The 288,358-nt window shown below is 44.4% G+C and overlaps 1 protein-coding gene across 1 annotated transcript; it reads right to left on the bottom strand.

Moving 5' to 3' along the window:
• Positions 1 to 105,780: 105,780 nt before the first annotated feature.
• Positions 105,781 to 233,678, bottom strand: CCDC33 (coiled-coil domain containing 33). The gene is made up of 23 exons (XM_088443954.1): positions 233,284 to 233,678; positions 230,722 to 231,314; positions 202,422 to 202,556; positions 192,603 to 192,766; positions 190,238 to 190,371; positions 186,231 to 186,340; positions 183,574 to 183,675; positions 183,404 to 183,495; positions 182,209 to 182,323; positions 181,494 to 181,623; positions 176,971 to 177,104; positions 175,982 to 176,053; positions 174,640 to 174,753; positions 142,461 to 142,615; positions 142,326 to 142,374; positions 138,840 to 139,035; positions 135,069 to 135,157; positions 133,109 to 133,240; positions 131,780 to 131,858; positions 124,786 to 124,907; positions 124,314 to 124,403; positions 124,087 to 124,203; positions 105,781 to 108,185 (listed from the first exon to the last, which is right to left on the bottom strand). Exons 1-23 carry the CDS (start codon positions 233,585 to 233,587, stop codon positions 108,132 to 108,134), a joined length of 3,282 nt encoding a protein of 1,093 aa, XP_088300080.1. The 5' UTR covers positions 233,588 to 233,678; the 3' UTR covers positions 105,781 to 108,131.
• Between the last annotated feature and the right edge of the window lie 54,680 nt (positions 233,679 to 288,358).

The following is a 288,358-nucleotide window of genomic DNA, read 5'->3' as shown; positions in this document are numbered from 1 at the left end:
GAAAGGTAAATTGAGAGAAAAAAAAATGGAGGAGAGACGGGATAAGACAGGAGGGGGAAGAGAGAGAAAGACAGTGAAAGGTAAATGGAGAGAAAGAAAAATGGAGGAGGAGAGACAGGATAAGACAGGAGGGGGAAGAGTGAGAAAGACAGAGAAAGGTAAATAGAGAGAAAAAAAATGGAGGAGAGACGGGATAAGACAGGAGGGAAAAGAGAGAGAAAGGTAAATGGAGAGAAAGAAAAATGGAAGAGGAGAGAGGGATAAGATAGGAGGGGGAAGAGAGAGAAAGACAGAGATATGTAAATAGAGAGAAAGAAAAAAGGAGGAGGAGAGATAGGATAAGACAGGAGGGGGAAGAGAGAGAAAGACAGAGAAAGGTAAATAGAGAGAAAGAAAAATGGAGGAGATATGGGATAAGACAGGAGGGGGAAGAGAGAGCAAAACAGAGAAAGGTAAATAGAGTGAAAGAAAAATGGAGGAGGAGAGACGGTATAAGACAGGAGGGGGAAGAGAGAGAAAGACAGAGATAGGTAATTAGAGAGAAAGAAAAATGGAGGAGGAGAGACGGGATAAGATAGGAGGGGGAAGAGAGAGAAAGACAGAGAAAGGTAAATAGAGAGAAAGAAAAATGGAGGAGGAGAGACGGGATAAGACAGGAGGGGGAAGAGAGAGAAAGATAAAGATAGGTAAATGGAGAAAAAGAAAAATGGAGGAGAAGAGACGGGATAAGACAGGAGGGGGAAGAGAGAGAAAGACAGAGAAAGGTAAATAGAGAGAAAGAAAAATGCTGGAGGAGAGAAAGGATAAGACAGAAGGGGGAAGAGGGAGAAAGAATAGAAAGGTAAATAGAAAGAAATGAGGAGGAGAGACGGGATAAGACAGGAGGGGGAAGAGAGAGAAAGACAGAGATAGGTAAATGGAGAAAAAGAAAAAACGGAAGAGGAGAGACGGGATAAAACAGGAGGGGTAAGAGAGAGAATGACAGAGATAGGTAAATAGAAAGAAAAGAGATGGAGAGATGGGATAAGACAGGAGGGGTAAGAGAGAGAAAGACAGAGATATAAGTAAATAGAGAGAAAGAAAATGGAGGAGGAGAGACAGGATAAGACAGGAGGGGGAAGAGAGAGAAAGACAGAGATATAAGTAAATAGAGAGAAAGAAAAATGGAGGAGGAGAGACGGGATAAGACAGGAGGGGGAAGAGAAAGAAAGACAGAGAAAGGTAAATAGAGAGAAAGAAAAATGGAGGAGGAGAGACGGGATAAGACAGGAGGGGGAATCTTAAGAAAGACAGAGATAGGTAAATGGAGAAAAAGAAAAATGGAGGAGTAGAGACGGCATAAGACAGGAGGGGGAAGAGAGAGAAAGACAGAGAAAGGTAAATAGAGAGAAAGAAAAATGGAGGAGGAGAGACGGGATAAGACAGAAAGGGGAAGAGGGAGAAAGACAGAGAAAGGTAAATAGAAAGAAAAGAGGAGGAGAGATGGGATAAGACAGGAGGGGGAAGAGAGAGAAAGACAGATAGGTAAATAGAGAGAAAGAAAAAAGGAGGAGGAGAGACGGGATAAGACAGGAGGTGGAAGAGAGAGAAAGACAGAGAAAGGTAAATAGAGAGAAAGAAAAATGGAGGAGAGACAGGATAAGACAGGAGGGGGAAGAGAGAGAAAGACAGAGATAGATAAATAGAGAGAAAGAAAAATGGAGGAGGAGAGACAGAATAAGACAGGAGGGGGAAGAGAGAGAAAGACAGAGAAAGGTAAATAGAGAGAAAGAAAAATGGAGAAGGAGAGACGGGATAAGACAGGAGGGGGAAGAGAGAGAAAGACAGAGATAGGTAAATGGAGACAAAGAAAAGAAGAGGAGAGACAGGATAAGCCAGGAGGGGGAAGAGAGAGAAAGACAGAGATAGGTAAATGGAGAGAAAGAAAAGAAGAGGAGAGACAGGATAAGCCAGGAGGGGGAAGAGAGAGAAAGACAGAGAAAAGTAAATGGAGAGAAAGAAAAATGGAGGAGGAGAGACAGCATAAGACAGGAGGGGGAAGAAAGAGAAAGGTAAATTGAGAGAAAGAAAAATGGAGGAGGAGAGATAGGATAAGACAGGAGGGGGAAGAGAGAGAAAGAAAGAGAAAGGTAAATGGAGAGAAAGAAAAATGGAGGAGGAGAGACGGGATAAGACAGGAGGGAGAAGAGGGAGAAAGACAGAGAAAGGTAAATGGAGAGAAAGAAAAATGGAGGAGGAGAGACGGGATAAGACAGGAGGGGGAAGTGGGAGAAAGACAGAGAAAGGTAAATAGAGAGAAAGAAAAATGGAGGAGGAGAGACGGGATAAGACAGGAAGGGGAAGAGAGAGAAAGACAGAGATATGTAAATGGAGAAAAAGAAAAAACGGAAGAGGAGAGACGGGATAAGACAGGAGGGGGAAGAGACAGAAAGACAGAGATAGGTAAATAGAAAGAAAACAGGAGGAGAGACGGGATAAGACAGGAGGGGAAGAGAAAGACAGAGATAGGTAAATAGAGAGAAAGAAAATAGGAGGAGAGACAGGATAAGACAAGAGGGGGAAAAGGGAGAGTCAGAGAAAGGTAAATAGAAAGAAAGAAAAATGGAGGAGGAGAGACAGGATAAGACAGGAGGGGGAAGAGTGAGAAAGACAGAGAATGGTAAATAGAGAGAAAGAAAAATGGAGGAGAGACGGGATAAGACAGGAGAGGGAAGAGAGAAAAAGACAGTGAAAGGTAAATGGAGAAAAAGAAAAATGGAGGAGGAGGAGAGACAGGATAAGACAGGAGGGGGAAGAGGGAGAAAGACAGAGAAAGGTAAATAGAGAGAAAGAAAATGGAGGAGAGACGGGATAAGACAGGAGGGGGAAGATAGAGAAAGACAGAGAAAGGTAAATGGAGAGAAAGAAAATTGGAGGAGGAGAGACGGGATAAGATAGGAGGGGGAAGAGAGAGAAATACAGAGATATGTAAATAGAGAGAAAGAAAAAAGGAGGAGGAGAGATAGGATAAGACAGGAGGGGGAAGAGAGAGAAAGACAGAGAAAGGTAAATAGAGAGAAAGAAAAATGGAGGAGATACGGGATAAGACAGGAGGGGGAAGAGAGAGAAAGACAGAGAAAGGTAAATAGAGTGAAAGAAAAATGGAGGAGGAGAGACAGGATAAGACAGGAGGGGGAAGAGAGAGAAAGACAGAGATAGGTAAATAGAGAGAAAAAAAAATGGAGGAGGAGAGACGGGATAAGACAGGAGGGGGAAGAGACAGAAAGACAGAGAAAGGTAAATGAAGAGAAAGAAAAATGTAGGAGAGACGGGATAAGACAGGAGGGGAAAGAGAGAGAAAGAAAGAGATAGGTAAATGGAGAGAAAGAAAATTGGAGGAGGAGAGACGGGATAAGACAGAAGGGGAAGAGGGAGAAAGACAGAGATAGGTAAATAGAAAGAAAGAAAAATGGAGGAGAGACGGGATAAGACAGGAGGGGGAAGAGAGAGAAAGACCGTGAAAGGTAAATGGAGAGAAAGAAAAATGGAGGAGAGACAGGACAAGACAGGAGGGGGAAGAGGGAAAAAGACAGAGAAAGGTAAATTGAGAGAAAAAAAAATGGAGGAGAGACGGGATAAGACAGGAGGGGGAAGAGAGAGAAAGACAGTGAAAGGTAAATGGAGAGAAAGAAAAATGGAGGAGGAGAGACAGGATAAGACAGGAGGGGGAAGAGTGAGAAAGACAGAGAAAGGTAAATAGAGAGAAAGAAAATGGAGGAGAGACGGGATAAGACAGGAGGGAAAAGAGAGAGAAAGGTAAATGGAGAGAAAGAAAAATGAGAAGAGGAGAGAGGGATAAGATAGGAGGGGGAAGAGAGAGAAAGACAGAGATATGTAAATAGAGAGAAAGAAAAAAGGAGGAGGAGAGATAGGATAAGACAGGAGGGGGAAGAGAGAGAAAGACAGAGAAAGGTAAATAGAGAGAAAGAAAAATGGAGGAGATATGGGATAAGACAGGAGGGGGAAGAGAGAGCAAAACAGAGAAAGGTAAATAGAGTGAAAGAAAAATGGAGGAGGAGAGACGGTATAAGACAGGAGGGGGAAGAGAGAGAAAGACAGAGATAGGTAATTAGAGAGAAAGAAAAATGGAGGAGGAGAGACGGGATAAGATAGGAGGGGGAAGAGAGAGAAAGACAGAGAAAGGTAAATAGAGAGAAAGAAAAATGGAGGAGGAGAGACGGGATAAGACAGGAGGGGGAAGAGAGAGAAAGATAAAGATAGGTAAATGGAGAAAAAGAAAAATGGAGGAGAAGAGACGGGATAAGACAGGAGGGGGAAGAGAGAGAAAGACAGAGAAAGGTAAATAGAGAGAAAGAAAAATGCTGGAGGAGAGAAAGGATAAGACAGAAGGGGGAAGAGGGAGAAAGAATAGAAAGGTAAATAGAAAGAAATGAGGAGGAGAGACGGGATAAGACAGGAGGGGGAAGAGAGAGAAAGACAGAGATAGGTAAATGGAGAAAAAGAAAAAACGGAAGAGGAGAGACGGGATAAAACAGGAGGGGTAAGAGAGAGAATGACAGAGATAGGTAAATAGAAAGAAAAGAGATGGAGAGATGGGATAAGACAGGAGGGGTAAGAGAGAGAAAGACAGAGATAGGTAAATAGAGAGAAAGAAAAAAGGAGGAGAGATGGGATAAGACAGGAGGGGGAAAAGGGAGAGACAGAGAAAGGTAAATAGAAAGAAAGAAAAATGGAGGAGGAGAGACAGGATAAGACAGGAGGGGGAAGAGAGAGAGAGACAGAGAAAGGTAAAAGGAGAGAAAGAAAAATGGAGGAGAGACGGGATAAGACAGAAAGGGGAAGAGGGAGAAAGACAGAGAAAGGTAAATGGAGAGAAAGAAAAATGGAGGAGAGACAGTATAAGACTGGAGGGGGAAGAGAGAGAAAGACAGAGATAGGTAAATAGAAAGAAAAGAGTAGGAGAGATGGGATAAGACAGGAGGGGGAAGAGAGAAAGACAGATATAGGTAAATAGAGAGAAAGAAAAAAGGAGGAGAGATGGGATAAGACAGGAGGGGGAAGAGAGAGAAAGACAGAGAAAGGTAAATGGAGAGAAAGAAAAATGGAGCAGAGACAGGATAAGACAGGAGGGGGAAGAGAGAGAAAGACAGAGTTTGGTAAATGGAGAGAAAGAAAATAGGAAGAGAGATGGGATAAGACAGGAGGGGGAAAAGGGAGAGACAGAGGAAGGTAAATAGAAAGAAAGAAAATAGGAGGAGGAGAGACAGGATAAGACAGGAGGGGGAAGAGAGAGAAAGACAGAGAAAGGTAAATGAAGAGAAAGAAAAATGTAGGAGAGACGGGATAAGACAGGAGGGGGAAGAGAGAGAAAGAAAGAGATATGCAAATGGAGAGAAAGAAAATTGGAGGAGGAGAGACAGGATAAGACAGAAGGGGGAAGAGGGAGAAAGACAGAGATAGGTAAATAGAGAGAGAGAAAAAAGGAGGAGGAGAGATGGGATAAGACAGGAGGGGGAAGAGAGAGAAAGACAGAGAAAGGTAAATAGAAAGAAAGAAAAATGGAGGAGAGACGGGATAAGACAGGAGGGGGAAGAGAGAGAAAGACAGTGAAAGGTAAATGGAGAGAAAGAAAAATGGAGGAGGAGAGACAGGACAAGACCGGAGGGGGAAGAGGGAGAAAGACAGAGAAAGGTAAATAGAGAGAAAAAAAAATGGAGGAGAGACGGGATAAAACAGGAGGGGGAAGAGAGAGAAAGACAGTGAAAGGTAAATGGAGAGAAAGAAAATTGGAGGAGGAGAGACAGGATAAGACAGGAGGGGGAAGAGTGAGAAAGACAGAGATAGGTAAATAGAGAGAAAGAAAAATGGAGGAGGAGAGACGGGATAAGACAGGAGGGGGAAGAGAGAGAAAGACAGAGATAGGTAAATGGAGAAAAAGAAAAAACGGAAGAGGAGAGACGGGATAAGACAGGAGGGGTAAGAGAGAGAAAGACAGAGATAGGTAAATAGAAAGAAAAGAGGAGGAGAGACGGGATAAGACAGGAGGGGTAAGAGAGAGAAAAACAGAGATAGGTAAATAGAGAGAAAGAAAAAAGGAGGAGAGATGGGATAAGACAGGAGGGGGAAAAGGGAGAGACAGAGAAAGGTAAATAGAAAGAAAGAAAAATGGAGGAGGAGAGACAGGATAAGACAGGAGGGGGAAGAGAGAGAAAGACAGAGAAAGGTAAATGGAGAGAAAGAAAAATGGAGGAGAGACGGGATAAGACAGAAGGGGGAAGAGGGAGAAAGACAGAGAAAGGTAAATGGAGAGAAAGGAAAATGGAGGAGAGACAGGATAAGACAGGAGGGGGAAGAGAGAGAAAGACAGAGATTGGTAAATAGAAAGAAAAGAGGAGGAGAGACGGGATAAGACAGGAGGGGGAAGAGAGAGAAAGACAGAGATAGGTAAATAGAAAGAAAAGAGGAGGAGAGACGGGATAAGATAGGAGTTGGAAGAGAGAGAAAGATAGAGATAGGTAAATAGAGAGAAAGAAAAAAGGAGGAGAGATGGGATAAGACAGGAGGGGGAAGAGAGAGAAAGACAAAGAAAGGTAAATGGAGAGAAAGAAAAATGGAGGAGAGACAGGATAAGACTGGAGGGGGAAGAGAGAGAAAGACAGAGAAAGGTAAATGGAGAGAAAGAAAAATGGATGAGAGACGGTATAAGACAGGAGGGGGAAGAGAGTGAAAGAAAGAGATAGGTAAATGGAGAGAAAGAAAATTGGAGGAGGAGAGACGGGATAAGACAGAAGGGGGAAGAGGGAGAAAGACAGAGAAAGGTAAATGGAGAGAATGAAAAATGGAGGAGAGACAGGATAAGACAGGAGGGGGAAGAGAGAGAAAGACAGAGATTGGTAAATGGAGAGAAAGAAAAAAGGCGGAGAGACGGGATAAGACAGGAGGGAGAAAAGGGAGAGACAGAGAAAGGCAAATAGAAAGAAAGAAAATGGAGGAGGAGAGACAGGATAAGACAGGAGGGGGAAGAGAGAGAAAGACAGAGATATAAGTAAATAGAGAGAAAGAAAAATGGAGGAGGAGAGACGGGATAAGACAGGAGGGGGAAGAGAAAGAAAGACAGAGAAAGGTAAATAGAGAGAAAGAAAAATGGAGGAGGAGAGACGGGATGAGACAGGAGGGGGAATCTTAAGAAAGACAGAGATAGGTAAATGGAGAAAAAGAAAAATGGAGGAGTAGAGACGGCATAAGACAGGAGGGGGAAGAGAGAGAAAGACAGAGAAAGGTAAATAGAGAGAAAGAAAAATGGAGGAGGAGAGACGGGATAAGACAGAAAGGGGAAGAGGGAGAAAGACAGAGAAAGGTAAATAGAAAGAAAAGAGGAGGAGAGACGGGATAAGACAGGAGGGGGAAGAGAGAGAAAGACAGATAGGTAAATAGAGAGAAAGAAAAAAGGAGGAGGAGAGACGGGATAAGACAGGAGGTGGAAGAGAGAGAAAGACAGAGAAAGGTAAATAGAGAGAAAGAAAAATGGAGGAGAGACAGGATAAGACAGGAGGGGGAAGAGAGAGAAAGACAGAGATAGATAAATAGAGAGAAAGAAAAATGGAGGAGGAGAGACAGAATAAGACAGGAGGGGGAAGAGAGAGAAAGACAGAGAAAGGTAAATAGAGAGAAAGAAAAATGGAGAAGGAGAGACGGGATAAGACAGGAGGGGGAAGAGAGAGAAAGACAGAGATAGGTAAATGGAGACAAAGAAAAGAAGAGGAGAGACAGGATAAGCCAGGAGGGGGAAGAGAGAGAAAGACAGAGATAGGTAAATGGAGAGAAAGAAAAGAAGAGGAGAGACAGGATAAGCCAGGAGGGGGAAGAGAGAGAAAGACAGAGAAAAGTAAATGGAGAGAAAGAAAAATGGAGGAGGAGAGACAGCATAAGACAGGAGGGGGAAGAAAGAGAAAGGTAAATTGAGAGAAAGAAAAATGGAGGAGGAGAGATAGGATAAGACAGGAGGGGGAAGAGAGAGAAAGAAAGAGAAAGGTAAATGGAGAGAAAGAAAAATGGAGGAGGAGAGACGGGATAAGACAGGAGGGAGAAGAGGGAGAAAGACAGAGAAAGGTAAATGGAGAGAAAGAAAAATGGAGGAGGAGAGACGGGATAAGACAGGAGGGGGAAGTGGGAGAAAGACAGAGAAAGGTAAATAAAGAGAAAGAAAAATGGAGGAGGAGAGACGGGATAAGACAGGAGGGGGAAGAGAGAGAAAGACAGAGATATGTAAATGGAGAAAAAGAAAAAACGGAAGAGGAGAGACGGGATAAGACAGGAGGGGGAAGAGACAGAAAGACAGAGATAGGTAAATAGAAAGAAAACAGGAGGAGAGACGGGATAAGACAGGAGGGGGAAGAGAAAGACAGAGATAGGTAAATAGAGAGAAAGAAAATAGGAGGAGAGACAGGATAAGACAAGAGGGGGAAAAGGGAGAGTCAGAGAAAGGTAAATAGAAAGAAAGAAAAATGGAGGAGGAGAGACAGGATAAGACAGGAGGGGGAAGAGTGAGAAAGACAGAGAATGGTAAATAGAGAGAAAGAAAAATGGAGGAGAGACGGGATAAGACAGGAGAGGGAAGAGAGAAAAAGACAGTGAAAGGTAAATGGAGAAAAAGAAAAATGGAGGAGGAGGAGAGACAGGATAAGACAGGAGGGGGAAGAGGGAGAAAGACAGAGAAAGGTAAAAAGAGAGAAAGAAAATGGAGGAGAGACGGGATAAGACAGGAGGGGGAAGATAGAGAAAGACAGAGAAAGGTAAATGGAGAGAAAGAAAATTGGAGGAGGAGAGACGGGATAAGATAGGAGGGGGAAGAGAGAGAAATACAGAGATATGTAAATAGAGAGAAAGAAAAAAGGAGGAGGAGAGATAGGATAAGACAGGAGGGGGAAGAGAGAGAAAGACAGAGAAAGGTAAATAGAGAGAAAGAAAAATGGAGGAGATACGGGATAAGACAGGAGGGGGAAGAGAGAGAAAGACAGAGAAAGGTAAATAGAGTGAAAGAAAAATGGAGGAGGAGAGACAGGATAAGACAGGAGGGGGAAGAGAGAGAAAGACAGAGATAGGTAAATAGAGAGAAAGAAAAATGGAGGAGGAGAGACGGGATAAGACAGGAGGGGGAAGAGACAGAAAGACAGAGAAAGGTAAATGAAGAGAAAGAAAAATGTAGGAGAGACGGGATAAGACAGGAGGGGAAAGAGAGAGAAAGAAAGAGATAGGTAAATGGAGAGAAAGAAAATTGGAGGAGGAGAGACGGGATAAGACAGAAGGGGAAGAGGGAGAAAGACAGAGATAGGTAAATAGAGAGAAAGAAAAAAGGAGTAGGAGAGACGGGATAAGACAGGAGGGGGAAGAGAGAGAAAGACAGAGAAAGGTAAATAGAAAGAAAGAAAAATGGAGGAGAGACGGGATAAGACAGGAGGGGGAAGAGAGAGAAAGACCGTGAAAGGTAAATGGAGAGAAAGAAAAATGGAGGAGAGACAGGACAAGACAGGAGGGGGAAGAGGGAAAAAGACAGAGAAAGGTAAATTGAGAGAAAAAAAAATGGAGGAGAGACGGGATAAGACAGGAGGGGGAAGAGAGAGAAAGACAGTGAAAGGTAAATGGAGAGAAAGAAAAATGGAGGAGGAGAGACAGGATAAGACAGGAGGGGGAAGAGTGAGAAAGACAGAGAAAGGTAAATAGAGAGAAATAAAATGGAGGAGAGACGGGATAAGACAGGAGGGAAAAGAGAGAGAAAGGTAAATGGAGAGAAAGAAAAATGGAGGAGGAGAGAGGGATAAGATAGGAGGGGGAAGAGAGAGAAAGACAGAGATATGTAAATAGAGAGAAAGAAAAAAGGAGGAGGAGAGATAGGATAAGACAGGAGGGGGAAGAGAGAGAAAGACAGAGAAAGGTAAATAGAGAGAAAGAAAAATGGAGGACATATGGGATAAGACAGGAGGGGGAAGAGAGAGCAAAACAGAGAAAGGTAATTAGAGTGAAAGAAAAATGGAGGAGGAGAGACGGTATAAGACAGGAGGGGGAAGAGAGAGAAAGACAGAGATAGGTAATTAGAGAGAAAGAAAAATGGAGGAGGAGAGACGGGATAAGATAGGAGGGGGAAGAGAGAGAAAGACAGAGAAAGGTAAATAGAGAGAAAGAAAAATGGAGGAGGAGAGACGGGATAAGACAGGAGGGGGAAGAGAGAGAAAGATAAAGATAGGTAAATGGAGAAAAAGAAAAATGGAGGAGAAGAGACGGGATAAGACAGGAGGGGGAAGAGAGAGAAAGACAGAGAAAGGTAAATAGAGAGAAAGAAAAATGCTGGAGGAGAGAAAGGATAAGACAGAAGGGGGAAGAGGGAGAAAGAATAGAAAGGTAAATAGAAAGAAATGAGGAGGAGAGACGGGATAAGACAGGAGGGGGAAGAGAGAGAAAGACAGAGATAGGTAAATGGAGAAAAAGAAAAAACGGAAGAGGAGAGACGGGATAAAACAGGAGGGGTAAGAGAGAGAATGACAGAGATAGGTAAATAGAAAGAAAAGAGATGGAGAGATGGGATAAGACAGGAGGGGTAAGAGAGAGAAAGACAGAGATAGGTAAATAGAGAGAAAGAAAAAAGGAGGAGAGATGGGATAAGACAGGAGGGGGAAAAGGGAGAGACAGAGAAAGGTAAATAGAAAGAAAGAAAAATGGAGGAGGAGAGACAGGATAAGACAGGAGGGGGAAGAGAGAGAGAGACAGAGAAAGGTAAAAGGAGAGAAAGAAAAATGGAGGAGAGACGGGATAAGACAGAAAGGGGAAGAGGGAGAAAGACAGAGAAAGGTAAATGGAGAGAAAGAAAAATGGAGGAGAGACAGTATAAGACTGGAGGGGGAAGAGAGAGAAAGACAGAGATTGGTAAATAGAAAGAAAAGAGGAGGAGAGACAGGATAAGACAGGAAGGGGAAGAGAGAGAAAGACAGAGATAGGTAAATAGAAAGAAAAGAGGAGGAGAGACGGGATAAGACAGAAGGGGGAAGAGAGAGAAAGACAGAGATAGGTAAATAGAGAGAAAGAAAAAAGGAGGAGAGATGGGATAAGACAGGAGGGGGAAGAGAGAGAAAGACAGAGAAAGGTAAATGGAGAGAAAGAAAAATGGAGGAGAGACAGGATAAGACTGGAGGGGGAAGAGAGAGAAAGACATAGAAAGGTAAATGGAGAGAAAGAAAAATAGAGGAGAGACGGGATAAGACAGGAGGGGGAAGAGAGAGAAAGAAAGAGATAGGTAAATGGAGAGAAAGAAGATTGGAGGAGGAGAGACAGGATAAGACAGAAGGGGGAAGAGGGAGAAAGACAGAGAAAGGTAAATGGAGAGAATGAAAAATGGAGGAGAGACAGGATAAGACAGGAGGGGGAAGAGAGAGAAAGACAGAGATTGGTAAATGGAGAGAATTAAAAAAGGAGGAGAGACGGGATAAGACAGGAGGGGGAAAAGGGAGAGACAGAGAAAGGTAAATAGAAAGAAAGAAAAATGGAGGAGGAGAGACAGGATAAGACAGGAGGGGGAAGAGAGAGAAAGACAGAGATAGGTAAATAGAGAGAAAGAAAAAAGGAGTAGGAGAGACGGGATAAGACAGGAGGGGGAAGAGAGAGAAAGACAGAGAAAGGTAAATAGAAAGAAAGAAAAATGAAGGAGAGACGGGATAAGACAGGAGGGGGAAGAGAGAGAAAGACCGTGAAAGGTAAATGGAGAGAAAGAAAAATGGAGGAGAGACAGGACAAGACAGGAGGGGGAAGAGGGAAAAAGACAGAGAAAGGTAAATTGAGAGAAAAAAAAATGAAGGAGAGACGGGATAAGACAGGAGGGGGAAGAGAGAGAAAGACAGTGAAAGGTAAATGGAGAGAAAGAAAAATGGAGGAGGAGAGACAGGATAAGACAGGAGGGGGAAGAGTGAGAAAGACAGAGAAAGGTAAATAGAGAGAAAGAAAATGGAGGAGAGACGGGATAAGACAGGAGGGAAAAGAGAGAGAAAGGTAAATGGAGAGAAAGAAAAATGGAGGAGGAGAGACGGGATAAGACAGGAGGGGGAAGAGAGAGAAAGACAGAGATAGGTAAATGGAGAAAAAGAAAAAACGGAAGAGGAGAGACGGGATAAAACAGGAGGGGTAAGAGAGAGAATGACAGAGATAGGTAAATAGAAAGAAAAGAGATGGAGAGATGGGATAAGACAGGAGGGGTAAGAGAGAGAAAGACAGAGATAGGTAAATAGAGAGAAAGAAAAAAGGAGGAGAGATGGGATAAGACAGGAGGGGGAAAAGGGAGAGACAGAGAAAGGTAAATAGAAAGAAAGAAAAATGGAGGAGGAGAGACAGGATAAGACAGGAGGGGGAAGAGAGAGAGAGACAGAGAAAGGTAAAAGGAGAGAAAGAAAAATGGAGGAGAGACGGGATAAGACAGAAAGGGGAAGAGGGAGAAAGACAGAGAAAGGTAAATGGAGAGAAAGAAAAATGGAGGAGAGACAGTATAAGACTGGAGGGGGAAGAGAGAGAAAGACAGAGATAGGTAAATAGAAAGAAAAGAGGAGGAGAGATGGGATAAGACAGGAGGGGGAAGAGAGAAAGACAGATATAGGTAAATAGAGAGAAAGAAAAAAGGAGGAGAGATGGGATAAGACAGGAGGGGGAAGAGAGAGAAAGACAGAGAAAGGTAAATGGAGAGAAAGAAAAATGGAGCAGAGACAGGATAAGACAGGAGGGGGAAGAGAGAGAAAGACAGAGTTTGGTAAATGGAGAGAAAGAAAATAGGAAGAGAGATGGGATAAGACAGGAGGGGGAAAAGGGAGAGACAGAGGAAGGTAAATAGAAAGAAAGAAAATAGGAGGAGGAGAGACAGGATAAGACAGGAGGGGGAAGAGAGAGAAAGACAGAGAAAGGTAAATGAAGAGAAAGAAAAATGTAGGAGAGACGGGATAAGACAGGAGGGGGAAGAGAGAGAAAGAAAGAGATATGCAAATGGAGAGAAAGAAAATTGGAGGAGGAGAGACAGGATAAGACAGAAGGGGGAAGAGGGAGAAAGACAGAGATAGGTAAATAGAGAGAGAGAAAAAAGGAGGAGGAGAGATGGGATAAGACAGGAGGGGGAAGAGAGAGAAAGACAGAGAAAGGTAAATAGAAAGAAAGAAAAATGGAGGAGAGACGGGATAAGACAGGAGGGGGAAGAGAGAGAAAGACAGTGAAAGGTAAATGGAGAGAAAGAAAAATGGAGGAGGAGAGACAGGACAAGACCGGAGGGGGAAGAGGGAGAAAGACAGAGAAAGGTAAATAGAGAGAGAAAAAAATGGAGGAGAGACGGGATAAAACAGGAGGGGGAAGAGAGAGAAAGACAGTGAAAGGTAAATGGAGAGAAAGAAAATTGGAGGAGGAGAGACAGGATAAGACAGGAGGGGGAAGAGTGAGAAAGACAGAGATAGGTAAATAGAGAGAAAGAAAAATGGAGGAGGAGAGACGGGATAAGACAGGAGGGGGAAGAGAGAGAAAGACAGAGATAGGTAAATGGAGAAAAAGAAAAAACGGAAGAGGAGAGACGGGATAAGACAGGAGGGGTAAGAGAGAGAAAGACAGAGATAGGTAAATAGAAAGAAAAGAGGAGGAGAGACGGGATAAGACAGGAGGGGTAAGAGAGAGAAAAACAGAGATAGGTAAATAGAGAGAAAGAAAAAAGGAGGAGAGATGGGATAAGACAGGAGGGGGAAAAGGGAGAGACAGAGAAAGGTAAATAGAAAGAAAGAAAAATGGAGGAGGAGAGACAGGATAAGACAGGAGGGGGAAGAGAGAGAAAGACAGAGAAAGGTAAATGGAGAGAAAGAAAAATGGAGGAGAGACGGGATAAGACAGAAGGGGGAAGAGGGAGAAAGACAGAGAAAGGTAAATGGAGAGAAAGGAAAATGGAGGAGAGACAGGATAAGACAGGAGGGGGAAGAGAGAGAAAGACAGAGATTGGTAAATAGAAAGAAAAGAGGAGGAGAGACGGGATAAGACAGGAGGGGGAAGAGAGAGAAAGACAGAGATAGGTAAATAGAAAGAAAAGAGGAGGAGAGACGGGATAAGATAGGAGTTGGAAGAGAGAGAAAGATAGAGATAGGTAAATAGAGAGAAAGAAAAAAGGAGGAGAGATGGGATAAGACAGGAGGGGGAAGAGAGAGAAAGACAAAGAAAGGTAAATGGAGAGAAAGAAAAATGGAGGAGAGACAGGATAAGACTGGAGGGGGAAGAGAGAGAAAGACAGAGAAAGGTAAATGGAGAGAAAGAAAAATGGATGAGAGACGGTATAAGACAGGAGGGGGAAGAGAGTGAAAGAAAGAGATAGGTAAATGGAGAGAAAGAAAATTGGAGGAGGATCGACGGGATAAGACAGAAGGGGGAAGAGGGAGAAAGACAGAGAAAGGTAAATGGAGAGAATGAAAAATGGAGGAGAGACAGGATAAGACAGGAGGGGGAAGAGAGAGAAAGACAGAGATTGGTAAATGGAGAGAAAGAAAAAAGGCGGAGAGACGGGATAAGACAGGAGGGAGAAAAGGGAGAGACAGAGAAAGGCAAATAGAAAGAAAGAAAATGGAGGAGGAGAGACAGGATAAGACAGGAGGGGGAAGAGAGAGAAAGACAGAGATATAAGTAAATAGAGAGAAAGAAAAATGGAGGAGGAGAGACGGGATAAGACAGGAGGGGGAAGAGAAAGAAAGACAGAGAAAGGTAAATAGAGAGAAAGAAAAATGGAGGAGGAGAGACGGGATGAGACAGGAGGGGGAATCTTAAGAAAGACAGAGATAGGTAAATGGAGAAAAAGAAAAATGGAGGAGTAGAGACGGCATAAGACAGGAGGGGGAAGAGAGAGAAAGACAGAGAAAGGTAAATAGAGAGAAAGAAAAATGGAGGAGGAGAGACGGGATAAGACAGAAAGGGGAAGAGGGAGAAAGACAGAGAAAGGTAAATAGAAAGAAAAGAGGAGGAGAGACGGGATAAGACAGGAGGGGGAAGAGAGAGAAAGACAGATAGGTAAATAGAGAGAAAGAAAAAAGGAGGAGGAGAGACGGGATAAGACAGGAGGTGGAAGAGAGAGAAAGACAGAGAAAGGTAAATAGAGAGAAAGAAAAATGGAGGAGAGACAGGATAAGACAGGAGGGGGAAGAGAGAGAAAGACAGAGATAGATAAATAGAGAGAAAGAAAAATGGAGGAGGAGAGACAGAATAAGACAGGAGGGGGAAGAGAGAGAAAGACAGAGAAAGGTAAATAGAGAGAAAGAAAAATGGAGAAGGAGAGACGGGATAAGACAGGAGGGGGAAGAGAGAGAAAGACAGAGATAGGTAAATGGAGACAAAGAAAAGAAGAGGAGAGACAGGATAAGCCAGGAGGGGGAAGAGAGAGAAAGACAGAGATAGGTAAATGGAGAGAAAGAAAAGAAGAGGAGAGACAGGATAAGCCAGGAGGGGGAAGAGAGAGAAAGACAGAGAAAAGTAAATGGAGAGAAAGAAAAATGGAGGAGGAGAGACAGCATAAGACAGGAGGGGGAAGAAAGAGAAAGGTAAATTGAGAGAAAGAAAAATGGAGGAGGAGAGATAGGATAAGACAGGAGGGGGAAGAGAGAGAAAGAAAGAGAAAGGTAAATGGAGAGAAAGAAAAATGGAGGAGGAGAGACGGGATAAGACAGGAGGGAGAAGAGGGAGAAAGACAGAGAAAGGTAAATGGAGAGAAAGAAAAATGGAGGAGGAGAGACGGGATAAGACAGGAGGGGGAAGTGGGAGAAAGACAGAGAAAGGTAAATAAAGAGAAAGAAAAATGGAGGAGGAGAGACGGGATAAGACAGGAGGGGGAAGAGAGAGAAAGACAGAGATATGTAAATGGAGAAAAAGAAAAAACGGAAGAGGAGAGACGGGATAAGACAGGAGGGGGAAGAGACAGAAAGACAGAGATAGGTAAATAGAAAGAAAACAGGAGGAGAGACGGGATAAGACAGGAGGGGGAAGAGAAAGACAGAGATAGGTAAATAGAGAGAAAGAAAATAGGAGGAGAGACAGGATAAGACAAGAGGGGGAAAAGGGAGAGTCAGAGAAAGGTAAATAGAAAGAAAGAAAAATGGAGGAGGAGAGACAGGATAAGACAGGAGGGGGAAGAGTGAGAAAGACAGAGAATGGTAAATAGAGAGAAAGAAAAATGGAGGAGAGACGGGATAAGACAGGAGAGGGAAGAGAGAAAAAGACAGTGAAAGGTAAATGGAGAAAAAGAAAAATGGAGGAGGAGGAGAGACAGGATAAGACAGGAGGGGGAAGAGGGAGAAAGACAGAGAAAGGTAAAAAGAGAGAAAGAAAATGGAGGAGAGACGGGATAAGACAGGAGGGGGAAGATAGAGAAAGACAGAGAAAGGTAAATGGAGAGAAAGAAAATTGGAGGAGGAGAGACGGGATAAGATAGGAGGGGGAAGAGAGAGAAATACAGAGATATGTAAATAGAGAGAAAGAAAAAAGGAGGAGGAGAGATAGGATAAGACAGGAGGGGGAAGAGAGAGAAAGACAGAGAAAGGTAAATAGAGAGAAAGAAAAATGGAGGAGATACGGGATAAGACAGGAGGGGGAAGAGAGAGAAAGACAGAGAAAGGTAAATAGAGTGAAAGAAAAATGGAGGAGGAGAGACAGGATAAGACAGGAGGGGGAAGAGAGAGAAAGACAGAGATAGGTAAATAGAGAGAAAGAAAAATGGAGGAGGAGAGACGGGATAAGACAGGAGGGGGAAGAGACAGAAAGACAGAGAAAGGTAAATGAAGAGAAAGAAAAATGTAGGAGAGACGGGATAAGACAGGAGGGGAAAGAGAGAGAAAGAAAGAGATAGGTAAATGGAGAGAAAGAAAATTGGAGGAGGAGAGACGGGATAAGACAGAAGGGGAAGAGGGAGAAAGACAGAGATAGGTAAATAGAGAGAAAGAAAAAAGGAGTAGGAGAGACGGGATAAGACAGGAGGGGGAAGAGAGAGAAAGACAGAGAAAGGTAAATAGAAAGAAAGAAAAATGGAGGAGAGACGGGATAAGACAGGAGGGGGAAGAGAGAGAAAGACCGTGAAAGGTAAATGGAGAGAAAGAAAAATGGAGGAGAGACAGGACAAGACAGGAGGGGGAAGAGGGAAAAAGACAGAGAAAGGTAAATTGAGAGAAAAAAAAATGGAGGAGAGACGGGATAAGACAGGAGGGGGAAGAGAGAGAAAGACAGTGAAAGGTAAATGGAGAGAAAGAAAAATGGAGGAGGAGAGACAGGATAAGACAGGAGGGGGAAGAGTGAGAAAGACAGAGAAAGGTAAATAGAGAGAAATAAAATGGAGGAGAGACGGGATAAGACAGGAGGGAAAAGAGAGAGAAAGGTAAATGGAGAGAAAGAAAAATGGAGGAGGAGAGAGGGATAAGATAGGAGGGGGAAGAGAGAGAAAGACAGAGATATGTAAATAGAGAGAAAGAAAAAAGGAGGAGGAGAGATAGGATAAGACAGGAGGGGGAAGAGAGAGAAAGACAGAGAAAGGTAAATAGAGAGAAAGAAAAATGGAGGACATATGGGATAAGACAGGAGGGGGAAGAGAGAGCAAAACAGAGAAAGGTAATTAGAGTGAAAGAAAAATGGAGGAGGAGAGACGGTATAAGACAGGAGGGGGAAGAGAGAGAAAGACAGAGATAGGTAATTAGAGAGAAAGAAAAATGGAGGAGGAGAGACGGGATAAGATAGGAGGGGGAAGAGAGAGAAAGACAGAGAAAGGTAAATAGAGAGAAAGAAAAATGGAGGAGGAGAGACGGGATAAGACAGGAGGGGGAAGAGAGAGAAAGATAAAGATAGGTAAATGGAGAAAAAGAAAAATGGAGGAGAAGAGACGGGATAAGACAGGAGGGGGAAGAGAGAGAAAGACAGAGAAAGGTAAATAGAGAGAAAGAAAAATGCTGGAGGAGAGAAAGGATAAGACAGAAGGGGGAAGAGGGAGAAAGAATAGAAAGGTAAATAGAAAGAAATGAGGAGGAGAGACGGGATAAGACAGGAGGGGGAAGAGAGAGAAAGACAGAGATAGGTAAATGGAGAAAAAGAAAAAACGGAAGAGGAGAGACGGGATAAAACAGGAGGGGTAAGAGAGAGAATGACAGAGATAGGTAAATAGAAAGAAAAGAGATGGAGAGATGGGATAAGACAGGAGGGGTAAGAGAGAGAAAGACAGAGATAGGTAAATAGAGAGAAAGAAAAAAGGAGGAGAGATGGGATAAGACAGGAGGGGGAAAAGGGAGAGACAGAGAAAGGTAAATAGAAAGAAAGAAAAATGGAGGAGGAGAGACAGGATAAGACAGGAGGGGGAAGAGAGAGAGAGACAGAGAAAGGTAAAAGGAGAGAAAGAAAAATGGAGGAGAGACGGGATAAGACAGAAAGGGGAAGAGGGAGAAAGACAGAGAAAGGTAAATGGAGAGAAAGAAAAATGGAGGAGAGACAGTATAAGACTGGAGGGGGAAGAGAGAGAAAGACAGAGATTGGTAAATAGAAAGAAAAGAGGAGGAGAGACAGGATAAGACAGGAAGGGGAAGAGAGAGAAAGACAGAGATAGGTAAATAGAAAGAAAAGAGGAGGAGAGACGGGATAAGACAGAAGGGGGAAGAGAGAGAAAGACAGAGATAGGTAAATAGAGAGAAAGAAAAAAGGAGGAGAGATGGGATAAGACAGGAGGGGGAAGAGAGAGAAAGACAGAGAAAGGTAAATGGAGAGAAAGAAAAATGGAGGAGAGACAGGATAAGACTGGAGGGGGAAGAGAGAGAAAGACATAGAAAGGTAAATGGAGAGAAAGAAAAATAGAGGAGAGACGGGATAAGACAGGAGGGGGAAGAGAGAGAAAGAAAGAGATAGGTAAATGGAGAGAAAGAAGATTGGAGGAGGAGAGACAGGATAAGACAGAAGGGGGAAGAGGGAGAAAGACAGAGAAAGGTAAATGGAGAGAATGAAAAATGGAGGAGAGACAGGATAAGACAGGAGGGGGAAGAGAGAGAAAGACAGAGATTGGTAAATGGAGAGAATTAAAAAAGGAGGAGAGACGGGATAAGACAGGAGGGGGAAAAGGGAGAGACAGAGAAAGGTAAATAGAAAGAAAGAAAAATGGAGGAGGAGAGACAGGATAAGACAGGAGGGGGAAGAGAGAGAAAGACAGAGATAGGTAAATAGAGAGAAAGAAAAAAGGAGTAGGAGAGACGGGATAAGACAGGAGGGGGAAGAGAGAGAAAGACAGAGAAAGGTAAATAGAAAGAAAGAAAAATGAAGGAGAGACGGGATAAGACAGGAGGGGGAAGAGAGAGAAAGACCGTGAAAGGTAAATGGAGAGAAAGAAAAATGGAGGAGAGACAGGACAAGACAGGAGGGGGAAGAGGGAAAAAGACAGAGAAAGGTAAATTGAGAGAAAAAAAAATGAAGGAGAGACGGGATAAGACAGGAGGGGGAAGAGAGAGAAAGACAGTGAAAGGTAAATGGAGAGAAAGAAAAATGGAGGAGGAGAGACAGGATAAGACAGGAGGGGGAAGAGTGAGAAAGACAGAGAAAGGTAAATAGAGAGAAAGAAAATGGAGGAGAGATGGGATAAGACAGGAGGGAAAAGAGAGAGAAAGGTAAATGGAGAGAAAGAAAAATGGAGGAGGAGAGAGGGATAAGAGAGGAGGGGGAAGAGAGAGAAAGACAGAGATATGTAAATAGAGAGAAAGAAAAAAGGAGGAGGAGAGATAGGATAAGACAGGAGGGGGAAGAGAGAGAAAGACAGAGAAAGGTAAATAGAGAGAAAGAAAAATGGAGGAGATATGGGATAAGACAGGAGGGGGAAGAGAGAGCAAAACAGAGAAAGGTAAATAGAGTGAAAGAAAAATGGAGGAGGAGAGACGGTATAAGACAGGAGGGGGAAGAGAGAGAAAGACAGAGATAGGTAATTAGAGAGAAAGAAAAATGGAGGAGGAGAGACGGGATAAGATAGGAGGGGGAAGAGAGAGAAAGACAGAGAAAGGTAAATAGAGAGAAAGAAAAATGGAGGAGGAGAGACGGGATAAGACAGGAGGGGGAAGAGAGAGAAAGATAAAGATAGGTAAATGGAGAAAAAGAAAAATGGAGGAGAAGAGACGGGATAAGACAGGAGGGGGAAGAGAGAGAAAGACAGAGAAAGGTAAATAGAGAGAAAGAAAAATGCTGGAGGAGAGAAAGGATAAGACAGAAGGGGGAAGAGGGAGAAAGAATAGAAAGGTAAATAGAAAGAAATGAGGAGGAGAGACGGGATAAGACAGGAGGGGGAAGAGAGAGAAAGACAGAGATAGGTAAATGGAGAAAAAGAAAAAATGGAAGAGGAGAGACGGGATAAAACAGGAGGGGTAAGAGAGAGAATGACAGAGATAGGTAAATAGAAAGAAAAGAGATGGAGAGATGGGATAAGACAGGAGGGGTAAGAGAGAGAAAGACAGAGATAGGTAAATAGAGAGAAAGAAAAAAGGAGGAGAGATGGGATAAGACAGGAGGGGGAAAAGGGAGAGACAGAGAAAGGTAAATAGAAAGAAAGAAAAATGGAGGAGGAGAGACAGGATAAGACAGGAGGGGGAAGAGAGAGAGAGACAGAGAAAGGTAAAAGGAGAGAAAGAAAAATGAAGGAGAGACGGGATAAGACAGAAAGGGGAAGAGGGAGAAAGACAGAGACAGGTAAATGGAGAGAAAGAAAAATGGAGGAGAGACAGTATAAGACTGGAGGGGGAAGAGAGAGAAAGACAGATTGGTAAATAGAAAGAAAAGAGGAGGAGAGACGGGATAAGACAGGAAGGGGAAGAGAGAGAAAGACAGAGATAGGTAAATAGAAAGAAAAGAGGAGGAGAGACGGGATAAGACAGAAGGGGGAAGAGAGAGAAAGACAGAGATAGGTAAATAGAGAGAAAGAAAAAAGGAGGAGAGATGGGATAAGACAGGAGGGGGAAGAGAGAGAAAGACAGAGAAAGGTAAATGGAGAGAAAGAAAAATGGAGGAGAGACAGGATAAGACTGGAGGGGGAAGAGAGAGAAAGACATAGAAAGGTAAATGGAGAGAAAGAAAATTAGAGGAGAGACGGGATAAGACAGGAGGGGGAAGAGAGAGAAAGAAAGAGATAGGTAAATGGAGAGAAAGAAGATTGGAGGAGGAGAGACAGGATAAGACAGAAGGGGGAAGAGGGAGAAAGACAGAGAAAGGTAAATGGAGAGAATGAAAAATGGAGGAGAGACAGGATAAGACAGGAGGGGGAAGAGAGAGAAAGACAGAGATTGGTAAATGGAGAGAATTAAAAAAGGAGGAGAGACGGGATAAGACAGGAGGGGGAAAAGGGAGAGACAGAGAAAGGTAAATAGAAAGAAAGAAAAATGGAGGAGGAGAGACAGGATAAGACAGGAGGGGGAAGAGAGAGAAAGACAGAGAAAGGTATATAGAGAAAAAGAAAAATGGTGGAGGAGAGATGGGATAAGACAGTAGGGGGAAGAGAGAGAAAGACAGAGATAGGTAAATGGAGAAAAAGAAAAAACGGAAGAGGAGACACGGGATAAGACAGGAGGGGGAAGAGAGAGAAAGACAGAGATAGGTAAATAGAAAGAAAAGAGGAGGAGAGATGGGATAAGACAGGAGGGGGAAGAGAGAAAGACAGATATAGGTAAATAGAGAGAAAGAAAAAAGGAGGAGAGATGGGATAAGACAGGAGGGGGAAGAGAGAGAAAGACAGAGAAAGGTAAATGGAGAGAAAGAAAAATGGAGGAGAGACAGGATAAGACTGGAGGGGGAAGAGAGAGAAAGACATAGAAAGGTAAATGGAGAGAAAGAAAAATAGAGGAGAGACGGGATAAGACAGGAGGGGGAAGAGAGAGAAAGAAAGAGATAGGTAAATGGAGAGAAAGAAGATTGGAGGAGGAGAGACAGGATAAGACAGAAGGGGGAAGAGGGAGAAAGACAGAGAAAGGTAAATGGAGAGAATGAAAAATGGAGGAGAGACAGGATAAGACAGGAGGGGGAAGAGAGAGAAAGACAGAGATTGGTAAATGGAGAGAATTAAAAAAGGAGGAGAGACGGGATAAGACAGGAGGGGGAAAAGGGAGAGACAGAGAAAGGTAAATAGAAAGAAAGAAAAATGGAGGAGGAGAGACAGGATAAGACAGGAGGGGGAAGAGAGAGAAAGACAGAGAAAGGTATATAGAGAAAAAGAAAAATGGTGGAGGAGAGATGGGATAAGACAGTAGGGGGAAGAGAGAGAAAGACAGAGATAGGTAAATGGAGAAAAAGAAAAAACGGAAGAGGAGACACGGGATAAGACAGGAGGGGGAAGAGAGAGAAAGACAGAGATAGGTAAATAGAAAGAAAAGAGGAGGAGAGATGGGATAAGACAGGAGGGGGAAGAGAGAGAAAGACAGAGAAAGGTAAATGGAGAGAAAGAAAAATGGAGCAGAGACAGGATAAGACAGGAGGGGGAAGAGAGAGAAAGACAGAGTTTGGTAAATGGAGAGAAAGAAAATAGGAGGAGAGATGGGATAAGACAGGAGGGGGAAAAGGGAGAGACAGAGGAAGGTAAATAGAAAGAAAGAAAAAAGGAGGAGGAGAGACAGGATAAGACAGGAGGGGGAAGAGAGAGAAAGACAGAGAAAGGTAAATGAAGAGAAAGAAAAATGTAGGAGAGACGGGATAAGACAGGAGGGGGAAGAGAGAGAAAGAAAGAGATATGCAAATGGAGAGAAAGAAAATTGGAGGAGGAGAGACGGGATAAGACAGAAGGGGGAAGAGGGAGAAAGACAGAGATAGGTAAATAGAGAGAGAGAAAAAAGGAGGAGGAGAGATGGGATAAGACAGGAGGGGGAAGAGAAAGACAGAGAAAGGTAAATAGAAAGAAAGAAAAATGGAGGAGAGACGGGATAAGACAGGAGGGGGAAGAGAGAGAAAGACAGTGAAAGGTAAATGGAGAGAAAGAAAAATGGAGGAGGAGAGACAGGACAAGACCGGAGGGGGAAGAGGGAGAAAGACAGAGAAAGGTAAATAGAGAGAAAAAAAAATGGAGGAGAGACGGGATAAAACAGGAGGGGGAAGATAGAGAAAGACAGTGAAAGGTAAATGGAGAGAAAGAAAATTGGAGGAGGAGAGACAGGATAAGACAGGAGGGGGAAGAGTGAGAAAGACAGAGATAGGTAAATAGAGAGAAAGAAAAATGGAGGAGGAGAGACGGGATAAGACAGGAGGGGGAAGAGAGAGAAAGACAGAGATAGGTAAATGGAGAAAAAGAAAAAACGGAAGAGGAGAGACGGGATAAGACAGGAGGGGTAAGAGAGAGAAAGACAGAGATAGGTAAATAGAAAGAAAAGAGGAGGAGAGACGGGATAAGACAGGAGGGGTAAGAGAGAGAAAAACAGAGATAGGTAAATAGAGAGAAAGAAAAAAGGAGGAGAGATGGGATAAGACAGGAGGGGGAAAAGGGAGAGACAGAGAAAGGTAAATAGAAAGAAAGAAAAATGGAGGAGGAGAGACAGGATAAGACAGGAGGGGGAAGAGAGAGAAAGACAGAGAAAGGTAAATGGAGAGAAAGAAAAATGGAGGAGAGACGGGATAAGACAGAAGGGGGAAGAGGGAGAAAGACAGAGAAAGGTAAATGGAGAGAAAGGAAAATGGAGGAGAGACAGGATAAGAAAGGAGGGGGAAGAGAGAGAAAGACAGAGATTGGTAAATAGAAAGAAAAGAGGAGGAGAGACGGGATAAGACAGGAGGGGGAAGAGAGAGAAAGACAGAGATAGGTAAATAGAAAGAAAAGAGGAGGAGAGACGGGATAAGACAGGAGTTGGAAGAGAGAGAAAGATAGAGATAGGTAAATAGAGAGAAAGAAAAAAGGAGGAGAGATGGGATAAGACAGGAGGGGGAAGAGAGAGAAAGACAAAGAAAGGTAAATGGAGAGAAAGAAAAATTGAGGAGAGACAGGAAAAGACTGGAGGGGGAAGAGAGAGAAAGACAGAGAAAGGTAAATGGAGAGAAAGAAAAATGGATGAGAGACGGTATAAGACAGGAGGGGGAAGAGAGAGAAAGAAAGAGATAGGTAAATGGAGAGAAAGAAAATTGGAGGAGGAGAGACGGGATAAGACAGAAGGGGGAAGAGGGAGAAAGACAGAGAAAGGTAAATGGAGAGAATGAAAAATGGAGGAGAGACAGGATAAGACAGGAGGGGGAAGAGAGAGAAAGACAGAGATTGGTAAATGGAGAGAAAGAAAAAAGGCGGAGAGACGGGATAAGACAGGAGGGGGAAAAGGGAGAGACAGAGAAAGGCAAATAGAAAGAAAGAAAATGGAGGAGGAGAGACAGGATAAGACAGGAGGGGGAAGAGAGAGAAAGACAGAGAAAGGTAAATAGAGAGAAAGAAAAATGGTGGAGGAGAGACGGGATAAGACAGGAGGGGGAAGAGAGAGAAAGACAGAGATAGGTAAATGGAGAAAAAGAAAAAACGGAAGAGGAGAGACGGGATAAGACAGGAGGGGGAAGAGAGAGAAAGACAGAGATAGGTAAATAGAAAGAAAAGAGGAGGAGAGATGGGATAAGACAGGAGGGGGAAGAGAGAAAGACAGAGATAGGTAAATAGAGGGAAAGAAAAAAGGAGGAGAGATGGGATAAGACAGGAGGGGGAAGAGAGAGAAAGACAGAGAAAGGCAAATGGAGAGAAAGAAAAATGGAGCAGAGACAGGATAAGAAAGGAGGGGGAAGAGAGAGAAAGACAGAGATTGGTAAATGGAGAGAAAGAAAATAGGATGAGAGACGGGATAAGACAGGAGGGGGAAAAGGGAGAGACAGAGAAAGGTAAATCGAAAGAAAGAAAAAAGGAGGAGGAGAGACAGGATAAGACAGGAGGGGGAAGAGAGAGAAAGACAGAGAAAGGTAAATGAAGAGAAAGAAAAATGTAGGAGAGACGGGATAAGACAGGAGGGGGAAGAGAGAGAAAGAAAGAGATAGGTAAATGGAGAGAAAGAAAATTGGAGGAGGAGAGACGGGATAAGACAGAAGGGGGAAGAGGGAGAAAGACAGAGATAGGTAAATAGAGAGAAAGAAAAAAGGAGGAGGAGAGACGGGATAAGACAGGAGGGGGAAGAGAGAGAAAGACAGAGAAAGGTAAATAGAAAGAAAGAAAAATGGAGGAGAGACGGGATAAGACAGGAGGGGGAAGAGAGAGAAAGACAGAGAAAGGTAAATGGAGAGAAAGAAAAATGGAGGAGGAGAGAGGGATAAGATAGGAGGGGGAAGAGAGAGAAAGACAGAGATATGTAAATAGAGAGAAAGAAAAAAGGAGGAGGAGAGATAGGATAAGACAGGAGGGGGAAGAGAGAAAGACAGAGAAAGGTAAATAGAGTGAAAGAAAAATGGAGGAGGAGAGACGGTATAAGACAGGAGGGGGAAGAGAGAGAAAGACAGAGATAGGTAAATAGAGAGAAAGAAAAATGGAGGAGGAGAGATGGGATAAGACAGGAGGGGGAAGAGAGAGAAAGACAGAGAAAGGTAAATAGAGAGAAAGAAAAATGGAGGAGGAGAGACGGGATAAGACAGGAGGGGGAAGAGAGAGAAAGACAGAGATAGGTAAATGGAGAAAAAGAAAAAACGGAAGAGGAGAGACGGGATAAGACAGGAGGGGTAAGAGAGAGAAAGACAGAGATAGGTAAATAGAAAGAAAAGAGGAGGAGAGACGGGATAAGACAGGAGGGGTAAGAGAGAGAAAAACAGAGATAGGTAAATAGAGAGAAAGAAAAAAGGAGGAGAGATGGGATAAGACAGGAGGGGGAAAAGGGAGAGACAGAGAAAGGTAAATAGAAAGAAAGAAAAATGGAGGAGGAGAGACAGGATAAGACAGGAGGGGGAAGAGAGAGAAAGACAGAGAAAGGTAAATGGAGAGAAAGAAAAATGGAGGAGAGACGGGATAAGACAGAAGGGGGAAGAGGGAGAAAGACAGAGAAAGGTAAATGGAGAGAAAGGAAAATGGAGGAGAGACAGGATAAGAAAGGAGGGGGAAGAGAGAGAAAGACAGAGATTGGTAAATAGAAAGAAAAGAGGAGGAGAGACGGGATAAGACAGGAGGGGGAAGAGAGAGAAAGACAGAGATAGGTAAATAGAAAGAAAAGAGGAGGAGAGACGGGATAAGACAGGAGTTGGAAGAGAGAGAAAGATAGAGATAGGTAAATAGAGAGAAAGAAAAAAGGAGGAGAGATGGGATAAGACAGGAGGGGGAAGAGAGAGAAAGACAAAGAAAGGTAAATGGAGAGAAAGAAAAATTGAGGAGAGACAGGAAAAGACTGGAGGGGGAAGAGAGAGAAAGACAGAGAAAGGTAAATGGAGAGAAAGAAAAATGGATGAGAGACGGTATAAGACAGGAGGGGGAAGAGAGAGAAAGAAAGAGATAGGTAAATGGAGAGAAAGAAAATTGGAGGAGGAGAGACGGGATAAGACAGAAGGGGGAAGAGGGAGAAAGACAGAGAAAGGTAAATGGAGAGAATGAAAAATGGAGGAGAGACAGGATAAGACAGGAGGGGGAAGAGAGAGAAAGACAGAGATTGGTAAATGGAGAGAAAGAAAAAAGGCGGAGAGACGGGATAAGACAGGAGGGGGAAAAGGGAGAGACAGAGAAAGGCAAATAGAAAGAAAGAAAATGGAGGAGGAGAGACAGGATAAGACAGGAGGGGGAAGAGAGAGAAAGACAGAGAAAGGTAAATAGAGAGAAAGAAAAATGGTGGAGGAGAGACGGGATAAGACAGGAGGGGGAAGAGAGAGAAAGACAGAGATAGGTAAATGGAGAAAAAGAAAAAACGGAAGAGGAGAGACGGGATAAGACAGGAGGGGGAAGAGAGAGAAAGACAGAGATAGGTAAATAGAAAGAAAAGAGGAGGAGAGATGGGATAAGACAGGAGGGGGAAGAGAGAAAGACAGAGATAGGTAAATAGAGGGAAAGAAAAAAGGAGGAGAGATGGGATAAGACAGGAGGGGGAAGAGAGAGAAAGACAGAGAAAGGCAAATGGAGAGAAAGAAAAATGGAGCAGAGACAGGATAAGAAAGGAGGGGGAAGAGAGAGAAAGACAGAGATTGGTAAATGGAGAGAAAGAAAATAGGATGAGAGACGGGATAAGACAGGAGGGGGAAAAGGGAGAGACAGAGAAAGGTAAATCGAAAGAAAGAAAAAAGGAGGAGGAGAGACAGGATAAGACAGGAGGGGGAAGAGAGAGAAAGACAGAGAAAGGTAAATGAAGAGAAAGAAAAATGTAGGAGAGACGGGATAAGACAGGAGGGGGAAGAGAGAGAAAGAAAGAGATAGGTAAATGGAGAGAAAGAAAATTGGAGGAGGAGAGACGGGATAAGACAGAAGGGGGAAGAGGGAGAAAGACAGAGATAGGTAAATAGAGAGAAAGAAAAAAGGAGGAGGAGAGACGGGATAAGACAGGAGGGGGAAGAGAGAGAAAGACAGAGAAAGGTAAATAGAAAGAAAGAAAAATGGAGGAGAGACGGGATAAGACAGGAGGGGGAAGAGAGAGAAAGACAGAGAAAGGTAAATGGAGAGAAAGAAAAATGGAGGAGGAGAGAGGGATAAGATAGGAGGGGGAAGAGAGAGAAAGACAGAGATATGTAAATAGAGAGAAAGAAAAAAGGAGGAGGAGAGATAGGATAAGACAGGAGGGGGAAGAGAGAAAGACAGAGAAAGGTAAATAGAGTGAAAGAAAAATGGAGGAGGAGAGACGGTATAAGACAGGAGGGGGAAGAGAGAGAAAGACAGAGATAGGTAAATAGAGAGAAAGAAAAATGGAGGAGGAGAGATGGGATAAGACAGGAGGGGGAAGAGAGAGAAAGACAGAGAAAGGTAAATAGAGAGAAAGAAAAATGGAGGAGGAGAGACGGGATAAGACAGGAGGGGGAAGAGAGAGAAAGACAAAGATAGGTAAATGGAGAAAAAGAAAAATGGAGGAGGAGAGACTGGATAAGACAGGAGGGGGAAGAGAGAGAAAGACAGAGAAAGGTAAATAGAGAGAATGAAAAATGGAGGAGGAGAGAAAGGATAAGACAGAAGGGGAAGAGAGAGAAAGACAGATAGGTAAATAGAGAGAAAGAAAAAAGGAGGAGGAGAGACGGGATAAGACAGGAGGGGGAAGAGAGAGAAAGACAGAGAAAGGTAAATAGAGAGAAAGAAAAATGGAGGAGAGACAGGATAAGACAGGAGGGGGAAGAGAGAGAAAGACAGAGATAGGTAAATGGAGAGAAAGAAAAGAAGAGGAGAGACAGGATAAGCCAGGAGGGGGAAGAGAGAGAAACACAGAGAAAAGTAAATGGAGAGAAAGAAAAATGGAGGATGAGAGACAGGATAAGACAGGAGGGGAAGAAAGAGAAAGGTAAATTGAGAGAAAGAAAAATGGAGGAGGAGAGATAGGATAAGACAGGAGGGGGAAGAGAGAGAAAGAAAGAGAAAGGTAAATGGAGAGAAAGAAAAATGGAGGAGGAGAGACGGGATAAGACAGGAGGGAGAAGAGGGAGAAAGACAGAGAAAGGTAAATGGAGAGAAAGAAAAATGGAGGAGGAGAGACGGGATAAGACAGGAGGGGGAAGGGGGAGAAAGACAGAGAAAGGTAAATGGAGAGAAAGAAAAATGGAAGAGGAGAGATAGGATAAGACAGTAGGGGACGAGAGAGAAAGAAAGAGAGAGGTAAATGGAGAGAAAGAAAAAGGAAGGAGGAGAGACGGAATAGGACAGGAGGGGGAATAGGGAGAAAGACAGAGAAAGGTTAATGGAGAGAAAGAAAAATGGAGGAGAGACAGGAAAAGACAGGAGGGGGAAGACAGAGAAAGACAGAGATACGTAAATGGAAAAAAAGAAAAATGGAGGAGGAGAGATGGGATAAGACAGGAGGGGGAAGAGAGAGAAAGACAGAGAAAGGTAAATAGAGAGAAAGAAAAATGGAGGAGGAGAGACGGGATAAGACAGAAGGGGGAAGAGAGAGAAAGACAGAGATATGTAAATTGAGAAAAAGAAAAAACGGAAGAGGAGGGACGGGATAAGACAGGAGGGGGAAGAGACAGAAAGACAGAGAAAGGTAAATAGAAAGAAAAGAGGAGGAGAGACGGGATCAGACAGGAGGGGGAAGAGAGAGAAAGACAGAGATATGTAAATAGAGAGAAAGAAAAAAAAAGGAGAGATGGGAAAAGACAGGAGGGGGAAGAGAGAGAAAGACAGAGAAAGGTAAATGGAGAGAAAGAAAAATGGAGGAGAGACAGGATAAGACAGGAGGGGGACGAGAGAGTAAGACTGAGATTGGTAAATGGAGAGAAAGAAAATAGGAGGAGAGACAGGATAAGACAAGAGGGGGAAAAGGGAGAGACAGAGAAAGGTAAATAGAAAGAAAGAAAAATGGAGGAGGAGAGACAGGATAAGACAGGAGGGGGAAGAGAGAGAAAGACAGAGAAAGGTAAATGGAGAGAAAGAAAAATGGAGGAGAGACAGGATAAGACAGGAGGGGGAAGAGAGAGAAAGAAAGAGAAAGGTAAATGGAGAGAAAGAAAAATGGAGGAGCAGAAGAGACAAGATAAGTCAGGAGGGGGAAGAGGGAGAAAGACAGAGAAAGGTAAATGGAGAGAAAGAAAAATGGAGGAGGAGAGACAGGATAAGACAGGAGGGGGAAGAGTGAGAAAGACAGAGAAAGGTAAATAGATAGAAAGAAAAATGGAGGAGAGACGGGATAAGACAGGAGAGGGAAGAGAGAGAAAGACAGTGAAAGGTAAATGGAGAGAAAGAAAAATGGAGGAGGAGGAAAGACAGGATAAGATAGGAGGGGGAAGAGGGAGAAAGACAGAGAAAGGTAAATAGAGAGAAAGAAAATGGAGGAGAGACGGGATAAGACAGGAGGGGGAAGAGAGAGAAAGACAGAGATATGTAAATAGAGAGAAAGAAAAAAGGAGGAGGAGAGATAGGATAAGACAGGAGGGGGAAGAGAGAGAAAGACAGAGAAAGGTAAATAGAGAGAAAGAAAAATGGAGGAGATACGGGATAAGACAGGAGGGGGAAGAGAGAGAAAGACAGAGAAAGGTAAATAGAGTGAAAGAAAAATGGAGGAGGAGAGACAGGATAAGACAGGAGGGGGAAGAGAGAGAAAGACAGAGATAGGTAAATAGAGAGAAAGAAAAATGGAGGAGGAGAGACGGGATAAGACAGGAGGGGGAAGAGAAAGAAAGACAGAGAAAGGTAAATAGAGAGAAAGAAAAATGGAGGAGGAGAGACGGGATAAGACAGGAGGGGGAAGAGAGAGAAAGACAGAGATAGGTAAATGGAGAAAAAGAAAAATGGAGGAGTAGAGACGGGATAAGACAGGAGGGGGAAGAGAGAGAAAGACAGAGAAAGGTAAATAGAGAGAAAGAAAAATGGAGAAGGAGAGACAGGATAAGACAGGAGGGGGAAGAGAGAGAAAGACAGAGATAGGTAAATGGAGAGAAAGAAAAGAAGAGGAGAGACAGGATAAGCCAGGAGGGGGAAGAGAGAGAAACACAGAGAAAAGTAAATGGAGAGAAAGAAAAATGGAGGAGGAGAGACAGGATAAGACAGGAGGGGGAAGAAAGAGAAAGGTAAATGGAGAGAAAGAAAAATGGAGGAGGAGAGATAGGATAAGACAGGGGGGGGAAGAGAGAGAAAGAAAGAGAAAGGTAAATGGAGAGAAAGAAAAATGGAGGAGGAGAGACGGGATAAGACAGGAGGGAGAAGAGGGAGAAAGACAGAGAAAGGTAAATGGAGAGAAAGAAAAATGGAGGAGGATAGACGGGATAAGACAGGAGGGGGAAGTGGTAGAAAGACAGAGAAAGGTAAATGGAGAGAAAGAAAAATGGAAGAGGAGAGATAGGATAAGACAGTAGGGGACAAGAGAGAAAGAAAGAGAGAGGTAAATGGAGAGAAAGAAAAAGGAAGGAGGAGAGACGGAATAGGACAGGAGGGGGAATAGGGAGAAAGACAGAGAAAGGTTAATGGAGAGAAAGAAAAATGGAGGAGAGACAGGAAAAGACAGGAGGGGGAAGAGAGAGAAAGACAGAGATACGTAAATGGAGAAAAAGAAAAATGGAGGAGGAGAGACGGGATAAGACAGGAGGGGGAAGAGAGAGAAAGACAGAGAAAGGTAAATAGAGAGAAAGAAAAATGGAGGAGGAGAGACGGGATAAGACAGAAGGGGGAAGAGAGAGAAAGACAGAGATATGTAAATTGAGAAAAAGAAAAAACGGAAGAGGAGGGACGGGATAAGACAGGAGGAGGAAGAGACAGAAAGACAGAGAAAGGTAAATAGAAAGAAAAGAGGAGTAGAGACGGGATAAGACAGGAGGGGGAAGAGAGAGAAAGACAGAGATAGGTAAATAGAGAGAAAGAAAAAAGGAGGAGAGATGGGAAAAGACAGGAGGGGGAAGAGAGAGAAAGACAGAGAAAGGTAAATGGAGAGAAAGAAAAATGGAGGAGAGACAGGATAAGACAGGAGGGGGACGAGAGAGAAAGACTGAGATTGGTAAATGGAGAGAAAGAAAATAGGAGGAGAGACAGGATAAGACAAGAGGGGGAAAAGGGAGAGACAGAGAAAGGTAAATAGAAAGAAAGAAAAATGGAGGAGGAGAGACAGGATAAGACAGGAGGGGGAAGAGAGAGAAAGACAGAGAAAGGTAAAAGGAGAGAAAGAAAAATGGAGGAGAGACGGGATAAGACAGGAGGGGGAAGAGAGAGAAAGAAAGAGAAAGGTAAATGGAGAGAAAGAAAAATGGAGGAGCAGAAGAGACAGGATAAGTCAGGAGGGGGAAGAGGGAGAAAGACAGTGAAAGGTAAATGGAGAGAAAGAAAAATGGAGGAGGAGAGACAGGATAAGACAGGAGGGGGAAGAGTGAAAAAGACAGAGAAAGGTAAATAGATAGAAAGAAAAATGGAGGAGAGACGGGATAAGACAGGAGAGGGAATAGAGAGAAAGACAGTGAAAGGTAAATGGAGAGAAAGAAAAATGGAGGAGGAGGAAAGACAGGATAAGATAGGAGGGGGAAGAGGGAGAAAGACAGAGAAAGGTAAATAGAGAGAAAGAAAATGGAGGAGAGACGGGATAAGACAGGAGGGGTAAGATAGAGAAAGACAGAGAAAGGTAAATGGAGAGAAAGAAAATTGGAGGAGGAGAGACGGGATAAGATAGGAGGGGGAAGAGAGAGAAAGACAGAGATATGTAAATAGAGAGAAAGAAAATAGGAGGAGGAGAGATAGGATAAGACAGGAGGGGGAAGAGAGAGAAAGACAGAGAAAGGTAAATAGAGAGAAAGAAAAATGGAGGAGATACGGGATAAGACAGGAGGGGGAAGAGAGAGAAAGACAGAGAAAGGTAAATAGAGTGAAAGAAAAATGGAGGAGGAGAGATAGGATAAGACAGGAGGGGGAAGAGAGAGAAAGACAGAGATAGGTAAATAGAGAGAAAGAAAAATGGAGGAGGAGAGACGGGATAAGACAGGAGGGGGAAGAGAAAGAAAGACAGAGAAAGGTAAATAGAGAGAAAGAAAAATGGAGGAGGAGAGACGGGATAAGACAGGAGGGGGAAGAGAGAGAATGACAGAGATAGGTAAATGGAGAAAAAGAAAAATGGAGGAGTAGAGACGGGATAAGACAGGAGGGGGAAGAGAGAGAAAGACAGAGAAAGGTAAATAGAGAGAAAGAAAAATGGAGGAGGAGAGACGGGATAAGACAGAAAGGGGAAGAGGGAGAAAGACAGAGAAAGGTAAATAGAAAGAAAAGAGGAGAAGAGACGGGATAAGACAGGAGGGGGAAGAGAGAGAAAGACAGATAGGTATATAGAGAGAAAGAAAAAAGGAGGAGGAGAGATGGGATAAGACAGGAAGGGGAAGAGAGAGAAAGACAGAGAAAGGTAAATAGAGAGAAAGAAAAATGGAGGAGAGACAGGATAAGACAGGAGGGGGAAGAGAGAGAAAGACAGAGATAGGTAAATAGAGAGAAAGAAAAATGGAGGAGGAGAGACAGAATAAGACAGGAGTGGGAAGAGAGAGAAAGACAGCGAAAGGTAAATAGAGAGAAAGAAAAATGGAGGAGGAGAGACAGGATAAGACAGGATGGGGAAGAGAGAGAAAGACAGAGATAGGTAAATGGAGAGAAAGAAAAGAAGAGGAGAGACAGGATAAGCCAGGAGGGGGAAGAGAGAGAAAGACAGAGAAAGGTAAATGGAGAGAAAGAAAAATGGAGGAGGAGAGACGGGATAAGACAGGAGGGGGAAGAGAGAGAAAGACAGAGATATGTAAATAGAGAGAAAGAAAATAGGAGGAGGAGAGATAGGATAAGACAGGAGGGGGAAGAGAGAGAAAGACAGAGAAAGGTAAATAGAGAGAAAGAAAAATGGAGGAGATACGGGATAAGACAGGAGGGGGAAGAGAGAGAAAGACAGAGAAAGGTAAATAGAGTGAAAGAAAAATGGAGGAGGAGAGATAGGATAAGACAGGAGGGGGAAGAGAGAGAAAGACAGAGATAGGTAAATAGAGAGAAAGAAAAATGGAGGAGGAGAGACGGGATAAGACAGGAGGGGGAAGAGAGAGAATGACAGAGATAGGTAAATGGAGAAAAAGAAAAATGGAGGAGTAGAGACGGGATAAGACAGGAGGGGTAAGAGAGAGAAAGACAGAGAAAGGTAAATAGAGAGAAAGAAAAATGGAGGAGGAGAGACGGGATAAGACAGAAAGGGGAAGAGGGAGAAAGACAGAGAAAGGTAAATAGAAAGAAAAGAGGAGAAGAGACGGGATAAGACAGGAGGGGGAAGAGAGAGAAAGACAGATAGGTATATAGAGAGAAAGAAAAAAGGAGGAGGAGAGATGGGATAAGACAGGAAGGGGAAGAGAGAGAAAGACAGAGAAAGGTAAATAGAGAGAAAGAAAAATGGAGGAGAGACAGGATAAGACAGGAGGGGGAAGAGAGAGAAAGACAGAGATAGGTAAATAGAGAGAAAGAAAAATGGAGGAGGAGAGACAGAATAAGACAGGAGTGGGAAGAGAGAGAAAGACAGCGAAAGGTAAATAGAGAGAAAGAAAAATGGCGGAGGAGAGACAGCATAAGACAGGATGGGGAAGAGAGAGAAAGACAGAGATAGGTAAATGGAGAGAAAGAAAAGAAGAGGAGAGACAAGATAAGCCAGGAGGGGGAAGAGAGAGAAAGACAGAGAAAGGTAAATGGAGAGAAAGAAAAATGGAGGAGGAGAGACGGGATAAGACAGGAGGGGGAAGAAAGAGAAAGACAGAGAAAGGTAAATGGAGAGAAAGAAAAATGGAGGAGGAGAGATAGGATAAGACAGGAGTGGGAAGAGAGAGAAAGAAAGAGAAAGGTAAATGGAGAGAAAGAAAAATGGAGGAGGAGAGACGGGATAAGATAGGAGGGAGAAGAGGGAGATAGACAGAGAAAGGTAAATGGAGAGAAAGAAAAAGGAAGGAGGAGAGACGGAATAAGACAGGAGGGGGAATAGGGAGAAGGACAGAGAAAGGTTAATGGAGAGAAAGAAAAATGGAGGAGAGACAGGATAAGACAGGAGGGGGAAGAGAGAGAAAGACAGAGAAAGGTAAATGGAGAGAAAGAAAAATGGAGGAGAGACAGGATAAGACAGGAGGGGGACGAGAGAGAAAGACAGAGATTGGTAAATGGAGAGAAAGAAAACAGGAGGAGAGACAGGATAAGACAAGAGGGGGAAAAGGGAGAGACAGAGAAAGGTAAATAGAAAGAAAGAAAAATGGAGGAGGAGAGACAGGATAAGACAGGAGGGGGAAGAGAGAGAAAGACAGAGAAAGGTAAATGGAGAGAAAGAAAAATGGAGGAGAGACATGATAAGACAGGAGGGGGAAGAGAGAGAAAGAAAGAGAAAGGTAAATGGAGAGAAAGAAAAATGGAGGAGGTGAAGAGACAGGATAAGACAGGAGGGGGAAGAGGGAGAAAGACAGTGAAAGGTAAATGGAGAGAAAGAAAAATGGAGGAGGAGAGACAGGATAAGACAGGAGGGGGAAGAGGGAGAAAGACAGAGAAAGGTAAATAGAGAGAAAGAAAAATGGAGGAGAGACGGGATAAGACAAGAGGGGGAAGAGAGAGAAAGACAGTGAAAGGTAAATGGAGAGAAAGAAAAATGGAGGAGGAGGAGAGACAGGATAAGACAGGAGGGGGAAGAGGGAGAAAGACAGAGAAAGGTAAATAGAGAGAAAGAAAATGGAGGAGAGACGGGATAAGACAGGAGGGGGAAGAGAGAGAAAGACAGAGAAAGGTAAATAGAGAGAAAGAAAAATGGAGGAGGAGAGACGGGATAAGACAGAAAGGGGAAGAGGGAGAAAGACAGAGAAAGGTAAATAGAAAGAAAAGAGGAGGAGAGATGGGATAAGATAGGAGGGGGAAGAGAGAGAAAGACAGATAGGTAAATAGAGAGAAAGAAAAAAGGAGGAGGAGAGACGGGATAAGACAGGAGGGGGAAGAGAGAGAAAGACAGAGAAAGGTAAATAGAGAGAAAGAAAAATGGAGGAGAGACAGGATAAGACAGGAGGGGGAAGAGAGAGAAAGACAGAGATAGGTAAATAGAGAGAAAGAAAAATGGAGGAGGAGAGACAGAATAAGACAGGAGGGGGAAGAGAGAGAAAGACAGAGAAAGGTAAATAGAGAGAAAGAAAAATGGAGGAGGAGAGAAAGGATAAGACAGAAGGGGGAAGAGAGAGAAAGACAGATAGGTAAATAGAGAGAAAGAAAAAAGGAGGAGGAGAGACGGGATAAGACAGGAGGGGGAAGAGAGAGAAAGACAGAGAAAGGTAAATAGAGAGAAAGAAAAATGGAGGAGGAGAGACGGGATAAGACAGAAAGGGGAAGAGGGAGAAAGACAGAGAAAGGTAAATAGAAAGAAAAGAGGAGGAGAGACGGGATAAGATAGGAGGGGAAAGAGAGAAAAAAACAGATAGGTAAATAGAGAGAAAGAAAAAAGGAGGAGGAGAGACGGGATAAGACAGGAGGGGAAGAGAGAGAAAGACAGAGAAAGGTAAATAGAGAGAAAGAAAAATGGAGGAGAGACAGGATAAGACAGGAGGGGGAAGAGAGAGAAAGACAGAGATAGGTAAATAGAGAGAAAGAAAAATGGAGGAGGAGAGACAGAATAAGACAGGAGGGGGAAGAGAGAGAAAGACAGAGAAAGGTAAATAGAGAGAAAGAAAAATGGAGGAGGAGAGAAAGGATAAGACAGAAGGGGGAAGAGAGAGGAAGACAGATAGGTAAATAGAGAGAAAGAAAAAAGGAGGAGGAGAGACGGGATAAGACAGGAGGGGGAAGAGAGAGAAAGACAGAGAAAGGTAAATAGAGAGAAAGAAAAATGGAGGAGAGACAGGATAAGACAGGAGGGGGAAGAGAGAGAAAGACAGAGATAGGTAAATAGAGAGAAAGAAAAATGGAGGAGGAGAGATGGGATAAGACAGGAGGGGGAAGAGAGAGAAAGACAGAGAAAGGTAAATAGAGAGAAAGAAAAATGGAGAAGGAGAGACAGGATAAGACAGGAGGGGGAAGAGAGAGAAAGACAGAGATAGGTAAATGGAGAGAAAGAAAAGAAGAGGAGAGACAGGATAAGCAAGGAGGGGGAAGAGAGAGAAACACAGAGAAAAGTAAATGGAGAGAAAGAAAAATGGAGGAGGAGAGACAGGATAAGACAGGAGGGGGAAGAAAGAGAAAGGTAAATTGAGAGAAAGAAAAATGGAGGAGGAGAGATAGGATAAGACAGGAGGGGGAAGAGAGAGAAAGAAAGAGAAAGGTAAATGGAGAGAAAGAAAAATGGAGGAGGAGAGACGGGATAAGACAGGAGGGAGAAGAGGGAAAAAGACAGAGAAAGGTAAATGGAGAGAAAGAAAAATGGAGGAGGAGAGACGGGATAAGACAGGAGGGGGAAGTGGGAGAAAGACAGAGAAAGGTAAATGGAGAGAAAGAAAAATGGAAGAGGAAAGATAGGATAAGACAGTAGGGGACGAGAGAGAAAGAAAGAGAGAGGTAAATGGAGAGAAAGAAAAAGGAAGGAGGAGAGACGGAATAGGACAGGAGGGGAAATAGGGAGAAAGACAGAGAAAGGTTAATGGAGAGAAAGAAAAATGGAGGAGAGACAGGAAAAGACAGGAGGGGGAAGAGAGAGAAAGACAGAGATACGTAAATGGAGAAAAAGAAAAATGGAGGAGGAGAGACGGGATAAGACAGGAGGGGGAAGAGAGAGAAAGACAGAGAAAGGTAAATAGAGAGAAAGAAAAATGGAGGAGGAGAGACGGGATAAGACAGAAGGGGGAAGAGAGAGAAAGACAGAGATATGTAAATTGAGAAAAAGAAAAAACGGAAGAGGAGAGACGGGATAAGACAGGAGGGGGAAGAGACAGAAAGACAGAGAAAGGTAAATAAAAAGAAAACAGGAGGAGAGAAGGGATAAGACAGGAGGGGGAAGAGAGAGAAAGACAGAGATAGGTAAATAGAGAGAAAGATAAAAGGAGGAGAGATGGGAAAAGACAGGAGGGGGAAGAGAGAGAAAGACAGAGAAAGGTAAACGGAGAGAAAGAAAAATGGAGGAGAGACAGGATAAGACAGGAGGGGGACGAGAGAGAAAGACAGAGATTGGTAAATGGAGAGAAAGAAAATAGGAGGAGAGACAGGATAAGACAAGAGGGGGAAAAGGGAGAGACAGAGAAAGGTAAATAGAAAGAAAGAAAAATGGAGGAGGAGAGACAGGATAAGACAGGAGGGGGAAGAGAGAGAAAGACAGAGAAAGGTAAATAGAGAGAAAGAAAAATGGAAGAGGAGAGATAGGATAAGACAGTAGGGGACAAGAGAGAAAGAAAGAGAGAGGTAAATGGAGAGAAAGAAAAAGGAAGGAGGAGAGACGGAATAGGACAGGAGGGGGAATAGGGAGAAAGACAGAGAAAGGTTAATGGAGAGAAAGAAAAATGGAGGAGAGACAGGAAAAGACAGGAGGGGGAAGAGAGAGAAAGACAGAGATACGTAAATGGAGAAAAAGAAAAATGGAGGAGGAGAGACGGGATAAGACAGGAGGGGGAAGAGAGAGAAAGACAGAGAAAGGTAAATAGAGAGAAAGAAAAATGGAGGAGGAGAGACGGGATAAGACAGAAGGGGGAAGAGAGAGAAAGACAGAGATATGTAAATTGAGAAAAAGAAAAAATGGAAGAGGAGGGACGGGATAAGACAGGAGGAGGAAGAGACAGAAAGACAGAGAAAGGTAAATAGAAAGAAAAGAGGAGTAGAGACGGGATAAGACAGGAGGGGGAAGAGAGAGAAAGACAGAGATAGGTAAATAGAGAGAAAGAAAAAAGGAGGAGAGATGGGAAAAGACAGGAGGGGGAAGAGAGAGAAAGACAGAGAAAGGTAAATGGAGAGAAAGAAAAATGGAGGAGAGACAGGATAAGACAGGAGGGGGACGAGAGAGAAAGACTGAGATTGGTAAATGGAGAGAAAGAAAATAGGAGGAGAGACAGGATAAGACAAGAGGGGGAAAAGGGAGAGACAGAGAAAGGTAAATAGAAAGAAAGAAAAATGGAGGAGGAGAGACAGGATAAGACAGGAGGGGGAAGAGAGAGAAAGACAGAGAAAGGTAAATGGAGAGAAAGAAAAATGGAGGAGAGACGGGATAAGACAGGAGGGGGAAGAGAGAGAAAGACAGAGATAGGTAAATAGAGAGAAAGAAAAATGGAGGAGGAGAGACAGAATAAGACAGGAGGGGGAAGAGAGAGAAAGACAGAGAAAGGTAAATAGAGAGAAAGAAAAATGGAGGAGGAGAGAAAGGATAAGACAGAAGGGGGAAGAGAGAGAAAGACAGATAGGTAAATAGAGAGAAAGAAAAAAGGAGGAGAGACGGGATAAGACAGGAGGGGGAAGAGAGAGAAAGACAGAGAAAGGTAAATAGAGAGAAAGAAAAATGGAGGAGGAGAGACGGGATAAGACAGAAAGGGGAAGAGGGAGAAAGACAGAGAAAGGTAAATAGAAAGAAAAGAGGAGGAGAGACGGGATAAGATAGGAGGGGGAAGAGAGAGAAAGACAGATAGGTAAATAGAGAGAAAGAAAAAAGGAGGAGGAGAGACGGGATAAGACAGGAGGGGGAAGAGAGAGAAAGACAGAGAAAGGTAAATAGAGAGAAAGAAAAATGGAGGAGAGACAGGATAAGACAGGAGGGGGAAGAGAGAGAAAGACAGAGATAGGTAAATAGAGAGAAAGAAAAATGGAGGAGGAGAGACAGAATAAGACAGGAGGGGGAAGAGAGAGAAAGACAGAGAAAGGTAAATAGAGAGAAAGAAAAATGGAGGAGGAGAGAAAGGATAAGACAGAAGGGGGAAGAGAGAGAAAGACAGATAGGTAAATAGAGAGAAAGAAAAAAGGAGGAGGAGAGACGGGATAAGACAGGAGGGGGAAGAGAGAGAAAGACAGAGAAAGGTAAATAGAGAGAAAGAAAAATGGAGGAGGAGAGACGGGATAAGACAGAAAGGGGAAGAGGGAGAAAGACAGAGAAAGGTAAATAGAAAGAAAAGAGGAGGAGAGACGGGATAAGATAGGAGGGGGAAGAGAGAGAAAGACAGATAGGTAAATAGAGAGAAAGAAAAAAGGAGGAGGAGAGACGGGATAAGACAGGAGGGGGAAGAGAGAGAAAGACAGAGAAAGGTAAATAGAGAGAAAGAAAAATGGAGGAGAGACAGGATAAGAAAGGAGGGGGAAGAGAGAGAAAGACAGAGATAGGTAAATAGAGAGAAAGAAAAATGGAGGAGGAGAGACAGAATAAGACAGGAGGGGGAAGAGAGAGAAAGACAGAGAAAGGTAAATAGAGAGAAAGAAAAATGGAGGAGGAGAGAAAGGATAAGACAGAAGGGGGAAGAGAGAGAAAGACAGATAGGTAAATAGAGAGAAAGAAAAAAGGAGGAGGAGAGACGGGATAAGACAGGAGGGGGAAGAGAGAGAAAGACAGAGAAAGGTAAATAGAGAGAAAGAAAAATGGAGGAGAGACAGGATAAGACAGGAGGGGGAAGAGAGAGAAAGACAGAGATAGGTAAATAGAGAGAAAGAAAAATGGAGGAGGAGAGATGGGATAAGACAGGAGGGGGAAGAGAGAGAAAGACAGAGAAAGGTAAATAGAGAGAAAGAAAAATGGAGAAGGAGAGACAGGATAAGACAGGAGGGGGAAGAGAGAGAAAGACAGAGATAGGTAAATGGAGAGAAAGAAAAGAAGAGGAGAGACAGGATAAGCAAGGAGGGGGAAGAGAGAGAAACACAGAGAAAAGTAAATGGAGAGAAAGAAAAATGGAGGGAGGAGAGACAGGATAAGACAGGAGGGGGAAGAAAGAGAAAGGTAAATTGAGAGAAAGAAAAATGGAGGAGGAGAGATAGGATAAGACAGGAGGGGGAAGAGAGAGAAAGAAAGAGAAAGGTAAATGGAGAGAAAGAAAAATGGAGGAGGAGAGACGGGATAAGACAGGAGGGAGAAGAGGGAAAAAGACAGAGAAAGGTAAATGGAGAGAAAGAAAAATGGAGGAGGAGAGACGGGATAAGACAGGAGGGGGAAGTGGGAGAAAGACAGAGAAAGGTAAATGGAGAGAAAGAAAAATGGAAGAGGAAAGATAGGATAAGACAGTAGGGGACGAGAGAGAAAGAAAGAGAGAGGTAAATGGAGAGAAAGAAAAAGGAAGGAGGAGAGACGGAATAGGACAGGAGGGGGAATAGGGAGAAAGACAGAGAAAGGTTAATGGAGAGAAAGAAAAATGGAGGAGAGACAGGAAAAGACAGGAGGGGGAAGAGAGAGAAAGACAGAGATACGTAAATGGAGAAAAAGAAAAATGGAGGAGGAGAGACGGGATAAGACAGGAGGGGGAAGAGAGAGAAAGACAGAGAAAGGTAAATAGAGAGAAAGAAAAATGGAGGAGGAGAGACGGGATAAGACAGAAGGGGGAAGAGAGAGAAAGACAGAGATATGTAAATTGAGAAAAAGAAAAAACGGAAGAGGAGAGACGGGATAAGACAGGAGGGGGAAGAGACAGAAAGACAGAGAAAGGTAAATAAAAAGAAAACAGGAGGAGAGACGGGATAAGACAGGAGGGGGAAGAGAGAGAAAGACAGAGATAGGTAAATAGAGAGAAAGAAAAAAGGAGGAGAGATGGGAAAAGACAGGAGGGGGAAGAGAGAGAAAGACAGAGAAAGGTAAATGGAGAGAAAGAAAAATGGAGGAGAGACAGGATAAGACAGGAGGGGGACGAGAGAGAAAGACAGAGATTGGTAAATGGAGAGAAAGAAAATAGAAGGAGAGACAGGATAAGACAAGAGGGGGAAAAGGGAGAGACAGAGAAAGGTAAATAGAAAGAAAGAAAAATGGAGGAGGAGAGACAGGATAAGACAGGAGGGGGAAGAGAGAGAAAGACAGAGAAAGGTAAATAGAGAGAAAGAAAAATGGAGGAGAGACGGGATAAGACAGGAGGGGGAAGAGAGAGAAAGAAAGAGAAAGGTAAATGGAGAGAAAGAAAAATGGAGGAGGAGAAGAGACAGGATAAGTCAGGAGGGGGAAGAGGGAGAAAGACAGTGAAAGGTAAATGGAGAGAAAGAAAAATGGAGGAGGAGAGACAGGATAAGACAGGAGGGGGAAGAGTGAGAAAGACAGAGAAAGGTAAATAGATAGAAAGAAAAATGGAGGAGAGACGGGATAAGACAGGAGAGGGAAGAGAGAGAAAGACAGTGAAAGGTAAATGGAGAGAAAGAAAAATGGAGGAGGAGGAGAGACAGGATAAGACAGGAGGGGGAAGAGGGAGAAAGACAGAGAAAGGTAAATAGAGAGAAAGAAAATGGAGGAGAGACGGGATAAGACAGGAGGGGGAAGATAGAGAAAGACAGAGAAAGGTAAATGGAGAGAAAGAAAATTGGAGGAGGAGAGACGGGATAAGATAGGAGGGGAAGAGAGAGAAAGACAGAGATATGTAAATAGAGAGAAAGAAAAAAGGAGGAGGAGAGATAGGATAAGACAGGAGGGGGAAGAGAGAGAAAGACAGAGAAAGGTAAATAGAGAGAAAGAAAAATGGAGGAGATACGGGATAAGACAGGAGGGGGAAGAGAGAGAAAGACAGAGATAGGTAAATAGAGAGAAAGAAAAATGGAGGAGGAGAGACGGGATAAGACAGGAGGGGGAAGAGAAAGAAAGACAGAGAAAGGTAAATAGAGAGAAAGAAAAATGGAGGAGGAGAGACGGGATAAGACAGGAGGGGGAAGAGAGAGAAAGACAGAGATAGGTAAATGGAGAAAAAGAAAAATGGAGGAGTAGAGACGGGATAAGACAGGAGGGGGAAGAGAGAGAAAGACAGAGAAAGGTAAATAGAGAGAAAGAAAAATGGAGGAGGAGAGACGGGATAAGACAGAAAGGGGAAGAGGGAGAAAGACAGAGAAAGGTAAATAGAAAGAAAAGAGGAGGAGAGACGGGATAAGACAGGAGGGGGAAGAGAGAGAAAGACAGATAGGTATATAGAGAGAAAGAAAAAAGGAGGAGGAGAGACGGGATAAGACAGGAGGGGGAAGAGAGAGAAAGACAGAGAAAGGTAAATAGAGAGAAAGAAAAATGGAGGAGAGACAGGATAAGACAGGAGGGGGAAGAGAGAGAAAGACAGAGATAGGTAAATAGAGAGAAAGAAAAATGGAGGAAGAGAGACAGAATAAGACAGGAGGGGGAAGAGAGAGAAAGACAGAGAAAGGTAAATAGAGAGAAAGAAAAATGGAGGAGGAGAGACAGGATAAGACAGGATGGGGAAGAGAGAGAAAGACAGAGATAGGTAAATGGAGAGAAAGAAAAGAAGAGGAGAGACAGGATAAGCCAGGAGGGGGAAGAGAAAGACAGAGAAAGGTAAATGGAGAGAAAGAAAAATGGAGGAGGAGAGACGGGATAAGACAGGAGGGGGAAGAAAGAGAAAGACAGAGAAAGGTAAATGGAGAGAAAGAAAAATGGAGGAGGAGAAATAGGATAAGACAAGAGGGGGAAGAGAGAGAAAGAAAGAGAAAGGTAAATGGAGAGAAAGAAAAATGGAGGAGGAGAGACGGGATAAGATAGGAGGGAGAAGAGGGAGAAAGACAGAGAAAGGTAAATGGAGAGAAAGACAAAGGAAGGAGGAGAGACGGAATAAGACAGGAGGGGGAATTGGGAGAAGGACAGAGAAAGGTTAATGGAGAGAAAGAAAAATTGAGGAGAGACAGGATAAGACAGGAGGGGGAAGAGAGAGAAAGACAGAGAAAGGTAAATGGAGAGAAAGAAAAATGGAGGAGAGACAGGATAAGACAGGAGGGGGAAGAGAGAGAAAGACAGAGATTGGTAAATGGAGAGAAAGAAAATAGGAGGAGAGACAGGATAAGACAAGAGGGGGAAAAGGGAGAGACAGAGAAAGGTAAATAGAAAGAAAGAAAAATGGAGGAGGAGAGACAGGATAAGACAGGAGGGGGAAGAGAGAGAAAGACAGAGATAGGTAAATAGAGAGAAAGAAAAATGGAGGAGGAGAGACGGGATAAGACAGGAGGGGGAAGAGAAAGAAAGACAGAGAAAGGTAAATAGAGAGAAAGAAAAATGGAGGAGGAGAGACGGGATAAGACAGGAGGGGGAAGAGAGAGAAAGACAGAGATAGGTAAATGGAGAAAAAGAAAAATGGAGGAGTAGAGACGGGATAAGACAGGAGGGGGAAGAGAGAGAAAGACAGAGAAAGGTAAATAGAGAGAAAGAAAAATGGAGGAGGAGAGACGGGATAAGACAGAAAGGGGAAGAGGGAGAAAGACAGAGAAAGGTAAATAGAAAGAAAAGAGGAGGAGAGACAGGATAAGACAGGAGGGGGAAGAGAGAGAAAGACAGATAGGTATATAGAGAGAAAGAAAAAAGGAGGAGGAGAGATGGGATAAGACAGGAGGGGGAAGAGAGGGAAAGACAGAGATAGGTAAATAGAGAGAAAGAAAAATGGAGGAGAGACAGGATAAGACAGGAGGGGGAAGAGAGAGAAAGACAGAGATAGGTAAATAGAGAGAAAGAAAAATGGAGGAAGAGAGACAGAATAAGACAGGAGGGGGAAGAGAGAGAAAGACAGAGAAAGGTAAATAGAGAGAAAGAAAAATGGAGGAGGAGAGACAGGATAAGACAGGATGGGGAAGAGAGAGAAAGACAGAGATAGGTAAATGGAGAGAAAGAAAAGAAGAGGAGAGACAGGATAAGCCAGGAGGGGGAAGAGAAAGACAGAGAAAGGTAAATGGAGAGAAAGAAAAATGGAGGAGGAGAGACGGGATAAGACAGGAGGGGGAAGAAAGAGAAAGACAGAGAAAGGTAAATGGAGAGAAAGAAAAATGGAGGAGGAGAAATAGGATAAGACAAGAGGGGGAAGAGAGAGAAAGAAAGAGAAAGGTAAATGGAGAGAAAGAAAAATGGAGGAGGAGAGACGGGATAAGATAGGAGGGAGAAGAGGGAGAAAGACAGAGAAAGGTAAATGGAGAGAAAGACAAAGGAAGGAGGAGAGACGGAATAAGACAGGAGGGGGAATTGGGAGAAGGACAGAGAAAGGTTAATGGAGAGAAAGAAAAATTGAGGAGAGACAGGATAAGACAGGAGGGGGAAGAGAGAGAAAGACAGAGAAAGGTAAATGGAGAGAAAGAAAAATGGAGGAGAGATAGGATAAGACAGGAGGGGGAAGAGAGAGAAAGACAGAGATTGGTAAATGGAGAGAAAGAAAATAGGAGGAGAGACAGGATAAGACAAGAGGGGGAAAAGGGAGAGACAGAGAAAGGTAAATAGAAAGAAAGAAAAATGGAGGAGGAGAGACAGGATAAGACAGGAGGGGGAAGAGAGAGAAAGGCAGAGAAAGGTAAATGGAGAGAAAGAAAAATGGAGGAGAGACGGGATAAGACAGGAGGGGGAAGAGAGAGAAAGAAAGAGAAAGGTAAATGGAGAGAAAGAAAAATGGAGGAGGTGAAGAGACAGGATAAGACAGGAGGGGGAAGAGGGAGAAAGACAGTGAAAGGTAAATGGAGAGAAAGAAAAATGGAGGAGGAGAGACAGGATAAGACAGGAGGGGGAAGAGGGAGAAAGACAGAGAAAGGTAAATAGAGAGAAAGAAAAATGGAGGAGAGACGGGATAAGACAAGAGGGGGAAGAGAGAGAAAGACAGTGAAAGGTAAATGGAGAGAAAGAAAAATGGAGGAGGAGGAGAGACAGGATAAGACAGGAGGGGGAAAAGGGAGAAAGACAGAGAAAGGTAAATAGAGAGAAAGAAAATGGAGGAGAGACGGGATAAGACAGGAGGTGGAAGAGAGAGAAAGACAGAGAAAGGTAAATGGAGAGAAAGAAAATTGGAGGAGGAGAGACGGGATAAGATAGGAGGGGGAAGAGAGAGAAAGACAGAGATATGTAAATAGAGAGAAAGAAAAAAGGAGGAGGAGAGATAGGATAAGACAGGAGGGGGAAGAGAGAGAAAGACAGAGAAAGGTAAATAGAGAGAAAGAAAAATGGAGGAGATACGGGATAAGACAGGAGGGGGAAGAGAGAGAAAGACAGAGAAAGGTAAATAGAGTGAAAGAAAAATGGAGGAGGAGAGACAGGAAAAGACAGGAGGGGGAAGAGAGAGAAAGACAGAGATAGGTAAATAGAGAGAAAGAAAAATGGAGGAGGAGAGACGGGATAAGACAGGAGGGGGAAGAGAAAGAAAGACAGAGAAAGGTAAATAGAGAGAAAGAAAAATGGAGGAGGAGAGATGGGATAAGACAGGAGGGGGAAGAGAGAGAAAGACAGAGATAGGTAAATGGAGAAAAAGAAAAATGGAGGAGTAGAGACGGCATAAGACAGGAGGGGGAAGAGAGAGAAAGACAGAGAAAGGTAAATAGAGAGAAAGAAAAATGGAGGAGGAGAGACGGGATAAGACAGAAAGGGGAAGAGGGAGAAAGACAGAGAAAGGTAAATAGAAAGTAAAGAGTAGGAGAGACGGGATAAGACAGGAGGGGGAAGAGAGAGAAAGACAGATAGGTAAATAGAGAGAAAGAAAAAAGGAGGAGGAGAGACGGGATAAGACAGGAGGGGGAAGAGAGAGAAAGACAGAGAAAGGTAAATAGAGAGAAAAAAAATGGAGGAGAGACAGGATAAGACAGGAGGGGGAAGAGAGAGAAAGACAGAGATAGGTAAATAGAGAGAAAGAAAAATGGAGGAGGAGAGACAGAATAAGACAGGAGGGGGAAGAGAGAGAAAGACAGAGAAAGGTAAATAGAGAGAAAGAAAAATGGAGGAGGAGAGACGGGATAAGACAGGAGGGGGAAGAAAGAGAAAGACAGAGAAAGGTAAATGGAGAGAAAGAAAAATGGAGGAGGAGAGATAGGATAAGACAGGAGGGGGAAGAGAGAGAAAGGTAAATGGAGAGAAAGAAAAATGGAGGAGGAGAGACGGGATAAGATAGGAGGGAGAAGAGGGAGAAAGACAGAGAAAGGTAAATGGAGAGAAAGAAAAATGGAGGAGGAGAGACGGGATAAGACAGGAGGGGGTAGAGGGAGAAAGACAGAGAAAGGTAAATGGAGAGAAAGAAAAATGGAGGAGGAGAGATAGGATAAGACAGGAGGGGGACGAGAGAGAAAGAAAGAGAGAGGTAAATGGAGAGAAAGAAAAATGAAGGAGTAGAGACGTAATAAGACAGGAGGGGGAATAGGGAGAAAGACAGAGAAAGGTTAATGGAGAGAAAGAAAAATGGAGGAGAGACAGGATAAGACAGGAGGGGGAAGAGAGAGAAAGACAGAGAAAGGTAAATAGAAAGAAAAAAGGAGAGACGGGATAAGACAGGAGGCGGAAGAGAGAGAAAGACATAGATTGGTAAATAGAGAGAAAGAAAAAAGGAGGAGGAGAGACGGGATAAGACAGGAGGGGGAAGAGAGAGAAAGACAGAGAAAGGTAAATAGAAAGAAAACAGGAGGAGAGACAGGATAAGACAGGAGGGGGAAGAGAGAGAAAGTCAGAGATAGGTAAATAGAGAGAAAGAAAAATGGAGGAGGAGAGACGGGATAAGACAGGAGGGGGAAGAGAGAGAAAGACAGAGATAGGTAAATGGAGAGAAAGAAAAGAAGAGAAGAGACAGGATAAGCCAGGAGCGGGAAGAGGGAGAAAGACAGAGAAAGGTAAATGGAGAGAAGGAAAAATGGAGGAGGAGAGACAGGATAAGACAGGAGGGGGAAGAAAGAGAAAGACAGAGAAAGGTAAATGGAGAGAAATAAAAATGGAGGAGGAGAGATAGGATAAGACAGGAGGGGGAAGAGAGAGAAAGAAAGAGAAAGGTAAATGGAGAGGAAGAAAAATGGAGGAGGAGAGACGGGATAAGGCAGGAGGGAGAAGAGGGAGAAAGACAGAGAAAGGTAAATGGAGAGAAAGAAAAATGGAGGAGGAGAGACGGGATAAGACAGGAGGGGGAAGAGGGAGAAAGACAGAGAAATGTAAAAGGAGAGAAAGAAAAATGGCAGATGAGAGATAGGATAAGACAGGAGGGGGAAGAGAGAGAAAGAAAGAGAAAGGTAAATGGAGAGAAAGAAAAATGGAGGAGGAGAGACGGGATAACACAGGAGGGAGAAGAGGGAGAAAGACAGAGAAAGGAAAATGGAGAGAAAGAAAAATGGAGGAGGAGAGACGGGATAAGACAGGAGGGGGAAGAAAGAGAAAGACAGAGAAAGGTAAATGGAGAGAAATAAAAATGGAGGAGGAGAGATAGGATAAGACAGGAGGGGGAAGAGAGAGAAAGAAAGAGAAAGGTAAATGGAGAGAAAGAAAAATGGAGGAGGAGAGACGGGATAAGACAGGAGATAGGAGAGGGAGAAAGACAGAGAAAGGTAAATGGAGAGAAATAAAAATGGAGGAGGAGAGATAGGATAAGACAGGAGGGGGAAGAAAGAGAAAGAAAGAGAAAGGTAAATGGAGAGAAAGAAAAATGGAGGAGGAGAGACGGGATAAGCCAGGAGGGAGAAGAGGAAGAAAGACAGAGAAAGGTAAATGGAGAGAAAGAAAAATGGAGGAGGAGAGACGGGATAAGACAGGAGGGGGAAGAGGGAGAAAGACAGAGAAATGTAAATGGAGAGAAAGAAAAATGGAGGAGGAGAGATAGGATAAGACAGGAGGGGGACGAGAGAGAAAGAAAGAGAAAGGTAAATGGAGAGAAAGAAAAATGAAGGAGGAGAGAGGGAACAAGACAGGAGGGGGAATATGGAGAAAGACAGAGAAAGGTTAATGGAGAGAAAGAAAAATGGAGGAGAGACAAGATAAGACAGGAGGGGGAAGAGAGAGAAAGACAGAGATACGTAAATGGAGAAAATGAAAAATGAAGGAGGAGAGACGGGATAAGACAGGAGGGGGAAGAGAGAGAAAGACAGAGAAAGGTAAATAGAAAGAAAAGAGGAGAGACGGGATAAGACAGGAGGAGGAAGAGAGAGAAAGACAGAGAAAGGTAAATAGAGAGAAAGAAAAATGGAGGAGAGACGGGATAAGACAGGAGGGGGAAGAGAGAGAAAGAAAGAGAAAGGTAAATGGAGAGAAAGAAAAATGGAGGAGGAGAAGAGACAGGATAAGTCAGGAGGGGGAAGAGGGAGAAAGACAGTGAAAGGTAAATGGAGAGAAAGAAAAATGGAGGAGGAGAGACAGGATAAGACAGGAGGGGGAAGAGTGAGAAAGACAGAGAAAGGTAAATAGATAGAAAGAAAAATGGAGGAGAGACGGGATAAGACAGGAGAGGGAAGAGAGAGAAAGACAGTGAAAGGTAAATGGAGAGAAAGAAAAATGGAGGAGGAGGAGAGACAGGATAAGACAGGAGGGGGAAGAGGGAGAAAGACAGAGAAAGGTAAATAGAGAGAAAGAAAATGGAGGAGAGACGGGATAAGACAGGAGGGGGAAGATAGAGAAAGACAGAGAAAGGTAAATGGAGAGAAAGAAAATTGGAGGAGGAGAGACGGGATAAGATAGGAGGGGAAGAGAGAGAAAGACAGAGATATGTAAATAGAGAGAAAGAAAAAAGGAGGAGGAGAGATAGGATAAGACAGGAGGGGGAAGAGAGAGAAAGACAGAGAAAGGTAAATAGAGAGAAAGAAAAATGGAGGAGATACGGGATAAGACAGGAGGGGGAAGAGAGAGAAAGACAGAGAAAGGTAAATAGAGTGAAAGAAAAATGGAGGAGGAGAGACAGGATAAGACAGGAGGGGGAAGAGAGAGAAAGACAGAGATAGGTAAATAGAGAGAAAGAAAAATGGAGGAGGAGAGACGGGATAAGACAGGAGGGGGAAGAGAAAGAAAGACAGAGAAAGGTAAATAGAGAGAAAGAAAAATGGAGGAGGAGAGACGGGATAAGACAGGAGGGGGAAGAGAGAGAAAGACAGAGATAGGTAAATGGAGAAAAAGAAAAATGGAGGAGTAGAGACGGGATAAGACAGGAGGGGGAAGAGAGAGAAAGACAGAGAAAGGTAAATAGAGAGAAAGAAAAATGGAGGAGGAGAGACGGGATAAGACAGAAAGGGGAAGAGGGAGAAAGACAGAGAAAGGTAAATTGAAAGAAAAGAGGAGGAGAGACGGGATAAGACAGGAGGGGGAAGAGAGAGAAAGACAGATAGGTATATAGAGAGAAAGAAAAAAGGAGGAGGAGAGACGGGATAAGACAGGAGGGGGAAGAGAGAGAAAGACAGAGAAAGGTAAATAGAGAGAAAGAAAAATGGAGGAGAGACAGGATAAGACAGGAGGGGGAAGAGAGAGAAAGACAGAGATAGGTAAATAGAGAGAAAGAAAAATGGAGGAGGAGAGACAGAATAAGACAGGAGGGGGAAGAGAGAGAAAGACAGAGAAAGGTAAATAGAGAGAAAGAAAAATGGAGGAGGAGAGACAGGATAAGACAGGATGGGGAAGAGAGAGAAAGACAGAGATAGGTAAATGGAGAGAAAGAAAAGAAGAGGAGAGACAGGATAAGCCAGGAGGGGGAAGAGAAAGACAGAGAAAGGTAAATGGAGAGAAAGAAAAATGGAGGAGGAGAGACGGGATAAGACAGGAGGGGGTAGAAAGAGAAAGACAGAGAAAGGTAAATGGAGAGAAAGAAAAATGGAGGAGGAGAAATAGGATAAGACAAGAGGGGGAAGAGAGAGAAAGAAAGAGAAAGGTAAATGGAGAGAAAGAAAAATGGAGGAGGAGAGACGGGATAAGATAGGAGGGAGAAGAGGGAGAAAGACAGAGAAAGGTAAATGGAGAGAAAGACAAAGGAAGGAGGAGAGACGGAATAAGACAGGAGGGGGAATTGGGAGAAGGACAGAGAAAGGTTAATGGAGAGAAAGAAAAATTGAGGAGAGACAGGATAAGACAGGAGGGGGAAGAGAGAGAAAGACAGAGAAAGGTAAATGGAGAGAAAGAAAAATGGAGGAGAGACAGGATAAGACAGGAGGGGGAAGAGAGAGAAAGACAGAGATTGGTAAATGGAGAGAAACAAAATAGGAGGAGAGACAGGATAAGACAAGAGGGGGAAAAGGCAGAGACAGAGAAAGGTAAATAGAAAGAAAGAAAAATGGAGGAGGAGAGACAGGATAAGACAGGAGGGGGAAGAGAGAGAAAGACAGAGAAAGGTAAATAGAGAGAAAGAAAAATGGAGGAGAGACGGGATAAGACAGGAGGGGGAAGAGAGAGAAAGAAAGAGAAAGGTAAATGGAGAGAAAGAAAAATGGAGGAGGTGAAGAGACAGGATAAGACAGGAGGGGGAAGAGGGAGAAAGACAGTGAAAGGTAAATGGAGAGAAAGAAAAATGGAGGAGGAGAGACAGGATAAGACAGGAGGGGGAAGAGGGAGAAAGACAGAGAAAGGTAAATAGAGAGAAAGAAAAATGGAGGAGAGACGGGATAAGACAAGAGGGGGAAGAGAGAGAAAGACAGTGAAAGGTAAATGGAGAGAAAGAAAAATGGAGGAGGAGGAGAGACAGGATAAGACAGGAGGGGGAAAAAGGGAGAAAGACAGAGAAAGGTAAATAGAGAGAAAGAAAATGGAGGAGAGACGGGATAAGACAGGAGGGGGAAGAGAGAGAAAGACAGAGAAAGGTAAATGGAGAGAAAGAAAATTGGAGGAGGAGAGACGGGATAAGATAGGAGGGGGAAGAGAGAGAAAGACAGAGATATGTAAATAGAGAGAAAGAAAAAAGGAGGAGGAGAGATAGGATAAGACAGGAGGGGGAAGAGAGAGAAAGACAGAGAAAGGTAAATAGAGAGAAAGAAAAATGGAGGAGATACGGGATAAGACAGGAGGGGGAAGAGAGAGAAAGACAGAGAAAGGTAAATAGAGTGAAAGAAAAATGGAGGAGGAGAGACAGGAAAAGACAGGAGGGGGAAGAGAGAGAAAGACAGAGATAGGTAAATAGAGAGAAAGAAAAATGGAGGAGGAGAGACGGGATAAGACAGGAGGGGGAAGAGAAAGAAAGACAGAGAAAGGTAAATAGAGAGAAAGAAAAATGGAGGAGGAGAGATGGGATAAGACAGGAGGGGGAAGAGAGAGAAAGACAGAGATAGGTAAATGGAGAAAAAGAAAAATGGAGGAGTAGAGACGGCATAAGACAGGAGGGGGAAGAGAGAGAAAGACAGAGAAAGTTAAATAGAGAGAAAGAAAAATGGAGGAGGAGAGACGGGATAAGACAGAAAGGGGAAGAGGGAGAAAGACAGAGAAAGGTAAATAGAAAGTAAAGAGGAGGAGAGACGGGATAAGACAGGAGGGGGAAGAGAGAGAAAGACAGATAGGTAAATAGAGAGAAAGAAAAAAGGAGGAGGAGAGACGGGATAAGACAGGAGGGGGAAGAGAGAGAAAGACAGAGAAAGGTAAATAGAGAGAAAAAAAATGGAGGAGAGACAGGATAAGACAGGAGGGGGAAGAGAGAGAAAGACAGAGATAGGTAAATAGAGAGAAAGAAAAATGGAGGAGGAGAGACAGAATAAGACAGGAGGGGGAAGAGAGAGAAAGACAGAGAAAGGTAAATAGAGAGAAAGAAAAATGGAGGAGGAGAGACGGGATAAGACAGGAGGGGGAAGAAAGAGAAAGACAGAGAAAGGTAAATGGAGAGAAAGAAAAATGGAGGAGGAGAGATAGGATAAGACAGGAGGGGGAAGAGAGAGAAAGGTAAATGGAGAGAAAGAAAAATGGAGGAGGAGAGACGGGATAAGATAGGAGGGAGAAGAGGGAGAAAGACAGAGAAAGGTAAATGGAGAGAAAGAAAAATGGAGGAGGAGAGACGGGATAAGACAGGAGGGGGTAGAGGGAGAAAGACAGAGAAAGGTAAATGGAGAGAAAGAAAAATGGAGGAGGAGAGATAGGATAAGACAGGAGGGGGACGAGAGAGAAAGAAAGAGAGAGGTAAATGGAGAGAAAGAAAAATGAAGGAGGAGAGACGTAATAAGACAGGAGGGGGAATAGGGAGAAAGACAGAGAAAGGTTAATGGAGAGAAAGAAAAATGGAGGAGAGACAGGATAAGACAGGAGGGGGAAGAGAGAGAAAGACAGAGAAAGGTAAATAGAAAGAAAAAAGGAGAGACGGGATAAGACAGGAGGCGGAAGAGAGAGAAAGACATAGATTGGTAAATAGAGAGAAAGAAAAAAGGAGGAGGAGAGACGGGATAAGACAGGAGGGGGAAGAGAGAGAAAGACAGAGAAAGGTAAATAGAAAGAAAAGAGGAGGAGAGACAGGATAAGACAGGAGGGGGAAGAGAGAGAAAGTCAGAGATAGGTAAATAGAGAGAAAGAAAAATGGAGGAGGAGAGACGGGATAAAACAGGAGGGGGAAGAGAGAGAAAGACAGAGATAGGTAAATGGAGAGAAAGAAAAGAAGAGAAGAGACAGGATAAGCCAGGAGCGGGAAGAGGGAGAAAGACAGAGAAAGGTAAATGGAGAGAAGGAAAAATGGAGGAGGAGAGACGGGATAAGACAGGAGGGGGAAGAAAGAGAAAGACAGAGAAAGGTAAATGGAGAGAAATAAAAATGGAGGAGGAGAGATAGGATAAGACAGGAGGGGGAAGAGAGAGAAAGAAAGAGAAAGGTAAATGGAGAGGAAGAAAAATGGAGGAGGAGAGACGGGATAAGGCAGGAGGGAGGAGAGGGAGAAAGACAGAGAAAGGTAAATGGAGAGACAGAAAAATGGAGGAGGAGAGACGGGATAAGACAGGAGGGGGAAGAGGGAGAAAGACAGAGAAATGTAAAAGGAGAGAAAGAAAAATGGCAGAGGAGAGATAGGATAAGACAGGAGGGGGAAGAGAGAGAAAGAAAGAGAAAGGTAAATGGAGAGAAAGAAAAATGGAGGAGGAGAGACGGGATAACACAGGAGGGAGAAGAGGGAGAAAGACAGAGAAAGGTAAATGGAGAGAAAGAAAAATGGAGGAGGAGAGACGGGATAAGACAGGAGGGGGAAGAGAGAGAAAGAAAGAGAAAGGTAAATGGAGAGAAAGAAAAATGGAGGAGGAGAGACGGGATAAGACAGGAGGGAGGAGAGGGAGAAAGACAGAGAAAGGTAAATGGAGAGAAATAAAAATGGAGGAGGAGAGATAGGATAAGACAGGAGGGGGAAGAAAGAGAAAGAAAGAGAAAGGTAAATGGAGAGAAAGAAAAATGGAGGAGGAGAGACGGGATAAGCCAGGAGGGAGAAGAGGAAGAAAGACAGAGAAAGGTAAATGGAGAGAAGGAAAAATGGAGGAGGAGAGACGGGATAAGACAGGAGGGGGAAGAGGGAGAAAGACAGAGAAATGTAAATGGAGAGAAAGAAAAATGGAGGAGGAGAGATAGGATAAGACAGGAGGGGGACGAGAGAGAAAGAAAGAGAAAGGTAAATGGAGAGAAAGAAAAATGAAGGAGGAGAGAGGGAACAAGACAGGAGGGGGAATATGGAGAAAGACAGAGAAAGGTTAATGGAGAGAAAGAAAAATGGAGGAGAGACAAGATAAGACAGGAGGGGGAAGAAAGAGAAAGACAGAGATACGTAAATGGAGAAAATGAAAAATGAAGGAGGAGAGACGGGATAAGACAGGAGGGGGAAGAGAGAGAAAGACAGAGAAAGGTAAATAGAAAGAAAAGAGGAGAGACGGGATAAGACAGGAGGCGGAAGAGAGAGAAAGACATAGATAGGTAACTAGAGAGACAGAAAAAAGGAGGAGGAGAGACGGGTTAAGACAGGAGGGGGAAGAGAGAGAAAGACAAAGAAAGGTAAATGGAGAGAAAGAAAAATGGAGGAGGAGAGATGGGATAAGACCGGAGGGGGAAGAACGAGAAAGACAGAGAATGGTAAATGGAGAGAAATAAAAATGGAGGAGTAGAGATAGGATAAGACAGGAGGGGGAAGAGAGAGAAAGAAAGAGAAAGGTAAATGGAGAGAAAGAAAAATGGAGGAGGAGAGACTGGATAACACAGGAGGGAGAAGAGGGAGAAAGACAGAGAAAGGTAAATGGAGAGAAAGAAAAATGGAGGAGGAGAGACGGGATAAGACAGGAGGGGGAAGAAAGAGAAAGACAGAGAAAGGTAAATGGAGAGAAATAAAAATGGAGGAGGAGAGATAGGATAAGACAGGAGGGGGAAGAGAGAGAAAGAAAGAGAAAGGTAAATGGAGAGAAAGAAAAATGGAGGAGGAGAGACGGGATAAGACAGGAGGGAGGAGAGGGAGAAAGACAGAGAAAGGTAAAAGGAGAGAAAGAAAAATGGAGGAGGAGAGATAGGATAAGACAGGAGGGGGAGGAGAGAGGAAGACAGAGATAGGTTAATGGAGAGAAAGAAAAATGGAGGAGGAGAGACGGGATAAGATAGGAGGGGGAAGAGAGAGGAAGACAGAGATATGTAAATAGAGAGAAAAAAGAAAGGAGGAGAGATAGAATAAGCCAGGAGGGGGAAGAGAGAGAAAGTCAGAGAAAGGTAAATGGAGAGAAAGAAAAATGTGGGAGGAGAGACGGGATAAGATAGGAGGGGGAAGAGAGAGAAAGACAGAGATATGTAAATAGAGAGAAAGAAAAAAGGAGGAGGAGAGATAGGATAAGACAGGAGGGGGAAGAGAGAGAAAGAAAGAGAAAGGTAAATGGAGAGAAAGAAAAATGGAGGAGGAGAGACGGGATAAGACAGGAGGGAGGAGAGGGAGAAAGACAGAGAAAGGTAAAAGGAGAGAAAGAAAAATGGAGGAGGAGAGATAGGATAAGACAGGAGGGGGAGGAGAGAGGAAGACAGAGATAGGTTAATGGAGAGAAAGAAAAATGGAGGAGGAGAGACGGGATAAGATAGGAGGGGGAAGAGAGAGAAAGACAGAGATATGTAAATAGAGAGAAAAAAGAAAGGAGGAGAGATAGGATAAGCCAGGAGGGGGAAGAGAGAGAAAGTCAGAGAAAGGTAAATGGAGAGAAAGAAAAATGTGGGAGGAGAGACGGGATAAGATAGGAGGGGGAAGAGAGAGAAAGAAAGAGATATGTAAATAGAGAGAAAGAAAAAAGGAGGAGGAGAGATAGGATAAGACAGGAGGGGGAAGAGAGAGAAAGACAGAGAAAGGTACATGGAGAGAAAGAAAAATGGAGGAGAGACGGGATAAGACAGGAGGGGGAAGAGAGTGAAATACAGAGAAAGGTTAATGGAGAGAAGGAAAAATGGAGGAGGAGATTCGGGATAAGACAGGAGGGGGAAGAGAGAGAAAGACAGAGAAAGGTAAATAGAGAGAAAGAAAAATGGAGGAGGAGAGACGGGATAAAACAGGAGGCGGAAGAGAGAGAAAGACAGAGAAAGGAAAATAGAGAGAAAGAAAAAAGGAGGAGGACAGACGGGATAAGACAGGAGGGGGAAGAGGGAGAAAGACCGAGAAAGGTAAATAGAAAGAAAAAAGGAGGAGGAGAGACGGGATAAGACAGGAGGGGGAAGAGAGAGAAAGACAGAGAAAGGTAAATAGAAAGAAAAGAGGAGGAGAGACAGGATAAGACAGGAGGGGGAAGAGAGAGAAAGACAGAGATACGTAAATAGAGAGAAAGAAAAATGGAGGAGGAGAGATAGGATAAGACAGGAGGGGGACGAGAGAGAAAGAAAGAGAAAGGTAAATGGAGAGAAAGAAAAATGAAGGAGGAGAGACGGAATAAGACAGGAGGGGGAAGAGAGAGAAAGACAGAGAAAGGTATATAGAGAGAAAGAAAAATGGAGGAGGAGAGATAGGATAAAACAGGAGGCGGAAGAGAGAGAAAGACAGAGAAAGGAAAACATAGAGAAAGAAAAAAGGAGGAGGACAGACGGGATAAGACAGGAGGGGGAAGAGGGAGAAAGACCGAGAAAGGTAAATAGAAAGAAAAAAGGAGGAGGAGAGACGGGATAAGACAGGAGGGGGAAGAGAGAGAAAGACAGAGAAAGGTAAATGGAGAGAAAGAAAAATGGAGGAGGAGAGATGGGATAAAACAGGAGGGGGAAGAAAGAGAAAGACAGAGAAAGGTAAATGGAGAGAAAGAAAAATGGAGGAGGAGAGACGGGATAACACAGGAGGGAGAAGAGGGAGAAAGACAGAGAAAGGTAAATGGAGAGAAAGAAAAATGGAGGAGGAGAGACGGGATAAGACAGGAGGGGGAAGAAAGAGAAAGACAGAGAAAGGTAAATGGAGAGAAATAAAAATGGAGGAGGAGAGATAGGATAAGACAGGAGGGGGAAGAGAGAGAAAGAAAGAGAAAGGTAAATGGAGAAAAAGAAAAATGGAGGAGGAGAGACGGGATAAGACAGGAGGGAGGAGAGGGAGAAAGACAGAGAAAGGTAAATGGAGAGAAAGAAAAATGGAGGAGGAGAGATAGGATAAGACAGGAGGGGGAGGAGAGAGGAAGACAGAGATAGGTTAATGGAGAGAAAGAAAAATGGAGGAGGAGAGACGGGATAAGATAGGAGGGGGAAGAGAGAGGAAGACAGAGATATGTAAATAGAGAGAAAAAAGAAAGGAGGAGAGATAGGATAAGCCAGGAGGGGGAAGAGAGAGAAAGTCAGAGAAAGGTAAATGGAGAGAAAGAAAAATGTGGGAGGAGAGACGGGATAAGATAGGAGGGGGAAGAGAGAGAAAGACAGAGATATGTAAATAGAGAGAAAGAAAAAAGGAGGAGGAGAGATAGGATAAGACAGGAGGGGGAAGAGAGAGAAAGACAGAGAAAGGTACATGGAGAGAAAGATAAATGGAGGAGAGACGTGATAAGACAGGAGGGGGAAGAGAGAGAAATACAGAGAATGGTTAATGGAGAGAAGGAAAAATGGAGGAGGAGATTCGGGATAAGACAGGAGGGGGAAGAGAGAGAAAGACAGAGAAAGGTAAATAGAGAGAAAGAAAAATGGAGGAGGAGAGACGGGATAAAACAGGAGGGGGAAGAGAGAGAAAGACAGAGAAAGGTAAATAGAGAGAAAGAAAAAAGGAGGAGGACAGACGGGATAAGACAGGAGGGGGAAGAGGGAGAAAGACCGAGAAAGGTAAATTGAAAGAAAAAAGGAGGAGGAGAGACGGGATAAGACAGGAGGGGGAAGAGAGAGATAGACAGAGAAAGGTAAATAGAAAGAAAAGAGGAGGAGAGACAGGATAAGACAGGAGGGGGAAGAGAGAGAAAGACAGAGATACGTAAATAGAGAGAAAGAAAAATGGAGGAGGAGAGACGGGATAAGACAGGAGGGGGAAGAGGGAGAAAGACAGAGAAAGGTAAATGGAGAGAAAGAAAAATGGAGGAGGAGTGACGGGATAAGACAGGAGGGGGAAGAGGGAGAAAGACAGAGAAATGTAAAAGGAGAGAAAGTAAAATGGCAGAGGAGAGATAGGATAAGACAGGAGGGGGACGAGAGAGAAAGAAAGAGAAAGGTAAATGGAGAGAAAGAAAAATGAAGGAGGAGAGACGGAATAAGACAGGAGGGGGAAGAGAGAGAAAGACAGAGAAAGGTATATAGAGAGAAAGAAAAATGGAGAAGGAGAGACAGGATAAGACAGGATGGGGAAGAGAGAGAAAGACAGAGATAGGTAAATGGAGAGAAAGAAAAGAAGAGGAGAGACAGGATAAGCCAGGAGGGGGAAGAGAGAGAAAGACAGAGAAAGGTAAATGGAGAGAAAGAAAAATGGAGGAGGAGAGACGGGATAAAACAGGAGGGGGAAGAAAGAGAAAGACAGAGAAAGGTAAATGGAGAGAAAGAAAAATGGAGGAGGAGAGATAGGATAAGACAGGAGGGGGAAGAGAGAGAAAGAAAGAGAAAGGTAAATGGAGAGAAAGAAAAATGGAGGAGGAGAGACGGGATAAGATAGGAGGGAGAAGAGGGAGAAAGACAGAGAAAGGTAAATGAAGAGAAAGAAAAAGGAAGGAGGAGAGACGGAATAAGACAGGAGGGGGAATAGGGAGAAGGACAGAGAAAGGTTAATGGAGAGAAAGAAAAATGGAGGAGAGACAGGATAAGACAGGAGGGGGAAGAGAGAGAAAGACAGAGAAAGGTAAATGGAGAGAAAGAAAAATGGAGGAGAGACAGGATAAGACAGGAGGGGGACGAGAGAGAAAGACAGAGATTGGTAAATGGAGAGAAAGAAAATAGGAGGAGAGACAGGATAAGACAAGAGGGAGAAAAGGGAGAGACAGAGAAAGGTAAATAGAAAGAAAGAAAAATGGAGGAGGAGAGACAGGATAAGACAGGAGGGGGAAGAGAGAGAAAGACAGAGAAAGGTAAATGGAGAAAAAGAAAAATGGAGGAGAGACGGGATAAGACAGGAGGGGGAAGAGAGAGAAATAAAGAGAAAGGTAATTGGAGATAAAGAAAAATGGAGGAGGAGAAGAGACAGGATAAGACAGGAGGGGGAAGAGGGAGAAAGACAGTGAAAGGTAAATGGAGAGAAAGAAAAATGGAGGAGGAGAGACAGGATAAGACAGGAGGGGGAAGAGGGAGAAAGACAGAGAAAGGTAAATAGAGAGAAAGCAAAATGGAGGAGAGACGGGATAAGACAAGAGGGGGAAGAGAGAGAAAGACAGTGAAAGGTAAATGGAGAGAAAGAAAAATGGAGGAGCACGAGAGACAGGATAAGACAGGAGGGGGAAGAGGGAGAAAGACAGAGAAAGGTAAATAGAGAGAAAGAAAATGGAGGAGATACGGGATAAGACAGGAGGGGGAAGAGAGAGAAAGACAGAGAAAGGTAAATAGAGTGAAAGAAAAATGGAGGAGGAGAGACAGGATAAGACAGGAGGGGGAAGAGAGAGAAAGACAGAGATAGGTAAATAGAGAGAAAGAAAAATGGAGGAGGAGAGACGGGATAAGACAGGATGGGGAAGAGAAAGAAAGACAGAGAAAGGTAAATAGAGAGAAAGAAAAATGGAGGAGGAGAGACGGGATAAGACAGGAGGGGGAAGAGAGAGAAAGACAGAGATAGGTAAATGGAGAAAAAGAAAAATGGAGGAGTAGAGATGGGATAAGACAGGAGGGGGAAGAGAGAGAAAGACAGAGAAAGGTAAATAGAGAGAAAGAAAAATGGAGGAGGAGAGACGGGATAAGACAGAAAGGGGAAGAGGGAGAAAGACAGAGAAAGGTAAATAGAAAGAAAAGAGGAGGAGAGACGGGATAAGACAGGAGGGGGAAGAGAGAGAAAGACAGATAGGTAAATAGAGAGAAAGAAAAAAGGAGGAGGAGAGATGGGATAAGACAGGAGGGGGAAGAGAGAGAAAGACAGAGAAAGGTAAATAGAGAGAAAGAAAAATGGAGGAGAGACAGGATAAGACAGGAGGGGGAAGAGAGAGAAAGACAGAGATAGGTAAATAGAGAGAAAGAAAAATGGAGGAGGAGAGACAGAATAAGACAGGAGGGGGAAGAGAGAGAAAGACAGAGAAAGGTAAATAGAGAGAAAGAAAAATGGAGGAGGAGAGACGGGATAAGACAGGAGGGGGAAGAAAGAGAAAGACAGAGAAAGGTAAATGGAGAGAAAGAAAAATGGAGGAGGAGAGATAGGATAAGACAGGAGGGGGAAGAGAGAGAAAGAAAGAGAAAGGTAAATGGAGAGAAAGAAAAATGGAGGAGGAGAGACGGGATAAGATAGGAGGGAGAAGAGGGAGAAAGACAGAGAAAGGTAAATGGAGAGAAAGAAAAATGGAGGAGGAGAGACGGGATAAGACAGGAGGGGGAAGAGGGAGAAAGACAGAGAAAGGTAAATGGAGAGAAAGAAAAATGGAGGAGGAGAGATAGGATAAGACTGGAGGGGGACGAGAGAGAAAGAAAGAGAGAGGTAAATGGAGAGAAAGAAAAAGGAAGGAGGAGAGACGAAATAAGACAGGAGGGGGAATAGGGAGAAAGACAGAGAAAGGTTAATGGAGAGAAAGAAAAATGGAAGAGAGACAGGATAAGACAGGAGGGGGAAGAGAGAGAAAGACAGAAAAAGGTAAATAGAAAGAAAAAAGGAGAGACGGGATAAGACAGGAGGCGGAAGAGAGAGAAAGACATAGATTGGTAAATAGAGAGAAAGAAAAAAGGAGGAGGAGAGACGGGATAAGACAGGAGGGGGAAGAGAGAGAAAGTCAGAGATAGGTAAATAGAGAGAAAGAAAAATGGAGGAGGAGAGACGGGATAAGACAGGAGGGGGAAGAGAGAGAAAGACAGAGAAAGGTAAATGGAAAGAAAGAAAAGAAGAGAAGAGACAGGATAAGCCAGGAGCGGGAAGAGGGAGAAAGACAGAGAAAGGTAAATGTAGAGAAAGAAAAATGGAGGAGGAGAGACGGGATAAGACAGGAGGGGGAAGAAAGAGAAAGACAGAGAAAGGTAAATGGAGAGAAATAAAAATGGAGGAGGAGAGATAGGATAAGACAGGAGGGGGAAGAGAGAGAAAGAAAGAGAAAGGTAAATGGAGAGAAAGAAAAATGGAGGAGGAGAGACAGGATAAGACAGGAGGGAGAAGAGGGAGAAAGACAGAGAAAGGTAAATGGAGAGAAAGAAAAATGGAGGAGGAGAGATGGGATAAGACAGGAGGGGGAAGAGGGAGAAAGACAGACAAATGTAAAAGGAGAGAAAGAAAAATGGCGGAGGAGAGATAGGATAAGACAGAAGGGGGACGAGAGAGAAAGAAAGAGAAAGGTAAATGGAGAGAAAGAAAAATGGAGGAGAGACGGAATAAGACAGGAGGGGGAATATGGAGAAAAACAGAGAAAGGTTAATGGAGAGAAAGAAAAATGGAGGAGAGACAGGATAAGACAGGAGGGGGAAGAGAGAGAAAGACAGAGATACGTAAATGGAGAAAAAGAAAAATGAAGGAGGAGAGACGGGATAAGACAGGAGGGGGAAGAGAGAGAAAGACAGAGAAAGGTAAATAGAAAGAAAAGAGGAGAGACAGGATAAGACAGGAGGGGGAAGAGAGAGAAAGACAGAGATATGTAAATAGAGAGAAAGAAAAAAGGAGGAGGAGAGATAGGATAAGACAGGAGGGGGAAGAGAGAGAAAGAAAGAGAAAGGTAAATGGAGAGAAAGAAAAATGGAGGAGGAGAGACGGAATAAGACATGAGGGGGAAGAGGGAGAAAGACAGAGAAAGGTAAATGGAGAGAAAGAAAAATGGAGGAGGAGAGACGGGATAAGACAGGAGGGGAAGAGGGAGAAAGACAGAGAAATGTAAAAGGAGAGAAAGAAAAATGGCAGAGGAGAGATAGGATAAGACAGGAGGGGGACGAGAGAGAAAGAAAGAGAAAGGTAAATGGAGAGAAAGAAAAATGAAGGAGGAGAGACGGAATAAGACAGGAGGGGGAAGAGAGAGAAAGACAGAGAAAGGTATATAGAGAGAAAGAAAAATGGAGAAGGAGAGACAGGATAAGACAGGATGGGGAAGAGAGAGAAAGACAGAGATAGGTAAATGGAGAGAAAGAAAAGAAGAGGAGAGACAGGATAAGCCAGGAGGGGGAAGAGAGAGAAAGACAGAGAAAGGTAAATGGAGAGAAAGAAAAATGGAGGAGGAGAGATGGGATAAAACAGGAGGGGGAAGAAAGAGAAAGACAGAGAAAGGTAAATGGAGAGAAAGAAAAATGGAGGAGGAGAGACGGGATAACACAGGAGGGAGAAGAGGGAGAAAGACAGAGAAAGGTAAATGGAGAGAAAGAAAAATGGAGGAGGAGAGACGGGATAAGACAGGAGGGGGAAGAAAGAGAAAGACAGAGAAAGGTAAATGGAGAGAAATAAAAATGGAGGAGGAGAGATAGGATAAGACAGGAGGGGGAAGAGAGAGAAAGAAAGAGAAAGGTAAATGGAGAGAAAGAAAAATGGAGGAGGAGAGACGGGATAAGACAGGAGGGAGGAGAGGGAGAAAGACAGAGAAAGGTAAATGGAGAGAAAGAAAAATGGAGGAGGAGAGATAGGATAAGACAGGAGGGGGAGGAGAGAGGAAGACAGAGATAGGTTAATGGAGAGAAAGAAAAATGGAGGAGGAGAGACGGGATAAGATAGGAGGGGGAAGAGAGAGGAAGACAGAGATATGTAAATAGAGAGAAAAAAGAAAGGAGGAGAGATAGGATAAGCCAGGAGGGGGAAGAGAGAGAAAGTCAGAGAAAGGTAAATGGAGAGAAAGAAAAATGTGGGAGGAGAGATGGGATAAGATAGGAGGGGGAAGAGAGAGAAAGACAGAGATATGTAAATAGAGAGAAAGAAAAAAGAAGGAGGAGAGATAGGATAAGACAGGAGGGGGAAGAGAGAGAAAGACAGAGAAAGGTACATGTAGAGAAAGATAAATGGAGGAGAGACGTGATAAGACAGGAGGGGGAAGAGAGAGAAATACAGAGAATGGTTAATGGAGAGAAGGAAAAATGGAGGAGGAGATTCGGGATAAGACAGGAGGGGGAAGAGAGAGAAAGACAGAGAAAGGTAAATAGAGAGAAAGAAAAATGGAGGAGGAGAGACGGGATAAAACAGGAGGGGGAAGAGAGAGAAAGACAGAGAAAGGTAAATAGAGAGAAAGAAAAAAGGAGGAGGACAGACGGGATAAGACAGGAGGGGGAAGAGGGAGAAAGACCGAGAAAGGTAAATAGAAAGAAAAAAGGAGGAGGAGAGACGGGATAAGACAGGAGGGGGAAGAGAGAGATAGACAGAGAAAGGTAAATAGAAAGAAAAGAGGAGGAGAGACAGGATAAGACAGGAGGGGGAAGAGAGAGAAAGACAGAGATACGTAAATAGAGAGAAAGAAAAATGGAGGAGGAGAGACGGGAAAAGACAGGAGGGGGAAGAGGGAGAAAGACAGAGAAAGGTAAATGGAGAGAAGGAAAAATGGAGGAGGAGAGACGGGATAAGACAGGAGGGGGAAGAGGGAGAAAGACAGAGAAATGTAAAAGGAGAGAAAGTAAAATGGCAGAGGAGAGATAGGATAAGACAGGAGGGGGACGAGAGAGAAAGAAAGAGAAAGGTAAATGGAGAGAAAGAAAAATGAAGGAGGAGAGACGGAATAAGACAGGAGGGGGAAGAGAGAGAAAGACAGAGAAAGGTATATAGAGAGAAAGAAAAAAGGAGAAGGAGAGACAGGATAAGACAGGATGGGGAAGAGAGAGAAAGACAGAGATAGGTAAATGGAGAGAAAGAAAAGAAGAGGAGAGACAGGATAAGCCAGGAGGGGGAAGAGAGAGAAAGACAGAGAAAGGTAAATGGAGAGAAAGAAAAATGGAGGAGGAGAGACGGGATAAAACAGGAGGGGGAAGAAAGAGAAAGACAGAGAAAGGTAAATGGAGAGAAAGAAAAATGGAGGAGGAGAGATAGGATAAGACAGGAGGGGGAAGAGAGAGAAAGAAAGAGAAAGGTAAATGGATCGAAAGAAAAATGGAGGAGGAGAGACGGGATAAGATAGGAGGGAGAAGAGGGAGAAAGACAGAGAAAGGTAAATGGAGAGAAAGAAAAAGGAAGGAGGAGAGACGGAATAAGACAGGAGGGGGAATAGGGAGAAGGACAGAGAAAGGTTAATGGAGAGAAAGAAAAATGGAGGAGAGACAGGATAAGACAGGAGGGGGACGAGAGAGAAAGACAGAGATTGGTAAATGGAGAGAAAGAAAATAGGAGGAGAGACAGGATAAGACAAGAGGGAGAAAAGGGAGAGACAGAGAAAGGTAAATAGAAAGAAAGAAAAATGGAGGAGGAGAGACAGGATAAGACAGGAGGGGGAAGAGAGAGAAAGACAGAGAAAGGTAAATGGAGAAAAAGAAAAATGGAGGAGAGACGGGATAAGACAGGAGGGGGAAGAGAGAGAAATAAAGAGAAAGGTAAATGGAGATAAAGAAAAATGGAGGAGGAGAAGAGACAGGATAAGACAGGAGGGGGAAGAGGGAGAAAGACAGTGAAAGGTAAATGGAGAGAAAGAAAAATGGAGGAGGAGAGACAGGATAAGACAGGAGGGGGAAGAGGGAGAAAGACAGAGAAAGGTAAATAGAGAGAAAGCAAAATGGAGGAGAGACGGGATAAGACAAGAGGGGGAAGAGAGAGAAAGACAGTGAAAGGTAAATGGAGAGAAAGAAAAATGGAGGAGCACGAGAGACAGGATAAGACAGGAGGGGGAAGAGGGAGAAAGACAGAGAAAGGTAAATAGAGAGAAAGAAAATGGAGGAGAGACGGGATAAGACAGGAGGGGGAAGAGAGAGAAAGACAGAGAAAGGTAAATGGAGAGAAAGAAAATTGGAGGAGAAGAGACGGGATAAGATAGGAGGGGGAAGAGAGAGAAAGACAGAGATATGTAAATAGAGAGAAAGAAAAAAGGAGGAGGAGAGATAGGATAAGACAGGAGGGGGAAGAGAGAGAAAGACAGAGAAAGGTAAATAGAGAGAAAGAAAAATGGAGGAGATAGGGGATAAGACAGGAGGGGGAAGAGAGAGAAAGACAGAGAAAGGTAAATAGAGTGAAAGAAAAATGGAGGAGGAGAGACAGGATAAGACAGGAGGGGGAAGAGAGAGAAAGACAGAGATAGGTAAATAGAGAGAAAGAAAAATGGAGGAGGAGAGACGGGATAAGACAGGATGGGGAAGAGAAAGAAAGACAGAGAAAGGTAAATAGAGAGAAAGAAAAATGGAGGAGGAGAGACGGGATAAGACAGGAGGGGGAAGAGAGAGAAAGACAGAGATAGGTAAATGGAGAAAAAGAAAAATGGAGGAGTAGAGACGGGATAAGACAGGAGGGGGAAGAGAGAGAAAGACAGAGAAAGGTAAATAGAGAGAAAGAAAAATGGAGGAGGAGAGACGGGATAAGACAGAAAGGGGAAGAGGGAGAAAGACAGAGAAAGGTAAATAGAAAGAAAAGAGGAGGAGAGACGGGATAAGACAGGAGGGGGAAGAGAGAGAAAGACAGATAGGTAAATAGAGAGAAAGAAAAAAGGAGGAGGAGAGACGGGATAAGATAGGAGGGGGAAGAGAGAGAAAGACAGAGAAAGGTAAATAGAGAGAAAGAAAAATGGAGGAGAGACAGGATAAGACAGGAGGGGGAAGAGAGAGAAAGACAGAGATAGGTAAATAGAGAGAAAGAAAAATGGAGGAGGAGAGACAGAATAAGACAGGAGGGGGAAGAGAGAGAAAGACAGAGAAAGGTAAATAGAGAGAAAGAAAAATGGAGGAGGAGAGACGGGATAAGACAGGAGGGGGAAGAAAGAGAAAGACAGAGAAAGGTAAATGGAGAGAAAGAAAAATGGAGGAGGAGAGATAGGATAAGACAGGAGGGGGAAGAGAGAGAAAGAAAGAGAAAGGTAAATGGAGAGAAAGAAAAATGGAGGAGGAGAGACGGGATAAGATAGGAGGGAGAAGAGGGAGAAAGACAGAGAAAGGTAAATGGAGAGAAAGAAAAATGGAGGAGGAGAGACGGGATAAGACAGGAGGGGGAAGAGGGAGAAAGACAGAGAAAGGTAAATGGAGAGAAAGAAAAATGGAGGAGGAGAGATAGGATAAGACTGGAGGGGGACGAGAGAGAAAGAAAGAGAGAGGTAAATGGAGAGAAAGAAAAAGGAAGGAGGAGAGACGAAATAAGACAGGAGGGGGAATAGGGAGAAAGACAGAGAAAGGTTAATGGAGAGAAAGAAAAATGGAGGAGAGACAGGATAAGACAGGAGGGGGAAGAGAGAGAAAGACAGAGAAAGGTAAATAGAAAGAAAAAAGGAGAGACGGGATAAGACAGGAGGCGGAAGAGAGAGAAAGACATAGATTGGTAAATAGAGGGACAGAAAAAAGGAGGAGGAGAGACGGGATAAGACAGGAGGGGGAAGAGAGAGAAAGACATAGAAAGGTAAATGGAGAGAAAGAAAAATGGAGGAGGAGAGACGGGATAAGACAGGAGGGGGAAGAACGAGAAAGCCAGAGAAAGGTAAATGGAGAGAAATAAAAATGGAGGAGGAGAGATAGGATAAGACAGGAGGGGGAAGAGAGAGATAGAAAGAGAAAGGTAAATGGAGAGAAAGAAAAATGGAGGAGGAGAGACGGGATAACACAGGAGGGAGAAAGACAGAGAAAGGTAAATGGAGAGAAAGAAAAATGGAGGAGGAGAGACGGGATAAGACAGGAGGGGGAAGAGGGAGAAAGACAGAGAAAGGTAAATGGAGAGAATGAAAAATGGAGGAGGAGAGATAGGATAAGACAGGAGGGGGACGAGAGAGAAAGAAAGAGAGAGGTAAATGGAGAGAAAGAAAAATGAAGGAGGAGAGACGAAATAAGACAGGAGGGGGAATAGGGAGAAAGACAGAGAAAGGTTAATGGAGAGAAAGAAAAATGGAGGAGAGACAGGATAAGACAGGAGGGGGAAGACAGAGAAAGACAGAGAAAGGTAAATAGAAAGAAAAAAGGAGAGACGGGATAAGACAGGAGGTGGAAGAGAGAGAAAGACATAGATTGGTAAATAGAGAGAAAGAAAAAAGGAGGAGGAGAGATGGGATAAGACAGGAGGGGGAAGAGAGAGAAAGACAGAGAAAGGTAAATAGAAAGAAAAGAGGAGGAGAGGCAGGATAAGACAGGAGGGGGAAGAGAGAGAAAGTCAGAGATAGGTAAATAGAGAGAAAGAAAAATGGAGGAGGAGAGACGGGATAAGACAGGAGGGGGAAGAGAGAGAAAGACAGAGAAAGGTAAATGGAAAGAAAGAAAAGAAGAGAAGAGACAGGATAAGCCAGGAGCGGGAAGAGGGAGAAAGACAGAGAAAGGTAAATGGAGAGAAAGAAAAATGGAGGAGGAGAGATAGGATAAGACAGGAGGGGGAAGAGAGAGAAAGAAAGAGAAAGGTAAATGGAGAGAAAGAAAAATGGAGGAGGAGAGACGGGATAAGACAGGAGGGAGAAGAGGGAGAAAGACAGAGAAAGGTAAATGGAGAGAAAGAAAAATGGAGGAGGAGAGACGGGATAAGACAGGAGGGGGAAGAGGGAGAAAGACAGACAAATGTAAAAGGAGAGAAAGAAAAATGGCGGAGGAGAGATAGGATAAGACAGGAGGGGGACGAGAGAGAAAGAAAGAGAAAGGTAAATGGAGAGAAAGAAAAATGGAAGAGAGACGGAATAAGACAGGAGGGGGAATTGGGAGAAAGACAGAGAAAGGTTAATGGAGAGAAAGAAAAATGGAGGAGAGACAGGATAAGACAGGATAGGAAGAGAGAGAAAGACAGAGATACGTAAATGGAGAAAAAGAAAAATGGAGGAGGAGAGACGGGATAAGACAGGAGGGCGAAGAGAGAGAAAGACAGAGAAAGGTAAATAGAAAGAAAAGAGGAGAGATGGGATAAGACAGGAGGCGGAAGAGAGAGAAAGACATAGATAGGTAAATAGAGAGAAAGAAAAAAGGAGGAGGAGAGACAGGATAAGACAGGAGGGGGAAGAGAGAGAAAGACAGAAAAAGGTAAATGGAGACAAAGAAAAATGGAGGAGGAGAGACGGGATAAGACAGGAGGGGGAAGAAAGAGAAAGACAGAAAAAGGTAAATGGAGAGAAATAATAATGGAGGAGGAGAGATAGGATAAGACAGGAGGGGGAAGAAAGAGAAAGAAAGAGAAAGGTAAATGGAGAGAAATAAAAATGGAGGAGGAGAGATAGGATAAGACAGGAGGGGGAAGAGAGAGAAAGAAAGAGAAAGGTAAATGGAGAGAAAGAAAAATGGAGGAGGAGAGATGGGATAACAAAGGAGGGAGAAGAGGGAGAAAGACAGAGCAAGGTAAATGGAGAGAAAGAAAAATGGAGGAGGAGAGACGGGATAAGACAGGAGGGGGAAGAGGGAGAAAGACAGAGAAAGGTAAATGGAGAGAAAGAAAAATGGAGGAGGAGAGATAGGATAAGACAGGAGGGGGACGAGAGAGAAAGAAAGAGAGAGGTAAATGGAGAGAAAGAAAAATGAAGGAGGAGAGACGAAATAAGACAGGAGGGGGAATAGGGAGAAAGACAGAGAAAGGTTAATGGAGAGAAAGAAAAATGGAGGAGAGACAGGATAAGACAGGAGGGGGAAGAGAGAGAAAGACAGAGAAAGGTAAATAGAAAGAAAAAAGGAGAGACGGGATAAAACAGGAGGTGGAAGAGAGAGAAAGACATAGATTGGTAAATAGAGAGAAAGAAAAAAGGAGGAGGAGAGACGGGATAAGACAGGAGGGGGAATAGAGAGAAAGACAGAGAAAGGTAAATAGAAAGAAAAGAGGAGGAGAGACAGGATAAGACAGGAGGGGGAAGAGAGAGAAAGTCAGAGATAGGTAAATAGAGAGAAAGAAAAATGGAGGAGAAGAGACGGGATAAGACAGGAGGGGGAAGAGAGAGAAAGACAGAGACAGGTAAATGGAAAGAAAGAAAAGAAGAGAAGAGACAGGATAAGCCAGGAGCGGGAAGAGGGAGAAAGACAGAGAAAGGTAAATGGAGAGAAAGAAAAATGGAGGAGGAGAGACGGGATAAGACAGGAGGGGGAAGAAAGAGAAAGACAGAGAAAGGTAAATGGAGAGAAATAAAAATGGAGGAGGAGAGATAGGATAAGACAGGAGGGGGAAGAGTGAGAAAGAAAGAGAAAGGTAAATGGAGAGAAAGAAAAATGGAGGAGGAGAGACGGGATAAGACAGGAGGGAGAAGAGGGAGAAAGACAGAGAAAGGTAAATGGAGAGAAAGAAAAATGGAGGAGGAGAGACGGGATAAGACAGGAGGGGGAAGAGGGAGAAAGACAGACAAATGTAAAAGGAGAGAAAGAAAAATGGCGGAGGAGAGATAGGATAAGACAGGAGGGGGACGAGAGAGAAAGAAAGAGAAAGGTAAATGGAGAGAAAGAAAAATGGAGGAGAGACGGAATAAGACAGGAGGGGGAATTGGGAGAAAGACAGAGAAAGGTTAATGGAGAGAAAGAAAAATGGAGGAGAGACAGGATAAGACAGGATGGGGAAGAGAGAGAAAGACAGAGATACGTAAATGGAGAAAAAGAAAAATGGAGGAGGAGAGACGGGATAAGACAGGAGGGCGAAGAGAGAGAAAGACAGAGAAAGGTAAATAGAAAGAAAAGAGGAGAGATGGGATAAGACAGGAGGCGGAAGAGAGAGAAAGACATAGATAGGTAAATAGAGAGAAAGAAAAAAGGAGGAGGAGAGACGGGATAAGACAGGAGGGGGAAGACAGAGAAAGACAGAAAAAGGTAAATGGAGACAAAGAAAAATGGAGGAGGAGAGACGGGATAAGACAGGAGGGGGAAGAAAGAGAAAGACAGAAAAAGGTAAATGGAGAGAAATAAAAATGGAGGAGGAGAGATAGGATAAGACAGGAGGGGGAAGAAAAGGAAAGAAAGAGAAAGGTAAATGGAGAGAAAGAAAAATGGAGGAGGAGAGATGGGATAAGACAGGAGGGAGAAGAGGGAGAAAGACAGAGAAAGATAAATGGAGAGAAAGAAAAATGGAGGAGGAGAGACAGGATAAGACAGGAGGGGGAAGAGGGAGAAAGACAGAGAAAGGTAAATGGAGAGAAAGAAAAATGGAGGAGGAGAGATAGGATAAGACAGGAGGGGGACGAGAGAGAAAGAAAGAGAGAGGTAAATTGAGAGAAAGAAAAATGAAGGAGGAGAGACGAAATAAGACAGGAGGGGGAATAGGGAGAAAGACAGAGAAAGGTTAATGGAGAGAAAGAAAAATGGAGGAGAGACAGGATAAGACAGGAGGGGGAAGAGAGAGAAAGACAGAGAAAGGTAAATAGAAAGAAAAAAGGAGAGACGGGATAAGACAGGAGGTGGAAGAGAGAGAAAGACATAGATTGGTAAATAGAGAGAAAGAAAAAAAGAGGAGGAGAGACGGGATAAGACAGGAGGGGGAAGAGAGAGAAAGACAGAGAACGGTAAATAGAAAGAAAAGAGGAGGAGAGACAGGATAAGACAGGAGGGGGAAGAGAGAGAAAGTCAGAGATAGGTAAATAGAGAGAAAGAAAAATGGAGGAGAAGAGACGGGATAAGACAGGAGGCGGAAGAGAGAGAAAGACAGAGAAAGGTAAATGGAAAGAAAGAAAAGAAGAGAAGAGACAGGATAAGCCAGGAGCGGGAAGAGGGAGAAAGACAGAGAAAGGTAAATGGAGAGAAAGAAAAATGGAGGAGGAGAGACGGGATAAGACAGGAGGGGGAAGAAAGAGAAAGACAGAGAAAGGTAAATGGAGAGAAATAAAAATGGAGGAGGAGAGATAGGATAAGACAGGAGGGGGAAGAGAGAGAAAGAAAGAGAAAGGTAAATGGAGAGAAAGAAAAATGGAGGAGGAGAGACGGGATAAGACAGGAGGGAGAAGAGGGAGAAAGACAGAGAAAGGTAAATGGAGAGAAAGAAAAATGGAGGAGGAGAGACGGGATAAGACAGGAGGGGGAAGAGGGAGAAAGACAGACAAATGTAAAAGGAGAGAAAGAAAAATGGCGGAGGAGAGATAGGATAAGACAGGAGGGGGACGAGAGAGAAAGAAAGAGAAAGGTAAATGGAGAGAAAGAAAAATGGAGGAGAGACGGAATAAGACAGGAGGGGGAATTGGGAGAAAGACAGAGAAAGGTTAATGGAGAGAAAGAAAAATGGAGGAGAGACAGGATAAGACAGGATGGGGAAGAGAGAGAAAGACAGAGATACGTAAATGGAGAAAAAGAAAAATGGAGGAGGAGAGACGGGATAAGACAGGAGGGCGAAGAGAGAGAAAGACAGAGAAAGGTAAATAGAAAGAAAAGAGGAGAGATGGGATAAGACAGGAGGCGGAAGAGAGAGAAAGACATAGATAGGTAAATGGAGACAAAGAAAAATGGAGGAGGAGAGACGGGATAAGACAGGAGGGGGAAGAAAGAGAAAGACAGAAAAAGGTAAATGGAGAGAAATAAAAATGGAGGAGGAGAGATAGGATAAGACAGGAGGGGGAAGAAAGAGAAAGAAAGAGAAAGGTAAATGGAGAGAAAGAAAAATGGAGGAGGAGAGATGGGATAAGACAGGAGGGAGAAGAGGGAGAAAGACAGAGAAAGGTAAATGGAGAGAAAGAAAAATGTGGGAGGAGAGACGGTATAAGATAGGAGGGGGAAGAGAGAGAAAGACAGAGATATGTAAATAGAATGAAAGAAAAAAGGAGGAGGAGAGATAGGATAAGACAGGAGGGGGAAGAGAGAGAAAGACAGAGAAAGGTACATGGAGAGAAAGAAAAATGGAGGAGAGACAGGATAAGACAGGAGGGGGAAGATAGAGAAAGACAGAGAAAGGTAAATAGAGAGAAATAAAAAAGGAGGAGGACAGACGGGATAAGACAGGAGGGGGAAGAGGGAGAAAGACCGAGAAAGGTAAATAGAAAGAAAAAAGGAGGAGGAGAGACGGGATAAGACAGGAGGGGGAAGAGAGAGAAAGACAGAGAAAGGTAAATAGAAAGAAAAGAGGAGGAGAGACAGGATATGACAGGAGGGGGAAGAGAGAGAAAGACAGAGATACGTAAATAGAGAGAAAGAAAAATGGAGGAGGAGAGACGGGATAAGACAGGAGGGGGAAGAGGGAGAAAGACAGAGAAAGGTAAATGGAGAGAGAAAAAATGGAGGAGGAGAGATAGGATAAGACAGGAGGGGGAAGAGAGAGAAAGACAGAGAAAGGTTAATGGAGAGAAAGAAAAATGGAGGAGGAGAGACGGGATAAGACAGGAGGGGGAAGAGAGAGAAAGACAGAGAAAGGTAAATGGAGAGAGAAAAAAAAGTAGGAGAGATAGGATAAGCCAGGAGGGGGAAGAGAGAGAAAGACAGAGAAAGGTAAATGGAGAGAAAGAAAAATGGAGGAGGAGAGACAGGATAAGACAGGAGGGGGAAGAGGGAGAAAGACAGAGAAAGGTAAATAGAAAGAAAAGAGGAGGAGAGACAGGATAAGACAGGAGGGCGAAAAGAGAGAAAGACAGAGATAGGTAAATAGAGAGAAAGAAAAATGGAGGAGGAGAGACGGGATAAGACAGGAGGGGGAAGAGAGAGAAAGACAGAGAAAGGTAAATAGAAAGAAAAATGGAGGAGGAGAGACGGGATAAGACAGGATGGGGAAGAGAGAGAAAGACAGAGTTAGGGTAAATGGAGAGAAAGAAGAGAAGAGGAGAGACAGGATAAGCCAGGAGGGGGAAGAGAGAGAAAGACAGAAAAAGGTAAATGGAGAGAAAGAAAAATGGAGGAGGAGAAACGGGATGACAGGAGGGAGAAGAGGGAGAAAGACAGAGAAAGGTAAATGGAGAGAAAGAAAAATGGAGGAGGAGAGATAGGATAAGGCAGGAGGGGGAAGAGAGAGAAAGAAAGAGAAAGGTAAATGGAGAGAAAGAAAAATGAAGGAGAAGAGACTGAATAAGACAGGAGGGGGAATATGGAGAAAGACAGAGAAAGGTTAATGGAGAGAAAGAAAAATGGAGGAGAGACAGGATAAGACAGGAGGGAGAAGAGAGAGAAAGACAGAGATACATAAATAGAGAGAAAGAAAAATGGAGGAGACACGGGACAAGACAGGAGGGGGAAGAGGGAGAAAGACAGAGAAAGGTAAATGGAGAGAAAAAAATTGAAGGAGGAGAGATAGGATAAGACAGGAGGGGGAAGAGGGAGAACGACAATGGAGAACGAGAATGGAGAGAAAGAAACGAGGAGGAGAGACAGGATAAGACAGGAGAGGGAAGAGAGGGAAAGACAGAGATAGGTAAATGGAGAGAAAGAAAAAAGGAGGAGGAGAGACGTGATAAGACAGGAGGGGGAAGAAAGAGAAAGACAGAGAAAGGTAAATAGAGAGAAAGAAAAATGGAGGAGGAGAGACAGGATAAGACAGGAGGGGGAAGAGAGAGAAAGACAGAGATAGTTAAATGGAGAGGTAAATAGAAAGAAAGGTAAATAGAAAGGTAAATAGAAAGAAAAGAGGAGGAGAGACGGGATAACACAGGAGGGGGAAGAGAGAGAAAGACAGAGATAGGTAAATAGAGAGAAAGAAAAAAGGAGGAGGAGAGATAGGATAAGACAGGAGGGGGAAGAGGGAGAAATACAGAGATAGGTTAATGGAGAGAAAGAAAAATGGAGAAGGAGAGACGGGATAAGATAGGAGGGGGAAGAGAGAGAAAGACAGAGATATGTAAATAGAGAGAAAAAAGAAAGGAGGAGAGATAGGATAAGCCAGGAGGGGGAAGAGAGAGAAAGTCAGAGAAAGGTAAATGGAGAGAAAGAAAAATGTGGGAGGAGAGATGGGATAAGATAGGAGGGGGAAGAGAGAGAAAGACAGAGATATGTAAATAGAGAGAAGAAAAAAGGAGGAGGAGAGATAGGATAAAACAGGAGGGGGAAGAGAGAGAAAGACAGAGAAAGGTACATGGAGAGAAAGAAAAATGGAGGAGAGACGGGATAAGACAGGAGGGGGAAGAGAGAGAAATACAGAGAAAGGTTAATGGAGAGAAGGAAAAATGGAGGAGGAGATTCGGGATAAGACAGGAGGGGGAAGAGAGAGAAAGACAGAGAAAGGTAAATAGAGAGAAAGAAAAATGGAGGAGGAGAGACGGGATAAAACAGGAGGGGGAAGAGAGAGAAAGACAGAGAAAGGTAAATAGAGAGAAAGAAAAAAGGAGGAGGACAGACGGGATAAGACAGGAGGGGGAAGAGGGAGAAAGACCGAGAAAGGTGAACAGAAAGAAAAAAGGAGGAGTAGAGACGGGATAAGACAGGAGGGGGAAGAGAGAGAAAGACAGAGAAAGGTAAATAGAAAGAAAAGAGGAGGAGAGACAGGATAAGACAGGAGGGGGAAGAGAGAGAAAGACAGAGATACGTAAATAGAGAGAAAGAAAAATGGAGGAGGAGAGACGGGATAAGACAGGAGGGGAAAGAGGGAGAAAGACAGAGAAAGGTAAATGGAGAGAAAAAAAATGGAGGAGGAGAGATAGGATAAGACAGGAGGGGGAAGAGAGAGAAAGACAGAGAAAGGTTAATGGAGAGAAAGAAAAATGGAGGAGGAGAGACGGGATAAGACAGGAGGGGGAAGAACAAGAAAGCGAGAGAAAGGTAAATGGTGAGAAATAAAAATGGAGGAGGAGAGATAGGATAAGACAGGAGGGGGAAGAGAGAGAAAGAAAGAGAAAGGTAAATGGAGAGAAAGAAAAATGGAGGAGGAGAGACGGGATAACACAGGAGGGAGAAGAGGGAGAAAGACAGAGAAAGGAAAATGGAGAGAAATAAAAATGGAGGAGGAGAGATAGGATAAGACAGGAGGGGGAAGAGAGAGAAAGAAAGAGAAAGGTAAATGGAGAGAAAGAAAAATGTAGGAGGAGAGATGGGATAAGACCGGAGGGAGGAGAGGGAGAAAGACAGAGAAAGGTAAATGGAGAGAAAGAAAAATGGAGGAGGAGAGATAGGATAAGACAGGAGGGGAGGAGAGAGGAAGACAGAGATAGGTTGATGGAGAGAAAGAAAAATGGAGGAGGAGAGACGGGATAAGATAGGAGGGGGAAGAGAGAGAAAGACAGAGATATGTAAATAGAGAGAAAAAAGAAAGGAGGAGAGATAGGATAAGCCAGGAGGGGGAAGAGAGAGAAAGTCAGAGAAAGGTAAATGGAGAGAAAGAAAAATGTGGGAGGAGAGACGGTATAAGATAGGAGGGGGAAGAGAGAGAAAGACAGAGATATGTAAATAGAGAGAAAGAAAAAAGGAGGAGGAGAGATAGGATAAGACAGGAGGGGGAAGAGAGAGAAAGTCAGAGAAAGGTAAATGGAGAGAAAGAAAAATGTGGGAGGAGAGACGGTATAAGATAGGAGGGGGAAGAGAGAGAAAGACAGAGATATGTAAATAGAGAGAAAGAAAAAAGGAGGAGGAGAGATAGGATAAGACAGGAGGGGGAAGAGAGAGAAAGACAGAGAAAGGTACATGGAGAGAAAGAAAAATGGAGGAGAGACGGGATAAGACAGGAGGGGGAAGAGAGAGAAATACAGAGAAAGGTTAATGGAGAGAAGGAAAAATGGAGGAGGAGATTCGGGATAAGACAGGAGGGGGAAGAGAGAGAAAGACAGAGAAAAGTAAATAGAGAGAAAGAATAATGGAGGAGGAGAGACGGGATAAAACAGGAGGGGGAAGAGAGAGAAAGACAGAGAAAGGTAAATAGAGAGAAAGAAAAAAGGAGGAGGACAGACGGGATAAGACAGGAGGGGGAAGAGGGAGAAAGACCGAGAAAGGTAAATAGAAAGAAAAAAGGAGGAGGAGAGACGGGATAAGACAGGAGGGGGAAGAGAAAGAAAGACAGAGAAAGGTAAATAGAAAGAAAAGAGGAGGAGAGACAGGATATGACAGGAGGGGGAAGAGAGAGAAAGACAGAGATACATAAATAGAGAGAAAGAAAAATGGAGGAGGAGAGACGGGATAAGACAGGAGGGGGAAGAGGGAGAAAGACAGAGAAAGGTAAATGGAGAGAAAAAAAATGGAGGAGGAGAGATAGGATAAGGCAGGAGGGGGAAGAGAGAGAAAGACAGAGAAAGGTTAATGGAGAGAAAGAAAAATGGAGGAGGAGAGACGGGATAAGACAGGAGGGGGAAGAGAGAGAAAGACAGAGAAAGGTAAATGGAGAGAGAAAAAAAAGTAGGAGAGATAGGATAAGCCAGGAGGGGGAAGAGAGAGAAAGACAGAGAAAGGTAAATGGAGAGAAAGAAAAATGGAGGAGGAGAGACAGGATAAGACAGGAGGGGGAAGAGGGAGAAAGACAGAGAAAGGTAAATAGAAAGAAAAGAGGAGGAGAGACAGGATAAGACAGGAGGGCGAAAAGAGAGAAAGACAGAGATAGGTAAATAGAGAGAAAGAAAAATGGAGGAGGAGAGACGGGATAAGACAGGAGGGGGAAGAGAGAGAAAGACAGAGAAAGGTAAATAGAAAGAAAAATGGAGGAGGAGAGATGGGATAAGACAGGATGGGGAAGAGAGAGAAAGACAGAGTTGGGGTAAATGGAGAGAAAGAAGAGAAGAGGAGAGACAGGATAAGCCAGGAGGGGGAAGAGAGAGAAAGACAGAAAAAGGTAAATGGAGAGAAAGAAAAATGGAGCAGGAGAGACGGGATAAGACTGGAGGGGGAAGAAAGAAAGACAGAGAAAGGTAAATGGAGAGAAAGAAAAATGGAGGAGGAGAGATAGGATAAGACAGGAGGGGGAAGAGAGAGAAAGAAAGAGAAAGGTAAATGGAGAGAAAGAATAATGAAGGAGGAGAGACGGATTAAGACAGGAGGGAGAATATGGAGAAAGACAGAGAAAGGTTAATGGAGAGAAAGAAAAATGGAGGAGGAGAAACGGGATAAGACAGGAGGGAGAAGAGGGAGAAAGACAGAGAAAGGTAAATGGAGAGAAAGAAAAATGGAGGAGGAGAGATAGGATAAGGCAGGAGGGGGAAGAGAGAGAAAGAAAGAGAAAGGTAAATGGAGAGAAAGAAAAATGAAGGAGAAGAGACGGAATAAGACAGGAGGGGGAATATGGAGAAAGACAGAGAAAGGTTAATGGAGAGAAAGAAAAATGGAGGAGAGACAGGATAAGACAGGAGGGAGAAGAGAGAGAAAGACAGAGATACGTAAATAGAGAGAAAGAAAAATGGAGGAGAGACGGGACAAGACAGGAGGGGGAAGAGGGAGAAAGATAGAGAAAGGTAAATGGAGAGAAAAAAATTGAAGGAGGAGAGATAGGATAAGACAGGAGGGGGAAGAGGGAGAACGACAATGGAGAACGAGAATGGAGAGAAAGAAACGAGGAGGAGAGACAGGATAAGACAGGAGAGGGAAGAGAGAGAAAGACAGAGATAGGTAAATGGAGAGAAAGAAAAAAGGAGGAGGAGAGACGGGATAAGACAGGAGGGGGAAGAGAGAGAAAGACAGAGGAAGGTAAATAGAGAGAAAGAAAAATGGAGGAGGAGAGACAGGATAAGACAGGAGGGGGAAGAGAGAGAAAGACAGAGATAGTTAAATGGAGAGAATGAAAAGAAGAGGAGAGACAGGATAAGACAGGAGGGGGAAGAGAGAGAAAGACAGAGAAAGGTAAATGGAGAGAAAGAAAAAAATAGGAGAGACAGGATAAGCCAGGAGGGGGAAAAGAGAGAAAGACAGAGAAAGGTAAATAGAGAGGTAAATAGAAAGAAAGGTAAATAGAAAGGTAAATAGAAAGAAAAGAGGAGGAGAGACGGGATAACACAGGAGGGGGAAGAGAGAGAAAGACAGAGATAGGTAAATAGAGAGAAAGAAAAAAGGAGGAGGAGAGATAGGATAAGACAGGAGGGGGAAGAGGGAGAAATACAGAGATAGGTTAATGGAGAGAAAGAAAAATGGAGGAGGAGAGACGGGATAAGATAGGAGGGGGAAGAGAGAGAAAGACAGAGATATGTAAATAGAGAGAAAAAAGAAAGGAGGAGAGATAGGATAAGCCAGGAGGGGGAAGAGAGAGAAAGTCAGAGAAAGGTAAATGGAGAGAAAGAAAAATGTGGGAGGAGAGATGGGATAAGATAGGAGGGGGAAGAGAGAGAAAGACAGAGATATGTAAATAGAGAGAAAGAAAAAAGGAGGAGGAGAGATAGGATAAGACAGGAGGGGGAAGAGAGAGAAAGACAGAGAAAGGTACATGGAGAGAAAGAAAAATGGAGGAGAGACGGGATAAGACAGGAGGGGGAAGAGAGAGAAATACAGAGAAAGGTTAATGGAGAGAAGGAAAAATGGAGGAGGAGATTCGGGATAAGACAGGAGGGGGAAGAGAGAGAAAGACAGAGAAAGGTAAAAAGAGAGAAAGAAAAATGGAGGAGGAGAGACGGGATAAAACAGGAGGGGGAAGAGAGAGAAAGACAGAGAAAGGTAAATAGAGAGAAAGAAAAAAGGAGGAGGACAGACGGGATAAGACAGGAGGGGGAAGAGGGAGAAAGACCGAGAAAGGTAAACAGAAAGAAAAAAGGAGGAGGAGAGACGGGATAAGACAGGAGGGGGAAGAGAGAGAAAGACAGAGAAAGGTAAATAGAAAGAAAAGAGGAGGAGAGACAGGATAAGACAGGAGGGGGAAGAGAGAGAAAGACAGAGATACGTAAATAGAGAGAAAGAAAAATGGAGGAGGAGAGACGGCATAAGACAGGAGGGGAAAGAGGGAGAAAGACAGAGAAAGGTAAATGGAGAGAAAAAAAATGGAGGAGGAGAGATAGGATAAGACAGGAGGGGGAAGAGAGAGAAAGACAGACAAAGGTTAATGGAGAGAAAGAAAAATGGAGGAGGAGAGACGGGATAAGACAGGAGGGGGAAGAGAGAGAAAGACAGAGAAAGGTAAATGGAGAGAGAAAAAAAAGTAGGAGAGATAGGATAAGCCAGGAGGGGGAAGAGAGAGAAAGACAGAGAAAGGTAAATGGAGAGAAAGAAAAATGGAGGAGGAGAGACAGGATAAGACAGGAGGGGGAAGAGGGAGAAAGACAGAGAAAGGTAAATTGAGAGAAAAAAAATGGAGGAGGAGAGATAGGATAAGGCAGGAGGGGGAAGAGAGAGAAAGACAGAGAAAGGTTAATGGAGAGAAAGAAAAATGGAGGAGGAGAGACGGGATAAGACAGGAGGGGGAAGAGAGAGAAAGACAGAGAAAGGTAAATGGAGAGAGAAAAAAAAGTAGGAGAGATAGGATAAGCCAGGAGGGGGAAGAGAGAGAAAGACAGAGAAAGGTAAATGGAGAGAAAGAAAAATGGAGGAGGAGAGACAGGATAAGACAGGAGGGGGAAGAGGGAGAAAGACAGAGAAAGGTAAATAGAAAGAAAAGAGGAGGAGAGACAGGATAAGACAGGAGGGCGAAAAGAGAGAAAGACAGAGATAGGTAAATAGAGAGAAAGAAAAATGGAGGAGGAGAGACGGGATAAGACAGGAGGGGGAAGAGAGAGAAAGACAGAGAAAGGTAAATAGAAAGAAAAATGGAGGAGGAGAGATGGGATAAGACAGGATGGGGAAGAGAGAGAAAGACAGAGTTGGGGTAAATGGAGAGAAAGAAGAGAAGAGGAGAGACAGGATAAGCCAGGAGGGGGAAGAGAGAGAAAGACAGAAAAAGGTAAATGGAGAGAAAGAAAAATGGAGGAGGAGAGACGGGATAAGACTGGAGGGGGAAGAAAGAAAGACAGAGAAAGGTAAATGGAGAGAAAGAAAAATGGAGGAGGAGAGATAGGATAAGACAGGAGGGGGAAGAGAGAGAAAGAAAGAGAAAGGTAAATGGAGAGAAAGAATAATGAAGGAGGAGAGACGGATTAAGACAGGAGGGGGAATATGGAGAAAGACAGAGAAAGGTTAATGGAGAGAAAGAAAAATGGAGGAGGAGAAACGGGATAAGACAGGAGGGAGAAGAGGGAGAAAGACAGAGAAAGGTAAATGGAGAGAAAGAAAAATGGAGGAGGAGAGATAGGATAAGGCAGGAGGGGGAAGAGAGAGAAAGAAAGAGAAAGGTAAATGGAGAGAAAGAAAAATGAAGGAGAAGAGACGGAATAAGACAGGAGGGGGAATATGGAGAAAGACAGAGAAAGGTTAATGGAGAGAAAGAAAAATGGAGGAGAGACAGGATAAGACAGGAGGGAGAAGAGAGAGAAAGACAGAGATACGTAAATAGAGAGAAAGAAAAATGGAGGAGAGACGGGACAAGACAGGAGGGGGAAGAGGGAGAAAGATAGAGAAAGGTAAATGGAGAGAAAAAAATTGAAGGAGGAGAGATAGGATAAGACAGGAGGGGGAAGAGGGAGAACGACAATGGAGAACGAGAATGGAGAGAAAGAAACGAGGAGGAGAGACAGGATAAGACAGGAGAGGGAAGAGAGAGAAAGACAGAGATAGGTAAATGGAGAGAAAGAAAAAAGGAGGAGGAGAGACGGGATAAGACAGGAGGGGGAAGAGAGAGAAAGACAGAGGAAGGTAAATAGAGAGAAAGAAAAATGGAGGAGGAGAGACAGGATAAGACAGGAGGGGGAAGAGAGAGAAAGACAGAGATAGTTAAATGGAGAGAATGAAAAGAAGAGGAGAGACAGGATAAGACAGGAGGGGGAAGAGAGAGAAAGACAGAGAAAGGTAAATGGAGAGAAAGAAAAAAATAGGAGAGACAGGATAAGCCAGGAGGGGGAAAAGAGAGAAAGACAGAGAAAGGTAAATAGAGAGGTAAATAGAAAGAAAGGTAAATAGAAAGGTAAATAGAAAGAAAAGAGGAGGAGAGACGGGATAACACAGGAGGGGGAAGAGAGAGAAAGACAGAGATAGGTAAATAGAGAGAAAGAAAAAAGGAGGAGGAGAGATAGGATAAGACAGGAGGGGGAAGAGGGAGAAATACAGAGATAGGTTAATGGAGAGAAAGAAAAATGGAGGAGGAGAGACGGGATAAGATAGGAGGGGGAAGAGAGAGAAAGACAGAGATATGTAAATAGAGAGAAAAAAGAAAGGAGGAGAGATAGGATAAGCCAGGAGGGGGAAGAGAGAGAAAGTCAGAGAAAGGTAAATGGAGAGAAAGAAAAATGTGGGAGGAGAGATGGGATAAGATAGGAGGGGGAAGAGAGAGAAAGACAGAGATATGTAAATAGAGAGAAAGAAAAAAGGAGGAGGAGAGATAGGATAAGACAGGAGGGGGAAGAGAGAGAAAGACAGAGAAAGGTACATGGAGAGAAAGAAAAATGGAGGAGAGACGGGATAAGACAGGAGGGGGAAGAGAGAGAAATACAGAGAAAGGTTAATGGAGAGAAGGAAAAATGGAGGAGGAGATTCGGGATAAGACAGGAGGGGGAAGAGAGAGAAAGACAGAGAAAGGTAAAAAGAGAGAAAGAAAAATGGAGGAGGAGAGACGGGATAAAACAGGAGGGGGAAGAGAGAGAAAGACAGAGAAAGGTAAATAGAGAGAAAGAAAAAAGGAGGAGGACAGACGGGATAAGACAGGAGGGGGAAGAGGGAGAAAGACCGAGAAAGGTAAACAGAAAGAAAAAAGGAGGAGGAGAGACGGGATAAGACAGGAGGGGGAAGAGAGAGAAAGACAGAGAAAGGTAAATAGAAAGAAAAGAGGAGGAGAGACAGGATAAGACAGGAGGGGGAAGAGAGAGAAAGACAGAGATACGTAAATAGAGAGAAAGAAAAATGGAGGAGGAGAGACGGCATAAGACAGGAGGGGAAAGAGGGAGAAAGACAGAGAAAGGTAAATGGAGAGAAAAAAAATGGAGGAGGAGAGATAGGATAAGACAGGAGGGGGAAGAGAGAGAAAGACAGACAAAGGTTAATGGAGAGAAAGAAAAATGGAGGAGGAGAGACGGGATAAGACAGGAGGGGGAAGAGAGAGAAAGACAGAGAAAGGTAAATGGAGAGAGAAAAAAAAGTAGGAGAGATAGGATAAGCCAGGAGGGGGAAGAGAGAGAAAGACAGAGAAAGGTAAATGGAGAGAAAGAAAAATGGAGGAGGAGAGACAGGATAAGACAGGAGGGGGAAGAGGGAGAAAGACAGAGAAAGGTAAATTGAGAGAAAAAAAATGGAGGAGGAGAGATAGGATATGGCAGGAGGGGGAAGAGAGAGAAAGACAGAGAAAGGTTAATGGAGAGAAAGAAAAATGGAGGAGGAGAGACGGGATAAGACAGGAGGGGGAAGAGAGAGAAAGACAGAGAAAGGTAAATGGAGAGAGAAAAAAAAGTAGGAGAGATAGGATAAGCCAGGAGGGGGAAGAGAGAGAAAGACAGAGAAAGGTAAATGGAGAGAAAGAAAAATGGAGGAGGAGAGACAGGATAAGACAGGAGGGGGAAGAGGGAGAAAGACAGAGAAAGGTAAATAGAAAGAAAAGAGGAGGAGAGACAGGATAAGACAGGAGGGCGAAAAGAGAGAAAGACAGAGATAGGTAAATAGAGAGAAAGAAAAATGGAGGAGGAGAGACGGGATAAGACAGGAGGGGGAAGAGAGAGAAAGACAGAGAAAGGTAAATAGAAAGAAAAATGGAGGAGGAGAGATGGGATAAGACAGGATGGGGAAGAGAGAGAAAGACAGAGTTGGGGTAAATGGAGAGAAAGAAGAGAAGAGGAGAGACAGGATAAGCCAGGAGGGGGAAGAGAGAGAAAGACAGAAAAAGGTAAATGGAGAGAAAGAAAAATGGAGGAGGAGAGACGGGATAAGACTGGAGGGGGAAGAAAGAAAGACAGAGAAAGGTAAATGGAGAGAAAGAAAAATGGAGGAGGAGAGATAGGATAAGACAGGAGGGGGAAGAGAGAGAAAGAAAGAGAAAGGTAAATGGAGAGAAAGAATAATGAAGGAGGAGAGACGGATTAAGACAGGAGGGGGAATATGGAGAAAGACAGAGAAAGGTTAATGGAGAGAAAGAAAAATGGAGGAGGAGAAACGGGATAAGACAGGAGGGAGAAGAGGGAGAAAGACAGAGAAAGGTAAATGGAGAGAAAGAAAAATGGAGGAGGAGAGATAGGATAAGGCAGGAGGGGGAAGAGAGAGAAAGAAAGAGAAAGGTAAATGGAGAGAAAGAAAAATGAAGGAGAAGAGACGGAATAAGACAGGAGGGGGAATATGGAGAAAGACAGAGAAAGGTTAATGGAGAGAAAGAAAAATGGAGGAGAGACAGGATAAGACAGGAGGGGGAAGAGAGAGAAAGACAGAGATACGTAAATAGAGAGAAAGAAAAATGGAGGAGAGACGGGACAAGACAGGAGGGGGAAGAGGGAGAAAGACAGAGAAAGGTAAATGGAGAGAAAAAAATTGAAGGAGGAGAGATAGGATAAGACAGGAGGGGGAAGAGGGAGAACGACAATGGAGAACGAGAATGGAGAGAAAGAAACGAGGAGGAGAGACAGGATAAGACAGGAGAGGGAAGAGAGAGAAAGACAGAGATAGGTAAATGGAGAGAAAGAAAAAAGGAGGAGGAGAGACGGGATAAGACAGGAGGGGGAAGAGAGAGAAAGACAGAGAAAGGTAAATAGAGAGAAAGAAAAATGGAGGAGGAGAGACAGGATAAGACAGGAGGGGGAAGAGAGAGAAAGACAGAGATAGTTAAATGGAGAGAATGAAAAGAAGAGGAGAGACAGGATAAGACAGGAGGGGGAAGAGAGAGAAAGACAGAGAAAGGTAAATGGAGAGAAAGAAAAAAATAGGAGAGACAGGATAAGCCAGGAGGGGGAAAAGAGAGAAAGACAGAGAAAGGTAAATAGAGAGGTAAATAGAAAGAAAGGTAAATAGAAAGGTAAATAGAAAGAAAAGAGGAGGAGAGACGGGATAACACAGGAGGGGGAAGAGAGAGAAAGACAGAGATAGGTAAATAGAGATAAAGAAAAAAGGAGGAGGAGAGATAGGATAAGACAGGAGGGGGAAGAGGGAGAAATACAGAGATAGGTTAATGGAGAGAAAGAAAAATGGAGGAGGAGAGACGGGATAAGATAGGAGGGGGAAGAGAGAGAAAGACAGAGATATGTAAATAGAGAGAAAAAAGAAAGGAGGAGAGATAGGATAAGCCAGGAGGGGGAAGAGAGAGAAAATCAGAGAAAGGTAAATGGAGAGAAAGAAAAATGTGGGAGGAGAGATGGGATAAGATAGGAGGGGGAAGAGAGAGAAAGACAGAGATATGTAAATAGAGAGAAAGAAAAAAGGAGGAGGAGAGATAGGATAAGACAGGAGGGGGAAGAGAGAGAAAGACAGAGAAAGGTACATGGAGAGAAAGAAAAATGGAGGAGAGACGGGATAAGACAGGAGGGGGAAGAGAGAGAAATACAGAGAAAGGTTAATGGAGAGAAGGAAAAATGGAGGAGGAGATTCGGGATAAGACAGGAGGGGGAAGAGAGAGAAAGACAGAGAAAGGTAAATAGAGAGAAAGAAAAATGGAGGAGGAGAGACGGGATAAAACAGGAGGGGGAAGAGGGAGAAAGACAGAGAAAGGTAAATAGAGAGAAAGAAAAAAGGAGGAGGACAGACGGGATAAGACAGGAGGGGGAAGAGGGAGAAAGACCGAGAAAGGTAAACAGAAAGAAAAAAGGAGGAGGAGAGACGGGATAAGACAGGAGGGGGAAGAGAGAGAAAGACAGAGAAAGGTAAATAGAAAGAAAAGAGGAGGAGAGACAGGATAAGACAGGAGGGGGAAGAGAGAGAAAGACAGAGATACGTAAATAGAGAGAAAGAAAAATGAAGGAGGAGAGACGGCATAAGACAGGAGGGGAAAGAGGGAGAAAGACAGAGAAAGGTAAATGGAGAGAAAAAAAATGGAGGAGGAGAGATAGGATAAGACAGGAGGGGGAAGAGAGAGAAAGACAGACAAAGGTTAATGGAGAGAAAGAAAAATGGAGGAGGAGAGACGGGATAAGACAGGAGGGGGAAGAGAGAGAAAGACAGAGAAAGGTAAATGGAGAGAGAAAAAAAAGTAGGAGAGATAGGATAAGCCAGGAGGGGGAAGAGAGAGAAAGACAGAGAAAGGTAAATGGAGAGAAAGAAAAATGGAGGAGGAGAGACAGGATAAGACAGGAGGGGGAAGAGGGAGAAAGACAGAGAAAGGTAAATAGAAAGAAAAGAGGAGGAGAGAGGATAAGACAGGAGGGCGAAAAGAGAGATAGACAGAGATAGGTAAATAGAGAGAAAGAAAAATGGAGGAGGAGAGACGGGATAAGACAGGAGGGGGAAGAGAGAGAAAGACAGAGAAAGGTAAATAGAAAGAAAAATGGAGGAGGAGAGACGGGATAAGACAGGATGGGGAAGAGGGAGAAAGATAGAGAAAGGTAATTAGAGAGAAAGAAAAATGGAGGAGGAGAGACAGGATAAGACAGGAGGGGGAAGAGAGAGAAAGACAAAGAAAGGTAAATAGAAAGAAAAGAGGAGGAGAGACAGGATAAGACAGGAGGGGGAAGAGAGAGAAAGATAGAGATAGGTAAATAGAGAGAAAGAAAAATGGAGGAGGAGAGATGGGATAAGACAGGAGGGGGAAGAGGGAGAAAGACAGAGAAAGGTAAATAGAGAGAAAGAAAAATGGAGGAGGAGAGACAGGATAAGAGAGGAGGGGGAAGAGAGAGAAAGACAGAGTTAGGGTAAATGGAGAGAAAGAAAAGAAGAGGAGAGACAGGATAAGCCAGGAGGGGGAAGAGAGAGAAAGACAGAGAAAGGTAAATGGAGAGAAAGAAAAATGGAGGAGGAGAGACGGGATAAGACTGGAGGGGGAAGAAAGAAAGACAGAGAAAGGTAAATGGAGAGAAAGAAAAATGGAGGAGGAGAGATAGGATAAGACAGGAGGGGGAAGAGAGAGAAAGAAAGAGAAAGGTAAATGGAGAGAAAGAATAATGAAGGAGGAGAGACGGAATAAGACAGGAGGGGGAATATGGAGAAAGACAGAGAAAGGTTAATGGAGAGAAAGAAAAATGGAGGAGGAGAAACGGGATAAGACAGGAGGGTGAAGAGGGAGAAAGACAGAGAAAGGTAAATGGAGAGAAAGAAAAATGGAGGAGAGACGGGATAAGACAGGAGGGGGAAGAGGTAGAAAGACAGAGAAAGGTAAATGGAGAGAAAGAAAAATGGAGAAGGAGAGATAGGATAAGGCAGGAGGGGGAAGAGAGAGAAAGAAAGAGAAAGGTAAATGGAGAGAAATAAAAATGAAGGAGAAGAGACGGAATAAGACAGGAGGAGGAATATGGAGAAAGACAGAGAAAGGTTAATGGAGAGAAAGAAAAATGGAGGAGAGACAGGATAAGACAGGAGGGAGAAGAGAGAGAAAGACAGAGATACGTAAATAGAGAGAAAGAAAAATGGAGGAGAGACGGGACAAGACAGGAGGTGGAAGAGGGAGAAAGACAGAGAAAGGTAAATGGAGAGAAAAAAATTGAAGGAGGAGAGATAGGATAAGACAGGAGGGGGAAGAGGGAGAACGACAATGGAGAACGAGAATGGAGAGAAAGAAACGAGGAGGAGAGACAGGATAAGACAGGAGAGGGAAGAGAGAGAAAGACAGAGATAGGTAAATGGAGAGAAAGAAAAAAGGAGGAGGAGAGACGGGATAAGACAGGAGGGGGAAGAGAGAGAAAGACAGAGAAAGGTAAATAGAGAGAAATAAAAATGGAGGAGGAGAGACAGGATAAGACAGGAGGGGGAAGAGAGAGAAAGACAGAGATAGTTAAATGGAGAGAAGGAAAAGAAGAGGAGAGACAGGATAAGACAGGAGGGGGAAGAGAGAGAAAGACAGAGAAAGGTAAATGGAGAGAAAGAAAAAAATAGGAGAGACAGGATAAGCCAGGAGGGGGAAGAGAGAGAAAGACAGAGAAAGGTAAATAGAGAGGTAAATAGAAAGAAAGGTAAATAGAAAGGTAAATAGAAAGAAAAGAGGAGGAGAGACGGGATAACACAGGAGGGGGAAGAGAGAGAAAGACAGAGATAGGTAAATAGAGAGAAAGAAAAAAGGAGGAGAGATAGGATAAGACTGGAGGGGGAAGAGGGAGAAATACAGAGATAGGTAAATAGAGAAAAAGAAAAATGGAGGAGGAAAAGACGGGATAAGCCAGGAGGGGGAAGAGGGAGAAAGGTAAATGGAGAGAAAGAAAAATGGAGGCGAGACAGGCTAAGACAGGAGTGGGAAGAGGGAGAAAGAGAGAGGGGAAATATCTCTGCCACCAGCGGGCACCACAGCTAATGACCTGGCAAAATACAAGTCCAAAATACTAGTACAAATATACAGTATAAGCATTTTTTTCTTCTTAGGTCTAGAAATCTTACATAATTTTCCATAAAGTAAAATCAAGATCATCACTCTTCTCTGTTATTTTTGAATGATGACTATATATTAGGATCTGCGGTTAGCAGATCATCTTGGTGGCAGTCATAGTTACTACTGGGACACTGCATCATGTCTTGTCCTTGTTCTGGCTGTGCAGGCAGCTAGAAATCCTGTCTAGTCTGTTTCCAGCTAAGCTGTATCTTGCCTGTCTGTCTGTGTGCAGACTTCAGCTGCACAGTAATTGTCAGACTTAAGCTGCACACAAGTCTGTCATAAGGGAGGTTTTCAGGGTTTTGCTCTGAATAAATCCTACAGCCCTTCATTCCATGCCGGTTATACAGCCTGACTTCCAGAGTTCTAGCCGGTTTACCAAGTTCTGCTGTTCCAGTTCCTAGTGCCTGTGTGTAATCCAGCCTGTATTCCTGCTATATCCGAGTGCACCTGTCTGCCATCTGGTTCCTGCATCTCAGCTTGCTAGGCCACCACACAGCCTGCATATCTATTGACTATCAAGCCATGTCTGTTTATGTTCACCAGAGTTAAGTTTGCAGTGTTCTCATCCGCGCTGCTTCCAGTCACTGTTCCTGTCATGTCTAAAGTTCATCTGTTTACTGTCCTGTCTCATTCACATCATCTAGTTCCAGTCACGTCACGGACCTTAAGGCCGCTTCGTCCTGTCTCAGCCGCATCACCTTGTTCCAGTCACACCACAGCCCTCAAGGCCACTCTGTCCTGCCTCAGTCACAGCACCTAGTTCCAGTCGTCACGGCCCTCAAGGCCTCTCCGTCCTGTTTCAAGAATACATCACCTCAAGGCCACATCACCAAGTTCCAATCATCACGGCCCTCAAGGCCGCTCCGTCCTGTTTCAAGTCGCACATTGGCCCTCAAGTCCAGTCTCAAGACGCACTTCAGACAATCAAGGCTGCATCGTCTAGTTCTTGTCTCACCACTGCCCCCCCGGCCATTCCGTCTTGTCTCAAGTCGCACCTCAGCCCTCTAGTCCTGTTTTGCCTGTCTTGTCTTTGTCAGTCCAGTCACGCCAGTTTTGTCCTTGCAGGCTAGTCTTACCCGTCTTATCTTGCCAGTCCAGTCTTGCCTGAAATCCTGCATATTATAGTGTCTAGTCAGTCACTGTCTAGCATCCTAGCTGCATTATAGTCCCTAGACATTTCTCATACCATAGTGACCTGCCGCTGCTTGTGTTGTGTCATCTTTCTGCAGCCTCACTCCAGCTAGCTTCAGTTGTGGAAGTACTGCCACACCTCTACCCAGTCTTGTCCATTGTCAGCAGTCCTGCGATCTCATCATCAAGTGAGAATTGTAACACTCTATGCATACTTTAAATTGCAAGTTAAGTAAATTTTAAGCATGCATCTGATGCAATTTTCTTACCTTTTCATTAACAAATTATCTCCTTTACAAAATATGTATGCCAGACACAGACATGGCAAATTTGCTACACAGACACAGCCTGATAGATTCTCAGCATGTCATGTGATCGAAGAAGGATGCTTATGTCAAAGAGAGCTCAGATGGGCATTCCAAAGCCTCACTGCTCATATCATGTGCCATGCGTCCATAGTTATCATGGGAGTCCATGATACTGTACAGATTTCTAAATCAGTAAGAAAATAAATAAGTGAAATGATAAATAGTAACATTTGTCTTATAGCCTCAGACATGCACTTAGGGGCTTCCCATCCCCCTCTTGGCCCAGGATTGTGCAGAATGCCCAGGCCGGTATGCATTCCTTCTGTATGTGGCCGTGGATTGACATCCACTAATCCTATTCCTCCAGAGCACCCGATATGAGCGCTGTTTGGAGGCCACACAGAGCTACCACTCACAGTGGAATATATATAGTAAATATGACTGCAACACCAATAATAATATCCAGATATCATTTGCCATAGTCAGGAAATTGTTTGCGACATTTCAAAATGAGTTTAACTTGGATACCCAAATGTCTTCTGCCTTTCTCCAGTGTTGATTGAACTGCTTTTATTGTCTGGATGGTTTATGCAATCTTTGGTACTCCAATTGAGCTAGAAGTACCAGCATGCAATACTAGCTTGTTTCTAACTCCCTTATGAGGTCAGAATTCTGTTGTGCAAGTGGCCCCAGCTAAAAATAAGTTGCATTAAGTGAAGACTGTGGAAAAGTATATTTACGTCAATATTAATTTATCTTTACGGCACAGAATTGCAGGATAACAGCATGTCATGAAAAACTTGGAATGAAATAAGAAGTGGGCATATGTTGAGTGTTTTGTGCATGCTCTTGGGTAAGGAAGGCTGCCCATGCTGCAGTCCGGTTAGCACTGCAGTCTAGAATGGATCTGGCAGGTGCCTGGACCGTCACATGTGCACAAACACTGGCACAACCGATACATGTGCACAAACACTGGCACAACCGATGCATGTGCACAAACACTGGTACAACTGATGCATGTGCACAAACACTGCATTTACTGCAAACCCTAGAAGTTGGGTAGGGAAGACATAAAGCAGGGAGTGGCTTCCCACTGGAAGCTCCCTTTGCTAATCGCAGTCTGGACTGGCAGACATAGGGGGACTGGGACTACGTGTCCAGTGTATGCTTATCAGATAGAGATTCAAATGGGAAGACACTGACAGTGAAGCCAGTGCATTAACTCTAAAGCTGGGTACACATTAGACATTATTGTCAATATCGTCTAATGCATATGCTGTATGTCGGGCCATGCGCGCTCACGTTAGGTCGTTAGTCGCATCGTCAGGTCGTCCGTATATGCAGCTCAATATGACGATCCCATGCAGCGGGATGCAGCAGGGGCCGACTTATCGGCGGTCAGGCACCAGATCGTCTAATGCGTAACGCCGCCCGATATGTTGGTCCGTTGTGCATCGTATCACTGGGTACACATATCGTTTCATGTGTACCCAGCTTAAGCTCTGTCCAGAGACTTCTTACTAAGGCATGGTTCAATACATTTTATTTGGTCTTCAAAACTTATGTATGGAATAAAGGGAAGGCTAAATTGGCAAGAACATTTTTGATGTTATCTAAATCCATCAGGAGGTACAGGTGACATACCTGTAAGGGGCCCAGGCAGATAGGAGGGGTCTGGCAGCGCTGATTAATCCTGCTAGGAATTGCTTCTGATTCGGTGAATGATGAGTGAGTGCTTTAGATGAGCAGGAGGAAACTTAAACCCCTAGGGTGTGCAGGATTGCATGGCTTTAAAGGGTTAATAAGTAGTTTTGTGGCCTGTCCAATCGGTAGGGTTGAAGTGTGTTAGGGGGTGGTAAGGGCATCCTTTTTGTGAGCTGCCTATTTTATGTTTGGTTTCCCTATTCATCCCTTTGTTGCCTGACAACCTTTGACAGTAGGCAAGAACAGCAGTCCAGTGGCCATTCCCTGCCTTATATACTGTATTCAGGTGCACTTTCTGTCGATACATGGATCAGGCTGATTTTACCCTACTGAGGTTAGCAGCACTGGCTGATGGGCGAGGCATCTGGTTTTGTATTGATAAGGAGGTTGGAGCCTGTTATAGGATGCTTGCCTTTGAGAAGGACAATTGCAAGTTTTGAGTGTCATCAGTCAGCGTAAGATGATTGGTCACTGATCAACTGGCCTTTCTTTCTTTTTGTCACCATACTTTGATACCTTGGTCAATTTTGATGTTTCAATAAAAAGGCTGACCATTTTTTTTAAATGCCATACAGTTGTCGTAACGTAATTTTAGATAAGTTTAGTGTTAAGTTATCTAGACATTCCTATTTTGGAGGCAAACATGCTTCTGCTGATAGGGTGTGTATCAGAAGCAGGTTGCCTCTGAGATAATCAGTGCCTGCAGAGCCAGACTATGGTGGATGTACATGCCCCTGCCCAGACACCTTCTTTTACACACACACCCCCCCACCCCAATTTGTCATGTCCCTCACTGGATCAGCTTTTTGCTGTCCTCGCAGCCTACACAGTTGCTCCTCCCACACACAGCTTTCATCTTATTTTTTCCTCCTTGCTGCTTCCATTGGCTGAAGTCCAAGCACCAACTCAGTACAGGTAACTGAAGGAAGCTGTCAGTGTATGTATAGCATAATCTTTCTTTCATCCCTGCCTCCCCAGACACATTCTTTCCTAAGAGGACATAACACCAGCACTGATAGAAGCACACCATCAGGTGAGTGACTGTAGCACTGCAAATTACACTTCAATCTCACTGTACCCAAGCATGGTACATGATGTGCAGACACTAACATAGTCTCTGCTAGTCAGATTGGTCTGGTAGGTTATGTATTTGTTTATTAGCTTTTTGACATTTGACATTACAATTTTTTATATATTTAGCCATTTAAACCTCACCCAGATAAGATGAACCACTCCTCCGTGATATTTGTTATGCTAATTTTTCCATCGCAGTTATTTGGTAGAAAAGTCGGTTTCATATGCTTGTGTTTGCCCCTCAGGATGAAAGTTGCCAGCTACTGTAGTCCATACTTGACAATGTCCCCTTCCATGGCCCTCCTGCACTGGTTACCGCTTGGTGTCTCGACACACCATAAGTATGTTTCCAGTCATATTATTATAGCTGCCAAACAGTGGCGTATCTATAATGGGTACAGGGTGTGTGATGCACATATGCCTTTGGCTCCAGAGAGGCCCATGCACCACACTCCAATGAGATAGTCTTTGCAGCATACCCCCCTGTAAATGCTCCTGATGGCGATTATCTTTCTTAATATTTAAATTTTTATTATTTATTAAAATAATAAATCAAACAACCAAAAACAATATACAATATTGGCTACAAAGATAATAATGGAAACAACCAAAATATACATCAATAAATTGCTGCACATATAAAAAATAAAAATAATAAAGAAAAAAAAATAATAAAACATTTTCAAATTGCAGATCCAACATATTAATACAACATCAAATATAAAATTATAAAATAAACTAAATATTTCCAATATATTTGACTATAATTAAAATAAAAATAATATATATATATATATACATATATATATATATATATATATATAAGGGGGCAATAATTAACCAAAGATGGTGAAGGAAGGGGGAAGGGAATGGAGAACGTAAAACTCAATTGAGACCGGGAATAGGTAGAGACTGAGATTGGAACCATGGGGACCAAATTGTCTGAAATGTAACAATCCCATTATTTTGCAAGCTGGTGATGTACTCCATTGAGGCTATGAAATTAATCTTTGCCACAAGAGCAGATAATGCTGGTGGATTATGGTCTTTCCAAAATTTGGCTATCAAAGACTTGGCTGCATTGCAGATGTGTACCAGCAGTTTGTCCTGAGATTTGGAAATCCCTGGCATAGGAGCATTTAACAGGGCAACTACAGGTTCCAATGTCACTCCAAAACCAAGTACACGACATATCAGGGAACAAACCAGGTCCCAGAATGGAACTATCACAGGACAGGTCCACCATGTGTGGAAAAAAGTGCCTTCTGTCCCGCATGACCTCCAACACAAATTAGTTGTTGCTGGAAAAATGGCGTGAAGCTTAGTGGGAACTAAGTACCATCGGGAGTAAACGTTATAACATGTTTCTCTTTTAGATACATTAATGGAGGCCTTGGCTGTACGCAATCTGATCTCCTCCCATTGCTCATCTTCCATGGATACAGATAGGTCAGTTTCCCAAGCTAATTCGTGGGGTTCACAAATTGGGGGGTTAGGAGATAAAACTGAATGGTATATTGTTGAAATGTTACCCTTCCTAATAGTTGAATAAAGACATAACCGTTCAAATGGGGTGGGCATACGTAGTGAGGAAGATTTGGTTTGAGAGCGGATAAAACTAAGAATCTGAAGATACTGGAATTGGCATGAGGAAGGTAGGTTGTATTGAGTCTGAATATCTGTAAATGAGGAGGGGGCAAATGGACCTTTAATGTGACTGAATCGATCTATACCCTTATTACACCATCTAGTCGCAATTGTATTGTCACATCCCGTAAAAAACAGAGGATGATTCCAAATCGGAGTCAATGGAGAAGGGTAGGAAGAAATATTACGAGTAGTGCAAAGTCTATCCCATAATCGTATAGTAAAATTGATAGTTGGAACCGAAAGAGCCGACGCTGGTCTGCACGACTTGGGGAGCCATATAATAGAACCTAGACTCCCATCTTTGATAAAAGAGTTTTCAATATCCACCCACTTTTTAAGTCCCAGTATAGAGTGCCACGAAACAATATGATTTAGTTGGCATGCCACATAGCAGTCCTGCAATATGGGTAGACTCAAACCACCCGAGACTGTACTCTTTGCTAGAATAGATCTTCAAATGCGGGGTTTATGTCCAGTCCATATAAACCTATTGCAGAGTTTCTGCAGAAGGACAAAGGTTGAATTGGGAACTGTAACCGGAAGAGTCTGAAATAAGTATAATAAACGAGGGAGTAGATTCATTTTATCGCATTTATCCTACCTATCCATGAAACAAACTATCGGTTCCATCTATCCAGATCTTGTGTAAATGTCTTAATCATCGGGATATAATTAGCTTTGAATAGGGAAGAGTATGTTTTAGTGATGGATATTCCTAAGTATTTAATAGCCAAAGGTCTCCAAATAAATTGAAACTTAGAGGCCAGGCATGTCCGAGTTTGGGAAGAAGTATTTAAAGCTAGAACTTCTGATTTGGATTTGTTTATTTTATAACCCGAGAGAGAACCGTATGTTGACAATTCAGATTGTAGGTTGGGAAGAGACACCAATGGATTGGATAATGTCAATAGTACATCATCTGCGAATAGGGATATTGTGTACTGGTTTTGCCCCACAGTGATCCCCCCAATATTCACATTAGCCCTGATATGTGCCGCCAGTGGTTTGATGCAAAGAGCAAAGAGTAACGGTGAAAGTGGACAACCCTGGCATGTGCCATTGGACAAAGTAAATTGAGGGGAGTATAGGTCGTTGGTTGTAACTGATGAAGAGGGATGGGAATATAAAGCTTTAACTGCCGACATAAAGAGACCCTGAAAACCAAAAGTGGACATTGTTGAGAACAAAAAAGGCCAAGAAATGCGATCAAACGCTTTTTCCGCGTCAAGGGCCAATATAACCGAGGAAAGTTTGGTGGAATTAATGTGGTGAATTATGTTAATAGTTTGTCTCGTGTTGTCCAAGGCCTGTCTACCCAGGATAAAACCCACTTGATCAGGGTCAATTAAAGAAGTCAAAATTTTGTTTAAACTGTTTGCCAAAATTTTGGCAAACAATTTAAGATTGGTATTCAATAAAGATATGGGCCTGTAGTTAGTGCATAGGGAAGGATCCTTACCCGGTTTCGGGATGACTGTTATCCGAGAAATAGTCGAGTCAATATGAAATGGTGCTCCGTGCATAATCTTATTAAACAGATGAATCATATGGGGCATGAGTTGGGGGGCAAATGTTTTATAGTATTCCATTGGAAATCCATCTGGACCTGGTGCCTTAGATGGTTTTTGGGATTTGAAAGCATCTTCCAATTCCTTAAGAGAAATGTCATTATTCAATAATTCGCGAGAGGCTATATCAATTTTTGGGAGGTTACAAGAATCTAGATATTCCTGACACTTCTCAGCATGACCTAGAGGGTCGGAGGGAGGAGACAGATTATACAACGCTTCATAATATTTAAAACAAATATTATTGATATGTTTGGTTTATCTGAAGCATCTTTAATAAAATTATCAGCCTGGGAAGCTCGTTTGGCATGGAGTTTATTTGCAAGTAAAGTGTGGGCCTTATTACCTTTACCAAAAAACTTCTGGTTAGCCCAGCGTAGGGAGCGTTCAACTTTCTCGGCTTGTAAGGATTGCAGTTCAGCACGGGCCTGAGAAAGTTGAGACAGAACTTTTCTAGAGAAGGTGCGCTTATGTTCCCTATCCAAATTTGCAATAGAAGTGGTTAGAGAGTTAATAGTTATCAAAATAATAAGTGACAAAATACACCAGATATATCTGATGAACTGCCACTAAAATTGAGCTCTACAATAAAAAAAAAAAGAGCTCAATATTTAATTATGGACTCAACGTGGAATCCTTTTGAAATCAAATACTATAATCCCTATAGTGGGTGTGGAGTGGTCGATGGAGAGCCCGCCACGTCCCACCCAGAGCTAAAACCATAATATCGGAAAATACTACCTAATGGCATATAACTTTAAGACCAAATAGAAAAAGAACAATAAAACATTTTTGTAGAGAATATATGTAAACTCTAAGGCATAAAAAACCCTTATCTATAGTAATATTATAATGAATACTATTAAGACATAAAGATATATAGAACATGAGAAAAGAATCAAACCAGAACCCAGGATGGATCAAGTGGGAGGAGAAGAAATAGGTCTGTCATTAGAAGAACCCGACGGTGAGGTAAGACGAAACTTGCGAAGCAGTTGCATCCCGTCTTCTACTGATCGTATGATGTGGAAACGACCTTCAATGTCCACTGAGAGTCGGAAGGGGAAGCCCCAACGGTATTTATATCCATTGTCTCGGAGGACAGTAGTAACCTTGTGAAAATCCCTTTGTTTTGCAATGGTAGAAGGTGCCAGATCTTGAAATATCTGTATCTGAGAGCCCTCATAGAAAGTCGAAGGAGTAATTCTGGTAGCCATTGTAATCTGATTTTTAATCTTGAAAGATAGAAATTTGAGAATAACGTCTCGTGGAGGGTCGGAATCTTTGGGTTTGGGTCGTAAAGCACGATGAACTCGTTCTATTTGGATGGAGTCCATTGTTATTGATGGGACCAGCAAAATTAACATTTTCTTGAGATACGAGTCCAAATCACGTGCATTTATAGATTCGGGGACATTACGAATGCGCAGATTATTCCTTCTCTCACGGTTCTCAAGGTCTTCTGTTTTATCTCTGAGAAAATTCAATTCCCCATGTAGATAGTCCATATCTCGACCAACCATCTCCTGAAATTCCTGGAATTTATCCACACGAGTTTCCAGTGATGAAGTGCGTGTATCCAGGGCTGCTATATCAGATTTAAGTTCTCCAATAGCCGATTGAAGGGCCGTAGTGAAGGATGATTTTAAATCTAAGATCATGGCCTGTAGAGAATGGATATCGTCTTTGGTGTACGGAGCTGATCCAGGGTCCGTCATATTAGGCGGGGTGAGCAAATTAGGTGGGGAAGCAGAAGATTGCTTGTCGCGTCGAGAGAAATGGTGAGTAATATCTTGTGATCCCCTTTGTTAGCTCTGGTACCTGCTCTGCTCATAATATCTTGATAAAAATAAAATGCCAGGTTAGGATAAGTAAATAGATAGTATCCAAGTGGTCATGCCATCAGCTCTAGGTGAGGAGGCAGATAGTGAGTCACATCACATCACATAAAAAGAACCGCATTAAGGTGAATCCACTCTGTAAAGGGCTTGTCACACTGCTCAGGTCACAGTCATGAACGTATGCCACTTTATTCCACAGCAAGGTGGATTCCTGGAGGGATCCTGTTGTTGTATATTAATAGCTTGTAGTGTCTGTTATGTCTGGTGGTCAAACCTGGGGGGTCAGAAGTTGAGAGGGGGCCCAGACACTGACACTGAATGGGCTGTTGGTGAAGAGACCCGGACTGCCCCAAGAGGCAACCCGTACAACACGGTCTATGGTGTAGCGCGGCACCCACGGGAACCGGGATGTGCAGGCAGGAGGGCCAGGCACCCACTTCAGATCTGCAATCGGGAGGAAGCTGCACACCTGCGATCCACAGAGAAAGGGTGACAGAAGGGAACCGGGTTCAGCGCTAGGTGTGATGCAGCGTGACACCTGCGTGAGTCAGGACAAGCGGGAAACAGACCAGGGAGCTAGGGGTCCACTCAGGTCCAGGGATCAGGAGTCAAGACTGCAGCCCCAGGTACCCACAGGTAAAATTCTGACCTGGGGAGTTCCCTCTGATTCTCCAACAGCGGCACGGTGGGCACAATTGGAAGGGGAACCCACGCCTTCCAGGGCAGGTTAGGTCAGAGGAGCAGGTCCAGTAATGGAGAGGCTGTGCTTCTGGGAGGGGATGGCCAGGCCACAGTAGTGCAGCAGAAAGCCCAGCTTGATCCGGCCTCTTTCAAAGATGGCGGCTCCTGCGACTCGTGGCTCCGGCCACGACCCGCACCTCCGGCCGCGACTAATACAGGCCCTCGGGGGTATGGAGCACCCCTCCTCAGATCCCCACTCCAACAGCAGGATCTAACGGGAGGACAGGGAGGCCGCGATGACGTGCGGCAGCGATCGCGATGACGCGCGGCGGCGTTTGCGATGCCGCCGATCCCCGAAAATTTAGTCCCCGGCTTCTGGGAATGGTGTAGGCCGGGGAGCCCTTGGAGCCAGAGATCACCCCCGGGTCCCGGCAGGACATTCAGCAAGGCAGCAGGAGGTGAGAAAGGGACAGTGGGACCACTTCAACAGCTGGAGCAGCACTTTTGAGGTGTATTATGGAGTGATCCTGCGGAGCTGCAGGGAAACTCGACCACTCCACTTGGCAACCAGGCCACGCCCCCGGTGATTATCTTTCAATGATGTACTGTATTCAGAAAGATGGCGCCAACACATCAGACACACACTCTGGCACTGCTCTCTGCTGCACATGTGCCATCTTTCCGAATATTGATGAAAAGATGGTGGCATTAACTATTAGCACTAACAGGGAGTTCAGACACACAGACACAGGCCGACACTGATGGTATGAAGGGCGGGGGGCAGCTGCATGGTAGGGGGGATCGCTGCACACATCTGTTAAAGCACACATGCTGCCAAAGCTTCAACTACTTTATATGGTAACACTAGACTTGTCTATATTCCTCCTCTGTCTCTTCTCCATTTATGAAATGGTCTATTTGGAGCAAATTCTCTAATGAACATTATGCAGAGCTTATAGCTAATCTCTCAATTGCACCTCAATCTATTTAAGTTTTTCAATCTCTTTGTGATTGTATTAGATTGCTTCACCTTTGTGACATGTCTATTACCATTCTATGGCTTGATTTAGAGATTTACGGAAACTGATATTTTCGCAGATCGAGCGATTGTTTGCAAATGTGTATGTGCAAAAGCCGCACTGCACACACAGCGATTACATTGTAATTAATCTTGTACATAGGAACCTCTTGCAAAGTAAGTGACAGGTAGTGAGCGTTTTGGTGTAGTAATGGGGGTGGGGAGTAAGAAAAACGCAGCCATTGCAATCACCTTCACAGCATGAGAACTCTATGTGGGGCCTATTCATCATCACTTATTTTTCACAAAAGCATGTGAAAATATTTTTTCAAAAATATGCGAAAATGTTAAGTGTCAGGGTCATTCATTAAATTCCGAAAAAGCATTTTTGGAACTTGATGGTGTTACTGAACGCACGGGGGGGAGGAGGGGTGCCGCATCGGACACCCGCTGGGGAAGGGGGGTTAGCCGGAAGACACGAGGGGAGGGGCAAGAGGTGTAAGCCAGCGTGGAATAGACAGGGGGAGAGACATACAGCAGTGAGGAAATCCTTGTGGATACCTCAGCTGCACGGGCACAGTATCACTTTTCCGAAAAGCTGACACACAAAAACAGCAGGTATTCGGAAGTGATACTTTTGTTGGTGAGGCACAGTGGCAAAACTCCCGGAGGCTGCTGAGTCACTGGATTCCGGGCACCAGTTGTCAAGGCTGCACCAGGCAGATAATTTCATCTACAACTGCTGCCAGCAGTTATAGATAGCTTTATTTGTGTGGTGCGTGGAGCCGCTGTGTCCTGTTCAATAAAAAATGTTTTCATATATTGCGAGTCTTGAACTTTATTGAACTAACTGCCGGGGGTGCCTTCAGACATGCATCGCAGTTTGCGGCAGCCAGAGTGGAGCCGCGGCTTGTGGGGGGAGCAAGAAGACGCAAGTAGCTGAAGACCCAAGAGAAGGTAAATGGATGGAGCCGGAGGGATGCGAGGGCTGGCTAGTGACATAGAGAAAGGGGGGGTAGTAGGTGAGACAGAGAGAGGTATGTCACTGGGCGCAGACTGGAGAGACAAAGAGAGGAGGCTGGCATGTAAGACAAAGAGAATGATGCCACTGGGCACTGACTGGAAAGACAGAGGGCAGTATTCAATTAGCCATGATAATTTAGCCGCTGTCGGCGAAATGTACTTTTCGCCTACATCACTGGTTTTGGACGCGGAAACTTATCGGGCACGTCCCCGCTATTCACCCTGTTCAATTCCAAAGGACGCAAAAACGAGACCCGGCGAAACACAAACAGGCGAAAATTGCTGTCAAATTTGGGGAAACCAGCATTGGAGATCAATGTAGTTGCCCCCGAATAGCCCTACTGAAGCTATTTGGGGTACTGAAATCTCTCAATAGCTGCCAATTAGCGTCTTTGCACAAGTGGTGAAGAATAGCATTTAGCAGTTTTTTTTGTGAAAATAACTAGTCCCTATGCGTATTAATGTATTTAGTGATGCCTCCATGCGTGACTTTCCCTCCTTTTTACAGGTTGGATGATATGTCGACATTCATCATGTAGACAGTGATGAAACGTTGACATGTTAGAATGTCAGCATATCATCCCTGGTGGCCCAGCAATGACTCACCTACACCTGACGGCTGTAGCAGCGTTTTCCGGGTCATGGCGGTCATGTGACTGTGACTTCCAGTTCAGACCTCCGATCCTCCAGGCGTTCGGGTATTTCTCTACTATCCCTACCCTAGTATACCCCCCTTCCTCCCGCAGCCTAACTCTCACCTCCGCCATGGCTTAATCCTAACCCTCCTGCCCGCATTTCACCAGTCAACATTCTCAGAATGTTGACACGCTACATGTCAATATTTTAACAATGTCAACATCATACCTGTTGACATTGTGTTGTCGACATTGTCAACCTGACTACATCCCCTCCGTCTCTCTTTGCTGTTGATGCATGTATTGTATTTGTCTTTGTTACTATGATTTTGTGTTGTATTTATTTTAAAAAAAAATTATAAAAACAAATATTAAAAAATAGTTGATAGAGTTTTTTTTGTAAGAAGTTTTAAGGAGCATTTGTGAGCAAAGCAAAAAAAAAGAAAAAAGGCAAGTTACTTTGTATCTGGAAAAACAACATTGCACTGCAGGGGGTGCAAATACATTTATTTTGCATGCAGGATAAATACTGGCTGCTTTTGCATGTAGCCCATAAATGCTGGACAGCTTTATTTTTACACTGCAATTTACATTTCAGTATGGCCACGCTCCTCCCAAATTGAATTCTCGGTACACATTATACATCTGCCCCACCTGCAGTGCAGCATGGTTTTACCTAAGTTACTGGCTCTATTTTCTTTGCCCCCAACTCAGAATCAGCCGCATAATTTAGAGAAAAAAGATAAATAAACTCTGCTCTGGGTAATATACTAAATATAAGAACAGTACCAAAGTGCTAATAGAAACAATTTATTATTGTGATACTATATACTGTATATATACAATTGACTGCAGTCAACAAATTGCTAATACATAAAATATGTGCATTAAAAATTGAAACAATCTAGCAATATATTCCTTTGCAAAGTGTCAATCCACCTATAAAGGAAACAATAAAGGCAGTCTCGTACCAGTTATTAATATGGCTGTAAATAGCCCGTCTCACCAGTGGACAAGATTTAACACAGTTATTATATGGAGAGAGCGAGACGGGCTATTTACAGCCATATTAATAACTGGTAGGAGACTGCCTTTGTCTCCTCTATAGTTGTTTTATGGGGGACATAGGCAGGAATCCCTCTTTTTTTAGAGTCAGCAGCTGTGGATTTATGAGAGTTTGCACTCAGCTAATTAGCGCACCTGTTCTTTTTAGATCAGCCCCATAATTCCTGTATTTAAAAAAGCACGCTCATCTCATGTTGGTCATGCTCAATCTGATGGCATTGCTCAATCTGGAGGCATTGACTCGTGCACCCCCTCAGGAAATTGGGCTTTGCCCCACAGCCTGTCACAGTCATTTCTGTAAAAAATGGGATTGCAATTTAATTCTCACTACTGTATGAACAAGAAATAGATTTATTTATTTAACCTATATAATGGAATTCACCCAGCACAATGTGTCTCATCTCAGTTACTATGGAAGCAGCCCCGAGATCACAGAAAATCTGCTTCATTTGCTCTATCATTACTGCTTCCGCTGCTTGTCAATAGGCCGAGCTGCGCACTGGGATAAATTAGTCTAATGCAAGTAGGTGAAATTAAATGTGAATTATTGCCAATTCCACCTACAGTAGCTTGTGTTGTGCATTTATAGACATTAAGTGATAATATATTCCATTGCAACACCATTCCTTTATTGCTGTATGACTGCAAAGGGCCAAGGGGTCTATTTACTAAGCTTTGGATTGAGATAAATCGAATGGAGATAAGGTACCAGCCAATCTGCTCCTAACTGCCATGTCACGGGCTGTGTTTGAAAATTACAGTTAGGAGCTGGTTGGCTGGAACCTTATCTCCATCAACTTTATCTCCATCCAAGGCTTAGAAAATAGACCCCCCAAGTATGATCAAGCATTCCCCAGCATCTGGAAGTGACCTCACAGCACTGTTAAAGATGATCCCATTCAGGGGTTAAAGTGGGCGGGAACGGGGCGGAACTGCGTGCCGTCACCTCTATTTGGAGACTGAACCAGTTCCGCCTCCTCCGACCCACCTAACCCCAGCGCCGCAGAGAGACTCCATTTGCCGGGCACCCACTGAGATTTTGTTACCAGTGGCGCCAGCTCCCTCCCGCAGCGCCAGCAGCAGCCGGAGGCTGGAGCTCACTCATGAGCTCTGGCTTCCAGTTCCTGCTGTGTGTAGTGCACTATGGGAGAGGCGTCATGACGTCTCTTCCATAGTTCAGACTGAGGAGCAGCCAGGGGGACCAGGGGGCAGCGGACGCGGGAGCAGGGCTTAAGGTAAGTATTCATTTTTGTTGTTGTTGTGTAAGTGGCTTCACAATAGGGGACATTACTACAGGTGGCATTACACAGGCGGCACAACTACAAGGGGCACTACTACTGGGGACATTACTCAGGGGACATTACTATTGGGGCATTACACAGGCGGCTCTATTACAGGGTGATTACTAATGGGGCACTATTACAGTGGGATTACTAATGGGTGCACTATTACAGGGGGATTACTAATGGGGGCACTATTATAGGGGGCACCACTCCTCGGGCACTGCATAAGGGGGGCTCTATATAAGGGGCACCACTACTGTGGGCTCTGCATAAGGGGCACCACTACTGAGGGCACTGCATAAGGGGCACTACCACTGTGGGCACTGCATAAGGGGCACTACCACTGTGGGCACTGCATAAGGGGCACTACCACTACTGGGGGCACTGCATAAGGGGCACCACTACAGAGGGCATTGCATAAGGGGCACTACCACTACTGTGGGCTTTGCATAAGGGGCACTACCACTGTGGGCACTGCATAAGGGGCACTACCACTACTGTGTGCACTGCATAAGGGGCACTACCACTACTGTGGGCTTTGCATAAGGGGCACTACCACTGTGGGTACTGCATAAGGGGCACTACTGCTATGGGCACTGCATAAGGGGTACCACTACTGAGGGCACTGCATAAGGGGCACCACTACAGTGGGCATTATGTGTAAGGGACACCACTACAGTGGGCATTATATGTAAGGGGCACTACTGCTGTGGGCATTGTATAAAGGGCACTACTACTGTAGGCATTGTATAAGGGGCACTACTACTGTGGGCATTGTGTATAAGGGGCACAAATGTGGGCATTGTGTAAAAAGGGCACTGCTGTGTGTCATGCATGAAAAAGAAACACTACTATGTGGTGTAATGTGAATCAAGAATGTGCTACTGTGTGATGTAATTTGTATCAAGAATACTATTATGTGACCACTCCCCTTTCTTTTGAGACCACACCCCTTCTGTCCCTTTATTGCCATTGCACCGAGGGGGTACGGTGAGTTCCACCACTTCTCTAGGACCACTTTAAGCACTGTTCCCATTGGTGAAAGCAGCTATAAAAGAAACACTCAGGTACAATAGTAAATGTTACATTTACAGCATACATAGGTTTACAATACTATCCATTTAAACTGAGACACTTGTGAATTCCACAGCTTCTGTGGCTGGCTGATTTCAAACCTGCATTTCACCTGGTTTTAATCAGCCCCAGTACCTGTGTAATTAGTGAGTGTTCCAGTTTAAAGGGACAGTAAGGTTAAGTCTAATGCATACACACACAACGATTTTGTTACCAAAGATTTTCTGAACGATTATCTGTCAGATTATTTGTCAGATTTTTTAAAGTGTAATGAACGACTTTTTTGAACTACAAACGATTTTTGCATATTAACTTAATGAAAATCGTTGAGTTGGCCAGTCTGACTGAACTACAAACTACAAACGTGTGAGATACTCCCTTGTTGCCTCTGTAGCAAAATTATATTATTACCTCTGATGGCTGCTGCAGATACATCACGGCTGGTCACGTACATATCGGTCAGTACAAGTATACTTCTATGATTATATCTTGTCCTGCAATTGGTGGCAGGAGAATAAACTCTTGGAGAATCTCCTGCATTGCAGGGTTCCCAGGCAACAGACTTGGATTTTATATTAATATACTCCTCTATGATGGGGTTAACCAGTCTGTGACAAATTGATTTTCTCATGTGTATATATTACTGTGGTCATAGGGCCTGATTCAGCAAGGATCGCAGTAGCAAAGACGCATGCAATTGGTAGATTAATTCGCATTGCGCATGCATCGCAGTGCTCGTGCGCGAACTAGCAATTGCGATAGGAAATGCGTTTGCAGAGGCTACGCAGACCCTGCGCACATTAATTGACAGGAAGTGCCGTTTGTGGGTGGTTATGGGGGGGGTGGTCTGGCGAATGTAGGCGTGCCAGTGTTTTAGGACGGCGTTTCAGGGGCGTGCATAAATTATCCACTGTAATACCAGACGCAGCCTGAGGCCTCATAGCGTGTGCTGAAGTTAGCAATTCCTGAGTGAGGTCTCACCTGCCTTAACTGAGCGTATGGGTCCGATGTTACTGATTATTTCGCTATGTTGCCCAAGTATACGGATGTGTGTAAGGGAATGTGTGCGTCCTTATGGTAAGCTGTGGTCGCAATGCGATTGCAAACATTTGCATTTCACTGCTAATAATAGCAACTGCGGTGCGTGCGTTCTAGCAGAATAGCGATCCTTGCTGAATCAGGCCAATAAACAAGAGAGGCAATTTTAGACCAAGTGCAAAGATGTGGCCCATGAAGCAATGAGACAAGTTGTAGCAAAATCTTGTGTGAAATAAATTTCATGATGGTACAATTTTTTACTTTTATTTTTACTTTGCCATTCAGTGGAATGCCAGTCCACCCTGTTATGCCAGTGATAATGCTAAGTAGAGTTGTTAACATAATGCCCAGTAGAATATAATATGCCAGTGACACTGCCCTGTAAAGTCTAAAATGCCAGTAAAATGGCAATTAGAGAATAATATGCCAATTAGAGAATAATATGCCACTAATGTCTAGTATGATGTAATATGCTATTAATTATGTTCATAAGAGTAAAATGCCAATAATGTAATATATGAGTGGAAATGCCCATTAAAAGGAAATACAACCCAATACTTACTACACTGTCGCCAGTGCCTTTAATGCCCCCAAAGTGCTTCCTCCTAGTAGCTGCTTCTTCTTGCCTCCAGTGTCTCCTTGGGGCTTTGCTGGCATTCAGATCACACAAGTACACACCTCTGCTGGGCATAACAACTGCGTAATATTACAAACTTGAGACTGTTCCAGTAATCCGTAAGGACACTTAAGGAACTTGGATGGCATTTGAAAAAAAGTCAGCTGAGCAAGTGCAAGCTCATATCACTGTTTATCTAGAGAGAGTTAAATATGAGCCCAGGCTAGGGAGGATCTAGAATAGTGTATTTTTAAAAGTGTCTTTCTCTGCTATCAGGAGCATTGGGTGGGGGAGGGCAGGTACAAAGCACCCGAGCCCGGTCTTATTGGGTCCCTGGGCCTGCCAACGGGTCCCTGGGCCCATTATCCCATCAGGTTGCGGCCACACCAAAATACGATTGGTTACATTCACCAAAGTACCCGGGCCTGGTCTTGCCTGGGTCCCTGGGCCCCTTATCCCAACAGGTTGGGCAACGGTAAAAAACGATTAGTTACATTCACCAAAGTACCTGGGCCTGAAATCTCTCATAAGGGCCCTCCATGCAACACAGCTAACTGATTGCCAACTAAGTAATGAGGGAGCCACACTGACTCAAAATGTAACCATGTAAAACTGTAGTAAAGACTGTAAAAGTATATTTCTCAGTTAATTGATCATAATTTGAGAATGTAACATGTAGGAAGTTAAACAGATTGTACAAATTACCAGCGCTACCAGTAATGGTGGGGACAGAATCATATGGATGTGTAAGTAGCACAATAGTAAAACTGTAACAGAGGCATAAAAATTATTCTGAATGGTGGTTAGATGGCAATAATTAATTATATATCAAGATTCTCAGTATGTTTGCGGTTTTTATTTTTTAAATTTTTTTTATTGACTCTGAAGCATATCAAACATAGAAACTTTTTCACAATGAAATACAATGTATATAACACTAAACAACACATAATAATTACACTGCATATTACATAGGATGTGTAACAAACAGAAAATAAAGCAATGTCATGTGACTATACACTTGAATACAAAATTACATGACAGATGTATTAAATAATATCTGTCACCGTGCGGACTAGGGACCCCGCCCCCCAATGGTATTAGAGGATCATTATCAGCAATTCTTAATTCAATCCATGAAGTGGAAGAAATACATTGATGGAGTAATTGCTGTGTCCTCGAGGGAAGAGTGGTAATATAACTTTCCCATACCTCAAAAAATCTGCCAAACCTAGATTCCTTATCCAAAAATGCCTCCAACCAGTCCATCCTAAACAGGTAGAATATATTTTCCTTAAACAAAAAAAAGGGTATACCCGGTTGGATCCAAACCTGGAATATGTTATTTGGTGCGGCGGAACTCAGGGTCAAATGTAATTGATGACCTCCACTAGACACCCTCTGGTCTGCGGTTTCGATTTTAAATTAAATGCTTTCACTTGTCATTAGTTATAGATGAAAAGAATTCTACTTACTCATCATGTGATCTGGAATGTGGCTCTAATGTGTAGACAATGGAGCCATTGTGCCTTATTTATAAAGCACTTTATTTTGCGCTAGAGCACCTAGATTTCCACCAAAGCATACTGATTTCCGAAGAAAGATGGCAGCATTTGCAAGAGCAGAATTTAGCAGCAGCCAATGGGAACAGGTGGGTGGAGCAAGAAGCGTTTCTTGGAAAGTAAAGAATAAGCACCTAGTTTTGCAAAGCACTGGAAAAACAATATTCATTTTTCAGAAGAAGACTATTAAACTGAGATAAAGAGGTGCAAAATACACATTTTCTTCACAAAAACTTTGAATATTACATAAGTCCTTCAGATAAACACATAATAATCAAGTGTTTATTATGAAATAAACCGCTGGCTTTTTATAACGTTTTTATTTATTTATTTTCCTTACATATGTACTTACCTTTACAGTAGTCGTCATCAAACAATAGAAATTCTGAGCTATTCTTTCTCACCATTGTGTTCAGCATGGAACAAAGTAGGATTTGCACAGTATTTCAAACACTGGAGATCTAGGGGCCTGTTTATTAATCAATCCATTAAAATATGCTGAATATTCTGTTTCTGCATGTTTAAGTGCAGAGTTAAGTATCTCTTAAATGTACTAATTAGAAAAGGAGGAAATTTCAGAGAGATATGCTTTCTGTCTTGCATGCGTGTGCTAACGTCTTCTTCAGATGGTGTTAGCCCATTAACTGCAATGGGGCGGCCGTGCTGGAGAGGGATCTTGTGATCCCTCTCCTGTGGGTTACAGGAGGTCACATTTTCCACATTGTAAGCTAGAAAGACATACATACACAGCAGCTCCAAGGTGTCTGTAGATAGAAGTAAAGTGATCGCATATACAAACTTGATCGTGAGAACAGGCTCTTTAAATCGGAAAAGGAGTCCATTGCCATGAGATGCAGGGATAAAATGTATTTACGTTCAGGGGCAGATGGCATATTACAGAATAATAAATATGCCTCTTACAAATGCAAGTTTTACAATATAATCATACCAAAAAAGTATAACACACACACACATTATATATATATATATATATATATATATATATATATATATGGATGGATATAGATATATGGGAGCCCCTATGTGTCACTGCAAGTTATATAAACTTCCAACAGGAGGGACGACTTATTCTCTTTACATCCCACTGTCACAGCTAGATAGATTTCATGCCTATTATCTATATCTCCAAATACTAGGTGGTGGCCCTATGGCAATCGTGGATTAGATATTGCAAAAATTATTATAATAAGTATAACATTTTAAAAACAAGACTGGAGATAAGTTTATTTATTTGAGTATATACCACATATGTAGTACTATAATCCTTTCTTAGGAGATTTTAATGAAAACTTTATTCATCTTCAATTTCTTTCTGAACATTACATAATAAGAATTGCATCCTTAATGCTATAAACTAAGATAAAATCGTTCATTTTAATGTTTGTGTATTCAGAAATCATTTGCTAAAAACACTCAACATTAATGGGAGACCTTTCATCCTGTATGGTATGTCTCTGTATTCTGGGTTTCAGCAGTAAACATATTCATGTTTATTCCTTATATTCAATGGATTTCCAAGTGCCCTGTATTTTGTCTCTTGTTGTTATGCCAGGATCAACAGGTCTATAACTACAAGTAGGGTGTCCAAACTTATAGGCTTTTCATAGTTGTTTACGAAATAATCATTGCGTTTCCAGTACCTGAAGCTGGTGTCACAGTACCTGGAAGCCAGTGGTAGGCACCATTACATTGAAATGTGTATCAGAGTGCTGCTCAGCTGCATTGGTGAAAATGTCACATTAGAGGATCGAGCTTGGTGTGCCTCTTTGTGGGTGCATCTAGATCCTTCTGCAGAAGCAAGAGGCATGAAAGTAGGTGATGATTGCCTTGTACATCGCATAAACAGATAATATTTTATCATGTGTACAAAAATGCTAGACGGGTCTTGTCGCCTAGTCATCCAGAGTAAACCTTGGCAGGCATTGGGAGACGGGCAATTACTAATTACAGTAGAATATGTATCAGGGACTTCAGTGATCAAAACAGCACGGAAGGTAAAACATTAAGGGGTGAAGTATTAATCAGTGGGTTGCATTTAGAAACCAATGGGCATCACTAGCGGTTTTAGTGTAAAAAATACAGTATTTATTAAGCTTCAAATTTGATGCTGTTTTTTAAACCATCGTCAACGCTCATTGGATTCTAAACCCAGATCCTGCAAGAAAAAAATGCTGCAAATCTCTAAAAATGTACTCCCTTCCCCATGTGGTGTCCCTCCCCAAACTGTAATTTTCCACTAAAGCCTAGTGCTGTTTAATGAAAAATCGGTGGACCTCACACTCTTTGTGCTCCTGATTTTAACACTACCAGTATAAGCTTAATGATCTAGTTCTGGTTATCAATTTGTTGGGAGGGCACACACTGTTTTTTTCTTATTTTATTTTACATTTTGCATAGTTTAGCAAAGAAAAGTACACTAGGGATCTGTGCAATGCTTTACCTAAAACTCTGAGAGGCAACTAATTTTTTTGGGTTGGCAAAAAAACCCACGACATAGTACATCTGGGGTTTCAATACTTTTAATGGGTGAAAATCTTGATTGCAACCACGCTGATACACCCAAACCAACGTTTAATCAATTTTTTCCCAAGAGTAAGGGGTCCATTCATTATGTTAATTATCAGGGTCCGAGCAAATCATCAGCGAAAATCAGCTGTCTCCCCGAACGGCTTCACTGCTCCTTTTGAAGCAGTAAAACTTAGCACAGCCAAGTCTGACATTGCCAAGTGAACTAGAGTTCACGCAGGCGCACAAAGCCACGGCGTCCGGCAGAAGGAGCTGAACAGGGACGCAGGGTTCAGAAAGATCCCGCTTTGCAACCCGGGTGAGCGCCGAGCGCGGGAGCAAGCACCTTCTGAAGATGGCGAATGCTCCAGTAGTCAAGCTCCAAAAATATCGTATTTTCTGAGCCGAGCCACATCGGAAGTGAAAGGTAAGAAGGAGATATCTGTGATATCTCTTGCATTAGCTTTCTGATGAGTGGCTCAGAAACTTAATTTCTACAAAAGCAGGTGAAAATGTTAATTTCCACCTGCTTTTGTAGAAAGTAAGTGATAATGAATATGCCCTTTAATGAGAAATGACTGCGTGGGAGTATGGTAAGGATCAATATAGTATATTATATTATAGCATAAGTTAAAGTGCTGTATAAAATAAACAATGTTATTAATTTATTAGCCAAGTTGACCATTGTTATTATCTTTTTTACTGTTTTACAAGTAAAATACAGCATTTATGAATGCTGTGTAAAGTTTCACAATTTTGCAACATATCTTTATCAAAGTGAATTGGCAAAGAGAAGCCCACCAAACAAATTTAGGTTTCATAGACTGCTCCATCAGACTCAGCTTTGACTTATTTATTAAGACAGATCTTTGCACACAGCCAAACAAAGCTAACCAAACGATTTCAGGATGGAACAGAGTAACCCTTAATGTTAAAAAGAACACGTCTGATTTCAGCAGCATACATATTTAGACTATATGACATAAGAGTCAGACACAAACCTTATCACTTGGGATATGCATCTAAAAACATTATCTACACTGTTGTGGAATTATCTGCTTTGGAGGCTCTTTTTTGACTACAGTAGTTCATAGTTGCCTACCCTCCCGGATCCTCAGGGGGAGTCTCGTTTCAAGCTCAAATCTCCTGCTGCCCTGCACAGTATATCAAATTCCCCAGATTCTTTGGATTCTTTATTGCAGCCAGGGGACCACCATGGAATTTCTGGGCAAGGACAGTGATTTGCTGTAGTCACTATGATTGCTGTCTGGGCTCTTCAGCCTCTGCTGTTAACTCTCAGCAAAACCCTGATGGACTCCCAACAGGATGGAAAACAGCTTGCCTGACCCTAGTGATCAGTTTTCTTATCTCAGCATCTGCTGCTTTTGCTATTGTGTGTGATCTGTGGCTGAAAGTGACAATGTTTTATTGGTCATTTTTAGTTTATCACACAAACAGGACAATACAACAAAAAGTTTTAAAATATTTTTTAACAAGGAAATTATGGTATTTAGGCACAAATATAGGTTCAAAAGTAGTTGCATCGGATTCACATTTATCATGTGTATTGTACTGAGTGAGAAGAAAAGAAATATCACAGTGAACAGTTGAAAACAAGAAATCCAGTACTGCAGGCAGTAATGTTAGTGTCAATACGGCGTGCAGCGCATTCTACTACCAACTAAAATCTCCCTGAAACTAGATTTCAAAAGTAGGCAAGTATGCAGTAGTTATGCATCAAAGAGCAGCAATATGAAATTAAAGATGACTGTTACCAGAGTTACACAGGTTTTTTATATATTTTTAGTAATAGTACAGAGAAGCTAGTAAAAAAAATAATATAAACTGTATAGTTCATGTACACTTGGTGCAGAAAAAAAAATAACATAAACCTACATTTAACAGTACGATATATATATATATATATATATATTAGGGGTGTGCACCGGCCACTTTTCGTGTTTTGTGTTTTGGTTTTGGATCTGGATCTTTCTTCGTGTTTTGGATCTGGATTGGTTTTGCCAAAACCACCCTTCCGTGTTTTGGGTTCTGGGTTTTGTGTTTTGGATCTGTATTTTTTTTTTAAAAAGCATAAAAACAGCTAAAATCACAGAATTTGTAGGTTTTTCTGCTCCTATGCTATTATTAACCTCAATAACCTTAATTTCCACTCATTTCCAGTCTATTCTGAACACCTCACACCTCACAATAGTGTTTTTATGTCCAAAACGTTGCACCGAGGTAGCTGGATGACTATGCTAAGCGACACGAGTGGGCGGCACAAACACGTGACCCATCTAGGCGTGAAACTGCAGTGGCAGACAGGATGGCAGTTTGAAAAACTAGGCCCCAAACTGTACATAATGCAAAGAAAAAAAAGAGGTGCAAGATGGAATTGTCCTTGGGCCCTCCCACCCACCCTTATGTTGTATAAACAGGACATGCACACTTTAACAAACCAATCATTTCAGCGCCAGGGTCTGCCACACAACTGTGGCTGAAATGATTGGTTCGTTTGGGCCCCCACAAAACAAGCTGGCAATTAATGTGTCCCTGCACAAACTGGCTCTATGGAGGCAAGATGTCATCCTCATCCTCCACATCCACCGATTCCTCACCCTCTTCAGTGTGTACATCCTCATCCTCACAGAGTATTAATTCGTCCCTGCAGGAACCACAGGTCCCTCTGTACGTTCTGGAGGCTGGTCTCCCTGGAAGAGTTGATAATTCATTTTATGAACATCATCTTCTCCACATTTTGTGGAAGCAACCTCCTACGCCTTTCGCTGACAAGGTTCCCGGCTGCACTAAACACTCTTTCGGAGTACACACTGGAGGGGGGGCAACTCAGGTAAAATAGAGCCAGTTTGTACAGGGACCTCCAAATTGCTTCTTTTTCCTGCCAGTACAGGTACGGACTGTCTGACATGCCTACTTGGATTCTGTCACTGATGTAATCCTTTAACAGACAGACGCACGCTTGTCGCTGCTGCTTTGAGGATTCAAGTGTGGCTACAGCCCACACAATTCACAAAGACAGAAAAAAAAAAAAGAATATTTTTATTGTTTGTGGAGCACACTTTGAGGGTTACACCACCCTTTAACAGTCAGACGCACGCTTGTCGCTGCTGCTTTGAGGATGCAAGTGCGGCTACAGCCCACACAATTCACAAAGACAGAAAAAAGAAGAAGAATATTTTAATTGTTTGTGTAGCACACTGTGAGGGTGTCACCACCCTTTAACAGACAGACGCACGCTTGTCGCTGCTGCTTTAAGGATGCAGGTGCGGCTACAGCCCACACAATTCACAAAGACAGAAAAAAGAAGAATATTTTTATTGTTTGTGTAGCACACTTTGAGGGTGTCACCACCCTTTAACAGACAGACGCACGCTTGTCGCTGCTGCTTTGAGGATGCAAGTGCGGCTACATCGCACACAAGTCACAAACACATTAAAAAAATAGTTTTTTATTTTTTGGAGCACTTTGAGAGTTACACCACCCTTTAACAGACAGACGCACGCTTGTCGCTGCTGCTTTAAGGATGCAGGTGCGGCTACAGCCCACACATTTCACAAAGACCGAAAAAAAAAGAACAATATTTTAATTGTTTCTGTAGAACACTTTGAGGTGTCACCACCCTTTAACAGACAGACGCACGCTTGTCGCTGCTGCTTTAAGGATGCAGGTGCGGCTACAGCCCACACAATTCACAAAGACAGAAAAAAGAAGAATATTTTTATTGTTTGTGTAGCACACTTTGAGGGTGTCACCACCCTTTAACAGACAGACGCACGCTTGTCGCTGCTGCTTTGAGGATGCAAGCGCGGCTACATCGCACACAAGTCACAAACACATTAAAAAAATAGTTTTTTATTTTTTGGAGCACTTTGAGAGTTACACCACCCTTTAATAGACAGACGCACGCTTGTCGCTGCTGCTTTAAGGATGCAGGTGCGGCTACAGCCCACACATTTCACAAAGACCGAAAAAAAAAGAACAATATTTTAATTGTTTCTGTAGAACACTTTGAGGTGTCACCACCCTTTAACAGACAGACGCACGCTTGTCACTGCTGCTTTAAGGATGCAGGTGCGGCTACAGCCCACACAATTCACATAGACAGAAAAAAAAAGAAGAATATTTTTATTGTTTGTGTAGCACACTGTGAGGGTGTCACCACCCTTTAACAGACAGATGCACGCTTGTCGCTGCTGCTTTAAGGATGCAGGTGCGGCTACAGCCCACACAATTCACAAAGACAGAAAAAAAAAAGAACAATATTTTAATTGTTTGTGTAGCACACTTTGAGGGTTCACCACCCTTTAACAGACAGACGCACGCTTGTCGCTGCTGCTTTAAGGATGCAGGTGCGGCTACAGCCCACACAATTCACAAAGACAGAAAAAAGAAGAAGAATATTTTTATTGTTTGTGTAGCACACTTCGAGGGTGTCACCACCCTTTAACAGACAGACGCACGCTTGTCGCTGCTGCTTTAAAGATGCAAGTGCGGCTACATCGCACACAAGTCACAAACACATTAAAAAAATAGTTTTTTATTTTTTGGAGCACTTTGAGAGTTACACCACCCTTTAACAGACAGACGCACGCTTGTCGCTGCTGCTTTAAGGATGCAGGTGCGGCTACAGCCCACACATTTCACAAAGACCGAAAAAAAAAGAACAATATTTTAATTGTTTGTGTAGCACACTGTGAGGGTATCACCACCCTTTAACAGACAGACGCACGCTTGTCGCTGCTGCTTTAAGGATGCAGGTGCGGCTACAGCCCACACAATTCACAAAGACAGAAAAAAAAAGAACAATATTTTAATTGTTTGTGTAGCACACTTTGAGGGTGTCACCACCCTTTAACAGACAGACGCACGCTTGTCGCTGCTGCTTTGAGGATGCAGGTGGAATCTAGACGGGATTTGGAACCGAGGACACACTACCTCCATCAATTGTCTAAATCCCACTGCACTAATGTCGGATACCGGACGCACGTCTAACACCAACATAGCAGTCAAGGCCTCAGTTATACGTTTTGCTTCAGGATGACTGCTGTCGTACTTCATCCTCATCGCTAGGGACTGTTGGAGGGTCAATTGTTTAGTAAAAGTAGTGATGTTCCTACTTCCTCTCTGGGATGATGAACAACTCCCAGCAGCAGCAACAGCACTAGGAGGAAGTGGTTCTTGATCTTTCCCTATTTTATTTTTATCGGAGAAAGTTTGGTCCTCCATTTATGTTATATTGATATATATACGTGCGGCTAAAGCGCACACAAACACAGAAAATATTTTTTTATTTTTGCTGGAGAGTAGTGCACTTTGTGGGTTACACCACCCTTTAAGAAATGAGCCAGCCGGCTCTTTACTTATGGGACACAGGCGCACGCTTGGCGCTGCTCCTTTGTTGATGCACGTGCAGCCACAGTGCACACAAGTCACAAACACAGAAAATATATATTTTTTTGGTTTGGAGTGTACTTTGGGGGTTACAGAACCCTTTAACGGTCAAGCCAGCCGGCCCTTTACTTATGACACAGGCGCACGCTTGGCACTACTTTGTTGATGCACGTGCGGCTACTGCGCACACAATTCACAAACACAGAAAATAATTTTTTTTTTGGTTTGGACTGGAGTGTACTTTCGGGGGATACAGCACCCTTTAACGGTCTAGCCAGCCGGCCCTTTACTTATGACACAGGCGCACGCTTGGCACTACTTTGTTGATGCACGTGCGGCTACTGCGCACACAATTCACAAACACAGAAAATAATTTTTTTTTGGTTTGGACTGGAGTGTACTTTCGGGGGTTACAGCACCCTTAACGGTCAAGCCAGCCAGCCCTTTACTTATGACACAGGCGCACGCTTGGCACTACTTTGTTGATGCACATGCGGCTACTGCGCACACAATTCACAAACACAGAAAATAATTTTTTTTTTGGTTTGGACTGGAGTGTACTTTCGGGGGTTACAGCACCCTTAACGGTCAAGCCAGCCGGCCCTTTACTTATGACACAGGCGCACGCTTGGCACTACTTTGTTGATGAACGTGCGGCTACTGCGCACACAATTCACAAACACAGAAAATAATTTTTTTTTTGGTTTGGACTGGAGTGTACTTTGGGGGTTACAGCACCCTTTAATGGTCAAGCCAGCCGGCCCTTTACTTATGACACAGGCGCACGCTTGGCACTACTTTGTTGATGCATATGCGGCTACTGCGCACACAATTCACAAACACAGAAAATCATTTTTTTTTTGGTTTGGACTGGAGTGTACTTTCGGGGGTTACAGCACCCTTAACGGTCAAGCCAGCCGGCCCTTTACTTATGACACAGGCGCACGCTTGGCACTACTTTGTTGATGCACGTGCGGCTACTGCGCACACAATTCACAAACACAGAAAATAATTTTTTTTTTGGTTTGGACTGGAGTGTACTTTCGGGGGTTACAGCACCCTTAACGGTCAAGCCAGCCGGCCCTTTACTTATGACACAGACGCACGCTTGGCACTACTTTGTTGATGCACGTGCGGCTACTGCGCACACAATTCACAAACACAGAAAATAATTTTTTTTTTGGTTTGGACTGGAGTGTACTTTCGGGGGATACAGCACCCTTTAACGGTCTAGCCAGCCGGCCCTTTACTTATGACACAGGCGCACGCTTGGCACTACTTTGTTGATGCACGTGCGGCTACTGCGCACACAATTCACAAACACAGAAAATTATTTTTTTTTTGGTTTGGACTGGAGTGTACTTTCGGGGGTTACAGCACCCTTAACGGTCAAGCCAGCCGGCTCTTTACTTATGACACAGGCGCACGCTTGGCACTACTTTGTTGATGAACGTGCGGCTACTGCGCACACAATTCACAAACACAGAAAATAATTTTTTTTTTGGTTTGGACTGGAGTGTACTTTGGGGGTTACAGCACCCTTTAATGGTCAAGCCAGCCGGCCCTTTACTTATGACACAGGCGCACGCTTGGCACTACTTTGTTGATGCATATGCGGCTACTGCGCACACAATTCACAAACACAGAAAATAATTTTTTTTTTGGTTTGGACTGGAGTGTACTTTCGGGGGTTACAGCACCCTTAACGGTCAAGCCAGCCGGCCCTTTACTTATGACACAGGCGCACGCTTGGCACTACTTTGTTGATGCACGTGCGGCTACTGCGCACACAATTCACAAACACAGAAAATAATTTTTTTTTTGGTTTGGACTGGATTGTACTTTCGGGGGTTACAGCACCCTTAACGGTCAAGCCAGCCGGCCCTTTACTTATGACACAGGCGCACGCTTGGCACTACTTTGTTGATGCACGTGCGGCTACTGCGCACACAATTCACAAACACAGAAAATAATTTTTTTTTTGGTTTGGACTGGAGTGTACTTTCGGGGGTTACAGCACCCTTAACGGTCAAGCCAGCCGGCCCTTTACTTATGACACAGGCGCACGCTTGGCACTACTTTGTTGATGCACGTGCGGCTACTGCGCACACAATTCACAAACACAGAAAATATATTATTTTTTTAGCACTTGGGGGGAGCACCCCTGATGGACAGAGCACCCCCTGGACAACACTTCAGCACCCCTTTAAGACTGGGACACTGCACAGGACTTTGGAGTGGACACAGCCCCTATGGAGAACTGACTGCACAACACAGTCCAGCCAGCCCCTATGGACTTTGAAGTAGTGGACACAGCCCCTATTAACAACAGCAGCACAGCACAACACAGCCAGCCCCTATGGACTTTGAAGTAGTGGACAACAGCAGCACTACACTACACTACACAGCCCTAACTCCCACCCTCCCTCTTCACTGTCCACAGCCGAGTGAGAAAATGGCGCCGACGTGTGTACCTTATATAGGATCCAAAACCCGCGAGACTCGGAAGGCGGGAAGATGACGTTTTGCCTCGATTTCAGATCCGAGTCAGGCGGGAAAAGTCGAGCCTGACTCGGATCGGACTCGGATCGGGGGGGCTCGGATTTCAGAAATCCGAACCCGCTCACCCCTAATATATATATATATATATATATATATATATATAACAGTTCAAATATCCTTATCTCTGAGCAGGAATATCAGGGTGGATAAGGACATATTAATAAGCAAGAAGCAGCACTGTGATAACTGTGTAATAGGCAGCAGAGAAATAGTGTAACTTGTGACAACACGCTATACATGCAATTATTAATTGGCAGAATATTCCTGGCAAATACAAGCAAAGCACAGGCTCATATAATAGTATTCATGTGTGTACGTATGGGACACTGGTTGATGAATCCCTGTGCTATTAGGCAGTAGTCACTTGCCAGTATACAAGTGTGCTGGAAGGCTACAGGCTGGTATAATTATTTGCTGGCCGGGCACAGGCTTTCCTAATTAGAATCTGGGAAGGTGCAGGCTTGAATAGTGCTATAGGCACAGGCTGGTATAGTAATGTGTTGTTCTGGATTACATATAAATGTGTTGGTGTAATTGTGTGCTGAGGGACAGGCTAGTATAATTACATGTTGAGTGGCACATGGCTGTAATAATAGTGTATTTGGGGTGCAAAAGGCTGATTATTTGGGATGGGTAACCAATAATAATGATAATAATATATGGCCTGCTGTTTATTTACAGCACAATCTGCAATGTAAATATGGTGTATAATGGAAGCAATCTGCTAAGTAGCTATGGCACTACTAAATAGGGAGTCATGACAAATGGGAACATAATGTAGGCATATATCAAACGTTTGACCTGTTCAATAACAATGACAAATAGAAACCTATTTGCTTCCCTGTTTTTGATCTAAAAAACAGTACTCAGTAGTACTACTAAGAGTAATGCATCCGAATACTTGAATAAGTTTGAGGATAGATAAGCACCCTGTTTGATATGTAATTTTGTTAGGTAAGTTAAGGGTTAAAAGCTGGAGGGGGGTGCGGTTAGTTATTGGTCATTTGAGGAGTATAAGCCTATGGTAGGATTTCTGGGAGGGCTTAGAGGTCCCATATAAATAGTCTGGGGAAGGGAGCCATCTTCCTCTTTCCAGTTTATTCAACCAGGCTGGCTAAGTGTCATTTATATATTATATTTAATCTGCCTGTCTTTCCCTTGCCCATCTGCATTTTACACCTCATTTATCTACCCTTTTCTTACACCCTCTCTAGCTCCTGTCAGTATTTCTTTTATTGTTTATCTATTTTGCTTCCTTTTAGACTCTGTTCCACATTTTCCTCCTCCCTCCCCTGCTTTTGTGTTCATCCATCCCCTGTCCCCTGCCAGTATCTTCTCAGCCATGCCCAGCCGTTCAGCCGCCCCCCCCCCCCCCCGCCCGCCGCCTTATGGAAGCTCCCAGGCCTCTCGCCCTGCGGCCCCCTCGTCCCCTTCCAGTACCCCCCTCAGTTACTCCCAGGCCCCGCCGTTCAGCCAACGCCCTCCCCCCGCCGCCTCTCACCACAGTGGCTTCCTTTTAGCGGGGCGCACCCTGCTATAGGCCGCGACCACGCGCCTGTCTGCGCTCCCGCACATGGCCCAGATCATGGCCGTCTGGCTCTCTGGCGGCGCCGCGAGTAGCTCAGGTGGCCACAGCCCCCCGTCCCAGCACCGCAGATCACGGCCAGCCCGCTCCCTGCGCCGGCGGTTGGCCCCGGCCACAGGGTCACGGCAGCCATTTTATATATTTTCGGCCTACGCAGGGATCCCTGCTTGGTCCTGTTCCCCCCTTCATCTGCCCCCTCTGCTCCAGGAGCAGGGCCCCCCCCCCAGCACTCCCCGCTGTTCTTTAGTAACAGGGTTTTCCAAGGCCCCAGGTGCCCCACCCAGCAATCTTTCCCCTGTTGTTTGCCGGCACCCAGGGGCGGGAGTTATACCCCTTCGCCCCGTTTCTGGCTCAGCAGTAGGACAGGTCCCCATATTTATACACCACCACACTACACGCAGAATGCCCTTGAAATATACTGCCCCTTACCATCCTGCCCCTTCCGTGTACCATCGTGTACCGTGTACCCCCTGCTGCAACTCCAGACCCTAACCCCCTTTTACAAGGTTTTTGCACCTTCCTATCAGGTTTTTTCACCCCTTTTCCCTGCCTCATGCCCCCGCACCTGCATATTCCCAAACTACACATATGCTGCAACCCCCCCTTCTGTCCCCCCTGCCTTCCCCGCAATCTGCCCACGCCCCCCACTGCCACCCATTGCCCCCCCTGTCCCCCATTCCGCAGGCACAGTTGCTGTGCGGTCCAATTCACCAGTTACTGTTTCAAGCCCCCAGGTAGGAGTTTCTGATCTTTCCAGTCGCGTTATCGAGGTCCAGCAGATGGATGATGCAGTGGTATCAGCGAGTCAAATCGTGGTGGGCGCACCATGCAGCGAGGGACAGTTGGCGAACGCTCAGGAGGAAATGTCTGGTCCTTCGGCGGCAATTTCTGGTGAGCATGGTTTTTCTACATTTCGCAGCGCACATTTATCTTCCACTGATTCTAGCGATTCTTCGAGTTCATCTGATAGGCCGCGCAATCTCAAGCGTTACTTTGCGCAAAAAAATTAAATAAATAATAATAATAAATAAATAAAAATTAAGGCAAAGCGGGGGAGCCATAAGAGGTCTAACACAGTGTCGGCAACTAAGGTGCCGGATGCATCGGGAGATTAGGTTCACTGCGCGAATATGGCTATCCTTAAGGGTTTAAGTTCTAAATTTAGGGAGCAGATCAAGAAGAGTAAATTTGTGCATATGTTTGCGGTTGCGGATTACGCAAGTAGGTCTTTGGATCGGACTTAGTCAGCTGGGGTAGTTGCGGAGGCGACATGTCGTTCTTACCAGAATTCGGTGGCGCGTGTATATGTTTTTGCGGCACGCCCCTTAAATCCAGGCCTGGGGAGTATTATGAATGTGCTAAAATACATGCACATGGTACACGGCTTAAACTAGTCAGCTAAAAGGTACCGCTTGGCGGCAATACGACGCATTTAGGACACAGCAGGAGGGGGTGGCAGTATTTTAATTCGGTTTCAAGGACGTCGAGGTTTGGCTTGCAGTCAATCAACTGCCTAACGCGCCTGCAGATTCCTCGGCTGGTCTGAAGCAGCCTTTTCTGATCCGCCCTGGATCTGCGGGCATCAGTTGCGTGCCGTGCTGCGCGTGTAATAACACGCAGCATCATGAGGGGCAGGCTGTGGATATTGGCATATCTGCATGCTCTGCGGGAGTGGTCACCCAGCCAAGATGTGCAGGGGGTCTGCGGCGCAGGAACAGGTTGAGGAGAATAGGGCAACGAGCATCGCGGAGGTGTTCAATGAAGCGCCGTTTCTGAGTAATTTGGGGGTTTTGAGGAGTTGGTTGGGTCGTTATCCCCTTGGGGAGGAAGCAGCCTTTTTTTGGGGGGGCAAGGTTTTGGCGTGGGTTGGTGTTTACCTTTGACATGGGCGATATCTGGGTTTTCTAGGAAGATTCTGAAATCAGCGTATGTCCATCTGGAAGTCGTAAGGTGTACGGTGGAGGCGGAAGCCAGGTTAGGGCGCATGTGCGGCCACCTTTTTGCATCCCCCCCCTTTTCTGAAAGTTTAGGTGCACCGCCTTTAAGGCGGCACCGTAGAGGGAACCAAGTAGATTTGGGTTGATACAGCATCTCTCTTGCCCAGATAGAAGGGTTGGGCTCCCACGCATGATGCCCATCAGATTGTCGTGTCGTTTGCCAATCTGTTTATAAAAAAAAAAAAAAAAAAACGCCCTGGAGATAGTACAAGGTTTCGGGGGGAGGGCTCTACTAGCTAAGGCGGATATAGAATCCGCTTTACGGCTGTTGCCCATTCACCCCGAGTCCTTTAGATGTGTGGGAATTAAAGTAGTAGAGCTCTATTACGTAGACTGATGTCTGTCGATGGGCTGTTTCATTTCGTATACTTTTCGAGGGTTTAGTTACTTTTTTGCTTGCCGGCCTTGTTCGTCGTTAGTAAGGTCTACTTATGCGCATATATTACTTGGATGTAGAACCCGATACCTCGATAGGGTTATGCCACTTGTCTATGGAGAGGGCGTGGCATTTCGGGGGAGTTGCTAGAAGCGTTCATTTCGGTAAAGAAGGTTTAGTTAATGTAGTTGCAATCGCTATTGGGTCCCCTCGGTTTCGCGTTTAGAGTCATACCTAGGAGTTGTTTTTTTTTTTTTCAGCAGATGGCTAGGAGGAACCTCAGCGGGGGTTAGGAAGCCTCATAACCTCATTCTGCATCTCTTTGGAGCTGAGTGAGGTTCTGCGTTTTTGGTTGGTTGTTTATGTGCGAATTCAATGGCGTAAAGATATGGCCTCCGGCATCTGTAGCCAATTCGAACTTCAACTGTTTACAGATGTGTCCGGTTCCTTAAGTTTTGGTGCATTTTGTAAGGGTGTGGTGCATGGAGCCCGGGCCGGTTACTTATGGGTTTCAGGGCCTAAACAAGAACATCCTTCTTTTAGAGAGTGTTCCCAATGGTAGGTAGCTGTAGGAGAGCAAGATTTGCAATAGGCGAATTCCCTTTTGGATAACTTAAGCGTGGTGTAGGTCGGTGCTAATCAGGGACGGACTTAGATCCGGCCTTATGGTTGTTGATGTATTTTACACTGCTAAGTGGGTAAGGAATATTGAATTTAGGGCATGGCAGGTTTCAGGCGCTGCAAACGGTATGGCGGACGCCTAAAATCTTTTTCAGTGGGACAGGTTCATTTTATCGTGCCTCCTGTTTAAATGGTTTAACCTTCCCTTTCCATGCCCGGCATTTCATTGGGCTGGCATCAAGGACCTCACACTGAAGTCATTGACGCCTAGTACATTAAAGACCTACACGGCGGTTTGGTACGATGGGCAGGGTCTTAGCTTCCAAGAGCGGGTGAGGTAGGTCGATTGATGATTATATAGCAGAGTTTGTCTGGGGCATGCCACGAAAGGGGTCATTCCAAGGCGGTTTGTCTTCAGCATTATCAGGTATCTCTAAATTTTTCCAGGCACGCCGTGGGCGGATCTGGCCAATTACATTATACTAAGCATGGGCAAGCTAGTTGCTGCTAATAAGCTTTATGCGCTAGCAGGTTTAAGGTTTAATAAGGTGGTTATTAAGCAGGTATTGATCTTATGCTAATTACATAGGTTTAAGACAAATTAGCTGGCCAGGGGGCGTTGCATTTCTATTCAGGCGCTTGCATATCTCGTGAATTTGTCCAGTTGCTCAGGCAGGGTGCTTTAATAATGTTCGCCCTCCAGGTGGCGGGCACTGGTTTATCCTTGCTAATCTAACCCCCTTTGTCCAGGTGGCAGTTTATGAGGGTGTTTCAGAATTATCTTATTGCTTTAGGTATAGCTACGGAGCTTTGCAGGACTCATTAATTTAGTTAGGGGCAGCAGCTTGCGCAGCGTGGACAGGTGTTTCAGTCGACTTATTAAAAACAGTTAGGGTGGTGAGGTCATATTTAAAGGAGGATAAGTTGCACTAGGTAGTTGCGCTCCTTGCGAGTTTGTTGGGAAACCTAGGGGCCTTATGCCTACTGCCGCTAGGGATTCTGAAAGGATTTTCAGCTTTTGCCCTCAAAGAGGTTTTGCTGTTTTTCATCTTCAGATGGGTCACCCAACTATTTTGTTTCCCTTTCCTTGGGGTTAAATTGTTGTTGTTATTATTACATACCAATTTCTGTCTGTATTAAATTCCAATATCTGTCTGTATAAATGCCAATTTATGTCTACGTGAACTCTCGGACAGGTTTGTCCCGGAATGCTAATTGTCGGGTGTGGGTAAATTCCTATTTTTTACAAGGCTAGCCAGCACCCCTTGGATTTGCAGGTCCAATTTTTTGTTGTGAGTGGGTAAGTTGCAATTGTTAGGATTACGAGAAATGCATTGGAAGCACCTGCTAGATGCCCTATGGGCAGCAGACGAGACGTTTGGGGCCCCACTTGGGAGGCAATGATTTGGGCGCATGCATGGGTATTGAGCGGATATGGTCATTGCACACTTGTCATTTAGCGTTGGCGGACGCGTCATGCAATACCCAAGTTTTTTACGTTACAGGGCGGAGAGCTTTCATAGACCCAATGGGGCTAAACTCCTGGGCGCGGGGCTAGTGTGGTTGATCAGGGACCTCTGCAGTTTCCCTTTATTTTCAGGAAGGTCACAGTTTGGTGGCGGGCCTGGTTCTGCGAACCGGGCTTTGGCGGGAAGCAGTGCTCACGGGCGGCCTATTATTAGCGCAGGAGTGCCTGTGGTAGCATCTTTCCTTTGAGAGCGGCCAGTTTGTCACCGCCTAAAGGGGGGACATGGTCTTTGTTCCAAGGGAGGGGCCAATGCTGTGCCAATTAGGGGAGGATGGTACTGCCCCAGGTCAGTCTGCGCAGGGCGGGGATCCGCCCCTATTATTTAGTATTGGTATCCATCGGGCTGTGGCCTTGGAGCACTGCTTTCTTCTTGCCACCTATTCTAAAATTTCAATTTGATCAATAAATTCTGGCTGTGACCTCTTTTAATTCCATACATGTGTCAGTGTGTTTATTCCTAGGTTTAGGATTAAGTTAAATTAACAAAAGGGAATAATAAAACAAATGGGTGACTTATTGAGATCCTTTGTGTGTCATGTTATGGATCTCATTACTGATGGAGGTAATTTCTGTGGTGTTATTTGCAGATTACAGGCATCAACTGATGTCAATGTGCTACAAACTTTGCCGAGTCAATTTGACTATTTTTCCTTTTGCTTTCATAACTAATAACTGTGCTCTCATACTGGCGTTCTCTGTAGTGGTGTCATCAGAGGCTGTTTTATTATCAATTATGGCAGTCAGTGAGGGCCAAACTCAAGGCTAGAGATGAAACTGAATATTTGTTATGCTCTTCCAATGTGCGATGCAAAAAGATATGCGGATGTACAGCCCTGACACTTAAATTAAGTAAAAGAAGAACAAGGGCACTTGGAGATATTCCGCTCTAGAACAAGCTGTTTTTAGATAGCAAATTGCTAGGTTGTTTCATAGGAATTTCAATGGAGATCTCTCAGTGCTACTCCTCATTAGTATAACACATGCCTATATGAGAATACCAGACACTTGCAATGAATAACATCCTCATCCAGAGCAGCAAAAATGGGTAAGGGAATATAACAGAGCTTCTAACCTATTTTTCCATTAGAACACAGCATACTTACCGTAGGAAAGTGGTGCAGGATTGTGGTCTGGGTACGGCTGAATCCCATCTGATGCTCAGAAAGCTGCACCAGGAGCTGCTGTTTCTCACGTCCCCATCGCCGAGCCGCCTCCTCTAGCTGGCAGTAAGGAGGTACAATACAGTAAGAGAACTGTACCAAACCACAAACTAACCATAATGGCACTGAAGCCCAATGTTCATAAATGATAAATAGCGTTAGACTGTCACCTCTCTCTCCAGGCTCTGCACTCTTGCTTGTGATTTTTCTAGCTTACTAAGAAGGGAAAACTTCTCAGTGTCGGTGAATGCTTCAGGTAACTGGAAAAAAACAACAATGTAATAATCCATTCATTTCCAATAAACATATTTGTTGTTTTTATGACTTATATCAAGAAACAGATTACATTTGTACGTGCACCTTGTTTAAAGTGATTAAGCCTCTGAACATAATTTAATGGAAGAAGCTGAAAATTCTGGCATCAGGAATGGTGAGTGAGTCCAACTGAATTTTGTTTTTGTTTACTGTAAATTGAATGTTGTTCTGCTTATTTGTCTCTGCAGACTAATTGGCTTATTACATTTTGTTCAGTTGCTGACTTAGAAACATAGAATTTGATGAAACCCATCTAGTGTGCCCATTTTTATTCCTGATAAGCTCAGACCATACTGGATATTTCACGTATACCCCTGATCTACTCACCAGAGCATTTTGTGGCAATACTGTTGTTGGTAGTCGAGCTCTTTCCAACTCCTCTCTTAGGCGTGTATTCTCAGCCAGTAACGTAGCATATATCTCCCCTTGAAGAGCCTCTGATCGAGCCCCTAGGAATGGAGAAAATAATTATGAAGAAAGACAACCAAGGACACTTATAGTTAATGCTATTATCTCTTATGCTACCACAGGTTCTCACTTACATATACCGTGTTTCCCCGATAATAAGACCTACCCTGAAAATAAGCCCTACCCTTACTTTTGAAAAACGGTCCAAAATAAGCCCTACCCCGAAAATAAGCCCTAACAAAATCCCCATTTTGTCCGGTCCCTGCGCTATACTAAAATGCCCCCAGCTCCACCCCCTGCATGAAATGGATGCCGCCGTTAAAGATTTAACAGTGGCATCCAATCACAGCTGCAGCGTCTCACTCTCTCGCAGTGAGCGCGCGCAGCTGGCGTGCGTGGCAGCGTCATTTACAGCAGCGCCGCGGAGGCGAGTAGAGAAAAAGAGGAAAAAAAATAAAAAGGTAAGTAAGAATTGTATTGAATTATTGAAATTGCTGTCAATGTTAATTAAAATAAACCCTACCCCGAAAATAACCCCTATGGAGTTTTTCTGACCAAAAAAAAAATAAGACAGTGTCTTATTATCGGGGAAACATGGTAGGTGCTGTATATAGGGGATTGGTAACATACAGGACCTGGTTAAGAGTTCCGGATGCCATAGGCCAGTGGTTCCTAAACTGGGTGCCATGGCAGATGGGCACTTGAAGGTTAGTGGTCCAGGACCAAATCAAATTATTTATGGGAATTTAACAGGCAAAACTAATGTAGTTAGCTGCCCATCATAAATATATGGACAAACAAAACCACAACCCTGTCCACCAATACATAACTGAACCTAAGGGTGACAGGTAAACACAATTAGTTTAATAGTTTTTGCTGAATTTCTCCATAAGGAACTTTTGGCCTAGGGGTGCTAATACTCTACAGTGGGTATCCGGTCAAAAGATCTACAGTAAAAAGGTAGACAATGTCTTGATAGACACCATATGTTAGACAGGCAATAGGTCGACAGGGACAAAAGGTCAACGGGGATAAAATGCCGACACACTAAAGGTCAACATGTAAGAAGGTCGACAGGTACAAATGGTCGCCATGGTCAAAAGGCCAACATGCAGATGGTCGAGATGAAAATGGTCGACACATTATTTTTTTGTTTTTTTAGGGTTGGGTTAGGCATTTACCGGAGGGTTAGGGTTAGGCACTTACTCCAACAGTTAGGGTTAGGCACCAGGAGGGAGGGTTAGAGTTAGGCACTTACTGGATAGTTAGGGTTAAACACTAGAAAGGATGGTTAGGGTCAGGCACCTACCCCAATGTTTAGGGTTAGGCACGAGGAAGGAGTGTTAGGCATCAAGGGGAAGGTTAGGGTGAAGATTAGGGTTAGAAAAAAAACAAAAATGTGTCGACCATTTTCATGTCGACTATATGCATGTCAACCTTTTGACTCTGCCGACCATTTAACATGTTGACCTTCTTACATGTCGACCTTTAGTGTGTCGACATTTGGTCCCTGTCGACCTATTGCCTGTCTAACATGTCTATCTAGACATTGTCTACCTTTTTACTGTAGATCTTTCAATCCATAAACCTACAGCGCCAGGATTCAAAAAAGTTTGGGAACCACTGCACAAGGCTAATACATTTGTAGTGCCCCATATAAAGCTGCTAAACACAGAGCACAGTGCCTATGCATGCACATGTGCTGGTAGCGAAGGTTATACAACGGACATGTTTGATCTTGGCCTGTAATGATGTTTGTGGAGTCTAAAGTAGAGTTTGGCTTCTGGAGAATGTGCGGAAGACTGCAAAGATAACCTCATGCAGCTCTTCCTCATGCAGCTCTATCAGGCTACCCAGATATTACTGTAGCACAGTATACATAAATAACATGGTCACATCACCACAGCCATCTGCTAGTTACTGTAAGAACTTCCCACAACACCTCATCGGGACAGCTGGATAACTAACAAGCTTCTTTACATGAACTCAAATTATACATTGTTACTCTATTAGAGGGTTAGGTACCTTGTAGAGCAGGAGCATGAATTAACATGTGTGCTTGTTTGTGTCTATAGAAACTAAACCAAGATTTTCCCTCCAGTCAATCAAAAGCAGTTGGTTATCTCTCTCAAAAGATTGGATATATCACCCTCTAATGTTTTCTTCTGACAAAATAATATTTAAATATAGCGTATAGCTAACTAAGAATGTAGTTGTAAATTTGGTGTTATTCAAAAGGTGATAGCCATCCTCTTCAGCAAATTGCGCAGCTTTGCGAGGAAGATGAATTGGGGAGTGTAAGATGTGTACAGGAGCTACTGTATATTAATGACATCAGCCAATCTCAGCTATTTGTATGGTGTATATTTCAATCTTAGATGTTCATATTTTATTTTGGCCGGTAGCTAATTAGCCCCTCTATATTTTCGGGGGCAAAAAATGGGGATTTTTCACAACCCCCATTTTACCATCTTTACCAGAGTCTACTGCACACACGTCTCTGGGAAAATTATGTGGAGACCATTTTCCTGGCGATTCATTTACTGTGTATGCTCAAATCGACGGGAAATGGTTGCCGCGCCATTTTCTCTGATTTGTGAAGTGCTGCTACTGCCGATGCAGGACTCCGGAGAGTTAAGTATTGTAAAACATGTAGGGTCGTAGTTAGCCTTGCCGGGCCCCAGTAATTTTGGAGAGCATGGCCTTATGTCCGTAGGCCTAGCCATGCCTCCTTTTAAAAAAATAATTAAGAAAATTGTTTTCACAGCGCCACGAAGCACGGCAGCGCCGCACTCCACAGGGGGGTGCGTCATTATGCCCCACAGCCAGGGGCAAATCCTGGTGGGGGAGTGCGAACAGTGTGATTGCTTCCCCCCCCGCATACAGAAGGAGGAGGCTGCTGTTGATCAGCAGCAGCAGCCTCCCTGGTCCCAGCGCAGCCCAGCATACAGCAGCATGTGCAGGGTTGAGGAGACAATGACACTGCCGCTGACAGGTAAGGGTGGGAGAGCAGCAGAGCCGGCCCCCTGCCTGAACCCTCATCACTGTGCATAATCTAATAGATTATAAACTATGAGCTATCAGTATTTACTATATATTATTATAAAGGGGTCCAGACCATGCACTGTACTATTCATATTGTCTGCAGACCATGTCCTCTGTAATACTTGGCCAAGCCTTTTGGCTGGCAGTGCCAGGGCAGTGCTCACTGTCATCCTGTGCCAGCCCCACCCCTGAACACGTGATGTCACATGAGGGTCGGGGGCCACTGGCAGGAGAATAGAGAGCTGCTTGGATGATCTGGGTGCTCTACATACTGCAGGGTGCATGCCCTTTGGCAAGGCCGCAACTAGGGGGGGGGCTGAGGGGTCATGTGCACCGGGCACCTCACTGATGTCCACTCTGGTGCCACAAGTATCAGTAGCGCTGGGCCCGGCTCTTCCTCTGCTGTGCGCACCACTACCATTACACATGGCAGCAGACAGCCCCCCTCCCCTGTCTCCTGCAGTGTCTCTTGACATCTCTCCCCGTCCATACTCACAGTGCCCTGCGCTGAGGATGGCCGTGGCGTTAGGCCCGTCCATCACAATTAAAGCGGCTCTAGTCCACACGACGCTGCCGCCGCCTCCAGTCCGCTGCTGTGCAAGAGCCAGCAGGTAAGTATGCTGTTGCTGGTGGGGAGATGAGAGGGGCTTTTCAGTGAGGGGGGCTGTTCAGTGAGGGAGGTCTGTGCAGTGAGGGAGGGCTGGGTGTAGTGAAGCAGCGCTGTGTAGTGAGGGGCTGTGTGTAGTGAGGCAGCGCTGTGTAGTGAGGGGCTGTGGTGTGAGGGACCCTTGATAAGGAGGGCTGTGATGAGGGCTTTGCAGGGAGGGCTGTGTGTAGTGAGGGGCTGTGTATAGTGAGGGGCTGTGTTTAGTGAGTGTCTTTGTGTAGTGAGGCAGCGCTGTGTAGTGAGGGGCTGTGGTGTGAGGGACCCTTGATGAGGAGGGCTGTGAAGAGGGCTTTGCAGGGAGGGGCTGTGATGAGGGCTTTGCAGTGTGAGGCTGTGATGAGGAGGGCTGTGAGGTGAGAGGGTTTTTCTGTGCTTTTATGGGTAAGTAAAATTATTGTAAAGAGAGGGTGTTTGGGGGGTGCAGTAAAACAATCAGTAATATCAAAACATGGAGGGGGAGGCGCCAAATTACTGCCTTGCCCCGGGTGACTAAAATCCTAGTTTCGGCCCTGCCTTTGGACTCTCTGAGCAGCACTGCAGCAGTGCTACTGACCGCAGGGTGCAGTTCCAGTTTCTAGGCACCTTTCTAGCCAGATGTATGGGCTGTGGGGCAGTGATGGTGCTTCCCCTAGGGCCCTGCGCTCTGGGCAACAGCACCACTCTCTAAGGCCTAGTGGCTGGCCTCACCGATTAAGCATGAGCCCCTGCCACAGCATTCCCTCGGTGGGTCCTTCATACCCCAGTCCAGCACTGCATGGGTAACCCACAATGAATTTGACCTACTAAGGATAAGCTGCACACTGCACTACCGGACGCTGTTTAATTATTCTAAAACTGAATTCTGACTATAAAGGGAAGCAATAACCCTCACTCACATCACTTCAAAAAACGATTCACACTGTCTAATGTTCTTTCTTTTCTTATTCTTTTCCGCACTGAAAAGCCTTTTCCCATTCTCACTCACCAATATTATGTCACAGAATATAACTCACCCATTAGGTTTTCTTTCTCTAGTCACCTTATTCCTTCACAGAACTGTCGACCCATACGTGTTTTTTTTAGTTACCAGGGTGATTGCTTTTATTATACTGTATATTATGCATTATAGCTCATATAATTAACCAGTGAGTGAGCATGCTGCGTACATATAATACTGCCTGATATACACTGATATACACAAGGCAAACTACTCTTCTGTAGTCAGAAATGCATTTAAAGTGATTTATTCAAATGTTTCTTGGCTAAACATGTGCTGTAATGTCCTCATTTAGTGCTGTCACTACTCGTGCTCCCTTTCATCTGTATTATCCCTTATTATAGTGCTATTGCTCACACTGCTCAGTCATTCAGTACTAAGATTAATGTCTCCTCTCACCCAGCTAAAGAAAGTCATATCTAAGGGGACTTCTAGATAAAAAGATTGCTTCATCTGTATCATAAAAAGGCCAAAATAATTGATTATGGATAAAGGGATATATAGCACACATATATTCTGTATATGTCACTATCCTGTCTTCTATTTTCATTTCTTATGCCCTTCAACAGATGCTTACATATCAATCCCTGTTATAGTGGAACTAAGCCTAGGCTGGGCATTGGTACTGTCTGAGGATTTGGGGCATTGGTACTTTCTGTCTTTTAATTATTTAATGATTGTGTTTTACATAATGCACTGTGCATGGGAACGATTTGGTCTCATTAAAAAGTATAGGAGGATATGGGTGTAGAGGAGGAGACCCAGAGTTAATTTATTTTGCAAGTAGCGATGTAGAAAAATGTAAAATTAACTGTGATTTTGTCAGCGGTTTTCAAAACGTCAATCTTATTAAAGTAAATATTTTATTAAAAAGCCTTTAAGAACATTAAAAAAAACCAGATTGCAAAATCACAGAAAATGGGAGATTTTGCTACTTCACTACTTGATAAATATAATATAATATAATATATAATAAATATAACCCTCTTCACCAGCCCCATTTCCACCAGCACTGAGCTGGTGCAAAACTTTAGTCCTTAGACATAGTAGTGGATCAGTATGAATATGAAAAATATCTGCGCACTTAAAGGCCATCACGAAAATGATTTAAATCTACAATTAAGTTTTGGCACACATCTGGTACATTTGTCAGGACAAGTCTAACAAGTAGCTGTGTTTTGGGAAGAAATTACAGACAGAACATTTTTGTACCAAAGTATGTTTTCATATAGTTAATTACATACTCATTGGGCCTGACACAGATTGTGCCCCACATCGCAGGGTTTCACCAAAAAAGATGGTAACTGGAAATTGCCTATGCAAATTTGCTGCTATTTCAAGATGAGTGCAGGTCTCCAACAGTAGTATATGTGGCAGGTTTATGGCAGACATACTGTATGTCATGTACAGCAATTGTTTTTAACCATTTATATTGCATGCAAAATATGCATTTGCTATTAGATTTCAATAAAACGTATTTAATGCATCAGATATAACTCTCCATCTCATGTATGAATAAAGAAAAATGTTTCTAAAGCAAAAAAACTTTATGTATACACAAGCAACGAAAAAAAGCACCTATCAGCATCGCATTCACAATCAGCCAATCACAAGCAGTTTGCTATTGCTAGTCACCACCATGAATTTGCACCTGCTCTCTACCACCTGCAAATATGGCTTTCACAGATGTATACATGAAAGCATTATAATGTACTCAACCTATGTTACAATTCCCTTACCCTTAACTGTCCCCACCTCTCCAGGGGCAAATGGGCATAAGTGCCAGAGCTACGCAAATCTGCACAGGTGCATATAGGCATGCACAGAGCGATTACACATAATCTATGCTATGCAAAATTGCTGTGCCACTGTGCAACAGGTCCATACACTGTATATGTGCCTTTATAGTATGTAAGTGACAGCCCTACACAATACTGAGGAGGCACATATCCACCTCATAGTATTGTATGTCATTGTATTTAGATTATCTTAATGCTTCTTACTTTGTATATACACCTTAATCTTTTATGATATATGATTGGCTGTTGTCTGGAGCAGGCAGAATATGATTGGTGGTCTCTTCTAGGTCACAATACTCTTGCCTCTGCCCATTTCAAACTGTTTCCTGGTCAGTCGCTATAGTTCCCTTACATTACTTGGTAATGCAAGGGAACAATAGAAACCCTCTAAATCACAGTGTCACATGTCACTCTTATCAATGTCACCTCTATCGCCTCCATCTACACGGCTCCTCTTCTCTTCTCTGACTTTACTGTCCAGCAGCTTCTCCATCTTCTGAATCACCTGGATAAGGATAAACCCAGGGCTACATTTAGCATTAGGCACAGTTGGCCTATGTCTACATTTATTAGTTATTATTTATATAGCGCACACATATTCCGCAGCGCTTTACAGAGAATATCTTACCATTCACATCTGTACCTGCCCCAGTGGAGCTTACAATCTATAGTCCCTACTACATGCTCACAAACATACACACTACGGTCAATTTTGTGGGGAGCCAATTAACCTAAAAGTATATTTTTGGAGTGTGGGAGGAAACTGGAGCACCCGGAGAAAACCCACGCAAGCACAGGGAGAATATACAAACTCCGCACAGTTAGGGCCCTAGTGGGAGGCAGAGGCTGAGTTTGTAGCATGTATTTCTCTGTGCAAGGTGTATTTGGAGCCTTTTTGTAAATGAATAAGGGGCCCATTTATCAAAGTGCATTTGAGGTAAATTCCCCGAAAACGCCTGTTTTCGGGGGTTTACCTCAAATACTAAGTATCCCCGGATGTATAAAGGAGGGACCGCAGCAGGTATCTCCAGTACCTGCTGCGATCCCTCCATTGCCGCCGGCAGCCGCCTCCCCATAGGTTTCTATGGGGGATGGGATGCTGCCAAATGTATCAATATCGGGAATGCGAAGCTGAAGATAGCATTAGCCGCTGTGTCCTATGGGCACTTACCGCATTTCAGCCGGCGGAGGGATCTTCCAGATCCCTCCGCCGGCAATGGGCGCCGCTCATGTGCAGTCCTCGGGACTGCGCATGCGCAGTAGCCCGGAATGCGCTCCGGCCACATTGCAGGGATGGGCTCTTTTCGGAGCCCGTCTCCCTGCATGTGCCGGGTCATACATTCGGCCGGTATGATCGCATTTTGCAATGCGATCATGGGCGGTACTGCATGCCCTGATTGCATTGCAAAATGCGATCCTTAATAAATGGGCCCCTAAAGGAGAAGAGAAACAAAAACTAACTTGTGTGTTAAGAAATGTTACCTTAGCTAGGAAGGGGCTGGCCTAAATTGTAGAAGATAATTTACACAAGGAGTGGGACTTATATTCAGTGTAAAAGAGATATGGCAAGTGGTCTGTAGAGCTGTCCTATATACGCAAACCTTTATTTTCTCTGATGCAATCTTTGAGTACAGTCACACTGGGCATGTCTACTTTACCCAGAGTTGTATTTATAGGGACTTTTCTCACTGCAGTCCACACTCTGGCATTGCTGTACTTTATCATTACATGGAATCTAATTAGGCTGCACCTCACCTTCTCCTGCTTTCGCACAGTGTCCTGTAAGGCCTTTGCCCGCCTCAGTCTATGGTGGTATTGGCTGAGCACAGCCTGCTGCTGTTGGTGCGCTCTCTGTAGCAGAAGTAGCTCCTTCTCACGATCATTTCTCTGCAAATTCATTACAACATTAGCAATAGTAATACTAAAGGAAGCTCACTCATATGGATCAATACTCTGAGTCACATGAGTGCAATCTCCTTATAAGGGGATGCACTGCATTATTTATAATGAGATTCCTATTGACTGATTTTAGTGTATTAGTTGGTTAATGGCTAAGATAATACAATTCTTGATTGCACATAAACTGGAGCAGAATTGAACCATGTCATTTGCTTGTTATTCTAGGGCTGTTTATGGCTGATAACATTAAGCTTCAGCTTCACTACTGACTCAACAAAAGATGAACTAATTTATAGTCAGACACTAAGGTACAATAGATGTCATTTATGAAGCGCTATACGGTAGTGCCATATGCCTCCATTTATGTACAAGATATCCATCTGCACTTTGCACATTGTAACAATCAAACAAGAACCAGAACAATAAAGACCCTATGGGGTATATGTACTAAAGTAAGAGTTTTTAGAAGTGGAGTTGTTGCCCATAGCAACCAATCAGATTCTATCTATTATCTTCTAGAAGGTGCAGGTTAAATGTCAAGTAGAATCTGATTGGTTGCTATGGGCAATATCTCCACTTCTAAAAACTCTCACTTTAGTAAATATACCCCACATAGTGTTTTTCAGAATAGCTGGAAAGCTTAATGTAAGAAAAGTGGTGGGTTTATAATATATTGTTAAGAGGTTGGACTTTGATGTGACACGTATGTACAGTGCACCTCTCTGGATTTCTCTGCATACTTAGACGCGCTTCTAGCTGACATGGATACAACACCAAGGTGGCTTGTGCAGCACATTCACTGCGTTTCTGTAGTCACCCAGTGCTGCCAACTAGAGAGACAGGCCCTGATTCAGAGCTGGACGCTCTGACAAAGCGCTCGCTCTGAATCAGGGCGTCTTTTTTTTTTTTTATTAGCTGCCACCCACAGCTAATGCGAGCGGCCAGGATGATGGTCGCGGTGGTCAAGACCATCGCGACCATCAGGCTTGCGACAAGACCCTTGTGGTAGGGTCTCGTGGCCGCAAGTCCCAGAGAGCTTTCGGCTCAAACAGAGCCGAAAGCTCTCCCACTGACATCACTTGTGATGTCAATGGGGCCGCCCCCAGACGGTATTCGTTCTCATGGGAACGCCTCCGTCTGGGCAGCCACCCCCCCGGCCCGCCCACCAAAGGGTGCGTGCTGTCACTCAACATCGACAGCACGCTCCCTTTGGTGCGAGACCCGGAGCGACGGATTGCCCGTTGCTATCCGGGTGTCACGCATGCGCACGATGGAGCCGGCTCTGTCGTGCGCATGCGCTTGGGGCCACTATCGACCCGGTTGCGAGCGCTCAGCGCTTGCGACCGGGTCAGAATCAGGCCCATAGTTCATTGGACATTTTATAAAAATGTAAAAGGTGACAATAATTGTTAATGACACTTTGCTTGCATATGAGATGTAAAGATCTAGGATGTTTCAGGTACGGTAAAAAAAAATCAGGGTTCACAACATGGGCCCAAAACACTGTTGAGGTGCATGTTATGTATAATTCAGTAGTGCCTGTAGTTTTCTTCACAGATGACTATGGGGTCTATTTACTAAGCAGTGTTAGGAGACAGAGTGAAAAGTGATAAGGTGCCAGCCAATCAGCTCCTAACTGCCATGTCACAGGCTGTGTTTGAAAAATGACAGTTGGGAGCTGATTGGCTGGCACCTTATCACTTTTCACTCTGTCTCCTAACACTGCTTAGTAAATAGACCCCTCAATACTGTATTTATTTGAGTAATAATAGAGGAAAATTTTATTTTTATTATGGTTGATAGCTGCGGTACTCACTCTGACTAACTCGTTCTGCAATTGCTGGACCCTGTCTCTCATACTGCGGAGCTCAGATGTTTCACTTGCCAACTTTTGTTTAACAGTCACTAGGAGGGTAAGATACAGGAGAGAAACGTCATTCACCAGTACCAGAGTAGCATGTTTTCTTTATTGTCATCCTGTGCTAGGTAAGTAATGTTAAAAAGATATATATCAACTGAGATTAATGTGCACTCCATACTACAGTGCAGTGAATACAGGGCCTGATTCAGCAAGGAACACAGAGCCTGATTCAGACCCGGACACTAGGCTGCGCTCACACGCAGCTAAAAGGGGCCGGGTATGCAAATGCCGCGATCGCACGGTCTGGTGGAAGGACACCCTCTATGCCTTAGAGAGCGACGGCAGAGCGAATGCACGCCGGTATAAAGCTGCCCACCTTTCTTACTTAGCACACGTCATCTCCAGGAAGCGTCTGAGTAATAGGTAACATCGAGACCTATCAGAGCTGCACGCAGCGCTTGAGGTAGACCCTACCCCACCGCAAGCACTGCGATCAGTGCTGGCTAATAAACAACCAAGTGACGTGAACAATGACGCTTCTTTGCTAATTATGCATACCCCTAAAACAGCGTTTAGACGTCCAGACACGCCTGCGTCCGCACATCCACTCCCCCATTCAGGAGCACCTTCCCGTTTCCACCCACAAACGGCGCTGTCACTCAAATTAGCGTCCAGTCTGTGTACTACGAGCGCACAATTCCCGGCCGCAGTGACTGGTTCGCGCATGCGTATATTGACGCATACGCCTGCGCAAATGTGCGCTAATCGCCCCTAGCGTGCATCCACAGCTTAACAAATGGGTCTGAAGTAGGCTAACAGTTGCTTATACGCACGTAATTGGTCAATTGTTGCGTACTGCGTGCGCAAACTAGCCACTGCAATCGGGACAGCGATCGCAGAGGATACACAGACCCATGGCAGAGTAGTGGAAAGGAAGTGCCGTTTGTGGGTGGTGACGGGGGATTGGTTGGCCGAACGCAGGCATACCAGTACATTTCATCGCCATTGCATAAATTATCCACTGCGATACCTGAGGCCTATTAGCGTGCGCTGAAGCAATTCCTAAGTAAGGTCAGGGCTTCATTAACTGGCTGATGTTACTCAATGTAACCGATTGTTTCTCTATGTTGGCCAAGTATACGGATTTGAGTAAGGGGAAGTGGGCGTCCTTATGTCAGGCTGCGATCACAATGCGAATGCAAACATTTACATGTCACCGCTGATTTTAGCAACTGCATTGCATGCGTATAAGCAGAATAGCGATCCATAGTGAATTAGGCCCACAGTTCATTAATCCAAACACAGTCAATAGAAAATATCCTGAGAACCAACATTGATTGGTTACACTCACATAGAGGCGCATGTAAAGTCAGACTTATCTGCACCCCTATCATAAGCTGCAAGAAAGGCTTGGACGAATAACTGCAGTGCATATGTTTAGTTGGCAGCATCTCATGAAGCATCCTTCTTTACATCGCTAGCACATGTGCCAGGTTTATCTGAGTAGTAACAAGTGTGTACACTCGTGCATCACCATAGTGTAGAGATAGGATAGAGTAACAATTGACAGTGTAATAAGTAAATGCGAAAGTCGCATTACACTATTTATAAATAATACAATATGGTCATGAAGTGCACTCTAAACAAGATGAAATGATAGGAAAGTGAATAGATGACTGTGACTTCACATTATATAGCAGCCACACTGATGAATTAAGTACTACCATATCAGCTAGAGATGTCAATGTTTGCAGAGCTCGACCTGCTGATTGTCATCATCACTGCATACAGCTGCATCAGCCTTCAGGAACCCACAAACGATACGTCCTTACGTCTGCCTCCAGGTCTACCTTAGTCACATTTACGTGGACACGCCCATACTGTACATGGTCTTCCATCGCCCACCCCTTATCTCCTCCCATTCTATGTACGGAGTGTAAAGGTGCCACTGCCTACACACTAGACGATATTTTGCATGATTTGCCAGATTTCGATGCATTGAAACGACAATTCATGCAAAATATGTGCAAATCGTGAGTGTCCACTCACGATAACAATGCCGATGCGCCCACCCACGAGTTGTACGTCGTATCTTCAGATCTTGCCTACTTCAGGCAAGATCTGTCAATCTCGTACGTGATCCGGCGGCATATGGTTCAGTGTTTATCCCTGAACGACATGTCGTTCGGACCTGCATACGATGCCAACGTCACTTGCATATGCGGATCAGTGAGAGCCATGCTGCAAGCACTAAGACACAGATGCACGCATGGATCAGTGCGATCCATACTGCAAGCACCTGTGTTAAAAAAAATCAATAAGACACAGACGCATGGACAGAGCAGTGAGATCTGTCCATGAATCCGTGTTAAAAAAAATTAATAAACAGTGTTAAATGACTTTAAAAAATGACGTGGCCCACCTCCCCCTAAAGCACAACCAGCCCCGGGCTTTTCACAGCAGGTCCTGGTTGTGAAAATACAAGGGACAAACAACATAGGAATCCCCCTGTATTTAGCACAAACAACACCCGGCTTTTCAGAGCCAGTCCTGGTTGTCAAAATACAGGGAACAAAAGACGTAGGGGTCCCCTTTATTTAGCACAACCAGCACTGGGCTCAGCTGAGCCAGTCCTGGTTTTGGAAATACAGGGGACAAAAAGAGTAGGGGTCCCCTGTATTAACCTTAACCAGCACCAAGCTCCTTCTAGCAGCGGAGTAATGCCACAGCCAGGGGAACTCTTTCACCGCGTACCCCGGCCAAAGCATTACCCCTGGCCGCTAGTCAGCCCAGGCCGGGGATCCGTGGGGAGGTGGGGACCCCCCCAATAAAGGTTTCCCCCTCTCCAGAGCAGCCCAAGCCTGGGCTGATAGTGTAAAGGTGGTGTAAAAAATAGAAGTAAAAATATGTATTTTGCAGTAGAACTACAGGTCCCAGCAAGCCTCCCCCACATGATGGTACTTGGAGAACGCCAAGTACCAGCATGCAGGTCATTACGTGCCCGCTGGTACTTGTAGTTCTACTGCAATATAAATATTAAAATAAAGACAGTACACACACACCATGAGAGTACAATACTTACCTCTTCCTACTGTAATCATGGATAATGTCCTCTTTGCTCCAAAGTAGGCATCCACAGTCTTGGCAGAACAAAAAATGCAATGACCCGGATCAAAGAACAAGTTCTGTCCTCTAAGGATGTTACTACCCGAATGACGGCTCAGAGACAGGATTTCACTATAGAAATCCCGGTGCTGAACGATCATTGGCTGAGAGAGTCGAGCCTTCCATCTCTCAGCCAATGAGCGGTTCCCACCATTGACTTGGTGAATGGTGAGAAACGCTAAGGTTACTTAAGGTCCATCCATGCACCTGTGTGTCTCTGACAGCCCATCGCGCACGATCCAAAGATCGGCAATCGTTAGATCGTGCATGATAGATCACTGGTCAGATTGTACACTTTTGGCATTGTCCTGGAGTGCCGAGGAGCTGCCGAGGAGAGTTCAAGGGAAATCTTTCATGATATCACATCGTATGCACATCGTCTAGTGTGTAGGCATCTTAAGAGTAAATAACATCTGCATAAGAATGTATATATACGTACCTTTGGTGCGTGTGTACAGTACGGAGATGCAAATTTCACACAGATTAAACAGACATACACCCAAGTGTACATGAGCCATACAGTCTCTACAAAATGCTGGCTAGGTGTTAGTCCTCCCTCACCAAGTCTGTCAGCGATTTCAGCTTTGGTCATGACATCGATGTCTGTGTCACTGAGAAGGCTGCGGCCCACATCCTGGTTGAGACTACGTTCACTTCGGAGAGCACTGTTTTCTGCCTCCAGTCCACTCATCTGACGACGTAGAGCAATGATGTCATCCGCCATACGCTGCATGGCGAGTCGGTAGTTTGCTAGCTCCTTTGGGAGAAATAAAGATAAATTGCTTAAATAAGCTATTTTTAGGTAGCTGAATTGTTGTGATGCTACAGAAACCATATACACATAATATGTTGCATCTCTTGGTGTCCATGTATGAATGAATCAGCATGTTATGCTTTATGTCATAGCTTTTAAAAATAAAAATACTGGGCAACATAGTGTATTTTTTAATTGTGAAAAAGTATAAACATATGTAAATGAAAGGACACAAATAATTTACCCCAAAAAGACTCTGAGATAATGAATTAAATCTACACTAAAGCTGGGCATCCACTATACAGTTTTCTGTCAGATATCTGTCCAATCTGGCTGGTTGGAATGAAAACCTGGTAATGTCCATTTGCTCACAAACACTGGTAAATAGCCAAAAATGGTTGTTCAGACAAATTAGTTAAAACACACAAATGTAACCAATTGGAACATTTTTTTTGTCCTTTTTTCAGTGTTTAAAACCATATGATGGACTGTCATTTGCTCCCATACATTACCAGGTACAACTTACTCTCTTGGCCACACATCGCGAAAAACAGAACATTTTTCGGCCGAATAAAACGGGCTCTAAATGAATTGCCCAAAGGCAATTCAAGCGTTTTAATAGCCTTAAAAATTATCGGTCTACTTGAATTCCTCCCCAAAATTGTTTATTATAGCCCAAGAAAATATATACTCTACTCTGTTTAAGGCCGCAACACCCCAAGAATACCTTTGTTTTATTCTTATAGGGCCTGATTCATTATCAATCGCATCTGCGATTATGCACGCAATCGGACGATTGTTGCATTCTGCGCATGCGTATGCATCGCAGTGCGCATGTGAGAAGACTCCACTGTGATCGGGACTTGCAATCATGGAGACCACGCAGACCCATCGCAGAGTGATTGACAGGAAGTGACCATTTGGGGGTGGTGACAGGGGTGTGATCGTCGAAACGCAGCCATGCCAGGGTGTTTGAACGTTGTTACAGGGGCGTGCATAAATTATCCACTGTAATGACATACGCAGCTTGGGCTCTCCATGCATGCGATGAGGTTAGCAATTCCTGAGTAAGGTCAAACCTTGTGCAAGTGTGCATGAGGCTCCGATTGTTATCGATGGTTTTGCAGACTTGCAAAGTATTGTAGGTGTGTGTAAGGTAAAGTAAGGTAAGGTAAAGTGGGTGTCCTTATGTTTGGCTGCGACGGCATTGCGATTGCAATCATTAGCATATTTTCGCATTGAGACTGCGTTCGCAATAGCGATCCTTAATGAATCAGGCCCATATTCTTATAAACTGCCATGTGTTTGGGCCATACTTGCCTACTTTTGAAAAAGCATTTCAGGGAGATTGTGAAAGCAACACCTATGAGCGCGGCTGTAATGTGGGCATGTACTGCTACATCTGATTGGTGTGTCACAAACCTGACTTACATCCAAATGTAAATGAGCCCAAAAGCAGTTAGATCTATTTGATTCAGACCCACTCGCGAGCGGCTGTCCGCTCGCAAGTGGGTCGATGGTCTGCACTGAGCATGCGCACGACGGAGGGAGCTCCGTCGTGCGCATGCGCCAGACGCGACGAGCGAAGGACTTTCCTTCGCTCGTTGTGTCTGATCAAAGGGGGCGTGCTGTCGATGGTGATTGACAGCACGCCCCCTTTGGTGGGCGTGCAGGGGGCGTGCCTCCCTGACGGGGGCGTTCCCAAGGGAACGCCTACCGTTAGAAGCCGGCCCACTGACATCACTAGTGATGTCAGTGGGAGTGATTTTGGCTCTGATAGAGCCAAAATCACTCCGGGCCTTGCGGTTGAAAACCTCAACTGCAGGCTCCGGCTCGCAGTGGCGATGGTCGCGATGGTCAAGACCATCGCGGCCATCAAACTGCACGCTCGTATAGGCTGTGGGTGGTGACCCACAGCTATACGAGCATTTTTATGGAGGGCGGCCCTCATTCAGAGCGTGCGCTCTGCTCAGAGCGTACGGCTCTGAATGAGGGCCATTGTGCCTTATAGGTTACTTACAACCAATGCAGGGAAATGGTACTAATCATCCCTTTTATATGTATAGATTTTTTTTATAGACCAGCTTCATTATGGGGGTAAGGTGCAATAGGGAGATTACTAGACTCTTCAGGGAGACAGGGAGATTGCTTCTATTTCAGGGAGTCTCCCTGACAATCAGGGAGAGTTGGCAAGTATGGTTTGTGCCTCTGCTCTGTTGCTTAGTTTAGCCAGTCAGTTCACTGCAGTCTTTGGCAAAAATGGGTAAAAACAATATTGAGAACTGTGAGGTGGTCAAAACGGACTGTAAATTAATGTTATTGAGGTTAATAATACTTTAGGAACAAAAATAGGCCCAAATTACATGATTTTAACTGATTCTATTATTTAAAAAAAATCTAGATCCAAAACCAAAACACGATGATGAATTAGAACAAAAACACGATGAATCAGGGCCAAAACCACACACGGGGTCTGCGCACATCTCAAGTTAATACAGCTGTATCTGTTTGTTCATTATCATGCTTGTAGAAGTAATTCAAAACACTAGAAGTGTTTAGGACACCACCATTGCAATACTTGCCATTCCCTTTTTAATGTGAGACATGCTATATATGGAATGTTTTTAACATCTTAATGTATCACTATATTTTACACTTGTACAATATTAGCAGATAAATGTATTATGCATGCAGTACATTGCAGACTAGCTTTAATAATGTTGATTATCATGGATCGTAGGCGGTTCATTTACATATGTTGCTAAGGGGCCTATGGGATCTGTATAATATGCTGAGAAATTAGGCTTTTAGCCAATCATGCCAGTATATTTCAACACCCAGGGGATATCCATGCAGGCACAGGGAGATCTTACAAACTCTACACAATCAGAACCAAACCAAACCCAGCACTGTGACGCTGCAATGCTAACCACTGTGCCACCATGCTCTTTACTCTGTATATGTAGCCAGGTCATTTGACTACAATCAGCTGCCAAGATAATTATTTTTACATACATTGAAAAAAAAATCATGCGGTATGTATGCAGACAAATAGTTTTATTTACCATGGCTGTAGTATTTAATACAGGTTTCTATTATCTACTTTCTAAATAAATCTGGCAAATATTTCAGTACCAGAAAGATATCAAACACACCAAATTGAGCAGCTATGGCATAATCCCACATTTTAATAATACTTTCTTTATTTTATTGTAACGATCTTAGAATATCTTAATTGTACATATTATTTATATATAACACACACATACAGTCAATAATTAGTCTGTACTCACCTGCTCCTGATGCTCCATCACTGGGTCCACCTGAGGTTCCCCATTATTACTACAAAAAGAGATCAGTGATTAGCTCAGGTGTTCACGGAGGGTACCCATGCAAAATCATCGCACTAAGGACCTACAGGATCTTACCTCAGGTATTTTGTAGAGAGGTTTGTGTTGGGATGTTTTTGAAGCCCCACTGTATGTGTGGACTTTTGCTCTTTTGGTGTCTGTTGGATCCATGGGTCAGGCAGTATATCCGCCAGAGCATTATAGGGGGGCAAAAAAGGCCCATCTTTTTGCAGCTAAAAATAGACAGCAGTGATATATCCTAAGATTAGTGCTGAAAACATAACCTATTACATACAATAAAAAATAAAGACACTAAATGATTATATTACTTACGGAGGAAGAGTATGGTCTATAAAAACTATCCATCCATGAGAGATAGTAGGTCCTCCGGACTTAGGTAATATACTAACGTAAGCCAGTTCCTATACATTTATGATGAGAAATAGCTTTGCTAGATGCATATTGCAAGACTGGTGTGCTACCTGTCATATGTATTTTGAAAAAAGGAGAGTCTCTAACCCTACACTGGGAAGATAGGCTGTATGTCTGTCTAGTTCTGTATGTCCAGCTGAACACACCATACCACTAATGACAGCATAACTCTAGCTCAGAACCTCTATTATTCCGAGAATGCAGTGGATTGTATCATAAATACTGTACTACTAATGATAGTGCTACTCCTTATCACATAGCATAGCTGTGCTCCCAGCGCTACACTGAGGAAAGGTAACAGCACCCAGCCCAGTATCCTAGAGAGATAACTGTTACACCCAAACACACACACCCTCCTCCCTTTACCAAATAGCAACCACAGCTTCACCTCTATCATCTTACTTACCTTTTGTAATGCAGCCAGTATGGATAAGAGCACAGTCAATGGGCTTCAGGGCAGAATTAGGAGCAGAGCTAACTACACACACCCTCTGCTCTCCTGCCCGTGTTCTTATTTTTTCCCCCGATGTTATTTATTACTTGGTTCAACTTCCTACCTGGTTAGATCTGTTTTTCCTCCCTCTAAAAACCTATGTGCCCCCCCTTCTTAGTATCACTTAATCTCCCTCAGAAATATCCCATTTACCATGTCTGCCTACATTTTACTTTAATTTCCCATTACACACGTTCACCTTAATTCTTCTGGGACACGTTGCTATGCGTGCAGGTTGTCACAACAATAAGTCTCCCTGGGAACTATCACTAAGAGGAAGAGGGCAGGGCCTTGCACACTGCAACCATCCAGCCTTGGCTACTAGCTACTGTCATTAATGTATCATACAGTTACATGCACTGTACATACGCATCTTCCCCATGGATAGGGAAATAGTGAGGTGCGATTTAACTTGCATTTCGTTCTTTTATTACCCTTATATCAAAACTTTATATCAAACAAAAGGAGTTACATGGAAGGTAATAATAGCAAGATGATTTCTAGCAAACAGCAACATTTCCCTCAAAAAGAAGCAGTACTATGGCTTTCTAATATACACAGAAATATATACTCTATTTATAATGAGTATTTCACATTACATATCTGCAACATTCATGGCATAAGGGAATTAGGGCCTTATTTAGAGATGAATGCAGTGCCGCTGTTTACGCAGTTGAGAGATTATCGTTAATCTGCGCAGGCATCTGAGTCGCACTGTGCATGTGTCATGTTTTATTACCATTGTTGCTCGCAGGCAGGGACCGTTTGTCCCTGGATTCACAGGATTGACAGACAGGCAACAGGGAGTGGTGACTCAAACGCAGGCGCGTTACAATTGCTTTCAGATTTTATGTTACCATCAGACTGTGATCCAGTATGCAGTAAATGGCTCCGGCGTCTCAGTTCCCGTGCACATTCTGTGCTACCATAGGGTTACTTAGAAGACCGATTATTGACTGATCTGTGACTGATGCTGCGTCTTTGTAGTCTGTACACAGTTACCTGGATTTGCGAAGCAGTCGGTGGACGTCTCAATACAAATCCCGGCGGCTGCAGAATTTGCAGATTTTTGCACAGCCGCTGCATACAAATATGCAGCAGCGGCATTAGCGTCCATCTCTGAATTAGGCCCTGAATTCCCATGTATGAACTTTAGCAAGTGGTGGAAACACTGCATAGTAGAACAATCTGGTGGCAGCCTCTCCAACACCACCACAGAGGTTCCCTTCCAATATGTTTCATAAAGTCCACCTCTAAGATCCATACTGGAGAGATTAGCTGCTACACTAGGGAATATTACATACTACAGTCGATAAGGTCAGGGGCATAGCATGGGCGGAGCTTGTGCTCCAGGCGCTGACAGGTTAGAGGGGGCGCCATCTGGACCACACACGGGACCTCATTCAGAGTCGGTCGTTGCGGCCGCACGGTCGTACGCCACCGATGTTCGCTAAACTGCGCATGCGTAAAATTCGCAATGCGCGTGCGCAAACTAGCTGTTACGATCAGAAATTTCTCTCTCCTTCAACTTGGCCAGGTCGTTAGTTTGAGTGACAGGATGAGGCGTTTGTGGGTGGTAACAGGGGAAGGTGCTTGTGAATGGGGGAGTGGAGATCCGAACGCAGGCGTGCCTGACTATGCAAACGGCGTTTTATGGGAGTGCATAATTAACTAAGTAGTGTCATGGCACATGTGACATGGGAGGTTTTTACACTGACTTGAACGTAGTGCTAAAGAGAGGGTATGGTCAACCTTAAGCTCTACGACCAGCTCCGATGGTTCCCGATGGTCTCGATTAATCCTTATATGCCCGGAGATGACGTGTATTGCGAACGAGAAGGGGGCGTATTTTTAGTCTTACGGCCGCATCCTCCCCTCGCTCGTCCAGCTAACAATCACATCTTAACGACGCAACTTGCGAGCGCTTCATTTGCATATCCGGCCCCTTTTATCTTACGACCGTGCAGCCGCAACAACCGGCTCTGAATGAGGTCCACAGAGTGTGTGTGTGTCACTCAAAAGTCGAGCAACTCGCTCCGCAGTGATCCTTGCAGGTGGTGTCAGACAGACTCTGATGTCGCCTGCCAGGATCACTGTGGCACGTGTTGCTTGACTTTTGAATAACGTGTGAGATACTGCCTGCTGCCATTGAGGCAGTATACACTGTGGCAACACAACACAACTTCCTGTCCACATGATGCTACACCACCTGACCTTACCTCTCTGCTTCTTCCCCTGCTCCTCTCCCTGCCTGATGCTTTCTTGCTTGATGCCACTCAGAGAACACTGGGCCTCTGGGTGTCTGCCACCGGGCTGGATTCCCCCTGAATGTACATATGGGATGTAGTCAGGATACCCGCCCAACGATATCCCGACACTGATATCCTGACATGGGACTAAAGATAGGCGTTGAAATCCCGATGCCTATCAATTAGCCCCACTACAAAATCCCGACACCCAGCATACCGAACGAAGGTAAGCCTGGCGTCTTAGCTATTAGCCGCGGAGAGGGAGGGTTAGGTTAAGGGACCCCCGGGGGGACTTAGGGTTAGGCACCCCCTGGGAGGGTTAGGGTAGGGAAAGGGGGGGTTAGGGTTAGGAACCACTAGGGGGGTTAGGGTTAGGCACCATCCGGGAGGGTTAGGTTTAGGGTGCGGGGAGGTGGGGTTAGGTTTAGGCACTAATGGGGGGAGGTTAGGGTTTGGCACTAGGGCGTGAGGTTAGGGTTAGGCACCACTAAGGGAGGGTTAGGGTAGGGAGAGGAGAGGGTTAGGGTACTTACCTGCTGCGGTCAGGATTTTGATCCGTCGGGCTGCCGCTATCGGTATTTGATACGGCGACTAAACAGCCGCCGGCATTACATACCGATTGGGATGTAGTCAGGATACCAGCGCTATATTCCTGTATAAGCATTAGATATGGATCAGATGTAGCTGTCTATGTGCGGCAGCATAAGTCGTACCTCTGCCCCATTAAATTATGTTCCACAGCCCTTTTTATCCCCAGTGCCTCTGCCCCCTCCCCACCTATACCTCTGTTTCCCTCCCCACTGGTGCCGCTACGCCCTCTGTCCATAATGCTGTGATTTGGGGGACACTAGTAAGTTGCGAGAGATCAACCCAATCTACCTGAAAAATTGGTAGAGTAGGTAAGTATGGGTGATATTCACTTTCACTTGCTGAAGAGAGAATATACTGATGCTGCCATCCTTGTAAATGACACAAAAGCACTGAGCACTTGTGATGTCTGTAGTCTCCTACAGTATGATCAAAACACCAGTAAAACGATGCAGTACGCAACACATGCATTGCAGTTATTCAAGCTCAGGATGAAGCCAGATCAGGTTTGGGATTAAGGGCCTAATTCACACCATCGCAGTGCGCAAACTAGTCCATGTGATCGGGAATCGTTCGCTCTCTGCGCATAGACAGCTGCTAGAATGAGTGACATTAGAAGCTGTTTGTGGGTGGTGACAGGGGCTGGCTGATGAAAACGGGGGTGTGGTGGTGCGAACACAGGCGTGCCTGAGCGTCTTAACGCCGTTTCAGAGGCGTGCATAATTAAAACGCAGTGTCATAGTACACGTCACTTGGCTGAATTTTACACTGAAGCGCTCGCAGTACTTGCGGTAGGGTATGGTCAGCCACAAGTGCTGTGTATGCATCCGATGGTACTCGATGTTACCGATGGTTGCATACACTTCCGTGAAATGATGTGCATTAGTGGGCGTCTTAATACAGGCTAGTGGGCGTCTAGTTACACACCACGATCGCATGCTAAGACATAGTGGGCATACCGATGCCTTGCCGTGCGATCCCGGGATTTGCAGATGCTGGCTGTGTGCAAACGCATCTAGCGAGCCGGTCTGAATCAAGCTCTAAATCCATCAGAATACAATTAATCTCATGTTATTTTACGAATGATTAGAGTTATTCTATATAGTCTCTTGGTTCATATGTTTAATATACTAAAACTGGGCCCCCATTTTGTTCCACATAATATTCCAATCTGAACATCTCTATAATCCATCGTTCTAACTTAATTCCCATTTTCCACCACTAGGTGGACATTGATTCCACACAATGCAGTGTCAATATACAGGGTGTTGGCTTTTCAGTGTATAGGCCTGTACAAACTCTCCCTCTCAGCTTAGTCATTAGAGTCAGACACATACTTCACGTTATTATAATAATACAATCTCTACTGACAATGGCATTCATAACGGGGAAGATACAGACTCAGGTAGGTTTCCAGTTGTTTAAAGATAAATATAAACTATGTTGTTTTTATTTTTACAAAGAAGAATGTAAATGTAATAATATTGTAATAATGAAAGTTCCTATTTTATTATTTATTTCATTTCAACTAGGGGTGTGCACCGGCCACTTTTCGTGTTTTGGTTTTGGATCTGGATCTTTCTTCGTGTTTTGGATCTGGATTGGTTTTGCCAAAACCACCCTTCCGTGTTTTGGGTTCTGGGTTTTGTGTTTTGGATCTGTATTTTTTTTAAAAAAAGCATAAAAACAGCTAAAATCACAGAATTTGTAGGTTTTTCTGCTCCTATGCTATTATTAACCTCAATAACCTTAATTTCCACTCATTTCCAGTCTATTCTGAACACCTCACACCTCACAATAGTGTTTTCATGTCCAAAAGGTTGCACCGAGGTAGCTGGATGACTATGCTAAGCGACACGAGTGGGCGGCACAAACACGTGACCCATCTAGGAGTGACACTGCAGTGGCAGACAGGATGGCAGTTAGAAAAACTAGGCCCCAAACTGTACATAATGCAAAGAAAAAAAAGAAGTGCAAGATGGAATTGTCCTTGGGCCCTCCCACCCACCCTTATGTTGTATAAACAGGACATGCACACTTTAACAAATCAATCATTTCAGCGCCAGGGTCTGCCACACAACTGTGGCTGAAATGATTGGTTCGTTTGGGCCCCCACAAAACAAGCTGGCAATTAATGTGTCCCTGCACAAACTGGCTCTACGGAGGCAAGATGTCATCCTCATCCTCCTCATCCACCGATTCCTCACCCTCTTCAGTGTGTACATCCTCATCCTCACAGAATATTAATTCGTCCCTGCTGGAACCACAGGTCCCTCTGTACGTTCTGGAGGCTGGTCTCCCTGGAAGAGTTGATCATTCATTTTATGAACATCATCTTCTCCACATTTTGTGGAAGCAACCTCCTACGCCTTTCGCTGACAAGGTTCCCGGCTGCACTAAACACTCTTTCGGAGTACACACTGGAGGGGGGGCAACTCAGGTAAAATAGAGCCAGTTTGTACAGGGACCTCCAAATTGCTTCTTTTTCCTGCCAGTACAGGTACGGACTGTCTGACATGCCTACTTGGATGCTGTCACCGATGTAATCCTTTAACAGACAGACGCACGCTTGTCGCTGCTGCTTTGAGGATTCAAGTGCGGCTACAGCCCACACAATTCACAAAGACAGAAAAAAAAAAAGAATATTTTTATTGTTTGTGGAGCACACTTTGAGGGTTACACCACCCTTTAACAGACAGACGCACGCTTGTCGCTGCTGCTTTGAGGATGCAAGTGCGGCTACAGCCCACACAATTCACAAAGACAGAAAAAAGAAGAAGAATATTTTAATTGTTTGTGTAGAACACTTTGAGGTGTCACCACCCTTTAACAGACAGACGCACGCTTGTCGCTGCTGCTTTAAGGATGCAGGTGCGGCTACAGCCCACACATTTCACAAAGACAGAAAAAAGAACAATATTTTAATTGTTTGTGTAGCACACTTTGAGGGTGTCACCACCCTTTAACAGACAGACGCACGCTTGTCGCTGCTGCTTTAAGGATGCAGGTGCGGCTACAGCCCACACAATTCACAAAGACAGAAAAAAGAACAATATTTTAATTGTTTGTGTAGCACACTTTGAGGGTGTCACCACCCTTTAACAGACAGACGCACGCTTGTCGCTGCTGCTTTAAGGATGCAGGTGTGGCTACAGCCCACACATTTCACAAAGACCAAAAAAAAAGAACAATATTTTAAGTTTGTGTAGCACACTTTGAGGGTGTCACCACCCTTTAACAGACAGACGCACGCTTGTCGCTGCTGCTTTGAGGATGCAAGTGTGGCTACATCGCACACAAGTCACAAACACATTAAAAAAATAGTTTTTTATTTTTTGGAACACTTTGAGAGTTACACCACCCTTTAACAGACAGACGCACGCTTGTCGCTGCTGCTTTAAGGATGCAGGTGAGGCTACAGCCCACACATTTCACAAAGACCGAAAAAAAAAGAACAATATTTTAATTGTTTGTGTAGAACACTTTGAGGGTGTCACCACCCTTTAACAGACAGACGCACGCTTGTCGCTGCTGCTTTGAGGATGCAGGTGGAATCTAGACGGGATTTGGAACCGAGGACACACTACCTCCATCAATTGTCTAAATCCCACTGCACTAATGTCGGATACTGGACGCACGTCTAACACCAACATAGCAGTCAAGGCCTCAGTTATACGTTTTGCTTCAGGATGACTGCTGTCGTACTTCATCCTCATCGCTAGGGACTGTTGGAGGGTCAATTGTTTAGTAAAAGTAGTGATGTTCCTACTTCCTCTCTGGGATGATGAACAACTCCCAGCAGCAGCAACAGCACTAGGAGGAAGAGGTTCTTGATCTTTCCCTATTTTATTTTTATCGGAGAAAGTTTGGTCCTCCATTTATGTTATATTGATATATATACGTGCGGCTAAAGCGCACACAAACACAGAAAATATTATTTTATTTTTGCTGGAGAGTAGTGCACTTTGTGGGTTACACCACCCTTTAAGAAATGAGCCAGCCGGCTCTTTACTTATGGGACACAGGCGCACGCTTGGCGCTGCTCCTTTGTTGATGCACGTGCAGCCACAGTGCACACAATTCACAAACACAGAAAATAATTTTTTTTTTGGTTTGGACTGGAGTGTACTTTCGGGGGTTACAGCACCCTTTAAAGGTCAAGCCAGCCGGCCCTTTACTTATGACACAGGCGCACGCTTGGCACTACTTTGTTGATGCACGTGCGGCTACTGCGCACACAATTCACAAACACAGAAAATAATTTTTTTTTTGGTTTGGACTGGAGTGTACTTTCGGGGGTTACAGCACCCTTAACGGTCAAGCCAGCCGGCCCTTTAATTATGACACAGGCGCACGCTTGGCACTACTTTGTTGATGCACGTGCGGCTACTGCGCACACAATTCACAAACACAGAAAATAATTTTTTTTTTGGTTTGGACTGGAGTGTACTTTCGGGGGTTACAGCACCCTTAACGGTCAAGCCAGCCGGCCCTTTACTTATGACACAGGCGCACGCTTGGCACTACTTTGTTGATGCACGTGCGGCTGCTGCGCACACAATTCACTAACACAGAAAATAATTTTTTTTTGGTTTGGACTGGAGTGTACTTTCGGGGGTTACAGCACCCTTTAACGGTCAAGCCAGCCGGCCCTTTACTTATGACACAGGCGCACGCTTGGCACTACTTTGTTGATGCACGTGCGGCTACTGCGCACACAATTCACAAACACAGAAAATATATTATTTTTTTAGCACTTGGGGGGAGCACCCCTGATGGACAGAGCACCCCCTGGACAACACTACAGCACTCCTTTAGGACTGGGACACTGCACAGGACTTTGGAGTGGACACAGCCCCTATGGAGAACTGACTGCACAACACAGTCCAGCCAGCCCCTATGGACTTTGAAGTAGTGGACACAGCCCCTATTAACAACAGCAGCACAGCACAACACAGCCAGCCCCTATGGACTTTGAAGTAGTGGACAACAGCAGCACTACACTACACTACACTACACAGCCCTAACTCCCACCCTCCCTCTTCACTGTCCACAGCCGAGTGAGAAAATGGCGCCGACGCGGGTACCTTATATAGGATCCAAAACCCGCGAGACTCGGAAGGCGGGATGATGACGTTTTGCCTCGATTTCAGATCCGAGTCAGGCGGGAAAAGTCGAGCCTGACTCGGACTCGGATCGGGGGGGTTCGGATTTCAGAAATCCGAACCCGCTCACCCCTAATTTCAACTAAACAAATCATGGGGGGTTATATTCAATTTTATGATACTGGTCCACACAGTGCAGTTTGTTGTACAATATTATAAGAGAAGCCATCTTCTGAGCTGTGCAATATTCATCACTAGCTCTGACGCTAGGGTATCAGGATACTGCACATGTATCACCAGTAAAACATTTGGCAGACAGAGGCTTCATTACATAACATAACTGAATAAATCATTAAAACAACATGGTCTGTTTCTATTAAAGATAACATCACTTGTTGAATGAAAAAACATGCCAATTGTATGAGAAATATTATTTTTGGGGGTTTAAATAAAAGCCAATGCTTAGAATAATACATTTATTATAATACAGGATTGATAGAGGAGGTGCGTCTGTTCTCCGATGTACTCCACACCCATGTCTAGATATTTTTTCATGCCCCCTTTCACTTGTATATCTTTCTCTTCTCTCCCACAGGTATTGTTACAGAAAACAGCAATGCCTACAGAGTACACCAGCTGTGCAGGGAAGTTTCAGAACTAAACTCAAACTGCTACTTTTCTTACCCATGCTCAAAGGATTGGCAAAATGTGGCAGTGACTTCATGACTCCACTCGCGTCAATTGGGTGAAACAAAGGGCATGATGTCACTAATTAGAAGAACCCCCCAGTGTGCTATAAGGTGGCCATTGCATGCATAGGCAAACGCAGGGTGGGGTTTCGTCTGCTTGGAAACCCCCCTCCCCAGCACATACCATGACCACGGTAGAAATAGTAATATAATAGAATTCTACTAGTGCTGCATGTTCTTCTCAGTATCACAAATGAAATAATTACCACCACCTGTGGATCTTTTAACATGTATCAGCCAGTAATAAATAATCTGTGCACCAACTAGGAGATCTGGAAAACATGCACTGTTAGGGTTGCACTGCTATAGAGCCCAATATGTACATATATGTCCAGGGAAGTGCTAGGTTCTTCTGCTGCTCCTCCAGGCTCCCGGACTTGCTCCAATGCTCTGGAATGGTGCCCACAACTAAAATAAATACATTCAGCTCAGGCAGGATGGCCCTACTGCCGCATCAAATGACTTACTGTGATCCTGTATATGCTGGAATAATAACACACAACACACATTGTATGACGCATATTAAAGCTGGATAAGTACTAATTCTGCCCTCTTCATGGACTGGCCACACTCGCTCTAAAATCAAGCATTTGGAAACCCCCCTCTAGAAACCCTGCGTTTGCCACTGATCGCATGTCCCTATTAATCTTCCTTGCAGGTAGGCACTTTTGCCCCCCACTGACGGTCGCACAATATACGCACAGATACTGAACCAGGAAGCAAACTGATAAGGGTAAGCTATCACTCTGCTTTCAGCTTTGTCAGAACGGGCTCTTATCTGAGCCGGTTTCCCGGCAAAAGCTTTTTCATAATTTGCAGAAAAAATATTTATTTTCACATTGCAAATTTATGTGTAAAATATTTATGGTATGTGTATTGTGAGTGATAAATATGCCCATTATTCTTGGACATTCCAGGAGAGGTGGTAACTATGGTGTAGCTTAGGCCACCTCACCTCCGAATGCATGTGTTTTCAACTTCCAACAACTAACACCACACTCTACAGCCATTTTGGAAAGAAGAGTCAAAGCCAAAGGTCATATAATGGAGAATTAACAATCAGAAGTTATAATGAAGGAGCAAGGTTGTGCTGCGGCAGCCATAGTGAGGCTTATATAGGAGATCCTTGTTTGAAAGCGCCGCCTACCTGATGTCAGTGGTCACATGACCACAAGTACAAATCAGCTGAAGTGCTGTGCAATCGTCCCTACAGGAGGTGGAGGAGGGCACCAGCACTGACCATAGTTGCCAAGTCCGCTTATAACAAGCGGAATTGGGATTCTTTTTTTCGAGAGTTGCTTGTTTTTTATCATGGTTGCTTGTTGCTTGTTTTTTGGCTTCTTTTTTTAAGGTAGCTAGTTTTTGGGCTTGTTTTTTTGTGTGCATTGCCGAGGTGCCCCTGGAGGTAAGTGTGTGTGTGTGTGTGTGTGTTTTTTTTACACCAATAGTGACTGAGGGAGGCTGTGTCTGGGGAATAGAGGGCAGTAGCCAGTGGACAGGATGAAGTTGGAGGGGGCAGGCATGAGTGAGAGGTAAACTAAATGATGGAAATGAGGAAGGTACATGGGGGCGAGTTAAAATTACTGAGGCTGTTATAGTGAAGGGATAATAGAATTAGACAGGTAACAGTAATGAAGGAGGTAAAGAAGAGGGGTAAGAGGAATGGGGAGTCAGGTAAAGGAAAGGTGGGTACACACTAGATGATATGTCACCCGATCCTGCTGATTGGGCTAACATATCGTCCACATCGGCCAGTGTGTACCCACTATGCGTGACCCTGCGCACTCCTGCAGGTCGTCCCATCAGGGTCGTTCTGTCGGCCTGCATGTAGGGCCGATGGATCGACCCAGATGCCGACGCTGACATAGTGGATGGAGCCATTGCCCGACATATCGGGCATTCGGTCACCACATCGTGCAGTATGTATCGAGCGCCCGATATATATTGCATGGTCAGGCGTTTCATTGCTGGGTACACACATCGGCAAGTGCGTACCCAGCTGAAGACTGGCAAGGAAATGAGGTATGAAAAGAGGAATGAGGTAAAACTATGGAGGCTGGTGTAGAGGGAGAAAAGCAATATAGGCAGATAAGGTTGTGCACACACTAAAATATTTGTTAGTGAAGGGGGGATAAAGTAAGTTAGGCAGGTAGAGAGTGAGGACAAAGAGACACCCCCATAAATTGGGCTTTTATATTGGGCTTTTTAAGATTGGGTTGGGCTTGTTTTTCACCTATAGTTTGCTTGTTTTACATTTCAGAGTTGGCAACACTGGCACTGACTTCAGCGTGGGACAGCAGGAGAACATGGGGAGCGACTGACGGTCCCCAGGAAGTGAAAGTCAGGTGCTGCAGTCAATGTTCTGTGGCATCCTGTGTTTGTCCGGGCTGTAAGACGAACAACAGAAACCCTGGAAAAATGGCTGCACAGAGCAACCCAGGGGCTATGGGGAGGAAGAGAAACCACCTAGCTCTAGTTAGTAATGGATCTTTAAGTGGAGAATCCAACTAAATGCAGGATTTATGGGGAATAGCTGCGGGTTTAACACCAAGAGCAATTCAATTAGTCGTCATTTTCCCTGCACGGTAAACCATTGGTTAATGCGCATTAGCACATAGGTTGCGAACAAAGTACTGAAATCTATGGGTTTCCCTGTGTATAAAATTCAGTCTACATTTTAATGTGGATGTTTCCTTGTGACTCCTGATGCTGTGAGGAAAAATCCACCCTCTGGGGCTTAGCGCACGGGGCTCCTGCAGCTAATTCAATCGGGCAGTACATTCAGTTAGCTGCGGGGTAAACCCGATGCCAAATTGACTTCCCCCTTGATTTTTTATATTTGTAGCAGGTACTGTTAAGGTATTATTCGTTTTATAAGGACTAGAACATTAACAAAAGTGCAGGAATCGCATAGCTATAGGTGTAAACCAAATCAGGGACACAGCAAAAAGCAAAGTAATCAGGATCAGAGCAAGCAGATCAGATGACAGGAGACTGGATGTCAGATGTTTTGCAGAGTTTTAACAAAAACATTTTCCTCCTAATAGATCCATATAAAATGGATGATCATGCTCTAAATTCTATAAACCCACCCAGTTATGCGAGGAAAAGGCAGAGCTCCACCCGGGCCACATGCCTCCCTTGTTACTAGAGGTGGGCTCTGGGTCAACTGTGGTGGAAGACTGGCTCTCCAAGTCATGTGTGTGAATCAAAAAGACAGACGAGCCAGGTTTGCTATGGTGCATTAGCATTCTGCATAGTCTGTAGCCACTTCAGAAGAGCATGGTTTATAATAACCACAAAATGCTCCCTTTGAAAGTAGCACCAAAGAGCCATGAATGACACTTTAACATTAGGCACTTTTTTTTCCACAGCAAAATACTTCACTACCTGAGGATCGCTTCCAGATTAGATACATGACCAGGTGCTCCACACCACTTACAGTCCAGAGTCCATATAACGTGGTTCAGAACGAATTGTTTAACAAATCTGCTAAAGAGACCACCAAAATAGAAAAAGGAGGTATTAACCACTTCTAGCTGCCTGGAAAGAATTAATGTTGCTCTTTTATATGGGTTAAATACATTTTACAGAGCCTATACTTAGCATGACAATTAAAGAAACCATATCTTACAATACACCCTACATATTTGGTGTCCATATTTTCCTAGGGCATATTTCTTCAAATTGTCTGTAAGACCAGTGGCATGAAAGGACTGATGGACTGGCTTCATGTGGGCCCTACAGCCTCTCTTTTACAATGTTATGCTGCTGCATAATTCTAGTGAGGAAAGAATACCTTACGCATGAGGTTCTGGAAAAAAATGTTGGTACCATGGACACCAAACGGAAGGTTTCATAAACTATTAAGAGCACAGCAATGCAGTTTTATACTTTGCTTCCTCATCATCTCAATTTGACTAAAGCATTTCAGAACATCCAATTGTATATGTAATATTTTGGTGGTATATAAATACATTTTATTAAAATAAAGAATAAATCCTGGGGTGGAAATACACTGTGAAACCCTAACAAGGTGGATACAATAAGTTAGGTATGTTCTCCATGGACCATCAGGGAATACGCCTGGAAACACTATAACCTTAGGGCAGAGGTTCCCAAATGCAGTCCTCAAGGCTCCCCAAGAGTTCAGGTTTTAGAATATCCATGGTTGAGCACAGGTGACTTAGGGCCTGATTCAGCAAGGAATGCCGATTGCTGTATACTGCGCATGTACGGAGCGTGTGCCGGAACTAGCCATTGCGATCGGGACTGCGATCACAATGGCTATGCAGACCCATCGCAGGGAATTGACAGGAAGTGCCATTTGTGGGTGGTAATGGGGGGGTGCATGGGTGTGCATAAATTATCCACTGCGATGCCCTACGCAGCCTGAGGCCTGATTGCGTGCGTGAATGTTAGCAATTTCTGAGTAAGATCAGGGCTTCTGCAAGTGTGCGTGAGTGCTGTGATGGTATTCGATTGTACCAATGGTTTTGCAGTCTTGCTAAATATTACAGATGTGTGGAAGGTAAAGTGGGCATCCTTATGCTGAGATTGCATTGCAATCGCAATGGATTAGCATACTATCGCAAATGGCATTTGCATTTGCGTTCTGTAGTGAGTACCTAAGTTAATTTTTTTTTTTTTGTGCGGCCTCCTGGCCGCTCGCATAGCTGTGTGTGTAGCTATTGCGAGCGGCCAGGATGATGGTCAAGACCATCAGGGCTTGCGACGAGACCCTTGTGGTAGGGTCTTGTGGCCACAAGCCCCAGAGAGCTTCTGGCTCTAATAGAGCCGGAAACTCTCCCACTGACATCACTGGTGATGTCAGTGGGGCCGCCCACAAACGGTAGGCGTTCGCATGGGAACGCCTCCGTTTGTGAAGCCACCCCCCTGCCACGCCTACAAAATGGGGCGAGCTGTCGATCAACATTGACAGCCGCCCCATTTGTAGTGTGCCACGGAGCGAGAGAATTTCTCTCTCGCTCCGGGGCTTGCGCAGTGCGGCTGCTGCGCGTGCGCAGAGCACACCATCGACCCGCTCACGAGCACTCAAGCGATTGCAAGCGGGTCTGAATCAAGCCCAGGATCCCTTGCTCTTTCCACACCTTTAATAGTTTAACATGGTGTAATTCCTTCCTATTTCTAGTTTTGCAGGCATTATCCTAGTTTCCTTCCCCTACTTTGCATAAGACCTTGGGGGGTACTGCCATTTAGCCAACAATTTGTCCTCCTGTGTTGGTCATAATAACAACACCTTTCCACTTTGGTGGAGAGGAGTTACAGGTTCCCTTTGAACTACTTCAGGACCTTTGGAATAAGTATTTAATAAATACCACACTTAGGGGTCTATTCAGCATCACTTAATTTCTACAAAAGCAGGTGAAAATTAACATTTTCACCTGCAGTTGTATAAATGAAGTTATCAGGCCATTCATGAAGAAGGTAAAGCAGGAGATATTACAGATATTTCCTACTTACCTTCCTCTGGCGGAATAGCCCGCTGTCCCCATACACTAGTATGTGGAAAGAATTCATCAAGGTCCGAAAATACAATATTTTTGGAGCTTAGTGCAGGAGCATTCGCCATCTTCAGATGGCGTTGGCTCCTGCTCCAGGCTCTCAACCCGCTCTTTCCCTATGGGAGGGAGCCCCGGGGGTTAAGTCCGCCCCTGGCCGGACGTCGGGGCTCTTGTGCGCATGCGTGACCTGCACTAGTGTCACTGCCGGAGCAATGATGAATTGCTCCGACGTCCGCGGCAAATTGGAATGTTAATTATCTGTGCCTATGTGTTTATTATTTGTCAAACTAGAGATCCCAGTCTGCCTTGGTGCCAGGGCAAGCTGACACAAGTGGTTCTCCAAATGCCAGCTTTCCCCAGCAGCCATGTTTGGGGACTGAACCACACTGGGACTTGTAGTTAAAATCTTTTCATTCTTTTTTTATTATTATTACCTCCACTGGGGCAGCTTATATCCAGGAGGGAGGGGGACCCGCACGCATTTTTGCAGGCTTAATCCCCCTGAGTAAACCAGCCTGGGGCTGTTTGGAATCATAGTGGTTTGACCCCCACACTGCAAAAACACCCTCTATGGTTTCTCCAGCCCAGACTGCCAAAGCCCAGTGCTGGTTAAGCTGAATTCAGGAGGGACCCCACACCAGTGTTTCCACTGTACTGTATAATTCTGAGTACAATGGGTACCTACTATACAACCTATCATATAGTGTGCCTCCAGAAAATAAATTTTATTGCACACTCACTAAGGGCCTGATTCAGAAGTGGATGCAAATGGCTTCTCAGCGCACTTGCAAAATTATGCAAATGTTGCAGGTGCCTAGATTTGTATTGAGATGCCCACTAGCTGCTTTGCAAGTCAGCAGCTTGCATACAGAGATAAAACCATTGGACACACATTAGTTAATAATCAACCATCTGAGCAACCCTTTGGTCACACAGAATGGCCATGAGATGCCACAGTCATTTTTACTGCGTACGGGGTTACAATTCACTAAATGTTTCAGCCGCTGCTCCCCCATAACCTCCCACAAACACTCCCCTCCCTCCTCTCCTCCACAATTACCTTTGACTTCAGTTTTTCCTTTCTTCTTCTTCTTCTTCTGTCTGTTGGTGGGTCATGTCGGCTCTGCTGAACTGTCAGTGCTGGGTGACGGGCAAGTGTTTAGACCTAAATTGGAATCCTTAGGGTGCCAGATGCCTCTCCAGGCATTCTACAGATGTGTCCATTTTTACTGTGGCTTCAGTCGTGCCAAATAGCCCAAGTGGGGTGCCAGGTCCCTTGCAACTCTGCCGCATAGACCGGCTTTTTCACTCAATATGTGCGTCTTTTTTCCATCAATAAAACAACTGGAATCAACAGAACAGCATTGCTAGTGTACACTGAGGTGTGCAAGATTTATACAACAGTGTGCGATGGAGTCTGAATCTGTGTAAAACGGTTTTTCTCACACCAAGTTACGTTGTGCTTCATCTGCGTCTTTGTACGTGTATAAAACTAATTCCTGTTCCGTTAAAGTCGCATCTTTCCATCTCTAGGGGCCTGTACCAGAGCTGGACACTATAGCACAGCAGCTGCGTCTTTGTACGTGTGTAAAACGAATTCCTGTTCCGTTAAAGTCGCATCTTTCCGTCTCTAGGGGCCTGTATCAGAGCTGGACCGAATAGCACAGCTGTTGCGTCATTGTATGTGTGTAAAACCAATTCCTGTTCCGTTAAAGTCACATCTTACTGTCTCTAGGGGCCTGTATCAGAGATGGACACTATAGCACAGCCGCTGCGTCTTTGTACGTGTGTAAACTAATTCCTGTTCCATTAAAGTCGCATCTTACCGTCTCTAGGGGCCTGTATCAGAGCTGGACACTATAGCACAGCCGCTGCGTCTTCGTAAACAATGGCGGTGGGAACCTTTACTACCCACAGGTTACTCAGGATGTCCGATGTAATCACGCTGCTGGTACCAGTGAGGTCAGTCATCTAAGGATGCAGCCACTGGCTTTGGCAGACTGGGCCAACACGTTTGCGGCTTTTGGGGCACTGCGTGCATCATTGCCTCCCCGGCCCCCTGCGCATACGCAGATCGACAACCATCGGTCCACTGTTACACTGCTAGCAGCTTTTAGCTGCATCTGAGATTCGATTAAGATGCACAAATTGCAAAGACATACTGTACACTACCTCTTTCAGAGCACCTCAGCCACAGCAGGCCATGTGGTATAAAAACACCCAGTGTATGAAGACACATCTGTGTACGCTAGACAGCAGTTCTGATGTTCCCTTGGCAGAGACACTGATTTTTTGAGTAGCAACAAGTCTAGACTGGAATTGGATTGATTATGATTAGAGAAAATCTCTGAGATGTCAAAAAAGTTGAAGTGATTAGTGAGAGATTTCAATATGCCTAATGTGAACTGAAATCTGCTGAGTGCTAAATCAACACATACAGACGGGATGTAGTCAGCATAACACAAAATACATCCACCTTGTAAACAATATAAATATATTAATAAAATGATTACCGATGTGCGGGTCCGGTTCTCAGAGAACCAACAACAACCACATTTTTGGGCTCAGAGCATACTTGCCTACTTTTGAAAAAGCATTTCAGGGAGATTGTGAAAGCAGCACCTATGAGCGCGTGTTACAGTGGGCGTGTACTGATAAATCTGAGAGGCGTGTCCAAAACCTGACTTACATCCAAATGTAATCCAGCCCAAAAGCAGTTAGTAAGATCTGTTTGTTAATGAAAACACACTAATACTTTTCAGAAATTTATAGGGATCATTGTGCCTTATAATAACCAATGCAAGGAAATGACACTAATGATCCCATTTGAATGTATATGTCTTTGTTTTTTAATATAACAGCTTCATAATGGGGGTAAGGATGAAATGAGGGAGATTGCTATACTCTTCAGGGAGACAGGGAGATTGCTACTATTTCAGGGAGTCTCCCTGACAATGAGGGAGAGTTGGCAAGTATGGCTCAGAGTCCGTGTTCGGAATCACTTTGGGGTACAGAGTCGAACAGAGGGCCCGATTCAGACCCGTTCGCTAAGCTGCGGGGGAAGGTGCTTGTGAATGGGGGAGTGGTGCTGCGAATGCAGGTGTGTCTGAGCATCAAAATGGAGTTTTATGGGTGTGCATAATTAGCAAAGAAGCGTCATTGTTCACATCACTTGATTGTATTTCAGCCTGCAGTGATCGCAGTGCTTGGGGCGGGATAGGGTCTACCTCAAGCACTGCGTGTAGCTCCGATGGCTCTCGATGTATCCGATTAATCACACACATACTGGAGATGACATGTACTAAGAAAGATAGGTGGGCATCTTTATACTGGCGTGCGTTCGCTCTGCCATCACTCTCTAAGGCATAGAGGGCGTCCTTCCACCAGACAGTGTGATCGTGGCATTTGCATACCCGGACCCTTTTAGCTACGTGTGAGCTGCACATGTTCTGTTCTGTGTCTGCGATGACGGTCAAAGTGCCCCCTAAGCCACAGCATAATTGACATGCTGCAGCTGTTTGGGGACGGGGCAGCAATGGGGAGCATTTTCGAAAATGGAGGCATGCTGCCATTGCATTCAAAGTGCATTGAGGCCCGTGTGCATCTTCCGATGCATCTTCACTGTCCCTGGAAGTGTGAATTTCATGACCATGAGGGTTGCTCAATGACCAATGTTCACACAAGTGATCGGATGGCTGCATCCTCGAACGCAGCAGCGGATCACAGAAGCCAGCAGGAGACGTCTATTTACACATTATGTCTCCAGCGGTATTGGCATAATTTCAAAGCAGCTGCTACTGCATAGAGTACAACTCCGAATTAGGCCCATAGTTCATACTATATGGATCCCTGCTACGCTGCTGTCACAGCTCTTGTGGTACTCCCTGATCATTTTTGCCTACATTCTAATCTCATTTAAAGACTATGGAGCCCATTTATCAATAAATATTTGCAGCGTATTCCTCGAAAACACCCGGTTTTGGGAGGTAACCACAAATATTTAGTATCTCCTGAATGTATGACAAGGACCACAGCAGATCTCTCTGAAGCATTCCAGAGATTAGCCCCTGCAGCTACCACCATCTTGAGATGGTGGTAGCCCGTTGTAATCTATCGGCTACATATCACAAAACTGGCCAGCAATGGTCACGATGCATGCGTGGTCTGCACAGGAGGTCACTTCACTTCGTGGCACATCACAGGGACAAGCTCCTTTCGGAGCCCGTCTGTCCCTGCGGGTGCATTTTGTTAAATCCCAGCGCTATGATCGCATCCTGCAATATGAGCATTTTGCGCCCAGATCGCATTGCAAATGCGATTAATAAATGGGCCCCTATGGCATTTACAGCCACCTTAACTACCGCCTTAAGGTGCATACACACGGTCGGATGAACGATTTGATGAACGATTTGAACTACGAACGATTTTTGACTGCATTAAAATGAATGGAATCGTCCAAATCTGACTGCAAACACATCAGATGTCAGATATTGTTATCTGACCATCGGGAACGTGCATCGTTCATGCATGTCAGATATTCCTTCAGATATGAACGATTGAACGATTTTTGAAATAGTTATCGTTCAGATCTGAAGAAAAATCTGACCGTGTGTATGCACCGTTACTGGCAGGATATGCAAAACTCTGCAGCGCCAGACAGTTGCTACAACAAACCATATTAGAAAATCAAATAGTACAGTGACATATAAGGCTGACAGAGAAAGTCCAGATATGATACAGAATGTAGAGATAGCTCTACAATCTAGAGGGATAGGTTAAAGCTGAGACAATAGGTGCTAGATGAATTGTATGGTAGTTGATAGAGCTCAGTGGCAATCGTAACAGGTGAGGCTGGGAGTGAAGATCCTACTTGTGATAGAGGACCTGATTCAGAGCTGGACGCAATGGTGATTACGGATGCAGAGCGAGCGATTGTTTGCCATTGCGCATGCCTATAAGCCACACTGCGCGTGCGCTGCGTTCACATTGCGACTACGGATCCACAGAGGAATCAATCGCAAAGTGAGTGACAGGTTGTCAGCTCACACCTGCCGCAAGGGCAAGGTGGCAGCTTGGTGTGCCTTGATATTACCGATATTTATGCAGGTAAGCGTCGTACGCATATGAGAAGGCAGCATTGGGCGTCCTTATGCTCGGATAAGCGCTGCAACCATTAGCATATTTTTGCAACAGCGATGTGTACGAAATCACAGCTGCAAAAATAGCGTCCACATCTGGATCAGGCCCAGAGTACTTAAAAACCTGTTTGGGGGGGATAAGTCAGGCTAGGTAGGGTGTACCATAAGAGAAATGCACAATGGAAGAAATACTGGAGGCGAGATAATGAGAGAGGAAAGGAGGTACAAGAGAGAGGCAGATCTGTGTGTGAGTGAGAGAGGAAAGGAGGTACAGGAGAGAGGCAGATCTGTGTGAGGAGTGAGAGAGGAAAGGAGGTACAAGAGAGAGGCAGATCTGTGTGAGGAGTGAGAGAGGAAAGGAGGTACAGGAGAGAGGCAGATCTGTGTGAGGAATGAGAGAGGAAAGGAGGTACAGGAGAGAGGCAGATCTGTGTGTGAGTGAGAGAGGAAAGGAGGTACAGGAGAGAGGCAGATCTGTGTGAGGAGGGAGAGAGGAAAGGAGGTACAGGAGAGAGGCAGATCTGTGTGAGGAGGGAGAGAGGAAAGGAGGTACAGGAGAGAGGCAGATCTGTGTGAGGAGGGAGAGAGGAAAGGAGGTATGGGAGAGAGGCAGATCTGTGTGAGGAGGGAGAGAGGAAAGGAGGTACGGGAGAGAGGCAGATCTGTGTGAGGAGGGAGAGAGGAAAGGAGGTACAGGAGAGAGGCAGATCTGTGTGAGGAGGGAGAGAGGAAAGGAGGTACAGGAGAGAGGCAGATCTGTGTGAGGAATGAGAGAGGAAAGGAGGTACAGGAGAGAGGCAGATCTGTGTGAGGAATGAGAGAGGAAAGGAGGTACAGGAGAGAGGCAGATCTGTGTGTGAGTGAGAGAGGAAAGGAGGTACAAGAGAGAGGCAGATCTGTGTGAGGAGGGAGAGAGGAAAGGAGGTACAGGAGAGAGGCAGATCTGTGTGAGGAATGAGAGAGGAAAGGAGGTACAGGAGAGAGGCAGATCTGTGTGTGAGTGAGAGAGGAAAGGAGGTACAGGAGAGAGGCAGATCTGTGTGAGGAATGAGAGAGGAAAGGAGGTACAGGAGAGAGGCAGATCTGTGTGTGAGTGAGAGAGGAAAGGAGGTACAAGAGAGAGGCAGATCTGTGTGAGGAGAGAGATAGGAAAGGAGGTACAGGAGAGAGGCAGATCTGTGTGAGGAATGAGAGAGGAAAGGAGGTACAGGAGAGAGGCAGATCTGTGTGAGGAGTGAGAGAGGAAAGGAGGTACAGGAGAGAGGCAGATCTGTGTGAGGAATGAGAGAGGAAAGGAGGTACAGGAGAGAGGCAGATCTGTGTGTGAGTGAGAGAGGAAAGGAGGTACAGGAAAGAGGCAGATCTGTGTGAGGAGGGAGAGAGGAAAGGAGGTACAGGAGAGAGGCAGATCTGTGTGAGGAATGAGAGAGGAAAGGAGGTACAAGAGAGAGGCAGATCTGTGTGAGGAGGGAGAGAGGAAAGGAGGTACAGGAGAGAGGCAGATCTGTGTGAGGAATGAGAGAGGAAATTAGGTACAAGAGAGAGGCAGATCTGTGTGAGGAGTGAGAGAGGAAAGGAGGTACAGGAGAGAGGCAGATCTGTGTGCAGAATGAGAGAGGAAAGGAGGTACAGGAAAGAGGCAGATCTGTGTGAGGAGTGAGAGAGGAAAGGAGGTACAGGAGAGAGGCAGATCTGTGTGAGGAATGAGAGAGGAAAGGAGGTACAGGAGAGAGGCAGATCTGTGTCAGGAGGGAGAGAGGAAAGGAGGTACAGGAGAGAGGCAGATCTGTGTGAGGAATGAGAGAGGAAAGGAGGTACAGGAGAGAGGCAGATCTGTGTGAGGAATGAGAGAGGAAAGGAGGTACAGGAGAGAGGCAGATCTGTGTGAGGAGGGAGAGAGGAAAGGAGGTACAGGAGAGAGGCAGATCTGTGTGAGGAATGAGAGAGGAAAGGAGGTACAGGAGAGAGGCAGATCTGTGTGTGAGTGAGAGAGGAAAGGAGGTACAGGAAAGAGGCAGATCTGTGTGAGGAGGGAGAGAGGAAAGGAGGTACAGGAGAGAGGCAGATCTGTGTGAGGAATGAGAGAGGAAAGGAGGTACAAGAGAGAGGCAGATCTGTGTGAGGAATGAGAGAGGAAAGGAGGTACAGGAGAGAGGCAGATCTGTGTGAGGAGGGAGAGAGGCAGATCTATGTGAGGAGTGAGAGAGGAAAGGAGGTACAGGAGAGAGGCAGATCTGTGTGAGGAATGAGAGAGGAAAGGAGGTACAAGAGAGGCAGATCTGTGTGAGGAATGAGAGAGGAAAGGAGGTACAGGAGAGAGGCAGATCTGTGTGAGGAGTGAGAGAGGAAAGGAGGTACAAGAGAGAGGCAGATCTGTGTGAGGAATGAGAGAGGAAAGGAGGTACAGGAGAGAGGCAGATCTGTGTGAGGAATGAGAGAGGAAAGGAGGTACAGGAGAGAGGCAGATCTGTGTGAGGAGGGAGAGAGGAAAGGAGGTACAAGAGAGAGGCAGATCTGTGTGAGGAGGGAGAGAGGGAAGGAGGTACAGGAGAGAGGCAGATCTGTGTGAGGAATGAGAGAGGAAAGGAGGTACAGGAGAGAGGCAGATCTGTGTGAGGAGGGAGAGAGGAAAGGAGGTACAGGAGAGAGGCAGATCTGTGTGAGGAGGGAGAGAGGAAAGGAGGTATGGGAGAGAGGCAGATCTGTGTGAGGAGGGAGAGAGGAAAGGAGGTACGGGAGAGAGGCAGATCTGTGTGAGGAGGGAGAGAGGAAAGGAGGTACAGGAGAGAGGCAGATCTGTGTGAGGAGGGAGAGAGGAAAGGAGGTACAGGAGAGAGGCAGATCTGTGTGAGGAGGGAGAGAGGAAAGGAGGTACAGGAGAGAGGCAGATCTGTGTGAGGAGGGAGAGAGGAAAGGAGGTACAGGAGAGAGGCAGATCTGTGTGAGGAATCAGAGAGGAAAGGAGGTACAGGAGAGAGGCAGATCTGTGTGAGGAATGAGAGAGGAAATTAGGTACAGGAAAGAGGCAGATCTGTGTGAGGAATGAGAGAGGAAAGGAGGTACAGGAGAGAGGCAGATCTGTGTGAGGAAGACTATACTGTGATGAGGTCAGAGATGTACCAATGAGAGGTGCAGCTGAAGGTTTTGAGGGTGAGAACCTAAAATTGGATTCCAGTAGTTATGTGGAACCAGGGCCATTACTAGAAAAGTTAGTGCCTGGGAAAAGAAATGAAAGTTCTGTTGTAACCATATGAAGCAATAACATGATCTTCCTGTTCCCATTTTAGATTTGTGTCCTGTGTGGTTGCCATATCACACAGCCCTAGTTACAGCACTGTGTGATGAGGGGGAATGGGATTGAAATGCCGACAGCGTGAGCCCGACAGCAGGAAATCCCGACAGCGGCAGGTAAGTGATCTAACCCTCCCTTAGGGGTGTCTATCCCTAAACTCCCAGGGTGGTGTCTAACCCTAATCCCCCCCCCAGGGGGTGTCTAACCCTAACCCCCCCTTACCGCTCCCTAAACCTAACCCTCCCAGGGGGGTGCCTAACCCTAATCTCTCCTTGGGGATGCCTATCTCTAACCCACCCCTAGGGGTGTCTAACCCTAACCCACCCCCCCAAAACCTAACGCTAACCCCGCTGACTGCCCTAAACCTAACTCTTTCCCCCCGCGGCTAACAGGACGGACGCCTCGGAATTACCTTGTTTGGGCACGCGCCGTCCAGGATTCCGGTGTCGGGATTATGAAAGGCGTCAGTATTTCGACGACTATCATAAATCCTTTGCCGGCATTCTGCAGTCGGGATTGTGACCTGCGGCCACAAATAACTACATCCCGATGAGGGGATGCAGCAGATGTATAACGGTGAGAGAGAAAGACCACTCCTCATTATTTAGGATGCATTGGATAGGACAGGTAAGGGGAATTCCAGATAGGAGAAGGTTGCAGTAGTCAAGTTAACACATGCAGGAATTTCAGATGCACTTTAAAGACACGCATGTGTCTGAGTCGTACTGTGCTTGCGTCGAACTGTTGCTAGTAATGTTGATTTATTCGCAAAGTGGTTGGCAGGCAGGGACCGTTTGTGGGCAGCAACTGGGGAGGTTGTGTGACTCGTGTCGCGACCAGGACGTGTCTCAGCCTGCGACTGCTATCCTGTACGCAGTAAAAATGCCTCTGGTGTCTCAGCTAAACCGGCGATCAGCTGCATACCCAGCACTTTTGTCGGATTTCTCCTCGCATCCCCAGGTGGGTGCGAAAAGAAATCTTTTGCCCGCCCAAACAACACGTTGTATTGAATAGCTGCGGGAGCTCTCTCCCGTAGCTATTTTACATTGCACCGAATTGAATTCCCCCCATAGTGCTCAATTGTACCAATGCTGACACACTGAAGAATGGATCTCTGTTCACGGATGCAAATACAGATTTTTTGCATAAAGAGCATGCACAGATGCGAACTTACGCATTTTTCATATGTTCTATTCTGAGTCGGATGGAACTTGGCGAGATCTGTCTCTCTGTGAAATTGGACGTGTCAGGGTGGAAACTGGGTGGCAACAATGCAATCACATAGAACTGCCCTGACTTGTGGGAATGTCGTGGGCATGTATGTAATGTTCTGTGCGATTCGTATGGGAAAGGAAGTCTGTTCCTGCCGGATCACTTGCACCTAGCATGAGGCTGGTGCAAATTACAGTACTAATGAAGACTGTTGGGGCAGCTGGTGTAAATTTAATTGGCAGTGCGGCTTTCCATTGTAGACACACGGACCCCCGCTTTAGCAGAATGGAATGTAGCATGACACTTTGCGTGCGACTCAGAATCAGCCGCACTGTGTGCATTATTTTCCGAGCACAAGTGTTCCCATGTGAGGATGTGCGTTCTCTCCTTTCAGACATTTGTATGCATATGCTCAGTTAGACGGGTTGGGTACGTAATCCAGACACTGATGAAATGTCAACTCATCAAAATATTTACAATGTCTTTTTGAGGTAAGTCTAACCCTAATGGTAACCCTAAGCCTATCCCTAATACTCATGTTGAAATTTTCACTATGTGTACATTCTGGGCCGCATTCAGCATTGCACTTACCGAACGCAGACCCCTGATTATTGGGAATCTGCGAGTACACATGACCCGTTCTGCACATGTGCAGAACAGGCTAAGTGTGATTGCTCTCAGAGCGGCAGCAGACTATCAGCGATTGACAGTCTGCTGCCATGTGGGGGCAGGGAGGGGGCGGCGACCGTTTTCCAAAATGGAGCCGTTTCGCCATTGTTTGGGGAGAGGGAAGAGGTCAGGATCACCGTTGGCAGGCAGAGATTTCCTGGCCTCTTTTTGACATTTGCGATCACTGGCCTGCGTCACCCTATGGTCTCTCAGCCGGCCAAAGATCACGCAGATGATCCAATGCTGCTTCTGTGGACGCAGCTCTGATCATTAATGTATGCAGGGGGCATGATGCCTCCTGCTGCATTAACATAATTGAAAGGATGTAATTATAAAGCTGCTTGGGAGCAAATTTGCAAATCGGTCCGCTGCTGAATCAGGCCCTCTGTTCATATTGACATTTTCCAGATATCGACATTTATGATGTGGCATTTTAACCATGTTGATACCATAAATGGAGCAGTGCTATTCAATATGTTTCCAAACACATACTGGTGCAGCAATCTGCTGGAATAATTGTCAAGGGCAGTATGTACCATCTTCTGTACATGTAATATACTTAAAAAAAAATATGGTAGCTGCTCAAATCAGCTTAATTGCATAACACAGGTGTTTGTAAAGGGCGGGGTTTACACTGAACACAGGAAAAAAAGAGATTTGCCCCCCAGCACACTGCAGCAAAAACAATACTTAAATCCTACATGATAATAGCGATTCAGAGGTATTAGTTACATACATTTGCAAATATATGAATAAGCGCCAGGCCAATTTTCAAGGCTCCTCTATACTGGCGTCCCTAACATTAAGGGGTTCACGTCCGAGAAGCAAGGCACCCCAAAAAAATTCCAGCCAAGGGCCATTCCCAGGGCATCACACGAAAAAGGGAAAAAGGTGATAGTGTAGTGTAAAGAAAAGATGTGTAAGTACAAATCAATAAGTGTTAATGAAATGAGAAAGAATTAAAATGACAAATAATATACAAACAAATAGAAAAGTGATAAAAGTATTCTATGTGAATTAAGTGGTGATGCCATGAGAAAGGTCCAGTCAGAACTCCCCCGGGGGCCCCACTCCCAAACGCTCACCCCAAAATAATTATTGCTACATAATGGTAGCACCCACTCTGGGTCATATAATTACAATTGGTGTACTGCATGATAACAGTACATATATAAGCTGAGAGCTAACTTACCTTGGAGGTACCCCAAAAAACCTCCACATGGCACTACAAGGATCAACACATCCTCCTAATGCTGACTCCCTTCATGCCTCTCCAAACTGCAAAATAAATTATGGTAGCTGCTCAAATCAGCTTAATTGCATAACATAGGTGCTTGTAAAGGGCGGGGTTTACACTGAACACAGAAAAAAAGAGATTTGCCCCCCAGCACACTGCAGCAAAAACAATACTTAAATCCTACATGATAATAGCGATTCAGAGGTATTAGTTACATACATTTGCAAATATATGAATAAGCGCCAGGCCAATCGTCAAGGCTCCTCTATACTGGCGTCCCTAACATTAACATAATTGAAAGGATGTAATTATAAAGCTGCTTGGGAGCAAATTTGCAAATCGGTCTGCTGCTGAATCAGGCCCTCTGTTCATATTGACATTTTCCAGATATCGACATTTATGATGTGGCATTTTAACCGTTGATACCATAAATGGAGCAGTGCTATTTCAATATGTTGCCAAACACATACTGGTGCAGCAATCTGCTGGAATAATTGTCAAGGGCAGTATGTACCATCTTCTGTACATGTAATATACTTGCCTACTTTTTGGACCTTGTCTACTGGAGATTCGGAAAGAAAGTACCAAGGGACAAAGGTGGATATGTGGTGATGTGATATGCAGCATCATGACCCGCCACCCAATGCGCAGTACAGCTATTCACATCATCGCACTGCCGGTTCACAATGATGCGATTTACAATGAATTATACCATCAAGGCCTCCGCTCAATTCACTAGAGAAGTGGGTGTGAGCTGGTAGGGTGGCCTACTCTCCAGTTTGTCCGGGCAGGAGAACTCATGAGTCTCCAATAGACAAGCAAGCTTTATGGAGCACTCTTCTCAGGTTCTCTGAACAAGGCTTTTCCCCACAATGTAGGCAGCTCACATGCTTTTATGGATGTCTTGTTGTCTGCAGTACTGTACACAAGGTCAGTAGACTGAGAGGAACAGGAATAATTGAAAAGAGGAATGGGGAGATAGGTTCCTATGTTTATTGGTTTTGGATGAATTTAACCACATTATAATATTGTACATCTCTCACCATAGATTTACAGCTAGGTCACAGAAGACAATTTACAATTCATGTAATTCTCTTTCTCTCTCCAGTGACCTGGGCACAGTGTGAAGCTGTGGAACGCCACACTACCTTGTAAGACCATTATGAGCAATTATTTTCTTCAGCAGGACAAAAAAAAAGTAGATGAATATTTTATTGTAGGAGGCACAATAATTTAAACTCTGCCTAGGGCATATCTACATGTTAAAACTGTTATATTTCAGTAATGAGAAATGTGAGGCAGAGGGCCCCTATTACCCATAAAAATGCAATTTATGTAATAAAAGCTATACAAATGTAGCATTTGACAAGCTGGTCTGAGTCAACAGCACACAATAAACTTATTACAATATAACTGTGTAACACTTGGATGCACAAGTTCTCTTTCCTAATCCACCCTCTTCTCATTTTATTACTGCAGCCCTGGTCCCCCCTCTACCTTGGCGTTTCCCTCCCTGAAATCCCAATAAATCTCCCTCTTTCATTATACTTATGTGCGTTTACACACTAAGAATCAGCTTTTAATCAGATCCTCCCCAAGGGGCCATAAATCTGCCTTGGAGATATGCTTGCTACAGACTACAGCCTCATATATGCATACAGTACATAGTATCCAATATGCAGCAAGACCCTACTACCCTACAGTGACTGTGTGCGGTATTTGCATTGCTCTGTTTATAGTGTTACAGACTGCATACCCAGCATAACTCATTTCTACAGGCAAGAATCTGGCCAAGAAAACCAGGGTATGCTCAACCACAACTTTTTAATTTCATAGTCAAATTTGTAGTGGATGGAAGTATACAGAAATTGGATTACACCACAAAGTTAAATAGCCCCAGAAGAGAGGGCTCAGCACTTTCCCCAAACACACAGAACTAGATGAGAGGTCTCAGTGGTCTCTGCGCATGCAGCTTACACTCTGGACGCCAGAGATAAGCGGAACAGCTGCGGTTTGTCTTTCATCCCTCTCTTTCATCCTTTGCTTTTATGGAGTAATCCTACTGCAGAGACACCACATGGAGAGCAGAGCTGTGTATTGTGTATTATTGACACTGTTCCTCTACTGTCTTCTCTGACACATCCCTTCCGTCATTACTTCTCCAAATACCATGCTCTTTATTTCACAAAGATAATTTCCTGTGTACTTTGTCTCTGTCACTGGAAATCTGTTAAGCTTTGAACAGTTATATCTCATATACACTGACCAATCTCAGTCTATGCCATTGGGAATTATGGTTCTATATTATTATACAGCATTTACTTCTAAACCAAGCTCTCAGTATTCAGCAATGAGCAGTGTAACAATATGTCACTGTACAAACAATGATGTCTTTAGTATTCCCCCTGTACACCATAGTGACCTGTTGTATACAGCAAGCTTTGTGAAGTCTTATTCCAGAGTAGACAGCACCGGTCTTTCAGCATACAAGACAGAGGTAACTGTATATAGCAGGGCAGTATAGTGATTTTTCTTATTATATGGCACAAGGCAGTTACGCAATCTAACACTATGCTGTACAGTGATTGTTCCTCTCTAGAACTATCCATGTCACCAGTGCTCCGCTCCCTTGTCTCCTTCTCCCCTTTAGAGACAATGGTCCCGTGAGGGGAATTCAAAACAAATTCGCACAGCGAATTACATTTGCAATTGAATTACAAACTCGCATTTCTTTTTCAGAGTAAACATGCCTGTTCTTGTCTGCATTTCCCTGAGCAGGAGAAAAGGTAGGGAAATCTTTATTTTAAGGTAAAAATGTCAGGACTTGCTTCAGTACCCCTTTGGACAACCCCCCCCCAACTAATGACTAATTAGGCATTTTGAAGTCTTCAATTAGCTTAATTGGGCAAAAAAGACTCAAATTACCCCAAAAATATGCTTTTTTTTGTAAAATATCACACCCCCAAATGTAAAGTATTTATTTAAATGAAAAACAATTGTTTTTGTTTTCATCAGTTTTTACATTTTTGAAAGTCACCTCAAATTACCCCAAAAGCATCTTTTTTTTTACTACATTTTTTTTTGCCATTTTCTGTTTAATTCCTTTGCAATTAAACAAAATTCTAAAGCTTATTTATATAGTGCACACATACAGTACTTTCCTTATGACCACTTACAGTCTTCTATATGCTTCTGCTAAAGAAGTTGTCACTTTTTGGGGGTCCAGGAAGGTCTCCCAACTTTATGATATTTTCCCTGTTCGCTTTTAGTAAAAATTTGCACACTCTCACTGCGAGTAGTGCAAATTGGCATTTCTAATTGAATTGTGCGTATCTTGGCTGCACACATAAAGGTGAAGTGTGCAAAGTATAAGGCGAAGTGTGCAAGTTTAACGCCTTATGCAAACTCGCACCTAATTGAATTTCCCCCTCTGACTCAGTTTACTTGTCCATATATTGGGTACAAGGGGATGCGGTCAGATTACCGCCATCCAGGATGCCGGCCATCGGAATCCCGACAATGGCAGCCCGACCAGAGTCTCAAGATAGTAGTTAGGCACCAGGGCCGGATTAGGGGGGGGGGTGCGACAGGGGCGATTGTCCCAGGGCCCCCACACATAGAGGGGCCCCCACCTCTAGAGCACGCAGGCGGGGGTTTCTAAGTAGCTAGAAACCCCCCCGATTGACCAATTCCCCCTGCTACTACTGTGCCTGAAGGGGGCGGAGCCAATACGGCAACCCCGCCCCCAAATGACCCGCAAATCGCGGCATTACGGCGCGAGGGGGTGAAGCCTAAGGATGTGAGCAGCAGCTGCATAAAAAGTAAGTGTGCATATGAACTGTTTTATTGTGTAAATATTTGTATGTGTTATTGTATATACGTATATATACAGTATGTGTTGGTGTGCGTGTATGTTAGAGTGTATGTGTCAATGTGTGTGTTTGTGTGTGTGTATATATATATATATATTAGTGTGTGTGTGTATGTATGTGTCTATGTGCGTGTATACTGTATATGTTAGTGTGTATGTATGTGTTTGTGTGTGTGTATACTGTGTGTATGTATGTGTATACTGTATATGTGTATGTATATACAGTATGTGTTAGTGTGTATGTGTTTGTGTGTATTTTATATATACAGTATTATATACATTTGCTACATATATAAAATATATATATATATATTTGCCACAGATTCGGCACTCTGGATGAGAAATCTGCTGAAGGGTGCCTTCCTAAATAAATTGCTGAAAAAGGATTTTTCCTATGGCAAGGAAAAAAGAGAGGCGGCACTCCCAATGATGAGGTCCAAAAGGTGTTTAAATGGATAACAGCATAGGTACAGATACTAAACGACGTTTCAAGGCTCTAAAGCCTTTTCATCACGATGTACAGTCCATTTAAACACCTTTTTGTACCTCATCATTGGGAGTGCCGCCTCTCTTTTTTCCTTGCCATAGGAAAAATCCTTTTGTATATGTATATATATATATATATATATATATATATATATGTATATATGTGTGTGTGTTTAATACACACGTGTATAGATAAAAAAAAAATAAAAAAATCTATTCTGAATGCATCATCACAGTCAGAGCTGCCGCATAGAGCGCAGAGCGGCTCCGAGTCCTCTCATCAGCATCACGTGACACATCATGTACGTGGCGCTGATCGCTGATGTCGGGCCTCAGGAGCCGCTCTGCGCTCTATGCAGCAGCACTGACTGTGCTGCTGTATTCACAACACAGAGCCAGAAGGTAAGTAATCAGGTGGGGGTAGGCTCCGTGTGGCGGGGGAGGGATGGTAGGCTCTGTGTGGCTTGGTGGGGGCCCCCACAACTTAGTTGCCCCAGGGCCCCTACAAGCCTTAATCCGGCCCTGTTAGGCTCCACCCGGGAAGGGTTATGGTAGACTAGGGAAAGGGGGGTTAGGGTTAAGCACCACTGGGTGGAAAGTTAGGGTTAGGCACCCCCGTCGAGAGGGTTAGGTTTAGGGTGCGGGAAAGGGGGGTTAGGGTTAGACACCACCATGGGGAGGTTAGGGTTAGGCACCTCCGGGGGCAGGTTAGGGTCAGGCACCACTAAGGGAGGTTGGGGGGGGGGGACAGGGCAGGGTTAGGGTACTTACCAGACCCAGTTGGGATGTAGACCATTCGGGCTTCTGGCGTCTGTATTTCATCCGGCGGCTAATAAGCCGCTGGCATTACATACCGATTCCGGGTACAGTATAATGAAGTATTGGATCAGTTTCCACGTGCAGCTCGCCCGTGTATGCTCCTACTAGCTTCAGCATGTTGCCCTACCCTTGCCCCTGTTATTTGTCCTACCCAATCTGTGGTGTGATATTTTACTATTTGGTACTTATGTTTATGGTCTTCCATTGTGTAATGTACATATGTTCTTATACCCTGTTACTGTCATCTATGTTTACTCTCTGTATGGTGCTGTGCAGTATTCACTTTGTGGCACCTTATTAAAATATAAAAAAAGTTATTAATAATAATAATAATAATACACTGCTGCAACTTAGATATAAACATGGATTACTTGTTTTCCCTGCACACTCACCTCATCCTTATTAGGGGTTTCTGTGCCCACCTTAATGAAGCTTGTAGTCTGGTGGCTTTGAGTCTGCCATTCAGTGGACTGTGTCGCTGATGGACTCAAAAAGAATTCTGGGTGCTGTGGAACAAGACACATTATTGAGTACTGTACATGGTGTACAGAGAGTTCGGCATATGCATGTACATAGCATATGGGAAGAGTGCAACATATGAAATGACTAATCTTACTCCCCTTGTTACTTCGTGCCGCTGCTGTAAATGGGAGCATTACTTGGTAATAGAAGTTAATGATCGGCATCTGGGCGTATTTGTCTGTGTGCAGAAACAGTGTGTGTCTGCATGAGCCCCACTCATTAGACTGTGATTAACATAGGAGCACAGTACTGGACTGATAGGCAGCACAGAGCAAAAGCATAGAAAATCCCTAGCGCACCCCCCCTTCCCACCATGCCTCTGGAATTTCTCTGTAGTTTCTTAATCAATCACTTTAAGGTCCCTACCTTCATAATATCTATTTAGTTTACTTGTCACCGAAACCAGTGTACTTTTCTTTTACCTATCTATTTTATAAGAACTGGATGCGTGCCTTATGGTCTGCAGTGTAGAAGTTATAACCACCATATAATCTAGCTTTCCTTATATATCAGCTGTCAGAATGAATAGCTCAAATGGAAGAACATTTCTTCACAGGCCATCATTTTATGTTTCCCTATGGTGAATATTGGGTTTAAGTGGCGAGTCTAAGAATTAATTCAGTGCCTGACATTAAGAGAAGGAGGGCGATTATTTATTGCAGCTCAAGGCTAAAAAACCCCTTGAATTATTCAACAGGACCCCTCCTTATTTCTGCTCTTGTCTCGTGGGAGAAATTAAGCAGAAGCATCCCCCCAACCCACCTCCCACTAGCCCTGAGGTGTGATATGAAAAGATATCGACAGCTTGTTAGTTCAGATTATAAATGAGATAAGAGAGAAAAGCAAAGAAGCATGGTGAGGGGAGAGGGATAGATTGACAGGTGGTAAAATCCCACATTGTCATCAATTGTTCGGGCACTTGTGATAAACGTTCCTCTCTGTGTTTCTACTTGATCTAAGTAACAGTAATATAGTACACAGCAAATACCACACAAAGGACCTGTGCCAGTAACATAGTGATGAGGAGAAATGATAAAAGATAACATTTACAACATAAGCCAGTATAGATACAGAGCAAATAAATACAAGGGACTAGGAGTAACAAATGTGCAAGTTTAAATACAGAAGAAAGGTAAATCAACAGCTTAAAAGAATAGACAGAGAAACTAATTAAGAGTCAGTAACAGTCACAGACAATGTGTCACCTCTCACCTCAGACTTCAGAAGTAGCAGCTGCAGTGACACTGAGGGAGGTCCACCAGAGAGAGTCTTCAGCTCTGTACCCTAAGGAGGGAGAGGTGCATGAACGGACAACTGTGCCAATATCACATAGAAATCACTGCCAACTTTACATCCAAGTACAATGCTAGTAATAGCATAATGGCTTCCCTACTCACATTTGCCAGATATTATCATAGGATATTTAACAAATTTTAGAGATACCAGTGATCCCCAACACACACACTAATATCTAGATTACCGACCAATATATATATATAATACTGATAGTGGCATCCCAACAGAATCCCGATGCCAAAGGTAAATACCCCTACACTAAACCCTAACCATCCCCCTAAGCCTACCCTCCCTCCCCACAGGATAACCCTAACCCTCTCTCCCTGCAGCCTAACCCTAACCCTCCCTTCCCACAGTCTATAACCATCCCGCTAGTGGCTTACCCTAACACTAAACCTAACTCTCATACTTACCCGCTGGGATCACAGGTGCCAGGATGCTGGTGCTAACATTCACAACAGTGCCGGGATTCCGGTGCAGGGATGCTGAGCGCCAGGATCCCAACTACATATCTATCTCTATCTATCTAGAAATACACGTCCATCCTAAGAAAGACGCAGGCGGCACTCTGGGACTTGAAAAAACTTTATATATTGAACACCAAGGGGGCTCTGAAACGTTGGTGTTCAATATATACATTTTTTCAAGTCCCGGAGCGCCGCCAGCGTCTTTCTTATGATGGACATGTGTTACTTTCTATACTTATTGATTGGGAAGGCACCAGGGTATCATTGTGTGACATTTGGACCTGGGAGTGACACACACATATATATATATATATATATATTTTGTTTTATTATTATTTATATTAATTAATATTTCTTTTTTTTTCCAGCCCACCTTCCCCATTTAAATTGGCATTTGTATCCTCATCAATTTATTGATGCTCTTCTACATTGATTTACCTGGATAGGCACGCCAGTTAAGGTTAGTGCCTTGTTGCTACTGCCAGACATCAACTGATGATAGACATCCATGTCCAATGGGATTATAGAGAACCCACAGTAATGTGATAGATGCCATGGGACACGCCGCGAATCTACACAAAGAAAATGCATGATCTTTCATTTCCTCACAGCAATATTCCATAAACTTGTTTGAAGTTTCAAGAGTTCCTTCTGTTAACAATCTACTACAGTATTATCATCAATTAATTATAGTCCCAACGCAGGGCTGATTCGGATTTGTACGCAAACCCGATGGTTAACATACAAATCCAATGTTTGGGGCTCTTCTAAAAAATCCCACTTTAGTAAATATACTCCAGAATGTTTAATCCATCACATCACTCTCTGTGATCCAGTAAAGCTTAAGTCTAAATTCTCTTCTGCAGACATTGGGATCAATTTTATCAGAAGCCAATTAACCTGTATGTATTTTGTCTGTGGAACGAAACAGGAAAAAAAACCGACAAACACAGGGAGAACATACAAACTCCACACAGGTCGTGCCTAAAAAAAAAAAAAAAAAGCATGAGACAGTAATGCTAATCACTGTGCCACCCCTGCTTATAACACTTATAACAGAAATGCCAAGTGCTTGAACTCTGCTGGACCCGTTTGCTGGCATTAACCTTGTGACCAGCATCAAATGCTGCAGGAGATTGATTTTATGCTCAGTAATAAGGTTATTTAAAACTGACCCGTATTTAGCCTTTAGTTCCCCTGTGCAAAATGATGATAACATATGGAAATGTATGGGAACAGCAAAACAAGATAAATAACAAGAAACATTGGCTAGAATAGATGCTGGAAAGGAATACTGGCAGCCAGAAAGGGACATAATACACATATCAGGCAGCTCTCCTGACACACAGAGGGTTCTCATGCTGCATATGTAATTGCAATGGATAATTTATGCACGCGCATGTAATGGGGTTTAAACGATAAGACACACCTGCCTTTTTGCTGACCCCCCTCCCCCCTATTATCACCCCCTAACACTGACTACCTGTCACTCACATTGCAAATGGGTTGTCTGTGCGTGCGGAATCGCAGTACGTGCGCAGTGCAGCTAATACGCATTCGCAATGGCAAACAATCACTCGATCTGCGTAAAATCGCCATTGCGTTAGTCTGAATCAGACCCTGTGTGTAGCAGTGCACATTACTACTACTCTCCAAAAGCCCTTGTTTGCTCTTTTATACATAGTATAAAATTTAGACACCCCGCCCTCAAATCAGAGCAGATACATTTGTGTAATGTTTACATGCACATATATACTGTAAATACCATGCTAGCCACCTAGTACACAGTCAGGCAAATACACCACTTATTTCCCTTACTCATTAAATCAGACTATTCTGGGTTCTTCCAATAAACTACTTGTTTAATCCTCATTAAAATATTTTTCCTATTTCCAATTAAAATGTAAGACCCTATAAATGGCCGTTTATACTCCTGCTTACCTTCCTGGGGACCCAGTACCATCTGCACACTCTGAATTCTGCTCTTCTTTCACTTACTGTACTGTACTAGTAGCATGGAGTGCAATTGTTTGGTGTATGTGTGTGTGTGTGTGTGGGGGGGATCAGCATCTCCTTAGAAACCCTGGATCCATTATAATGTGATATACATGATAACACAGATTATACTGAAGAATATAATATAATGTGCGATACATATACAGGGAAGCCATTGGTGCTGGAAACTGATGAAACGGCCTCTCTTATATTGTTAGCTAAGAGCAGAGATACAGAACCTGCAGACTGTGATCTTGGTGGGTAGACAAGGCTACATATAATTAAAGTTTGGAAACCCCAGTTACATATTACATTATTTGGAGAAGTACGAGGAAGCAGGTGTGTCCTTACTTCAAGTGCTAGTTTATCATATTAAACACATGACTTAATATGTGCAGAACTACACACCTGGAATACCTTGTGCACTCAGGACGGCACTCTACCGGAGGTAGTGGCTGATAATATAATGCTGTTAGGACAATGGCCTCTGCAGTGTAAAGAAGAACATGGTTTCAGGCTTGCCCCGTCTCCACCACTTATACTGCACAATAATAATAAATAAACAATATCATGCTTTTGTGCTTATTATGGTGAACATTCGCAAGAGGTCATTCTGCATACAGAATACTCTGCCGGGTTGGCAATTACGCCTGCTACAATGGTGCAAAAGAGAAATGTCAGCTATTTGCCCCATAGTTGCAAACAAACCTTTATATCTTTAATAAGAGTTGATTTCAAAGTAAAATGTAGCTATGTACAGGATCCAATAACAATATCCTGAGCATGCTGAGAAATATGTAAGACTGAGCAAAACAGGTAACTATTCATTACGAGCAGGGCCCTCTACTCTCCTGTGCTTCTCCTTCTCTACTTCCATCTACTTCTTACTTACCACTAGGACACCTAACACTTGGCTGCTTTGCTCTGTTGCTTATCTGGGTGTTATGGTCGCTAATGTAGCAATGTATATTATCTCTGTTCCTTGTCCTGTATTGTATTGTATTGTACTGTAAGTCACTGGTCAACTTATTTGTTTATGTACTTTGTTAGGCGCTGCGGAACACTTGTGGCGCCATATAAATAAATAATAATAATAATAATAATAATTCATATTGGTGAGATATGTTTCCTTTAAATAGCTGGCCAGGCTATAGAGAAAATGTTTCCAACGCAAAGAGTAACAATACCATATGATTGCAACAAGTAGGTGCTTGCAATGTATACAGCATATCACAGGGCGTAGTAAATTTAGTCGATATTCCCAATGTCGAAATTCATTATGTTGACATGAAATGTCAAACATGTTCATAATGTTGACACTGAAGTAATGTCTACATTGTTGAAATGTACACATAGTGCTTTTAGTCTGAGTCTATCCCTAACGGAGATGTTTGCATTATGACAATTGTAACCGGAGCCATTCTGACTGCATACCTTATCACATATTAATGGGGAGCTATAAAGCAATGAAATGGCATTCATTAATTCATAGATTTTTCCATGAAGCACTTTAGGAGTATTGCTCTAGGCCTTTAGCCACATGAAAAGAAGCTCGTAAGGTGCACATACATGCTGCAATTTTGCTGCACAATTAAGTAGGTTTATACTGTATTGCTACAAATTGAACTGTGTATGGTCCCAAGAAGGTTGTCCAATAAAATCTGATCAGGATCATTCAGATGTCAGTATAGAAGGTTGATAAATATAAATCCGTCAGCATCAGTCAGTGTAGTATAAAATACGCAAATTTGCGCAGAATACAGGCTACATATGCACCTACGCAGATTTTCATGAATCTGACTCTTGCAGCCGCGTGTGACAAGAGGGACATGACAGGGAAGGGAAGGGGCGGTCTTAGTTACAGAAAGGGCATTTTCAAATCTTTGCAAACAGATTCAATACTCATGCAACTTATATATAAAATTAATTGGTTATGCATTCAGACACCCCCGCACTGATTGGGATGAAACCAACTCAAGGTGGTCCAGTTGGATCCTGGCCAGATTTTAGGGGGGGTTAGGGTCCCGGTCGGATACTTTGCAGAACTTTGACCCAGGGACCCTTTTTTGATCCTTCTACTGGATGGATTTGGATGAAAACTTTAGAGTGGTAACTTTGGATCCCAGAAGGCATACTAGGGGGTTAAGGTCCCAGTCGGACCTCCTGTTGGTGTATACTGGGAAGAACATTGACCCAGGGAGCCTGTTCTGGGCCTTCCAATATATATATTTGGATGACAACCTCACAGAGGGGTGGCAATTGGTCTGGGAGGCCTAATGGAGTGGTTGGGGTCACGGTCGGACCTCACGGTGAAGGTCCGACATATATCACTCACATATGATCACTCACATACATCCACATATATCACTCACATATGATCGACACCACCACATGAAAGAGATCCATTCCAATAAAATGTACTGGCTTTTCCACACATATTGATGTCAAGCATAATATTTGCTTGTATAGGACAGATTGTAGAAAAACTTGGGCGATTTGAATACATAGCACAAGCAGCTTTTGCCAATTAAAATGATATGGAGCATGCCTATGTTCTCTGAGCGAGTGCGGGTGTATCTGCATGCGAAACACTGTAATGTAGCGTTACGCATGCAGATACACCTGCAGACGCACACAGAACATAGGCATGCTGCATATCATTTTAATCAGCAGAAGCTGATCGTGCTAACTATGTGCATCGCAGTGCGAATAAGACGCAATCGAAGGTAAAAAGAAGCACAAAAATATGCTCAGCGCTACTGAGTCACGCTACGGCATGGTGCGACTAGAAGGGCTGTTTAACGCGCCAGGAGGCTAGATGTATGTGGACTCATCTGTATATGCATTCTTAGTCAAAACAACCTTTAGTTGTACCCTATGGTCCAGAGGGACTGGCAGAAAAAAAAAATACAATTAGATATCAGTTTTTAGGCAAATTGCCCAAAGAGTAACTTCAGTAGATTTACCAGCAGTGACAGGGTAATATTCCAGGACCAGTGCTGCTCCTTCACTAAAGAGGGTCACGCCATCTCTTCCCTGAAACAAATAGGAGTTATTCCAAATAGGCTGTGAGGGTGGGAGCCCAGGAAAAGAGACCTGTGGGAAAGAAACACAAGGATGGAATTCATCCACATGTAAAATCACGGGAACACAGTGATAATTATTACAAAAAGACAAAGGAAGGTTGAGATTATAACACAGAGGTTTGACTATTTGCAATAATCCAGACTTTGGACTCATAGGGCTCAAATCAATTCAACGTAAATTGAATAGCGCCGTTTTCTGCCCTTAGCACGGTGGAAACAGCATAGCGGCAGGAACTTAAGTCAGAGAATGCCGGTTCTAATGACTAAACCCCATGTTTAAGGCGCGAGAACGGGTATTCTCCGGAATAACAGCGCGCTGAATTGAATAGCTCTGGGAGCTGCATCCCAGCGCTATTTAATTCGCGTTGAATTGAATTTAGTCCATAATATAATTATTTTTCTTATGAATGTCTATTAATGTGAACAAAAAAAAAATTAATTCATGGGAGAATAAATTAATTATTTTATACACACAGTTTTTGGAATAGGGGGCAAGGCAAATGTTTGCACATATGGTGGGTTGGGGGCAGCCAAAGTAACCATGGAGGCTATAAATTAGCATTCAGGCATGAAAGTCTCAACATATTTATGTTACCTGTGGGTGTCCTTGTGTGGCTCTTTGTGGCACCAGGAAACATGATGGAGATGGTTCTGGGAACCTAACTGTGACATGGCTCACTCCAGACATACCAGGAGGCTTGTCGGCCTGACTGTAAAATACACAATATTACACAGTTAAACAAGCACTAATATAATAAAACACCTTCATATACTACAAATAGAGAATTGCATTAATTGTGAAAACTGTGCCATCTTGGAATATTTTTAAGACCTCCAAATACAATGATTCAGTTTGAGAAGGAGAAGGCACTTGTTCTTGATACCGGGCATATTTAATTTAGATCATATAGCCTGGAAATACTACACAAGAGCTGTTTATTATGTCACTCTTTCAAATATTAATTAACAAAACAAGTTTGTTATGAAATATCGACATTCATTTCACAATGTGGTATGGAATATCGACATTCACAATGCCTCCATGTCAACATATCATTTTTACAGTATTTAAGCTCTACCCACAGCCTAATCCTAATACAGACTGTCGAAATAATGTTCATGTCAACATTATGTCCATGTCGACAATGTGAATGTTGAAATTTCGAACACATCGTCATTTTCACTGTGAACATTTATTTATTTATTACCAGTTATTTATATAGCGCATACTTATTCCGCAGCGCTTAACAGAGAATATTTGGCCATTCACATCAGTCCCTGCCCCAGTGGAGCTTACACTCTATACATACACACTAGGGTTAATTTGTGTTGGGAGCCAATTAACCTACCAGTATATTTTTTTTGGAGTGTGGGAGGAAACCGGAGTACCCGGAGGAAACCCAGGCAAGCACAGGGAGAATATACAAACGCCGCACAGGTAGGGCCATGGTGGGAATCGAACCCATGATCTCAGTGCTGTGAGGCAGTAATGCTAACCATTACACCGTCTGTGCTGCCCATAACAACTGCATACCAGAAAATTAGTTTCTTTATTATATATCTACCACTAGTCTTAAAAAAGAGAAACATACTGAAAGTCATCTTGGAGTTCAGTATCCTCGGAACCTGGTGCCTTTATACGGTCTGGCTGACGTCAAACATAGTTTGAGATACAAAAGTTACCATTATCAGAATTATCTGTATTTTCAAATTGCATTAACCTTTACGATGTACACCTGCCAAAAAGAAGATGCTGGGCATTTGTATAGGCTGTACAAAACAAATCATACCTATAATCTCTGTAGTTGGGGACAATCCGTGCCACTGCCAAAAGGGAATGAGATGGTTCCTGAAGAGGAGCTTCTATGCCGACAAGAAGGACCTGCAAGACAAGCCATGCAACCTCGTATCTGGATTTTACCACAACATATTATCTCTTGCAAACATATGTCCAACTCACCTGTAAAGCACTATATGTGAACCCACTCTGCTGAGCAATACAGCTGCTTCGGCGCTCGATACTGACATAAAGATGGCACCCACCAGGAACCTGACTGTGTGCCTGAGGAATGAAAAGAACATTATATGAGGGATAACATGTTTTTATGGGAAGAGTTTATGTCAAAGTATATTTTCGAACACGTGGTTACTAATCAATAGCAGGGCTTATCAGATGGCCAAACAAAGATGTTAGAAAGTACTTGTTTTCTAGTGCCATTGTAAAATGGCCTGGATTCTTCTTAGCATATACATAAGTAATTATTATTATTATATTCATAAGGAACTGTGTGCTCTTAATCTTCTTAATTGCTTAAATTTCTCACGAATATGCAACAAACAAATAAAACAAACAATAGTGTGATACTGTAACAAACAAACAAACACCCAGGGGTAAATTTACTAAGAATCGAGTCTGGGAGAGTTTGCAAACTCTGGAGAGTTTGGCTATTTTTTCCCACTAATGTAAAACTCGGGAGAGAGATCTCCTTTGCTACAGGAAAATACTGGAGAGTTAATAAACTCTCTTCAATTCACCTTCGTTAAAACTCGAGAACCTTTTCACTAGTGAAGATAGGATTTGGGAATTTACCAAGCAGAGAGTTTCTAAACTCTAATGAGAAGGGAGAACTCTCCTGTGAAAAATTCACCTGCCTATGATTTGCGAGTTTGGCAGAAACATACACAGATCACTGTGATCCATGTATGTTTCTGCCTGTAAATAGTAAAAAAGCTTAAAAGTTTAAAAAAAAAAAAGACATATGGTCCCCCACTAAAGCTTAACCAGCCCCAGACTTGCCAGCCAGTCCTGGTTTCTAAAATTATGGGGAACAAATTGTGTAGGGTTCCACTGTAATTTAGAAACCAACACCAGGCTGCAGGGCCAGTCCTAGTTTTAACTATAGGGGGAAAAATACGTAGGGTACCCCCTATATTTTAAACCAGCACCGGACCCAATACGGCTGTGCTGTAATGCCACAGCCCGGAGACCCTATTACCAGGTGGAACTACAAGTGCCAGCAAGCGGCCAGCACCAGTACCCCCACTGTAAAATAAGTAGTTAAAGAAAGACAAAACACACACACCGTGACAAGTATAACTTTATTTCATACCCCTACCCACTCACACATACTTACCTGCTGCCAGATGTTTCTGTCCTCTTCTCCTGTAGATTCCACGGCTGTAGCTGCATAAAAGATTCTATACTCGCCTAGATCCTGGCGCTGGTCTCCATAGGATCCCCGGGACTTGGCAAAACAAGAAAAAAAAATCCCGACCAGACGGACCCAGTATCTGTATGTGTGTTGCCATACAGATACCTTGGCAGCTGTAGTCCCAAAAGTCAGTAAGGGACCATAAGGGAATAAATCATATAGAGTAAAGTATCGCCACATAAAAATTCCAGACACGTAGCAGATCATATAAATACAGCATATATCCATCTACTCAATGTAATGCATAGCAGCTCTTAGATGTAAGGAATGTGTATCAACAAAAGGTTATATCGGTTTCTAATCCAAGAGTCCACCTTGATAACTACTGGGTCCTTGGTATGTCCTCATTCACAATTACGCTTTTTCGATAGATTATCTATCTTTATCAAAACCAGCTTTGGTAAACATAGATCTATCGAAACGCGTTAGCAGGAATTCATTTTTATTGCATATTTGTCAGAAATTTGAAGCAATTAGAAAAAGAGGAAAAACAGAATGCCATAAGGTAAATTACACCTTTTTTATTCAATTCTTATTTAAAGTCAAAGAAGTGTCACTGGGTTTTGTTTTTTTGTTATTGGCAACAGTGGTAGTTTTATATTTAAAAGGTATCACAAAGATCTGCAGTGCTGTATGGAAAAGCACAGCACATTACAAAGATGTACAGTATAGGTCCAATAGGTAAAGTACCAGACATTCAATAAGCATAATACCGTACATAAGACAGATTTGGCAAAATTTATATGTGGCGGGTTCTAAACCCCGACGGTTTGCTGGTGGTTTGAAGACAGGTTCTAAACCCTGTTGGTTTGATAGCAGGTTCTAAATCTTGGCGGTTTAGTGGCAGTTTGACGGTTTCTAAATTAAACCCAAACCACTGACTAGCAATATTAGCCCTAGCCCTGTTCTATTCTATTCTAAAATGTGTTTTGACAGCAGTTTTGGCCTTATTAATCTGCGGATAGCAAAACTGCCGCCAAACCGCGGTTTAGAACCCGTTGCTTAGTAAATTTTGCCCATTGAAAGCTTGTTTTTACCCATTCTTGTTTTATTACGGTTTTGTTATAAAAATAGTGGAATATGCTTGCACTACAAACATGACTGTTAATAAATAAATGTTAAAAAATAAGACGTAATAGGCAAGTTATATAATGAATGAGTGTTTTAAAGAATAATGATACGAGGACGCACAGGTGGAGCCTACAAGACAGCATTTTGGATCAGCTCACATAATGTCTCATATCAATGTGGGTAGATGCAATAATACTCTTTCAGAATTCAACATGCGGCTAAAAGAGGTTTACATGTTGGTGACAGTAGCCCTAGGTGTATGACTCCCAATGTATTTCCATACCATTGTGTGGAATGCATTGTATTGAAAAACACCCTCACAGCCATTTAGTACCTGCACCATACACAGATGGTATCGGTGGAAGGGTTCCAGAACATGGAGAGGCAGCCGGTAGTCAAGGAGAAAATCCTGGGAGGGATCATCAGCCACAGTTAGGATCAGATCTAGAGTAAAAAACAAAACAAACAAAAAACAACAACAATCTTTTAGCTCTACATGTACATAAGGCCTCTATTTCGTATATCATATTTACAAAACATTTCATTCACAATCTCCATTTAGTTGATATACAGTAGGTATTCTGAGATCCCTGATTTAACAAAGAGGATAAGTTATACCAATGTACACGAGATGTTAGAATTTAACCTATACTAAGACACAAGATGGCGTCAACACATACATTTCTATGAAACCTTTTATCATTACATAATTCCGAAATAACGGCTACCTGTGCTGGAGAAGGCGAGTGCCTCAGGAGGAGGGTGAAACTATCAAAATATAATTTTGCTGGAATTTTTGTTTAATATTACTGTACATAGTGATGACACCATAGACCATACCAGTCTAATATTCAGTAATATCGGTGTATGATGGGCAAGTTTCAAACACAGTACAGTGTATGATTCCAGAGGGAAGAGGAGACTTAGCTCATGACAATTAATGATTGTTACTGCAAGTGTACTTTCCTGTATGCGGGGCAGGTTAGTCTCCACTAAAAAAAATCAAGACTGTGTCATTAGCAAAGTAATAGCCACCCTGTATTTGGATACCAAGTGTGTTACTTACTCTTTTTTCTTAGACTAGGCTAAACATTCAATCGTAAATTAATTCCCAGATATAAATTCTCCGAAATTCCAAGTCTGTCCAGGTGTTTGTTCTCTCCATGAAAATGGCTGCTTGTATTCTTCTAATGTGCGTGTGAATGCACACACTGAACTAAAATGGAATCTCTCCCGTCCTCATTACAGTCCTGACTTGTCACCCAGTGACTTCTATTTGTTTGAGTTGCTAAAAAGTTAAAACTCCTATGAGGTCACAAATTAAGTTTGAAGGATAAGGCAATAAACGTTTGGTCCCGATGTGGTTTTTCTCTGTTGGGATATTAAAAATAGACTGAGACTTAGGGGCCTATTCATGATGTTAATTATTGGGGTCCGAACGGATCCCGATAATTAACATTCTAATTCGCTGCGGAATCCGGAGCAATTCATCATTGCTCTGGTGCGGTGACAGCTGGTGCAAAATCAGCTGTCCATGTGAGCTGCTTCACTGCTCTTTTTCGGAGTAGTGAGTCTTTACACTGCTCCTTTTGGAGCAGTGAAGGGAGTGCGCATGCATGACCTACAGGTCACGCAAGCGCTCAAGAGTCCCGACGTCTGGCGGAAATAGCCGGACAGAGGCGGAGGGATCCGAAAGGATCCCTCTTCATGACCTGGGTCTCCTTCCCATTGGAAGGTGCAGGTATCGGGAGCATTCGCCATCTGAAGATGGTGAATGCTACCACACTCAAGCTCCGAAAATATTGTATTTTCGGAGCTTGATGAATTCTGTCCACATACTAGTGTATGGGGACAGCAGGCCATTCCAAGAGAGAAAGGTAAGCAGGAGATATCTGTGATATCTCCTGCTTTACTTTCTTGATGAATGGCCCAATAACTTAAGTTTTACAATTGCCATTTTCACCTGCTTTTGTAAAAATTAAGTGATGATGAATAGGCCCTTTAGGCCGGGTACACATCAGGCAATATATTGGATGATATATCGCTCCGATACAGATCAGAATGATATATTGTCCATATCGCTCAGTGTGTAACCTCAATCACGTGATGTGCTGCACTTCAGATGGGACGATGTCGCTGACGATGGCATGCAGGTGAATGCAGGATGGAAGGATATATTGGCTGCCCTATATATCCTTCCATAGTGCATCGGATCGGCTATGATACACGTCATTCTGATGTGTACCCGGCCTTAATGGAGGGACAGCAGGTGGCGCTGTTACGAAGTGTTGGTTTAAGTAGTGTACTCTGTAGTTACAGGAATGTTCTAGAACAGGGATGGGGAACCGCTGGCCCAAAGATCATTTCATCAGGCCCGGCTGGCTGTGGCTCTCTCCCTCTTAGCAGCAGCAGCGACAGTGCAGCGAGCATGCAGAGCTTGGCAGCAAGCAGCGCAGTGGGCGTGCAGGGCTCTCTCCCCCTCAGCGGCATCAGTCAGCGCAGCGGGGCTGTCATCGGACTGGTTACATCAGTGCTGGACTGAGAGGACCCCAGGGTTGCTTGTCACACAACCATATGGACTGCCCCTCCAGACTCTGCCTGGCGACATACAGACATCCTTCCCCTCCTCTTGGCTGCCGGAACCCACAAAGAATGGTGGCCCATCTGCTGTGTATTCAGTGTATTCATTGTGTGATAATTAAATACAATGTTTGACCAAATATAGCAGGCTGATTTTTAAGTTGGTTATTTTGTATGGCCCACAAATGATTTTATAAATATCCAAATGGCCCTTGACAGAAAAGAGGTTCCCCACCCCTGTTCTAGAATATGCTGAAGTAATGCTGTTGTTCATGTGTATACCCAGGGGCGTTTCTAAAGAGGAGGGGGTCCGTATGCAGTCTCCGTCACGGGCCCCCTCCTCTCAGTCCGGTGCCGGGCAGCGCACTGAGCGCAGCATGGCCAACGACACACTGATAGACTCTGGGCACTAGTGTGCCCGGAGTCTATAGCGCATGAGCAGGTCACCGGGAAAATGGCCGCGGAGGCCATTTCCCCTGTACTGCGCATGCGCAAAATGACATGAAAAAGGGCACGGCAGCCATTTTCCAGACGTTTTTACAGCGCTGACACCGGCGCCGACGTGGGACTCCAGAGAGTTAAGTATAATATGGGTGCAAGGTGTGCTGTGCGGGCCCCCCCTGGACCCAGGGGACCGTGTGCACAGCACACCCTGCATCCATTATAAATACGTCCCTGTGTATACCTGTTATGCCTGTGTGCTGCTAAACCAAATCATTACTATAAATTAGGGATGGCCATCGGTGGGGTGTCAATTGTTGGTTACCATCAATGGGACCATCGATGGCACATAAAAAAAATCTATGGTGAACCAACAATGGTTGCACCCCTCGATGGCCACCGCTGCTGGGCCAAGCAAAAATGGGTTCAGGGATTAGCGCCCACCGTCGGCTACAACTCATCCATCGACGGCGGAGAACAACTTGCTCTCTGCTAACGATGGCAAAACCATTGGCAATCGACAGTTAACCATAGATTATTGCTAACTATTGATGGTCGATGGCCATCCCTAGTATAAATAGTTTTACCACAAAGAGTTTCCCAGTGTGTGCCTACTGACAGTGTGTAGGAAAGAAGATCTGATCTGGTCACTAACACCTCATCAACCGAAAGATTTCTTGAAAAGCTGGATACAAGAACTTCCATAGCGCTGGTACATGTGCATTTTGAGGGGGAAGTCTTTGAAAAGTGACTGTGAAATTATTTTGTGATTGATTGCACAATTTAAAAAGGTCAAATTTGAACATCGCTCATAAATGGAAAAGGCTATTAGAAAGAGTAATTGTGCTACACTATATGCATATGTGAGCAGAAAGGAAAATTGTACTGTGCTGCATAAGACATGTACATAAAAGGATATTATCACATCTTCATATAAGACATTCTAACGGAAAGAAGGAGATTGTGCTACTCTATATAAGTGATGTTAATGGGGAAAGTCAGCCCACACTATTGTGCACTTCTAGCTTAAGAATTTCTCACAAGCTGGGCTCTCGTGATATCTGCAGTTATTAAAAATAGACCATAGTACGGCGTGGTGTGCAAATATATATATATATATATATATATATATATATATATATATATATAGATATATATATATATATATACAGAATATCAACAACAACCTTACATTATTCTACAAAAGACCTGGTAACTAGAGAATAAATGCATCACATTATGCAGGACACACAGAGAAAACAACCACACTACTATATGCAGTGTTATATACAGGTAGTGTTAGCATTGCAGGGTAGGCACCTTCCTCCTCTGCCTCCTCCTCTGTCACTGTCATGGTCAGCATCTCCTCCCAGACTGGGCTGTTAGTTTGAGTCCGTGCAGCATGTGAGATGCTTTGTGCACCAATTCCTTTTTTCTCATCCATGCTACTCATTCTGTAAAACACATATGTTACAAATTATATATATATATATATATATATATATATATATATTTTATGTATTTATTTTTTTTTTATTTTTTTTTTACAAAATGACGCATACATGTCTGGGTACCGAATAGGACCATGTAAAGAGACACACTCACAGGTCTATAATGTCAATCATCTGGCTGTGACTGACAAAAGAGTGGGGGAGGCACTGGACTGGGGTCGTTATGTGATCAGTCAGCTCTGGGCCAAGGTGATGAAATATTAATGGAAACTGAACCCCCAGAGAGGACAAGGAGGGGGCAGCAGTATCCCATTAGCAGCCCTATTTCAGACTGGATTAGCTGCTCTTGAAGCAAAGATGTTTAAGACGTGTCTGTGATTATCACAAGTGTCAACCACTGGTCAACAAAAAATAATTAAACAGCATATCTGAGGATGAGAGAGCTCTCCCATTTGGTATATCACACAGTGTAATGAAGGAAGTGGTAGAATATGCATGGTTGAGGGGAATAACACTGACCAGAATGTGATATACCATAATAATGTACTATGCTTAAACAAAAGTGATTTTTCAGATTACAAATAAAATAACAGAGAGTGTGGGCCTGATTCTGAGGTGAGCGCTAACCAAGAAAGAGCATGTAACTGGGCACCAGGGGCGTATCTACCCATTGGCCAGGATGGCACTCGCCAGGGGCGCCGACTTAAGGGGGGGGGGCACCGTCCGGCAGTGCCCCCAGCAGCCAAGGGGGGGACTAGTCTCACGGCCCCGCAAGTGTAGGGCAGACCGCAGACAGAGCAGTCTGCCCTACACAGTTTACAAACAGACAGCGGCCAGCGGCGGCTGTGTGTTTGTGATAGCAGCCAGCCAATGAGAGTCAGACAGACTCTCATTTGCTGGTGCGTCGCCCGTGGAGGGAGCCGGCTGGAGGTCACTAATGAGCTCAGTCTTCCGGCTCCCTCCGCAGCATGTGATGGGAGAGACGGCATGACGTCTCTCCCATGCAGGAGAAGAGTGGTCGCGTCAGGAGCGGGGATCAGGTAAGTTGTATTTTTTTTCTGGCACTGCAGGGGGGAGGGCAATGAAATAGTGGGTGGCCTCTACTGGGGGCACTTTATGGGGGTGCCCGTGACTGTGGGCACTGTACAGGGGTGGCCACTACTGGGGGCAATTTAGGGGGGTGGCCACTATGGGGGCACTGTATAGGGGGGGACTAGTACTGGGGTCTACTACTGGGGCACTTTATAGGGGGGACTACTACTGGGGGCAATGCAGCAATGGGGGGACTACAACTGGGGGCAATGCAGCATTGGGGGACTACTACTGGGGCCACTGTATAGGGGGGACTACTACTGGGAGCAATGCAGCATAGGGGGGATTACTACTGGGGGATTACTACTGGGGGCACTGCATAGGGGGGGTAGGGGGGCGTCAGTCCATTACTTTGCCAGGGGCACTTGGATCCCTAGATACACCCCTGCTGTGCACCTTGGTAAAACCATGTTACACTACAGGTGGGGGAGATGTAAAATGTGCAGACAGATTTAGATTTGGGAGGGGTGTGTCCAAACTAAATTGCAAGGAAAATTAAAGCTGGTCAGCATTTGTGGGCTATATGAAAATGCAGCCAGTATTTACCATGCATGCAAAAAAATAAATGTATTTGCAGTGCAGAACGGTTTGTTCAGGTGCACAGTTACTTGCTCTTTTTTGCGCTACTCAGTGGCAAACGCAGGATTTCTAGAGGGGGGGTTTCCAAATGCTTGATTTTAGAGTGAGTGTGGCCAATCCATGAAGAGGGTAGAATTAGCACTTAATCAGCTTTAATATGCGTCATACAAAGTATATTGTGTGTCATAATTCCAGCATATAGAGGACCAGCAATCACAGTAAGCCATTAAATGCGGCAGTAGAGCCATCCTGCTTGAGCTGAATGTGTTTTATTTTAGATGTGGGCACCATCCCAGAGCATTGGAGCAAGTCTGGGGGAGTAGCAGAATAGCCTAGCACTGCCCTGGACATATATGTACATATTGGGCTCTATAGCAGCACATCGCTAACAGTGAATGTTTTCCAGATCTCCTAGTTGGTGCACAGGTTACTTAGAACTGACTGATACATGTTAAAAGTATCACAGGTGGTGCTAATTACTCCCAACTCCGAATCAGTCCTGGTATCTCTGGAAAATCAGATCAGAAATGGTCTTGCTTGTGTGATCAGCTCTTCATACTTACAGAGTGATGAAGGGGGAGGGCACAGACCCAGCTGCATTAGAGGGAATGTGAGTGGCCGAATGGAGGAACACAACAATTTTCTCAGATCCAGGAAGAGGTAAAAGTTTGGGTTCTCTATCAGCGCCATACACAGGTTCACCTTGACTTGGTGGCTGCTCTATAACCTATGGGACAAGATCAAAAGAAAGAGGCGAAAAGACAAGTAGACTGATTAGGAACAAAAAGGGCGAAGACATACAATGGTGTAGAGCATGGGTAGGCGACCTGTGTCACTCCATTTGCTGTGGAGCTACACGTCCGATCATGCCCTACACAGTTTTTCTGTTGCGGCATGCTAAAGCTGAGCAAGGGGATGCTAGGATGTATAGTTCCACAGGTGTTCTAGTGGCGGATGTTGCCTACCCTGGGTGTAGTGTGCCACTCTTCATTCGCTGCTAAAAAGCTCATAGCATCCCTTCTGTCAGTAAACTGCATAGCATGGTAGGCAAAGATACAGCTGTATATTTGTACATTCCAAGGAAATGGAATATTTACACTTTAACAGGTCTATAAGGGTCTTTGCATTAATATTTTTTTTCTATTTTGTTTCATGCATTTGGAACTAATAAATTATGGATGGAAAATTAAACAAAATGTTACTTTAATACATATATGTACATGTGCATATATAATACATATATGCAAAATTAGCTGTGTATTTAAAGTATGTGTTTAATTTTGTACAAGTTTGTAATTGGTATTGTTTAAATGTCTGTGAATCTTTTTTGACTTGCTAGCCATAGTCATGACCTGTGTTTAGATGGGGATCACTGAAGCATAGTTTATAGTGTCATACTGCCTGTTTACTTAAACTTAGTGCAATATATGTCCATTGATCAATCTGCATTTCAACCAGCTGACCAATTGGCTCAGATGTAAGCTAATGTCTTAATCAGGCATACTATTTCTTAACATTCAGTCTAAAGCTGGCCACACACTAGACCAACTTTCATCCAACCATCCAACTAGTTGATTGGTTGGAATGAAAATCTGGTAAGGAATGGGAGTAAATGATGATCAGCAATTTGCTCCTAAATGCCAGAAAACAGATGAAAATGGCAATTCAGACAAGGTTGTTAAATGTTTGATCTAAACAATTTGTTCAAACAACAGTTTTGTCCATTTTCTGGCGTTTGGGAGCAAATTTCTGATTGTCATTTGCTTACCAGATTTTCATTCCAACCAATCAACTAGTTGGCTGGTTGGATGTAAGTTGGTCTAGTGTGTGGCCAGCTTTAAGGCAGCTTGCTGAGGGTAGCAGCTTGATGTGGTTATGCATTAAGTGGTTAAAATCAAGTGGGCTTTCTGAACAGTTAAATAACAGTTGAACAACATTGAAGACCAGGTAATTACAAACCCATTACTTAGAAAATTTTATTTTTTCCAAATTCAAAAAAGACAATGTATCAAAAACTTCTTTTTATAATCTCACTTCATGGAATCATCTCTAAGGGTACTACATCCTTTACTCTTCCTGCAGCTCACCCTTCTGTACATATTGCTACCTCATTAATCTACTCACCACTTATGAACACACATGAGCTTTTAACTTATCTATGCACACTGACAATAACATCCACAACCTGTCGCCATAAAAATCATTCGGACAAATCCAACAATTATATTTATATTTCTCTCCTGCTGCTTCTATTAGCTGGTGACATATCACCAAATCCAGGCCCAACCCACATTCCACACCCACAACGAACTATAAATCCAGCTAACCTCATAAACATTGCGTGCCTCCCTTCACCATCCAAGTCACTAAAATGTGCCTTATGGAATGCACGCTCTGTCTGCAATAAGCTAACATCCATCCATGACCTCTTGATTTCACCAACCTCAACCTTCTGGCAATAACAGAAACATGGCTTACCCAATCAGACACTGTCTCCCCTGCTGCACTTTCACATGGTAACCTACACTTCTCACACACCTCCAGGCCTGGTAATTGTAAATGAGGTGGGGTAGGAATATTACTCTCCCAATCTTTCACATACACAGTTCTCCCACAGGTACCTTCACTCACATTTACATCATTTGAAGTACATTCTATCAGGACTTTCACCCCTTTCTCTCTGCGAGTTGCTGTTATCTATCGCCCACCTGGGCCACTTCAACAATTTCTGGAACACTTTTCTGCCTGGCTCCCTCACTTTCTATCCTCAGACATCTCCACCATCATTATGGGTGATTTCAATATCCCCATTGACAGTTCACAATCTCCTCATGCCTCCAAACTACTCTCTTTAACATCCTCTCTTGGCCTCTCCCAATGGACTGACTCCTCTACTCATCAGGAGGGCCACTGTCTTGATCTTGTATTCACCAGACTATGCTCAGTTTCTGATTTCACTAATGCTCCTTTCCCTCTCTCAGATCACAACCTTATCACCTGCACTCTCCTCCATTACATCAACATCATTGAAATCAACCAAACCTAAACCCAAACCCCATAGAAATATTAATGCCATTAACCTTCAACAACTATCTACCTCTCTACAACAACTTTCACCAATTTCTACATTCACTTCTCCTGAGACTGCTGCATCACACCTAAACCAGATTCTAGAAAAAACCCTTGATGAAGTAGCTCCAGCTACCCATCACACACCACGTAAAGTTAGACGCCAACCGTGGCATTCTAGCTTAACAAGGCATCTACAAAAACTCTCGCGTAAAGTTGAACGTCAGTGGCGAAAGTCTCATACTCCAAGTGACTTCCTCACATATAAGACTACCTACAACTCTTATCGTACTGTTTTGGACACTGCCAAACAAACATATTTCCAATCTCTAATCTCTGCTCAAGCTTCTAACCCCAAGCGACTTTTTAATACATTTAAACTGCTTCTTACCCCTCCATCACCCAAACCACCTGCTACTATCTGTGCACAAGATCTTGCTTCCTATTTTAGGGACAAGATTGATAAGATCCGAAATGAAATGGTAGACTCTTCCTCAGCTAGTGACCTGCTCAGTTCCCTACCTGAACCCTCTGGCACATTCTCTTCATTTGATCTCACAAACGAAGATGAATTATCTACACTCTTATCATCCTCCTACTCTATTACCTCTCCTCTATATCCTATACCCTCACAAATCAGTAAAGCTCTGTCTCCTGTGCTTAACCCAACCCTAACTAAAATCTGTAATCTCTCTCTCTCTACTGGCAACTTTCCATCACTGTTCAAGCACGCAGTGATTACTCCCATTCTGAAAAAACAAAATTCTGACCCTAATACTCTCTCAAATTACCGTCCTATCTCCCAGCTCCCATGCCCCTCCAAGCTACTTGAGAGACTTGTCTACACCCACCTCACACACTTTCTTAACTCACACAACTTATTGGACCCACTTCAGTCCGGCTTTCCTTCCCAACACTCCACAGAGACAGCACTGACTAAGGTAGTAAATGATCTTGTCACTGCCAAGGCTAAAGGCCATTACACACTCCTAATTCTTCTAGATCTCTCTGCTGCTTTTGACATTGTTGACCACTCTCTTCTCATACAAACACTGCAATCCCTAGGTCTTAAGGACACAGCTCTTTCTTGGTTTTCTTCCTACCTATCTGATCGCTCTTTTACTGTTTGTTTTTCTGATTCTGCCTCCTCTTCACTACCTCTATCAGTTGGAGTACCGCAAAGGCTCTGTCTTAGGTCCTTTACTATTCTCAATCTATACCACCTCTCTTGGCAAACTAATCCGCTCTTTTGGATTTCAGTGCCATCTGTATGCGGATGATACTCAAATCTACCTATCCTCTCCAGATTTATCTCCATCTGTATTGGTCCGTGTCACTGAATGTCTTTCTGCCATTTCATCTTGGATGTCATCTCGCCGCCTGAAACTTAATATTTCTAAAACAGAATGAATTATATTTCCACCGACCAATAACCGTTACCAACCTGATCTCTCTATCACTGTTGATACCTCGACCATCCACCCCGCCCCACAAGCTCGCTGCCTTGGTGTCATCCTTGACTCTGAACTGTCCTTTGTTTCCCATATTCAATCTGTCTCAAAATCATGTTACATACATTTAAAAAACATATCCAAAATTCGACCATATCTCACACAAGACACTGCAAAAACTCTAATCCATGCACTTATTATTTCCCGCATTGACTATTGCAATAGCCTCCTTACTGGTCTTCCCAAAAACAGGCTATCACCATTACAATCCATTATGAATGCAGCTGCAAGGCTTATCTTCCTTGCAAAACATTCTTCTTCTGCTGCCCCGCTCTGTCAGTCCCTCCATTGGTTGCTGGTTTTCTACCGTATTCAATACAAAATACTTTCACTTACACATAAGGCTATTAACTAAACCACACCAACATACATCTCTTCACTCATCTCAAAATATCTCCCAACCCGACCTCTCCGCTCAGCACAAGATCTGCGTCTCTCATCCCCATGCATTACTTGCTCCCATTCACGGTTACAGGACTTTCTTCGCGCTGCACCCACTCTATGGAATAACCTACCTCGCACAATAAGACTTTCCTCTAGTCTCCAATCCTTCAAGCGTTCCCTGAAAACTCACCTCTTCAGGCAAGCTTATTAGATTCCAGAACCTCCCACATAACCTTCATAGCTTCCATATCTAATTACATCCCCTTTTACAGTCCACACACTGGACCTCATTCAGAGCCGGTCGCACAGAGCGTGCGGTCGGTCTGAATGAGGGGAGGACGTCTTGAATTTTCAAGACGTCCTCCTTTGCGGTGGTAAGGCTGTGGGTTAACACCCACAGCCTTACGACTGCCTAAGGTGATGGTCGCGATGGTCAAGACCATCGCGACCATCGGGGCTTACGACGAGACCCTAGGGTAGGGTCTCCCTTGTCGTAAGCCCCAGAGAGCTTTCAGCTCTGTCTGAGCCGGAAGCTCTCCACTGACATCACTAGTGATGTCAGTGGGGCCGCCCCCAAACGGTAGGCGTTCCCATGGGAACGCCCCCGTTTGGGCTGCCACCCCCCCCGGCCCGCCTTCCAAACGGGGTGAGCTGTCAATCAACATCGACAGCTCGCCCCCTTTGGATCGAGACCCGCTACGACCGGCGCTGCCGGTCATAGTGGGTCTCACGCATGCGCACGACGGAGCCGGCACCGTCGTGCGCATGCTCTGTGGGGGGCCATCGACCCGGTCCGAGCGCATCGGCGCTAACGACCAGGTCTGAATGACCCCCCACAATCTCACACATCGTCTTTCTCTCACATCCTCATGACATTTGGTCGATATTCCTGTGTGACTGGATCATGCAGCCAACCAACTCTGCATTCTGGCTGGACCAAAATGCAATATATAGCACCTATCCTTGTGTATCAATGCCTATTTCCCTTAAGATTGTAAGCTTGCGAGCAGGGCCTTCCTACCTATATATCTGTTTGTTATTACCCAGTTTTGTTCTATTAATGTTCCAATTGTAAAGCGCAACAGAATATGCTGCGCTATATAAGAAACTGTTAATAAGTAAATAAATATATGTGGAAACTTTTTTTAAGTATTCAACGTGATGAACTAAGAATTTAGAAGTAACAGGGAGAATATAATTTAAAAAAAAGTGATTTCAACAAATAAAATACCAATATCCATAATAATAACAGAGCTAAATGTGAGTCGCCTGTATGTGTGTGAAGCCGCGGAAGCATTCCTTATGCTAATGCAGGAGTTTGTGCCATCATCATTAGTATCGGCACTTGTACCAGCCCCATGCTGGGTGCAAGAGATCCATCAGAAACAAGCTTCCCTTCCCCCTATGCATGACTAAGAATCGCATAGAGCTTTAGATCCACGCCCACGGCATTCCCATGGCACTCCCACTAGTCAGGCCTGTTCCCTGCGATTCCATTGTCACCGCCCAGTTCTCACCCCAAAACGTCCAATTTCACAGAAAGATAGATCTGACCAAGTTCTGTCCAACTATTTGGACAAACATATGCAATTACACGTAATTTCGAATGTGCGTATGCACTATATGCAAAAGCTCATCGTCTGTGCTCAGAATCAGCCCCAATGTACAAACTGGTCCAAATTACAGGTAGGACAAAGAAAACAAAGCATGCTGGTGGACACCCATGCCATTGCGTCCGCCTCTTGTCAGCATGGTGGAAAATGATTCCTCTGACCATATCGCCTTCCTCCACTACTTGATAGTGAACTGTATATGGTCTTTTCACCTCGGAACTCGCAATCATGCCTTGCCAGGTGTTATGATTGCTTTATTCACTGCAATCAGACTAGAATCTCTCTGGAGCTCACACCAGGCTATTTTTGATTAAACTGTTTGCTTGCACCACGGTAGAATAGTTACAATAAAAAACTGCACTTCCTTGCCCATTTTCTTTTTTACTGCAAAACAATGTACGGACAATGGGCCTGATGCAGCAAGGATCGCAGTTGCTAATATGCACGCAATCGGCTAATTGTTGCTTTCTGTGCATGCGTATGCATCGCAAGCGCGCATACGTGATCTTGCCACTGCGCTCGGGACTGCGAACGCAGCGACTACGCAGACCCATCGCGGAGTGATTGACAGAAATTGCCCTTTGTGGGTGGTGACGGGGGGGGGTTGTCTGCGAAACGCAGGCGTGCCAGTGCATTTTAACGCCGTTGCATGGGCGTGTATAAATTATCCACTGCGATGCCCTACGTAGCCTAAGGCCTAATAGCGTGCAATGAAGTTAGCAATTTCTGAGTAAGGTCAGAGCTTGTGCAAGGATGCATGAGGCTGCGATGGCACTCGATTGTACCAATGGTTTCGCAGTCTCGCTAAACATTACGGATGTGTGTAAGGTAAGGCGGGCGTCCTTATGCAGTGGTGCGGCGGCATAGCGATCACAATGAATTGGCATACCATTGCAGTTGAACTGTGTGCGTAATCTTTATTGCATTCGCAGTTGTGATCACTAATGAATCAGGCCCTATGTGACCACTTCTCTTTCAGAAGGCGGGTATCCACTACTAGATATACAAAGGAGAGCACGATTATGACATTGCAAAAGTGCTCTCGTTTGTATATCTAGTGATGTGCCTAGACTGAACGTTCACTCGTTCAGTCTAGGCAGATCAAGACACGGACCTCTCTGCCGCCGGACCTCTCTGCAATACACGGGAAGGGAAACAGTCACAGCCTGATGACGCTGGACACTCACATGTTGTGAGTGTCCAGCGTCATCAGTCTGTAACTGTTTGTGTCCTTTCCCGTATATTGGTTGTTTGTGTCCTTTCCCTTGTATTGGTTGCTTATGCTCTGTTGCTTATCTGGGTGTTATGGTCGCTAATGTAGCAATATATATTATTCATGTCCTGGTCCTGTATTGTATTGTTCTGTAAGTCGCTTATCTACAACTTGTTTATGTACTTTTACGGCGCTGCAGAACATTTGTGGCGCCATATAAATAAATGATAATAATAATAATATTGCAGAGAGGTCCGGCGGCAGCAAGACAACAGTAGGTGCTCTATATTGCTGCCCGTACATGCTGACCCTGACGAGATCATCAGGTTGACCAGAATGTACGGGCGATGATAGATGGAAAAAACAACCAGCAGGCACGCGCATCGCTGGTCGTTTTTGTCATTTACATGCCCGATTTGCGGGAGATTGCACGATAACGACGTCGTTAAGATTTCTGCGTGGCTGCATGCAAATAAGCATCTTGTTTATTAATGTAACATACAAATTTCAGCTGTCACATTATCCTATATGCCAAAGGTTCCTAAACTCCGCCATTACAGTCCAGGCTTTAAGGATATCCATGCTTGAACCGAAATGGTTAAGTCAAATTAACTAAGTTGCTAATTAAATCACCTGTGCACAAGTGTGGATATCCTTAAAACCTGCACTGTAATGGCGGGATTTGGGAACCTCTGCTCTATATGAATGGTAATGCACTCAATAGCTAGTGCTCCTGGCGCAGGCGACGCGCCCTCCTTATGACATCACGTGGAGGGGGCGTGGCCTGCACCTGGCTGTGGATGAGCATCGGTGCCGCCCACAGAGCACTTTGCACTGTACGGCCGCACTCCTCGCACATACTAACTTCACTAGCGTTTGGGTGAAACACCAGGGCCGTAAATTGGTGGTGCAACATGTGCCACAGCACAGGGCATTGCAAGGTAGGGAGCGGTGCTCGAGCATGTAAATTTTATATTTATTAAACTCCACTGGGGCAGGGACTGATGTGAATGGCAAAATATTCTCTGTAAAGTGCTGAGGAATATGTGTGAACTATATAAATAACTGGTAATAATGAATAAATACTGTAATTATTATATATGATGGATCTGTACTGGGAGCGTTGCAGGAGCATTTGCTTAATCGCGTACATTGGAGGCCATACTCTGTAGGAGATTCGGCACCTAGCATGGGGCAGGTGCAAGTCCTGATGGTGCTTCCAATGGTTACAACTACAAACGCTCAATGTGGGCATTCCAGCCCTTCCGCATTCAGTCGCACACATGTGCACCAGGGGAAGAACTATTACTATCATTAGCATAAAGTCACAGATGCATGTGTGGCAAAAGACCCTAAAGTGGTCATAGCAGCCACTCAGAATCAGTCACACTATGGGCCTGATTCAGTCCCGGTCGCAAGCACTGAGTGCTCGCAACCGGTTCGATGGTGGCCCACAGCGCATACGCACGATGAAGCCGGCTCCATCATGTGCGAGACCCGGCTAGCGACAGGCAATCCGTTGCTCCGGGTCTCGCACCAAAGGGGGCGAGCTGTCGATGTTGAGTGACAGCTCGCCCCCTTTGGTAGGCGGGCCGGGGGGGGGTGGCTGCCCAAACGGAGGCATTCCCATGAGAACGCCTGCCATTTGGGGGCAGCCCCACTGACATCACGGTGATGTCAGTGGAGAGATTCCGGCTCTGTTAGAGCCGAAATCTCTCTGGGGCTTGCAGTCACGAGACCCTACCACAAGGGTCTCGTCGCAAGCCCGATGGTCGCGATGGTCTTGATCATCGTGACCATCAATCTGGCCGCTCGCTATAGCTGTGGGTGGTCACCCACAGCTATGCGAGCGGCCAGGAGGCCGCACAAAAAAAACCCCAAAAAACGCTCTGATTCAGAGCGAGCGCTCTTTCAGAGTGTCCGGCTTTGAATCAGGGCCTCCTCCATGAAAATGGAGCGGCCTCCTGGCCGCTCGTATAGCTGTGGGTGACCACCCACAGCATATGCGAGCGGCCAAAAAGATGGTCACGATGGTCTTGACCATCGCACTTGCGACGGAGACCCTGCGGTAGGGTCTCCCTGCCGCAAGCCCTGGAGTGATTTTGGCTCTATCAGAGCCAAAATCACTCCCACTGACATCACTAGTGATGTCAGTGGGAGTGATTTTGGCTCTGATAGAGCCAAAATCGTGCCAGGGGCGTGCCTCCGTCTGGCAGGCACGCCCCTGGCACGCCCACCAAAGGGGGTGTGCTGTCAATCAACATCGACAGCACGCCCCCTTTGGTGCGAGACCCGGAGCGATGGAAAGCCCGTCGCTCCCCGGGTCTCTCGCATGCGCACGACGGAGCTCCCTCCGTCATGCGCAGTGGGGAACATCGACCCGCTTGCGAGCGTACTGCTGCTCGTGAGCGGGTCTGAATGACCCCCTATGCTCCTTGAGTTCACCCTACATTAAATTTTACTCTTAGTGGCAACTGCACTGAAACTTTTGAAAAAGTGGAGATGTTGTCCTCAGAATACAATTAGAATCTGATTGGTTACTATGGGCAACAGTTCTAGTGTCTCAGAATCACACCGGGATTTTGTACTTACATGAGTCTTCTGGGTGGTGGTTGGTGTTTTGGTAGGTGAGGGGAGAAGCAAAGGTACATCATCAGGTATTCTGTGGGATTCAGGGTGCAACACCGTAGGTGATGAAGGTCTATCAGGTCCATCTTCAAAATCATCCTTTAGGAGAAACATGGATGAGAGTGATAGTAAAAAAGGATGTCAGAAAACATGAAAAAAAAAATTATTATTAAAAAAAAAAAATGTTCTTGAAGTAAGTTGCTTTGGAATTGCAATTGTTGCATACTGTTTAACTGTGTATTTGGGGAGAGGTATATAGATGTTATATAGTATAAATTAGGGGTGTGCACCGGCCACTTTTCGTGTTTTGTGTTTTGGTTTTGGATCTGGATCTTTCTTCGTGTTTTGGATCTGGATTGGTTTTGCCAAAACCACCCTTCCGTGTTTTGGGTTCTGGGTTTTGTGTTTTGGATCTGTATTTTTTTTTTAAAAAGCATAAAAACAGCTAAAATCACAGAATTTGTTGGTTTCTCTGCTCCTATGCTATTATTAACCTCAATAACCTTAATTTCCACTCATTTCCAGTCTATTCTGAACACCTCACACCTCACAATAGTGTTTTCATGTCCAAAAGGTTGCACCGAGGTAGCTGGATGACTATGCTAAGCGACACGAGTGGGCGGCACAAACGCGTGACCCATCTAGGAGTGACACTGCAGTGGCAGACAGGATGGCAGTTAGAAAAACTAGGCCCCAAACTGTACATAATGCAAAGAAAAAAAAGAAGTGCAAGATGGAATTGTCCTTGGGCCCTCCCACCCACCCTTATGTTGTATAAACAGGACATGCACACTTTAACAAATCAATCATTTCAGCGCCAGGGTCTGCCACACAACTGTGGCTGAAATGATTGGTTCGTTTGGGCCCCCACAAAACAAGCTGGCAATTAATGTGTCCCTGCACAAACTGGCTCTACGGAGGCAAGATGTCATCCTCATCCTCCTCATCCACCGATTCCTCACCCTCTTCAGTGTGTACATCCTCATCCTCACAAAGTATTAACTCGTCCCCACTTGAATCCACCACCACAGGTCCCTCTGTACCTTCTGGAGGCTGGTCTCCCTGGAAGAGCTGATAATTCATTTTGATGAACATCATCTTCTCCACATTCTGTGGAAGCAACCTCCTACGCCTTTCGCTGACAAGGTTCCCGGCTGCACTAAACACTCTTTCGGAGTACACACTGGAGGGGGGGCAACTCAGGTAAAATAGAGCCAGCTTGTACAGGGGCCTCCAAATTGCCTCTTTTTCCTGCCAGTACAGGTATGGACTGTCTGACATGCCTACTTGGATGCTGTCACCGATGTAATCCTCCACCATTCTGTCAATGGTGACAGTATCATATGCAGTGACAGTAGACATGTCAGAAATTGTTGCCAGGTCCTTCAGTCCGGACCAGATGTCCAAACTTGGTCCTGCCTGCCCTGCATCACCGCCAGCGGGTTGCTTAGGATACCTAAGTTTTTTCCTGGCAGCCCCAGTTGCGGGAGAAAATGAAGAAGGAGCCGTTGACGTGTCACGTTCCGCTTCAGCTGACAGTGTGTTCACCAGCAGGTCTTTGCACCTCTGCAGGCTTGTGTCGGCCGGAAAGAGAGACACCACATAGGCTTTAAACCTAGGATCAAGCACGGTGGCCAAAATGTAGTGGTCTGATTTCAACAGATTGACCACCCTGGAATCCTGGCAAAGCGAATGAAGGGCTTCATCCACAAGTCCCACATGCCGAGCGGAATCGCTCCGTCTTAGCTCCTCCTTCACTTTCTCCAGCTGCTTCTGCAAAAGCCTGATGAGGGGAATGACCTGACTCAAGCTGGCTGTGTCTGAACTGACTTCACGTGTGGCAAGTTCGAAGGGCTGGAGAACCTTGCACAACACGGAAATCATTCTCCACTGCGCTTGAGTCAGGTGCATACCCCCTCCTTTGCCTATGTCATAGTTGGATGTATAGGCTTGTATGGCCTTTTGCTGCTCCTCCATCCTCTGAAGCATATAGAGGGTTGAGTTCCACCGCGTCACAACCTCTTGCTTCAGGTGATGGCGGGGCAGGTTCAAGAGTGTTTGCTGGCGCTCCAGTCTTCGGCACGCAGTCGCTGAATGGCGAAAGTGGCCAGAAATTTTTCGGGCCACCCAAAGCGTCTCCTGCACGCCCCTGTCGCTTTTCAGAAAATTCTGCACCACCAAGTTTATTGTGTGAGCAAAACATGGGACGTGCTGGAATTTGCCCAGATGTAATGCCCGCACAATATTGGTGGCGTTGTCAGATATCACAAATCCCCAGGAGAGTCTAAGTGGGGTAAGCCACTGGGCGATGATTTCCCTCAGTTTCTCTAAGAGGTTGTCGGCGGTGTGCCTCTTACTGAAACCGGTGATACACAGCGTAGCCTGCCTTGTAACGAGCTGGCGTTTCTGAGATGCTGCTACTGGTGACACTGCTGCTGTTGCTGCGTAAGGTGATACATCTACCCAGTGGGCTGTCACAGTCATATAGTCCTTAGTCTGCCCTGTTCCACTTGTCCACATGTCCGTGGTTAAGTGGACATTGTGTACAACGGCATTTTTCAGGACACTGAGGACACTTTTTCTGACGTTTCTGTACAGTCTCGGTATCGCCTGCCTAGTGAAGTGGAATCTAGACGGGATTTGGAACCGGGGACACACTACCTCCATCAATTGTCTAAATCCCACTGCACTAATGGCGGATACCGGACGCACGTCTAACACCAACATAGCAGTCAAGGCCTCAGTTATACGTTTTGCTTCAGGATGACTGCTGTCGTACTTCATCCTCCTCGCTAAGGACTGTTGGAGGGTCAATTGTTTAGTAAAAGTAGTGGTGTTCCTACTTCCTCTCTGGGATGATGAACGACTCCCAGCAGCAGCAACAGCAGCAGCGGCAGCAGTAGGCGTAGCAATGCAGGATCCTCCAGAGGAATCCCGGATAGGAGAGTCAGTCATGCCAGTGACATGGCCTGCAGGACTACTTCCGATCCTGACTAAGGAGGAAATTGACGAGGAGGGAGTTGACGGTGTGGTTTGCAGGCGCTTGGATACAACAGGACAACGGGATTTAGGTGTCCCTGGACTGCTTACGGTCTTAGCCAAAGTTTCTGAACTTGACAGTAACTTTTTATGAACGCGCTGCAGGTGCCGTATAAGGGAGGATGTTCCTAGGTGGTTGACGTCCCTACCCCTACTTATTTCACCTTTACATATGGTACATATGGCAAGACAGTTGTTGTCCGGATTTGGATAGAAATATTGCCAGACCAAAGAGGTGGAATGTTTGGTCTTCTGCCCAGGCATGACCGTGATGGGCTTTTTCATCCCACGGACAACAACTGTCTCCCCCGGAGCCTGATTTAAACAAACCACATCACCATCAGAATCCTCCTCGCCAACTTCCTCCTCAGCGCCAGCTACACCAGTATCCTCATCCTGTTGTACTTCAACAGTGACATCTTCAATTTGCATATCAGCAAGTGGACTGTGGGTGCTCCTTTCAGCACTTGCAGGGGGCGTGCAAATGGTGGAAAGAGCCACCTCTTCCCGTCCAGTGCTGGGAAGGTCAGGCATCGCAACCACCACCACACTTGGACTCTCCTTGGGGATTTGTGATATCTTCTTAGAAAGCACAGTTCTTCGCTGTGCTTTTGCCAGCTTAACTCTTTTGATTTTTTTAGTGGGAGGAGGGCTTCCATCGTCATGTGAAGCTGAACCACTAGTCATGAACATACTAGGGATCGACCTTAGCCGTTCCTTGCCACTCCGTGTCGTAAATGGCATATTGGCAAGTTTACGTTTCTCTTCAGCTGATTTAAATGTCTTTTTCAAGGTCATTTTCCTGAACTTTGCCATTTGGGATTGTATGTGCCCTCTACTATGACATTGGGCATCGGCCTTGGCAGACGACGTTGATGGCATGTTATCGTCTATGTCATGACTAGTGGCAGCAGCTTCAGCACTAGGAGGAAGTGGTTCTTGATCTTTCTCTATTTTATTTTTATCGGAGAAAGTTTGGTCCTCCATTTATGTTATATCGATTTGATATATACGTGCGGCTAAACCCAGAAAATAATTTTTTTTTTGGTTTGGACTGGAGTGTACTTTGGGGGTTACAGCACCCTTTAACGGTCAAGCCAGCCGGCCCTTTACTTATGACACAGGCGCACTCTTGGCACTACTTTGTTGATGCACGTGCGGCTACTGCGCACACAATTCACAAACACAGAAAATAATTTTTTTTTTGGTTTGGACTGGAGTGTACTTTGGGGGTTACAGCACCCTTTAACGGTCAAGCCAGCCGGCCCTTTACTTATGACACAGGCGCACGCTTGGCACTACTTTGTTGATGCACGTGCGGCTACTGCGCACACAATTCACAAACACAGAAAATAATTTGTTTTTGGTTTGGACTGGAGTGTACTTTCGGGGGTTACAGCACCCTTTAACGGTCAAGCCAGCCGGCCCTTTACTTATGACACAGGCGCACGCTTGGCACTACTTTGTTGATGCACGTGCGGCTACTGCGCACACAATTCACAAACACAGAAAATAATTTTTTTTTTGGTTTGGACTGGAGTGTACTTTGGGGGTTACAGCACCCTTTAACGGTCAAGCCAGCCGGCCCTTTACTTATGACACAGGCGCACGCTTGGCACTACTTTGTTGATGCACGTGCGGCTACTGCGCACACAATTCACAAACACAGAAAATCATTTTTTTTTTGGTTTGGACTGGAGTGTACTTTCGGGGGTTACAGCACCCTTAACGGTCAAGCCAGCCGGCCCTTTACTTATGACACAGGCGCACGCTTGGCACTACTTTGTTGATGCACGTGCGGCTACTGCGCACACAATTCACAAACACAGAAAATAATTTTTTTTTTGGTTTGGACTGGAGTGTACTTTCGGGGGTTACAGCACCCTTAACGGTCAAGCCAGCCGGCCCTTTACTTATGACACAGGCGCACGCTTGGCACTACTTTGTTGATGCACGTGCGGCTACTGCGCACACAATTCACAAACACAGAAAATAATTTTTTTTTTGGTTTGGACTGGAGTGTACTTTCGGGGGTTACAGCACCCTTAACGGTCAAGCCAGCCGGCCCTTTACTTATGACACAGGCGCACGCTTGGCACTACTTTGTTGATGCACGTGCGGCTACTGCGCACACAATTCACAAACACAGAAAATAATTTTTTTTTTCGTTTGGACTGGAGTGTACTTTCGGGGGTTACAGCACCCTTAACGGTCAAGCCAGCCGGCCCTTTACTTATGACACAGGCGCACGCTTGGCACTACTTTGTTGATGCACGTGCGGCTACTGCGCACACAATTCACAAACACAGAAAATAATTTTTTTTTTGGTTTGGACTGGAGTGTACTTTCGGGGGTTACAGCACCCTTAACGGTCAAGCCAGCCGGCCCTTTACTTATGACACAGGCGCACGCTTGGCACTACTTTGTTGATGCACGTGCGGCTACTGCGCACACAATTCACAAACACAGAAAATAATTTTTTTTTTGGTTTGGACTGGAGTGTACTTTCGGGGGTTACAGCACCCTTAACGGTCAAGCCAGCCGGCCCTTTACTTATGACACAGGCGCACGCTTGGCACTACTTTGTTGATGCACGTGCGGCTACTGCGCACACAATTCACAAACACAGAAAATAATTTTTTTTTTGGTTTGGACTGGAGTGTACTTTCGGGGGTTACAGCACCCTTAACGGTCAAGCCAGCCGGCCCTTTACTTATGACACAGGCGCACGCTTGGCACTACTTTGTTGATGCACGTGCGGCTACTGCGCACACAATTCACAAACACAGAAAATAATTTTTTTTTTGGTTTGGACTGGAGTGTACTTTCGGGGGTTACAGCACCCTTAACGGTCAAGCCAGCCGGCCCTTTACTTATGACACAGGCGCACGCTTGGCACTACTTTGTTGATGCACGTGCGGCTACTGCGCACACAATTCACAAACACAGAAAATATATTATTTTTTTAGCACTTGGGGGGAGCACCCCTGATGGACAGAGCACCCCCTGGACAACACTGCAGCACTCCTTTAGGACTGGGACACTGCACAGGACTTTGGAGTGGACACAGCCCCTATGGAGAACTGACTGCACAACACAGTCCAGCCAGCCCCTATGGACTTTGAAGTAGTGGACACAGCCCCTATTAACAACAGCAGCACAGCACAACACAGCCAGCCCCTATGGACTTTGAAGTAGTGGACAACAGCAGCACTACACTACACTACACTACACAGCCCTAACTCCCACCCTCCCTCTTCACTGTCCACAGCTGAGTGAGAAAATGGCGCCGACGTGGGTACCTTATATAGGATCCAAAACCCGCGAGACTCGGAAGGCGGGATGATGACGTTTTGCCTCGATTTCAGATCCGAGTCAGGCGGGAAAAGTCGAGCCTGATTCGGATCGGACTCGGATCGGGGGGGCTCGGGGGGGTTCGGATTTCAGAAATCCGAACCCGCTCACCCCTAGTATAAATGAACAACTTCAACCAGTCAGTGATGTAGTAATATATAGTCGGAGGCCCTGGTCTGTATGAAAGCAATGCCCTCATCCCACAAGGTACATGAAAAAAACAAAAACAATTATTGACATCTGAAGTGTGAGGTGCACTGGATCACAATGCAATGTCTTCCCCAATTTGATCTTGCTACTTATGTCTCAATCCTCTCTCCCCTTATCACATATGGCCCCCTACTCTTTAATCACTGTCACATAATAGATGTCAACCAGAAGGACTCCTCAGCAGGGTAAGAGCTACTGGAATGTTTGGTGGAGGATGGGAGACACTTGCCTATCATGGCACCTTGATAACCAATACAAAAAAAACAACACAAAGAAACAGTTGATAAGCCCCTATTGCCATGAGCCCTGGATCAGTCCTTACAATAATATGTTACTGTACTTAGTGTAATAAATGTAGGATATTGCAACAGACTGAGGGGCCCATTTATTAATGATCGCATTTTGCAATGCGATCAGGGCATGCAGTACCGCCCCTGATCGCATTGCAAAATGCGATCCTATCTGCCGGATGTATTATCCGGGACATGCAGGGAGACGGGCTCCGAAAAGAGCCCGTCCCTGCGATGTCTCCGGAGGGCAGTCGGGGCTTCTGCGCATGCGCAGTCCCGCGGACTGCACATGAGCGGCGCCCATTGCAGGCGGAGGGATCAGGCAGACCCCTCCGCCGGCTGATATGCGGTAAGTCCCCATAGGCTACAGCGGCTAACGCTATCTTCAGATAGCGTTAGCTGCTGGGGTCAATATCGGCAATGCTTCGCATTCCCGATATTGATACATTTGGCAGCATCGCATCCCCCATAGAAACCTATGGGGGAGGCGGCTGCCGGTGGCAATGGAGGGATCGCCGATACCTGCTGCGGTCCCTCCTTCATACATTCGGGGGATACTAAGTATTTGAGGTAAACCCCCGAAAACAGGTGTTTTCGGGGAATTTACCTCAAATGCACTTTGATAAATGGGCCCCTTAGACTAATGAGATTTAGAGGTCAATCCAATTAGGTGTGAATTGCGAGGTGCGAGTTGCTGTTTTCTCTACTAATTTGCATGGTGAATTCATTTTGCAATCAGCCATTTGACACCATTTAAAAACCTAGAGAACCTTCCTAATGCCCACAAACATATGGTCCTACTAACAAATTATCAATTGTGGGGGATCCAGGATGGTCTCCCCACTTTTTCATGCACTTCTTTCACATCTCATTTGGCAGTCAATTTCAAACCTCCACTGCGAGTACCGCAAAGAGGCATTTTTAATTGGAGTGGAGAATTCTCAGGAGCAGGGCATTAGTGCAAAGTCTGCGAGTTTCAAGAAACAAACTTGCTACCCGCAATTCACACCTAATTGGATTGACCCCTTAACCACTTGCCTGACATGGTCGTATCAGATATGACCATACCAGACTGGGCTTTCTCTGACATGGTCGTATCTGATACGACCAGTCAGGAAAGCTCTGTGAGCGGCTGCTGGAAAATTATTTTCTAACAGCCACCAATCACAGAGGGACCTCCAGGTCCCTCTGCACACTGTCAATCCCTGTGGGCTGGCCGATCACTGCTAGCAGTGATCGGACAGCCCAGCGCCGGAGCGCCCACCCCCGACAGCAGCCTGGCGGCTGCTGACAGGGCAGAGAAGGCATCGCTGATAGCGCTGTCCTTCTCACCCTCCCCCTCCGGAGAGCAGCCGCTGACAGGGCAGAGAAGGCAGCGCTGATAGCGCTGTCCTTCTCTCCCTCCTTTGGAGAGCAATTGTGTTGAAATACTTTTAAAAAGATGTTCTTGACCTAATTCAATCATAAAAAAAAAAACACGACAATTTCGGAGCGGTTTTTGGAAAAAAAATTTGTCAGTTAAGTGGTTAATGTGATTACACTGGAGGGACAGCAGGTAGCACTGTTGCTAAATGTATTTATGTGTTATCACTCTGTTTTACTGTTATGAACTCTGTTGTTACAGGATTATTCCAGAAGATGATGTAGTGAAGTAATGTAGTTGTTCAGGCACCCCAAGGCTCAGTCACAAGCATTAGGAACCCAGACAAAAAAAATACCACAGAACCCAGTTACAGGCCCCTTAAAAAGTGGCAGGCACATATAGAAACCATTGTAATTCCTACACCGTTCACCTGATTTGGATGTAATTACCCTCAAATTAAATCTGAAAGTCTGCAGTTAAAGCACATCTTGTTTGTTTCATTTCAAAGCCATTGTGGTGGTGAATAGAGGCCAAAATATGAAAATTCTGTCAATGTCCCAGTATTTATGCACCTGACTATATTCACAGCATGGGGGGGGGGAGCCCAGGGGCTGCCCAGCATCTCGGATGTATCTTAATGATGTAAAGGGGGCATGCCATTAGGCCACGCCCCTTTTTCTATCAGGCCACTCCCCCTTTTTGGGCGGCGCGCGGAGGTCCCGCATCTGCTAGTGGAAATGTTGGGAGGTATGCTGCAGGGACTACATGAATAAACCAGTTTAAACAGCAAATTATTCCTGCTAAGAAAACTGCACCAGATGAGACTTAGCAAAGGAAAGACTATGCAAGAGCATATACAGTAAATGGGCTGCTGGAGATTGTAGCACAACTCAGATCTATAGCAGAATATATAAAATGCAGCCTGGTAGTAGCCATACTCATATGCAGCTTACCTGCCACATACAGGGCCTGATTCAGACCCGGATGCAAGTGGCCGTTCGCTCGTCCGCCGTACGAGCGGAAAAATTTAAATTCAAGCGCTCGCTCGCATGTTTGCTTGTAGCTAAACTTCCACCCCATATTCTCCCAACCCCTCCTCTAGCTAGCGAACGTTCAAAATAGCGAGCGTCCGTCTCCTCTTTGGTTGCAGGGAGTGCTCACACAAGTCAATTCCGGAAGTGGCCCTGTCAGTTTTCGATTGCCTGCTATTTCATTCTGCAAACATACTTGATTCGATTACTGGCAATCACTATATTAATTACCTTAATTGTTATTCACATGTTTGCAATCCTGGTTTTTTTTTCAATGTCAATAAACTTTATTCTTGTTAGTGTGTGTCATTTGTTCCGCAGAATACGTACAGTTTGACCAAGGGGATGGTTTTTCTAAATTAAAAGTTGTTTTGAATGCTACTATTGTTTTTCATTTTTTTTTCTACGCAGATTTTAATACTTTCATTTTTATATTTAAATTAGCTTACGCATGTCACTGCATCAAGCCTATCATAACTCACATTATATTTGTGAGGGTGTAGGTCACATGACTCATACAATAACCAATAGAATTGTTCCTGTTAATTTGCAAAGTACATTAGCCAATCACATTTTTTCTAGGACCTTTATTAAAACTGTTTTGTGTAAAAAAAATCATTGCCATCATGAGAGCCACCGCTTTTTGTAGGCGTGAGCTACTGGTCCTCACTGACGTGATGGACCAGAGAATAACGGACCATCCGCCCCCCATCACCAACCTCATGAAGCGTAGGGCCTACGCGGAGGTGCGCCACCGCCTGCGTTCCCTCGGCTATCGCCGAAATATAGGCCAATTGGAACGCAGGTGGTCGGATCTGTGGCGCAGATCACCACGCCTGCTGGCCCTTTTGCGTCTCCGGATTGCCCAAAGTAAGTCTTTCTGTGTATGTTTTTAAGTTTCTTTTTTTTTTTTGGCTCATACCTGCGTGTGCATGTTTACAGTATAGCCCTGTTGGTTTATTTTGGACATACCTGTGTGTGCATGTTTACAGTATATCCCTGTTGGTTTATTTTGGCTCATACCTGCGTGTGCATGTTTACAGTATATCCCTGTTGGTTTATTTTGGACATACCTGCGTGTGCATGTTTACAGTATATCCCTGTTGGTTTATTTTGGATGTTTACAGTATAGCCCTGGGTTTTTTTTAAATTTTGGATAAAAAAAATAAAAAGGTCATTGGTAAATAAAAATGATTTTCACCATCATTTAGGGGCAGAGCGGAGACTCCGACATCGCCGACGTGCGGCTCGTCCCCTATCCCCCACTCCCACCCAAACATCCTCTGCCCACTCTTCCCCAAATTCCCCCTCCACCCCAGACCTTGCCGAACGTCAGTCCCCTCCCACTCCTCACATTACCATCCCTCCAACTTCCCCCTCCCCTCAAACCCCCCCTCTCTTTTCCTCACCCTCCACTTCATCCCACATGACCCCTCCTCCTTCCATGAGCCACTGGCCCATGTCCAATGAGGAGGAATTCGGGGCTCCAGGCCCAGTCAGCAGTGTGCCCGGTATGTTTACATTTTAAACTATGTTTCTTTTTCATATTTTTATATTTTGGTTGATGTTGTCCTTTTGCTTGTGCAGTTCCAAATAGTAAAGTAGTTCAAATGTTTTTTATATATATCTTTGGGAAACAATGTCAAGGATGTTTTCCCCTTACACATATGACACATGTCCAAACACTCACACTTGTGTCTTTCTTGTTTACGGTACCAACAAATGTAGCAGTTTTGCTTAGTTTGTTTTGTTTTTTTTATCGTTTTTATTTCTTCATTTTGGGCCCTTATTTGTTTTAAATCATTTCCTTTTGCATTCCTTTTGTTTTGGACATGTTTTGCTAACTGATGTTTTTTTTTGGGATAGTCTGAATTTTTTCTTGGTCTTTAAAATCTAAATGAAGGTGTCATTTTAGTAATCCGCAATTTTTTTTAACCCACAGAGGACCAGAGGCGTAACGAGGCAATTGCTGGCGTATTGCTGCATCTCAGGGGACATGTTATTGCCATGCTGGTGGCATTGGACCACCTTTTGGTGCTCCTGCGCCACTAAGTTTTTTTCTAGGCAAAAAAACAACAACCCAAAAATAAAGTTTATTTAGATTTATTTAAGTCTCATTCCTTGTCTGTAAATCTTAGATTGTTGAACCTTACATAAGTCTACTATTTGTCCCTGAGTTTTGAAGTAATGTAAATTTGATTGTAGAAAGCTCAAGTAAGTATGTAAGCTTGCACATTAAACACATAACAATACCAATAGGTTTGTAGAATTAACCTCAAAAATCTTTTTTTTTTTTGGGGGGGGGGGTAATGTAAAAATTAAAGCTACCTGCTTAGGCCTAGAATTGAAAACATACTGATTCACCATGATACCTTTGTTGTTTGGTTTTAGCAACAAAGCAGGGTGCAAAAGTTTACAAATTTAGAAATTACAGTATTAGGCATTAAGCAAGTTTTCATTTTTTGGAACAGGTTACACTTGGTTGTAATTTACGAAGTAAATGGTTGGTTAACGTAAAAAATAAATTTAATGCACACAAATAATAAACACCAAGTGAATTGACACAATAAATTCACACATTGAAAACACACACAAAATTCAAAACACCACCAAAATCCACCCAAAATAAAAAAAAATCAGGAACTGTTTGAAGAAGTAGCATGCCAACATGAATCCACAAATGAGGAGAAGAAATCATTGTTCCCGAAGTTATATCCAATGTGTCCACATAAAGTCATTTGTGTTTATCAGGTATTATGCATAGATTTTTATGGTAATTTGAAGGAATAAAACAAAAACAAAAATAAAAAAAGTTAAAAGTGTACATTAAAATATTACATGTCTACATTGTGTCAATTCAATTAATTTGTGGAAATAATTACCTAAAAAATCTTGCAACAACTTCATCGCGTATGGCCCCCCCACATACTGACCTCCGACCAACCTCGGGGGGGCCATCCTCAGGCAAGGCATCCTCTGGCTGCATTAGGACACCACTCCTTATGGCGATGTTGTGAAATATCCCACACAGGACCACAATTTTCGAAACCATAGCCGGCAAATACATGAGGTCGCCACAAGAGCGGTGGAGGCATCTGAATCGGCCTTTTAAAAGGCCGATACAGCGCTCCACCACCTGCCTGGTGGCTGTAAGTGTGGAATTATACTGACTTTGTGGCCCTGGTGTGGGAAACTAATAAGGAGTGAGCAGCCAGGGCGTGCAAGGGTAACCACTGTCTCCTGTGAAAATATAAAAAACAACATCAGGACCATTGTGTACCAAGCTTTGCATTGGTTTCAACAGAAGGTGTCAACTTACCCAGAAGCCATGCATCACCAGCTTGTAGGTTGTTTAATTTGTGCCAAATCCCTGATTGCCGAATTACGAAGGAATCATGTGCACTGCCAGGGAATTTGGCATTCAGGGACAGGATCTGGAGGGAGGCATCACATACCACCATTACATTCATCGAATGAAAGTGCTTGCGGTTCCTAAATATTGCCTCCAGACTTGCTGGAGGCTGAAGTGGTATGTGAGTGCCATCCACAACCCCTATGATGTGTGGGAAACCAGCAATTTGGTAAAAATTGGCCTTCACCACATTAAGGGAACCCATATCCAATGGCATTAATAAAATGATGGAGGTATTTAAAAAGTACATCCATCACTGCCCTCAGGATCCTTGAAAAGGAGGATTGGGAGATTCCTGCCACTATTCCCACGGTGGTTTGAAAGGATCCTGAGGCACAAAAATGTAACACCATAAGTGGTGGTATTGCTGTAGGACTGTCAATTTGCCGTTCAAGATCACTCTCTATTAATGAGAGAGTGTCTATGATGATTTGTGGCGGAAGACGGTAGTGCCTTAACACCTCATCATCTGGCATTCCAAAAAGGGTGACACGTGTTCTATATATCTGGGGCCTTGCACGCCTACGAGGCCTACGCCTGTGACGAAGTTGAGGTTGGTCGGGTTCTGGAACCATGGCCAATATAATACGACCAACATCAACCTGAAATGTTAAGCCAGGTAGTTATTGTTATAGACAAACGTGTGAAGAAAAATATATTTATCTTTTCAAAGAAAACCAAAGAGTCTTACAGGCCTGGGTCGTGTCATGTGAAATTCCACCTACATTTCAAAAGTTGAAAATATTTAAAGGATTAATTTAATAAACTAGGAATTAAGCCAAATATAGTTGTCGAAAATTTAGAGAAGGGAGCACACATTAGTTCGCAAAATAGTACGCTACATTTAGAGTTAAGACAGAACAAGCACACATTACTTAGCGAAACATATGCTAAGACTAATACATCTAATTTGTTAATTAATCAAACCAAAAACACTTACCAAAAACAGAGAAATATCCCAAAGTTCGAAAAGGTCACTTGGTCACAGCCAAAATAACTGTTAAACAAAAATAAAAATTTTTTTTTTAAAACAATTTAAATAATAAATATATATGGGAATTATTGAAATACTTACTCAAAAATCAAAAAATCAAAAAAATAATGAAACGCAAAAATCCTAACGTAAACAAAGTAATAAAAAAACGCTCCTTCAAAAAAATACCAACTACTCCTTCACGAACCAACAAACAAAGAACCAACCACTACACCGAGAAACCTCCAACAATCCAAAAATGCCACCTCGAATGGAGTCACACCAAGCCATAAATAGTCTTTGTATAAAAACGTCACTGAAGGACAAAATCGGTCTACTACATTGAGAAAAGACAATGAGTACAGAGCAGCAAAGTACTAGCCAAGAGGCGCCATGTAATTATTTGTTAAATTATGTGAAAATGCTTATGTTTAACATTACATTTTGAAACATTTAACTTTAAAATTTTTTATACCATTTTAAAAAAAGGTGTGGAGGATGCCATGGAAGAGGCTGCTGGGCCTAGTAGGCAAACTAGGGCCAAAAAAAAAAAGGCAGCCACAATTCACAAGGAAGGAGATGGAGGTTTTGGTGCAAATGTGCAACGACAACCTGGCACAGGCACCAAGGAATATGAGTGCAACCCAGAGATGGAAACTGTGGGACGACATAGCCAGTGCTGTCAATGGGGTGGGTGAGTTTGAACGTTCAACCCGGGAGGTCAAACGCCGGTACGTAAAAACTACATTTGACTAAAAAGTGGTTGCAGGTCCAAATACTGCAGTAATAATGCCAACTTTTTAACCAACAGATGGAGCAACTTCAAATATCGGTTTAAACAAAAAATGGCTGATAGGGCTAGGCATACAGGGGGCACAGGTGGGGGTCCCACCCGTGTCACTTGAGCGCACGGATTTGGAGGAGCTGGCCCAGGGGTGTGTGCAGGATGAGGAGGTGTTTGGCGTGTCGAACATGGATACCGACATGCCAGACTTTGCAGCTCCTCATGTTGCCCCAGGTAAATGTTGTAATGTTAACAACTCAGAAATGTGTTTTGTAAAATATCTCGATTAGAATTTTAATCTTTTCTCTTTTTTCTCACAGAGACACAGGCGGATGAGTCTGCTCCAGAGGTGAGCTTTGGACGCAGAATTTCTTCTGGCTCTGCAGGGGAGGAAGCAGTAGATCTGGCTGGGGACCCTGTGGCAGGCAGTCCAGGCCATTCCCGCTCGCAGGCAGTGGCCCTCCTCACTGATCTCAATGTTGAAACGGATCAGCACACCGAGATTCTGCTGAGGATGGATGCCAATCTGCTACGGATGGCGGATGCCCTGGAGGAAAATACTGCAGCCAATGTGAGAATTGCAAATGCCCTGGCGGAAAATACTGGGGCAAACGTGAGAATTGCAAATGCCCTGGAGCAGCTCGTTCGCCAGCACATGTTGGAGCCGGCCTCCCTTCCTGCCGGAACATCAGGACCCTCCACCTCTGGCACAACAACAGCCATCCCTCCAAATGTGCCTAGCCCTATGCCTAGTCCAGAGGCCACAACATCTGCCTCTGGCCAGGTCAGCTGAAGGAGCTCCCGGGCCCGTTCCGGCTCCCTCCAACCCCCGGCCAAAAGGCGATGACAGCACTGGCTAATTAACCCACAATCCATCTCTGTGTTTGCCCCATATTCCTTCATGACAACAACCTCCGTCTCCTTTCTTGTGAATTGTTTTTTTTTTTTTTTATTTGAAATGCCACTTATTTTGTGTGTGTGGCCCAAATCATTTTTAAGATTTTTTACCTTATTAAAAATATGTTTATGGCAAAAAAAAAAAAAAAAAATGGACACAATCATTTAATAAAATTATGAAAAAAATCTGCAAAATTCTAATGTTGATTTATTCCAAAATGGGATAAAAGGTAATCCCTCAAACAAACTTAGAAACAATACAACGGAAATAGAAACATTTAATTTTTTGGAAAAAGAAAGGGTTAAAAACAATTTATGAGTTTTAATTAACACTTAGCCAAATACAAAAGGACGATTGGTTTCTTGTCCCCCAAAAAATTAAGAAAAATAAAAAAAATGCGTACAATATTGTTTCCCTAAAAAAGAAACACTTACAAAATATTTTAAAAGCCCCCCCCCAAAAAAAATTGTTAGCTAATTGATTGTATGACCCAGAAATTAGCAGCTGAGTAGTTTACCTGCGTTCGGTTTTTAGCTACTAAAAAAGGTCTATTTGCTAAACACCTTACAAGCAGTTCTGCAATTAAAAGATGATTGTTTTTGTGGCCTCAATTGATAAATCGCTACACCAACGATGAGCCCAGGGAAGTACGAAGAGACCATCGTCATTGTGGTAGACTATACCAGACCACAAGCTGAGCGAGCAGTCTTAATGGAAATTGGATGAGACAGTGACGTATCACTTGTTCCGTTCACATCTGGCGCTCGCATAAGATAATTTATGTACGCCCAAAAAACGCCTCGACACGCCTGCATTTTTCCATCTCCACCCCCGTCACCACCCCAAAATGGACAATTCTGTCAATCACATTTGACATGTCACTTCCTGTTCGCTGTGTCTACAATCGACTGAAAAATGACCGCAATCAGACGTACGCACATGCGCACTGTTACACCGACGCATGCGTGGTTGTACAACATCGACTGACTACGAACGAGTGGCCGCTTACGAGCGGCTCTGAATCAGGCCCACAGTGCACTGATAAATGCCCTGGAAACCAGGCCTGAAGCAGAAATCCCAGTGGATATTGTGAAAAACAGACTCATAGATGAACATCAGCGCAGAAAAGAAATCGCACAAGATAACATGGTCAGTGGTATAATATCCAACTGCATAATTAAAAAAAGGAGCATGTTTTGGATGTAAGGAAAATTGGACAACTAAACTACTCAATATGGAAAGTGGAAAACAGCACAAACTAACTTTGAAAAACTTAAGGTGCCCATACACCTACACAATTTCAGGCCGATTGCCCGATTTTCAATAAGTCATAAGATGTATCTTGTGAAAACCGTGTATTATTTTAGTAAGATACGATCCGATGAGTGCTCCCGCAGCTCCTATAATCGGATCTTATGATCAGATGTGCAGCCCATCTGTTCCATCGCATCGTGTGCAGATCGTGCTGTTTATTTTGTTCATGCGATCCATTGTGCAGCAATTCAAGTCATTTCAATTACTGTTTTTTTTATGAGCCTGTGAGACACAGGATCGATTTTATGACAGATCCTGTGCTAAAGAAAAACAACAAACATGCTGCCGGGACTGCCAGGGAGCTCCGGGGAATCGTATATGAATCGGATCTTATGCTGGCCAGGTAGGTGTATGGGCAGCATTACACTCCAGTTGTTTGTGCAAATGTGTAGTGTTATCTTTTGACAGTAACTCATATGACTAATAGTTGGTATATAGATTCAGGAGCAACAAGTCACATGACTAATGACAGATTTCACTGAGCTTGACATGAATCATAAAGTAGCAATCTTGCAGATGGTACTAATATCACTACAGAAGGTATAGGGAACGGTCTGCTCATATGCTCCAATACAAATGAAAGTAATTTACCAATACCAGTAAAAGACGTAATATATGTTCCCAGATTGGAAGGTGGACTATTATCTGTAAGGTGCATACGGCTAAAGGACTTACTGTATATCTGTAAGTATGACACTGTATGAATATGTATGTGTGTGACTATATGTATGTCTATATTTATGTGACTATGTTTTTATGTGTGTGTGAGTGTATGTATGTGTATATGTATTTGACTATGCATGGATGTATATGTGTGTAGCTGTATGTGTGTGACTGCAGGTATGTATGTATTAGGGGTGAGCGGGTTCGGATTTCTGAAATCCGAACCCCCCCGAGCCCCCCCGATCCGAGTCCGATCCGAGTCAGGCTCGACTTTTCCCGCCTGACTCGGATTCTGAAATCGAGGCAAAACGTCATCTTCCCGCCTTCCGAGTCTCGCGGGTTTTGGATCCTATATAAGGTACCCACGTCGGCGCCATTTTCTCACTCGGCTGTGGACAGTGAAGAGGGAGGGTGGGAGTTAGGGCTGTGTAGTGTAGTGTAGTGTAGTGCTGCTGTTGTCCACTACTTCAAAGTCCATAGGGGCTGGCTGTGTTGTGCTGTGCTGCTGTTGTTAATAGGGGCTGTGTCCACTACTTCAAAGTCCATAGGGGCTGGCTGGACTGTGTTGTGCAGTCAGTTCTCCATAGGGGCTGTGTCCACTCCAAAGTCCTGTGCAGTGTCCCAGTCCTAAAGAGGTGCTGTAGTGTTGTCCAGGGGGTGCTCTGTCCATCAGGGGTGCTCCCCCCAAGTGCTAAAAATATAATATATTTTCTGTGTTTGTGAATTGTGTGCGCAGTAGCCGCACGTGCATCAACAAAGTAGTGCCAAGCGTGCGCCTGTGTCATAAGTAAAGGGCCGGCTGGCTTGACCGTTAAAGGGTGCTGTAACCCCCGAAAGTACACTCCAGTCCAAACCAAAAAAAAATTATTTTCTGTGTTTGTGAATTGTGTGCGCAGTAGCCGCACGTGCATCAACAAAGTAGTGCCAAGCGTGCGCCTGTGTCATAAGTAAAGGGCCAGCTGGCTTGACCGTTAAAGGGTGCTGTAACCCCCAAAGTACACTCCAGTCCAAACCAAAAAAAAATGTATTTTCTGTGTTTGTGAATTGTGTGCGCAGTAGCCGCACGTGCATCAACAAAGTAGTGCCAAGTGTGCGCCTGTGTCATAAGTAAAGGGCCGGCTGGCTTGACCGTTAAAGGGTGCTGTAACCCCCGAAAGTACACTCCAGTCCAAACCAAAAAAAAAATTATTTTCTGTGTTTGTGAATTGTGTGCGCAGTAGCCGCACGTGCATCAACAAAGTAGTGCCAAGCGTGCGCCTGTGTCATAAGTAAAGGGCCGGCTGGCTTGACCGTTAAAGGGTTCTGTAACCCCCAAAGTACACTCCAAACCAAAAAAATATATATTTTCTGTGTTTGTGACTTGTGTGCACTGTGGCTGCACGTGCATCAACAAAGGAGCAGCGCCAAGCGTGCGCCTGTGTCCCATAAGTAAAGAGCCGGCTGGCTCATTTCTTAAAGGGTGGTGTAACCCACAAAGTGTACTACTCTCCAGCAAAAATAAAAAAATATTTTCTGTGTTTCTGTGCGCTTTAGCCGCACGTATATATATCAATATAACATAAATGGAGGACCAAACTTTCTCTGATAAAAATAAAATAGGGAAAGATCAAGAACCACTTCCTACTAGTGCTGTTGCTGCTGCTGGGAGTTGTTCATCATCCCAGAGAGGAAGTAGGAACATCACTACTTTTACTAAACAATTGACCCTCCAACAGTCCCTAGCGATGAGGATGAAGTACGACAGCAGTCATCCTGAAGCAAAACGTATAACTGAGGCCTTGACTGCTATGTTGGTGTTAGACGTGCGTCCGGTATCCGACATTAGTGCAGTGGGATTTAGACAATTGATGGAGGTAGTGTGTCCTCGGTTCCAAATCCCGTCTAGATTCCACCTGCATCCTCAAAGCAGCAGCGACAAGCGTGCGTCTGTCTGTTAAAGGGTGGTGACACCCTCAAAGTGTGCTACACAAACAATTAAAATATTGTTCTTTTTTTTTCTGTCTTTGTGAAATGTGTGGGCTGTAGCCGCACCTGCATCCTTAAAGCAGCAGCGACAAGCGTGCCTCTGTCTGTTAAAGGGTGGTGACACCCTCAAAGTGTGCTACACAAACAATTAAAATATTGTTCTTTTTTTTTCTGTCTTTGTGAATTGTGTGGGCTGTAGCCGCACTTGCATCCTCAAAGCAGCAGCGACAAGCGTGCGTCTGTCTGTTAAAGGGTGTTGTAACTCTCAAAGTGCTCCAAAAAATCAAAAAATTTTTTTTAATGTGTTTGAGGATGCAAGTGTGGCTACATCGCACACAAGTCACAAACACATTAAAAAAAATTTTTTGATTTTTTGGAGCACTTTGAGAGTTACAACACCCTTTAACAGACAGACGCACGCTTGTCGCTGCTGCTTTGAGGATGCAAGTGCGGCTACAGCCCACACAAGTCACAAAGCAGCAGCGACAAGCGTGCGTCTGTCTGTTAAAGGGTGGTGACACACTCAAAGTGTGCTACACAAACAATAAAAATATTCTTCTTCTTTTTTCTGTCTTTGTGAATTGTGTGGGCTGTAGCCGCACCTGCATCCTTAAAGCAGCAGCGACAAGCGTGCGTCTGTCTGTTAAAGGGTGGTGTAACTCACGAAGTGCTCCAAAAAATAAAAAACTATTTTTTTAATGTGTTTGTGACTTGTGTGCGATGTAGCCGCACTTGCATCCTCAAAGCAGCAGCGACAAGCGTGCGTCTGTCTGTTAAAGGGTGGTGACACCCTCAAAGTGTGCTACACAAACAATAAAAATATTCTTCTTTTTTCTGTCTTTGTGAATTGCGTGGGCTGTAGCCGCACCTGCATCCTTAAAGCAGCAGCGACAAGCGTGCGTCTGTCTGTTAAAGGGTGGTGACACCCTCAAAGTGTGCTACACAAACAATTAAAATATTGTTCTTTTTTTTTCGGTCTTTGTGAAATGTGTGGGCTGTAGCCGCACCTGCATCCTTAAAGCAGCAGCGACAAGCGTGCGTCTGTCTGTTAAAGGGTGGTGACACCCTCAAAGTGTGCTACACAAAGAATAAAAATATTCTTCTTCTTTTTTCTGTCTTTGTGAATTGTGTGGGCTGTAGCCGCACCTGCATCCTTAAAGCAGCAGCGACAAGTGTGCGTCTGTCTGTTAAAGGGTGGTGTAACTCACGAAGTGCTCCAAAAAATAAAAAACTATTTTTTTAATGTGTTTGTGACTTGTGTGCGATGTAGCCGCACTTGCATCCTCAAAGCAGCAGCGACAAGCGTGCGTCTGTCTGTTAAAGGGTGGTGACACCCTCAAAGTGTGCTACACAAACAATAAAAATATTCTTCTTTTTTCTGTCTTTGTGAATTGTGTGGGCTGTAGCCGCACCTGCATCCTTAAAGCAGCAGCGACAAGCGTGCGTCTGTCTGTTAAAGGGTGGTGACACCCTCAAAGTGTGCTACACAAAGAATAAAAATATTCTTCTTCTTTTTTCTGTCTTTGTGAATTGTGTGGGCTGTAGCCGCACTTGCATCCTCAAAGCAGCAGCGACAAGCGTGCGTCTGTCTGTTAGAGGGTGGTGTAACCCTCAAAGTGTGCTCCACAAACAATAAAAATATTCTTTTTTTTTTTCTGTCTTTGTGAATTGTGTGGGCTGTAGCCGCACTTGAATCCTCAAAGCAGCAGCGACAAGCGTGCATCTGTCTGTTAAAGGATTACATCGGTGACAGCATCCAAGTAGGCATGTCAGACAGTCCGTACCTGTACTGGCAGGAAAAAGAAGCAATTTGGAGGTCCCTGTACAAACTGGCTCTATTTTACCTGAGTTGCCCCCCCTCCAGTGTGTACTCCGAAAGAGTGTTTAGTGCAGCCGGGAACCTTGTTAGCGAAAGGCGTAGGAGGTTGCTTCCACAAAATGTGGAGAAGATGATGTTCATAAAATGAATGATCAACTCTTCCAGGGAGACCAGCCTCCAGAACGTACAGAGGGACCTGTGGTTCCAGCAGGGACGAATTAATACTCTGTGAGGATGAGGATGTACATAACACTGAAGAGGGTGAGGAATCTGTGGATGAGGAGGATGAGGACGACTTCTTGCCTCCGTAGAGCCAGTTTGTGCAGGGACAGATTAATTGCCAGCTTGTTTTGTGGGGGCCCAAACGAACCAATCATTTCAGCCACAGTTGTGTGGCAGACCCTGGCGCTGAAATGATTGGTTTGTTAAAGTGTGCATGTCCTGTTTATACAACATAAGGGTGGGTGGGAGGGCCCAAGGACAATTCCATCTTGCACCTCTTTTTTTTCTTTGCATTATGTACAGTTTGGGGCCTAGTTTTTCAATGCCATCCTGTCTGCCACTGCAGTTTCACGCCTAGATGGGTCACGTGTTTGTGCCGCCCACTCGTGTCGCTTAGCATAGTCATCCAGCTACCTCGGTGCAACCTTTTGGACATAAAAACACTATTGTGAGGTGTGAGGTATTCAGAATAGACTGGAAATGAGTGGAAATTAAGGTTATTGAGGTTAATAATAGCATAGGAGCAGAAAAACCTACAAATTCTGTGATTTTAGCTGTTTTTATGCTTTTTTTCAAAAAAATACAGATCCAAAACACAAAACCCAGAACCCAAAACACGGAAGGGTGGTTTTGGCAAAACCAATCCAGATCCAAAACACGAAGAAAGATCCAGATCCAAAACCAAAACACAAAACACGAAAAGTGGCCGGTGCACACCCCTAGTATGTATGCATATCCCACCAACCACCCAAGTTTGGCAGGACAGTCCGCTTTACAGGAATTGTCCCGCCAATCCACAGTGTCCTGCTTGGGGAGGGGAGGGGGGGGCAACCCAGCAACTTGGGAAAAGCTGTACAGAACCTTAGCATGATGTGAAACAGGAGTGTAACATGAGGCTATTTCCCCTTTTCATGTGTACACCAAAGGCACGCACACGAGGATTAAATCCCTGCATCCTAAATGTTGCTGTTTAGGGCATACCAGACTTTAGTGCCCTGGCCCAACACAGCCTTAAACTAGATTTGTCGCCGGCACACAGGCTCCGATCGTTGCATGTCCTGGCAGTCAGAACCGCTAAGTATGGATTCGGACAGGATGTGAAACTGCGCATGTGCAGAACAGAAAACTTGCAATGATCACATCAGCCCACCAGAGAGGAGTCGCGAAGCTTGGTAAATATATAGTGCTCATGCTCGCAAAGCAGGAGATATCTCTTGCTTAATAGTTTTAGTAAAACAGGTTCAAACTTAACTTTGCCTTAAACATTGGAAACAGCTATTTCCGCATTTTTTAAGGACATAATTAGTTTTAGAATTATATTCCTTAAAGTAGACTAATTACCTCAAGTGCACACATAGGAACAAAGTGAACACCTTTCAGACATTAGACCCGGGAAATACACTGGTACTTCCCAGGTCTTAGTCTGAGACCCTCATTCACACTACACTACACAAAAACCTGGAGAATTATAGGGTCGGATATGTTCACACTGAACCCGGGTCTGCTCTGGAATTTGGTGTGGATTTAACGGGGACATCTTTTGTTTTGTTCAGAGTAATGACATGCTGTAATATAAAAATTAGCATTTGTATAGTAAAGCCACAAAGTTTGTTTGTTTCCAATTTTTTTATTGAAATACATTTTTACATTACAATATAAGATAATTGTGAATATATATACCTATGACTGCAGTCACAATGTATCAATAATAAAAAATAATAAATATACACAACTTTAGTTTACAATGTATCTGGATCCACATCCCACTCAATATGCAATTCAATAATACTTGTATAGTAATAAGCATATATGTGATCTAATTATACTGAAAATCAGTTAGTAAATGGGGGCTACAGATCCATCTCCTATTTACATCCTCCAGCCAGTGGCGTAAGTTCATCCCAGACGCCCGGAGGCAAGTTATAATTTGGTGCCCCCCCATCACAGCCGCTGACACTGTAATGTAGCAATTTGCATGCAGACAGGCTATAGATAGACGAAGGCAGCAGCTGATGGTCTGACATGGAGCTCTCCAATAGTGTATGGTGGCTTCTCAGGTGCCGGGAAGGGGTGCCATGTATTTCGGTGGCTGTGACAGTACACTCTGGGTATATTATTACAGCCCTAAGTGGGGTGAATATGTTATGGACAAATGAGGAGGTGCCCCTTCAGAGCTGGAGCCCGGCAGCAGGCTCCTCCATTGTCTTCCATAGTTCTGCCCCTGCCTCCAGCTGTTATATAAAACAATGGTTAGTACCTCTGTAGGAGATCCGTATATGCCCAATATCGTGGGAATTTGAAACAAGCTGCTGCCGTGACTTGCTGGAGCCAGCAAGTCACGGCGAGTGTCACAACCTGTATGCCACGGGATGGCGTGGACCTGTACCCGGGGTGAAGTCGGTTGGAGAATGAAGGCTCGCTTGTTGGTACTGGAAGGCAGCCGGTCTTAACAGGGTATAACTCATGAATGGAAGGAGGTCGTCTGGATACACGTAGGACGAGGTATAGCTGAGGAGACGTTTGCAGAACTCAGAGAACCGGGGTTGGCCGGGCGAACAGCAGGTAGCGGGAACAGGAGGCGGACTAGTGTGCAGGAGCTGGACTGGTATGAGACTACGAGGTGGGTGCACTGAGACACACTGGAACTGCGGCACGTAAGGAGCAAGGGAGCACAGAGAACTAGCTCACAGCATACGCTGTGATAGACGTTGCACTGGCAACTAAAGGCCCTCTTCACAGCCCTTTAGTACCCTCGGGAAGTGCAGGATTGGCTGCTAGTACTCCTAGGTCATGCTGTGACTGGATTTGCCCAACCAGACATCTGACCAGAATCCAAAATGGCTGCGCCCAGTAGTCCGAGCGTGGAAACGCTGTAATTTTCATCTCCTCTCACCTGCCTCCAGATGGAAGCCCTCAGTCTCACTGTGCCCAGCGCCGCTCTCCAGGACCCCGCACCACCGCCGGAAGTCCCGCGCCAGAGCGCCTGTAAAGGTAAGGCCCGTGAATCTGGCAGCCTCACAGCCCTGATCGTGACACTGTAGTCCTGTGCCTGTAATATCACTGGCTGTAAGCCGGAAAAGCATGTCATGGCAATTAGCAGTGCCTGTGATCCTTGTGCCCACATATTGCTGACCGTATGCCGGAGCCTCAAGTCACGGCAACGGAGAAACTGTGACCTCAGCCGAAGCAGATTCTCCCCATAGGAGGGTGGCCAGGTCTCAATGGTGAGTTCAGCTAGGCAGAAGATGGTGAGGAGTATCAGGAATATTAGGCAGAGAGCAGGATAGATTGCAGTCTCATCAGATCAAAACCTTTGATATCGAGTGAGATGTGGATCCAGATACATTGTAAACCAATGTTGTGTTTTTTTATTATTTTTTATTATTGATACATTGTGACAGCAGTCATAGGTATATGTGTTATGTAATAATTTTTTATAATTATTTAAATTCAATTTGTGTTTTCAATCCTTAGTGCAGACTCATTTTATATTGTTCTCTATTTTTTAGAGGGAATAGGCAGTTATCCCTTTTTTTGAGTCAGCAGCTGAGAGTTGATTGAATAATAAACTCAATTATTTAGTGCACTTTATCTTTCTTTAAATTGTGTGCCTTTATAAAGTTTTGGTCTATACAACATTTTCACGTAAAAAAAATTAAACATAAAATAATACACACTTAAATTCATTTTCTCCCCAGCCATGTGGTCCGGATACCTGCAGTTGATGTCATCTGCAGGTGCTCGGAACAGCCAATGAGAAAGTTTTCTTAAAACCCTGGTCTAAAAACCTGGGTCGTTATGCATACACACTAGAGCAAACCCAGGTATCACTTTGGAAAAACCCTGGTACAGAGCATGGTCATGGACCCAAGACTTCGACCTGGATCGTTTCTGTTCACACATAGCAAAAACTCTGGTTGATGCACTTTCACGTCCAAAAACCTGGGTTTTTGCTGTATGTCTGAAAGGGGTATAAATGGCTTTAAATGAATTATTCTAGAAGAGGACATATTCTACTTTAAAACGTCAGCTAGATGATGATGACTGTGTCTCAACTGCACCATGATACGTTTAAAGTGTATTTTACATGTCCCAGCCAACTGTTTTAAATGTATCTAAATATATAATACAGATCAGCATATACACCATTTCTTTATCAATTGATAGCACAACTATCTCCTCTTGCCCCAAAGTGCGCTGTCTTGGAGTTATCCTGGACTCCTCCCTCTCCTTCAAACCACATACTCAGAACCTCTCGCAGTCCTGTAATTTCCATTTTAAAAATATTTCCAAGATTAGACCCTTTCTCACCCGGGATGCCACTAAAACCCTCATACACTCAGTGGTCATATCGAGATTGAACTACTGTTACCTCCTCCTATTTGGCCTCCCCAACTCCCATCTCTCTCCTCTCCAGTCTGTCCTCAATGCTGGTGCTCGGCTCATCTTCCTCTCCAAACGCTCTACATCTGTCTCCCCTCTCCTACAAGCCCTCCACTGGCTCCCCTTCTCTTTCAGAACCCAATTCAAAGTTCTCAAACTCGCTTACAAAGCCCTCACCCATTCCTCTCCCATTTACATCTCCTACCTCATCTTCCTTCATGCCCCTGTCCGCTCTCTTCTCCTCTCATGCCATCTGATTTCTTCCCACTCCCACCTCCAAGATTTTGCCCATGCTGCTCTGCACCTTTGGAACTCTCTCCCTCTTCCCATCAGACTCTCCACCTCTTTACAATCCTTCAAACGAGGTCTCAAGATGCACTACTTCATCAAAGTCTTCCAGCTCTCATCTTAACTTGCTGCTACATGTTCTTTCCTACCTGTCTACCCCATCTGTGTCACACCTGTTTGTCTGCCCCTCCCCTTTAGAATGTAAGCTCTTACGAGCAGGGCCCTCTACCCGCTTGTGCTTCTCCTTACTTTACTTTCATCTACTTCTTACTCCCGACTAGGGCACCTAACACTTGGTTGCTTATGCTCTGTTGCTTATCTGGGTGTTATGGTCGCTAATGTAGCAATGTATATTATCCATGTCCTCCTTGTCCTGCATTGTATTGTACTGTAAGTCACTGGTCAACCTATTTGTTTATGTACTTTGTAAGGCGCTGCGGAACACTTGTGGTGCCATATAAATAAATAATAATAATAATAATAATAGTAATACATGTACAGTAATTGCAGTTGTCTACAACTGTACATGAGGCCCTCTGTATTATACCTGTACAGTGATCACTCTGCAAAAAAACTTTACTACATTAGAGGATATATTCCCATTGCTATATTAATTGCTACTTGTTAAATTTATATCCTGCATGAGATTGTACTTGGCCAAACCTACTACAAAAATCCCCTAAAGGCCACCAGATGGCACTAAGTATCTCCTCTCAGGCTGTCATGCTTCACTGCAACATAATGTTTTTCATATTAAGGTGTAGTTAGGTTGTAGTGCATGTTATTCATGTTGCATTGCTTGTTTAGGCATGTATTGTGTTAACTATACAGTCAGATACAAGCTTACCTTACTAATAAATCAATGCAAAATCCTGAATGTACCTCTGATTTAGAATTTGTTGCATAAAAATGGAAATTTGAACTGTCTCTTTTGAGCGATGTCTAATGCTGGGTACACACTAAACGGTCACTCATTCCATCCTTCATTAACCACTTAACTGATTATTTTTTTCCCTAAAAACCGTAAAGAAATTGTGTTTTTTTTATGAGTGAATTAGGTGAGGAACATCTATTTCAACTTATCCAAAATGATTTCATTTAAAAAAAAAAAAAGATTTTATTTTAAGATTTGTAAAAAAAATAAAACTGTTTTTGAAACATCGGAACCACCATCGAAAACATCTGGACTTTCAATTTGACACTGGTTTGAGGGGGGAGGTTAATTTACTTTCTCCCAGCGGCTGCTAATCTTTGCAGCCGCTGGGTGGAGAGGATCCTGCTTTGCTGACTGATCAGCAGTTTTTGGCAACACAGGAGACACAGGGGGAGAGGGTACAGGCAAGCAGAGGGACCTGAAGGTCCCTCTGAGAGCAGCAGCTGCGGGAAGATTCTCTTCCTGCAGCCGCCATGATGTTTATCTGACTGTTCGAAATGTTGCGACCAGAGCAGATAAAGAACTGCCTGGTGTGATCGGGAAACTGCAACCATGCCATGCAAGTGGTTAAACTACACAGCCCTGCATGCGATATCGCGTGATTATGAACACTTACGGCTAAATTCCACTGGCAAAACATGCAACTGTGGTCAAGTGTGAAATGAGAAAAATGTTTCGAGGAACACTTTGAAAAATGTTGCACGTCTACTAGTGGTCCTAGTTTCTGTTATCTGAGGATGAGTCACTACCTATTAGTCCACCATACAAAAAAACCTGTTATGCAACTGCTCCTTGAGTAGGTATAAACTATATACAATCAGGCACAACTGATACTAAGGAGTCTATTTACTAAGCAGAGTTAAGTGACAGATTGAAAAGTTATAAGGTCCAGCCAATCAGCTCCTAACTGCCATCTCACAGGCTGTGTTTGAAACATGACAGTTGGGAGCTGATTGGCTGGCACCTTATCACTTTCTTATCAGTTTTCACTCTGTCTCCTAACACTGCTTAGTAAATAGACCCCTTAGTAACAGGATAAAACTAGGCTGCGTGACAGTGAGCTCTACAATCAGATATACATATGGTTGCCTGGCATAAGAATAACTTGGATATCAATTGTAAGTATAAGCATTCATACAATACAGGAAAGTCCACAATGAAACATCAATGCAAGATAAATAATAGCAATACACTATTTATCGTACATTATATAAAAAGCTGATATAAGCAAATATATGACACAAATGCTGAGGGACAGATTATTTGGTGAAAAATAATCTCTGAATTAAATACATTTATATTTCATGGCACTCATTCCTTACCTGGTATTGCTGTGGAACAAACCTTGAAGATGGTGTACATTCTTCTTCTTCTTCATCTGAGGATTTATGTTTTCCAAGACCTTGGTTGTCGGTGACATTGTGATGTGATCTTGGTGTGGGAGTATCAGGGTGGTAAGGGACAGATCTTGTAGTCTCCAAGTGTGACACAGTGGTCATAGAAGTATGTACTCTGGGTGAATCTTTTTGTGTATAGTTTTGCTGGTAGAGTTCATGTCTGGGGGTACCCGGCTGGGAATGACTTGCTTTTAACCTAGTCTGTATGGGAGAAGCTGGTTTGGGAACCTCTTCAATTATAATTGGTTGAAATTCCCGAAAGCAGACTTTGTATGCAAGACGTCCACAGTGCATTGCCATATGATCCCCTCCAACACGTAGAAGTGCAAGCACTCCCTGATAATTGTATAAAGGCTGGTAGGGTTCAGCACGCAGATTAATGCGGGGCTGGTTAGTGCGGGGGTAGATAGCAAATAATGCTTGCCCTACTTTCTTGCCACCTTGAAGTGGAGCAGACCCATACTTCAAGACATCGATGCCTAGTCTGACGTCATGGTGCTTATCATTCTTACAAAGCCCTATATAGAGGGAAGAAAGACAGGATTAGGAAGAATGGGGAAAATTAGTACTCGTAAAATAATAGAAAGAAATAGTTTGGGTAAAATATATATACTTTCTCAAAGGAATGTATGTGCCCTTTTATGCAATGGCATTTGTCTGTTTGTCTTAATGTAACTCCGATTTGTTATTATTATTATCCTTTATTAATGGCGCCACAAGGGATCCGCAGCACCTTACATAGAGGGTAAACAGAGACAGGATGAACAGAACAAGATAAATGTGACTTTCATTACAAAACATTGTAGAACATGGACAAGGTTTATAAACATTTCTGCAGCTAGGGCCTACTTCAGAAATGTACGTATATCCGATGTTTACATACATCTCAGATGTTTTTAGATCTGTCCATGCGCAGAAGCTGGGGAGCCCTGCAATGTCACTCGCCGTGCCCCAAATGCCACAGCATGATTGACATGCTGCTGGCGTTTGGGGGCGGCTTCATGCATGAGTAAACTGAGAGTTACACAGGCTGTGGGCCTGATTCAGAGCCGCTCGTAAGCGGCCGCTCGTTCGCTCCGAGCGATGTCTGCCCAACTGCGCATGCGTACGGATCGTTATACGCTTGCGCGAACCAGTCAGTGCGGTCGAAATTCATGTGCTCGCAAAATAGCTAATGCCTGATAATTTGAGTGACAGAATGAGGCGTATGTGGGTGGTAACAGGGGAAGGTGCTTGAAAACGGGGAGTGGAGATCCGATCGCAGGCGTGCTTAAAGGTCAAAACGGGCGTTTTCTGGGTGTGCATAATTAAAACAGCAGCGTCATTGACCATGTCACTGGGTTATTTTATAGTCAGAACTGCTCGCAAGATTGTGGTAGCAAAAACCAACCACAAAAATAGCGAGCAGCTCATACCCTGGTCGATGTACTCGATTAATCTAATAAATAGCGGACATGACGTAGGATGCGAGCGGCCAAGGGGCGTAGTTTCCCAAAAAACGACCGCAAGTTTTGTTCGCTCGTTCAGACCTAGAGGCGTGAACAGACCGCAAACAGCGAACGGTTGATTTGAATAGCCACCCCTATTTTCTGGACGAGCGAGCGCTAATTGCGTCCGGCTCTGAATCAGGCCCTGTGTTATCTGTGTCCATCTCTGAATCAGACCCATAGTACCCAAATAAGCAGCGGGGTGCCCAAACCTAAATGATTGGTGCTGTTGATGACAGTGGGAAGGTGTTGATGGTTTAAGTGAGAGAGGGCACAAGAGGGAAGATGACCCTGCTCATGAGAGCTTACAATCTAAAGGGGAGTGGGAGACAGATAGGGGTGACACAGAAGGGAGAGACAGTGAGCAAGGAGCGGTGGGTTAGGATGAGCGCTGGAAAGCTTTGATAAATTAGTACGGCATAATGCCAATGCGACATGTCAAACATACTGTAAGCCAGCGCAATACCACTGTCTCCACAGACCACAGCAAAGTGCAAAAGAGAAACATTCTTTCCTTTTCCAGTGTGAACCAAACTTAATGGGCCCAATCATCTATAGAAATTCAATATGTAAACATATTCCTACCATTTCCGGGTCAGGAATGGAGAATAGAGATTTTCAACATAGGGAATTGCGACAATCTGTCACAGATGTATGGGCCCCATTAGTCCTTGTTACACATACGGTATCTGCTTTTTTGCACTTTTTACATATTGCTAAACATAAAAAAGCTAATTAAAATAGATCAAATAAGAGTCAATGGCCCTGTTTACAATATAATTGAGTAAATTGTATTGTATTGGAAGAAATGCAACCTATGTATAGCACCTATTGTTACAAATGCATGACCACAGGGGCGACTAACGCATGCATTTGTTTTCATGCATTTCAGCCATTTTGCTGGTGTATGAATGAACCCTATTGCAATAAGTTCAGTGAATCTTTCAAACCCATGTCAGAGATCAGATCAGTCAGTGTTTACAGACCACCAGCATGTTACCTTTGGGCAATATAAATAGGAAGATGTTCTTGTCAAATGCGAGTGTATCTTCCAGGTCTGTTTGCTCTGCAATGTCAGTCTCAGCCTGGCAGCTCTGATTCACGCCTCCATTGTTAACACTCACTGTGACTCCTTCCACCGAGTCATCCATCAGAGGGTTCTCCACATGCAGAACCAGCTGGTACTTTCCTGGTTCATTAAACTGGGCATCCAACAAGTGGAACTCTAGAGACAACACCTTTTCATCTAATCGCAGGCGAGGAGGTCCAAGTGGGACAGCAGGAGGGGCAGCTGGGGCTGGCATGATTAAATATATGAATTGCAGCTTTACATTCACATCATCTCTGCTTTCTTCTTTTCTACAGTCTGATTCCTCTGAGGTCTACAAGCTGATTCCTCCCTGTATGCTCTCTTTTGGTTTCCTCACTTCTACCCCCCTTCCCCTTCTATAATCACAAAGTTTGAACACCTGCAGGGAGTGGTAGTGAGGGAAGGATCACATTCACTTGGCTGCTGTTTGTTTGAGACAAACCAGGTTACCTGGTGACTTGGGGAAAGTCAATGACCTGATTACCTGTGCTAAAGCTGCCCCCTGCTCAATAAGGTAAAAACAGTGACTTCCCATAATAAATAATATATTACAAGTACAAAGTGACTCGTTCAAATCTGCTGTTCTAGTATAATAGTCTTAACTATGACGTTCTTGGGCTGCATACCTGTAATAATAATTGCAGTCAATGTTATTTACAGCAACAATTCTAGTGAATCTTTGCCTTAAAACTAAACCGCAAGCCCATCTTTTGCCGCAGTTGTACCTGCATCTTATGCTAATGCTTCAGACGATTTTTACAAGACGGAGACGCGCACTTGCAGTATCTTGAGACAGTGCATTTCCGTCTCATTGTGTCTTTAGTTGCCACCATTGGTCGCACTTTCGAAACTTGAATCAGCCCTATGGCAGATGTAGTGTCTGCAACTGAGCATGGCCTCCTGTGTTTGCAGTTCAGCATCTTTGGATGCAGCCGCTTTCAGCGACACGCTGACATCGCCTTCGCCACCCCCATTACCTACCGGGAATGCTTACTAAAAAATCCCCGCGTCTGATTTTGAACTGGGGGCCTGATTCAGAGCCGCTCGTAAGCGGCCGCTCATTCGCTGTGAGCGATGTTCGCACAACTGCGCATGCATATGGGTCATAATGCGCATGCGTAAACCAGTCATTGTGGTCGGAAATCGAGCGCTCGCAAAACAGCGAGGGGCTGCTAATTTGATTGACAGAATGTACCGTTTGTGGGTGGTAACAGGGGAAGGTGCTTGAAAACGGGGGAGTGGAGATCTGAACGCAGGCGTGCCTAATGGTAAAAAGGGCGTTTCATGGGAGTGCATAATTAGTAAAGGAGCGTCATCGACCACGTCACCTGGTTGTCTTTTAGCCTGAACTGCTCGCAGTGATTGCGGTAGGATAAACCTACTACAAGCACTGCGAGCAGTTCAGATGCCTTTCGATGTACCCGATTAATCTAATAAATACCGGAGATGACGTGTGATGCGAACGGCAAAGGGGCGTCTTTACAAAATAGCGAGCGCATTTTTCGTTCGCTCGCTCAGACATAGAGGCGTCAACAAACCGCAATGAGCGAGCGCTCAATTTAAATAGCTGGCCCCTTTTTAGGAACGATCGTCCGCAAATAGCGTCCGGCCCTGAGTCTCTGGCTGCAGAGAACCAGAACACGTGCACTGTACGAGTCAGACGCATGCGCAGACTTGACACATCCGCCAACTGTGTGCGACATTGACACTGCGCCTGACTCAAAATCAGAATACAATTTTTAAACCATCAGATATATTAAAGGCAAAACCACTAGAAAACTGGAGTAAACCTGCCATTTACACACCACAATATACAGTGCCATCCCAAATTTTGAGATGCAAAGAACACAAACCACCAGATATATCAAACAGCGGTTTTACAAACTACCGAAAAAAAAATATACTGTAAAAACACCAGGAAAAAAGGTGGTTGTGACAAACGAAACTGCTCACGCTGCATGCTCTTATTAGTTATGTACGCAATCATAATTAATTTTTAAGGGGACAAAAAACAATAAAATTATGTTAAAAAACTTATGAAGGCAAAATTATTTTATGAATATATTAGGGAGGGGCAAATGAATGTGATTATATTAAGAGGGCAATATTATTTTAACATAATTTTATGGTGGCAACATTATTTAAGCATTATATTTTTAGGGAAAAAACTTACCATGCTAACAAGATTGTGTCATGGGCAAAACTAGGGGGTGGCTAAGGGGGCACAAGCACCAGGCATCTGTCAGTTTTGGCAAATGGCAGACGGGCCGATGGCCAAATGGGCGCCGGACCGGCCAGTGTCGCCGAGGGGGCCCGGGTGGCAGCAGGTGTGAATTTGGTGTCGCGACAGCAGGCAGTCGCAGCCCTTAAGAGAGACATTGAAATTCGAAATTGGTCTCTTGCTCCGATCGCGAGCCAAATGGAGCTTGCAGACTGCAGCCAATCAGCAGAGACTGCCGATCTGCAACCTCCCATTGGCTTGAAAATTGCACCAGATTTGAATGACAGCGGCACTGTCTCTCAAGGGCTGAGACACCAAATCCACACCTGCTGGAGGAGGGACACAAGGGGTGCGAGGTGCGAGGCTGCTGGAGGAAGGACATGGGGGAGCGAGATGAGAGGCTGTTGGAGGGACAGAGTCTATACTTATGACAGGGGGGGCGCCAAATTACTGCCTTGCCCGGGTGACAAAAATCCTAGGTTTGTCTCTTATTGTGTATTCAATTTATAGTGACATGAAATAATATAAATTACATATTACTTTGTCTTGCTGAATATAATTCTGTAATAATCTTTCCCCTATAAGATACTCATTGATTTTGCCCCCTTAATCATTAAATGATGATTGCCCTCATGTAACATCACTTCCCCGCCTCTCTGGACTGTAACTGCATGAGTGTAATGATGTGGGTGTACCTCTCACTGTCTCATGGCGCAATGCTTCCACCAAGTCTTCTGGACCTTGTGGGGTTGTAGATTCTTCCACCAGGGGATAACTTGGGACTCAGGAGACTCCTTGTAACTTACACAAGTGATGCTCGAATGACACCCGCAAACAAGATAGTGGTCCGAAAGTAAAAGCCCAAGATTTGAAGGTTCTGGTGCAATAGTCACTAGATTTAAAGTGAGAATTTGGTTTAAAGCAAAACCAGATTGATTTGGTCTTAAAACGAGTTGCCAGCGTCTCGTCTGAATCACGAGACCCACAAATTTAGGGCTATTACATTTGGCACATTAGGTGAACACCACCTTGGTCTATTTATTATGGGGTATCAGAAGTATATGGATGCTAGAGGCAATGGGCTAAAATCATCACCAACAGATAAACAATTAAATTGGGAAGGATGGATGGAATTAAATCTAAGTATAATGGATATGCAAAAGACGGGATGTAGTTAGTATGCCGGCGGACAGGATGGCGACTAAAGGAATCCTGACATTGGAATCCCAACCTGGGACTAAAGCTAGGTGTCGAAATGCCGACCCCTATCTAATTCCTAATGCCTGAATCTCAACAGCTACCATCTCGATCGCAGGTACACCGGGGCGTCTTAGCCGATAGCCACGGGGGGGGGAGGGTTAGGTTTAGGCACCACAGCGGGGTTAGGGTTAGGCTTTGGGGAGGGGAATTAGAGTTAGGCACCCCTAGGGGGCGGTTAGGGTTAGGCACCATTGGGGGAGGTTAGGGTTAGGCACTAAGGGGGGACGGTTTAGGCACCAAGGGGGACGGTTAGGTTTAGGTACTAATGGGGAGGGTTAGCGTGCAAGAAGGGAGGGTTAAGGGGAGAAGGGGCTGAGGTTAGTTTACTTACCCGACCCCTGTCGGGATACCGAGCATCGGGATGCTGCTGTCTGCATTTTGACAGTAGGCATCCCGACTGCCGGTATTTCATACCCAACCCGCAAAAGACAATTAAATTATTTGGGTACAGAGTACTTGAAGCAAAACCCCAGATGATTCTCAAAATACTTAACTAACAGTCAAACAAAACAAGACAATAATAAGGTGTTTAATATTCAGAGACCCATGCCTCAGAAAGACAATTAACAATTTGTACCTTCTTTGAAGCTGGCACTCATGGTTCAAATAAACAATTGAGTTAGACATTAATTGAGTCAGAGGTCAAAAATGTAAAAGTACCCGCCACACTTTAACACAGCCCGCATAATACTGCTACCCAAACCAGATAATGGTTAGTTGCGGATTTTGCCTAGGGGCTGCGAGGCTGCAGCCCCCCCCCAGTAAAATCCACCATCGCTGTGTGACTGGCAGTGGCTTCCTATTGGAACCGCTACCTGCCAGTCACATATACAAGCAGTCTCAGGGGGAAGTGTCTCCTCCTGGGACTGCCAGCCCGGGCTACTATTAGGAGGAAGCCGCTACTCTGCCTTTCTGCAAGCCCTAACCGGCTCCTAGGGGCTGCAGACAACGCAGGCCTTTGGATGCCGGTGGCATGCGCGGCTCCCCACCGCTAGTGTGCATGCGACGGTCCCGGCGCCTGACAAATCAATTGCGCAGACGCCAGGACCCGGCCTGGGCGGAATCAGTTGGTGAGTAATTGCACCCTCCCTCTCGTATTCAGTGGCGGCAGCCCCCCTCAACTAAGAGGGTAGGAGCCGCCGCTGATAATGATCCCACTTTAGTATCCTCATATAGACCAATCTCCTTATTAAATCAGGACCTGAAGATATTTTAGAAAATATTAGCCATACGTCTCCAAAGCTTACTTCCCAAAATGTTACATAAGGCGCAAACTGTTTTTTTTATCAAGGGCCGGTATTCAGTATATAATATCTGAACACTTGTGGCGGCATAAGACCCATAATAATGATGAGAGAGAAAATATAGTTGTCAGTTGCAATGCGAATAAAGCATTTGATAGTGTGTCCTGGGCGCACCTGCTTAGACTATTTCACCATCAGAGATTTGGACCAGAATGTATTCATGTCTTCAATATGTTCTACCATAGCCACACTGCATTCCTCACCGGTAATTCATGTAATTCTTGCTTATTCTGCCTTACCAGAGGAACTAGACAGGGCTGCCCTCTCACCGCTCCTTTTTAATTTAGCACTGGACCTCTTATTGCGGCATTTCTGTAATATGAGTTGTTGGCAGGGTTTTCGGATTGGTCAAGGAGAGGTTAAGGTTTTGGCATATGTTGATTATCTCCTATTATACATTGCAAATCCAAAAGCTGCTTTACCTTTGCTGGTATCCAAGTTGAGGGGCTTTGAGAGGGTGGCAGGCTTCAAACTCAATTATGCTAAAACGGTGGCCATAGCAGTATTTAAGGAAGCAGAACAGGGTTGGGGAGATACTTTTCCCTTTCAATGGGTCAAAGATGGTTTTTAGTATCTGGGCTCATTTACCGTTATCTTATGTAGGCAGATACTATTTATATAAAATGGTATGCTTCCCCAGATTTTTGTGTGTACTTCAAATGCTACCGTTATTACTGTCTGAACGAGATCTGGGATTGTTGACCAAAGCTTTACAAAAGTTTATTTGGGCTGGCAAAAAAACACGAATATCATTATTTCAATTGCATCAAAAGTCAGAATGGCGAGGTGTTATTCTTCCTCGCCTCAAACAATATGCTTTGGCAGCCAACCATTGTTTTGCTATGGATTGGATACATGGTCTAATTACGCATTCTTCTAGATCTGTGGAACAGGCTTTTATACCAGGCCATGATTTACAGTAGTCTTTCTTTTACACATGCGTCCTGCTTTATTACCCAATGAGGTTAAAAAGAACATATTGCTGGATACTCCTTGTACGGCATGGAGAACTATTCGCTCCAACATGAAATTGACTAAAGATTCATCCCGGCATACCTATATTCTGTGTGCGACTGTGGGTGTATCTGCATGGGAAATGCTACTTTACAGTATTTATTGGCTGTGACACTGTAATTTAGCATTTTGCATGCAGATACACCCACAATTGTATACAGAATATAGGTATGCCACATATTTTAAATAGCAGAAGCTTCTTGTGTGTCCTATTCACATTGATATGCAAATACGACACATTTGAAAGGAAAAAGTTGCACAAAAAGATGCTCAGCGTTACTGAGCTATGCCACGTTATAGCATGACTAGAAGGGCTCTTTAACGCGGAAAGAGGCTAGATGTATGTGGACACATCTATAGTTAGAATAGATAGTTCTAGGAAATCTATCTTCACATCTTATGTCAAGATGAACAAACAATTGGTCTCGATATCCTATATGGAAATGCAACAAAACTTTTTGCATAGAGCCTAGCTTACATCAAAATTAAAATGTATTATTGGTGTTGCTTCAAAGTCTAACTGCTATAAGAGTGAAACTCCTGAGGCAAATATTATGGATTGTCTATGGGATTTCTGCAAGGTACAAATTTTCTTGGTGAACCTCCAACGCTATATAAATACCACCTTATTATTATTACCCTGAATATAAATTATAAAATCTATAAAACATGGACATTTTGGAACACATATTCTAATCCAATTGATAGCCATTTCTCTAAAGGTACTCATTTGTTACTTAACAAATTAGTGGCTGCTACAATATTATCTCAGTGGATATCTCTAGAACCACCTTCAAAAATGTTATCTGGGCAGAAATGGATAAATGTCAATGCTTTGCTTAAACATGGAAAGTACAAACACCAAGTCACACTGTCTCACGCCAAAGTGGTTGAAGTCGCAGTTCGATCACACAGTCAATCACAGCTATTCATGATATTTATAATAACAAGGTGAGGTAATGGTGAATACTTATGATACAGATTCAATTGGTGGAAAGGTAATGGCAGGTAGCCATGATATAGATTCAGTTGTTGACAAGGTAATGGTGGGTAGCCATGATACGGATTCAATTGGTGGAAAGGTAATGGTGGATAGCCATAGTGCACATCCAATCAGGGCTCATTGCGGCCTACTCTTATTGATTGTAGGGAAGTGAGCTGGGATTGGCTCGTGGCCAGCTCCAAATTCAAATCACCATGGCCCTATTAGATGAGTCTGAATCTGTGTAGATACAGACTCATCAGCGCCGTACTGATGCTCCATAACCCTTCCGGGGAGGAAGATGGCGTCCCCCACTGAGCCAGGTGAGTGACCCCCATCTCCGTCCCCACTGCCGAGTACTCACAGGTGCCTCACAGCTATAGGTGTTACAGTCATAAATAGAGTATGTATTGTGCCTTCTCTTATGTTCTGAATGGCCAGAACACCGCCAGCAGATTTGCCATTTGTATATCATCCTACTATGCAGGTGGTTTGAGACTCACTCTTTGGGGTAGGTTTCCTAAAGCTTGTAAAAATGAATAGTGGAGATGTTGACCATAGCAACCAAGCAGATGTTAGCTATTATTTCTCTTTTGCATTCTAGATAATGATAGACCAAATCTGGTTGTTATGGGCAACACCTCCACCTGTCTATTTTATACATTATACATACCTTAGTAAATCTACCCCTTTAAATCCATATATATAGTAAATGCGGTGGTTTGGAGGTGAATACCACTGCCAAACCCGATTACTAACAGTTTTACCCTAATAATCTTTAAAAAAAAAAGTCTAAACATTAATACTTTTCAAAAGGCGAACTATGTAAATGTATTGCTAGGTGCAATTAGTAACTGTGAAAATGTAACCAAGTTACTTCTATAGAACGGATTACTAATATGTAAGGCAAGAACAGTAATAACAATTATATGTGATGCAATAACTTGGAAACAGACACAGGTTTCTTATAAGCCTGACAAAGTACTCTTGCAGCAGCAGTAATATAGTGACACTCTTACGTTTTAACTAAGAGCTTTGTTTCCAGACACCATAATAAACAAAACATTGTGGTCAGGCTCCCTTCAAACCACTGCCAAAGATGAGTTGTTGGCCACCTACAGTTATTTTGGACCGATTCGCTATCAATTGCAACACAAGAATCTGTACAGAAACTACTGCCACATTGCAACTTATGTTACAGTGGTAACAGGGTCCTATTAAGAGAGGAGGGGGCCCGTGTGCAGTCTCCTTCCGGGGCCAGCGCCTTTCTCTACCCGCTAGCACAATGAGCGCAGCAGACTCCAGGCACTACAGTAGAATCTAGTGCTATGTGAGAGTCTACTGTGCATGTGCAGGTCACCGGGAAGATGGTGCAGCAGCCATTTTCCTGGTAAATTGCCTACTGCGTCTGCGTAAGATGGGAAACTGGCAGCAACAGCCTTTTTCCAGGTGATTTGTACAGCGATGCTACCGCTGATGCGGAACTCCTGAGAGGTAAAGATTTAATAAATGGGTGCAGGCTGTGCGGTGTGGGCCAGGGGCTCCTATGCACCGCACACCCTGCACCCGTTATAGATATGCCCCTGAGTGGTAAGCTAAAACCACTGCATAAATTGTTGCAAGGGTCTCTTGTCGGTGTGCTACACTGTGCAAGAACTCTCCTATGACGAGCCCCTTTAGACACTGTAGACTTTGGGGTGTCTCTACAAATACAGAGCACTCTGTGGGCAATTCACTTACATGCAATAACGTAAGCTTTTCCTCACACCCCATAGAGCTGCCTGGGAAATCTTGTAATGTTTATACCTTCGTAATAGACATACTGTATGCAGGGCCGCCAAGAGCCAAGGCGGGCCCCGGTAATAGGGGGCGTGGCCTAATCTCGGGAGGCGTGGCCACGCCCCCTTGCCGAAAAAAAATAAAATATGCGCTCTGAGCCCCCTCAGCCCGGCGCAAAGCCAGGGGGGCGCGATCAGTGTGATCGCTCCCCCGTACAGGCATAGGAGACTGCTGTGGCTGCTGCTCAGCAGCAACGAGCAGTCTCCAACTGCAGTTCAGCACACGCTGTGTGCTGGGCTGCTGTGAGGGAGGGGGGGGCGGCGTCGGACCTGGGCCCCCGCCGGGCCCCTCAGGAAGCCCGGGCCCGGGTAATCTGTACCCGCTCCCCCCCCCCTCTCTGCGCCCCTGACTGTATGTGTGCATAGCCTAACCTCAATTGATGTTTGGCAGCACATGTTACTGAATCGACCCCTTAATGTCCAGCTAGTGCACAAAGTAAGTGACCTGAATCACAAGGGCACTTAGCAAGTGGGAATGACTACTGGCTCTCCTTGATATTGCCAATGTAGGCCTTGTAGTGCTGCACAAATGTCCCTGTGGTTTTCTGACACAATGGTTCATCAGTTGTGCATCTACTGTAATATGCAAGATCAGTACACTTTTGAATTTGAGACTCTCAACAAAGTATAACATGTGTGTTGCAGAAAACACCTTGGTAAATGAGACACACAAGCATATTGATAGCAAAGGCATCCACGCAGGTATTTCGCATGTGACAATTAAGCAAATACCATTTCAGTAAGATCAGGGTAAATATATAGAACTAGGGGGTCTATTCAGCAAAAATGTTGATATTGGCACAAATATTTTCATTTTCTCCAAAGTTTTCCTCACTATGGGCCATATTCAATTTGAGGCGAAAAGTCCGACCTCGTCGTCGTTTTTTCCTGGGATAAAGTATCCGGCGTGTGCCCGCTTATCCCCGCATTCAATTAGGATCTGACGAAAACGGGACCCGGCAGAAAGGTAAGTATTCTAAAGTCCTATCAGCTTTTGGGGAAATCATGCTGTCACCCCCCAAAATATGGTCTGACATGGGGGATCACTATGGGAACCCCCGATTTGGCCAGCTGAAGTTAATTTGGGTTTTGAAATAGCCGCGGTAGGTGCATAAATGCGTCTGTGAAGAAGTGATGAAGAATAGCACTTAGCTTTTGTTGGGGGTAAAATAACTAGTCCCATCAAATTTGGGGTACATGAAAATGGGTGCAAGCATATTTTTACGTCCCTAAAGTTATTTTTTAAAATTCTTCAAAAATGCACCTGCCGCTACCAGCCGCATTCTAGAAAACAATTGCCGCATACATGGGAATGTCGCTAGTTTCAAACTTCGTTCCCCAATATTTTTTTTTTGCCCCCAAAATGAAAGTACATTTTTTGGGGTGTCCTGAGGCTTATTTGAATTTTTTTTTTGACACAGCTTACTTTTAGGGGACATTAAAAAGGCTGCAGGCTATTTTTTTTTATTTTGCACCCCTAAACCCCAATTCTGCACTTTTTGTCGCCATGTATTACGTGGTGAAAAGTTATCCCCGTTTTTTAACAAAGACTTTTCGCAACGGCGAAAAGTAATTGAAATTGAATACGGAGATCATTGAAACTGGCAAAAATGATGTCAGATAACGGACTTTTCGCCCCATATTGAATATGGCCCTATGCAGGAAAAATCTACTCAGAGTTAGCACGCTGTCCCTGGCGAAGTCCCTGCAGGAAGTCTTTTCGGTTATGCTCCCTCCCCCACATGCTCCTCCCAAGTGGTGTTTCCACAGACGTGTGTTTGTGTGGGGGAGCAGTATTATACTGCCCGGAACACTGACAGTGTAATCAGTGTCGGACTGGGGCATAGAGGGCCCACCAGGGAATGCAATAGTAGGGGCCCAAGCTTAAGGGGTGTGGCCAGCCACCAGAGGGGACAAAAAAAAGGGGACAGGGGTGTGTCAGCACCACCCACTTTAATTGGCAGGAGGGCTAATCTGAGTGTAGTATCCATAGAAACAAATAAAGCACCCAAGTTCATCCATGACCCTGCTCGACTCCTAGCGGTGGAGCCCTCAGGCAGTCTGGCCCACCGGGGATTTCCCCTGTACCCCTGTGGGCCAGTCCGACCCTGAGTGTAATTAACGAATGAGAGGAAGAGAGTGTGCGGAGTGTGGGTCGTGTGTGAGCCACCTGCAGAGACAGAAGGCCTGATTCAGAGCCGCTCGTAAGCGGTCGCTCGTTCGCTCCGAGCGATGTTCGCACATCTGCGCATGCGTATGGATCGTAATGCGCATGCGCCAACCAGTCATTGCGGTCGGAAATCGAGCGCTCGCAAAATAGCGAGTGCCTGCTAATTTGAGTGACACAATGAGGCGTTTGTGGGTGGTAACAGGGGAAGGTGCTTGAAAATGGGGAGTGGAGATCCGAACGCAGGCGTGCCAAATGGTCAAAACGGGCGTTTTAAGGGTGTGCATAATTAACAAAGCAGCGTCATCGGCCACGTCACTTGGTTGTCTCTTAGCCTGAGCTGTTCGCATGATTGCGGTAGGAAAATCCAACCACAAGCACTGCGAGCAATTCAGACGCCTTTTGATGTACTCGATTAATCTAATAAATAGCGGAGATGACGTAGGATGCGAGCGGCCAGGGGGCGTCTTTACAAACTAGCGAGCGCATGTTTCGTTCGCTCGCTCAGACATAGAGGCGTCAACAGACCGCAAAGACCGAGCGCTCAATTTAAATAGCCGGACCCTTTTTCTGAACGAGCGAGCGCAAATAGCGTCCGGCTCTGAATCAGGCCCAGATTCTGCAGTTTTTGGCAGAAATAAGGATTTTCCTTGTATTTTATCCACAGGTGGTGTTACTTATTTTCGGGGCTAATTTTCTGGAAAAATAGGTTCAGGAATTGTGGGAGGAGCTACTGGGGGTGGAGCTATAGAAAAACAATTCTATACACATTATATATTCTAATATATATATTATTGAGATATATAGCATTTTGAAAAGAAGGCACTCAAAACAGCCTTTAAAATAAATACGCGGATAGCAGCCCCATCTTAAGGCAGTAGTTTGTGCCTATACTTAAAGGTAAGTCCATTAAGATTTGTTCACTCAATGGATTTATTCCATGACAGTCCGATAATAATAGGAGTAGGACATCCCAACAGCAGTTGTAGACTTTGTGTTTCATTACTTTTTTGCTAATTATTCCAATGTGATTTCAAATAAATTAAAATAATAATACGAGCTTATAGTGTACATATATGGGAAACAAAAGACATTGGGTCATATATATTAAACAATATTTTCAGGATATCACCTGAAAATGAAATCACTTGTTTTCTGGGGCTACCAACCAGTATTAAGGATCCCCAGAATGTAATTAGAACTACCAGCAGATATCTCCAATATCTGCTGTGGTCCTCCATTGCCGACCACAAAGCAGCTCCCATAGGTTTCTATGGGGGCTGCTATTATTATTACTATTATTATTATTATTATTATTATTATTATCATTTATTTATATGGCGCCACAAGTGTTCCGCAGCGCCTTACAAAGTACATAGACAAAAAAGTAACCATTGGCTTACAATACAATACAATACAATACAGGACATGGATAAACATTGCTATATTAGTGACATTAACGCCCGCATAAGCAGCCAAGTGTTAGTTGCCCTAGTGGCTAGTAAGAGATAAATTAAATTACAGTAGGGAGAAGCACAAGAGGGTAGAGGGCCCTGCTCGAAAGAGCTTACATTCTTTAAGGGAGGGGAAGACAAACAGGAGTGACACAGAATGGGGTGGGCCGGGAGAAAGGAAGATGTAGCAGCAAGTTAGGATGAGAGCTGGAAGGCTTTAATGAAGTAGTGGGTCTTAAGAGCTCGTTTGAAAGATGGTAGAGAGGTGCAGAGTCTGATAGGGAGAGGGAGGGAGTTCCAAAGGTGAGGAGCAGCACGGTCAAAGTCTTGGAGGCGGGAGTGGGAGGAAGTAATCAATTGGCATGAAAGGCGGCGTGTATTAAGTGAACGAAGAGGGCGGACAGAAGAGTGAAGGGAGATGAGATCAGAGATGTAAATGGGAGAGGAATGGGTGAGGGCTATGCAGTCAGATTTACCAATTTCTAGAATGTGAGGCACATATTTCAGAGTGGGACCCAGAGTATCTCTCTCTATTGGCCCCTGATGACGCATGAGCACAAGCTATCACTCTGCTTCCAGCTCTTCGCCTTGATGGACTCTTATTGGAGCCCATTTCCCGCCAAGAGTTTGGTACTTAATTCCTGTGAAAATATAAATTTTCAAATTGCTAATTTTGTAATGAAAAATCTATCACATTGCCATTATACACTAAAGTGCCAAAAGTCATGGGATAGCAGTTTGTATAGGCAATGGTAGGTGGCATCACCGTACTGTGATATCTTGGAAATGCCCAGACCAGCATCAGTTGTAATCTGACATCTCGTCAGTCAGTTTGAACATTGCCTAGGCGGTGTCACGTCCAGGGTTTCTCGGCATGGTACCCGCCGGTTATTATGTGTAAGGTCATTATGGCGAGGGGTCTCTGGCAGCGGTGCTGGTGTTTGGCGAGGGGCATTGGCTGCGTGTGGTCCTGTGCGGGCACATTGTCACTAGGCCTGGTGAGGTCTGGCGGTGTTTCTGTTCCGTTGGCATGGGCGCCGCCATCTTGCCTGCGGCCATGTGATCCCAGCTGTCCAATCCTGGTAGGTCATGTGCTCATTCCAGCCAGTCACAGCGCGGCACTGAGTATTTAGGAAGGTACAGAGCCTTCCTTCCTTTGCCAGTGCAACGTGTTTCTCAGCTGCGGCTGAGAGAGAGAGTACCTGTGCCTTATCTGCCTGCTTGTATACGCTCCTAGCCTGAACCTTGCCTGCTCCAACCTGCTGGACTTACCCTGCACCCTCCATATACCTTCTTACCTGCCTGAGTACCTGAACCTGCTGTTTCCCTGCACCTTGCTTCATTTCACTTCCAGCTGGACTTCACTACCTCTGTATGCTTCAGTTACAGCTCACCAAACCTGCATTCACTTACAGCTCATCAAGCCTGCATTTTGTTACAGCTCATCATACCTGCATTCTATTTTAGCTAACCATACTTATACTGGACTGTTCCTGCCTGTCACTATCTGGACATTTGTTCATTAACCATCACTACAGTTATCAAGTGCACTTTAGTGCTATACCTGGACTTTTTGTTTGCCATTCCCATGTCTTCTCAGTCACTTATTAAAACCCCCACTTTTTCATTTAAGTCTGCTCCTGTGTCTGCTTCTATCACCACCCCGGATCCACAACAAATTCAGAACCTCACAGTTTGCACTGGCCCCATGGATCCGGCCACGGAACAGGAGTCTGGAGAGGATTTATTTCGCTGTATTGCTGGTCGTTTAGAAAACCTGGAAGCTATGCAACATCAAATGGCCCAGTTCCTATAGGAGATGTCTAAACGCCAAGATACACTGCAAACCTTGTTAATCACCCCTGGGGTATCAGCAACTTCACCTCCTCCTGTGCCTGGTAATACAGGGACCAGGGTATCCCCTCGCCTACATCTACCCATGCAAAGCAAATTTGACGGCAATCCTAAGCTCTGTTGTGGTTTTTTAAAACAATGTGATATACACTTTACGTTACAGCCTGATAACTTCCCCACTGCTAGTGGCATACATCGTGTCCTTGCTGACCGGCTCGCCTCTGGATTGGGCCTCCCCACTCTGGGAGCGTTCAGACTCGCTGCTGGATAATTATACAGACTTTGGGCCTGATTCAGAGCCGTTCGCTATTTGCGGTCGTTCGTTCAAAAACAAGGGGTGGCTATTCAAATGATCCGTTCGCAAATTGCAGTCTGTTCACACCTCTAAGTCTGAACGAGCGAGCAAAACATACGCTCGTTTATTTGTTAAAAACGCCCCCTGGCCGCTCGCACCATACGTCATGTCCGCTATTTATTAGATTAATCGAGTACATCGACCAGCGTATGAACTGCTCGCTATTCTTGTGGTTGGTTTTTGCTACCACAATCTTGCGAGCAGTTCTGGCTATAAAATAACCCAGTGACGTGGTCAATGACGCTGCTGTATTAATTATGCGCACCCATAAAACGCCCGTTTTGACCTTTAAGCACGCCTGCGTTCGGATCTCCACTCCCCATTTTCAAGCACCTTCCCCTGTTACCACCCACATACGCCTCATTCTGTCACTCAAAATAGCAGGCATTCGCTATATTGTGAGCACATGAATTTCGGCAGCACTGACTGGTTCGCGCATGCGTATAACGATCCGTACGCATGCGCAGATGTGCGAACATCGCTCGGAACGAGCGTACTGCCGCTAGCGAGTGGCTCTGAATGAGGGCCTTTGTATCTTCGTTCAGGAGGATTTTCGATGAACCTGGACGCACAGTGTCAGCATCGTCCAGTATCATGACCCTGAGACAAGGAACCCGTCCTGTCAGCCAATATGCCGTACAGTTTCAAATTTTGGCATCAGAGCTTAAATGGAATGAGAAGGCCCTCACCTCAGCTTTTTGGCATGGTCTGTCTGACCGATTAGAAGATGATCTAATTACCCGTGAACTTCCTACCAAATTAAATGATATGATCTCACTCTGCAACAAAATTGACCTACGCTTCAGAGAACATCAGGCTGAAAAGCACAGAACTGACCGGCAAAGGTCATTTACATCTCCCTTACCTAACCGTCCACCCCATCCTCCTATAGAAGAGGAGCCCATGCAGGTGAACCAAACCCATTTCTCCAAAGAGGAACGTCAGAGAAGAATGCTAAAGAACCTCTATCTGTACTGCGGAGATTCGGGTCACCTGGTGGCCTCCTGCTCCCGCAAGTCGAGAAACACCTGTTCCTAACTGACCTTGGGGACATCAAGTTAGGAATTATGTGCCCATCCCCAAATACTAAAGATTTCAAGATTTCCTTAGCTTTGGATCTCAAGCCCAACCCTGTCTTCGTCTCTGCTCTATTAGACTCTGGAGCAGCCGGAAACTTTATGACTTCCAGCCTAGTTGATAAACTACAGATTCCTTGTTCATCTCTCAAGCACGCTATCTCCCTGACTTCCGTAGATGGACGTCCTCTAGCTAAAGGAGTGGTCACCAAGGAGACTCAACCAGTATTAGTTCATGTTGGGGCACTCCACTCCAAGTCCTTAAAGTTCTTAGTGATACCAGAGGCTTCTCAAGAAATCATGTTAGGACTACCCTGGTTACGCCAACATAATCCCAGGATAGACTGGTGTTCAATGCAGATTCTTTCATGGGGAACTGACTGTCAGAAATCCTGTCTTCCCAAAATACGACCTGCAAGAAAGACAGCTTCGTTACCATCTCCAGCTATACCCCTGGAGTACCAGATGTTCTCTGATGTTTTTTCCGAGCAACAGGCAAACATCTTACCTCCCCACAGAGAATGGGATTGTCCTATCGATTTGCTGCCTGACAAGATGCCACCCGTGGTCGCACCTATCCTCTATCCATGCCTGAGACTCAAGCCATGTCAGAGTACATCCAGGACAACCTAGCAAAGGGGTTTATTCGACCTTCCACCTCTCCCGCTGGAGCTGTCTTCTTTATTGTTGGCAAGAAAGACGGAGGCCTAAGACCTTGTATAGATTACCGGGGCCTCAATGATATAAAGATTAAGAATCGGTATCCTCTTCCCCTGATCACAGAATTGTTTGACAGAGTTAAAGGGTCCATCATATTCTCTAAGCTGGATCTGAGAGGGGCTTATAATCTCATCCGCGTTCGTGCTGGCGATGAATGGAAGACCGCCTTTAGTACTAGAGATGGACACTTTGAATACCTTGTGATGCCCTTTGGGTTGTGCAATGCCCCTGCCGTGTTTCAGGGCTTTGTTAATGACATTTTCCGGGACCTGTTGTACGTCTCGGTTGTAGTTTACCTGGACGATATATTGATTTTTTTGTCATCTGTAACAAAACATCATGAACATGTGAAGGAAGTATTGTCCCGTCTGAGAAAGAACCACCTTTATTGCAAACTAGAGAAATGTGTCTTTTGGGTTCCCAATGTACCTTTCCTTGGTTACATCATCTCTGGCTCCAGCCTAGAAATGGACCCCAAGAAGGTGCAGGCGATTTTGGATTGGTCCCGTCCTCAAACTTTGAAAGCCATCCAGAGATTGCTTGAGTTCGCCAACTACTACAGACGTTTAATTATTAAAGGATTTTCATCATTGTTGGCTCCCATTACTGCATTGACCTGAAAAGACGCTAACCCTGCCCAATGGTCCCCTGAGGCAGAGACTGCCTTCCAACTTTTAAAACAGGCGTTTATTTCAGCTCCGGTCTTACGACATCCAAATCTGGACAGGCTGTTTCTAGTGGAGGTGGATGCGTCATCATAGGCCAAGGGTGCAGTTCTCTCCCAGCGTTATGACGATAATCGAGTTCATCCCTGTGGGTTCTTCTCTAAGAAGTTTTCTCCTGCCGAGAAAAATGACGCCATTGGTGAACAAGAACTTCTAGCAGTAAAATTAGCATTAAAAGAATGGAGATACCTGCTGGAAGGGGCCAAGTTTCCCTTCACTGTCTTCATGGACCATAGAAATCTCCTCTTCCTCAAGAATCTTCAGTGCGTGAGTCCTCGTTTGGCCCGATGGGCAATATTTTTTGCTCGGTTCCAGTTCACCCTGACCTTCCGGTCTGGAGCCCTTAATCAAAAGGCAGATGCCCTGTCCAGATCTTTCCTCTGCGATGACAAGTCAGAGAATCAACAAGATGCCCCTGTTTTGGAGTCGAGTCTTTTCCACCATACAGTTACAGCCTCCTACAGGGAAGTCCTTTGTGGCCCCGGAGTAAAGGAAGCAGCTCCTCACCTGGGCTCATTCCTCTCGCTTTGCAGGTCACTCAGGTACTCGTAAGACCTTGGAGTTTTTAAAGAGAGGCTATTGGTGGCCATCCATGAAAGCAGACGTGCTGGAATTTATTTCTTCATGTTCTTCGTGTGCCCAGCATAAATCTTCACGTCAGGCACCGGCTGGTGAGTTATTGCCACTGCCTATTCCATCGCATCCATGGACGCATCTCTCCATGGACTTCGTCACAGATCTGCCGAATTCTCAAGGGTTCACTACCATCTGGGTCGTAGTAGACTGATTCTCTAAAATGCTTCATTACATACCACTAAAGAAATAGCCTTCTGCTCCTGACTTGGCTCATTTGTTCATTCAACATATTTTTCATCTCCATGGTCTTCCTGCTGAGATAGTCTCTGACCGTGGTGTTCAGTTCACGGCAAAATTTTGGAGAGCCTTATGTTATGTATTGCATGTAAAGCTAATATCACCCACAAAGCAACAGTTCTACTGAGAGGGTTAATCAAGATCTGGAGACCTTCCTGAGGATTTTTATGACATCTTCCCCTGTATTGCTGCCATGGGCTGAATTTGCGCATAACGCCTCCTGCCACTCTTCCACGAACCAAACACCATTCCAAGTGGTCTATGCCCTACATCCACAGGTCCCTGAATTTCAGAGTCTGCCCATCTTTGACGTCACCAGCTGTAGAAGACACTGTACGGAGATTTGCTTCAATCTGGTCTCAAGTTCGTTCTGACCTGGAGAAGCCGTCCTCCCGTTACAAATTTCAAGCTGATAAGAGGCGTAGGAAAGTACCACATATGCGAGTTGGAGACCAGGTCTGGTTGTCCACCCGGAACCTACGACTTCGAGTGCCATCCATGAAATTTGCTCCACGCTTCATCGGGCCCTTCTCCATCATAGAGGTCATTAACCCCGTGGCTTATCGCCTTCAGCTACCCCCTTATCTGAAAATCCCCAATTCCTTTCATGTCTACCTGTTGAAACCTCTGGTACTAAACAAATTCCACAGAGTCCTGCCTGCTTCTCCCCATGTCCAGACTGAGAGGGGCATAGAGTTTGAGGTCTCCCAGGTCTTGGATTCCCGTCTCCGCAGAGGACATTTGCAGTACCTACTAGACTGGAGGGGGTTCTAAACGATACTAGGAATCTATCCTATGACTTTTGGCACTTCAGTGTATGCTGTAGGCCCCATTATGTAGTCTTGGGGTGAATCAAAAACACAACTCCTTGGTGGTGCACTCTTTTTGTGAAAAATGTTAAAACATTACTTTCATAAGATAATTAAAAAAAAAAAAATATGATCTCTGCCAGCAAATTCTAAGTATCATTTAAAAAGATATGAGATAGTAATGATGAGGTTAAATACCAAATTGGATGAAAAGTGAAAATATGGTAATACAATATAACACAAATGGCAAAAAGATACTGTAAATGGAAAAATATTAATGGCTGGTAATTGTTTTATGACATATGAGGGTGGTGCAATAAAAAGGTAACAAGACCTCTCATTGCGCAAATGTATTCAACTCATACATATACGTATAATACAGCGGTTTTCAACCGCTGTCCGGTTGTGAAGTGTGCCGCGCGGTCAGAGCCGCTGAGCATATTTTACAGTACTGCGGCCTGGGCCGCTGAGCTCCTCTGGGAGACTCAGGCGCACCCAGGCCGTGACCTGCCAATTGCAAAGATGCAGCGGCGTGACATCACAAGTCACACACGCAACGTTGGCTGCTGCCCTCCCGCATCACTTCGCCAGCCATCCTGCTTACTCCGCCAGCCAGCCAGCCCACTCTCTCTACCTCCCACCCTCTCCACCAGCCAGCCCGCTCTCTCTTTCTACTTCCCACCCACTCCGCCAGCCAGCCCGCTCTCTCTCTACCTCCCACCCGCTCCCCCAGCCAGCCTGCTCTCTCTCTCTACCTCCCACATGGCTGCCTGGAAGCCCGCCCATTACAAGTGAGTGACAAGGTTTATCGATGTGCATCAATGTGCATGATAAGTTTCTGTGGGGGCCAGCCAATTATATTTTTTTTAGTGGGGAGCAATGTGTTTGTTTTTTTGTGTCTGTGTGGTCCAGCCATGTTTATTTTTTTTTAGTGGGGACAAGCCATGTTTTATTTTTTAATGGGGAGCAATATGTTTTGTTTTTTTTTGTTTTGTTCCTGTGGATGCCAGCCAAGTTTTATTTTTTAGTAGGGAGCAATGTGTTGAATTGTTTTGTTTCTGTGGGGGCCAGCCATGTGTTTCTTTTTCTGTGGGGAGCAATGTGGCAGTCGTTTTCTGCCACATTGCTCCCCACAGAGCAATGCTCTGAAAATATATAAAAAAAAAATAGCCTCCCATGAAATAAAAAAAATAGGGAGAGCTGCAGCGGACGAGGAGGGAGGGCGCGCACGGAAAAAAATGTAATGATATTATTGTTCTGGCTTTGTCATCTGGTACAGTCACTCAGTGCACTGATCAGTCTTTGTTGGGGCTTTTCATCTTTGCATGATGAATTATTCCCATGGGCAGAATTTTTTGTTGTAAGCTACAGCAAGCTACAGTTGGTATTCACGGGCACACAATTTTATCTGATATTCATCTGAAATCCTGAGGGTTCTCCTAATCTGGGAGCAATTTTTGTGTCACTTTAAATGCATTTGCATTTTTGCCACAGTTTTCCTCACTTTTGGCTAAGGATTTGCTAGCTGCATTAAAGGTTTCCCGTAATATATTCCATGTACAGTATACGGAAATGCTTTTGAACATTTTTCACCGAGCAGATCTTTCTCCATAGGAGTTTCCTTATGGAAAGGCTTGTTTTATTATGTTATGTTCTGATTGTGCATTTCGTATAAAGCTTCAATAAAAATATTTAATATAAAATTTTATAAAAACTGACCATTTTTCCCTACCAATATTTGCCTCTGTGTCATTATTTTTAGTTAAGTTATTTATATTGTCAACTGTCTTAATAAGCTGCTATGGAGTTTAGAATACCAACAGGCATTTAATATGCCTGGCGGGTGTTTAAAGCCATTAGGCTGGGTCAGCTGGCACTGTTTAAAACAAGTTTATGTCAAGCCCGGGTGTTTATTGGCTTCATCTGTAGGAACTAGAGGCCCGATTCAGACCCGGACGCTAAGAAGTGTTTGCTCGTAGCTGCCGATGGTTTGCATTGTGCGCATGCATCGCAGTGCGCATGCGCGAACCACTGTGAAAGATCGGGAAGCGTTCGCTTACCGAGCATAGACAGCCCAGCAGAGTGAGTGACAGGAGAAGCCATTTGTAGATGGTAACGGGCTGGCCATTAAAAATGGGGGGGTCGAGGTGCAAACGCAGGCGTGCCTGAGCATCTCAACGGTGTTTTAGAGGTGTGCATAATTAAAAGACAGCATCATAGTACACATCACCTGGCTTGTTTTTAAACTGAAGTGCTCGCAGTGCTTGCTTCAGTGTATGGTCGAACTCAAGTGCCACGACAGCATCTGATGTTACCCAATGTTCCGATGGTTGCATACACTTCCTGGACATGACGTGCACAAGTAGGCATCTTAAAATAGGCTGGTGGGTGTTGTGATTGCTCTCTAAGAAATACTGGGCGTGCAAACGCATTGCTGCGCGGTAGCACTGCCTTTGCAATTTGCATACACATTGTGCGAACGATCGCTCTAGCGAGGGGCCCTGAATCAGGCCCTTAGCCCACTGTGTAAACAAGTGCTGTTAGTCTACAGGCCTTATCCCACTGTGTATACCTATGTTGAAGAATTGAAGAACTTAACTGAAATGGCCTGATTCAGAGCCGGACGCTATTTGCGCTCGCTCGTTTAGAAAAAGGGTCCGGCTATTTAAATTGAGCACTCGCTCTTTGCGGTCTGTTGACGCCTCTAGGCCACTAGGAACGGGGAAATGGGGGTGCTAATGCAGGCGTGCCTGAGTGTCTTAACGCCGTTTCAGAGGCGTGCTTAATTCACAGCCAGCATCATTGTACACGTCACCTGGCTGGATTTTACACTGTAGTGCTCGCAATGCTTGCAGTAGGGTATAGTCAACCTCAAGCACTGCGAATGCTCCCGTTGGTACCCGATGTACCGATGGTTGCATACACTTCCTGGAGATGATGTGCGCAAGTGGGCATCTTTAGACAGGCTGGTGGGCGTCTGCATATACAAAGTGAACGCATGCCAAGACATAGTGGGAGTGCTTATGCCTTGCCGTGTGATCGCCTGCATTGCTGGGTGTGTTCCGAATTTGCATACGCTGAGAATGAGCATAAGCATCTAGCGAGCGGGTCTAAATCGAGCCCCTAGCACCGGAGGGCTAAGGGTTAGGGGGTGACAAGAAACAGGAAGGCAATATATACATCCTCTTCATACATCTCTCCCAAGTGTTGGCGAGATCTACCCCAAGGCGTGGCGTCTAGTCCGTCTGATGGTATTCACCAGTGACCCCTCCAAGCGGCATGTGGGTTTCGCTGCACCAAGTGAACAGGTCGCGGCCCCTGGGGCAGGTACCTGGAGAAAACACAGATAAATATGGGAGGACTATATAAGCACTGACGGAGCAAGAAATGTATAAGTATGGAATGGAGTCACTGAAGTTCCAGTCGTATAGATTGACAAGCGAGTCAATAGAATGTAGATACAAGAGACTCTGACGCAGATGAGTGATGGATGATACTCTGGAGACTGATATGCTAGTAGTTATGGTAGACAGCACTGGATATGAGACGCTGAATAGCGATGGTAGTCAGCATTTGATATGAGACGCTGAATAGTGATGGTAGTCAGCACTTGATATGAGATGCTGAATAGCGATGGTAGTCAGCACTTGATAAGAGATGCTGAATAGCGATGGTAGTCAGCACTTGATAAGAGATGCTGAATATTGATGGTAGTCAGCACTTGATATGAGACGCTGAATAGCGATGGTAGTCAGCACTTGATATGAGACGCTGAATATCGATGGGAGCCAGCACTTGATATGAGACGCTGAATATTGATGGTAGTCAGCACTTGATATGAGACGCTGAATAGCGATGGTAGTCAGCACTTGATCACAAAGAGAGTACACTGGAAAGGTACACTGCGGAGCCTGAGAGGCAGTCACAGTAGAAAACCACTATAGAAGCGAAGTTGTACAGGCAACTTCCTGTTGCCGGAAGTACCGTTAAATACCCCTAGGTAGCTGGTCAATGGCCAAGGACAGAACTACCATAGGAGAATACTGATCAGATGACATGAACCAACATGGCAGCGCCCAGGACCCCACCGTGGCAACCAGGACGCACAAATGAAGGCTCTAGCAGTCCCTGGGCAGAATACTCAGCCACTACCTGTCTCTACGCTTGACGTCCGGACGCCTAGGAGCCCGAAGACGCCATCGCAAATGTGAGTAGTGGCCGATCTCAGGCTGCATCTTACTAGGGATAGTGGCAGCATTGGCCTATGTGGACCTTATGTATTGTGTCATTGGGAGGGGAGTTGAATACCTTAAGTATGAAGGGATGGCAGAAGGCCCCTGTCTAGGCCTAGTGTGTTGTTTTTGTAGATGATAATACTGTGAATAAGGCCGTTCTTTCTTTACCACCATTATTATTCTATTAAAATTAATTTAAATTAAATAAACCTGACCCTAATTCCCCACCAATATTTGCCTCTGTGTCATCATTTTCAGTTAAGTTATGTATAGTATTTGTCTGATGTGGGCTGACATCAGCTGCTATGGAGTTTAGATCTAAGATATAAACCAGTCCTAATTTTGAATGATCGCAATGACACATAGGGCCTGATTCAGCACGGATCACTATTGCGATCGCGGCTACGTAATCGCCCGCAGTTCTGCTGCGAAAATATGCTATTTGCAGCCACTCACCCAGCAAAGAGACAACCACTACCGCTTTCTCACATCCGTAATACCTGCAGTCCTGCGTACACATCAGTAACATCGGACCCTCACGCACAATTACACCAGTCTCAGAAATTGCAAGTCTTGTTGCACGCAGTGAGTACTCAAGCTGTGTATGCCGTCGTAGTGGCTAACTTATGCACACCCAGGCAGTGGCCTTCAAATGGACACTCCCAAATGCTGATGTCCTGTCACTCACTCTGCGATGGCTTTCTATTTGCGTACGTGATTGCAGTGCAATCGCAATGCCATCGCTGTGCACGCGCACGGCAGCAAATACGGATGCGCAGTACACACCATCGGCCAATCTGCGTACATGGTTGCAATTGTGATCCATGCTGAATCAGGCCCATAATCAAGTAAGGCACTCTGTATAGAAATGGTGTGGATAGTGTAAAGAATCCCGTTGCCGTTGGGCTCATCATTTCTGCTGTTGGACTGTGTGCTGGAAGGAGTGAACAGACCAATGTGACAACAGAGAGCCCGGTGTGGGATGAAAATAGGAGAGAGAAACATTTCTGCTGTTGCTGCAATTCCTTTAGTATTGCAGGGAGTCATGTATAAAATATTGTGTGTGCGGGGGCAATGAAAGCTCATGTATAAAAAATTGTCTGTACGACTTTGTAAATGTTACTTAAATTTCCTGGCAGAGAGTATATTAAATTTTTTGAATGATCTAATAAAAGTTCTACATTAACATTTCTTTTTCACAATAAGAGTGCACCACCAAGGACATCTATTTTTTATTAAACAGCACCAAAGAAAATCGTATAAGCGCATCCTATTGAGATATTGTCCAATAATCATACAATCCAATTGGGATGTTGTCCAAAAAAAATATACCAATGTTTCTATAGAATATATATATATATATATATATATTGTTCCAATGGAAACACTCACCAGTTAGATGTAGCAAAAAGATGATTTATTCCAACAGCAAAAAAGTTAGATTGCATAGCGACGTTTCGGTCAAATCCAGACCTTTTTCAAGCCAGCATCACATATCAACGATAGCAACCATCATATACATCAACATTGTACAGCCACAGCTCAAAGAACTGTTGTACAATGTTGATGTATTTGAGTTCCTTAGCTCGGACAGAACTGGAGCGCATAGGGCCGGCTGGTGGAACGCAAGCCTGCAGTTCCCATGGCAACGGCTGCAAGGCGTTCCGGAAGTTCGGTGATGACTGTATCCGGTGGGAGGAGCTGGCGCCCGTGGTGCGCGGTGATGGAAGCTGGCCACAGGTGGGGTATTTAACGGTGGGGTAAGTGTTGTTTGTTGCTGTATGTATTCTGTCCTGATGACGGGGTGGTAACCTTGAAAACGTTAGAGAATATACATCGTTTTTTCTTGTTGCTGTCTCCGAGTGCCAGTTCTTTTTCCTTTTGGATATTGTTTATGCTACTAGATGCACCGGAGCAAGTTGCCCTTTTATTCCTTTGAGTGCCGGCAGATTGTGTCTTTATATATATATATATATATATATATATATATATATAATTTACAATACGAGTGCACCACCAAGAAGTTTTCTTTCTTTTTGATTCACTTTTGTGATTCACCCTTTGTGAGTATGTTGCCATTTAACTCCACAGTGCACCACCAACCTGTGTACATTGGAATAATTTGTTCTGTATTGATTCCAAAGTATATAGTTGGTCTTTTTCATTAAGTACATTGTTCTAATACTTTATCCTGTGCAGAATCAACACCTTTCTTTCTAGCTATTAATGTAATGTAGCCAAGAATCCCTGATAAATGAAGCAACTTAGTGACACAAGCGGTATATAGCAGTGCTGGTTGGCCATGACACCCAGAATACTTTGAAAAGTTTTTAAAAGGATACAATGAGTAAAGATTTTAGCATTATTTAGATTATAAATTTGTAAACAAAATATTTTGTTCATCAAACTTTCTGTACAGAGATTAGAGTTCCTCATCACCCAGCACAACATTCAATTGCTTACTATTCTTATCTCACTCAGACAGATTTTAGAGGGAGGAAATTTGTAGAGTGTATGTAAAAGGTTTCAATTTATCCCTCCGAACACTAGGGATTAAGCATCATCTGCTGAAACAGTAATTATGTGCACTTTGATGTTTATTCGCTGCGCCCAGAAAATTTTAGTCTGGCAACTAAAGTCATAACAGACAATATACATAATAATGAACATAGTAATGTAGCATAAGGACACGTGTTGAAATTGAGAGATGAGCTATAGAATTAGAATTGAAAATGATGACACACCATCTTGCCTAGGGCCTGGTTCAGCATGGGACTCAAAAATTCTTTCTCTTTTGTGGAATATGTGTAAATAAATACAGGCAGTTATTCACCTGGCCCGGGGTGCGTTGTATCACAGGTTAAGTAGAGCAGGGGCAAGTAGATGAAGCCTATTTATTAGGAACCACATCTGTGTGTGGCTCCTGAAGGCCTTGTGAAAGGATATATGCTGATGATAATGACTATTGGCATGTATCTCCACTTTACTTGAATAAACAATTTAAAAAAAATGCCCCCTTACACCTGAAGCAGAGGTACAAGTATGAAGTAGTGGTACACGTGTAAGGTACTACTCATTAAGCAGCAACCAGCACATGGATTTGCTGTGCTGGTCACATTATAACAGTAAAGTTTGTCGGGTTGAATCCCCACTGGATGGATTTGGACGAACACTTCACAGAGTGGTAACATTGGATCCCAGAAGACATACTATGGGGTTGATGTTTTAAATGTGAAACGAGCCCAAAACTTGGTCACAGAGGAGCAAAAATCCCTGAAGAAATTAGGCTTGCAAAATATAAGTGTGATACCCCCAATCCTGGGAGTATCACTAATGGGTGTCTGTGGGGTGTAAAAAACTGTTGTGATACAACGTAAATGTGTTTTTGTAAAGTGTATTGGTATTGACATGCCCCATTATATGCCAGCTGGACATTCTCTATTCCCCCTCTGTAGTTATGGATTACCCCCTGCTTTGGACTAGTAATACAGGGGGGGCACGAGGCCAGGACTTCCCCACTGTATTGAAGAGGGGAAGCCAGCTTTCCCTCCTGCAATAACATGGCCAGTGACTATTTTGTAGCACGTGCGCCCGGCGGGAAGAAAAGCCGGTGTGTGCCAAGTACCCGGACAGAGACCTCAAAAGGAGCTGCCCAGCTGACTCTGGGGGAGTCCTGAGGTGGCCAAGTACAGCGCGGTGTCCGTGCGCTTACCTGTGGTGCGGAGATCGCTGACGGGAGCCGGAGGAGCGGGGTGAGCCTGTCGATGACTGGAGCGGCAGCGGAGTGTGACGTGTGCCTGCTGGGAGAGGAGGCGGGTTAAAGCTATATCGGAGGTGGGCTGTGGGAGGTCCAAGTGTCGGAGGCTGCTTCTACCCTGCTGTCTGTACAAAGCTGCAACTATTGAGCCAGTGAGCTTCAGTGTTAATAAACAAGAACCCCCTCCGTCCATGTGGGCAGTGTATAAGCTCCATAGTTCTGTCAGTCAAACAAAGCCCAATTAGCCTCCTATACCAAAGCACCAGCATATTGCAGAAGAGTTGCAGTTGTAAAAGCAGGGACTATTTCCTAGACTGGTCACTGGTTAGTTGCATTGTACTGTAACTTACCGTCACAGACGTCCGCTATCAACATAAAGTAGCAGCTGAAATTATCTTTACTGCAGCCAGCACGTGAGAGGAGGAAGTATAAAATACTTATCAGGGTGGCTTATAGTGTCATTATAGCTGCCCCTGCAGTTCAGGAAGCCATTCAGGAACAGCCACTAAGATACCTTAGAGAGTGTCTGGACTCTGAACTTACTCACAGCCAGCCCTTATTGCCCTTTTGAGCTATAACACTGTAGCCAACACTAATTGGTGTCTCCATAAAGAACATATCCTTACAGAACTCAGCAAGCCGGTATCAGAGCAGTAATTTGGTTACAGTGTTGACAAAGTAAAACAGAATTTACTAGTGTTCCATTAACAAGCCGGCTTAAGAGGAGAGACAGGAAAGTGCATCAAAAACGATAACAAGGACTAAATAAGTTTCTTGAGGCAAGTCATCTGGGTTTCTCAGGAGATAATAGACTCTTTCAAACATTGATTGTGCACCACCGATTAGAGTAATAGCTGGCCAGCATTTAATGAACTCAATTGATATTGTGACTATTTTAGTTATTTAAGATAAGTTGCAGGATAATACTGTATTGTCTATAAACTGTTGTTTTGCTAACCTTGATTCATGTTTTAGGAACGGCAAACGGGTGACTCGTTAGTCAGCAGCGTTCCAACATAATAAAATGTAATTGTTCTATGTGTACTTACCTGCAAATATATTTCTGTATTTTCACATTACAAAGTATTGAGATTTGTTTCATTGCCTATACTGTTAGCTTAACAATTGTGAAGGCAAATAAAGTAACACAAATTTGTTGACATTTTTAGGTCAATTTATTGTGTGAGGACTTGGTTTTCCTAATCTCTATTGGGAAAGCACATCGCTGAAGGAAAAGCTCATGAGGGCTACCTACTCCATCAGTGGTAAGAAACCCACACCTTACTACACAATCCAACCCCAGTTAGCTGGGTAGTACATAAGCCCCTTCGTCAGGCAAACAATCACCTGAATAACATTGAATCTCATCCTACAGTCATAGGAAATTTAGTCCTACTTTACAAACAGTTCCTTACTGTCTGTTAAAAAATGCATGCAAGCTCTTATTTAAAAAAAACATGGCCATGTAATGGTTATTTACTGTGTCTCATTCCACCGTCTCCTTTGTACCCTTTGTATTTCGGCTAATTCACAGTTTTGACTGCCAGCCCTCCGAATGTCAGGAGGAGTCCTAGGGACGTGGAATATGCCCCGCTGGTGTCTTGGTGGTAATGAAGCAATTTGGTATAGTGTGCCGCTTGTGTATTCCCTCTCCCTTCTCCTCCTTACTTCTCCGTGTCCTCCAGGGTTGATGTTTACTAGGCTCTTTATAGCCGCTTCCCAGTCCGGACCACCTGATCGCCGGGGGAGACAGGGGATCTGGGAGATGTGATCACAGTCAGGCTGGTCTCTCCGTGATGAATATAAAGCATAAAACGCGTTTCTTAGCCTCTGCCAAGTGTCAGCGGCTTCCTCAGTTGGAACCTATACTCAGAAAACAAAGCCTGTTAGGGGTGTTTTCTCTATTAGAATAAGGGATATATGTAACCACATGAATTTAGGTGTATTTGTAAATGAAAGTGGCATACATATAAGCAATAATAATTTTTTGTATATTTTATAATTTGTCTTAATGATTGCTGTATGTATACTTGTCTATTAACATTGAATAACAATATGTATGAAAATAGCTGGTAGCATATTTTTATCAAAGAATTAGTAAATCAAATATATTCAACCCTTTTTTTTATAACAACTCTGTGGTAGTGCTTTCTATCTTTTGTTGCTTGTAGTTTCTAAATGTGGGAATCTAGTAATTTCACCTTCTTTGGAAGCAGCAAACTACTCAGTTCATAGCAAAGAGTACCTACATTATTGGCGCCGATTGTTTTAAATTCAGTTTTTTGTTTTTTTTAAAACTAGGACAGTGCCCGCGGTTTCTGGAGACCAAGACTCCGGATTGCTGCGGGTGCTACTGGGTCTGCCGGATAGACTTGCAGTGTTCTAACTGTCAGCCGTCATTAACGTGCACACGCAGCCCATTGGTGGGGGATCTTATATCAGTCTGTCTGGACCAGCGCCACATTGCCGGTTATAGTTTACACCTTGTGTGTGAATCCTAGTTCTTGTCAATCTGTCGGTGTCTCTTTCTGCTGGTCTCCTGTAAGTTTGTGACTACTCTGCCTTGTCTGTTTACCTTGCCGGTCTCTGCTGTTCCGAGAATGTTCTCAGCCTGCGGCCTCACCGCACCCGCAGCATTCACCTCAGAGTGGCGACCTCAATCTCAGCCCTGGTGCCATCTACATTTGCCGCTCACGCTGCCTCCATCTACGGCACCTGCCTATGGCCTAGCCTCCTTTACTATCAAGGACACACCACTGCCTCAAAGGATGCACCTTGGTCCTCAAGGCCACACCTTGGCCCTCTAGGCCACATCCTGGCTCTCAAGGCTGCACCTCAGCCCTCTAGGCCACATCCTGCCCTCAAGGCTGCATCCTGGCCTTCAAGGCCACACCTCAATCCTCAAGGCTGCAACTTGCCACACAATTTGCACCTCGGCCCTCAAGGCACAACTGGGCCCTCAAGGCCGCAACTTGCCACACTAGTCGCATGTCAGCCCTCAAGGTTGCACTTCCTCATTCTGGTCACAAAACAGCGACCATTCGTGACCTGTGCCAGCCTGACCCACCATCAGCCATTACACTTCCAGTGATCACCTGTATAATCGTGTAAGACCCTACTGTCCCGAATATTAAGACCAGACGGCAACCCAAGTATGGGTAAGCGTACTAGCTCCAAGGGAAAGTTGGGGGGTTATTGGCGGAAGACTTTGTTAGAGTGGCACTAGGGGTCTTACACGGCATCGTACGGATGATTGTAACACTTAATCAATTGAACCTAGACACTTTCCTTTATGGTGCCCAATATAGGGCTAGCATATACAAAAGTACAACATTTTCAAAAACTGCATCTACATTTATATGTTATTTTATGCTTGTTTTGATACTTATATGCTGCAATTTTTAAACTTACAGTAAGTACTTTTTTCTGTTCTTGTGGTCGACGTGGAACCTTTTGCTTGAACAATTATTTATATGCATAATTATCGTTACCTTTTATGTGAATTGCTTAATTAATTAAACCTGGACACCTTCCTTTTATATTGTCTATCTTTGACCTTCTGCTTTTAAAGTACAACACTGTAAATACTAACATCTACGTTTTATGGGTCATTTGATGTCAATTTCATAAAGGCCATTGTGTACTTTTTGAGGGTTGGGTACAGCCGGGATGCCGGCGGCAATATTCTGACAAGTGTCGGGATTCCGGTGTCGTCATTCTGACCGCCGGTATCCCAGCAGTCAGCATTCTGACTGCAACCCCTTTTTTGATACTTATGTGTTAGAATTATTAAGCTTACAGAAAGAACCCTTCTGTTTTTGTGGTTTATTATAGGACCCCATGTGTGTATAGACAGGGTGGAATAAGATTAACACTTATTTTTATGTATAATTACTAGGGGTGAGCGGGTTCGGATTTCTGAAATCCGAACCCCCCCGAGCCCCCCCGATCGGAGTCCGATCCGAGTCAGGCTCGACTTTTCCCGCCTGACTTGGATCTGAAATCGAGGCAAACCGTCATCATCCCGCCTTCCGAGTCTCGCGGGTTTTGGATCCTATATAAGGTACCCGCGTCGGCGCCATTTTCTCACTCGGCTGTGGACAGTGAAGAGGGAGGGTGGGAGTTAGGGCTGGCTGGGCTGTGTAGTGTAGTGTAGTGTACTGCTGCTGTTGTCCACTACTTCAAAGTCCATAGGGGCTGGCTGTGTTGTGCTGTGCTGCTGTTGTTAATAGGGGCTGTGTCCACTACTTCAAAGTCCATAGGGGCTGGCTGGACTGTGTTGTGCAGTCAGTTCTCCATAGGGGCTGTGTCCACTCCAAAGTCCTGTGCAGTGTCCCAGTCCTAAAGGGGTGCTGTAGTGTTGTCCAGGGGGTGCTCTGTCCATCAGGGGTGCTCCCCCCAAGTGCTAAAAAAATAATATATTTTCTGTGTTTGTGAATTGTGTGCGCAGTAGCCGCACGTGCATCAACAAAGTAGTGCCAAGCGTGCGCCTGTGTCATAAGTAAAGGGCCGGCTGGCTTGACCGTTAAAGGGTGCTGTAACCCCCAAAGTACACTCCAGTCCAAACTAAAAAAAAAATTATTTTCTGTGTTTGTGAATTGTGTGCGCAGTAGCCGCACGTGCATCAACAAAGTAGTGCCAAGCGTGCGCCTGTGTCATAAGTAAAGGGCCGGCTGGCTTGACCGTTAAAGGGTGCTGTAACCCCCAAAGTACACTCCAGTCCAAACCAAAAAAAAAATATTTTCTGTGTTTGTGAATTGTGTGCGCAGTAGCCGCACGTGCATCAACAAAGTAGTGCCAAGCGTGCGCCTGTGTCATAAGTAAAGGGCCGGCTGGCTTGACCGTTAAAGGGTGCTGTAACCCCCAAAGTACACTCCAGTCCAAACCAAAAAAAAAAATATTTTCTGTGTTTGTGAATTGTGTGCGCAGTAGCCGCACGTGCATCAACAAAGTAGTGCCAAGCGTGCGCCTGTGTCATAAGTAAAGGGCCGGCTGGCTTGACCATTAAAGGGTGCTGTAACCCCCAAAGTACACTCCAGTCCAAACCAAAAAAAAAATTATTTTCTGTGTTTGTGAATTGTGTGCGCAGTAGCCACACGTGCAGCAACAAAGTAGTGCCAAGCGTGCGCCTGTGTCATAAGTAAAGGTCCGGCTGGCTTGACCGTTAAAGGGTGCTGTAACCCCCAAAGTACACTCCAGTCCAAACCAAAAAAAAAATTATTTTCTGTGTTTGTGAATTGTGTGCGCAGTAGCCGCACGTGCATCAACAAAGTAGTGCCAAGCGTGCGCCTGTATCATAAGTAAAGGGCCGGCTGGCTTGACCGTTAAAGGGTGCTGTAACCCCCAAAGTACACTCCAGTCCAAACCAAAAAAATAATTATTTTCTGTGTTTGTGAATTGTGTGCGCAGTAGCCGCACGTGCATCAACAAAGTAGTGCCAAGCGTGCGCCTGTGTCATAAGTAAAGGGACGGCTGGCTTGACCGTTAAAGGGTGCTGTAACCCCCAAAGTACACTCCAGTCCAAACCAAAAAAAAAATTATTTTCTGTGTTTGTGAATTGTGTGCGCAGTAGCCGCACGTGCATCAACAAAGTAGTGCCAAGCGTGCGCCTGTGTCATAAGTAAAGGGCCGGCTGGCTTGACCGTTAAAGGGTGCTGTAACCCCCAAAGTACACTCCAGTCCAAACCAAAAAAAAAATTATTTTCTGTGTTTGTGAATTGTGTGCGCAGTAGCCGCACGTGCATCAACAAAGTAGTGCCAAGCGTGCGCCTGTGTCATAAGTAAAGGGCCGGCTGGCTTGACCGTTAAAGGGTGCTGTAACCCCCAAAGTACACTCCAGTCCAAACCAAAAAAATATATATTTTCTGTGTTTGTGAATTGTGTGCGCAGTAGCCGCACGTGCATCAACAAAGTAGTGCCAAGCGTGCGCCTGTGTCATAAGTAAAGGGCCGGCTGGCTTGACCGTTAAAGGGTGCTGTAACCCCCAAAGTACACTCCAAACCCAAAAAATATATATTTTCTGTGTTTGTGAATTGTGTGCGCAGTAGCTGCACGTGCATTAACAAAAGAGCAGCGCCAAGCGTGCGCCTGTGTCCCATAAGTAAAGAGCCGGCTGGCTCATTTCTTAAAGGCTGGTGTAACCCACAAAGTGCACTACTCTCCAGCAAAAATAAAAAAATATTTTCTGTGTTTAGCTGCACGTATATATCAAATCGATATAACATAAATGGAGGACCAAACTTTCTCCGATAAAAATAAAATAGAGAAAGATCAAGAACCACTTCCTCCTAGTGCTGAAGCTGCTGCCACTAGTCATGACATAGAGGATAACATGCCATCAACGTCGTCTGCCAAGGCCGATGCCCAATGTCATAGTAGAGGGCACATATAATCCCAAATGACAAAGTTCAGGAAAATGACCTTGAAAAAAACATTTAAATCAGCTGAAGAGAAACGTAAACTTGCCAATATGCCATTTACGACACGGAGTGGCAAGGAACGGCTAAGGTCGATCCCTAGTATGTTCATGACTAGTGGTTCAGCTTCACATGACGATGGAAGCCCTCCTCTCACTAAAAAAATCAAAAGAGTTAAGCTGGCAAAAGCACAGCGAAGAACTGTGCTTTCTAAGAAGATATCACAAATCCCCAAGGAGAGTCCAAGTGTGGTGGTGGTTGCGATGCCTGACCTTCCCAGCACTGGACGGGAAGAGGTGGCTCTTTCCACCATTTGCACGCCCCCTGCAAGTGCTGAAAGGAGCACCCACAGTCCACTTGCTGATATGCAAATTGAAGATGTCACTGTTGAAGTACAACAGGATGAGGATACTGGTGTAGCTGGCGCTGAGGAGGAAGTTGGCGAGGAGGATTCTGATGATGATGTGGTTTGTTTAAATCAGGCTCCGGGGGAGACAGTTGTTGTCCGTGGGATGAAAAAGCCCATCTTGGTCATGCCTGGGCAGAAGACCAAACATTCCACCTCTTTGGTCTGGCAATATTTCTATCCAAATCCGGACAACAACTGTCTTGCCATATGTACCATATGTAAAGGTGAAATAAGTAGGGGTAGGGACGTCAACCACCTAGGACATCCTCCCTTATACGCCACCTGCAGCGCGTTCATAAAAAGTTACTGTCAAGTTCAGAAACTTTGGCTAAGACCGTAAGCAGTCCAGGGACACCTAAATCCCGTTGTCCTGTTGTATCCAAGCGCCTGCAAACCACACCGTCAACTCCCTCCTCGTCAATTTCCTCCTTAGTCAGGATCGGAAGTAGTCCTGCAGGCCATGTCACTGGCATGACTGACTCTCCTATCCGGGATTCCTCCGGAGGATCCTGCATTGCTACGCCTACTGCTGCCGCTGCTGCTGTTGCTGCTGCTGGGAGTCGTTCATCATCCCAGAGAGGAAGTAGGAACACCGCTACTTTTACTAAACAATTGACCCTCCAACAGTCCTTAGCGAGGAGGATGAAGTACGACAGCAGTCATCCTGAAGCAAAACGTATAACTGAGGCCTTGACTGCTATGTTGGTGTTAGACGTGCGTCCGGTATCCGCCATTAGTGCAGTGGGATTTAGACAATTGATGGAGGTAGTGTGTCCCCAGTTCCAAATCCCGTCTAGATTCCACTTCACTAGGCAGGCGATACCGAGACTGTACAGAAACGTCAGAAAAAGTGTCCTCAGTGTCCTGAAAAATGCCGTTGTACACAATGTCCACTTAACCACGGACATGTGGACAAGTGGAACAGGGCAGACTAAGGACTATATGACTGTGACAGCCCACTGGGTAGATGTATCACCTTACGCAGCAACAGCAGCAGCGTCACCAGTAGCAGCATCTCAGAAACGCCAGCTCGTTCCAAGGCAGGCTACGCTGTGTATCACCGGTTTCAGTAAGAGACACACCACCAACAACCTCTTAGAGAAACTGAGGGAAATCATCGCCCAGTGGCTTACCCCACTTAGACTCTCCTGGGGATTTGTGATATCTGACAACGCCACCAATATTGTGCGGGCATTACATCTGGGCAAATTCCAGCACGTCCCATGTTTTGCTCACACAATAAACTTGGTGGTGCAGAATTTTCTGAAAAGCGACAGGGGCGTGCAGGAGACGCTTTGGGTGGCCCGAAAAATTTCTGGCCACTTTTGCCATTCAGCGACTGCATGCTGAAGACTGGAGCGCCAGCAAACACTCTTGAACCTGCCCCGCCATCACCTGAAGCAAGAGGTTGTGACGCGGTGGAACTCAACCCTCTATATGCTTCAGAGGATGGAGGAGCAGCAAAAGGCCATACAAGCCTATACATCCACCTATGACATAGGCAAAGGAGGGGGTATGCACCTGACTCAAGCGCAGTGGAGAATGATTTCCGTGTTGTGCAAGGTTCTCCAGCCCTTCGAACTTGCCACACGTGAAGTCAGTTCAGACACTGCCAGCTTGAGTCAGGTCATTCCCCTCATCAGGCTTTTGCAGAAGCAGCTGGAGAAAGTGAAGGAGGAGCTAAGACGGAGCGATTCCGCTCGGCATGTGGGACTTGTGGATGAAGCCCTTCATTCGCTTTGCCAGGATTCCAGGGTGGTCAATCTGTTGAAATCAGACCACTACATTTTGGCCACCGTGCTCGATCCTAGGTTTAAAGCCTATGTGGTGTCTCTCTTTCCGGCCGACACAAGCCTGCAGAGGTGCAAAGACCTGCTGGTGAACACACTGTCAGCTGAAGCGGAACGTGACACGTCAACAGCTCCTTCTTCATTTTCTCCCGCAAATGGGGCTGCCAGGAAAAAACTTAGGTATCCTAAGCAACCCGCTGGCGGTGATGCAGGGCAGGCAGGACCAAGTTTGGACATCTGGTCCGGACTGAAGGACCTGGCAACAATTTCTGACATGTCTACTGTCACTGCATATGATACTGTCACCATTGACAGAATGGTGGAGGATTACATCGGTGACAGCATCCAAGTAGGCATGTCAGACAGTCCATACCTGTACTGGCAGGAAAAAGAGGCAATTTGGAGGCCCCTGTACAAGCTGGCTCTATTTTACCTGAGTTGCCCCCCCTCCAGTGTGTACTCCGAAAGAGTGTTTAGTGCAGCCGGGAACCTTGTCAGCGAAAGGCGTAGGAGGTTGCTTCCACAGAATGTGGAGAAGATGATGTTCATCAAAATGAATTATCAGCTCTTCCAGGGAGACCAGCCTCCAGAACGTACAGAGGGACCTGTGGTGGTGGATTCAAGTGGGGACGAGTTAATACTTTGTGAGGATGAGGATGTACACACTGAAGAGGGTGAGGAATCGGTGGATGAGGAGGATGAGGATGACATCTTGCCTCCGTAGAGCCAGTTTGTGCAGGGACACATTAATTGCCAGCTTGTTTTGTGGGGGCCCAAACGAACCAATCATTTCAGCCAGAGTTGTGTGGCAGACCCTGGCGCTGAAATGATTGGTTTGTTAAAGTGTGCATGTCCTGTTTATACAACATAAGGGTGGGTGGGAGGGCCCAAGGACAATTCCATCTTGCACCTCTTTTTTTTCTTTGCATTATGTACAGTTTGGGGCCTAGTTTTTCAAACTGCCATCCTGTCTGCCACTGCAGTATCACGCCTAGATGGGTCACGTGTTTGTGCCGCCCACTCGTGTCGCTTAGCATAGTCATCCAGCTACCTCGGTGCAACCTTTTGGACATAAAAACACTATTGTGAGGTGTGAGGTGTTCAGAATAGACTGGAAATGAGTGGAAATTAAGGTTATTGAGGTTAATAATAGCATAGGAGCAGAAAAACCTACAAATTCTGTGATTTTAGCTGTTTTTATGCTTTTTTAAAAAAAAATACAGATCCAAAACACAAAACCCAGAACCCAAAACACGGAAGGGTGGTTTTGGCAAAACCAATCCAGATCCAAAACACGAAAAAAGATCCAGATCCAAAACCAAAACACAAAACACGAAAAGTGGCCGGTGCGCACCCCTAATAATTACTCTTACTTTGGTAGTGGATTGGGGCTCCAAATATAGGAATATTGTACTATTATGTTGATTTTTAAATGTGCCATTTTAGGTCCAAAAAACATATTTTATACATCTACCATAGATAAATATTTGCCTTAATACTTTGACATAGGACATTGTTCTTTAATTATTGTCATAAAAATTCTTAATTTATACACAGCCTCATATTTCTTTGCCAAATGTTAAATACTAATTTTCTTGGACATAAGACAAGACTAGAGGCAATAAATAATTAATTTTATTTTTATAGAATCATTTTATAGAATTATTCCTTTCATTCATTCAAGAAAGGTTAAGTTTTAATTAAAAACATCAATTAATTTAATTAGTAAGTCATTCCCTAACAGAGGCCCTGATTCAGAGCCGGATGCTCTTTCAGACCGCTCGCTCTGAATCAGGCGTTTTTTTTTAATTGGAGCCGGCCTCCTGGCCACTCGCTAAGCTGTGGGTGACCACCCACAGCTTTTGCGAGCGGCCAGGTGATGGTCGCGATGGTCTCAACCATCGCGACCATCGGGCTTGCGACGAGACCCTTGTGGTAGGGTCTCATCTGCCGCAAGCCCCAGTGAGCTTCCGGCTCTAATAGAGCTGGAAGCTCACTACTGACATCACTGGTGATGTCAGTAGGGCCACCCACAAACAGCAGGCGTCCCTTCGGGAATGCCTCAATTTGCACAGCCACCCCCCCTCCCCGCCTACAAAACGGGGCAAGCTGTCAATCAATATCAACAGCCGCCCCGTCTTGTAGTGAGCCCAGGACCGACGGAGCTGCTGACGCTCGTTGGGGCTCGCGCATGCGCACGCTGGAGCCGGCTCTGGCATGCGCATACGCAGTGGGGGACCATCGACCCGCTTGAATCAGGCCCAGAGTCTTTTCTGTCCCTCTATAATGGTTCCAGTGGTTATACTATAAATGTATATAGAGGTATTTTCAAACATGAACATATTGCTTTGATCTATTGTATTGCCAATAAAGATTATAACTTGAATTTGGAATAATCCCAAATATGTTCTTTTCTCGCCAAAGAAATTTCAGACAAGTTTGTGTTCTGGGTGATACCAGGCATCTCTGGAAGATAAAAAAATCTAAGCCAGGTGATATAAAGAAGGCCTCTGAAAAATACATATGATAGAAGATTTGACAAATGGATGATACAATCAAGTTTGGGGAATGGATGAGGCAGTCAAGTTAAGAATGAGACAGTAATGATAGAAGATTGAATGAGGCAAGAAGGATAAAAGGCAACAAAAAAGCATGACGTACTTACATGAAGCACTGAAGACCTCATTCAGAGTCGGTCGTTGCGGCCGCACGGTCGTACGCCACCGATGTTCGCTAAACTGCGCATGCGTAAAGTTCGCAATGCGCGTGCGCAAACTAGCTGCTACGATCAGAAATTTCTCTCTCCTTGAACACAGCCAGGTTGGTAGTTTGAGTGACAGAATGAGGCGTTTGTGGGTGGTAACAGGGGAAGGTGCTTGAAAACGGGGGAGTGGAGATCCGAACGCAGGCGTGCCTAATTATGCGAACGGCATTTTATGGGAGTGCATAATTAACAAAGTAGTGTCATGGCACATGTGACATGGGTGGTTTGTACACTGACCTGATCGTAGTGCTTAAGAGAGGGTATGGTCAACCTTAAGCTCTAAAACCAGTTCTGATGGTTACCGATGGTCTCGATTAATCCTTATATGGCCGGAGATGTAATGCGTACGAGAAGGGGGCGTATTTTTTGTCTTACGGCCGCATCCTCCCCTTGGTCGGCCAGCTAACGATCCGATCTTAAGGATGCAACTTGCGAGTGCATCATTTGCATATCCGGCCCCTTTTCCCTTACGACCGTGCGGCCGCAACGACTGACTCTGAATGAGGTCCTGAGACTGCTGTGAGTTGGAGTGTATGACAGGATGCAGATGGAAGTAGGTAAATGAATAAGGATGGAAAGAGTGCATGAGAAATTGAGGCTATCGATGTGGAATGAGTGAGGATTAAAGAATTTCATGTAGGTAGATGAAGGGAGTAAATTAAATTAAAGGATTGATGGAGTCATGATGAAAGTGATTGAATGAGATAAAGATGAAGGAGTATGGAGTATATGGTGTGGATAGTGTACAAGTGAAAATGAGGATTTAGGACTGCATGAGGGAGTGAATGAGTGAGGATGGAGATCATGAATAATTACATGAAGAAGATAGACCAGGGGTGGATTGGAAACAAAGTGCAACTAGAAAAAATTCTGAAAGTGGACTAATGTGGGCAGGATCAAATGAACTGTAGACAAACACAAACATAGGCAGGGTAAGCACACACTTATCCATAGCCACATCAATGATAGGTGAAGCTAATGCATCAAACCAAGAAATCCAATAGTACATAAATCAGGAGCTGCTAGATCTGGAGTAAGGACAACAATAACACTGCGCCACTTATTGATTTCAGCATGCATAGAATGAGGGTTGGGTACGGGATGCCAGCGCTCAGGATCACGGCAGTCAAAATCCTGACAAGGTAGGTGTCCTAACCCATCCCCTACATGAAACCCTCCCTCCCCGCACCCTGTATCTAACCTCCCCCTAGTGCCTAACCCTCCCTGCTTAGTGCCTAACCCTCCCTGTCCTCCAACTACTTATCTTCAGGATGCTGGCACCAGGATATGACATTTAAAAATCTCAGTTACAGTAGCTCTCGGTTCTGAGCTATAGCCCATTATGATGATGTAGGGGTATTTTGTTATATACTAGGAAGTTTTGGCATCTAGATAATATATAGGATGGCAAACCTGAAAACAGGAATGGTGAGTCATTGTAGGCCATGGAAAAAAATGTCCATCACAGTCCTCTGGTTGATCGAAGTAAAATTCTTCTTCCCACTTTACATATCAAACTCGGACTTATGAAGAACTTTGTAAAGGGGATGAACAAAGATGGAAAAGCTTTCAAGTACCTGGGAGAAACATTTCCACTCCTGAGTGATGCTAAAGTTAAGGAATAAATATTTGTTGGTATGCAAATTTAACAACTTCTTAAGGATGAAAACTTTAGAGTCCTCCAAGTTAATGAGAATGCTGCTTGGGAAGCCTTTATAAGTGTTGTGCATGGCTTCTTGGGTAACAGAAGAGCTAGAAACTATGTTGAGATTATGAACAACCTTCAATAAAAGTATCAATAATTAGGCTGCAACATGTCACTCAAAATCCACTTTCACAACTCTCATCTGGACTTCTTCCCTGATAACTGCAGTGCCTGGGTAGGTGGAACACTTCAGTGCTTGCTGGCTACTGTTGGACAGTGACAAGAGATGCCCCAGAAGAGGAGTACAGATGACAAGCAAAGAAAAAGAGTTCTCATGAATAGGCCACTATTTGAAATAATACGGTTGCTGTATATTGTTTCATTCTGTGTTCTTATTACGGTTATTATATTGTATCAAGAAAATATTACATTTTAAAATTGCTTTGTACTATGAATATATTATTGAGGTACATATAGCGCAAGTAGTGTAGCTCAAAACCTAGCGCTAATAAAAAAAAAAGAGCATTCTCGAAATCACTGTTGTCAAAGAAAGAAACATACAGGTGCTGGTATTATAAATTGTATCATTGTGCTGCTGTTTCATGTTTGGCAAAAAAAACAAAAAACAAAAACTTTACTTGGATAAACAAAAAGAAAACATCACTATTGTACAATTGATATTAAAAACAATCATGGCAGTTAATATGAATTGGTTCACAATAAATGCATACAGTAGTAATAACATTTTTTTTTTAGTTTATTCCTAAACATACATATGTATGTTTATATAGAATAATTAATAATCCTATTACCCTTTATACATACAGCATCCTCGTAACATTCAAACAGTATAGAAAGCATCCTAGTGACCTATATACGATACAGAGAGCTTCCTCGTAACCACAATACAATACCCAGAGCATTCTAATGATCATCATACAATACAGAGATCAACCTAGTAACTACAGTACACTACAGAGAGCATTATAGTGACCACTGTACAATACAGAGAGGATCCTATATATACACAATATACTGATATACAATATGGAGAGCATCCTATTGATTGCATAGGAAACAGAAAACATTCTTGTAATTGACATACAATAGAGAGCATTCTTGTAACCATCATGAAATACAGAGAGCATACAGAGAGTATTTGTGTGACCGTCATATCATCATTAATCAACCCCTTCTCAAAATCATTAAATCTTTCAGCTTCCTCATAAAAATTTCTGTGAAATTGCTAAACCCTGTCTAATGATTAACTCCTTCATTCCAATTATTATCTCCATTAACAATTAAAAACATTCATAATCATTAATCCATGCATTTCCATCATCAGTCTCATTAAAATAAGTCCTCATCATAATTAATTCCAAAAATATAATTAACCCCTTTGAGCCCATTCATCATCGTTCAAAACATTTTCCTTCTCTGTGTTGCTAGCAAACAGTGCAGATGTAGTGCAGAGGAAAGGTGGTCTGCATGTGAGCGGGAGGGATACCAGAGGGAAGGTAAAGGGTCGTGCACTGTAGCAATACGCTGCACTGGGCCTGATTCAGAGCCACTTGTAAGCGGCCGCTCGTTCGCTCTGAGCGATGTTCGCACATCTGCGCATGCATATGGGTCGTAATGCGCATGTTACAAACAGTCAGTGCGGTCGGAAAACGAGCGCTCGCAAAATAGCGAGTGCCTGCTAGTTTGAGTGACAGGATGAGGCGTTTGTGGGTGGTAACAGGGGAAGGTGCTTGAAAACGGGGAGTGGAGATCCGAACGCAGGCGCAGGGGCGTATCTACCCATTGGCCAGGATGGCACTCGCCAGGGGCGCCGGCCAATGGGGGGCGCTATCCGGGGGTGCCATCCATGGCCAGTGGGTAGAATCAAGACAGGGTCGCCTGTGGCTCGGCGGCTCCTCAGTACAGCAGCAGAGATGAGGCGCACATGACGTAATGACGTCACGCGAGCCTTGTTCAAAAAAAAAAAAAAAGCTTTATTTATTCTATGTACCAGGCAGCTGCTGGCAAGCGATGGCAGCTGCACGGACCTTGACATCTAGGAACTTCCTAGATGTCAAGGTCCGGTCAGCCGCCATCGTTTGCCGGCGGCTGCCTGGTAGGTACATAGAATAAATAAAGCCTTTTTTTATTTTGATCAAGGCGCGCATGACGTCATTACTTCATGTGCGCCTCATCTCTGCTGCTGTACTGAGGAGCCGCCGAGCCGGAGGCTGAAGAAGTCGGTAAGAATTTGTAGGCTGCGGGGAACTGGTGGCTGGATGGTTGGGGCCAGGGACTGGAGCCGGAGACTGGATGCGGGGGGCCAGGGACTGGAGCCGGGGACTGGATGCAGGGGGGCCAGGGACTGGAGCCGGGAACTGGATGCGGGGGGTCAGGGACTGGAGCAGGGGGCTGGATCCGGGGGGCCAGGGACTGGAGCAGGGCCCTGGATCTGGGGGGCCAGGGACTGGAGCCCAGTATTAAGGCAGGAGCTGGGGAGACAGTAGGGTGATGGCTGGGGAGACAGAAGTGGGATGGTGGGACTGGGGAGACAGGATGGGGATGCTGAGGAGACAAAAAAGGGGCTGCCTGAAGAAACAGAAGGGGGTGCTGGCTGATAAAACATGGGGGTTGGCTGGAGATATAGAAGGAGGGCTGGCTGTAGAGACGTTATAAGTAGAGTAATTATTCAGAAAATATGGGGGGGAGTGGGGCACCAGTCCAATACTTTGCCAGGGGCACTCGGACCCCTAGATACACCCCTGCGCAGGCGTGCCAAAATGGGCGTTTTAAGGGTGTGCATAATTAACAAAGCAGCGTCATCGACCACGTCACTTGGTTGTTTCTTAGCCTGAACTGTTCGCATGATTGCGGTAGGAAAATCCTACCACAAGCTCTGCGAGCAGTTCAGACGCCTTTCGATGTACTCGATTAATCAAATAGCGGAGATGGCGTAGGATGCGAGCGGCCAGGGGGCGTCTTTACAAAATAGGGAGTGCATGTTTCGTTCGCTCGCTCAGACATAGAGGCGTCAACAGACCGCAAACAGCGAGCGCTCAATTTAAATAGCCGGACCCTTTTTCTGAATGAGCGAGCGCAAATAGCGTCCGGCTCTGAATCAGGCCCACTGTCCTTACCTTGAAACAAGTTGAGATATCAAAGTTTTTTGTTTTATTTTGTAGAAAAAAACCCATAAAATACTTAATGCAGACTGCTGTGTGCTGGTTCGTAGAGTTCTATGAAACTCACCTCCACCGAGAGGAAAAAGACATAAGGCAATCCTAAAGCAGCCCCATTCGGCCACTCACCTGCTGAGTAAGATCTATGATTAATCTGCCACTGTGAATGAGTGAGTATGGAATGAGTACATGATGCAGTGGGTATGGAAGGAGTGATTGAGGGACTGAGGACGGAAAGAGTGCAAAAGGTGGAAGGAGTACATGAAGGTGTGTGTTAGGATAGGAGGAATGCCTAAGGATAGAATAAGTGCATAAAGGGGATAATATTGGAATAAGTGTATAAGGGGGGTAAACTAAGCTAGGTTTTCCTATCAGAATATTTGGACACAGTCAGGCCCGCCGAGAGCTGCGGTGGGCCCGGGTAATAGGAGGCATGGCCTAATCGCGGGAGCCGTGGTCACGCCCCCTTCCCGGAAAAAAAAGCTACGCTCTGAGCCCCCTCAGCCCGGCGCAAAGCCGGGGGGGTGCGATCAGTGTGATCGCTTGCCCCCACAGGCATAGGAGACTGCTGTGGCTGCTGCTTAGCAGCCACGAGCAGTCTCCACTGCAGCTCAGCACATGCTGTGTGCTGGGCTGCTGTAAAAGAGGGGGGGCGGCGCCGGGCCCCTTTGGAAGCCTGGGTCCGGGTAATCTGTACCTGCTCCCCCCCCTCTCGGCGCCCCTGGGCACAGTTGCTCTTCTGTTTCTGGTCAGCCATTAGCATTGTTCTTGCCTATCACATTCAGCAGAAGATGAGGAAAGTAGGGAGAAGTGGAAGGTGGAAGGTGGTGGGGGGAGAAGGTGTAGAGCATGTAGGTTGTGGGAACACATGGGAGAAAATAAGTAGGGAGAAGTGGGGGGGGGGAAGGTGTAGAGCACGTAGGTTGTGGGAACACATGGGAGAAAATAAGTAGGGAGAAGTGGGGGGGGAAGGTGTAGAGCACGTAGGTTGTGGGAACACATGGGAGAAATAAGTAGGGAGAAGTGGGGGGTGGAGAAGGTGTAGAGCACGTAGGTTGTGGGAACACATGGGAGAAATAAGTAGGGAGAAGTGGGGGGGGGGACGGTGTAGAGCACGTAGGTTGTGGGAACACATGGGAGAAATAAGTAGGGAGAAGTGGGGGGGGAGAAGGTGTAGAGCACGTAGGTTGTGGGAACACATGGGAGAAATAAGTAGGGAGAAGTGGGGGGTGGAGAAGGTGTAGAGCACGTAGGTTGTGGGAACACATGGGAGAAATAAGTAGGGAGAAGTGGGGGGGGGAGAAGGTGTAGAGCACATAGGTTGTGGGAACACATGGGAGAAATAAGTAGGGAGAAGTGGGGGGGAGAAGGTGTAGAGCACGTAGGTTGTGGGAACACATGGGACAAAATAAGTAGGGAGAAGTAGGGGGGGGATAAGGTGTAGAGCACGTAGGTTGTGGGAACACATGGGAGAAATAAGTAGGGAGAAGTGGGGGGGGGAGAAGGTGTGGAGCACGCAGGTTGTGGGAACACATGGGACAAAATAAGTAGGGAGAAGTGGGGGGGGAGAAGGTGTAGAGCACGTAGGTTGTGGGAACACATGGGAGAAAATAAGTAGGGAGAAGTGGGGGGGGGAGGTGTAGAGCACGTAGGTTGTGGGAACACATGGGAGAAAATAAGTAGGGAGAAGTGGGGGGGGGGAAGGTGTAGAGCACGTAGGTTGTGGGAACACATGGGAGAAAATAAGTAGGGAGAAAAGATGGGATGCGTGGACAATGGTAAAAATACAAAAAAAGGATCAACCGAGAGGCACACAAGGGGAGACAGACACACATACTTAGAGCCAGATTTTGGAATAGAGTAAGAGCAAGTAACTGTGCATCTTGGTAAAACCATGCCGCACTGCAGGTGGGGCAGATAAAATGTGCAGAGACAGTTAAGTTGCATACACACTAGACGATTTTTGTGAACGATATGGACGATAACGATATCGTTCAACAATATATCTTTCATATCGTTCAGTTTGTATGCAGTGAACAACCAACGATGCGCGCTCTTGCGAGTCATTAACAACGTCTTTTGTCGTCCGTTCATGTAGGCCAATCTGACTATAATGTCAAGAATTGCTTGTTAGAGATGTGGCAGGATGACTTCACTGAAAGACATCTTTCAGTGTGTACGCCCAATATCGTTTGTCCTGCACTACAGAAAGTTCAAGGGAAATCTTTCACCAATATCATTCACACAGCACATCGTCAAGTGTGTAAGAGCAATTCATTTTGGGAGGGGCGTGTCCACATTGAAGTCTAAATTGCAGTGCAAGAATAAAGCTGTCCAGCACTATATTTAAAAGCAGCCAGTATTTGCACCTCTTGCATTGCAACATGGTTTGTCCAGGTGCACAATTACTTCCTATTTCTTACTCTCTACCCAACTCTGAGTCAGGTCCACAGTCAAAATTGGAGGCATAGAGCCGAATACAAAGTAAGTTAAAGGGACAGACATAGAGGGGTAGCAGAGAAACACGCAGAGAATGTGACACACATGGGAGGGATGGACCAAAGTTAGGGAAGGAGAAGGGAAAATACTTACATTGAATTGTACCTGGAGCCTAGGATACTGTGCAGGAACCTCGTTCACCCTTGGTGTATTCGACTTGGTTGTCAGAAGAGATAAATATTTGGGGCCACATGTAATATGGTTCGAGCTTTGCAAATGTGCGAGTATAGCACTATACTTGCACATTTTTGGAACTCATGCTATGTAATAGGGTGCGAGAAAATGCAAACTCGTATGTTTCTTCCATTCCCACAATTCGCAATGGCAAAACTCGCATCCAGATGTTATGTAATTGGGGGGATACAACTCGGTGCAAATTTTTACTTACCTAAAATTTGCTAGTGAGTATAGCCTGAGCAGGTGCGAAATACACAGAAACATACAGAGATCAGTGAGATCCGTGCATGCTTCTGTGTGTAAAACTAAAAAACCTATAGAAGTGTAAAAAAAAATAAAAATAAAAAACAACGTGCCCCCCTAAAAGCATAACCAGCACCAGGCTTATCTGAGCCGGTCCTGGTTGTGAAAATACAGGGGGAAAAAAAGACGTAGGGGTCCTCTTTATTTTCATCTTTGTAATGGGGGTGTAATCTTACTGATCTGTAAAGGCTTTTGCATAACTCTAGGTGCAAGTTTTTTCAAATACGAAAAAACTCACGCAAACTTGCACAATGTAATAGCCTCAAACTCAAACATTCGGAAGCTATTACATCTGCCTAGTTGTGGGACAAACTCGCACCTTTAAATGTACGAGAAGGTGAGAGTTTGTCCTGCACAAAAAACTCGGACCCTATTACATTGTGCCCTTGGAGACAATGTCTTGGCAGTAAATAATTGGTGCCAATTAACCTGTTCTCACTTTGCTCCGCATAGGAGCGGTAGGAGAATGGAGGGGAGGTTGAAGAGGTGTCAGGCAGCTGCAGCACAGTCACACACACAAGTTGTGCAGACTAGGCAAATGGTTGCACATTACCTTTCTAAAAGTGCGTACACACTGGGCGATCAGGAAAGACTGTATGACATCATATTCGTACCATCGTTCCTGATCACCTGTAGTATCTGTACTGAACGATCAGTCGTTCAGTGCAGGCACAGTCCATCATTCCTGAACATGCTAATCTGTCATCGGCAGATTGGCCTGCATGTTCAGGTGATGGACAATGTCGGAAACGACCAGAGGGAGCGCACATCGCTGGTCGTTTGCGACATAAAAGTGCACGGTTTGTGCACAATTACTGAGCAATTGCACGATTACGATGTCGTAATCGTGCAATCGCGCAGTAATATCGCCCAGTGTGTACGCACCTTTAAGCTTGCATGCACCATGCAGCCCAGCAGAACAAATATGCTAGTCCAAATAATTTTATTTGCGACTGCTCCACCCACAGCACCCCTTAGAGTGTGCTTTGGCACCCAGTTTGGGAACCACTGCATTACGAAGTACTGATGGATGGAGTAACAATAGAGGAGATGCATGAGGCAGAGAAGGATGAGCAAGTGAAGGAGGAGCTCAGGATAGTGTATTGTGGTGTGAGAATAGGATGAATGGATAGGTACTGAAAAAAGTATAAATAAAATTAGATAATAGAGGAAGATTTAGGTAGTGGAAAGAATTAATAAAATACGATCTGGTGGAGCACCTATTCCTAATAATGTTAGAGTACAAACAATGTGTAAACATGAGAAATTTATAAAACATAAGTTTTTGAGGGTATTTGGAACTTAATGAAAACTTGGGATACTGTTCATGGGGAAAAACAAACTTTACGACATAGGGGCAAATGGATCAGTAGGTATTGTATTGCTGCCAACATTTCAGAAATGTTTCCTGAGATATAATCTGCTGGGTGGAGAAATCTCAGTGTGTTACTCAGGCTCCTTAGTCCTGCACAACATGTAGCTGGCTCAGAATGTTACAAGTCACATATAGCTCCCATTTATAGCATAGAAAGAGCTTATCTCTTATAAATGATACATCGAACAGCATAATTAAGTACTATTAAACATCTAACATGCCTGGGCATAAGTAAACACATACTCCATTAACAATTTATTAATTACTATAGAAATACATTGCTACAATATAAATGATTGATTGACGAGTGCTTCATATGCAGAGACCATTAGAAAAAGACCAAGTAATAGTTTCATAACATAACATGCAAAAATATCAGAAACAATAGTCTATCTAATATGCATAATAAAACGTCACATGGCAAAATGTTTTCACCATTTACATTAATGTGAACAGTGGGCCTGATTCACTACTGATCGCAACTGCAAATGCAATAGCGATTACGCACGCAGTTCAAATGCGATAGTATGCTAATCCATTGCGATCGCTATGCCGCCACAGCACAACATAAGGACGCCCACTTTACCTTACACACATCCGTAATGTTTAGCAAGACTGCAAGACTGCAAAACCATCGGTACAATCGAGTACCATCACAGCCTCACACACACTTGCACAAGGTCTGACCTTACTCAGAAATTGCTAACTTCATTGCACGCTGTGTGTCCTCAGGCTGCGTAAGGCATCGCAGTGGATAATTTATGCACGTCCCTGCAACAGCATTCACTCCCTGTCACCACCAACAGCACTTCTTGCCAATCACCAAGTGACGGGTCTGCGTGGTCACTGTGATCGCAGTTCTGATCGAAGTGGCTGGCTCACGCACACACACAATGTGATGCATGCGCAGTACGCCACAATCGACCATTTGCGTGCATAATCGCAGTTGCAATCGGTATTGAATCAAGCCCACTATTCTCTCTTTCAAATTTTTATCAATTATCGGGTTTCAGACCCGATAATAATAATTTCTTATTGACACTATTTGCGGCAATAAGAAATGATGTACTGCCCAAATGTATTAAATATCACATGCAGGGAGAGAGGTTCCAAAAGGAGTGATGTGATAACTAATGCAATTACTTCACTTCTCTATAGAATGCTGCAGTGTTACTGTGCCACCGCAGTCTCCTGACCACACATGTGCAGTGGTCATTGTGTGCTGACAACACATGTGCATCAGTTCCTACAGAACCCTCTCCCGGTAATTTTGGTGATCTATAGCCCATATGCTACAGTGGCTATCGGCTAATGCCATCTGAAAAATGCTTTGCATTCCGGAACTTGGTAAATCCAACAGCCTAGCAGCCCCCATAGAAACCTATGGGGATTGTTTCTGTTGACGGAAATGGAGAAATCTGATATCTGCTATGGTCCCTCCATGTTACATTAGATGGATTCTCATACATGCCTACTCTCGCGGGACGCCCGGGAGGCTCTAGAAAATAGGGTGGCGCCCGCGGCCACCCAGAAAAGTAGGAAAATCTCCTGGCCGGCCGCCCCCCCTTTACATCCCCCCGCATCGGCCCTGCCGACACCCTGCCCCGGATCCCCATGCCCCCCCCCTGCAGCATGGAGGGGCGCAATGACGCGATTTGCAAAGAATCGCGTCATCATGGCCCCGCCCCCTATTTTACAATGCTGTTAATGTTGCAATTGTGAAGAGGGGGCGGGGCCACAATGACGTGATTGCACGGTCACGCCCCTTCTCCGCCCCCAATGCTGCATCATCTCCCTGTCACCCTCCCTTTATGCCATGCTAAGCCCATCCACTGTAGAAGCCTGGCTGCCCCCTCCCGGAAGGTATGAGCTGAATGTCGGTAAGTATGGGGGTTCTTAATATTTGTTGATAACCAAAAAATTGGTGTTTTATTTGATAAATAGGCCCCATAATCTAAATTCATAGATAAATCTAGGTTAGTTTAAATTTGCTCCGTAATGAGGACAAGACCCATCACTGACGAAATTGCTGCCAAAAGTTTTTATTTGCTTAATCAAGGGTAGTCCAAAAACCTGGCCTATGTGTGACAACCAAAGATTGAACTTTAGGTTCATAAGGGGCCTATTTATCATATTAATTATGTCCTTAAATATGGGGAAATGGCTATTTATTATACAGTAGCTATTCAACAAGACTGTAAAGTTAAGGGCCCCAATTAATAAAGAACCTTAATACCAGCAACATATTTCATTTAGTATTGCAGTAATATTAATGAATATGCCACTGGTATATACCACAGAGTGGAGGATGCCTCTTCTCGGCGGCATTTATCGCTCTGTTGCTGGCAGCCTACCACTGCCAGCGATAGGCTGCTGTGTCATACGCATGTACTGTACAATGGCTATGCGCATGACACTTTCACCTGGCAGGGCCACAGTACTTTTGCTGGGTATAGCTCTTGCCATCTATAGATGACGTAAGCGATAGATTACCGCTGTTCGTTAAATGCTGAAAGGAGGACATAGTGAGCGCTAAAGGAGGTTATGTCTCGTAGTTAAATGGGGCCCTTAGCTTGTCTTTGTTAGTTAACACCATTTTCAGGATGAAGACGGCCAGAGAGAGGTCTTCTGATCACCGGTGGGCTAGACTTCTTCCCAGTAGCAACTATTTTGCTTTACATGTGTGGCCTCATGGCTGTGCATGTGCAGTCCTGTCCAAACATGGAAGTACAGTGATAGTATTAGGGTTGAAACCGCTGGAATCTGTCCTTATTGCATAAAATATCAACTACAGTATAATGGAATAATAAAAGATGTAATAATAATAGTTTTATTTGTATAGCACTGTTTACCAATAGGGCTCAAGATGTCTTACAAATAGTATGAACATAATACAGAGATTTAGTTACAGAAACCATGAAGATAGTACATAGGTGGGGCAGCCATTTTGAGTCATCAATTCCAAGGATTATTCATCCTACCGCCAAAGAATCCAGGTGAGGCAGCCATTTTAGGTGCACTACATAGGATTACACATGGCAGAATAAGCAATTCTAACATACATAAGATAGTATTTCTTTTAAAAAGTGCATGACACCCACTAGAACTGAGATTTATGCCATCAATGTAATTTATGTTTGACATGCAGTAAATCGGATAGCCGATGAATAGATTAAACAACTATTTTCCATTTTGGAACTACAAAGAATTCAAGAAAATGTCCTCATTTCCCAAGCATTTTTCATGTCAAGCCTTTCCACATATAAAAAAGAATTACCAATTCCCCTGCAAGCTAAATCCCATTATGTTGCAAGAATGTGACTCAAACCAAATATTAATCTGTTTTTAAATTATTATTTTGTTTATCCTTAAGCGATTCACACACTATTTACCCTGGTACCTGAAAAACCAGACACTGTATACAGTACTAGTACTATAAAAATGCCATTCCTAGAAATTATTGGCATTTGCACCTACAGCTGCTACACTTTATTTTGTTTTTGTAATATATTGAGCACTTTGTATGAGGAAACTCAAGGCAACTACGTACCACATACATATTGGCAGCAGTACAATGAATATTTTACATACAATAGCTACAACCAGCAAAATACTACATAATGAAATAATAGAGGTGCTTTTTTTATGAATGAATGTGGCAGGCTGTAAGAATACAGTAGGTTTGTATTTACAATTTTTCCATGTTTTTTCTTCATTCTGCTATTAATGATTTATAAGTCTATACATTGTCATAGTCTTCCATGGCAATCAAAGTCACATGGCACATGATATAATGGACAGAGAGGCTTTGGAATGTCCCACTGTCTGCACTACATTATTCTCGCCAGGGCCAGCAACAGAAATCTCGGGGCCCGGTACACTGATGTATCTGGGGGCCCCACCTTCTCACCACCACCCCCGATCCCGCACATCCCTCCCCTGCATGTGTGATATGTGAAGCATGATAATGTTAACTGAAGAAATGCCAGCCTTTAAATAAATATAAATACACTATGACTTACCACTCGGTCTCTCTGTCACTGATGATGCAGGCTGCAGTTCTTGTCTTCCATCTCTTGCAAGGTCGTCTTGATGACAGTGCTGTGGATGCCTCAGGGGTAGTAGGGATGGTGTCTGCAGCCAGCCATCCACAGTACTCAGCCTCTCATCACCTTCCTCAAATTCAGCCTCTCATCACCATCCTCAGCCCAGAAGCCCCCCATCACCTTTCTCCGTCCCAGTCCCCATCCTCAGCCCCCCATCACCTTCCTCCAGCCCCCATCATCTTCCTCTGTCCCCAGGCACCATCACTTTCCTTTGCGTCCAGCCTCTGTCACCTTCTTCCCCCAGTCCCCTTCATCTTCCTCTGCTCCCTTCACCTTCATCCATCCCCAGGCACCAATACCTTCCTCTACTTCCAGCCCCTGTCACCTTCTGCCCCAGCCCCCATCACCTTCCTCTGCCCCAGCCTCTGTCATCTTCTTCTGCCCCACATCTACCTTTACATACCATGTTAAGTATCTGTGAGCCTGTGTCTGTCAACCATGAATTTTGCCCAGAGGCACCGAGAGGGGGTGGGGAGCGGGTACTAATTACGCGGGCTTCATAGAGGGGCCCGGCGCTGCCCCCCTCCCTCTTATCTCACAGCAGTCCGGCACATGCTGCTGTACACTGAGCTGCAGTGGGAGACTGCTCCCAGCTGCTAGGCAGCAGCTGCGGCAGTCTCCTAAGCCTGTGGGGGAGAGCGATCACACTGATCATACCCCCCTGGCTTTGCTCCGGCCTGAGGGGCTCACAGCGCCCCCCTCCCTGGCGCTGCAAAAATAATTTTTTAAAACATTTTTTTTAACCTAAGGGGGTATGGCCAAGCCTCCCGCATTTAGGCCATGCCACCTTCCCTCTGGCCCGGTGCGGCTCTTGACGTCCCTGATTTTGCCTCAAGGAACATTTTGAAAAGGAGATGATTTGTAGAAAAACAGGTAAATTCATGTTTAAAAGTACTTAACTTGCTATTAACTTGCTACATATCCTACCACAGGAGGAGCCACTAACTACATGGGAATATACTTTCTTGTGGTGCTTATAATTTTACTGGCCCAATTCACCTAGGAAATTTATCCCTGTGCTGATTGTGGCTGAGGGCCTGATTCAGAGCTGTACGCAGCTGTGCGAAAAAATGCAAATGTTGCAGCCGCCAGGATTTGTATTAAGAGACACCCACCGTCTATGCAAATCCAAGTACCTGCGTACAAAGACGTTCAAAGACACAGAATCATTCACAGATCATTCGATGTTCGCAGCCCTGAGTTATTCTACGGTCGTTCAGAATGCCCGCAGGAACTGAGACACCAGAGCTATATTTCTTGCATAGGGGATCACAGACACAGGATGTGACATGCCTCCAAAACTGTCAATACACGCCTGCGTTTTTAGCAGACACTCCCCGTTGCCTCCACCAACCGCTCCCTGACAATCACACTCCAAATAAATAGTGGCAGCAATGTACCTTGATGCATGCACAGTAAGATTCAGACGCATGCACAGATGGGTGATAATCGTGTGAAAACATCGGCATAGCACATTTAAAAAGGCAGTCATCATCAAGTTGCTGCTGATGGCTGGCATGTTGTTTGAACTCAACTATATATGAGTTTTAATTTAGCTCCAGAAAGATTTCAGATAAGTAAACTGCATTTTGTAATACAACACGTCAGTGGCACACGCAGAGGAGTGTTTCTGATTACCCAGAAACACTCAATTGACTGCCCTATCTCTTTTCTGAGATGTCTTTATGATGACTAACATAGCAATGATGAGGTTTCAATGTTCCCCACCGGAATCGGTATGAAATACCAGCTGACGCATGGCCGGCAGTTCGATTCCTGGCAGCGTCAGTCCGACAGATGCAGAGATCCCGGCAGCGGCAGCCCGACAGCGCTGGAAACCGTCCTTAGGTAAGTACAAACTAACCTATCCCCCCTAACCCTCCTTAGGAGTGCCTAACCCTAACCTCCCCCCTGTGCCTAACCCTAATCCCCCCTCTAAGTGCCTAAACCTAACCCCCCCTTCCCTGCTGCCTAACCCTAAGTCCCCCGGGGGGTTGCCTAACCCTAACCTCCCCCCGGGGGTGCCTAACCCCCCCTTCCCCTAGCCTGACCCTCCCGGGGGGGTTGCCTAACCCTAACCTCCCCCCGGGGGTGCCTAACCCTAACCCCCCCTTCCCCTAGCCTGTCCCCCCCCCGGGAGCCCTAAACTTAACCCTCTCCCCGAGCGGCTATCCGCTCGCGGTGCCCGGCATCCCTTCGATCGGGATGCTGGGCGCCGGTCTCCCGGCGTCGGAAAAATGACAGGCGTCTAAATTTAGATGTCTGTCATAAAACCCTTGCCGGTATAAAGCAATCGGGAAGCCGGCTTTCGGGCTACGTCAGCCGGTTTCCCGATTAAATACCTTCCCCACCATAGATCTGCTTAGCTGCAATGGGTTACACTGACAATTGCAATTAGATAGTTAGAATTACAAGGCTTGCTATCCCATGCACGTCATACTGCGCAATGTGTGTTTTAAGTACAGGGGGATTTTAACTAAAAGTTATTATTGCCAAGGTGCATACAAATCACATTATGGTGGAGATACTGTATATCAAGCCTCGGAGAAAGATAAAGTGGTGAAATTGCCCAAAGCAATACTTTAGTTATTCTGTTTACTGATAACACAAGTTTAATGTATAAATATGGTATAAGAAGTTTGGTGTTTAAATCCCATACTTGCCGTGTTTTGTATAAGTGTGAATATATATATATATACTGTGAAATACCTAATAAAGAGGGGGAAATTGACGTAAGTTTTCAGTAATGTGTGTAGATTCAATAGGAGTGAGATTCCAAGGAGATGACCTGCTGTCTGCTAAAAATGACTGAACCTCCCACATAATGCAAAACTTTGAGCCACACCTGGAATTTATAGTAACATCCTAATACATATTTCTACTCTTAGTTGTGAAGATGAAGAAATATTTGTAGAAATGCATCAATTCAGCACACCCAATAATCTGTTACAGCTGCTTTAAAATGATAAAACACTATGGTGTAAATTCAATGATTTAGTAAATCTTGTCATAGTCACAATGTTTTTGGATCAGTTTTTCAATAGTATTTAACTACAGTAACTTAGGGCCTGATTCAGACCCACTCGCAAGCGGCTGTCCGCTCGCAAGTGGGTCGATGTTGTGCTCTGCGCATGCGCACGACGGCGGGAGCTCCGTCGTGCGCATGCGCCAGACGCGACGAGCGAAGGACTTTCCTTCGCTCGTTGTGTCTGATCAAAGGGGGCGTGCTGTCGATGTTGATTGGTGGGCGTGCCTCCCTGACGGGGGCGTTCCCACGGGACCGCCTCCCGTCAGAAGCCGGCCCACTGACATCACTAGTGATGTCAGTGGGAGTGATTTTGGCTCTGATAGAGCCAAAATCACTCCGGGGCTTGCGGTTGAAAACCTCAACCGCAGGCTCCGGCTCGCAGTTTCGATGGTCGCGATGGTCACGACCATAGCGGTCATCAAACTGCACGCTCGTATAGGCTGTGGGTGGTGACCCACAGCTATACGAGCGTCCAGGAGGGGCAGCCCTCATTCAGAGCGTGCGCTCTGCTCAGAGCGTACGGCTCTGAATGAGGGCCTTAGTTTGTAAGGGGTAAATTTACTAAGATTAGAGTTTGGTCCAGTTTTGTTTTTTTTAATCTCGATTTGCATCGCCAAATCTCGGGTGATTTTCCCGTTTTTCATCTATCA

The sequence above is a fragment of the Taudactylus pleione genome, unplaced genomic scaffold (assembly GCF_031769625.1).
Source record: "Taudactylus pleione unplaced genomic scaffold, aTauple2 ptg000019l, whole genome shotgun sequence".
NCBI lineage: Eukaryota > Metazoa > Chordata > Amphibia > Anura > Myobatrachidae > Taudactylus > Taudactylus pleione.
Note: the sequence above shows the minus strand (reverse complement) of the source record. Positions and strands in the feature narration are given on the sequence as shown.

Bases quoted from the DNA above. Each gene is read 5' to 3' on its own strand.
- CCDC33 (XM_088443954.1), bottom strand. From the start codon at position 233,587: ATGCCAGCCCCAGCTGCCCCTCCTGCTGTCCCACTTGGACCTCCTCGC. The intron at 177,105-181,493 runs GTAAATCTACTG...TTCTTTGTGTAG, and splicing joins ATATTACCCTGTCACTGCTG to ATTCGCGGCGTGTCCCATGG. The intron at 135,158-138,839 runs GTGAGGGAGGAC...TTACCCTCCTAG, and splicing joins TGAAATCGCTGACAGACTTG to TGACTGTTAAACAAAAGTTG.